We start from the raw sequence: 277,243 nt of genomic DNA on the forward strand, positions 1-277,243 counted from the left end.
TCTACCCAAAGCTGAACACAGAAAAGGAACATAAAACCAAGATATTGAAAAATCCTTCAAGTATACTGTTTAAATCACTGTTTCCATCCCCATTTGCTTTTCCCAGTGGCTGAACTTCAAAAACAAGACAAATGTTACTGCAGAGCCCTGTGTATGTACAAGCAGACGCCTGACACGCCCCAGTGACTTGTTTTTATGGGAGTTGCACAGGAGTCCCTGTGTTGCCTCAGTAACAACTCCTACACTGGGACACTTGAGGAAACCAGGGCACAACTTAATGAGTACCATGGCACGTACTCTGCAGTCCTAAAGCTACTTCAGCAGTGTCTGGGAGGAGCCTGTTTACTCCCTACCTTCCCATTTTCAAAGAGAATATGAAGTAGACTGTGTCACCCATGACACATGTACAAACCCCAGGGCTGTGCAGAGTGATGTGACACAGTTACTGGCACAAATTATTCCAGAGAAATTACCAAAATATTGAGTTTGGAGTCTTTTCTTAAATGTCTTCAACCTTTTTTTTTTTTTTAATCCTGTCTCAATGCAAATTATTAAATCAAATATTCTGTAAGAAGGAAGAGACAAAAAACTAAATGAAAGGGGAAAAAAATAGTGTTAGCCTTGAGATGGAATAGGGAAGATCCCAGATCCTGTGAGGAAAACATTCCAGCTCAGTGCCCACTAGATTAGTGATGTTTTATAGTACCCAAACCCTGTTCTGGATTTCACATGCTGCCTTTACTGTAGCCTACAGTAAAGGAGAACTGATGAGCTGCAAGCACACCATTGGTAGCAGAAACAGCAGTGAAAAAAGCAGGACAGATGCTTTATGAATAGCAGAGCTGGATGTGACAGGATTCTCAAAAGCTGGTAGGGAAAGAGGTGAACAAATAAACAAGCTAATATGTATTTTTCTGGGTTTACCTTTTTACTCTTTGCAATTGTAAACATTCTTATAAAAGCTGTTTACTCCTTCCCTGCTCAAACAGCCTAGAGCTGCCAGACCAGTCTGGACTGAACTCCCCTCTTTTTAATGCCTTTTTTTTTTAATACCTTTTTGCTTTTCTGGTCAGGAAATGGGCAGATAGGAAAGATGGAGGCCAGAGAGCAAATTCAATAAGGATTTTGTGGTTTCTTTTCAAAGATAGCCAGTTCCTAAAAGGATTTGAAGGGTCAATAGGTGTCAAGGAAACAATTTGCTCTGGAACTATAGCATCTCTTCACATTTTTATAGTAATTGTTAGGGACAAGATATTATTCTTCCAATTAGGGGACAAATGCAACAGTCTACAGGATCTGACACAGCTGATGTGCAGAAAACAGCACTGCACTTGGAAATGAGATGGCCACCTCAAATGTACTGTAACCCCATTTTGAGCTGAAGCTTTGCAAATTCCAGCAAGTGATGACTCTTTAGAGTAAGACAGTAAGATCTTTGTGAGCATTACAATAACTTCTCTAGGTTCAGAATTTAATCCAAGGACAATCTAAAGAGAAGAAATAAAGATCTGAGATAGTCACCTGGAAAGTACAAACTCTTCAGATGGCATGTTTGGACTTATTCTTCCTTTAGTAATGGTGAAGCCAGGTCTGGTTTTTGCTTATTTTTATAGTATTTTTCAAAATGCACTCCAATATTAAGCATTCATTACTCCTTGGATATGAACTTGACAGTAAATTTCAGTGCTGATTCAAGTGTGCCTAGGATTTGAAGGAGACAAATTATACAGGCTTTGTCACACTGAAGATTTTGTACCTTACATTTTTTTATTTACAAAATTGGCTGAAGAGAAAGCAAAGGGCTACTACACTTCTCTTACTCTATCCCCCTCAAGCTCTGGGTATCTGTTTTAGCCTATGGCAGGCTTAATTCTTACACATTTTGACTGCATTCTAAATATTGTTTCAAACACAATCATAAAATAGTAATACAAAATTTTCTCTGAATTTTGTCATTTTACAAGTACTTAAGGTATTCACTTACCCTTTTATTCTCAGCTTAAAATGGGAAACTGTACTTATACAAAATCTTTCTAAAATACGAAACAAATTAATTGAATTGAATCTTACATATTCAGATAAACAAAAGGAATAATATTTTTTTGTGAATTCACAAAAATAAAAGATAAAATAGTTTCTCTTAAGACCGTTGCTTGTTTTTCATTCCTCTTTCTTACATTGCTGGAATTTCTTAGTCATTTGTTGTTCTGTGTCATTGGGATGTTTTACTGAAATAGATGGCAATGCTACCAGAAAGTTCTGTCAGATGGCTCTCAGACAACTCACTTTATCACCCTAAATGTAGCTTTTGGTCCACATTTGGTAACAACTCAGTTCATGTTCTAGAACCCTATGTCAAGCACACGAGATATGAGAAAAATGTATAAGCAATGCCCTGAGTATACAGAAGCAAGAGCACTGAAAAAATAGCTCCTTAGCTAAAATGCATTTTAATAATATGAAATATTTTAAATTGATTTCGAAGAAAAAAAAAAACAGAATTTCCAAATGCAGGAGTGAAACTCCTTTTCACCCAGACACCTTATGTCTGGGGTTTATAAATGCCTCTGTCTAGGTTGTGACCATCCTGTGCTGGGTGTCCTCATTTTTAAGAGGAGATAAGGGCAAAACTGAGAACAAATGAAATCCAGCTGGGAAAGAGAAACTGTTTACTCAATTTAATATATGCATGTAGACATAGGAATTTTAAAAAAAACTGTAGAGATACTTCAAATGTATTTAATCTAAGCAGTTAATTCTTTCAGATAGCAGTGGTTCTGTGTGAGTGACAGCTGCTCCTGCTTTTAAGTACAAAAGAGAAATGTAAAGCAATCAATAACAGTTTTTAATCCACAGTATTCTTCTGAAACCTTTGAAAATGTGAGAAGGTATGGGTTTGAAATTTATCATAGTTGTAAGGGTCACTTAGCACTGTATTTAAAACAGTGACATTTTTCTTCATTATTGCTTGGTATTAACATCTCTGACAGTGTTCTCCCTACAGACTTTAATTTGTTCAGAAAATAAATGATTTAGCACATAGTTTAGGCGTGGTTCTTTAACACTGGTAACCAGTACCTTTCTGTTAGAAAAATGAAAAAAAAAATCCTCGTGAATTTATAAACATGAACTCTCAAAGCTAACCTGAAAAGAGCGGCAAAAGGAAGGAGTGGGATTCATGACGAAACCCAGCAGATAATTGTAGCAAACGCGTATTCTAAAGATGAGTCACACAGCAAAGGCTGAAACAAAAGGCAGTGTGAGGACAGAGATAGGGCTGGAGAAAAGCACATCGAGCAGATAACACACACAATGCACTCAGTCCTTCAAGCACTGCACACAACCAGCCAAACCTGCTGTCTCTCAGTCTCTGAACACAATTGCATCCTCTGATGAGCAAACATCTCCCAAGACGCTATCGCAGTGCCACCCTTCAGTCTCACACACGCACAGACATCAGCTCGCTCATCATACCGCCTTAACATTGTCTGCATTATCTGAACCAAGGAGCAAATTGCCACTTGCTTTGCCCCAGCACTCGGACATCCCTCGGTAATACCTCAGCATTTATGCTGGTTTCCACGCTGCTGCCAAGACCCCGATCTCACCAGCACATCCAGGAAAGCAGCCCGGCTCTGTATTCCAAAAATTCCTACTCACACACGGTTATTTCTTGACTGCACACTCAAGAAATTAAGGAATCACTTCTTTATTCATCTCGGGGATCGCGAAATAAAGGAGGCTCCTGAAAAGAATTTAATAGTAGCAAAGTTATCACGTAGAAACTGATAGTGTTCTCCCTGATTGATTAGGGACCTGTTGCAGCATTTCTGCGGGGAGACATCAACGGGAGGTTCAGAAGCTGCACAAAAGCACCGGCAGCAACTTTGTCAGGCTGGCCTGACACAGCCCACGGACCGCGCTGGTTCTGACCTGTCACAGCAGCGATTTTCCCCCGGGCTCGCTCTCGCCCAGGAATGGGAGCGCACTCTGCAGAAAGCACATTTGGGAGCTGGAGCCACGGCGGGTCCAGAGCTTTCCATACTGCTTTGTGGGAAAGTGCCCTGGTCCTTTCAGCATCCCAACTACAGCCCAGAGGCTTGTTTCTCCCATTCTGCGAGAACAATTACTGCTTAATTGTTCCAAATCTCCTGGCAGTATGTTTGTCACTGGGAAAGCTGCAGTTCTTGCAATGGGCGCCTGGATTTACAAGGTAATTAGTGCTGACAATGTTCCCAAACCTACTGTCATGTCTGAGCGGATGGCACTTCCAAACTGAGCTGGGACATACACATCCTTCTGTGCTCATGATTTCTAACGAATTCTGGGGGAAAAAAGAGGGGGAAATTGTGAGATTCATTCATTTTCGACGAAATTTGCATTGAAAATCTGTTTTTCATATAATGGATGCACACTTCTGATACACAGCAGCTCCAGTTCTTTGCTCCAAGGAACAAAACCAAGACAAATGACTGCCATGAGAGTGACAACAGAAAGCCTGAATGATGAGAAATAAAGACACATCATTTCTGGTCAAAGAGCAAACAAATATAATAAAAATCCAAGGCATCTCATTTTTTTGTGTTAAATCACTGCAGGATCATTACATTTTGAGTAATTTCCCCAGGAACTGTCCCCAGTCTTTGGAAAGATGCTACTTGGAACAAGTACTAATATATAAGCATGACATTTCCTTTTCTGCCTCATTGCCTTCTGTATGCTAATAAAATGAAATGGCCGTTCCACAGTAAACACTCACCCATGTATTATTATTTAAAAACTGTCAAAACAACACAAGGGAAGAAATAACAAAGGAATGAATGTAACATGAAATGAACTGTAATGCAAGATTTAAGTACAATCAATACATAATTAGAGTTGCCTGGAAGAGGCAATACTTCTCGAACTGTTGACCTGAAGGGTGCTTTTTCTTATATTTAGGCTGAGACATTTCTCTTAAATGAGATTTCAAAGTGCAGTGTTATACTATTTCAGAAATACAACAACAAAGCAAATTCTACTGTAGCATGAGGTGACTGGGCTGAGGAATCATTCCAGGTTCAAATGCAGTATAAGTTTAGCTAACAGAGAACATAAAAGCACCTCCTTAGCTTTGTGTCCTTATTAATTTACTAAAAAAAAGCACACAAGACAACTTGGAATCATTGGTTTAACTACAGAAGACAGCTCTGTTAACATGAATCCCAGCCTCTTACAGAAAAGGACCCCAGCACTGCAGTTACCATTAAGCATAAGTGTATCTGTCTGCTTGTCTGGTATGATCACCATGGCACCCAGATGCTTTAGAGATAAATATGAAAACACAGTCCTTAATTCAAAGCACATGCAATCTGTCAAGGTAAATTTACACAGGGGCAAACTCGTAGGGGGCTGGGATTTCATGTGCAGGTCTGGAGGAGGTGACATCAGCAGTACAGGAGATTCACACACAGGTCAGGAACATCACTCAATTCTTCAAAATTAGCTTTGATAACAATAATGGCCTCATTAGAGACAGAGATGTAGCTTGAGGTGGGACACACAGCACAGTCACTGTGGGTTTTGAAGGTGAACTGAAGCAAGGGGTGTTTTGTGGATCAAGCTGTACACTGTGAGTACAGGAGGAGGGGGTGGCTACTATTCCATTATACTGGCATTTCCAGGATTTGTAAATCAAATTTACCTAAAATAAGGAGATCGAAACAATCCCAAACTTTGGTTTCTTTCACATTGCTCTTAGGTTTCTGGGAATCTTGCAATGTACTTGCATCACACAAACAAGCTTTGTTTCATAACAGAAGGAAACAAACTTAGAAGAAAGAAAGATTGATTGATTCTTACGTAAACCCTTGTTTCCTGGAGCTGAGCTTTCAAGCAAAACATCAAATACTAAAGTTGCATAGCAACCTCCCCACCCCCAGTACAGGTGGACCGGGTGGCCAGTCCCACCTTTCCTGTTTCTCCAGGCTGCACAAACACAGAGCTTGCACAGGTAGGATTTGTGTCGGCAGGGTGAGCTTCCTAGCTTGTGTTTAAGAAAACAAGAGTTCTGCCCAAAACACCCTGAGGTGGAAACCTGTGGTGTTCTGTGTTCACATTCTCCAGTATATTATGAAAATGAACAGCATGTAATGTCTTATAAACCTACTCTTACATGTCATCTTATGATAATTGGATTATTCAGCTATTGAGTGCAAGCAACATTATGCTTAGATAGTCAATTATTTATTGTTAATCACCAGCAATTTTTGGAAGCACTACAGTATTATATCCACTAATCACAATGAACACTAAATTTTGTATCACTGGTTTTAAATGAGAAATATCTGCAATTACCACTGTGTTTTTCACACAGCTTTGTCTGTGTATTTGCAACCAGAGTAAGCAAGCATACACTAGAAAACACCTGAGGCTAAATACTGGTATGCAAAAGCATAAAACCAATTACAAGTAAGTATGTTCTGCCCCACCTCATTTTGTTCTCCCTTTTATTTGTTGGATGATCTCTATGCTGCCTACTGGCAAGTTCCCTCTTTGGTTTCCAATCATCCTTTGATGACTCTATTTTCCTTCCATATGCTCCTACTTTCTAATTAACTGTTAAAACCCCTATGACCAAAATGTGCGTGACTTTTTCCTAAAATAAAGTTAAAATACTTTAAAAATGATTCATATTTCGAAGTGTGACTCGACAGCAGGATTCACAGAAAGACGTTTGTGATGTCCCAGAGCACTGTGGCAGGAAGAAGTCCTGTAGTGCAGGATAAAACCCCCGAGCTGGTGCCGTGCTTGTTTCCCCGCTGGAAGGCTGCCAGGTACGTGCAGCTCGTCCCCTCGCTCCCTCCCAGCCGAGCCGCAGCGGTGTTTGCCTGCCACCTCCCGGGGGAGTCACAGCGCCGGGGACACAGCCAGGACAAGCCACACAAACACGTGCGGACACGCTGGTGGTCACTAGGCGCGTTTTAACCACTTCAAAAATACTTGGGTTACAAACACTCAAAAAGTGGAGAACATTGCAACCAGTGAACTGTGCTGCTATTTGTGTGCATTACCTCATCTTCCTCCCTCCAGCTGCAAGGCTTCATTTGGACTCTACTTTAATCCAGAATAGCATTTTTTCAGTTGGTTTTCTCTTGTTGTTGTTGTTATTGGTTTGGTGTTTTTTTTTTGTTTTGGTTCTGGGGTTTTTTGTGTGTTGATTTTTTAAACTTCGTTGTGTATTTTGAGGTTTTCTGGATTTCTACTCTTTTTCTGCCAAGAAATTTTGCCCAGGCAGAGCTGGTGGGTATCAGCCTCTGTGATTTTCAGAGCTTTGGACATTGTTGCAGCCTGGCAGTGGACAGGGGGGAATGCCAGAGGAATGGCAGCTGGACATGGGGGCTGACTGTGCCCATGCTGGGGGACTGATCTGCACACAGACTGTGCACCCAAAGCATTCAGGGCTTGGACCCACTGCATGCACACCAGAAATGGCACATCCATAAATATCTGACCACAAATCTCAAGGGGAAAAACCAATGTAACCCTGCCTCTGAGGATATCAAGTTGTTGGCTTAAACAATTTGCTGCACTATGCTCACTGTTTAGTGTTTCATCCTTAAAACACAGCTTTGGCCAAAGAGAGAGAGATCTAGCTTCAGATTTCCTTTCATTATGGTAAATTTTCCAAAGAATCCACAAGGCAATATAAATAAACATTGATGAATACCAATAATGATCCACAACAGCAAGAAGTGTTATAGAAAGGCACCAACTACTTGCAGTGGGAAAAAATTCTGCATTGAAAACAGAACAAGATTTAGAATAAGCTTGTTTAGTCAACATGAGGATTATTTATACTTTTCTTAGAAAATTGAAGAGCTGCTTACAAAAAATAAATTATGCAATAGTGTAATAAATAGCTCTAAATGATAGGCAATTCAAGCCTGAGGAGGCTAGAATTCAATACTGATTTTTAACATCTAATTACACTATTAAAATACATTACTGCAACTATGTAGACTGCAGTAATTATTTTTTGCTCATCACCTGGTCCATTCACCTTTGTTTTCTGCTTGTACACTGAATTTCTAAACTTGTTTCAATCCCATTGCTGCCTTCTCCCCCTCACCACCCAACTTCCCTCTTGACTACAAACCCCAGCAGCACCAGTGCAGAGCCCAAGAAAACAAACTCAGCAAAGCTTGTTTGGGTTTTGCTTCCTCATGTTTCACATTGCTGCACTCAATTAGTGAGACACAGCTCACTGGATGCCAAATGGGGAGCAATACCAGTTTGGCAGAGTTTCATTCTTAATGATGACCTATGGGAATATAAATTTAGACTGCCTTCTCCTTTTTAGTTCACAGAACCCCCACGGAGTTGTCAATTTAGAAACACAAAAGGAGTGATTATGGATTCTCTAGGGGACCCAGGCACTGCAGAAGTCTCAGCTGAGGAAACACCAGGGCCCACCATGCCCCTGGCCAAGAGAAAGATGGGGTCTCTCAGTTTTCAGGTCCTTACCTTCACTCTGTGTTTGAAATCCATCTCAGAGGAGGGGTGACAGCCCACAGCCTCCAGCAGTGTGGTGACACCAGTGGCACAGTGGGGAGGACAATCTTCAGCATCCTCTGCACTCTGGCAGCTTGAGATTCAGCACTGACACATAGAAATCAACAGAGCAGTTCAAATCTAGGGGCCTTAAACTTTCTCTCTAGCACTGAACAGACATTGTAATATGTGTGATTGAATCCCTTTATAAAAATAAAGTTGCAAACAATGTTTTTAGTGATTATAGTTGCACAAAACCTGTGATTTCATAACTAGCATCAAAAATAAGCTGCTAAAATGCCTTGGGAGACAGGTATGTCAGGTCTGTTTGACAATCACTGCCCCAACTCTGTGAAAGCAGCTTCCTTCCAAATTTGCTTTGCTTAGTTTGCCAAGATCTTGGCCTGGCAGCCTTTAAGGTTCAACACCTCTTTAGGTTCTCATTTTCTTCCAGTTACTAGTACCACTGACCAGTCTTCAATTCCTGGGCAGCTTCAGATTTTGGATTTCTACCACATTCCCTCCCAGAGCAGGATAATCCACACAGTTTCCTTGTTAATTCATGGCTTGCCATAACGATCCAAGCATGAATCACCACAGCACAGCAGGTATTAGCCATGTCCTCTTGCTTTGATATCACAAACCATCCCAAAATTGAAGTGCAGTCCTTCCAAGCAGGTCTGTAATCACATCCTTGCTGCCCCAGTTACCTCAGGCTGGGAGCCCTGACATTCACAACAAAATGTAAACCTGAAGAACTAGAAAAAAAAATAAATTAGCCAGGCCAGGGAGGCAGCTGACATTCTGCAGCCCTGAAATAACACAAGTATTCTCTAATTAGAGGTTTCACCAGCATGGCTTCAAGCAATTACTTTGAAGGAATTAGTTCCTGTATAGAAAATGGAAAAGTATTCCAGGAATGAATTGGAAAATTGCACAGCTTTTGAAACGAAATAGCATTTATTTCTTAAATATTTTCAGACAAATTAGGCTCATATCACAAAGTCTCTGTTCTCCAGCTTACCTGCTGTAAGGCTTACCTTGCCTTACAAGACATGTTTGTATTTCACTTTTGAAGAACCAAAATTCTGAGTAATGTTACTTCACTCTCTGCTCCCTTTATTTTTCCCAGGTGAAGCTTCAGAAGGTCACATATTATGTTTTCCACACATTTCTGTGGTTTAAGAGAGTGACGTCTGGAAGATCAGGCAGAGGGAAACCCCAGTACTAACACCGAGTTACTTCACGCATTTCTATATTACACAAATTTAAGAACACTTCACTGTTGTGAAGGCAGCTAAATCACCTTGCTATCTGCCAAGCCTTCTAAATTTTTTTTTATTTTTTTTTTCATATAGCACAGTTTCCCTGCGGTGGCTGACACAAGGCGCTTTTCTCACGAACAGGCTGGTGGATATTTTATAAAGAAAACTAAGCAGCTTTAGGGGGAGCCGCCTCCTGCGCCCTTCAGGTCGTTTGTGACCGCGACCTGCGTTTTGAACTCGCCTCCATTAGCAAATCTTGTGAGGCGGAATGCGGCTGGCGCTGCCTCGGCGAAGGCAAAGCGCCGGAGGAGCCGAAATAATGCGGAAAGGGAAGGAAAGGACAGAGAAAAAGGATGAAAAAGGAGATGAAAAAGGAGAGGAAAAGGAGAAGAGGAGCGGGAAGAGGAAGCCCCCTCAGCGCCACCTCCCGGCCCCGCCCCTTCCGGCCGCCCCCGCGCGCCGCGATGACGCACTTCCGCCCGCCAGCCCCGCTCCCCCGCCCCCGGGCCGGAGCTGCCGCCGCCATTTTTGCGCTCGCTCGCTGCCGCTCTCCGGGCGAGGCGGCTGCGGCCGGAGCAGCGTAAAGTAAGGGGCTTTAACCCGCTCGGGGCTCCCCCGCCCCAGCCCGGCCTGAACGCGCCATGTCCGGAGAGGGAACCGCCGGCGACCAGGTGAGCGGGGGCCGGGTGAGCGCAGGCCGCGCCCTGAGGCGGCGGTGCGGTGTGGGCTCGGTGAGGGCGGGCGTGCGGCCGGGCTGAGGGGAGAGCCGGGGCTCCCTGCCCTCACGGCCGTCGGGAGGAGCTCCCTGTGCCCCGGTGGGGAGCGGAGCCGGCCCGGCTCGGGGCGAGGTGGACAGTGGATCCCCGGTGAGATCCGCCACCATCGCTCGGCCGTGGTCGGTGAAGAAAATTGCAGCCCGGACAAGCTGTTTACAGCGGCAGTTTGCCGTGTTATGTAAAGCGAGCGTTGGCTGAGCTCGGGCGTTCTTTAACGACGCCATCTCCCTCCAGAATAAAGCATTAAAATACACTTGATCCTTTAACTAGGAACAATAAACACGCGTTTATTTGATAAAGGGTCCTCTTTGTGCTACAGCGTTTAGTAGGGAGCTAAACTAAAACCCAGGAAGTGCCACCTCAGCAGGAGGAAGAACTTCTTTAGGTTTAGGGCGGCCGAAGGGCGTGGAGTCTTCCTCTGAACGCATTCAAAACCCGCCTGGATTCTGTGAAATAACTGCACTTTCAGCGGAGTTTGGCTTGGTTTTGTTTTGTTTTGTTTGTTTGCTTGTTTGTTTTGTTTTAATAGACTAAAGTATGTATTTACCCTAACCTCGTAATTTATAGGGAGATACTACCAGAGTGTTGTATATCCCTTTTAAAACCTGATATTACTCTCAACGATTTCTAAATTACTGGCAGGGTTTCTCCCAAATGGCTTTTTTTTAGTAGTCGGGATTATATTTAAAATCGGTATTAATTGGAGGGATGGGAATGAAAGCTCCTGGTTGAGGGAAGGGTTCTTGATAAATCACGTGTCCTAGTGGCCAGTGTAGCTGTTAGAAATATTTATAACCAAGCTGATGCCTTTTTGTTGGTAGAATGTTAGTTTCTTACAAAACAGGTGAATTTCTGTGTGTCTGGGCCTGTACCCCGAAATTGTGGTGTGTAAATTTTATAAGATGACTGTTTTGGTGGATGGGGTGGGTATAGGAAGTGTAATGCTCGGAGTGTAAAATACTCAGTTTCTGCCTCGTTAGGATAATTTCCCCAAATTCCCCGTGTGCTCAGGCTGGTGATTTTACTTGGAGTGTGTTTGAGCTGTTCAGAATGGTTCCCTTCATCATGAGATAGATGGCTGCAGAGAAGTAAGAATATGCCACAACAAATTTGTTTAAGCTGGTGTGTAGCATGTTCCAGATTTAATCTCCCCACTCCAAAACGTTTTCAAGGGTACATGGATGTTTCATAGCTTAATTAAACTGTTTGTTAAAGTAGCATGTGTGTTTCTGTAGCTTGTAAAGTGTTCCTGTTTAACTTCAGCCATGCTGAAGTTTAGACCTTTTCATTTGCATTTTAGAGTTTTTCTATTTGCAAGGGAGAATTTGATAAGCAGAAGGTTGAGTTACTGTCTGTATACAGCATAAAAGTGGCAGTATTATACTGTTATGCCATATCTCAGAGGGGTGTAGTGTTCCCAAACCTGTAAATTGTGATTTGCAGCCTCTGTAAAACACATAGTCTAACCTGTGACTTGGCCTTTGGGCCATACTAAGACCCATTTTTTTGCCCTTTATTTTTACTGTTCATGTGTTCATGTTGGATGTGCTTCAGATTAAAAAAATCAGCTCTTATAGATTCTTATAGATTGGGTAAATTTTTAAATTTTATTTATACTGCTCCATCTTCTTGATGAAGGCCTCTGGATTCTGATTTCTTACAAGTCTGTAACTTTGTTATGGTCAATTGCTCCCTTCCATTACTTTTCTTCACTTTCAATAACAGCTTTTTTCGTGCCTGGCAGACTTTTGTTTCTGACTGTGACTGTTGCCATAGGCCATATCCGGATCTCAGGGTTTTCAGCAACACTGCCATGGTGTTTTCAGCACAGAGGCTCCCACTCACTCCCCTCAGTGAGCCTGGCTGTGGTCTGGCATGGCTTGGGGGATCTAAATCCAGTGTCCCTGGAGGGAGGAGCCTGGTGACTGGGACACCCACACTGCAGCTGCTCTGGACCAGCCTGGTGCTGGCTGAAAGGCCTTGAGCTGAGCATGCACAGTGTTCTGAGGGCTCTAAACGTGCCTTGCTGCAGGAAACTGAAGCTGGGCAGAGGTGGGATTGCAGCTGCCTTTCCTGTTTCAGGTTTCATCTGCTGCTGCCAGCTCTGAGGTTTTGGGTTGGTGGTCACAGGGATCAGTATGAAATGGGGAGTGCAGAGTTGATTTGCATCTGTGCTGTGCACATGTGAGAGTGTGATGTAGCTGAGAAATCTTTGATAAGGCAGAGCTTCTAGCTTTGACTCACTCTCAGGCTCTGCATCTTGCTTCCCAGATCCCAGCTCACTGCCAAAAAGCAGCCAGGTGAGTAATAAATTGCCATGTCTGCAGCAAGCAGAGAGAGCTGTGGCAGTGTAGAAAGGAGGAGCAGAGTGGAATGCTGATTGTAGGAAGAGAGGGAGGGTAAAGGGAATGTAAGGTTTAAGATGGTAAGCTGGGCTTTAGGAGGCTTTATTGTACCAGGTGCAGTGCAGCTGAAATGTGGCTTTGCTGCCTTTAGGCCAAGCTTTGCTCCAGGAATTTTTGGGCTGCTTTACTGTGTGGATCAGGAGCCTAATCTGTGTTATGTAGATTCTCTCCTCATTATGTTACTGTGGAATAGACTGGAGCAGGAGGACAAAGAAATCCAGTGCAGCTACAACACTTGGAGTGTTATTTCAAATTCTTGCTCCGTGTTTGCTGTGCTGGGCCCAGATTAGTCCTGAAGAACCAGTTCAATCATGTGAGGAATTAAAATCTGTCAGGCCTCTGTTTAACAAACCAGAATTTCCGGGGTCAGTTTCTGGAATACCAAGCACTCAGCCCTGTCTGTAGTATAGAAATGCACTTTTGTAGACTGAAAGGCTGCATCTGCCACTGATTGCCAGAAAATTCCCTGCCAGGCTCTTCCCAGTTTAATGTGCCAGGGTTACAAAGAGCCCATGCTTGCACCTATGCATGCCTTGACATTTTTGTGGTCCTTAATGTACACATTTAATTTCATTTCAGTTGTGGTGGTTGTTTCATCTGCTTGCCAACAAAAACTAAATTCCCCACTTTATAAATACTTGCCAGCCATCAGATTAATCTGAAGGTCACATAACATTTGCCTTGCCCCTGCATTAGTTGTTTTCTAACGTTTTAAGGTTAGAACATGCATTTCACACTTCCAGTTAGTGTTTCTAAGATATATACCCCAGTCTGTGATGAGTTTTTTTATGTTACATGAATATGGATCTGGTCTAAGACTTAAACTGTGGGAAAAATGATGTCTGTATTGTCTCTATGACTATAGAAAATAACTCAAAAACAGTTTGTTCTGGTTTCTTGATGGCACTTTTGATCCCTTTTGATTCCTTCCTCTCTTTGTCTTGTGTCTGTTTGATGTGGTACATCATGAAAGTTTTTGCATGCTAAAGACAATAGTAAATGTTGTAGTTAACTTTAGTATTGTAAAAATAGATGTCACTGAATGCAGTGCTGAAAGAAGATTTTTCTTGCAGGATTGTGTGGGTTTAACATCACAGAAGGAGCCATTTCAGAGAAACTACTTTAAGAGCAGACAAAATGAGTACAAGTGTTGGTGAGGGAAAGCTTCTGAGTTTGTGATGCAGTGGTTTAATGACAATTTCTACACAGCTGTAAATAAATTATAATTTAGGTGTATTCCAGAGTCAGTAAGTTCCAGGTATACCAGTAAGAAATTCCAGGCAAAAATGCATCAGTTCAACATTTGGGAAATAGTCCTGTGAGGAGAGAATGGTAATCATTACTGATCTGAAACTTCTAGTTTATCTGGCGTTTTGAGCCCAGATTGTGTTGGGATGGGGCAGTACTGACAAAAGGACCCTTTTTGGGTCAAGATGAATATGCTGAGTTGTGTCTGCTCATAGTGATCCAGACTTAAAGGACACGATTTTTTCAAGGCTGTTCACAGCTGAACTGGTTTAGTGTAGAGTAGTAGTCAAGGCATTAAAACCATTTTAAAAAGTGCAAGGATTGATAAGCTGAAACTACAGTTCCCCCAGTGAAGGGATGTGTTACTGAGGAAAGGATTTTAAAACTTTTCTGCACATGCAGCTATAAATAAACTTTAAAGGAAAAAAGCCTTAGACTAAACCAACCTGTAAATTTAGCAAACTGGACAACTAAGAATGCTTGTTAACTTACATGTTAGTATATTAGAAATTTTATTCACTGGATCTGTTGCAGGCCAGGCTGTGCTAAAGAGTGCAACACTCAGCCAAAACCACCAAACAGTGGCTTCTGTCTTAATGGCCAGAAACCTCCTTTTGGATATTGAAGCAACTTGACTAAACTAGCCATTAAAATTTCTGCCTTTTTGTATACAACAGCCTATGTGTATGGTTTGTAGAAGTTATTTCATAATTAGTTGTAGCTTTTAAAACATCTTGAGCTGGCCACTTCATGGATATAAAAACTTCTAAACACATTTCCTTTTCACTGCAGAGGATCCTGTAGTGGAAACAGGGGGATGCCTTAAAAAATTGGATGTATTTAGTCTTGCAAATAATTTAAATGTGTTTAGGTATTTTCTTAGACACTTTAGTCTTGAAAGATTCATTCAAGAGGCTTGAGGAAACTGTTAATTTTAGGAATATGGTGTAAAGCAAGAGTATTCCCTTGGTGGTGATTGAGAAATAAGCAGATACTAAAAGTGAACTTTTTTCCCTCTGCTTTTGTTCTCTCAGACATTCTTTATGAATTCAGAATTGGTTTTGTGCAGTTGATACATTTTGCAGGAAGGAGCTTCTAGATTTCTTCCTAGAAGATTTGAGTTTAGGTCTCTTCAGCTTTTGGGAAGATCTTTTTATACTTCTAATATCTGTGAAATGTCAAATCTATTGCTATTTGTCAGTGTATAATAAAAGGGTAGTTGTGAACTGGACTAGGTGGTAATAATTTGGAGAAACCCTAAGTGCTAAAATAATTCCATGACCTTGAAAGAGTTGTTTATGGGATGGGATCCTGGTGATGTAGAGATCTACTGAACATAGTTAACAAAAGCAAAGGAAAAAAAGTTTTTACAGTCTGTGTGCGCTGTTTTTCAGGTAGTGAAGAAAAGTTAAAAGCCAGTATCTGATTATGTTCAGTTTGATGCTATTTGAGCTGGTCTGAGTTGAGGCTGCTAGAGTCCTGAATGGTTTTGCAACCTTTTTTCTGCATCTGATCCTGAAACCAGGGGGCTGAACCATTAGAAAGTTAATCACTTTTCTAACAGGATTATTTTTCTGCTGATTTACTCCCTGAGCTGGCTTGTTACAGGATGAGCTGTTCTGGAAATGCTTGTCTAGGGGCAGGATAATGGCAGTGAACACCCAAGAATTATATGTTCACTGTTTTGGATATTGGCTGTTGTGCAAGCAGTACAGTGAGAAATCCATAATCAAAAGCAAGATGTCCTTGAACTGTGATAACAGGCACCAAGTGCAGGTAACATGAAGTTCTCAAAACTAGGATCACATGTCTTCCTGCCTGTAGTTGGGCTAGGTTAACAGTCAAGCTCTTGGTTCCATTTTGCTGTGTGCTTGCAGTAGATGTTAGTCAAACCAGTCCTCACAGGGGGTGTTTGCTCACATACCCAGTGCTGGCAGAATGCTCCAGAAAATCCTGAGTGTTGATTCCCCCAGGATATCAGGAGTGGTTATTTGTGAAGGTGCAGTGAGGCCTCATTTTTGCTGAGGTAGAACCAGGACACTGATTTGCCTGCAGTGCAGTGTGTCCCTGGAGTCTGCATGGCTTTTCTCTGTGCTGGAGCTGGAGAGGGATAGGAGAGGGACTTGAGTGTTTTCTTCTATGAGACCTAAGGCACAAGCAAGTCCAGGCAGTCCAGTTTAAAACTGTGATCATCATATTTTCAGTTCTGTAGGGTGCCTATAATTTGTCTTGTATAACTGCTGTATATCTGCTGCTGCTAAGCAATTATTTGCCAACTTTAAGAATCAGTCCTTTTTATTTTCCACTAAAATAATTGTGCTTCTTGCACAGATTGATTCATGTGTCAAACATACAGAATTAATTTAGGATTGCAGGGGTTGTGCATTTTATCCCCATTTGTTTTTTCGTGAATTGTTTCTTCCTTTCTGGGTTTATGACCCTGTATCTGCAGAGGTGAAATCAAATTCCTGGAAGTCTTAACTCAGCTGCCACTGCAGTGAAATGCTTTTATTTATCACGTGGAAAGATTTGAGGAAATTCAACTAAACTGCTATAATTGTTGAAAGGTTCTTCAGTGGCTCAGTCTACTTTATCTTGTTTAAAAGTGAGCACTTAGACTGCAGGACTGTGTGTTTTTGTAGAGTGAGGTCCTTTTTATTGTAGCAGACATTAATGGTACATCTTAGAAATGCCAGGCATTTCTTTCTAAATGTATCCAGAATAATTTATTTGAGACAAGTAGATGTCACTTGGGGTGGTTATGTGAGAAGCAGTGCATCCCACTGATGTTGATGTATTTGAGGTAGTGCCTTATTGAATAAGCAACATTTCAGCTTTGAGTTACCTGCAGAGGTAGCTTACAGAAATAATTTTAAACTTCTGAAATTTCAGCTTCAGTGCTGTTTCTAGAATTATATTTATGCATGTTATTTTTTTAAGAAATAAAACCACTAGTTCATTTTATACTATTTTACATCTTAAGCCTGTATCACTTGAACTACAGCCTAATACTACAGAATCAAAATTTTGATGGACCTTAGGGAAGTAAAACTATTCCTGTGGCAGTTTATAAATTTACTACTTTAGAGCTGACAGCTTTGAGCTACTTTGACTTTTTAATAAAACTAATTTTATAGTAGTTTACTGTGGGACTTGATACTTGCCTTCCGAGCTACAGTACTTTGCATTAATTAGTGTTAAGAATTACTTGAAAAGTGAATCAAAAGGAATAATGGTCTTTAAACTCCTATAAAGCCCAACCTGCTGTTTTTTTTTCTTCTCCAGTTGTTGCATATCTGCTACTACATGCCTGTTTAACAGTTCTGCAACATTTTTTTTTATTTTTTTCCATTTTATAACATTATAATTTTTGTTTAAAAATATCTTTATAGGGATATATTTTGAATTCTGTCTTGCTAATAGGACTGACACAAAAACTGGTCATGCTGAAAATTATCTAGAAGTAGTGTGGTTACCTTCTGCTTCTCATTCTAAAGAGTGATGGCACTTTTGAGAGAGAGGAGTGTTGGTTTTGTCTGTGCTGTTTTGTCTTTTTCAGCTTTAGAAGGATGTGTTGACCTGTGCTGTTGCTCTGGGATGGCCCTGCTGGGGTAGGGAGGTTGGACCAGGTGACCCACTGTGATCCCTTCCTGCCTGCCCCATCCTGGGATTCTGGGGTGCAGACCCAATATTCAGAATTAAAAACAATTCCTTGAAATAATCTTTTAGCAAATGACAGGGTTTGGGTTTTTTGGGGTTTTTTTAGGATTTTATGCACAGTAAATGAGTCACACTGCACTATACATTGGAGGTTCTAACAGTAATTATGTAGTGAAATTGTAAAATTTCACCAGCAAGGTCTTATAGTAACAATTTAAGGGTTACTATTGCTACATCTCACTAAGACAAGAATTAGTTGATGTATTTTTTACATTAGTCAATTAGTTGATGATATTACTGTTTTCTAAATTCATTTCTAAAAATGAGTTTTCAAAGTTAGTGAATAAGAGGTTTGGAGTACAGGTCAGAATAATAAACAGGCTTAATAATAAACTTCGGTTCATTTAGGGTTGTAACAAGCATGTATTTTAAGGGTGTCTGTATATGACCTTCACAATGTAATTTTTTTATTCTCACTTTGTGTTAACAGTGTTAGATCTAGAAAAAAAAAAAAAAACCCTGAAAATCATAAAGCAAGTTATTTCCAAAAATGTTTGAAAGAGCACTTAAACCTATCCTATACTAGTAACTATATTAACGAGTTTGCATTGAATTTGGTAAAGCCTTTAGCCTCAAAAAAAAAATCTTTAAAATAAACTTCAGTAGGAATGTCTGAGTGTTAAGGAAAAAAAAAAAGGTGATTTCAGTGCCAAAACTACAGAAAGGTATCTATAGGATTGAGAGATCAGAAAGTGAACAAAGAAATTGTGCTTGGATGGTGTGTATCTGTTTCTGCTAAACCATCACCTCCTGGTTTTCTTGTTAAACATGTGATACCAAATACTTGCTGTTCTCCATGTGCAGAATGACTCCTGCAGTAACCTGGATTTTTTTGCCTGAGCTCTGTAATAGAAATACTGGGCTGAATTTACTTTTTACATCTTAAAGTTCCAGGTTGGTAAAAATGTTAAAAATTGTAATGTAAATACTTTGGCAAATTCAAATTTTGGTTTAGTCTAACATCTTGGTTGGTGTCCATAACATGTAGAACTAAGTGTGCTTTATCTTCCTGGGACAATTTGTTTTCCTGCTGAATTCCAGTTTAGAAACTCCATCTGAAAAGCTGAGCTGTGGAATGTTACATTGTCAGAATGTTGTCTTTAGCTTGACTGTGTAGGTGGGACAGAACTTTTCAAACACTGCTTGTGATCTCTTATGTCTTCTTTTTAATTTTTCTAGACTGCTGAATATGTCCCAGAAAAAGTGAAGAAAGCTGAAAAGAAACTAGAAGAAAATCCATATGACCTTGACGCTTGGAGCATTCTCATTCGAGAGGCACAGGTTTAGTGATATAGGATTACATTTCCTTATCTATGGTCCACTCACACTATTTGGTTCTGGAGTAAAATCAGCATATTCATTTACAGAAATCATAATATTGTAAATGCTGTTTTGATTTTCAATTTTTAGAATCAGCCTATAGACAAAGCACGGAAGACCTATGAACGCCTTGTTGCCCAGTTCCCCAGTTCTGGCAGATTCTGGAAACTGTACATTGAAGCAGAGGTTAATATTTTTACATTTTTTCTTATATAACATTTCATAGGATTTTAAGTTTATATTTTTATAAGCATGAATAAGATAGGCACATAATATCTAGGGGAAAGGGGATTTTAAATATGCCTTGCCTTTATTTTGTAAAATAGGTACAAAGGAATGATTAAAATGAATTCTAAAGTATTGGGTTTTTTATGAGTTGATGATTGTTGCATTATGGAATTGCAACAACATTAAAACTGTTTCAATGGTATTGGAGTGCTTTAGCCTTTTATTTGCTTGTCGTGTCAATTTATTGCCTCCCGTGTCATTTACTTAGAAGATTTTTTTTTATTTACACATACAAACTTATTTGAGTGACTTTTCTCTGAATATTTGGTTCTTTTATTTTTTTTTTGCTTTCTTAAGAAATTGAATGTTTCTGTGAACAGTGTTTGCAGGGAGGGTGTGGGGGTGGAAGCTAATTTCTGCAATGAAAATGCATTAGCCCAACTCATTAGCTTTTAAAAATCCCAACAAATTGTGATTGTTTCCATAACTGGGTTAGACTTACCACTAAGTGCATTGGTCAGTAGAACTGTCTCTAATGACATGCCATGAAATTCCCTGTATAATCATGGGGGGAGGTGGTTGTGGTGTTCATTTTGGTTTGATTCCTTTCTGTAGCTGTTATTTAATACTAATACACATGGTTTCTGTGGGCATTTTCCAGCTGCACATTTCCTTGAGACAGATTTTTGATATGCTAAACTTCAGGGGTGGGGACCTGTATTCTGTAGATGAGAAATGAGCTCTCTTTTTCTTCCATTTGATGTGAAATTTCATTGCTTAGTTATCATATCTTATTTTACATTAAATTACGTATCCAGAAATATCTGGCAGTAGATTTTGAAGATAAGAAAAATTTGGATCATGGGAATTTGTGAAATTTTTATATTGCAGTTTATTATACGATGCTACAGTGCAAAATAGTGCCATCTAAATTGAATGCTTCCAAATTAAGTATACAGAGTTTTCACTCTCTTGTTTCCAGCAGTTTGTAGCAGTAGGTGGAATGTTGGTGGTTATTCCTGTTTGGGAGATTGCAAATGGACTAACATACAAATACATATTTTTCCTTTTTGGACCCTGCAGCCAAATCCATTAGCCTCTTGTACCCTGAAATGCTTGCTACAGGTTCTAGTTTTCACAGTCTAATCTTATTTCATAATTGCAATAAATTACCTGATTTCTGTAGTTTTTAAAAGTCTTTATCTTTCCCATAGCTCAAATTTAAGGGTTGAGTGAGGCCATCTTAGAAAGCCAGTGCTATACTGTATATCCTTCAGCAGAAGGTCCTGTTATCAGTGTAAAGCTTCCTGTCTTAAACCACATTCAGAGACGAACTGACAGACATCACCTCCCCTAATTTATAATCTAAGAATATTTTGAAACCTTAACAGTGGCAAAACTTGTAACAGCCTAGAGTAGGATTTTTTTACCTGTTCCTTCAAGGAGGGCAGATCAGCACCTCAGCAGTTAATGGTTAGCAGGGGACACGAGGTAAATCTGAGGGGGAAAGAGCTGTCATAACCATCACTAGTTATTGTGTGTCTGCTTATTAATACATGTCAAATATTAGAGAAATGGAACACATAGTTGTGTTATTCAGAACAATGGAAAAGTAGGAACTGTAGATTTCTGGTAGAGGTTACACCTAAAGAGGGTTATATTTGAAAGAAATGTAAGAGGGCAATTTTCAGAAATTTAACTTCTATCTTAACAGCCAAATTTTTGAAATCCCAGTTATGACTTAATTTTCAGCTTTCCTGGTTACAGTAACATTATAGGGGGATATAGTGGGCAATTTTTAAATGAAACTATATCCTTTTCTCTGTTTTTTTAAGCATATGTGAGCATATATAAGTTGAAATAACTTATATCCAAATTCCTCTCTAAAAAACTCACAGAATTTGGCACCGTTTTCAGTGTTGTTTGCAGTTGCATATCATTTGTACAGTCCATCTAGGTGAATTCAAATGAAAATGCTTTATCAAATGTTCTTATAACACTGTGGTTAAATTAAGACTTCAGTTAATTTTTAAAGGCTGAGTAGAGGAACTGTGTTCAGGCTTCTTTTATTGGAGCCTTAAGATGTACAAGGAAAGTATTTTCCAAAAGCTTTTTTCCTTGGCAATTTTAGTAGTCTCCTCCTGCTAGAAAGCTTTTCTTGGGTTGTTCAGAAGTATAGAACTTTCTAGCCATGACTTAGTAAAATAAACCTGTGGTAGATCTCCAGCACTGCTTTCAATTTACTTTTGATGCCTCATTATTGAAATCTGAAAATTGCAAAATCTTCAGTCATCTGTAACCTTCATTTCCTCTGATGTCAAAACAAGCATTTTACTCTTTAACATGGAAACACTTCCTCTTTGCATCCCAGAAAGACAGGCAGGGGGAGGGAAGGGGGAGTTCTTTTCTGGTAGGTTGTCTTTCCCTAGAGAATTTTGCCCTCTGAAAGACATAAATCAGAGCTGAATAACATGACCTAGTTGTGATGTCTTAGAAGATGAGCCAGGGTGAGGGTTATGAAAATGGCCTTATGAAAAAGAAATTAGCCCTTCAACATCTGTACTCTCCAAGTTGTTAAAAGTCTCTGAATTCCCCTATGTCTGACTTAACAAATGTGTTCTCTTGAGTCACTTCCATTCTTCAGTAGGACTTGTTGATAAACTATCTGAACAAAAACTGCATGTGCCAGTTCCTTTTGTAATGTGTAACTTCTAAGTGCAGGCCTTACTGCTGTGATTGCCTCTGACTGTGTTTGTTCAGCTCACTGACTGTTCTGCTTTTTGTGTATGACTGTGTTCCCTAGTGGAATACAGTGGAGAGCAGTGCTCAGCACTTGGTGTATCATCCAGCTCACCACAACTGATACACAGAGCCTGCTGAAGTAACCAAATACTTCACAATTAGCATTTTGTGTGGCAAGCACTGATTTACATGCTCTGCTCTCTGCATTGTGACTGGTTAGGTAGTCAGTGGAACATGGAGATTAATTTGGAAGAGCATGCTTTGACAGTTTGTTAATGGGAATTACACTATTAAAGTTGAAATTGATGAAAAAGTTTGGATTCTTGCACTGGTTCTTATTTCTTCTGACCTTCAAAGAATTGCAGGACTTAGAAATAAGTGGATGAAACAACTCCCAGTTCACAGCTGGTTTGGGGTCATACTATTTGAACATCTAAGTAGAGTTTTGGATTTGATAAGTATGTAAGCAAGTAAAATAGTTAACCTGCTATTCTGCATCTCTTAAAATTTTAGGAAATGAAACAGTAGTGCTACTCTTCCCAGAGTCTTGTTTTCTCTAGTTACTTAAAGTACCTTTTTCTCTTGATACCTTTCTCATAAAAACCTCCTCTCAGAAAACTTGACTTGATTCTCATGGCAGTGCCTCTTTCACAATTGTGTAAAGGAGTGTCTAAATCTCAGCCCCACATGTGCAATAACGTTAAATTCATAGATCACACGATCTGGACTCTAGCCTGCTCTGCTGATGTGCTGTGCCTCCTTGGGTAAGTTATTTAACCTGTTTGCCATTCTGAAACAGATACCTACCTACCTCACAGGGTTGTTGTGAGGCTGCTTTAGTGATTAAAGTGCTCTTGGCACCTGGCTAAAAGGTGCTGCAGAAATGTGAAAATAAATCCAGTTTAATACCCTATGATCCTATAGGCTCAGCTGTCTGTTACTATTTTGTCGTATTGACTGTTTGAACCATCTTTTAGATGCAGAAAGACCTGATAATCTTTCCATGCTCATGAAAGAACTTTTACTTTACCAATGTCAAAATACTTCAGTAGCTCTGAAGCAAGCATTTGAAGTTGATTTTTTTTCTCTGCTAGTTTCGTTTATGAAGTCACCAGGTTGAAAATCCTCTTAGGCACATTTATTAAACTGTATTCACATATTTGCAACTTTTTTTTTTTAATGAGCTAAGGAATTTTTAGTTCCAGTTGCTCTGCATGGAAATTTTCCTCTGTAATTGTCCTGAATGCTTCAGGCCGGTTCACACCACACCTTTTATTTATTTTTTTTATTGAGAGTACTGCACTATATCCTAGTCACTTTGAACCGTTGTTAGTAGGGGTTGAAAGGTTGCCATAATTAAAAACATAAAAATCATATCCAAAAGACAGTTGTGACAAGTAGCCCAAGTCTAGAAACAATAAATTCAAAGCTGGTAACATGCATGTAAAAGGTTTGGCTGTTAATATGTATTTTTTTGTCTTGCGAATTTTGCAAGTAAGACTCCTGTGTTATTGCTTGTCCTAAAGAAATGCAACCAGATACATTTGTTTAGATAACTTCTATTACATACAGACACTTTGAATTTTAAATGTCTTGGTAACAAACCAGATGCTGTATGAGGATTCAGAGGTGGGACCACAGCTTAGGGTTGATTGTTTTGCATTTCATCATATGCAATACATCAGTATCTTTAATCCATGTAATTCACACTGGTGTGGATACTAGTCAGAATGTATCATTTAACATACTTGTATATGAAAATGTAAATAAAACCATTTAGAAAAATGATTGTTTTTGTTTAAGATGTCTGTGTTTCTTCAAAGCATTTTCTTCCCCTGTTTTACTTTAGTCTGGTTATGAATTCAGAATTGTACATACCACCAAAATTGTTCTGCTTGGGGAAACATGGGAACTGACTTCTGTCAGAAGGAAGTTGGAGTGATCAGAAGTCAAAGTAGAATAGACTTGGCTGAGATTCTGTTTAGTGATACTTTCAACTGAAAATACTGTGGGTATCACCTGCTGATCTTAGTGAGTTTCTTAATGGAAGGCATCCCCATGATAATCCATGCCCACCCCACTAGCCAGCCACATTTCTCATGGTAAGCTTCTGCTTTGAGGAACTGCTGTACAGGTTCTCTGTACAAATACCCATATTGCACAGCCTTGACTACCTCAGTCTGAGATTTTCAATCTTTTTTACAACTGTATTATTTATGATCTTTTCTTACTCATGTGTGGACTTGTTCCATTCCTGTTAATAAATGTTGTTCTGTCTGTGTGATTATTGTAGACTTGCACTAGAAAGTGAATGCACCTTCTTTCCTGTCTCTTCTGCTCAAAATGTCACTACAGGTGTGTACATCTTGCACAGTTCCCCTGGTCCTACAAGCTGTGTAATATCAGAAAGTTGCCCACATACTGACATCTGTAGTTGGAGGAGATGTGTGCAGTACAATGCTAGTGGGTTTCCTCATAATTCTGTTTTCTGTATTTGGGGAAGTTTTAGGAAATTTTTGCAGTGGCAGTGATGCCTAATGAAGAGATTACTCTGAACCCTCTTCTGTAGTGTGTTGTTATTTACACATGAATAAACACAAACTACTTCCTGTTCTGTTGTATTCTTTCCATGTGGGGTGACAGAAATATATCCCAATTAGACATGTTAGCTACAAACTCTTGTTCACAACACTTCTGCAGTCTGACTTTTAAATGTAACAAGGACAGTGAAAACTTATTGTGTGCTTTCTTTTGTTGAAGTCATTTGTTGATTCTTTGTTGATATTTTGAGGGGGAAATCTGTGTGTCAGGTCAGGTACAAACTTGGGCTTTGTATGTCTGAACCTGAAAGTACAGCAAAAGTAAGAAGATTAGAAGTAAAAACAGGTTTCTTGTGTGCCCTGTAATCAGTGTGAATTGGTTCTCCATCTGCTTGGGAGAGGGAAACTCCAATTTTCTGGTTCTTTTCTACATCTCTTCCAGCTGCCAGCTGGTAGAGTTTCCTGATGTTCTTTATTCCAATTTTGAGGAGCATGATGGTTGAGAGAACACTTTCCATTAAACCTTCTCTGCTAGTGCTACTACATAAATTAATATGTGACTGTTTGCTGCAGAATGCCTTTGCAGACTATGGGAAGACTTTGAGTCGTGGCTGGGATAAAATCCAGTAGCTTTTCTTAGCTGGAAGGTCTGTGGAAACAAGCCCTTCCCCATGGCATTCTTGTGTTCTCTTAGTACCAGTGGTCTTTATTTACAAGTGTGTGTTGGGTTGCCCCCTTGTTTTTCTCTTGATTTTTCTCACCAGTGGGTGCTCCATATCCAGTGACAGTCCAGATTCTTCTGCAATGACATGTTGTGTACCTAATATCCTAGGACATTTTTTTGTTTCTTACATAAAACAGTTCAAAAGTGAGAAGGAGGAGTATGGAGGGGTCCACAACTGTGTAGCATTGCACAGGTTTTGCTTTGTGCACATTACATACATGTAGTTAACTACACGAGGGACTCTTACAGTAATTTGAATCTGATCTGATCAAAAGGAGGAGAGTTACTATGCTGAGGATTTGTGGTCATTTTACTCATGCTTTCACCCTGGCTCTGAGTTTCAGCTAAGCAGTCTGTACCTATGTTTAAATTACATAGTTCTAATCTTTAATTCAAGCTCTTCCTCTAAATCAGCTAATTTGGAAAGTTTCATATTGTGATAGAGGATCAAGTGTCTTGCCTCCTTTGATTCCTGTAATATATCAGGATGAAACTTAAGGGATTGTAATGAGGACAAGACACTGTCCAGTTCTTCAAGGTTTGCATTAGTGCTTGACATAGAGAGTCAGAAATAACTGGTGTGTGAAACTAGAACAAGAAATGACTATACATTCTTGCTATAAACAATCTAATACTTGCTGGTTTTTGTGAGAATGAGTACATTGCTTAAAATACATTTCAGGTCTTGCATTTGGACTAAAATAATGCCTAGATGTTCAGTTTATAATATTTTATACATCCAGACTGGGGCAAAGTCAACTTCCTTCAGCTGTTATTTATCTTCAAAGTATAGGTTTTCAAACACAGTTTTTGCTATTTAAACAAAATAAAAATGAACTCTGTTTGAAATTTAGATTTGCAAAAATGGTGTGTAGTTATATATATGCTGTCCTGCAGAATAACACAGATAGGAAGTTAGTGTGTGAGCTAACTTCATTCTGTTCAGTGGAACTGCATTTAAACATCAAACTATGTTTAAAACATTCTTTTAATTTAGGATTTTGATTATTTTAATTTTTATGGTTAAATAAAGACTTACTATAGGTTCTATGCCTGTGGATTCCTCAGGAATCTCTCAGACTATGTATGTGCATCTGTGTTCATTTCTATATATATATATTTAGATAGTAAGGTCACACAGCATAAATAATGTTCTTTTTAAATCATAGAGTAGAAATAGGGGTGGGTGAGCTTAACAGTGCAAATTGTCTACAGGTAGTTTACTCAGGCTACCTAAAAGTTTATAGGTACTTAGAAAAATAATATATGTAGAATATATTTAGAATTTCAGTGAAAATTATTTTATGATCTGCAGCTTCAGTCTGAGTGCAAAAGCATGACTTGGTGCTGCATGTAAAGGAGTGGGAAGGTAGGGCTGGATTTCCTCTTTATTTCTGTTGTCTTGAACCCAGCATTGGCCTGCCTTTTCTTCATTCCTACCTACCCATCCCAGTGCTGATTTTGTGTGTTTTTATGGGCAGATGCAGGAGTATATTCAGTGTAAGAATTGGGAACTCTCAGATGTTGCTGGGGCAAGAAGCTGTCACTGCACAGCTCAGATGTATTCTCTCAGTGCCATAGTTGCACTGACCATTTTAGATGGGGCACCCAGGGGACTGGGGGGCAGATTCCCTAGGAATGAAATGTAACTTCTGATTTGATCTAAAAATAAATCTCAAATTAGCCTACAAACTTTTTGACATTGTAATTACTGCAGAAGAAGTCTGGTACTCTTGCTCTCTAAATTATGCTTATGCAGTTGAATAGCTGCTGGTTAGTAAAGGTGTTGCATTTGTAAAGTGTGCAGGCACATTTAACAGCCTGTGATGGGCTCTATATTGTAGAAACAGTTTTGAATTAATTTCTTTTGAACTTTCACTGTTAGTTAGTCTCTGTAGGTTACTTTTCACATGGTATCACAGATATTTAACATGCAGGAGCTTGAGATACAAGCAGCCTTACCATCAATGTTAGTGCAGCAGGGGCTGGAATGAAGGTATTTTAATACTTGTAGGCTTGCAGCTACTTAAAGTTGTTAAGCATTTCTGATATACAACTAATACAAGCTGAAGATGACAGTGAATAAGTTTACAAAAAATTGCTTTTGTAACACATTTGCTTTTGGAAGCTTAGCTTGCAGTTTTCTTTCCACCAGCTATGTCAGTTGACCCCTTCCCAAGATTTTCCATGGTGTTGCAGTAATTAATAGTTTTAGTTACAAACAGTGTGCTTTCAAGACTGCACAACCTGACAGTGCTGCCAGGTTCATACATGAAGAAACATTTCCTTCATGCTGGATAAAAACAGCAGGCCCTACACTGAGAGCCTTAGTCTAGCAGGTTTCATTTCACTGGGGGAATTTTGTCATTCTGGTCCTGACTGACTGTGGCTTTGGGAATTTTATATTCTGCATAATTGCAGGATTGTGCTAGATATTCTTATTCCCTGTGATGAAGGCCAACAGTTGGCCTGACTAGGAGAAAAAGTACAGTTCATTTATAATATAGAATGTAAAGTTCAAATGGACTGGTTGTAAATAGGGATAAATGTTTAAAAGCACACATAGGTGCCCTGGAAAACCCTACTAGCTATTTAAGGTTTTCTTTGCAAAAATGCACTCCCAAATGCATGACTTGCTGGTCCAAGTCCCCAAAGAAGCACAGTGGGTGCAAGTTAAATACAGAGCAGGGTCCCCATCCCTATTCCACCCCCAAAGAAAGAAATTGCTGCCCTGGTACCTTGCCCATGATTGTTGTCCACCAGTTACCATTCCCCAGGGAAATGTTATCAATAAATGTAGCTCAACTGAAATTCTGCACAGAAGTACTTAAGCAGGATGGACAAGCACCTCAGAATATTACACAGTATTTGCTCGTGATAAAATATCAGTGCTTGTTAGCCTGAGCAGGAAACAGACTGTATGATTTACTGTTAAAGGATAAAACTTTTAAATTCTCCTGTATAAGATGTGACTAAACTTAATTCAGGCCTCACTCTTTTTAGGGGGGAATTCAATCTCAGATTGATACACAAAAGCACATGCTTTTTTGTATGGGTACAGGATGGGTATTAAAAGGGAAGTACTGTGGAACTTTAAAATTAGCTGACAGACTTGAATTCAGGAATATTTTCTGTCACTATGCAAATGGAGGTAAGTTCTGTGCTAGTAGTCTTAGCTATTAAAAAAATTACTGATGTATTATCAGCTATATACAAAAGAAAAAAGGCATGAAGTTAGATATAACATATTTATTTGTCATTTTACTGATGTTCCCAAAATTTGGGTTTACCCCTAGAAAAGTTGTGAATAAGGTCAGCTGTGAGTTTTTTAATTTGCCAGAGAAAAGTACTGGTGTTTGTAAATAATTAAGTTTGATAATTCTGATTGATCTTTTGTCTGAGATGAAGACCCTGCACTGAGGAGGTGTCATTAGACTTCTTGCAGTCTGTCATTTCTGCACAAACTTCACAGTCAAACATTTTTCACTGCTCTTGGAGTGTACCTTTGTGCCTCTAATGCATAGAAATGTTGAGCAACTGCTGAGTTGCTGCAGCTGCTTGAACCTTGTGGTAGTACCTGTGTTTGCCTCCTAGGCTGGCCTAGAAAATGCTGGTTTTCACTTGTGAGCAGAGATTTCTGCTGCAGTCAATACTGGAAGCCAGTTCTCAAGTTCTGGCTGACTTAGTCACAGAGGTTCTGAAGTGATGTTGAGCCTTCAGAGTGGATTTTTTAAGCCTGCTGTGTCACCCTGACGACGTGTGACCAAACCAAACCAAGCACATTGCCAAGCACCATTCTCTTCCAAAGCTGGGCTAAAGTTTGGACATCTTGTCTTGGGAACCTTGGCCTGCCTTGCTGGGAGCTGCACCTTCTCAATTTAGAGGGCTTACATTATGTTTTGGTAGCAGATCTATGTTTTGTACTTTGCAAAATGTTGCAGTGTTAGTTACGTGTCACTTTTACAGAGTGCTTTGGTATTGTCATGTGCTTGGTGTTTTTGTATCAAACCTGCACTTGGCATCCTAGCTTAAAGCAGCAAAATAGAAGAAAAAAGAGCTATCTTAGATTTCTGAGGTCCCTCATGTGCTTCTATGCAAATTGAATTAGCTGAGAGCAAACATACCACTTTTAACACTATGCTTTAATTTTCTTTTAGGCATTTGCAGCATTCTGTAATGTGCTGTCTGAATGTACTCTGCAGAAAAATGCATCTAGCCTAGCAGTCATAGTCAAGTCCTGACAGTCTGGATCAAATAATTGCCTGCTGTTCATCTACTGAAGAGACTCTATGCTGCAGAAAGGTTTAGAACACTTTATCATGGGCTTCTGAATGATCAATTATAGCAGAAGGGCCCCAAAATGCTTGGTTAGAGGGGTAGGGGAGGGAAGTATCAAACTGAACAAATGTCTGCTGTCTGAAAACATAGTTCCCTACAATGTGTCTCATTTTGCATGGTGGTGGTGGGGTGCAGAAGAAAACACACTTTTCCCTGTGAAAAGCAACAGAGAAATGAGATTATTAGTACCAAACAGGGCTTTGCTGCAGAGAAGCTGTAGTTGTTCAGACTGTTCTCTAGCAAAGGGGGCAGAACTGCCAGCAGTATTTATTTGTTGTTTACAGGTGTCTGTAAAAGCACATTTCTGGTCATTTCTGGCATATGGCTCAAGGCTGACCTTTCTTTGGCAAAGCTAGGGGTCTAGCTGTGCCAGTTTCTTTTCACTGCTCTAAAATCAGAGTCTTCATCCTAAATATGTTATTTCTTAAATATGGTATTTCTTCTCAATATACTGAGAGGGGGATAGGTGGGAGGAAACTGGGAGGTCAGTTGAGTTGCATGTCTCTCTTGTTTAGGCTACAAGGGCTGTGAGTTTCTGTACTGCTTTTATGATGGGCTTCTGCATTTCATCTTCCTCCTGAGAGCTGAAAATATACCTGCCTAGGCTGCATGGGAAATGAACATTAGCACGTGACTGTTAGATTGAAATCTGACATCAGAGCAGCTCTTCTCTGTGCTAGCCCAACACCCGTGAATTTCAAATAGGAACAATGTAATGAATTCAATGAAGTCTTTACAAGTCTTTTATCTTAGAAGTGTGGCTGACTTCAAGGGGTTTTAATCCTATAATTCTGATAGCACAGTGTGTTTAGAAAAAAGGAACCAACCTCACATACAGTGTCAGTCATTTTCAATTGATCTGTAAAATTTAAATACTTCATGTAGAGCTGACCCCTCTCACCTTTCAGTGGCAGTGTCCCCTACATTTAATTTCTAAAGCATGGGAATGTGATCTGTGGTTTCATTTTCCAACTTCAGTGCATCTCTGCATAGCCAATTACTCAAGTGTGAAGTCACTTATTAAGTTATCTAAGCACTAACAGCAACTCATAGATTTAAAAGTTGCTATACAAATATTTTTGTCTTGATCCTGTTCTTTGAATAAAGGGACTATTCCTGTGGGTGGAAGTTGAGCAGGCTTAGTTTTAACCTTTGAGGGCATGAAGCTGAAATTTTGGGAAGGAGAAGAGGAACCACTTAAAAAACCCTGCTTAACATTTGTACAGTGTTTAAAAGGAAAAACAGTGTAGCATTTAAATATTCTAGAAACTTGAGGGCTGTGTAATACAAGCAGTCTCATTAGCTAGGACAGTAATTACACTCAATTTCAACTATTCTGGAAAAAGGATCCAGAGCAGTTATGCAGAACCTATCCATGAAAAGTTTTTGGATCAAGTTTTTACCAGGAAGATTTGCATTGTTCACATCATTTTGTATTAAGTTTTTGATGATCAGTCCAGATGTGTTAACTAGACATTGAGGAGGTCCTGCAGTAAAACTGCTATCTTGAAGGAAACTATTTTACCACTGAATGCTATTTTTATAGTGAGTTCTGTTTTCTCTTCATGGCCAAAAGACAGAAATCTGGGTGTTTAATTCTGTGATTCACTCTTCAGATACAGTATTTCTTTTTCTAATATTAAGTTAATATTATAGATGAGATTTCTCGGTAACTGTGATTAAGAATATCCATTCTCAAAAAAGATGGGGGAATTCCCTTGATTTCTGACAGATGTGAAAGATTTTTCAGGAGGGCAGCTGCCTATATTAGAAAAATAACTTCCCTGAACTTCAGTAGGAATACTTCATTAATTAATTAATTCAGGAATACTTGATTAATGTAAACCAAAAGCAGCTCAGTCAACATCTGAGGCAGATTATTATCCTAGTTCAGTAAATGATTGACATAATCATGTTTCTTAATGGTTTCATAGGAAATCCACTTCTGAAAGGAACCACATCCCTTCCTTTAAACATTATTTTTGTAGCACTGCAGTTGAAGTGTGCTTGGTTTGGGTTTAGAGGGTTACCTTGAGCAGGGTTTATTTTGTAATGCAGTGTACAATATACAACATCTTGTCAGCTGCAAATGGATGCTGGGATGCAGTAGCAGAGAATTACTTGTGCCTGAGCATTATTCTGCACTATTAACTTCCAGATTTCTGATTTATGGTTTCCTGGGATGAGACAGCTGGCTTGTGTGGTCAGACATGAGAGCCCCTAGGCCCTTTTGGAGGCTGAGGATCAGTCTAATGGTTTGGAGACCATTCTCTATGCTACAAATTATTGGAAAATTGTTCTTTATGTTCTAACAACAGAGGCAAAATACTAAGAACAATTTATTCTCTGCTAACAGGCCAAGCTGGTCTGGTCCTAATATTACAACAGTAAGAACATTATGCTGTATGATATTGCATGTTCTAGTACCATTTTTTACTCTTTGAATAACCTGCAGTCCTTTTCCTTAGGAGAATTGTTTAGCTGGCCTTACTGGGGAGATCCTTTATCCTTTCCATTCTGGAAAATGTGAGCCATTAATGCATGGCCATTGAATGAATTTAACCACTCAAAAGGGCAGCAGTTCTTTCTGGTCTTAAGATATCCTCATTTGGGGTACCAGCCCCTTTTGCAGTCACTGTGGAGGCTGCTTACAAATGTGTAGCTTTTTAAAAATTTGATTTTCACAGATCTCTTTAAGAAGTAAGAGCTCTTTGAAATTTCTCAGGTGTATTAACATATGCTTGGTGAATTAATAGAGATTTTTCCATAAAAATTATTTGGTAGCTGTATTTTACTGAAACAGATTCTCTAAAATACTATAATTGACAGTTTGGAAAAAGATATGCTTATCAAACTTACTCTTTAATGCCCTTTTATGCAAATCCTTTTCTTCTGAAAAGAATGTGTCTAAACTGTAGGCATGTGATGAGTATAGTGAGAAACTAATGGGGAACCCAGTTCCCCCTAAAACACCCCATTTTCTCCAGCTATAACTTCAAATGACATAGTAAATTGCCACTTCCATAAAGAATTTGAGGATAGCAAAATGAAAGCAGGAATGATTTTTTTAAAACACCTGTACATTACTGTAATGGGCACTAATTTCTGATAGACATGAAAAAAAACATGATTTCAAATTAAGAGTCTTAATAAATGAAATCTTAGGTCAGACCTTGTAAGGTGTGAGATCTGTTTAGTGGAACAATTGGGTTTTTTTCCCCTATGCCTCACATACCCTTTATTCCATGTCATCTGTTTCAGTGATCTGATTCCTGCCTTGTTTTTTTAGGTCCAAGTGTTGCAAGGAATTTCCAGCTTGGATTGTGGGGTGGAGCCTGTCTGGTGGCACTGGCAGACTGCAGTGGATCTGTGCTCCTCAGATAATGGGCTCTGGTGCCTATTATCTTATTAAATCAGCTGAAAAAAACATTAGGGGAGTGCTTGTGTCCAGTTCCATTGGCCCTGCTGAGGGACTGTTCACTTTTGAAAAGTAGTTGAGGTAGACAAATGGTGTAATTTGATTTTACAAATGAAGGGTCTCTAGCCCAATGATTTGGCTTTAGGCTTCCCTCTTAATGTAACTCTTTAACTTCAATGATCTGACCAACAGATAAGACATGCAATGTTTAATTTATCTCATTGCATTTTGTCATGTTAGAGACAACTTGCAATCCATGGGTACTATATGTGCTTTTGAATCCTATAATTTGAGAGTTAAATGATAACAAATTAATTCGAGGAGGAAAATCGCTGCTTTGCATACTTCCTAAGAACTGCAAAGGATCCCAGTAGATCTGTGAATGTTAGCTATCCAAAACACATCCTAGAACATCCCACTACTTCTGTAAATTAAAAAGGACATTGAGAAAGGAATGAGAAGCAGAAGTGAACTAAAGCACATAGGAAAAACCAAAATGCCTAATTTGGGAAGGGAGCAAGTTTTCAGGGGTGTGAATGTGGGATGGTGTTTCCTGCTGTAGCTTAAAGGGAGTGTGAAATTGAAGAGGAAATTACAAGCCACAGGGCATGTTGAAAATTGACTCTTCATTAAAATGAGATTGAGAATCTGGTTATGAAATAGAACCTGGCTAGAATGTAGTGGGTGCTTAGCATTTGTAAATTACTTCATACAGCTAATATTACATTCCATTTCATAATGGGCAAATTGCCTAAATAAAAAAGGTAATGGTTTTCCTGCTTTTGAGAACATAGTAAAGAATTGGTAGAAAAAACAGAGCAAGGAAAAAAAAGCTGGCAGTGCTTATGTGAGCTGTGTTATCTGGGAGCTTCATCAAAGAACAGCCACTTCAGTAGACTCACAGGAAGAGAAAACTTAGACATGGAGAGTTCTCTTCTTCACCCCCAGTTTCTGGGCAATTTTTTACATGTCAGAGCTGTAGGGTGGTAAAGTAACAGAGAAGTGAGGCTGTCTTTTTGTTTTGAAGAGCACAGAGTGTGCTTTTCATCATGACTTAAAGGGGCTGTTTGTGCAGCTTCACTACTAATATGTGAGATGTTTGCAGTAAAGGGGCTCCTTTAGTCAGGAAGAAGAGCAGTGCAAGAGCTAACAGGTGGGTTTGGTGTTTGAACTTAACTGCAGATTGGGGTGAGGGGTGTGTTTGGGGTTTTTTTAATGAAAGTGTGTTCTTGAAAGAAAGCAAAACTCCAAAGCAAAATGGGAAGAGATAACAGTAGGATGCTCTAGATAGGAAGAAAGAGAAAATACACATGGGAAATTGCTTCTTTTTTATAATCAGATTAAAAACAAAAGAGATGTATTTGATGTCTGAAATAAATGAAGTAGGGAGTGAATCAGTGATTGCAGTTCAGAATCATTCTTCAATCAGAAAAATCACTGAAGAGTTTTGTCACCGTAGGGTTTTTTTTAAGGCTGCCTATAAATAAGTATTTCTCTGTACACCTTCTATCTAGTCTCTTGAGAATGGTGCCAGAAAATTACGCATTCATTTCAAAATATGAACATGAAGGAAGGCCCTCCCTGCAGGACCAGGATGTCAGAATTTTTTTGTAAAGTGGTGGGGGCAGATGCTAATCCTGCAGATTTGTCTATTTGTGAAAATTCATCAAGTTGTACTAAGGTGTAAACCAAAGCACAACTGCTGGTTTTAGTAGCTCTGTCTCTGAGCTCTTATTTGTTAGTGAAGTGTTTGTTCTTTACACTAGAGTAGATATTTAGGAATTAGATAATTAGATGGGGTAGGTAGTTCTTTTGTATTCCAAACTGTATTATTAGTAGCAAAATTTATTTACTGCAATGCATTAATCTTTCATCACTTCTGGATCAAGGTTTACTGTGAGTAACAGAGAGGTTGTCCATATTCTCAGGCCTTGTGTTACTGCACTTCTGGAATGCAGTTTGCTCATACCTAAGCATTTTCTATTCATGTATTTGTATGGATTGATTCCTTTCCTGATGCATCTGAAAATTAAAGGTACCATGTCTTTCAATCTGATAGATTAAACAGAAATACATCTTCCACTTGCAGAGTTTTGTAATTGGTAATTACTTGTTTACATAGTTTTTCTAATTAAGAATGACTCTTAAGAGTGTTTAACTGGGGAATGTTACTCTGTCTGCAGAGGGGATTTCACAAGTTTTCCTTCTGCACCCTTTTCCAAAGCTGCCTGCTCTGAGCTGCTCCCTCACCACCCTCAGGCTGGTGCAGCTGGGTTCCTTTCTTTCCCAGACCTCCAGATAAATCTAGTCTTATGTTTGCAGTTTCAGAAATAGCCTTTTCAAGACTTCAGTCTAATTTTTGCAGTTAGTGCAGGGATTCTCCAGGCTGCTACCTCTGAGAGATGTTGGTAGAGTGTGTTAACTTAATATGTTTTGGTTAATTATTTCTGAAGGCTGTTGCAGGTTTTATTAAAGGCTTTGGGCAATGAGGCTGTAATGAGAATTTTCAAAAAGTTAAGAGAGTGGTGAGCAATCTTGCATATTACTGCCCATTCATGCAGTGGCTCTCTGCCACTGCCCTGTCCCCAGTTCCTGCTGCCACTTAGCTCCTTATGAAAATTGCTGCCCTTCATTTCCTAATTATCATTTTTCCTGTAGACATGACCACCCTTTTCTGTTGAAAATGGTAATGTGGCTCAGAATGTTGCTATTAAAAGTCAGCTTTCTCACTATCTGTTCAGTAAGTGCCTGTTCAGCTATTTTTGTTGCAGGATATTAACTGGTAATTGGATTTACAGAACTGCTGCTTTGCTTTATTAGCAGAGCCAATATTCTCAGTTACTGTGAAGTTTTTTTATTCTTAAATACTGTGAGCAAATTGAAAGTGTATCTAACTTTAAATATAGTGGCACCTCAAAGATGATGGGGATCAGGCAGCTGGTGGAATGTTGGGACAGAGAGGTAGTCAATGCCCAGAGCCTGGGGTTTAAGTGCCCTTAAGAGCATCCTTGAGCCTTTTGTCAGCCCTGAAGTGGGACTGGGTGATTCAGGGTGGGTTCCTTCCAACTAAAATACTCTATTCTTAGGTTTCCTCAGAAGCAGTCTGCAAAATAGTGGGGTTTTTTTGCTATTTTTTTTTGGCAGCTGTGAGTAAATCCTGTTTTTCACATGATCTATCTAGTGGAAACAACATGACTTTTGATGCCATAGTTCTGAAAGCTCTGTAAATAGTCCTTGTAAATAGGAGTTGGAGGCATTTAGTTTAGAATAATTTTAAGGAACTTTTCAAATCCCAATTTATGGCAGACTTTGAAATTGAAACATATAACCAGGTGAATGTGAAAAATTACAGTTCTGAATGAAAATATGTAGAATCTCATCTTGCTGCCTTTTGAGAAAATTAGTTTTCCCATGGCCAGTGTACTCTATCTCTTCCTTGCAAGCTTTACTAATAGCAAGATAAAAGCTGTATTTTCACAGGGAATATTAAAACTCTGAATGAAGAGAGCAGAAATAGCTAATATATCAAGCTTTATCCTGTACAAATTGTACCAAAACAATATATTACAGAAATTGCATCTGAAATCACATGCTAATGTTTTTAAGGAAAGGATTTGGAATATCTGGCACAAGTAAATATATGCAGCAGAGAAATGTGAACATATTTTGTTACACCCACTGTTCTTGACAATTGAGGAGTTGATTATTTCACTCTGACAATCAAGATGATAAAAAAAAAAAGAAAATGGTCAGCACAAATTCATTCAGTGATGATAAATTTTGTGTAGTCTGATTTTATTTTTTAAATGTTTATTTTCTTTATCTAATACCCAGTCATGTAACTGTCAATGAATATAAGTCTTTTACAATGAGTTCCCTTCAGTTAACAAACAAAAGCAATATTTCCAAATACATATATATTTACACTCTAGTTGTAGTTTTGTACTGTGAAATAGATGCTGTGTATCCTTTTTTTTTAAAAAAAACCCCAAACATTAAGGATGGTACATTCCTTTTAGTGTTTGTAACAACACCAGATTTTAGGAAAATCCTCAAAAAGGTAACACCTGTGTAGCTTTGGTGTTTCCTTCTCTCCCAGTTTGTCCCTCACCAGTTTCTGCAGTCTCAAGGGTGCAGAGTGTTTCTCCTCAGCTCCAAAAGAACTCTAAAAAACCTTGGAGAGTAGTGCAGGGGCAGTGCAGGCAGTAAAGAGAGCAAGAGGATCTATCTCACCAAGGGGAGAGCTGGAGGCACTGAATAAAGAAACAACAGATTTTCTGCTGTAGAAAGTATTTTTTCCCCTGGAAAATAACAATTGATAGAAGAAAAAAAATGGAGTTGGGATCTAGAAATAAATCAAACCATGCTAATCCTGCTTCCTTAGCTAGGAGCTTGATGGAAAGCTGAAAAGGTTAAAATAAAACAGGGATGCTCTTTAGGCTTGTGTTGCGTGTTGCCAGACAACTAGAACTAGTATTAAGTCTCTAGATTAGTAAAATCACTTGCCTTGCATAATCATGAATGATTCATGTATCTTGTAAAAGTCTGTTTAAATGGGTGAAGTGCTGTGTAATTTATGGATTAAGTTTTGCCCTTCAGTGTTTGTTATAGGGAATTTTGGGGAGAAATTTGACTCATACTACAAATCAAAGATAATACAGTAGTGACTTAAATTTCTGATTAGAGCATCAAATCTAAAGTTACTCTTTTAGCAGAACAGGTGGAATTTCTCCTTGTCAAGGTTACAAGGTGTGCTTTGCTGCAGGAATGTCCAAGCACAGCTGGTCAGACTGGGTGGTCTTTGTATAGTCTTTAATGATGGAGGGAGACACTCATCATATTTTACCTTGAGTAGGAGGTGGATTTGTGGTGGAGCCACTCCAGTGTGTCAGCCTGTGGGGGTTAGACCTGCCCCTTGAACTAAAGCAGTCAGAATAGGAATCCTGGCTGCCTTAGAAACTGGAGGATAAGCTGCTGTAAATATCTTTATAGTTGACTTTATGTTTGTCTTTTAAGGACAAAATTACAGTATTAATGTCAGTTCTTTAATGCTTTCCCACATCTCATCCCTGCCTGTGGCAGTGTGTGTCATAGGAAAACCAAGAAATGTGTGGTGGTAGGTCCTGGAGGCAGCACCTGCCCTCGCTGGGGGTGGATTTGGTGTTTGCTTGGGAGTGGTGAGCCAAGAAATGCAAACAGATTCCTGCAGGAGAGATGCTTTTCCATTGAGAGACCCACTAAGCATTGGCCAGTATTGCTTTGCTTTCCTCTTTAGACAAATCCTTCTGCTTGCCAACCTCCTAACTTCACTGGTGCCAAGACTTGTGAATTTTCAGATACCAAACCACCTGTGTGGATTTAACAAATACAGAAGGCTGACTCGAAGTCCAGATGTGGTCAGCAGCTTTTCATATATATGATAATCACAGAGAAAATATTTTGCTTTGAGTCACAGCACATGCAAATAAAGAATATACCTTCTTTTCTTAGCAAAGGAGTTTTCTTTTCAAGGTGTTTGGTTCTGGGAAGTGCATGCAGTCTAATTGATACATATTCCTTGTGCTCCATCCTTTGATGTTGCCTGGTGACAGTGCTGCCAGGAGCTACTAAACTTGCTGACACTGTTTACCTGGCTGCACCTGGGAGGCAAACTCATTTTTTGCCCTGTCTGCTTACAGCTTTTCATTCTGAGCTCTTAAAAATCATTTTTCATCTTGTTACTGAATAACTAGAGGGTGATGCCTTTTGTCAGTGGCAAAGCCATGAATTAATTATTTAATTCTCACAAAAAGAGTTCTTACTGTCTCCTATCTCACTCTGTTTAAAAAAGAAAATTAATCCTGCATATCTTGTTGAGGGTTTTACTTAGGTACAAGAGAAAGAAGGTGCAGGCAGCTGTCCTGTGTGCCAAGACATAGAAACCAAGATTCATTTGTTCTTTTTCACTCAGCCAAGGATAGCAGGAGATTTCAGGGAGTGGGAGGCATAGACTGAGAGCTCTGTCTCTAGTGAATCCTTTTCATATTATAAGAGGTGCTGAGAGACATGAAAACTTGCTGTCAAAAAATGATGAAGTAAAAATGTCTTTTTTTGTTTTTTGGACTCTTTACAAGACACAATTAGGCTTACCTTCCTGCCATCCTGGATTGTGGGGAATTCTTTCAACCTGGGTGGGATAGTGCTCCAGCTCAAGTATGGTACAGACACAAGGGTTCAGTCTGCCTTGTGTGCCAATAAAGTTTTTTTTTTCAGTATTATTTCAATTCTCTTATTTTTAACTTATCTTTTCTGGGAGTGAGAGAAATGGGGATGGCTCTTCTAAGCCTCTCAGACCCCGGATGTTGCAGAAGTAGAGGCTCAGGAAACAGGAGGTGTACTTATTTTAGATCTCCTGCACTCTCTCCTGATGCATCCATTCAAAATTCTGCTGTGCTTTAGAGTGGGAATGATCTAAAATGAAATGATGAATCCCTGGTGCAGAAGTGGTTTGCTGCATACCCTGTTCTCCTTGGGGAAATGGAGAGGTGCTTGTGTTTCACACCACAGTAAAGGCTGGGAATCCTCTAAGTAAACAAAGAGATTTCAAAGGGGAGTTTGATGTTTTACAGAAATAACAAATCCTTATTTCATTAAAGGTGCTTTATTTCAAGGCATCTTTTAGGGGTATTGCTGATTTTCCTTGTGTCATCAGGGTGTGTCTAGAGATTTCCTGGCATGCTGCCATAGCTGGGCTAACAAATCCATGCAGGATGCCACTCTGCCCTCCTCATCAGCTTTCCTTTGTCCTGAGTGAAAGGCAGCCTGTTAGCTGGGGTCTGAATTTCACCCCCTGGCCCTGTGTGTGTGTCTGAGTGAAACTGCTGAGTGTGTGTTTGCTTTGGTCCCTCCTCCAGGGGAGCTCCAGGGCTGGGGCAGCTGGGGAGAAACAGGTTCTCCATGGTTGTTATTCCCTTACTCAGCAGATTGCAGCAAAGTGCACTTGGAGAAATGAATATTCACTTATTAGCCTAGTAGTTTTGTAAATACAGTATTTTACCCTTAATTCACTAAATCTTGGTCTGGAAGCTCTGGTACCTAAATCTATATCTGCAATGAAGGCAATAGGTTTCTTGAAAGAAAAGGCTAAGTCTGGATGTTCAAACCAGAAAGTAAATTTTCCTACTGGTACCTACATTTTGAAATTGAAGAAATAAAAATAAAATAAAAAAACTGCTAATTTTGCAGCAAAGTACATTGCTTTTGTATGTTAATTAATTTTTTGCAATGTGGTGTTTTGGTGTAATTAGTTTAGGCAGACAAAGTACAAACTAGAATGCTATAGTACTGTATGAAGAATATATTCCTACAATTCTAAAATAGTTTCTTAAGTGATTTGTTGTTTTTTTTTTTCTGCTTCCCTGTAGATTAAAGCAAAAAATTATGACAAAGTGGAAAAGGTGAGTCATATTAATATATGTAATATATCTCTATAGCAAGAACAAATACCTTGTGATTGGGCTAAATCAGATTGAAAAAATGCTGTAGGTGTCATTGAATGTGAAACAGATTTAAAAAAATCACTAAAGTTGACTTCTTGTTGCTACCAAGCTCTAATCAGTGAAGTGTGCAGGGGGATTTCTCTGCTTAAATCTCTCCAGTTCCCTTGCATAGCATGGAGATGCTTTAAGCAAAAGAATGAGGAGTTTAACTTATTCTTTCTTATAAATCTCAATCATAATTACAAGGATTATTTAAAATCATTTTGTATAGCTTTAAAAGTAGAAAGCTGATTTCTGTGTCTGGAATCCTGATCACATCTTCTTGATGTATTAAACAGTTATTTCAGCGCTGCCTTATGAAGGTTTTACACATTGATTTATGGAAATGTTACCTTTCCTATGTACGAGAAACCAAGGGGAAGCTACCTAGTTACAAGTAAGTTCCCAGAGTTGCTCTGAATTGTTTCAGTTTTATGGTGAATTTCTTCTTGGTTTTTGACCAGGGGATGGGGAGGAACCTGGGTGAGAAATCTGTCTGGGGATTTTCTGTCAGAGTGCTGGGGGGTTCATATATAATCTGCATTTAGAACACATTAAAGAGCTTGCTGGGTAAAATTGGTTCCTGATAAGAGCAGTGGAGGGGCTCCCTGCAGATGGGATTGGTGCTTCAGCCAGCCTGAAACACATTTTTCCTTTTGGTCCTTGCCCTCACTGTCCTGATTAGAGTCTCCACAAAATTTAGCACTGGTTCCAGCTGACACCAGCAGCAGCAAAAAGTTCAGGAATTGGGGAAAGTTTTAGAATGCATAAAAAAAGTCATAAAATACAGGGTGTCAGAATTTTGGGATATGTTAATCTTCATCCCTTTTCAGTTATTGCATTTTGCTTATTTGTATTCCTGTGGGTTGAGTTTCAAAAAATACCAGTGACTTCCAGCATCTATAAACTATTTCTTCCCCAGCCCACCATAATTTCTTTGCACTATAACTGGCAAAATAAGTGATGAATTAACAGAGAAAATAAGCAAGGGGTTTTAATTTATTTTTACAAGACTGCTTTGAAACAATTTTAGAAGTGTCAGTTTATTCAATTTGCCTTTCCTCTGTTTCTCCTGTTGATGTGGTCAAGGAGGTAATAAAGTACTGAAGTGTGTTTGAGTAAAGGAAACTAGGAGAATAGTTGGGGAGAGAAAAAATAGTTTTCACTGAAACTCAACCAAGGAAATTCTGTGAACATTTTAAATTTGAGGAGCAATACTTTGAATCTGAGGGAAATAAGAAATCATGTGAAGTATTCTGGGCAGTTTTCACACACTCCTAATTGTCCCAGTCTTTTGGGGTTCCTGGAGAATTAAAGAAAGGTTTGGGGAACTCTGAGGGGAAAAAATAAGAAACTGTGGGTGCATTTGTCAGCTCAGAAGATGTGGAGAGCAGTTGGTTTCTTCTCAACTTCATGTAGTATTTATGATTTCCACTGACTTAGGGTGGGCAAGGAACTGTTAAAATACTGGATTGCCACCAACAACTTTAAATAATTCTTGAATAAAACAAACAGCTAAAACAGAATATAAATACAGAATTTAAAGCTATCTGAATACAAATTTTTGCTCTCAGCTATTGAATGATATTTCTCATTCCTTGGTGTTTGGTTAGAATTTGCTGCACAAAAGAAGACTCTTAAATAAAGAATTTTGAAAATACTAAACACTTGTTTTATGGTCTTTGTGGTTCTTTTCCTCAGAGAAAAAATGGCTCAGGCATATGATTTTGCTCTGGATAAGATTGGCATGGAAATCATGTCATACCAGGTATGTTTCCTTACTCAAAACACATTTTATTTCTACCTTTATGACAAGTACAGCTAACCATTGGTTTCACTATATGTAATATTTTTTCTCACCTAGATCTGGGTGGATTACATCAATTTTTTGAAAGGCGTGTAAGTACCTCCAAATTCCCTTTTTGAAGCTGAGTTAATGCCATGCTGATGTTGCTGCCAGCTGTGAGCTGCCCTGGCTGACATTGCTCTCTCTCCCACTGTTTAGAGAAGCAGTAGGATCCTATGCAGAGAACCAGAGGATCACAGCTGTCCGTAGGGTTTACCAGCGTGGCTGTGTCAACCCCATGATAAACATAGAGCAGCTCTGGAGAGATTATAACAAATATGAAGAGGTAACCAACAATGTGATTCTTTGTGGCATTCAGAATTATCTTGTGATCAAATATGGTGCCCCAGGTGTATCCACTAAACAAGTGTGTATAAACACATTTTTATGTGTAGTGTGTGTCAGCTCCTGTGGCAAAACTCTACAGGTATCCAAGTGATTTTTAAATTTCTTTCAAAGACTCTCCATGAGAAACATTTGACTGTCCCATTTCCCAGCTGGCCCAGGGGAATTGCTGGTGGGTGAGTGAGCATCACTGTCCTCAGTGATGGAGCAGGATCAGCCCAGTGGCAGTGAGGGCTTGTGTCCCCTCCTTTCACTTGGAGTCAAATGGGGTCAGATGGCATTAGCTGGGATGGTTTGGATGCTGGGATGGTTCCTGCACAGCATTAAGTTTCATGGTGTCAGTGCTTAAAAATGCTCCTCACCATCCTTCACCTGAAGCCTCTCCAGCACCCCTTCAGCTGATTCTGCTCCCACACTGTCTTCAGCTCAGCTCACTGCCCTTTAGGCCAGTTTGTAGCTGCACCTTTAGAGTGTATTGTTAAACACACCTGTGACAGCTGGTGACCAGCCAGCCCTGGTGTGAGTGCAGGGCTGGTGCAGATTCCTCGTGCTCAGCACTGCCAGGCAGGGATGCTCATACACCCTGGTCCTGCTGGCTGTGCACAGGCATGGGCACTGTGGGTCACAGCCCTGAGCAGGAAGGAAGGGCCAGGTTCTCTTTCCTTGTTAGTTATGCAAGTTGTGAGCTTGGTGCCCTCATTAACAAGGCTATGGTGCTTAGCTGGTGGGGAACTCTTGGTGGGAAAAGCTCTGGGTGGGAGAACTCCAGGCATCCCCAGTGTGCACCGTGACAGCTCATTGCCCACAGGTATTTGGGGACACCACAGGTTGCCTGCTCTCACCAGGGAGGATACCCAGCACACACCTTCCCCAGTGCAGGAAATCCCCAACTTCCCCATAAACCACCCCTTCCCTCCCACACAGCAAGCCAAGGCTTTCACTGCTGGTTCCTCCTGCTTTCATTATAAGTATATATTTGGAGAGGCCAGACCTGCCCAGTTTGCAGCTGAGGCAGCTCTGGCTGATACCTGGATGCCCAGGCAGTCCCTTGGGCTGTTCCCACTGCTGGAAGCTGAGGGCCAGCTCAACACAGGGATCTGCCTGTGCTGTTCTCTACTCTGACCTCAAGGGGAAGAGCTGCTGCTCAGGGTGTCCTGGCACAGGGAAATGCTCCTCCCCAGAAGAGCTCTATGGGGGGAGGTGGTTCCCCATGTCAGCTCCCAACAGCACAGACCTCGTGCAGCTCTCAGTGTGGAAAGTTAATGGCCATTTGCTGTAATTCGAGCTCAGCTGTAGCCCCCAGGCAGCAATACCAGCCTGTCAGTCACCAGCCTGTAATTAACTAAATGATCAAAAGTGGGAGAGCTCTTAGGGAGACGTGTCTCAGGGACAAAGTGGCAATCCAGCTCCCAAAGCTGTGTGGCTGCTGAGCTGGGAGTGCATCCCAGGAGAGTCCTGCTGCATCCTCAGGCTGGTCCTGGGTGAGCTGGGCAGTGCTGGGTTGGTGTGCCACATGGCCCAGTCTGCTCTCCCAGACAGTGCCTTTGCTCTTTCCTGTACTGAAGGACAGAAGGCAAAGCTTCCTTTGCTTCCCAGCTCAGGTGCCTCTTTGGACTGGGACTGAAAGCTGTGCACATCTTCTGCAGAGTCTTGGCAGCCACAGCAGCAAAATCCACCCAGGCCCAGGCATCAGCCCAAGGGTGGCTGCTTTTCCTGCCCAAGAGCAGTTCCTTGAGGCTTTGTTCTTCCCAGGACCCTGTGCCAGGCCTGGCTGCCCCCACAGCACACGTGTGCAGTCCTGGAGGGATCACACAGAGCTCACACATCCCAGGTCCCAGCTGACAAAGGCACACCTGTGGCAGAGTGTGTTGCATAGAGCCTCTGCTAAGAGCTGTCAGTAACTTCAGGAACAGAGGAGAGGGCAGAGCTTTGAGCCTGGAGATCAATCTCTGGTACTCCTTGTACAAAAAAATCAAATTGCTCATGTGCTCTCAGTCAGGGAGCTGTCACTGGCCATCATTTAAGGGCAAAATTGTAAATCACAAATACATTCTTCCCACTTTCACCCACAGTAGTTCATGTATTTTTGAAAGTGATTAAAAATAAGCTTAGGTCACTTGAATTTAGTAGTGAATTTATCTTCTGATATAAGTTTTTGCCCATATATTTATTAGGTGAAATATTTTTGGATTGGTATTTTAAAATAACTTTGTCCTTGCTCACTTTTACATCCCCTTTCAAGCTCTTTCCTGTATAAAATAAGATTCAGTATGGCCAAAGTGAAATTGCACATTCCCAATTCCTTTTTTCACCCTTCTCCAGGGCATCAATATTCACTTAGCCAAGAAGATGATCGAGGACAGGAGTAGAGATTATATGAATGCACGACGTGTGGCAAAGGTACAACCTTCTGTTGACTTTTCTTTGTTCTGTTTAATTCTACAAACCACCATTAAACTTGGTTCTTACTTCAAATCAAAGCCAGGTTTGTTTCAGCAAGCATAATCCAAAGTAAGCATGGGATGTGTTGGAATGGTTTGTGTTTCAGGAGTATGAGACGGTGATGAAGGGGCTGGACCGCAACGCTCCCTCCGTGCCCCCCCAGAACACCCCCCAGGAGGCTCAGCAGGTGGACATGTGGAAGAAGTACATCCAGTGGGAAAAGAGCAACCCTCTACGAACAGAGGATCAAACTCTCATAACAAAAAGAGGTAGTTACATCAGATGCCATGCCAAGGCACAAAGAGTTGTGTTTCTCAGCTCCAGCTTAAGTCGTGGTTTGATGTTCGGGGCTTGTGCTGGAGTAGAAGTTGATTGAGTTTCTTGAATTCTGTGGGTGTTGTTTAATAAAAAAAGAATCTAGATTTTGGTAAAGCCAAGCTGAAAGGAACTGCCACTGAACCTGCAGTGCAGGTTAGGAAACAATAGATTGCAGCCTGATTTTGTGGCTGACTTTGAGTGAGCTGTGCTTGTTCCTCTGTGGACAAGGCAAGTTTAAGTGCTGGTTATGGTTCATAAAGTTCCTGGCAATATAAAAAAACTGCAGTAGTGACCATTGTATTCAAAGCCAGTTAGTGTTAGTGTTGTCTGATTTATTTGATGAATTTTGCATTCATCAAATTAGGGTTGTTGCAATGGTGGTGCCATTTCCAAGGAGTGATTCCCACCTGTTTTGCCCACAGTGATGTTTGCCTATGAGCAGTGTCTCCTGGTGCTGGGCCATCACCCAGACATCTGGTATGAAGCAGCTCAGTACCTGGAGCAGTCCAGCAAGCTGCTGGCTGAGAAAGGGGTAAGCAGCTTGCCACTGGCTTTCTCTTATTTCCAGGAGGGGGATGTGAAAAATAGTTGTGACATGTTCAGAATTTTCAAGAGGGGGGAATTCAAAATTTTAAGAAATAAAAATGTCTGCATTTTAGATAAGAATTGTGAAAAATTGTTTCAATCTCGGCCAGTTTTAGGCTTGGGGGATTTTTTTGGGTCTGGTTTTGTGGTTCCTTAAGTACTGGGGAGATAATTTTCTCTTTATTGGAACACTGAATGGAAATTCACTGGGGCTTGTACACACAGAAGATATTCCATAAATTGGCCTTCATTGTCACAGATGCTGAACAATTGTATTATTATACTTATTTTAAACAGGACATGAACAATGCTAAGCTTTTCAGTGATGAGGCTGCTAATATTTATGAAAGAGCGATCAGCACTTTATTAAAGAAGAATATGCTTCTTTATTTTGCATATGCAGATTATGAAGAGGTGAGCAAAAACAGTGGTGTACTGACATTAAAATCCAAATACATCTCCTGTTCATAATGTCATTTATTAGAAACATACTGAGTACACAAAATTCTATAGAATTAATTTAGGGATTCTTCTAGCCTTATTCTCCTTCAGTGTTTCTGAGACAGAGCTGACAAAATGGAGAGGAAAAGCCCATAGTATGAGCTACAAAAATCTTGAAAATCAACTATCTTTCCATTTCAATATTGGCTATATTTCTGAAATTATCAGATTGCAGATTTCCAATTCCCAGAGCATCAGCCCTTTTAAAATGGGCATAAAGGGCACCTTTCCTGTCTGATTCTTGGGGAGTTGATGTTTGTATTGGCACAGCTGTGACAGAAGATGGGAGCCACCTTTGCTGCAGCTCTCTGGAGCTCTTTCCCCAGGCCACCACCTCCCTGTGCAGTGCCCCAGTGGTGTTTATTCCACCAGGAATAAAGGCTGTTTCCCACTGGTCACATGAGGGCTGTTCAGTCCTCTGTGGAGTGTATTTTGCCCACTTATTTTATCATGAGAGAATCTTTGCAGGAAAAACTTCAGGATAACAGGGGAGGAAAAAAGCCTTTGCCTTTAAAAGAAAAATCCTTCCTTGGTTTCAGTGCAGCCTCCTGTATGCTGTCCTGGTTTTTCAAGGCTGCACAATACAGCTGGCAGGGAACAGAAGGGACTATTGGAAATGTGTAGGTTGGAGGGTTAAGAAGGAGGTTTTCCTACCTATCTGCACATTACTTTAGAGGTAAATACAATAGCACAGGTAGATACAGTCTTTTTATACCAACCACGTCCAATGGCAGTTCTGCTGCAGTATTACTACATTAGAAAAAGACTTCAGAGACTCCTGAAAAATGTGTAGGTAACCATTAGTGGGAAATTAATGTGGGAAGTAAAAAATGTCTGCACAAGAGAGAATATGTATCTGAGCAAAGGGACTGACATACACAGGGTTCAGCCAGGGAAAAACAGAAACAGGAGAATGTCTTCAGCTTGAGTTTTGCCCTGTGGGAGGGTCTGGCAGGAGCTGGTGAGCAGTGTGTGTGTGTTTGCCTTTGCTCAGAGCCGCATGAAGTATGAGAAGGTGCACAGCATCTACAACCGGCTCCTGGCCATCGAGGACATCGACCCCACCCTGGTAAGGCCATCTCAGAGCCTCCCATCCCTGTCACCCACAGCATGCACAGGCTGGGCAGCTACTCACAGCACTGCCTTGGGCCACAGGGCTCATGGAGCAGGTGGAGAGGCACAAGTGCAGCCTTTAATCCATTGAAATGCACTGAGTCGTGTGCACTTTCCTCCTCTGTCTCTTTCACAGCAAGGAGTGAAGATAAAAGATATAAAACATTTCATAACCATCCTGTGGCCATGTAGTTTGCAGATGAGTCTGTAATGCACCAGTGCTGCTGTTCCTCTGCTGAAGTGACACACTAAACACTGTCCATGTGCCACCTGTGGCAGTGCTGAACAAGTGGTGTCAGAAGTCACCTGCCCTCAAAAAGTTGTCTAGTTTATTTAAACAGACACAACAAAGCATGGGCAGGCAAAAGAGGGTGTGAAGTCTAACACTAAACAACAGGTCAGTGTCAGAGGAGAGGTAACCATTTACTGACACTTGCCAGTCTTCAGAGACACATCCTAATGCTTCCCAAAGGCACATTTTGTGGGAAACCATGGACCAGTTCCTCTTGCTTGAGGAATGCTGCTATTTGTGATCTAATTCAGAATGAAGGAAAGTTGAATCCCAAAGAAATGCTAATCACAAATTGGCTGCTAAATTAAGTAGTGCATTCATTATTTCCTTGATCAGGTATAAATACTTGCAGGCAGGATGATTTGTATCTTGGATTGTGCAATGTACAGTAAAATGCTTCATCAGGCCTTTTGGCTGTTCCTTGGCTTTATGGGCACCTTAACTTTATTGGAAAGTTACCATTTTCACAGCAAGCCTTGAGTTCTCTGAAGGCACCAGCTTAGGTGAAGTGTTAACTACTGTCTTTTCATGGGATCAGCCTTAGGTGTATTCCATTTTTTAATTAAAAAAAAAATATCTACAAAAAGGTTTGCCTGGGTATTTAAAGCAGAACAACAGGGAGGCACAGAACAGCCTTGTGGCTATCACAATTCATTTGCTGTATTTTGTGAGTCAAGATGATTTCAGATAATGACATCCTGGTATTCTCGGTTAGCTCTGATGCTCTTTAAACCTTGATGTGCCCCTCAGGTTTATATCCAGTACATGAAATTTGCCAGGAGAGCAGAAGGCATAAAATCCGGCAGGACGATATTTAAGAAAGCCAGAGAGGATGCCCGGACCCGCCACCATGTCTATGTCACTGCAGCTTTAATGGAGTATTACTGTAGTAAGGTAATCCCAGCTGCTCACCCTCATCCCAAACAAGTGGCAGGAGGCTGCACAGCTCACTGAAGCTAATAACTTTTTTTTTTTTTTTTTTTTCCCCTCAATGTTTGCAGGATAAGTCTGTGGCCTTTAAGATTTTTGAGCTAGGGCTGAAAAAATATGGGGACATTCCAGAATATGTACTGGCATATATCGACTACCTTTCCCACCTTAATGGTAAGCTTTAAGCTTTGAGAGGTCTAATGAAGCATTACTCTGTGAGTTTAGGTCCAGGCCAAGTCCTTGGTGTTTAAATTCTTCTTGGAGCTCAGCAGTTAATCTGAACACAAAACCTGCTGGTTTGTCCAGAAGTACAGTGACACTAAATCTGGTTTCTGCTGGAGGGTGGAGAGGGAACTTTCCAAATTGGAACTCCCTGGCAGTGCAGGAGTCTTACAGCATCTGCTGTGAACAGAAGGACACTGAGGAACCTGAATCCTGAGGAAAAAGATCTAAAGGAGTTCACAGTCAGCATGAGAGGAGTGAGGGATTAGCTGGTCCTGATGGAATGAATTTAAACTCACTCTCCCCAAGTAGATGAGATGGGCAAGACAGAAAATCAGCACTGGGCATATCAGTCATGCTTGGAGGGTGCTGGGGAGCTGCAGTGGAAGGAGCAGGGCCCAGGGGCTGGGGAGACCTGGGCAGCAGCTGGAGGGGTTGTGGAAGGGCTCTGGGTGGCATTCCCTGAATGGCCTTCTTCCAAAGGAAACTCAGGCTGCTTGTGGATTCTGCAGCACCAGGCACCATTCATCTCCTGTCAGACTGCAGTACTGGGTGTTTCAGGCACTGGGAGTTGAAAGATTTTGAGGGTTTTTTCTCCTGTGACCTGAGAGGTTTTATCCAAGTTAAAGTAGATTTAATTTTGCACTAAGTTCTTGTGGGTCTATGTGAATATTAACAGTACCTTTCTCTAGGTTGCCATGAGAAAATATTATCTTAAATCTCACTAGTTTATTGCTCTATTTTAATAACCCAGCAGAACTCCTGAAGCCCAGGAGAACTAATTTCTGAACTGTGAGTGTAAGAGGTGGTGCAATGCACAGGGCAGGAGTTGGCAGTTTTAGGAACAAGCCCACCAACCTCTCCATCCCCCAGCTGCCAGTGTGCAAAGACTGACTGCTGCTGGGAGCAGGTATAATAATTTTGGGAGGACTTCTGAGAAAGCATATTAATATTGCCCTGATTTAAAAGGGAAATAATGAATCAAAAGACCAAATTTAAATTTACCAACATATGCTATTGAGATAATTAAAGAAAATGGATAAAACCCCCAGAAATCCTGAAGAGATGCCAAGCATCAGCTGTGCTGTTATAAAAGAACCTGTATTAGGATCAGTTTGTTGCTATCAATAAAAACAGACTCCCAAAGAACAAATTCACATTGGAATTGAACATCAGTGAAGTTTTATGTGGGCACTCAGATCTCTTTTTATACTTACTGAAATTCAAATCCATCAAAGTCAGCCTTATACTTAATTCAATGTAACATCTCTTTGAATGGATGTTTTTTAACTTGTCTTTAATATATTTTACTCAGTGTGATTTTTTTCTTTGTGTTTTTAAAGAGGACAACAATACAAGAGTTTTGTTTGAGCGTGTTTTAACTTCAGGGAGCCTTCCACCTGAGAAATCTGGGTATGTCTGCAAAAGCAGTTTCACTGCACTGGAAAAGATACATAACCACTTTCAACCATAAATATCCCAAAGAAATTAGAAACATGAAGAGCAGGACAAAAATTAGGTACAGGTGTTCCTTCCCCTCTTCATGCTGTCCAAAATAGCAACAACTGTGACAGATTTGGGAAAGTCCCTATCCCACTTCTAGTGAAATTCATTTATTTATTAACTTTAAAACCTCACTGATGCAGGATTGTTGGGAATAGAATGCAAAATCCTCTTGTACAGTAAGGATTCAGAGGTCTGAGTTGAGAAGGTGAGTCAGGAATTTGTTGAGGAGGGTGCTGAGCATCTCCCAGCCACGAAAATAAAATAGGGAAAGAACCAGAGAGGACTTGGATTGCCATATTTTCATTGCTACTTTTAAAGTTTCTTTCTCAAAAAAAAAAAAAAAAAAAAAAAAAGCTCACCAAAGCCTTGCAGTCTGAGGATTCACTTCACCCTTATTATTCTGGTAGACAAAAGCATCAAAACTGAGGGATCAAATATGGCACTGCTGTGCACATCCATTCTGCACTTCAGTTCTGATCTTTTGTGAGAAATACTTTCATGCCCAATTTGAAAGTGAGAAAACACAAGAACTTAAAGCTTAGGTTCTTGAAAGGTGAACTCCAAAGCTAAAATGAAAGTTGAATCAAGCCCAGAAATATGGTCAGAAATTGCTGAAGTTATAGATGAGATTTTCCATGGAGAAATCAGCAGTAACTATTTATATGTTTTGGGCTGTAGAAAATTCTGCAGCACTGCTGTGTTCTTGCCAGCTAGAATATCTAGTATGATCTAGAGGAACTAGTTCATAATGCATGGTAAAAAGTCCCTCCCAGATCAGCATCAGAGTGAAGCTCTGTGTGCTGGATGAGCAGAGTGTTTGACAAAAGCTCACCTCAAATGCTGAAGTCCTTGACAGCAGAAATCCTTTCCTTTCTGTAAGAAATTCCTTTGCAGTCCACCAGGCTGAAAGCTCTTACAGAAATGCAGAAGGCACTGGGAGGGCAATGCCTATTTTGGGTAAATAACAGAAATGGCCATGCACTCCCAGGTGGCCTCCTTTGGGTCTGACCTCCTGGGTGTTTTTAATTGGGTTGTGCTCAGCAATCCTTCCTCCTTCAGTAACTCTCAGTGTCCCTGCTCTGTTCCAGGGAAATCTGGGCTCGCTTTTTAGCCTTTGAAAGTAACATTGGGGATCTGGCCAGCATCCTGAAAGTGGAAAAAAGGAGGTTTACAGCATTCAAGGAAGAATATGAGGGCAAAGAAACAGCTCTGCTGGTGGACAGGTACAAGTTCATGGATCTGTACCCTTGCTCTGCCAGTGAGCTGAAGGCCCTTGGTTATAAGGTGAGTAAGAACAGTTCACTGTTGTTCCTTTCAGTCCTAGGAATCTTGAGCAATTCCTTGTTTAGGGCTTGCCTTACAGTCCTTCCCCTTGCTAGAAAAGCAGGTAAAACAGAACCATCAGTAACAGCTGCAGCTTTGGGTATTCCTGGTGACCTCTCATCTTCCCATGGAGAGGTTAATGCCATCACCATGCAGCTGCAGGCCTCCACTTCACACCTGAGCTCCTTCAAAAACCAAAATTCTTTGGGAAATGTGTAGGATCAGGTGGGATATGTATCTGTGTGGGATATGGCTGGCTGTCCTTCTGCTCTGAGGTGGCAGAGCTCCCCTGACTTCACTGGGAAACACATCAGACCCCACGTGCTGCATTCCCAATGTTTGCTGTGAATGGCTGAGGAAAGCTCTTGACAGGGATCAGTGGCTGCCTTTTTTTCCAGTTGTTTCTTAGGGCTCAAGTGCTTTGGTGCTGCCATGTGGAGTTCAAAGTCTGGGCCAGACCCCTGTATCTGGTGGTCTCCTGTTTTGTTTCTAACCACTTGCATTTTCACTGTTTATGTCATTTAACACTTTGGGGAATCATTAGAACAGAACAGGATGTTGGTTTACATTTTTCTAAGGCTGCCAGAGAAGCAGAAACAGCTGATTGCCATTTGCATGGACAGGAAGAAAGCCTTCAATCCATGCCTCTAAAACAGTGCCTCAGCTTCTGCTTACTTCCTACACAGAAAAATAATTCATGAAAAATACAGATGCCAAAGTTAACAAAGCAGCTGAATTGCTGGCCATCACAGAGCTGAAAAATAATCTGATAGGTGGCAATTAGATTCACATTGAGCCACTGTATACTTGTCTTTGAATGCAGTGGGGGCAAAGTTATTTTGAAGTTAGATGAAGCTTCCAAGCAAGTACATTTTGCTAAGTGCTTGCAGAGCAGTGTGTACCTAGGGTGGTGCAGCCCTGGGCTGATTCCTGCTGCTTGGAACATGCCAAAACATAATCCTGTTTGAACTGATGCTTTGCATGCCTGCTGACTGCCTTATGCTTTACTTCTTTTCCAGATAAAGCAATCTGGGGAATGAAATGAGGGAGAAATGATAGTTGTGAAGGCCTAGTGGTCTGCACCTGTTCACCTAAATCCTCTTAACCTAAAAAAAGGAGCTGGGTGAAAATGACAAACACAGTCCCATTCAGTAACAGAAACAAGAGTTTCCATTCCCAGCTGGGACACTGCAGGATTAAAATGTGCAAGTTTTGCCCAGATGGTCTTGTAAGAGGAGGTCTGAAATGATAATGAAGACAAAGTGAGAATAAGTGGCTGGTGCAGAGTGAGTTTTGTTCTGTAACTGAGGTGATCCTGCCAAGTTCAGTGCTCTCTAATTGGCTTTCACAGGATGTCTCCCGTGCCAAGCTAGCAGCAATAATTCCAGACCCTGTGGTTGCACCTTCCATCGTGCCTGTCCTCAAGGATGAAGTGGACAGGAAACCTGAATATCCCAAACCAGACACTCAGCAGATGATTCCATTTCAGCCAAGGCACTTAGCACGTAAGTCAGGCTTGGGGAAGTGCTTGTGTTCCACCTGTGGCCAGTTAGGAGCCTGGCTGCTCAGCCAGCCTAATCAGAGGCTTTCCTGCTCCTCAGTCATCCAAACCTGTACTTAACTCCCAGGCTGTCATTTCACTGGGTTGCTAAAGGCATGTGTGTTTTAATTAATGCCAAGATCACATGGAAATAAGTACAAGGAGTTTGGGGTCTGGTCAGTGGTAATAAGCTGTTACACACACTGCTCACAGAGCAGATGGCTGAGGGAACAATATGGAATTAGCAGAGGAAAAGGGGACAGGGCACTAATTACTTGTATCAAATAACAATGCAGTGAAAAGCAGCTCTGGTCCAGCTGCCTTGCACTGGCTTCACCCAGCTTTTCTCCCCACAGCTCCAGGTTTACATCCTGTCCCAGGTGGGGTATTTCCTGTTCCACCAGCAGCTGTAGTTCTCATGAAGCTCCTACCACCTCCTATTTGTTTTCAGGTTTGTTTTAAAGAACTCTGAACATTTCAGAAAACTGTGGAAGGCATTCTGTCATGACAGAACCACAGTGTAGATCACTCTATTGAATATAACCTTCTAAACTTTGGTTTTTTCTTTGGTGACAACTCAGGGTCCCTTTGTTCAAGTGGATGAGCTCATGGAGATATTCAGAAGATGCAAACTGCCAGACAGTAAGTCACTTGTCCTCTCTGGAGGCTGTGCTAGTGCTGCATAAGGCTTGGGTTTACATATGGATATTGCTGCCTAAAACCCAGACCTCATTTACAGATTGTAATTAGTGTTTAAGAGCAGAGCTTGGGCTGGAATCTGCATAGAGATGTTTGCACATTTACCTGGAGGGAGGTAACAAAAAGTCCAAAAACTGCAAATCATCAGCTGCTTTTTAATATGTTGGTGGTATCAACTGAAATAAAGAAATTAAGATTTTGGGAATACCCTTTAAAGGCAACATTGCCAGCAGCATTGCAGCTGTGATGTGAAATTACAAATTTGCAGCAGGGTGGGGTCATTGGTGGGGATAACTCTGAGTGCACATTGTTGCAGTTCCTGGGCAGGCAGTGCTTTCTGAGCTCCTGCAAAGAAGGAGAGTTCTGGAACAGAGAAACAGCACAGATCCTACAGCAGATGAGAATATAGTACTCTTCACCTCCCCTTGTTTAAGGAGAAAAAAATGATCACAGAGGAGAAATGTAGGATTTAATTTCTTTGAGTGAAACTAAAATACCTATTTAAATTATACAGGGTATTTTTGAGGCTTCCTCTGTTGAGAAGCAGAAACTGACTTGCTCTGCAGCCTTTCTGGTGAATCATGAACTAGTTACCCTGATTCCCAAAAGGCCTTCCTGTTTTATTGAAGCTCTCAAATGACCTCAATTGCTGCATAAAGGGAGGGCTGGAGCTGGAGCAGCAGCATTTCCTTTATAACTGGTGTTCACCACAGCTGAGGGTTTCAGACAGCCAGACCCTAATACTTGTAGAACAGGGCAGAAGTGTCTCTGGGGTGTGGCTGCTGTCAGGGCTGAGTGTCACACACTGAGTTCTGTGTCTCTCTCTGAAGCTGTTGATGAAGCTGTAAGGATAATCACTGGTGGCCTGCCTGAAATAGCAGTGGAAGGCAATGGACCTGTGGAAAACAACACCATTCTCAACAAGGCTGTGAAGAGATCACATGAGGATTCTGATGACGACGAGGAGAAAGGATCTGTAGTTCCCCCTGTACATGACATTTACAGAGCACGACAGCAAAAGAGAATCCGGTGAAACAAGCTGGGAGTTCTGCTGTGACAGACAAAGACTTGCATTGAATCAGTCTCTTAAAAGTCAAGCATTTAAAAGGGACAGCTGCAAACAAAAAAATCCTTGAAAATGGTTTTGTTACTGTGGTGCCTCTTCTCCCATATGGTTCTTGATCTGAAAACAGCCCGAACAACCTTAGAATGTGCTCTGAACAAAACTCGGTTTTCAAAACCAAAAGTGCAAAATGTCAAAACTGTATTTTGTTCTCCGAGGGTGTACACATCTACCACTTGAACTCTTGTGGGTTTTCAACAGTTTTATTTTAAAAACTGGATGGCTTATACTTGTGAAGCATTTTTAATTCACATTTTCTGGAAAACAGTTGTTCTCAGTTTGTTCATGTAGTGTCCTGCCTTATTGTTCGTTTTTATTTATGGCAGAATGTAAGGAATCTGTTTTGTAGTTGAAAATTAAAAAAAGAAACAACAACAAAAAAACATTCCTTTAAAATAAAAGGATATCCATAACATCATGCCTCATTCTAGTTTTATTCAAACACAACAAGGTACTTCTTAAATATTACTCAGCCACTTCAAAAGCAATGCTGATTATACCATCACAGGAAATTGATCAGAGCATACATATTAGAATGAGCTTGGCTTCCATTTTCTAGAGGATACAGCACACTTTGGCTTGTAATTCCAGGACTGTTTGAAGAAGACAGCATCCTGAGGCTAACTCAGTTCCATGTGGGTAGCCCAGCAGCACTGGCTCACACAGCCTGGTCCTGGATACCTGCACTGCTCTTCCATGTAATGCACAAAGCTAAATGTTAATTATCAGCTACATCGTTGCACTTGTTATCTTCAAACAAGCTAAAAAAACACTATGTGAGCTTTCCAAGCAGTTTCTATGTGTACTTCAGCTTTTCCCTTGGAATTGGCTGTTTGGAATTGCACTCTGATAGGATCCTAAGAACCCCTTGGCCTTCAGGACAGAGCCTGGGGCAAATGAGACATTCCCACTGAGCCAGGGCTCCTCTCTGCCAGGGGTGAAGCAGCACCTGCACAGGGAGATGGGGCTGGCCCCAGCCAGCCTGGAATGTCCTCCTTGCTCTGCCACTCAGTTGCATCTCCCTGTTTCTTTTAGAGAGGATGTAGAGAAACTGTTTTGCCAAACACTCTCCTTAAGAAGAACAACCTGGGAGAATCATTACCTTGCTTTGTGGGCATTTACTGCAGCTCCCTTGGATCTTTCCTGCTGAAAGGCCCCAGCTCCTGTGCCAGGAGCATTTGTTCCTTTCTGTGTGGGCCCTGGAGGTGAGAGTGGAGCCACAGGTGAGTACTGCCCTCTGTTCCCTCATCCCAGGGTTTTTCTGCTACATGAAGGCTCAGGATGAAACCCCTCCTGAGAGGAGATGGGATCCCTGTGTGCACCCTGCAAGTAAAGCAGTGGTGGCAGCACAGTCCCTGCCATGCAGGAGCCCTCATGGCCCTCAATCCTGAATCCCAGCCCTGGGAGCAGCCACCTCCTCAATTAGGATTTTGTCCCCTGTAAAGCAGTGCCCTTCACTCTGCCATCAGCCACACACCTTTCAAGGGCTTTTCTAGGCACCTGTCTCACCATGATCCAAACAATGAAACAGACCCTTTTTTTCTGGCTAACCAACTCAATTTTGAGTTCTCGTAGAAGGATTCAAAGACAGACATTCATTTTGCTGGCTGAGTACATTTGGCCAAGAGAAGAATCACTTGTCTGAGCTGATGAACTCTCCCAGGGCTTTGCTGGGTTTTTCCCTTGGGGAAGGGGGTTTGCAATGAATGAGAAAAGATTTGGTTTAGAGTTGCATAGGCTAATATTAAAAAAAAGGTCTTATTTCTTCCATCCCTCTCCAAACACAAAGTTGGTGCAGCTTTACCCACACTGATACTCAAAGGAAACTGGAAAGGGAGGCATCAACAGTGGATCATAATCAAGTGCTTCTACAAGTTCTGTTACTTTGGCTGATTCTTAAATTAACCTGCCTGTTGGCAATACAAAGACCCTTTTATTTATTTATTTCACATACCTTGTTGGCTGTTTTTTTAAAGATAGCACATTCTGGTTTGGACAACTGCATACTTGGGCCACTTACTGTGTTTAACTACAAACTTTGCTTTCATAAAACCATCAAATATTGATTACTGTAATACACTGTTGTGCTCAACCAGAGGAAAATTCCACTTACCTCCCAGCTGAGCCTGAGATTGCAATGTAAGATCAGTGGGCTCTTCTCCTCTATACAACACATAGATCATTAAATTCAAGACCTACAAATATTCTAAGTTTCAAAAACACCTCTACAAAGTGAAAAAAATCTACTAAAATATTCCCTGTATATTCAAACTAACATCAAACCATTCACATCTCACAGTACATTGAAATCACTTATACTGCCCACAGTGCTCTACACTTCCTGGATATTTTTGAAGACATGATTGAATATGCAACCATCTCCTGCTGTAGTTTTTAAAAAAACCCAAAAGTTTCAGCCAAAAGTTTCACACTGTAAATCCACCTTCTGCAAATGACAATTTACTTTAAAATTTTAGTATTTCACCTAAAAAGGAGTAAATTACTAGGAAAAAAAGGTAAGAAATGCCACTTTTATCAAAACATTTTAGCTCTGCCCTTTCTGAAATCTTTACAAGATATAAATACAGCTGCAATCTATAAGATTGCCACCTCTGGGAGTACTGTACATAGCAGAGGACAGTTACCCAATAACCAGAAAATTTGCTACAAAAATATATTATGTTTTGTAACATCTGCAGGTAAACAGCAAAAAAATGCTATTAAAATGCAGTAAAATACAGAAAAAACTAGTAAGCCTACCATACTCACCATAATGTTACAGTAAAGTGCTGCTTGGCTTGGTGTTTTGTCTGATAAAGTTCTTTATAATTTTAGCTTTTTTAATTCTTTAAAGTTAGATTGATTAAAAAACCTAATCACCCCCTCTGGGAAGAACCATTACTAATCAGCTGTGGATAAATTAAACTAAGTTCACTGTAAATTAAGAGTTAAATGCCCTAAAATGAGCCACTTAAATACAAAGTTTTGTTCTTAAACTTGCCCTACCTATCATCAGCTCAAAAATCTAAAAATTGCAGCCAGAAAACTCCTGTGATATCCCCCCAGGTTGCATAATTATATTAGAAATGCACCTCTCACTTTTTTACCTCAGAAACCTTTTTGCATCTCCTGTATTTCCCTTCATCAATCACCACTCATGGGTTAAAAGGAACTAGTATTTACATGGAAAGCTGCTCTCCTAGACAAATATTGGTACAAGTTTTATTTAATAGCTGACAATACTGTATTGGTAGCACACAGACTGGTTTTATGATTCTTCTGACTTCCCTACAATTTGGGATTCTTCCTTAGTCAGTATTTTGCCAAGGACTGCATCATAGTAAGGGCTGAAGACCATTCTGTTGTAGTTGACAAGTCGAATGTACTTGGCAGCAATCTCCTCCAGCTCCCTCTGAATAGGGCCTAATCCTCCAGGAATGGCAGGCAATGATTTCTGGTGACTGGATGCAAGATAATTCTCCAGAAACTTTTGAATTCGAGAATCTGGGGGGAAAAAATGGGTTTGGTTTGTTTTCAAAAGAAACTATGAATTAGAAACAGCATAACCTCATGAAAAATGCAACAAGCCTGAAAATGGTCAGCAGGTTGGAAAGACAACATGGAAACAACCCAGAAAGAGGAGGCCTGCACATCCCCCAGCCCAGCTGCACAGGCAGGGAGAGCAGAGCACCCTGCAGACCTACCTATGAGCTTGCAGATGGAGTTATCTGGGCTGGCCACTGCCTGGATCTGTCCCTTCAGCACAGCCTCTCTCTCAGCTGAGAATGGGGTGAAGCCATGCTGGGAGAGGCAGCTGTTCACTTCAGCACACACCTTCTCACCCACACTGGCCAGGGATTCCTTCAGGTTAAAGGAGCTAGAGACATGAGGTACACCATGACTGCATTAGCTACTCACTGTTTTCCCACTTGAAAATAAACCATTCCACTAGAGTTGCCTTATTTATCAAATGTAGTGGAAAGGTGTAATGCCAATTACAAAGATTAATACAATTATATATATGAAATATACATGGAAAATGAAGCTGAGATCTAAAGCAAGGAAGTAGGAGAGCATTCAAGACTTCAAGCCTGAACAACCCATACACATAAGAGCTGACTTTCAGCCTGAGGACAGCTCTGACTAAAGCAAAACCTGTAGGTGTAGAGTAACCACTAAATCTGCAGACAGCTCACTGTGCCACACTCAGGTTTTTGGGGAGTCTGGCCCAAACTCTGAGCAGGGGCAGCTGCTGGCACTCTCCTGTGAAAAACAGTCTGAAAAAAGCAGCTTGTACAAATCATGGAAGAGCAGAGCAAGACAAGACAGCTCTGTGTGAGTAAGCTGAACAAAAACTGTCAGCCTGGGATCCCAGAAAGCCCTCACCACCTCCTCTGCACTTCCTGCAGTCCCAGGCCAGAAAGATGCTCATCCCCCAGGGTGACAGAGCAGGACTGTGCCATACTCACGGGAGGTGCATTCCTGTCAGCAGCACCTTGACGATGGTTTTGATTTTCTCAGCGAACCCAGGCACATCGATGAGGGCTGGCCCTGCTGCACTGAAGGTGACCAGCAGCACTGTCCCCACCACCAGCAGCTGCTCCAGCTCCAGCTGGATCTCCAGGAAACGTGTCTGGTCCATGAGCACCGTCTGCAAGGAGGGAGGGAGCCAGCACAGCATGGAGTCAGACTGCAGGGCTGGGAAGGGACACTGGGATACAGCACAAAGGCACAGGAACAGCAGGCCAGCACCAGGAGCACAGTGAAAAGCATTGACTCCCCTTTTCCAGCTAAGCAGGTTTCAGCACTCAAAGACAAGCACCTGTTAGAGCTGCCAGATCTCCCAATCAGAGATCTATGGTTCAGCACTGTACGTGTTGTAAGGCTACAAATCCAAACAACTTCTGCTGTGTCCTGGGAAAAGAGGAGTGGAACAAGCACAGAACCAATTTTTCTGTTAGATACCTACTTCTGGAAAAGGCCTGTTCATGTGATCCCACTTCAGCAGCTTCAGATAGGCCTGATTTTGTACAGCAGTGAAGGACAAGGCAGAAGCTCCACCAGTGGCACCATCACCACAGTGGGGAGACAACATTTCGTGTCCCAGCTTTGCAAGATCATCTGCTGCTTCTTGCAACCACTTTGTGACAAGGTCTAAAGAATCTGGAAGAGCAGGGGAAAAAGTCTTGTTAAGAAAATTCCTTTTCAAAGTCAGTTTTTCCACCAATAATTTCCAAACAATCCCATTAGTTACTGTGACTAATGCCCATGATATCAGGTATGACATGCATTTCATTTATTGCATCAAGCAAAACATCTAAAACAAAACCACACAGCTACAGGAAATCAGAGTGAGATGATGCTGGGTAATCATGCCCTACACTGTATTGAAATTAAACTGAATGTACCAAGGGCAGAACTATTGCTCTGGCAGATTTTTTCTAACCATAGTGTTGGGGCACAAGCTGTCATTTACCATATGAGTTCTAGAACTTATAAAAATATTTGAGTTCTTTTCATGATCTACAAGCAAAGACACGCAGTTTACTGGGAGGTCAGAGGGGAAGAAAGAAAGAAAGGAACAAAGTCATACTTGGCTGTTTCTCAAGAAACTCCTGAAACTTCTTTCTTTCATATTCAGCAGACTGCTGCATTAATTTTGGCCTAATACTACTGACAGCGAAGTTTGCCATATCCATTTTCATTAGGTCTAATACAGAGAAAATTGCTCTAAACAAACAAACAGAAAAAGTTATTCAAGGCTGCAGATCTTTCAGAGGTGCTGTTTACAAGATTTATTACAGATTGTCTAAGGAAAGAGCAAAAACATGCATGGGAAACAGTAACAGCTTAACAACTTCAGAGCATGAGACAGAGAAAGCTGGAGCAAGCATGTACATGCATGCATGTGCCTCTTCCAAGTGGGAAACAAATCTTGCCCTCCTGTAAAAAAGCCTCCATGGAATTAACTTCTCTAGCTCCATAGATTTTATCTCCCAGGATGTGCAATATTGTATATGGAAAGACATCTGGGTTTCCAAGCTTGTTGACTGTTGGCAGCCTGGAAAGCCAGCCTCAGTGGGAAGTGAATAATCAGACCCAAGGGGCAAAAAAGAAAAACCAAACAAACACCAAAGAAAAACACCTTAATTTCAAAGCAACCTAATTCCTGCTGGCAATATTTCTGCCAAGTCTGTCCTGAACTCCTGGAAGCTTTTCAAATTAGAAAACAGCATGGTTAATGAAGCTTCTCCCAATTATTGAGACCTTGAGCTGCTCCACTGAGAATGTGGTGGCAAAGCAGAAGCCTGGATGCTCCCAGATGTGGAACACACACATTCCCTTTAGAACTGACAGGGAATTGCACAGGGAGTGGGGTGAAGAGAGCTCAAACTGGAAGGAAAGAACAAACTGGCTGGAAACCAGTAATGTTTTCCCCCTAAGCTCCTGTGTGCTTTTTTCACCTTCTGCTGTTGACATTCAATTCTGATACAAACTGACTGCTCATCTGCCACCTTAAAGCTTATTTGCATTTGACATTTAAGCAAAGTCCTTCAGTGACATGCAGGAGCCAGACAAACACTCCAACTCACCAGATCAGAGATGGTCCTTGTTAATGACTCTTGGAGCATCTCTCCCCTTCACACCCACAGCTATATTCTTTTCCCTTTTCCCTAGGAGTTGCAAGCTGCCCCCCACCAACCTCTAAAATTATTTAAGGGACTCTGAATGTGACTAATAAACACATTCCAGTACCTGAAAAGAGGAACTATTTCATTAATATCTTTCAGTTTCTTAATGTCTTCATCTCGAGCTGGAGCACAGAGAGTCCCCATCATCCCAATAACAAATTTGACCAACTTAGAAATGTCAAGGGCCCCATTCTCTGCCTCCTGTTTTATCAAATCCAGGTCAAGAACTTCTGTAATCTGGCTTCTCAGTCTAGTATGACCAGGCAACAAGAAAGACAGAAGACTCTGAAATGGAAAGTTTTTAACAGTGCATTAGTTCTACATATCAAAGACTACAAGGATCAAAACAGTTACTGAACCACCTCTTACAGAATTAGAGAATCCTGGAATGGTTTGGGTCAGGAGAGACCTTAAAGATCACCTAGACCTCTGCCAACTAAACCAGTTTGCTTAATGCCCCATCCAACCTGGCCTTGAACACTACCAAGGATTCTTATCTAAAGAACTAAATCACTGAATTTATCTTTTTTTTTATTTTTAATTTCTTTAACTACCACTCACCAACTCCCAATGTTTCACCTCACACTGTGTGATACTGAAGTTACTAAGAAGTAAATCCTCTGTGGCACAGATCTGTTGTGTAAAAGCTGGTTTTACCAGCCCAGTGTTGGAGCATCTCACAGATTTCATAACTAATACCAGTGCCATAACATAAAGGAAGCTTGGAATTATGGAACTGGTATTGCTTACCTGTTAACCACCTTACATGGTTTTGTGCATTTGGTTTTATATTCACATTTCTCCTCTAGGATTATACAACTTGTGTATGTTCACAGTAATGAAAAAGAACATGAGGACTTTTTATGAAAAGCCAAACTCCAACCACTTTTGCTCATTTGTATCAGTGCAGCTACTCAAATTTAATCACTTCCCTTCATATCACATCATCTTACCTCTTTAATTTCTCCCAACAGCTTAATTGCATGATCATATGTCGGGGGGTCATCCTTTAGCTGAGCTTCCAGACAATCCCAGAAAGCTTTATGCACAATATCTCTGACTTTCTTCTCTAAGCTGTGAATAAACATGTTAAAAAGAATGATACTGGTCTCTGATATGATACCTTACAAAGATAACCTGCAGCTCCTGAAGCACAGCATGAAATAATATGAATATAATGCAATAATAACTATATGATGATTAACAGAGATCTGCTATTTAAAGTTACTCAGAAAAGCAAGAAAAACTGGACACAGAGTTTGGAATGGCTTATGTCCTGATACAAGGTAACACACATAAGCAAAGGGGGCTGCAAATTAAAATCCTTCAAGTATTTATCACATCCTACATCTAGATAACTGGAAGAAAACAAAAATGGCAAAAATTATATTTTATCTTCGAAAGACCAGTGTTCATGCTCCTTTTAAAGGCCCCACTAAGTAAAATAAACTCCACTACATAAAATTCATTAGTAAACCTAGCAGAAATTAAGTAACTCCCTGACACAAAATCTTCTGTTTCACTACATTAAATATTTCACCTACTCTGAGATAAGGGCCCAGACCAGCTTGTATAAAAAACAAATGAATTCCACTGCTTCAGTACCAATTCCTAATTCAAAATACAGACAGTTCCTGTTCACACCAGGTGTAACTTCAACACTGGCCACAATGGGGACCAAGTTCCTTCCATGGAATATGCATCCCTTTTCCCAAACCAAGCCAGGAGGCTGTCAGCCACACCTGGCTGTGTGTGTGGGACAAGGAACAGAAGATGAAGCTTCCTCTGCTCTCCCTCTCCCCTCTCAGCAGGGCACACAATTACTGTAGACTCATACAAAGGAAAGGCTTCAAATCTGAAAGGAGCAAGGACTAACCTAATAAAACACAGGGATCTCTTCCCAAAATACCCCTAAAGAAACAGACAGGAAAAGCTAAAATAATCAGTTTTATCTCATTCCCACAGGCAGTGAAAGCTTAAAAATTGCTAAAAGCACTCCCTACATCTGCAGCCAGACTGGGGCACTGGGAAGGCTCAGAGTCCTGGAGCAAGGGGACACAGCAGAAACCACAGCAGTCTGGGATTTGCAGCACACATGTCCAGTTAATCCAAGAGGTTCACCTTTCACACACACACACACACCTGGGGAAGCAGAACTGCACAGGTACCACCTTCTTATACTCTTTCCCACCTCCTCCCAGGCACTGCCAGACCAGACACCAGCCAGAGCCTTTACCTGATCCCCAAGAGCTGCTCTGCAGTTCTACAAACACAACTTTATTTAGGTACCTATCTGGTACCAGCCTCACCTGTGTTCTGGCAGTTCAGCTGGTTTTATCTGGAAGTCCCCATTCACCACAATTTCATGTGCCAGTGCCATGTTGGTGACTCCCTTTGCTGTCTCCATGAGCTCTTCTATGGACACAGGCCGGGAGGGACTGGCTGCAACATCAATTACACTGTCAGACAGCTCCCAACAGAAGCCTGCAGAAAGAGTCTTTTGGACCCTTTCCACCTTATTGACAGAACACAGGGTCAAATCACAGCATCCGCTGAAGATTTTTCTCCTTTCCTTCCCCTCCTTTCCCATCTGGGGGATGACACAGGTTTGGATATTTCAAAAAACAAGGAGTGGATCCCAGTTGATATTCTGGGCTCAGTATCACACTCTTTTAAAAACCATCTCCAAACAAAACCCCCCACACAAACCAATACTTCTTTAAGATGGCTTAATAGCATCTTGGCATCTTTCTCTATGCTGTAGGAAGAAATAATTACAAATAGCAGTATTTTCACCATACTACTTCCACAAGTATTGTGCAGATATTGCCATTTCAGTTTTATAAGGAAGTGATTTCATCATTAAAGCAGTCAACAAACAATCCCCATCACTGTTAAGCAGCAGCAAACCACTACTTCCAATGCAAATGGCACTCCTCCAAACTCTTTTTTTTTCCCCCCCCAGAGGCAATCACCCAAACAACAGAGAACAGCAGCAGCAGCAGCAGTGGCAGCAGCAATGCTTAAGAGCTCATCCCCTGGCAGGTATTTGGGACTGACCAGGATGGGCTAGCAGCCTCAAACTGGGCCCTGGGTTAGTGAAAGAGTTGGTGCCCTGATGGATCCATTCCATTTGTCCACTTCAGCTACAGTCCAGGCATAGGAGCAACATACTAATCCCAAAGTGAAAGAAACCAAGCAGGGATCTTCACAGGCTGGGCTCCCAGAGAAATGTTTCAGTCAAACAATTATGACCACCTCATCTGATAATGTTGATTTGACTTAAGTAATTACATAGGTCTTTCAAAAGTAAGTGTCCATCACTTGTCTGCCATGGAGAGCTGAGCTCATACAGCTGGGTTTCAGTGTGCTCATTTTTCATTAATAACTTGCTCTTTTCATGCAACCCTCCTAAATCTTTATTTCCTTCTGCTTGGAGCTTCCCACACTTAACCTTGCATAGTGACTCTGGGAACACAGCAAGGATTGATATTCTGAGAACCAGCAGACAGCAAAGCTCACAGTGCTCTTGTCTGAGTGCCAAATGACTTCACTCCAGCAGTGGAGAGAGCTAAGACTCTTTCATTGGCCAGAGCTTGCTCCTAAATCACATCCCTTCATTCCCATACCTGCTCCCTTACACGAGGGAAGGGCTTGAGACCAAACCACTTCTTGTGCTAGACTGTGCCATGATTTTTACTTCCATTGTGTTCAGAGTCCCTCTCCATACAAACATCCCATTTCCTACCAGGCACCCAGCAAGGCACAGGAACAGAAACTCCCCCAGAACATCTCCTCTGAGTAACACCACCCTAAACCTCAAGTCATAACAAACACAATTAAAAAATAAAAAGAATGCAACAAACACCTTACTGCTGAGCCACTCCCTACAGAAATTTAAAACCCTGAGCACTTCTGCTTCTTTGAATTGAATCCCTGGAGCCAGAAAACTTCCCCTTGGTTTTATCTACAGATTTGCCAGAAATATTGACTCCCATATTTGAATTTGCACCTTCATGTTAAAAGCAGAATGGCAAAGAAAAAATATGCCTTAGGAAAAATATGCAGTCCTGCTCACATGGAAGTAATCTTAAGATTAAATACACAACTTTCCATCTATTTTGTGAGGGGGCTGCCAGGACATCCCTTTGTTGATAACAGCTCTTTCTGCCCTGCAGTAGGAACAGGGGCTGCAGCAACACAGAAGGTTCAGCTGATAAGGCAAACAGCAGAGTCAGTTCAGCTGGAACACACTGGGCTGGTGTTAATTCACTCCAAGAGCACAAACACACCAGGATATTTAGGATATATGTGGCTCAGAGCAACATGGTCATTGTGCACAATTAAGAAAATGTACAAGCTGTGTGTACAATTAGGAAAACAAAAAGAAAACGGGGAGAGAAGTGTTACAGTTTCAAGGCATATCATCAAGAGTCACTCTGTATTCAATTGCAAGACCAAATTGCACAGAATGCTTTAAAACACTAGGATTGCCTCCAACAACAATTACAGAATTGACCATTTTTTGCTTATTTTATTTCACTTACACTTTGGTGTCTCATCTCTGTGTGACCCTGGAGCACTCTGTCGTATTCTTTTTCGGACAGACCGATCCGAGTTGTCCAAGTTCTCCTCCTGATCATCCTCCAAACCACTCAACTTTTCTTCACTTGAATTTAGCTTGTCAGGATTCTGAGACATTTTCAGATGGTTCTTTACAAAGAGAAAAAATATGGAAAAGGGAATGAATAAATGTTTTCTGACATGGCTGAGTGGGTAAACATCACCAGGAGCCCTCTTGATTAAGAAAAAAAATTAAGAATGAAAGAATTCTTATGAAGAGATATATGATGTCATCCCCATAATGGCAGGGGACCTGGACTCAGTGACTCACTTCCCATCTTCCACAAAATGGGATGCTTTCAACACAGCTACCATTTATTTAATCTGCAATCCTAGTCAGTTCTCAAAAATCTCAAACTCTTCCCTTGCTATAATGATACAGATGAGAGAAAAAGACATTGTTTTCTTTCCTAGCACTGCTTTCTTGCTTTTAAGAGAACCATGAAAAACACCTTCAGAACAATATTACAAACATGTTTTACAAAAGATTATGAGGCAACATTTCCTTACTACACAGCAATAAATCTTCCTGAACTATGGTCTGCCCCAAATGCTCACAACTCAAAAACTTCCCTCTGAGCCATCCAAAAGCATTAATAAGCAGCAAAAGAGCTACAGAGAAATTAATATAAAATTCTATTCCCATATTTTCATTACATTCAAGAGTCCTGATTTGTGCATAAAACATCACAGTTGTTCAGGTTTTTCAACTGAGACAGTAAAGAACAGTTACAGCAATTAAAATCCTTGTTTATTAGACATTACATATTAAAGGATATTTATATCACATTGCAGATACCTGCAGTGTACCCAAAGTTACACTGAAAAAATGACCAGTAGAAAACCAAGTCTCACTGTTCCTTATCTTTACTTTTCATTCTCAGATTTCCTTATAAAGAATCTAATTTCTACATCCACCACTGAAAACTGTCATGCAGGAAGCTGCTGCTCAGGCTTTAATTTTACAGAGATCTCTTTGAGAGCATATGATGTCTCTAAATTAAATAACTTAGATGTTCTGTGAAGTGGGAATCAGGAAGAGTCTGCTTTCAAAATAAAAGAAAGCTCCTGGAAAAACAACAACTTCCTCTTTCCCCTAGTATCCCACCATCCCCACTTTCACATTTTAAAATAAACCAAGTTCTCAGCAAGAGAGACTTTTCAGAGGCACCCCACAGCTACTGAGAGAAAATACAGCATCAGAAACTGCACTGAAGAGGATGCAGCAGAAGCAAGCAACAGTGAAGAAATACAAAATGCAGCACTGAGATTTATTTCCATACAACAGCTGTAATAACTAAGCCTGCTCCACCAGTGCTTAAATTGATTGCACAATGTGATTCCTCAGGACAGATGGAAAGCTCAGGGCATGTAAGGAACAGTTTTGCTCCACAGCAATGACTCAGGATCATCATCTTGCTTGATGCATGAGAGACAACAGCATGCAACACTTGCCCACAGCACTGTGTCATTTCTATTTTAGAAGAGAAAACAGCATGAAAAGCTCGGGATGAATGGCACAGGAGAACACCCAGGCATCAGTACAGGTACTGTTAGACTCACTGCACCTCTAGATGGAGGATGAGGAGCTCTGTTAATAAAGGTTCACAGAGAAGAACATAGCAACCATTGCAATATAAAATACAAAATATAAAATAAGACAGGTTAAAGAGAGAAACCTGTTGTTGATTTTGGCTAGGATAAAAGCATTATCACAAAGACTTCCACATTCATTCCAGACTAGATGGTCGTTCTTCCCATCCATTCTCTTCTACAAAGCATCCTCTGAAGTCAAATCTGAGCCACAAAGATGACTCAACCAAGCCCCACTTAAGTCTTTGATGCACACAACACTTCCTGGAGCCTTGCAATCTCCCACTGCACTTTATCCTCACTGCCCTGAGAAAAGCAGAGAAATATAACAAAGCTCACTTACAGAGGGGAAACTGAGCTTTCAGTTCAGCTGCCTGAGGACTCACAGAAGATAAATGACAGGGACAAGACCATCAGTCTGGTGATTCCTACCCCAGCTTTGCCATCATTCCTACCACAAAACGGCAGCTCAAGAGCTACAGTCTCAAACCCAGCCCAAGTTTCATTTAATTACCATTTGCTTTAGAAAAATCCTATTTCAGCTATGCTAGGCAGGTATTATAGAACTCCTGGGCCATTCTACCAAATGCTGTTCAGCAGATGAGGTAAACAGGCACACTTGTTGGTTTAGTTGTTTAGCTTGCAATAGTCTACTCTTTTCTGATGGATTACTGCTATTATTGCCAGAACACATCTAGAACATATCCTCTTTCCACTGGGTAAACAAGCTTGACAATACCTCTTCCAGAAGCATCATCATCATCACCCTTCCTTTCACAGAAACAATTCTGACTCTTAATAGAGCAAAGTCTACATCTTGGCACTTTCCTTGCATTTATTTTTAATGAAAACAGAAGCGCAAGAGAAAAACGAATTAAAATTGAAACAAAACGTTTTCCACAGCTTTACAGGTCCTCAAAGCACGTGAAGCACTAAATAAACTTCATGGTGCTTCCCTGGAGCACACACACACACAATTTGGAGCTCCCGCTGGAAGAGGCAGCTCCCCTAACCTCCGGCCCCAACAAACAGCAGCTGCTTCTCTGAGCTCTGTCCACCGCTGCATCACAGCCTACTTCCCTTGTAACCCACCAGCAGCCCGTCCCTCTCACAAATCAGAAGGGATGCTGTGAAATCCCGCTGTTTCCCCGCTGTGAGGCCCTCCCGGTCCCTCACTGCCGGGAGCACACAGGGCACCGTCCCCATCCCCAGGGCCCGCAGCAGCGCGGCCGCTCCGGCCACGCTTCCCCTCCGCAAGGCCCGGGGCTCAGCAATGGCCTACGGGGGGCTGGGCCGAACGGGGGGAACCGGAGCCGAGCCCGCCCGGCCCTGCCCTGCCCTGCCCTGCCCGCCACCTCCGCCCTCCGCCGCGGGCCGTGCCCGGCCGGGCCGCCCCGCCTTACCGCCCTCGCAGCAGCCGCCGCGGCCGCCGGCTCGCACGGGCCCGGCCCCTCGTGCGGCGCGGAGCGAGCGGGGCTGGGCCGGCGCCGCAGCCCCAGCGCAGGGCGGGCCCGGGGCGGGGCGAGGGCCGGCCAGCCCGCCGGAGCGGCTCGGCCCGGGCGGGGCGGCTGAGGGAGCGCTGTCCCCGGGAACCCGAGCGAGGAGCGGGGCTCGGCCCGGGCTGAGGGGCCGCTGTCCCCGGGAACCCGAGCGAGGAGCGGGGCTCGGCCCGGGCTGAGGGGCCGCTGTCCCCGGGAACCCGAGCGAGGAGCGGGGCTTGGCCCGGGCTGAGGGAGCGCTGTCCCCGGGAACCCGAGCGAGGAGCGGGGCTCGGCCTGGGATGAGGGGCCGCTGTCCCCGGGAACCCGAGCGAGGAGCGGGGCTCGGTCCGGGCTGAGGGGCGGCCGAGTGAGGAGCAGGGCTCGGCCCAGGCTGAGGGGCAGCCGAGTGAGGAGCAGGGCTCGGCCCAGGCTGAGGGGCAGCCGAGTGAGGAGCAGGGCTCGGCCCAGGCTGAGGGGCAGCCGAGTGAGGAGCAGGGCACGGCCCGGGCTGAGGGGCAGCCGAGTGAGGAGCAGGGCTCGGCCCAGGCTGAGGGGCGGTCGAGTGAGGAGCAGGGCACGGCCCGGGCTGAGGGGCAGCCGAGCGAGGAGTGGGGCTCGGCCCGGGCTGAGGGGCCGCTGTCCCGGGGAACCCGAGCGAGGAGCGGGACTAGGCCCAGGCTGAGGGGCCGCTGTCCCGGGACAACCGAGGGAGGAGCAGGGCCCGACCCCAACCAGAGTCCCCCGCAGCCCGGACAGCGATGGGTAGATCGGGGTCTGCCCCATTGCACAGCGCTGAGCCAGATTAACCCCGTGAACCAGGGAGCGCGGTGCTGGGTTGGCCTTAGGCACCTTAGACAGGTCACCGTGCGAGCCCAGCTCAACCCCCGTTAACCAGGGAGCGCGGTGCTGGGTTGGCCTTGCTGTCCTTATACAGGTCACCGTGAGAGCCAGCTCCTCCGAAGGGCAATGTGAGCGACTCTGAGGAGCTGCATCACCCTAAGAAGAAGAAGACCCTGCCAGAGCTTTGGCGCACAGAGGTGGCCGCAGAGGCAGCGCAGTGACTCAAAGGGCACGGAGTTGTCACTCTCACTGCAGCAGCCCTGCTCCCAGACTGGAATCTCATCCTCCTAACCGAGATCCTGCAGCAGGCAGGAGGCAGAAAGGGAAAACGCTGCTGCTGAAGAGCAAACCAATCCGACGCCACCACGAGGATTGCCACCCCCACATTTTAAAGTATGAGCTAAGCCAATTTTTCCTGAGGAAGTGCATTTATAATAAAACCCTTCCAGTTAAAACTAAGAGCTATATAACTACTATTAAGGCTTATACTTCCCTGCTAGTTTTCAGGAACTGGTTATTTTTAGAAGTCCTTTCTAATTAACTAGAAGAAGCTTTTTACATTTTTGTCTTCCATCCCCCACCAGGACACAGTAAAACATTGTCCTGCTGCACACCAGCCTTCAGCTCCATTTCAGAGACACACTCTGGCCCCTGGCAGCAGACAGCAGTAATCACTGAAGCATTAGTTAGTGAGACATATGAGTCTGACACAGGACTGTGTTTTTTAAGAACAGCTCACCACGTGACTGTAACAGTTATTACTACTTTGTTGTCATAATTAAATTAGCTTCTGTTCCTAAATAAAAGCACACAGCTCAACACTTTAAATGGAACAAAATTTGTTTTTTTTTCAAACAGCAGCTGTAACGAAGTTTTGGTGATATCAGTCCAAAGATAACTCCACAAGAGTCAAAATTAAATGTCTAATCATATTATATGTACATATCTATATATATGATTGCAGTCTTGGTATTTCCACTGTAGACCAGACATGGATAAGAAATGCCACAAGACAAGCCAAAGGCCCTTCACTTGCTCCAGCACTTTTCTAATTACAGCTGGTGCCACCAGTAAGAGTTACAGACAGAGCAGAACACTGCAGGGATGAAGATAACCAGCCACAGACAACATCCTGTGGCAACCAAAACCAGACTTGATTTAAAAATCCAGACTGACTTCACCACCCCAGGAGAGCCAATTCCTCAATATGGTGCCATTTGAGCTTTAAAACAGGACAGCAGTTTGTCACACACATAGGTTAGGTAGCTGGCAAGCCTGAAGAAAAGCTGTGCAAAATCAAGCAGAACATGTTTTTCAGCTCTCTCCAGCACACAGCAAGTCAAAGAGCAATATTATGTGATAGTCACATAACCCAAGGCAAATTAGAGGAGAAAGTGTTCAGAATAAAACTCAGTGCTGGGGCAAAAGGTGGCAGAGAGATTTCATTCATGGTGTCTTCCATCTCAGTGATTTTGATACTTGAACAGATGGAGTCAACAGACTTGGATTTTGGGGAGGAAAAGGAAATATTATTTTGGTCCTATAGCAATAAAGAATGACAAAAGCTAACCTATAAATACAGGTTAAACTCAGGTACTGTTGGCTTTGGTAATAATTGCATAAATTCCATCCATTTCCACAAAATAATTTTATTAGGCAGATACATGAATATAAAAGATTTACAAATATATTAGTGTTTTCACGGCTGGGGTATACAAAGTAATCAATATTTGTAATCACACACACATATTAGTAACTCTGTCTCCAAAATACTGCATAAAAATACTTGGATTACTACTATGAAACTGACCTAGCAGCCTCTTTCTCTCTTTGTCAGAGAGCTTTGAATCTTCATCAATAGCTTTCAATAGAGATAATAGCTCATCTTTTGTGGTCTTCTCTGTGTTGGAACGATACTCTCTCTCATCAAGTTTTTGGCAGAAGGTATAACCTGAAAGGAAAAGTGAGACATTGAGAGGATTATCACCACACTCCACCCACCTCGAGATTCTACAGACCCACCCTCCTTTAGATCAAATCAGTCTTTGCTACAGCAAGGCTTTTTGCACCACCCATTTCTCATTTTGGGGCATGACAAGATTACAAGTGTGAAGTGTCACCTGTTATCTTGCTGGGATCCTGGCCTTTCTGCAGAGCCAGCAGTTTATTGCTGACCATCTTGTGCAGTGCCCCTGGGATCTGGAACAGAAAAAGAGGACAATGCAAGAGCAGCTCTCCATGAGCACACCAGATAAACAAAACCTGGCCATTTTCTAGCTCTTACCTTTAACACATCTCTCTGGTTGTCAACAAGGAACAAGATCAGGAGGTCAGTTTTCCCTCTGGATAAGTTTTTATTGTTGATAATGGCTTTAGAGAATGTCCTTTTCACAACCATCCTGTTGTCACTCTAAAGAACAAAGTGAAATAATGACCAGAAGAGGAGAGTTAGTCTCCCCCATTAAGAAGAGCATCACTTTTGCTCTTCTGAGACACTGCTTTTCCTATAGTCACAAATTTAAACTACAAAGGTGTTTTCTGACCTCTGAATTTCAGAAAGAGTAAAACAACTGTTAAGAATGCAGATTTACCTCCTTCTGTAGCTTGAGCTCAGAATGATGTGCTGCAACAGCCATGAAGTACAGCAGTCTCCTGAACTCCTCCCTGACCTGGCTGTCCAGGAGCTTCAAATAGAGCTGGACAGCTTCTAAAGATTGCTCCATCTTCCCATTCACTGGGGAGAGAGGAAAGTATATTCATTTAAATCAATGTTACCATAAAACACCTAAATTAGCCACTGAAAAAATGACCATTTCACTAAACAGAACTGGCCAAACACAGCAATTCATTCTCACAAAAACCTCTCCAGGCTAAGGAGAGCTGCTTGCAGACTCTCTGACAACATCCCACATGCAGGCATTCAGCCTGGCATTAAAGCTGCCTTGTAATTAAATTCAATTACAGCTCAGACATCTTAAAGGGGTGTGAAACACCAAAAAAAATGAAAATGGTTCTATTAAAAAAAACCTAATCACCTCTGCTTGTGGTAGTGAAGATCTCAAAAAAACTGAGGAGTAAGTCCTAGATACATGGGCTACTTTGATGAATTAATTGCAAATTTATTTGTAGAACTTTGCTACATTTTAATTTGCCTTACTATGCAGAATAGCCATCTTAGACTTGAGCATTGTTTAAATGAAGTAGGTTGTACTAATACTCTTTATCATGTAGAGAGGAAGAATGGGATATAAATGCAAAGTATCCCAGTCAACATGGAAAAAGAAGAATAATCAAGGCAGAGAACTTATGAAAAATAAGGAGATCTGGGATAAAATGTTGAGAACTAAAACATCAAAACCTTTCCAATATGCTGTCCAAACAAAATTTAAGAAATATTTTTGTACAAAAAAAGTAAAATATGTCAATGGGGTACCAAAAATCCACACAGCTTTCAGCTTTCTTATAGCCTAAATATTTACTACTAGGCTATATTTATATTGAATTTCCCATGGACATCTGACTTCCATGGATACTTCCATAGTACCAAATTATAGCACCCTGGTTTCACAGTCAGTCTACATAGACTTGAACAACAATTGCAGAACTGCATACAGTAGGAACCAAAATGTCTAAGAACAGTCTTTATGACTAGAAATTTAAAAAGACCCCAACCAAACCAAACAAAAAACAAAAAAAAAACCAGCAAAAGAACACGTGTAGAAGTGAGCTTTTAATCCTGGCTCCTGAGGTAAATACTCAGTTTCTTAGTACATATCTCACATAAGCATTGGAACACAGCTCTGTTTTACTTACCTAACAGTTCTGCAATTCCTAAATGAATTTCAGATGCATGGCTTAAGAGTGGCTCCTTTTTTTGGCTGTAGTATCTACCGATGTTCTCAAAGAGCAGCAGCTTCCAGGTATCTGCTTTGTCTGGCTGATCAGGCAGGTTCCTGCTAATATCCACCACCATATGATCAGGAAGATATTCCAAGCAATCAATTGCTGCTGAGAGCCACTCATCTGTCCTGGAACACAGGGGAGTTTGGGTTTGTAGCTTTAATTACAGATGCCCTTCAGAGCTGGCTGCATTGCTTTCCACAGAGAGCAGGTAGACTGGTTCCTTCAGTGAAAACTCTGTGTGTAGGCACTTTAAGCCATTAGAAATTCACACACGAGACACCTCACCTGATACACTCGGGTAGATCATAGTCATAAGTCTCTTTGTTATGTATTTTATCAAGATGAAAAATTAGTAACCCACAAGTAAACAGTCACAAGCAGTAAAAGCCCAAGTCAATCATGTCCTCTACTGTTAGATAAGGACACAATTATCGCTAGATAAACAGAAACATGAACCTTGATCTAATTCAGACTGGTACAAGTTTTTCAGAGAATGTTTTTAACTCTGTGCTCAGTTTCAAGCTCAGCATTCTTAGCTCTTTTAATACAGTAGGAGGAGCTAAGCTAGTTCCTCACAAGTGATGTCTCAAGGAAAAACTTACATGATGATTATAAAATCTCTATTCTTCCCTCAATGCAGAAAAGAATTTCCCCTCTGAATACCATCAACTGCTGCCATTGCCTTCAAAAACTATCCCAGTGTTCAGCAGACTCTCACTAAGCAATTGTTATTTACCTGTTATTCCAACAGGGAAAAAAGTGCCTGCTCACATCCTTTCTGCTACATTTCTACCCAAAGACCCAGTGTGCTTTACATTCCCCTGAAAGCAGGAAGTTTCTCAGAGCTGCAGAGGACAGCAGTGATTACTCACTGCGAGTCACTGAAAGCCTTGAGGATCTCTCGGTCCAGGTAGTTACTTGTGATGACATATCCAGCTGCCTTCCTGGGCTGTGGGAGCTGAGGTCTGATCTCCTGGTGCTCAAGCAGAGACTCCAGGAGAGGGAGGTCCACCAGCTGCAGCAGGCGAGCAATTGTTTGTTCTTGCCACACTTCATTAATAACTGGGAAGGGTGGATACACAAAGCACACAGAGACTCAGCATGGGCAAAAACTGATCACAAAAAAGATAACTCTCCTTCCTCCCATCAGGCCTAACCTAACAGATTGATTTTACCAAAGTAGAGACTTGCAGTAGCAAAGCATGTGGCTCTTATCAGCTTCAAGTGCCTTTTATCACCACAAAAGGCAAGAACTACCCATTTGTTTAGTTAACTACAAGTGTGGGAGAACTGCTTTTCGGATAAGTCTGAAGTGCCTGACACTCTTTGTGCTCTAATTCACAAACAATCTTTGTTCTAGATAAGGGGCGAAAAAAAAAGTGCAACAGTGACATTCTCCTTATCACAGCTTCCTTGAATATTTCCGTATGATGAAACCACAGTTTCTAGGATGCATTATCACTTTTAACCAAAGGAAAAAACACAGATCACAGTTTGGTCTGAAAGACAAGCCACGAATTGTCAAGAATAGTTTCACACAATAGTGAAGGAGTGCTGGATGTGCAGTTCACTTCTAGCTGACAGCACACTACTTGCCCAGACTAAAACAAGCACACAAGTACTGCAGGTAACTGAATATTATGAATATTTCTAACTCAAATCAACCTCTATGCATTGGGTATTCTTCTCCACAAAAGTTAACACTGATTTATTTCAGTCAAGAGATAAAGCCTCTTGTCTGATTAAATAAAAATTTGCCTTTTCATGACCTGCTGTTCAAACCAAAAGACTGTGAGTGTCAGTTTGCCTCCCTCTCCAACCTGAGGAGCACAAGTCTTCCCAGTCCTGACGTACCTTCCTTCTCCCACAAATGGCTGTGGCATTATTTGGCTTACCTCGACGGGACAAGCTATCAGAGATGTTCATTTGAGGGCTGCTTGCAGGCTTTAGACTTAGGTTTTCCCAAAGATCCTCCAAGCTTTCTGGTTTGAATGGGGTAGAGTGGAAAAAGGTGCTCTTCTCACATCTGAGATTAAAAACAGTTTTTATATATATCTATAACCATATATATGGATAATCAAATATATCATGCAACATACAGATATGGGAAATCATCCCAAGACCAAAAATTTTCTCCTGTATAGATATTTACATCATCTTCCCCCTCAGCTCCCCTGCCTGACACTTCCCCTGTCCAAGTCACCCAGGAGCATGTATGATACCTTCCAAAATTATTTGCATGTAACAGAACCACTCCAGCCACAAAATTACTGTTCTTCCAAGCACAGCTGTATGATTTCAATTCTCACAGCTTCTTTGTTTTAGGACACTGAAAAATCTTTTTGATGTCCACTATCTTTGACATGGATGTGACAACCTGCACGTATCAACAGATCTGTTCCTTTCACTAAATGAAGAAATGCAACCCAATGGATCTGCACCCTGCCCAGAAGAAAAACACCTTCATTCCACACTAATAAAACAGGAATAATCCTGTTTAATGACTGTTTGTTCAATATATTCTAAGTCTTACTTTAACAGCTCTTGTGATGAAAATATTTTTAACTAGCACATATAATTAAAGTGGTTTTAATTTCTCATGAATTCTCTTTTTAAATAAAGGCTTGAGACAGTTTGCTTCAGGACAGAACAAGAGCAAGTGGGAGAGAGGGGAGAAAGAGGACAAAGGAAATATTTTAAATCTGTTTCACTACTTTTTTCATCAGGGTTGATGCACCCCAGTTCACATTTGCTACTCACATGAACGTGTCAATTGAATAAGGCTTTTCCATTTTGGGTCAATACTATTTACAATTATCAAAAGTGCACATTGCTAAAACTACTGCATTAAATACACTAGGTAGTTTCTTGTAAGAATATGTCAGTAGTTTAATAGATGAACACTTAACAAAAACTTTTTAAGGGAAGTGGCAAAGTGGCATCTACACGTTCTGCTTTGTGCAGGTTTAGTTAGTACCAGGACTTTCTTTACCCACTCCTAAAGGAACAGGGAAACAAAACCTCACCACTGCACTTCCCTCTGGTTCTAGGATGGAGTGCAATAGCATAACAGCAGAACAGCCTGCTACCCTGCCTGGGAACAAGTCATACATGCATAAAGAAACAGCTAAAAAAAGAGCTCAATTGGAAGTGTACTGAAGCAAAGATGATGAAAGAAGAAAACAACTTTTCCTTAGAAGTTGCGTGGATTACTGGTTTATGCCAGAGCTAGGTGTGCAGTGGCTAAAGATTGCCCTGTTTGATGCACCTGAATTCCAGTTGGTTGTATTGATTTAGATCAGTATGTAAATGTGCTTAATTTCTACCCTCTCACCTCCCTCCCCCAAGGCAAGGTGATAACAGACAGAGAAAACAAGTAGCCATGTAGGTTGGGTGATTTACTCTCTTCAAATTGCTCTTCCTACCTGTCTTCCACCCACAAACATCTAGGCATTGTCTATTTTTACCCTGTAAATGTACAGTTTTCTTTTCTCTCCCCCAAAACACATAACATTTTCCTCTTGTAAAAAATCTCTCTTCACCTCCACGTACTAACCTCTGCGGGGTGCACTGCTGGTAATCCTTCTCAAGCTCTGGCTGGCTTGAGGCATTTGTGAATCTGTAGAGGCTGCTGCTGCTGTCCTCAAACACGGAGCGTTTGTCTTTCCCAAAGACCCTGGTTGAGACAGCCTCGAACACTTTGCAGTCCATCAGCGCTTGGCACACGCGAACCACCTTAGCCCGGGAAATATCCACGTCCCCGAAATACTTGTTCTGCAGGAGGTGAGCAAAGACAACATCCACTGCATCCGAGCCAATGAAGCAGTCATGGTAACACTTCAGGTTCTGGCGGCGCTTCTTCACTTCCACTTGAGTTTGGAGAGCGCTGATAATGCTGCTCCAGACGAACGTCGCTCCGAAGGGTTTCTGAGCCAAGCTAAAGCCTGGGAGCACACACAAAGACTGGATTCATGCTGCAGCCACAGAGAATAGCCCCCTTCTGGCTCCTAGCTTTCATGAACCTCGTCAGGATTTAACAATCTTTCAGACTTCCACTTTGGCATTAACGCTTTGTGACTTCCTCAGCAAGTCTGTCTGCTCTGCCCCGTCTCCCTCTCTCTTTTTGGTGGTTCCTCTCACTACACCAGCCTAAAGCTTTGCAACCAGGAGTTCCTGTTTTTTCACTTTGTGTCACTTTGACACTGTCTTTTTGTCTGTCCCTCGGTCACCTAATGGTTACCCTTGCAGAACCACTGCTGAGCACACAGGTCCCACAACCAGAAACTAGCTGTATGCACTCCTAACACCGGGTTCCTCCACAGAGCTGGGCAGGGAAGAGGGAAGCAGGGATGTCAGAAAACCCTGTTTGCTACAGGACTGTGCATACACACAAGCCACCTAACATCAGTGCTTAGCACACCACTAACGAGTCCATGGGTTCTCTTGAGATGCCACTTTATCCCAGCAGACAGCCCTTTGCCACCTCGGCTCCGGCAGAAACCTCAGCTCTGTGCACCCAGCGCCACTTCCGTGAGCCGATCCGTCCTGCCTCCCCCAGTGAAACCATTACTCATTTACCAGTCTGATTAGAATAAAATGCTAGCAGCCAACAGTTTGACCTGAGGCTACACTCGGCCTCCACAAGGACTTAAAAACACACGAAGTTTGCAGGTGGCACCAAACTGGGGAGAGCTGCAGCCAGCAGAGAGGCTAGAATTAGAATATGTTTTCCAGTAAGTCAGATGAATAATTTACTAAGAGTGAAAGCAGAGGAAGAAGAGAGAAATCAAAAGCTGAAGGACAAAATATGGAAGGAGGAGTTGGCAGCAATCCTACAGAAAGCCAGCTGGGATTGTGACAGAGCTCAAACCAAATGAATTAACAGTGCGATGCAGTGTTTGAAAAAAACAACAACATGCAACTCCTTCTGGAACATATTACCGTGAGCATTTTCCACAGAGATAAAGGAGGTATTTTTTTTCTGCTCTGTTTAGTCTGAAGTGGCTTTAGTTAGAGAGTTGTATTCCAATTTGGGACACCAGTTTTCAGCTGATCCCCAGCTACAAGAAAGCCCAGAAATTGGAAAATAAGCAAGGGGAAAGGAAAGGTTGAGGGGCAGTAAAGACTGGGAAGAGGAAGAGAAAGCAAGGGAGAGAAAACAATACCGTTTGAACACACCAACACTCCAGAAAGACAGCAAGTTATCTTACTGAAAAGATACATGTAGGTGGGGAAAAAAAAATAAACAAAACAAGAAAAACAAAGCAGCTTTTCAATACACAGCACTGAACCAGTCAAGGTAGAAAACTCCCAGAATGTCCAGTTTCCAAAGCTTTAAAAGTACAAGACAGACAAGATACACAATTGCTGACACTTTAACCTGATGACACCGTCAGGAAGGCAGAACAAACACTACGAGCACAGAATTCGCTTCCAGCCCTACATTCCAATAGCCAGCCGTGCTCTTTGGGAGGAGAGAACCCCAAACCCGACACCACCAAACATACAACAACGCTAGAATAAACACCAACACGAACCACCTGCAATGCTTCACTACTCACGGCTTTATCACCGCTTCTTTACACACACAGAGCCTTCCTATCTTTTCTCAGGGAACCGCAATTAAGTGTGGCATTGAGACAAAAAGTTTCCACAAAGTTAAGATGCTCAAGGTCGAGAAAGAAGAAGCGCAAAACAAGTTTCCTTTCGCTGCGCTAGAGAGGCACCTGCTCTCAACCCGCGCTGGGGACACGGAGCTGCAAAAACCTCCCTGGCACCCACCTGCAGCTCCGCGAGCAAGGCAGGGCACGGGCAGGGATCCCGCGGATCAGGGCAGGACACGGGCAGGGATCCCGCGGATCAGGACAGGACACGGGCAGGGATCCCGATGATCAGGGCAGGACACGGGCAGGGATCCCGATGATCAGGGCAGGACACGGGCAGGGATCCCGCGGATCAGGACACGGGCAGGGGTCCCGATGATCAGGACACGGGCAGGGATCCCGCGGATCAGGGCAGGACACGGGCAGGGGTCCCGATGATCAGGACAGGGCAGGGGCAGGGATCCCGCGGATCAGGACACGGGCAGGGATCCCGCGGATCAGGGCAGGACACGGGCAGGGATCCCGCGGATCCCCCGCCCGAAGCTGCCGCTGCCCCCGGCGGAAGCGGCTCCCGGAGCGCGGCCAATTTTTGAATCTCCCGGAGCCGGGAAAGGCGCCGAGCGGAGCTGCTGCCGCCGGCGGGGACCCGCATCCCGCAGCGGGCAGAGCCGCCCCTCGGTGCATCCCGCCGCTCCTCCCGCTCCCATTCCCGTCCCCATCCCGGCTGCCCCGGTGCCCGGCCGTACCCGGCGGCCTGGCGGCGGGGCTGCAGACCGTGCTGAGGCTCAGAGCCGCCGCCTTCTCCCGCACCGTGGCCATGGCGAGCGCCGGCTCCGCGCGAATGCCGCGCCGGGCGCGCCCGCGGCTCTCGGATCCCGCGGGGGCGGAGCGGCCGCTCCCCGCCCCTGGGCAGGGCTGGCAGGGCAGAGACCGCCCGGGCACCGCCGCGGGATGATCGCCAGGGATACAGGGAGCTCTGGAGAGCGTCCGGGCTAAGCGCCCTGCCGGGGCCACCCGCAGCACGGGATACGGGAACGCGCTCGGTGGGTTTGCAATGTCCGTGCCAGTGCGCTGCCACCGCCAATGGAAATAACTTCCTCATATCGAGGTGGAACTCCTGGTGCTTTAGTTTATGGCTAGTGCTCCTCGTCCTGCCGCTGGGCACCATCCTCTTGGCACCCGTCTTTAAGATGCATTGATGACATCCCCTCTCAGTCTTCTCTTCTCCCCACTAAACAAGCCCAGCTCCTGCAGTCTGTCCCCATAAGAGAGATGCTCCAGACCCCTCATCATCTTTGTGACCTTCCATTGGACCCTCGCTGGTAGTTCCATGTCTTTTTTGTACTGAGGAACCCAGAACTGGACACAGTATTCCAGATGAACTGGCAATATCCATAGGGAAGTGGTTGCTGGGAAGGGTGGAAATGCTGCACAGAGCTGCTGCTATTCAAGATCATGGTCCTGGTGTGACAGCACCACTGGTCCTGGATGGGGAGCTGTGCTCTGACACTTCCTGCAGCACTGGGAGCACCACCTGCACTCCTGGCAGCAGGACACGTGTCCCTGGGTTGCACAGAATCCCAGGTGGGTCAGGCTGGAAGGGCCCACAGTGGACACCAGGTCCAGCCTCTCTCGGGCCATCCCAGAGCACCCAGCACAGGATTGTGTCCAGAGGGTCTGGGATATCTCAGTGAGGGAGCCACACTCCTCTCTGGGCAATCTGTTCCTGTGATCACTGCACAGGGAAGAAGTTCTTCCTCATGTTCAGGTGGAACTTCTGTGCATCAGTTTCTGCCCATTCTTGTCCCATTGCTTGGCACCACTGAGAAGTGTCTGGTCCATCCTCCTGGCTTTAGATATTTGTGACATGGATGAGATCCCCTCTCTGTTCTCTTCTCCAGGCTGAACAAGCCCAGCTCCCTCTGCCTTTCCTTGTAACAGAGATTCTCCAGTCCCCCAACATCCTCACTGCCTTCAGCTGGACCCACTCCAGGAGCTTCATGGTTCTCTTAATTCTCTTTATTTCCTCCTTATTTACTGTGTCATTGAAAACCCCACACTGGTCAGATCTATTTCTGTGGGTTAACCTGAGCACTGTCCTTGGCTGTTCCTTTGGGACACACAGCTGGAACACCACATGTGGTTGGAGTTTTCTTCTGATGTCTTCTATGAGCTGTTCATTATAGCAGCTGGCATTTCTCATTGCAATGAAAAGAAATAATAAATTCATCTTCAGAGTAATAAGTGTTTTTTCTACTCCCTGCAGCAAACTGCTGAGAGATCCAACATAATTTTCTACTGTGTATAATTTTCTACTAAGAATCAAGTATTTTGACATTCTTACTCAATGGAAGGGCATTAGAGCAACATAAAATAATTCATGTTTTTTGGATTGATTTCCACAGACAAAGCCAATAGTACACAGAATCAGAAGTATGTAATGCACATTAAAGACCAAATAATATGTTACAAGTGGTTCAAAAATTCACCTTGAGTCATCACATTATTGAACTTTAGCCTGTTCTACATCAAATTCTGTGCTAGCAGGTATAAATGCAGGATATTTGCTGTCCACTGAAGCTCAGGGCAGCTCTTTTTATTCTCATTTGTCACACTTACAGGTAGGGCACTACAAGTTTGTTCATTGCATGCAAAAAAAATAGATAATGCACTTCATTTGAAGCTGTGAAAAATTACTACAGGCAACTAGGTACCAGAGACTTGTGGCAGACAACATTTCTTCATGTTTCATTGCCTGAGCAGTACAGTATTTGATAAAGGGAGTTCTAAAAGTGGAAATTTTTGTGAAGTTTTTTAGGTTAAGGAAGTCTTATCTGGGCACAGAGAAAAGAAACTAGTCAAGCTGCAGCAAAATGCCAGCCTGCAAAAATGAAAGTTCCTCTTGTACCCTGAACAATAGGAAGTGACTAACAGAGATTTATTTATTCCTTCTTTTGGGGAAAGAAGGGAAGATGTTTTAAAAAAGTAGTCCTGATTCACAGGTGCCAATAAGGTGCCTATATAATGTATAGGTCAGTCAGTGAGGTTTTCCATGATGGACAGTTTTATTTGTAGCAGCTTGATGCTAGAACTTTTGATGCATTGCCAAAACATAACTGCAAACCAGAATATACTGGAATTAATTTTAATTTAAAAAAAATAATTTATTTTTGCACAGTTGTTGAAATAAAGTGATGTAGTCAATCATCCTGCAGTGGTTCACCTAATCATAAACATTTCCAAGTAGGAGGTGTTCAGCTGAGAACATTGCACCTTACAGTGGAGAATGGTTTGTCAGACACTGCTTGCAGGGAACAGATCAAGCCACAGCCAATGCACTAAGGGCTGCTCATGGAGAAGTTTGTAAGGTTTCTATTCTTGTATTTTATTACCAGGGGATCAGCAGCCTATCCTGGATTTCTGCCTTTGTGTTTTCTGCCACTGCCCACAGCCCTGACACTTCAGTTTTGACAGGGGCAGATGGCAGCTACTGGCTATGGTTAAACAGATGTGGTCAAACAGTATCTGAGAAATGCTATCTTTTGGTATTTCTTAAAATAACATAATTATAACATGCTTTCCTAAAGCACAGTTAAACTTTTAAGTGATTATTAATATATAAATAATTACTGACAGTATAATAATTTGTTTATAGCTATATTTAGTCACTTTAAATAGTGCAACCTTGTGCAGCCAGGATAAGTCTTGGCTGGGGGAATTCCTCAGACCAGGGTGGAAAGATCTTGGATAAAAATCTGTTATTATTATCTGAAAGATCAGGATAACAGTACAACTCACTGTATCTGGTTTCCCCTTCCACAGCATATTTCCCTAATTAACCTCCATAAAGCTGAACACAGGATGCACAAGAGAATGCCAACTACAAAAATACAATTAACATAATTAATTCATAAAATCATTTGAGACCAATGTATTTTTAACAAAAGTCCTAGTTTGTACAGCTGTGTCAGATTCTTTGCAACTGTTATAAAGAATTTTATAGCAAATTAAAATAGCAAATTTATAGCAAATTAAAAATCTATTTTCATTTATTTCCAGGTCATCTAGAAATACTCCTACCAGCTACAAAAGGATCAAGAGAATGGTTATGTTTTGAAGAACTTAACTTCATTTTTCAAGAATTTCTGAGTCTCATGTAAGACCTTTAAGGTTTAATTAGAAGCATAAAGCAGAAACAGAGTATTTAAATTCAACAGCCACAATTTCAGGCACATCTGCTGATTAACTTCCTTATGTCAATTAAGTGTTTGCTCAAGGATAAAGAAGATGATAAAGACCCACATTCAGGTCTTGTCTGATCATGGAGGGAGAAGGCAAAATGGAAACCTGCAGCTCACAAGAGGACAGAGGAATGATGCACACCTGCATGCAAAATGCTGTTTAGCTTTTCCCATAAAAAACCTGGAATCTGGGCAGCCAACCAGGATGGGGAAGTAGGGCTGTAATTTCTAGACACCCTGGGCACAAATGAAGGAGATATAAGTCCTTAGAAAGTAAAAACATGAGTGTGGGATTAAGTATTTCAAGATCACTCTCAAAAAGACAAAAGTTGGAGGCTGTGTTGTCAGAAAGAGATGGAGGCATATTAATAGAAAATAGGGGGTGCTGCTGTTTTATCTGCAACAGATCAATGCTTGGTTAAGTGACTGGGAAATTTTATGTGTTCTTGAAAAAAACACAGGAAAAAGTTTAATAAATTAATTTTTAAAAATCTGGAAGGACACCAAAGCTGGAATATAAGCTGTTCTAAAACCCAGAATTGTTCAATGTTCCCATTATTATTCAGATTTTTAATGCCAAAATTGATATTGAATTCTCACTGAAAATTGACTAGGAAATAAAGAGGGATTTTTGCAGAACAATATAATCCAATTTCTTATTTTCAGAAGAGTTTAGATCCCACTTTTTCAAATGGTTAACACAGAACTCTGCATTTCAAATCTCTCTCTTACATCTCAAACACGTCAGAAGGCTCACTCTTCTATACCAAACTTTATTCTTTAGATTTCAAATGTCTTCCCATAACAATAAAGCTTTAAAGACTAAGTGTATATCAACACAGCTTGAATGTATATGTACATAAAATGTATTGCCATTGTCATCAGGATCTGTTGAAGCCAATCTTTATGTCAGCTTCTAAAGAAGCAGAGCAATTAATAATTACCATAAAAATTCAGAAAAATATTCCAGTTATTTAGAACAGTTACATTTCTGTTTTTTCCCCACTTAAATATCAACAATGCCTGTATTCATTACAGTGGTGAAGCTGATGAAAGGAGAACATTATAAAGAGTTACCCTTAAAATGTTGCTCCATTCCATTCACAAAGGTCGAGACAAATTAAAGTTCAGCATATGGTTCACTGTCACACAGAGATCCTCATGGAAGGGAAAATCAACAGCTTCTGTTACAAAATTGCTACAATTATCATGGCATTAACAAATCTTCTCTGCTTCAATGCCTGAATATACAAAGGCCAGTGCAAAAGCTTTTCAGTAATGAAATGGACCTATAAAAATTGGAAAACTGTCTTCTCTGATAATCTCAAATTTAAGAACATGAGCTATTCACACAATATCAGATTGCAAAGGGCTGTTTGACAAGCTGGAGAGATCTGAAGGCAGATTACAGAACCTCCCTCAGTACTGACTAGCAGGTTCTGCCTTTTGTAGCTCAGAGCAGAGGATTGCTTGGGGCTGAGCTCCATGGGCTGGACAGGACAGACACTCTCCCTTAGGATGCAGAGCAGGCTATTCACAGATTCACTCTGCCTAGTCCCATTTGCCACCTACATTTGAATTCAAAAGGAGGATGGTGCAGATTCTGGCAACACTGAAGCCACAGCAATCCCAGCACCTGCCCCACCAGGGAGAGGCTGCTCCAGAGGCACCTGGCTTGGGAGAAAGCACAATGGGCAGCTCTGGAATTTGATGGTGAAGTGAGATCTGTAAGGATTGCACCCTGGCATTTCTGAAGAGCCTGGAACAATAAACAAGCTCCCAGGACAGAAGGTTCTGGGTGCCAGGCTGTCGGAGGCAACAATGGGCACATTGTCTGGGAGCACCACTGGCTGGAATACCAATGTCTGTGGGACCATGGCAGGGGCAGGAGAGAGGCTGAGCCATGCTGGTGCACACTGACCCAGCTGGAATGTGCTCCAGGAGCAGCCACAGCAGCTGCCAGGCACCAGTCCTGCAGGTGGCTCATGGCAAGCAAGTGGGAATGGAGCAACCTCACCACAAACACAACTTGTCATGGCACGAGCCCCCATTTCTCAGCCTTAATAAAGATAAAAGGGTTTTGTCTTTAGTGGGTTTTTCAGCTTTTCCTTCTAGTGGAGGTTTCCTGGGACATCAAGCACCACTACAAGCTGTAACCAGAGCCTGGCTCCACCATCTCTAAATGTGTCCTGGCACTGCTGTCTGGATTACAACTCCTCTGACAACAGTGGAGGCTCAGTCTCCTCTGCACGCCAGAAACCTGCTCAGCCAGAATGAGCAAGTGCAACCAGACACTTTGAATAATTCAGGCAGCAGAAGTCACTCTGTGCCCAGCTGGGAGGTGCCATTTCTCCACAAAGCTGCAGTTACTGACCCAATGTTAACTCTGCTCCTGCAACACAAAACCAAACACTAAACCATGTTACTACTGAAAGGGGCTTTAGGTGAGGTCAGAAAGGATTGGGGGTGCAGCTCTCACCAGTTCATAGCTGAGGAGAGCCTGAAAGGGCAGTGATGTCCACCTGAAGTGGGAAAACTTCAGTGTGGGACAAGTTCCATGCTCCTCCCACAGTGACACTCACTAGTGGCACCAACTTAATGGGACAGGAGGAGCTGATGGGTGAGGGGGGAGAAAAGTGAGAACTCTAAATGGATTTGCTGAGCAAAACTGAATTCCTGATTTTGACCATTTGCTTTGATTTTCTGAGAAAACAGCTGCATACCATTTATGCTCCAGGGAAGGGAATCAGGCTTATTGTTTATGTCTGCTAGAAGCAGGAATCTATAATTTACCTTTTATATTACTGTACAATGTGCTGGAGCCAGCTAACTCAATTATGCCATATTTTGCCAGGCCCATGGTGTAGGATAGGAAAATGTCCCCAGTAGCATCCTGCAGAATTTTATTACCCCACTAAACTCAAAGGGAACTTGTACAGTTCATGTCAAAAAGAAAGTGGCAGTCCCTGGCCAAGCATTTCTTGTTACCTGGTTTCTGGGGTTTATTTAAGGCAGCTGGTACAGAATTGCAACACTCAGATTCTCACAGAACACGTGAGCACTCTCTTCAACTCCAGTGCAAAGTCCATTGACTGTGGTCAAACTACCTCTCTGGCTGGCCCCAAATACCTCTAAACAAAGCTGTTGGATGCAGCACTGAAACAAACTCCTGTTCCCTTATTGTTGTTTGTTAGGAAAGCTGTAGGGACAGGAATTTCTGCATTCTGACCACCAACAAAACTCTGGGAGGGCTCAGAAGCCACAAAAACTGCTTTACTTAGGGAAGAGCTCTAAATCCTTATTCTCCCAGAGCTTTGAGCAAGTTGCCCATATGACCTAACTACATAATAAAACATTGATGCTCCAGCTTTTATTCAATTATCATATCACTTACCTTCTGTTGCCACAGCAAAAATATCTGATACATAAATAATGCACAGACAAATCACACTAGCAGCCACCACGGCTAGAAAGGAAAGGATGATGTAAACCAACACAATTTTACTTAAAAGGTCACATGTTCTGGAAGTCTGAGAAGGCTACAGCATGTTTTCCCAATTATACAGTTTATGATTTCAAATAACACATGTAGAATAAAGAAGGACTTTTTTAATTAAAATGAAGTACCTTAGCTGCTCCTTCAGTCCTGCTGATGGGCTCTGTTGTTACTGCTGATTCCCTCTACCCTTTGGGCATCAGGTAGCTAAAAAAAAACACCCAACAAAACCAACCAAAAATAAGCACACACAAAGAAAAGAAAATGCCCAGTGGAACTTCTAAAAGCAAAAACCCAAGACATACTCAGGACAAATGAGGGAGTACAGCCCTGAAATTTTGTTTGCTGTTTTCTCTGACTCACCATTTATTTTTCTCCTTCATAAATAGTTTGTTCTCTGTATTTAGTGCTGTATTCTTGTAAGAGATCAAATGAAAGGAATTTTAAGATAGTTTTCTCTACTTCAGTTTCTGGAAATGAAACAAAGATTTGTTAGCTTATCTGTGGAAAAGGCAAATAGCTAATGCAGAGCGGGTAATTTTCATTGCCTAAGATACTTACCCACAAACTGCTGACAGTAGGAGCTGCTTTCTTTTTTAAAAAAAAAAAAAAAAAAAAAAAGCTGTGTGCATTCAGCTTCTTGCCTTTCTTTTTTTTTTTTTTTTTTTTTTTAATAAAACCTTCAGAAATTAAAGGTTGTATCTGAAACACAGCATTGGAATCTTCAGGACTTTCTCTGCCTACCTGCTTCCCAAAGTGTTTTTTGGAGAAAACAACAATCAGTTTCATGGGAAAATGACTCATTTTATATTCCCCTTGGTTTGGGAAGAAGCTTATACAGAGGACCATAAAAAGATATATTCCAGCCTCCAGAATCCCCCTTTTCTGCAAACAAGTTATTCAGAGAAGGCCTGGATCTTATGGACAATATCCACAGCATGGGGGTTCAGCCAAAAAAAAACCCCAAAAACCAAAAAATAATAACAACAACAAAAAAACAACAACAACAACAACAACAACAACAACAAAAAACAAAAAAAACAAAACAAAAAAAAAACCAAAAAACAAAACAAAACAAAAAAACAGTGGTAAGAATATCCAGGGTAATTCACTGTAGCTGGTGGGCAAAAATACCAAAACTCTGTGAAACACCATTTCTAAGGTACCCAGAGGTGACATTCTAGTTGAGCAAGAAAGAAAACAAATGAAAATACTAAAATTCAGGTAAACTCCACCTGAATCACAGCAGCAGACTCTTTCTTACCCCAACACAGCAGCAGTTCAAGATCTGGCAGCTGGATTGCACAAATTAATTCAGAACATGTAAACCCAGAAGTAAAAAATCCAGATCAACCAGACATGCTCAATTCAGGCAAAATAGTGGAAAAAAAAAACCCCAAACCTTAGAACTGTATTCCTTCTTGTTGCAAGCAGAAAATATAGTCCAAATTATCAATTTGTTTCCAACAATCTTAACTTTTCAAGACTTAATATTTTAATAACAAATGACTAAGCATTATAAGGTTTTTGTTTAAAAAGTGTTTTCACTTTAATGGGTTTAGTTAATAACATCATGAATGGTACAAAACTGTCCTTTTTTCACATTTCCATACATTGTATTATGGACCACCTGAAAATCTGGACTAAGAATGCATAGTGTCTCTTAATTAGCCCTAGCTTCTTTTTTTGCCATATGTAGAACAGATATGCAGAAAAACATGCATTTATTACCAATGACATGTTAATATTAGCTTAAATAATAAAATATGGCAGAATGTGCCCTGTGAAATGCACAGGTTGGTAATAGGGTAAGAGAGACCAAATGTCAAGTGCTGGCAATGAAATAAGAAATGGTTGATGACACACTGACGTTTTGTGACCATAGTATTAGCTTTTCTGCTTTAAAATTGTTTTAAATAGTAGTAAATATTTAAATAATATTTAAAATATATTTCCTATGGAAATCATTTACTTGGAAGACAGCCTGTAAGATCTGACTTTTTAAAAAGTAGTATTTCATTTTGACAATATATGAATACAATACATGCCACAGAACCTCAAAGACCCTAAAGTCCTTAGCTGTTTTCAGAAACAATTTCTCAATCCAATTTTGTCTCTGATTTTTTTTGCTAGCAAAACTTTGGGAGTAGCATCTCAAAGCAAAACCTGCCTTTAAGAGAAATGTTGTATTTGAATAAAACCAAATCCCAGTGTAAATTGGGATGCCACACTAAAGGAGAGAATAGTGGAATTAAAAGCCAAATAAGTGATTATGCAATTTGTTTCATTCCTGTTTTGCTAATTCATAGTCTAAGGAGGGCTTTGATCCTTCCTAGTGCATCTTCTCTTGCAGTCAAATCAGTGCTCAATTTCCACTGTCATAGTAAGGGATGAAGACCTCACTGTTACTCCAAAGGTGAAAAAATTTGAGGTGTGGGTGCAGACTTCATTACCAAAAATGCAAGAAAACAAAGTATTTGTGCAAAAAAAAAGTAATCTGTACATTGACTTTTTCATTTAAGTTTGCTTCAGTATAAAAAACCTCTTCAATCCTACTAACAAAGCTTTGCTTTGATTTATGACCCTTCAACACACTCGAGAGTTCCATGTTTTTACTTATTCTAGTTTGGTAAATTAACAATCCAGCCACCATTTTTGCACCTCAAGACAAAGATGGAAGCTCCATTATATTAATCTTTAATAGTCTGGGGCAGTTACTTTTATTCAAGGTAAGTTTTTCCTGTCTTCTACAGGCACAGTGCTTGTTTAACTGGCCTTGGGAAACAAAAATAAGCCAAGTATAAGCCCAAAATAAGCCAGGTCACTTTCTATGGCAGTGCAGAGCATCATGGCCCCTCTGCCCCCTCCTTTTTTTTTTTTTTTTTTTTTTTTATGGTTGTTGCTAAAATTATTTCCTTTTTAAATAGGGACAAGCTATTCCAAAAGCCTCTCATTTATTTATTTATTTTTTTTTTTCAGCTTCTAAGGACTGAAAGCAGCTTTCTAAAGCAACTTCTAGATTTGAAAATCCAGTAAGTAGACAGTAGTGGTAATCTAGAAAGTACAGAGAACTCTCTCAATGCTTCATTAGGATGGGGTGTGAGAGAGGCAAAGTCTGACCTGCTCTGCACCATCAAGGAGCTGATTCCATTGTTCCCTCTGTCTGTATCCTAATGATTTTTATAACCACAGACTAGGAATTTCCAAACTGTTTTGGGACTACAGAGCTCTGCCTGGGCAAGTGACTCCCTCTCCTACACCCTCATGCCAGGAAGGGAATGCACTGAGTAAACTTGGGAATGCCCACCAGTGACTGAAGAGTGTGCCAGGTACCTTCCTACTGTTCCAGTGTGCACATTGACATTAAAATCATTTTATCTGATTGCTGCCAAGGCTGCTAACTCTGCTGGTTGGTTTCACCCTAAAAACTTGAGCTCCTACCAGGCCCAGCAGGACTGAAACTATAGAAATTCCTTATCCCCACAGCTACTACCCTTCTTTTCACCGTGGGAATTAATTAGCTCCATGATTGCTCTAACAATCTGCATATTCTGCCTAACCCCAAACCCACCTCTCTCTCCTAGATAATTGCAGACACAGCAGTAGCACAATGTGTCATTAACACGACAGTGACCTCCCTTTTTAATCCAAAACCACGAGGAAGAGGCTTTAAAAAAGGCAAGGGCACACACCCATTTCTGTTCATCTAGTCTGCACACAAATTGTAAAGGAGAATTATTGCTTTTTAAGGATGAAAAGCTTTGGAAATATGGTAAACATCCTACAAGGTTCTAAATCTAATCAGCTAAAATTCTGTACATACTTTAATAATATTCAAGCCTCTATTTGCTTACTCAAGATCAAATAATTCATTTTCACATCTATTCATTAAACTCTTTATAGTTCTACGGTCTAATGAATATTTAACAACTAAATAGGATCCAAACATGGGGGAAAGGTCACATGGCAATGAACATTATTTCATTTGGCCAATGAATAGTGAACCCTGCTCTCTTGGCTGAAATTAAGGCACTAAGTGGCAGTAAAAGGATAAAGGAATGAAGTTTTTTTCGACATTATCTGAAAAAAGACATGACTTTTTTTTTAGGACGCCAGTAGAGTACATCTCCACTCTGAAGGACTCAGTAAGGCATTCTATTGGCAAATTCAAAGAAAATGTTCTCCTGATTAGAGCCCATTACATTCATTGTCTGAGTGTGACTAGTGGCACTAGTAAGTGTTAGCAACCTGGAGGGGGAGAAAAGCTACAAAGATGTCTGAAGACTTGAAAGGCACCAAAAAGAGAACAGCTCTGCAACTGCCAGTTCTACAAACAATTATGTAAGCTGTGTTTAACACTGCATATAGTCTACTTTCAATCAACAATCTTTGTTGACCAAGATAAAGTATAGTAGCTCTTCATTTAAACTCTCAGTTAATCAAGTGCTAGTTTAGTAAGAAATTTATTTTCACATACCAGAAAATAATTGCAGTGTCTAACACAACTACACTTAAAGCAAAACTAGTCTAGTATGCATTATGCATTATTCTGGTTAACACTGAAGCAAACCTGTATAAACAAAAGGGTTACCTCGAGATACATAGTTTACAATATAAAATCAACATATAAATGAATAGGATTTACTGAAAACAATGGAAAGTGTATTACAAAGATACATGTAACAATTTTAACCACAATATTTCCTCTGTGAAAAATACAACTATTAGTGAGATAAAATGTACAATTGAATTTTTTTTTCCAAAAGAAAAAAAAAACACAGTATAAAGGAAAATATTTTTTTCTTCAAAACAGGGAAAATAGTTAAGTTCATTGTCTTTCATTACAATATAATTTGACACAAAAGCAGTCATAGGATTGCACCAACTCCATGTTCAGTCTCCTGAACATGACAATAGTAAAAGGAGTCCATAAAGCATAATGAAATTTCTGGATTTTATGATGGCAATATATGTATGCAGAAACTGATGTCACTCCAGCTCTGTTCACAAAATGTACAAAACTCTAAATTTGGTGGCCAGACATGTAAAAATTAGTTCGCCCCAACGCTGACTTTTCTCTCACTTAGTCAGGGATGGAAAAATCTGTAGTATTTTAAGTGTTGTTATCTGTTGAGCAATAAAAAAGAAAAAAAGTATATGTAGTGCATGCTTCATCACTTGTCAAAGACATTTCTGAAAATAAAACTAAGTTATCCAATAGTTTACAAAATCGAAAATAACTCTTCAGGTTAAAAATGTGATTAGGTTTATGTTTAGTTCCATCTCCAAAGGACTGATTTCCTTGGCAGCATCACTTTTCCTTAGCAAGAGCCAAGGCACAGAGTTCCATAAAGAGAAATAAAAATGGCTATGAACAAGAATGCAGTCTGGCATTGTACAAGAAATCAGAGCCTCTCTCGGAGCTTTCTGTTCCATCAGGTTAGTGCCGTAGAAAAATGGGAGATTTGGGATACATGTTTGTTATGAGCATTTCTGCTGGACACGATTCAAAAGTTCACCAAACTTTTCAAAAAGATCCTCCACCCATTTTATGTTTTTCATGCACAGCTGCACAATCTCTTCCTGGCCTAGATCTGCACTCGTCTTCTGAACAGAAGAAATCTATTTAAAAAAAGAGAAGGAGGGGGAGAGAGAGATGCACACACACACAGGTTAGGCTGCCAGAACTGGAGAATTTTCATTTTTATAAAACTCTGCAGTTAAGCATGAACTTTCTCTGCCAGAAAACCTTCAAGTTTTAAGAACAAGGGTAATGCCCCCCAACTTAACAACTGAGCCAGAGCTCAACTCTTGTATTCCTGCTACCTGAAATATTTCCACCAAGGATTTGCAGAAGAAATAAAGGACGGCGTTCTAAAACAAAAAACAATCTTTTAGATCCAAGGAGTTTAATACACTGATAACATTGGTTTATTTTGGATAACAGTGAAGAACACTTCAGGGAATCCCACAAACCTTGCAAGCCTCACATCTGAATGTTCTGAGCAGCAGTTCCCATTAGGGGCAACCAAATGTGTAGCCTTTATTTGCCATAAAAAATTAATTAAAATAGGAGGCCTCAATCCATACTCATGTACCAAGAATGAGAGAACAATCTCTTGAGTTGAACTCAATTCCCTCAATAAATTCCCTCAATGAATGCAAAAAATGAGAACAATACTTACCTCTTCTTTACATGTTAGATATATGTGATATTTGTAATGATGGAGTGAGTGATACAAAGAGTACAACTGTATTTTTTCTGGATCTACTGTAAACTCCTGCAAAAAGAACAATTATTTTAGGAAAATCCATGTTGTTTACCAAGAGACATGACAGACGTTCTCTTCTGTAAACAATTTTTTTTTCAACAATTCAGAAATTGAATGCTTAATTCAAATCATTGTGACATATCTGGCAAACTGTGATTCCCATTATTTCATAATTATCTCCTATCTTCCCTTCCCATGCTGTTTTATCAAAACCAGTGTGAGAAAGCTTTCACTCATCCTGAAGGCACTGCAAGCCCAAAATGGGTAAGACACCCCCTACTCAAGAAGTACTCCAAGAACTACCAAAATTTAACCATTATTGCAAAAGATACAATAGACTTTATGTTTGAGAAGGCTATTTTGTACTTACCTAAAAATTAGTTAATTTGGCAAGAAATATGAGTGTGAGCTCCATGTACAGGTCATTTGTAAAGCAACTATTTACTGCAGGGAGATGAAGCTAAGCAAGCCAAATCTAGTTAGTGTTCCCCAGGAATTATATGAAAATGGACAACATGTGCTTCTCAATTTTTTTCTGTGTTTCCTTTATTTGTTTTGTTTTTTTTTTTTTTTTTTTTAAATTTAAGATACACAGCTTCATTCTGGCATTGAAAATGAGGAACAGAACAAGATAGAATTCAATTTTTAAGAAGTGCTGTCTGGTCTCAGATTTTACAGTATTAACATTATTTTTATTAAATTTCTGATCTAGAAGCCATTGTATTATTTACTTTGCAGCAAGTGTAAGAAACTGTTATTATGATTATTATATATATATATTATTATAGGATTTATTATGATGATCTGCAGCAGCAATGATGAAGGCAAACTGTTGCTGCTCCAGCAACAGCCCAAGAAGCTGACAAACTATGTTTCACATATGAGTTATAATAATGATTTCATGTATTCCTTTAAATGTTGGTTTTTAACATTCCCTTGTTAAAGAAAAAGCACCTCTCTCAGAGATTTTATATTTTGATAAACCAACCAATACATGAAGCTGTGTTTTATATAAACATAGTTATCACAGCACAAGTCAGATGGTGGCAGCAACAAACCCAGTGAACACTCACCTGTGCTGATTTAGTGGTTGATTTAGAAGTCCTCAGTGTTTTCTTGTTGTAAGCTTTACCATTCATTTTGATCTTAGACACAGATGTCCCTCCACACTTTGTCTTGGAATCCCGAGTGACCACTGTCAGTTCAGGAAAGTTTTCCAAAGCATTCTTTAACAGAGCACATAAAGACAAAAGGTCATGGAAAAAATCAAGAATGGCCACATTGATGATAAATTGGCCATTTTTCTTTGAAAATATTAGAGTGCAGCCTATTAGGAGAAAACTTATTCTTCCACAAAGAGCTGATAAAGTATTTTTATCAGATCATACAACAAAATCTGGAAAGCATGATCACCTGTTCCTGACCACTGTAATTTTTCAAGACCAGCAGATCCTTTTACTGTACATCAGGTTAACATTTGTGATTTTATCACTAAAAAGAGAGGGGAAAAAATGCTCCACAGGGCAGGTTTGAAGTTCTAAATTGCTTTCCATTCCATTTCTACCCAAAAAATCTCTAAGGCTAAGATATTTCAAGATCTCTAAGTATTTCATGCATAATCAGGCACACAGGGATTGGATGCCTAAATATCTTCATAGGTTTTGTCCCAGATTTTGCAAACTACAAATTAATTGCATCTCATCAGATCTGTAAGTAGAAAAGGTTATGCACAGTGAAGTAGAAGGCTGGTTACAAAAAGTACAAGTTTAAGACATTTTAACTCATGAGGGTGAACTGCATTTCTGCCAGCTTCAATTCTACATTACTTGCATGAGTAAACTTGAATACAATTTAGTTGAACAAATACAACATTATGTTAGCAGCTGCTTTGGAATAGTCCTGCTATGCTACATAATCTGAAAAATATGTTTCACATTAAATAAACATGCATCTTTGTATTACACTCCAGTATGAGGCCGAAAAATGCACATATGGAAAAACAAATCAATGCTGCAGCTTAAGGACCTTATTGGGACTACTGGGTTAAAATATGAAGTTGACTCTATTCTTGTATTTTCTTTTAACAAACAGTACCTGACTACAACTACCTCCCCTGCCTATAATTTATTAGCTCTTTATGTATATCAGCCATTTTTTTACTTTATTAAACAAACCTCTCAGTAAACAGCTATTAAATCTGCTGCACAGTGGTAGCAGTAACCTTGACCAGCCAGTTTGTCCATATCCAGTCTTCCTTGCAATGCTTTCAAGGGGGAAAAACTTAAACAGGTTTGAATTATTTAGTTTTGCTATCCACTAGAATATCTTTCCTCAAGGCTGTTTGGAGTATCAAGGAGCTCTGGTCACTTCTCTGGAGAATTCCTAAGAACCAGAACGGTTCTCTGGCCACACCACTGACCTACATCAGACAGATGTGAACAGGAATGAAGAAGTAGATACCAGTGATTTCTGCATCTTTGGGAGCATGAGACACAGAATTATTTTCAAATGAAGTTTACACAATTCAGCTGAGTTGCTTCCCTTAATGAGCTTCAACTAAAGCAACAATAATATTTTATAATTTTTGTTTATAACAACTGTTACCCAAAGGATGCAATAACCTGTAAGAACTATAAAAAATGCTACAGGAAAAGCTACCAAACACTGACTGCTAACTTCAGTGTCTGCTTTGCTTTGTAATACAGTGCTAACATATTCCATATTAACTGTATCCAGTGGAAAAAGAGTTTTAAATTCATCCATGCCTGTCAATGCAGACCAGTAAAAACATTCAAACTGAATGATATCAGTGAATAACAAATGATACTTTTAACTTACTGCTTTCTTCAATGCCTAATTCAGCTATAATAGTTATTTCATTACAGGTGGAACAAAAACCTCCTGTATCTTAAAGAGCATCAAACACATTTTCCTACCCAACACAAGCACTTACAAAGACAAGTAGGCATTTCATTTTTATCCAAGACATTGACCCAAGGATGGCACAAGTTGGCACTGTCACATCAGAAGAAAAATATAAAAGGTTTTTTATTCTGCAGATGACATCACAAGAAGATCCTTTCCTTACATCCATTAACTCCATTAACATCTTGCAGATGATATTATGGAGTACAGTCTTAACTTTAGAAATATATATAATACATCATCTGCTTCTATATGAACACACAGCAAAGTTATTGTATTCACTATGAACTCCAACTTAATCAGCAGCTGGAATTACATGTTGGTGTTACAGAGAATTATAGGAGCTTTTTCCCTTTAAAATGGGAAAAAAATCAAGCATGACTACCTCTCATTTTTTGTGTACTTTAACTGAAATTCTACAAATTTGTAATTTCCCTTAACTGGTCTATCTTCTCTGCAAAGACAGGTCAAAAAGAGGTATCTATATTAATAACTATTAACACAAAATTCTTACCCCAACAGAAAAACAGAAATGGAGGGCTAACACATGTTACCTCTCTGAGGCTCTGTGCATTTGAAATTACACAGCCCTCCCTGGGACTTTTTACTCTAAGGAGGAAGCCACAAGAAATTGTGTTCAAGGAGGTACAAATTATTCAGCTGTTGGGAAAACAGCATAACTAACATTAAGAAAGTTCAAGAATAGTGTGAATTACAGCTGTTTCACTGGTTAATGGTGGTCTCCTCACAAAATTTACCAGAAATGGAATGGGGAAAAAGGTTTCATGATGGAAAAGAGCAGAACTTTCAAGCCTGTTACTATGTCCCTCCTCACCTAGTTCTCAAAACTAAGCTGACAGCAGTACAAAGAACAGAACTAGTTCTCCAAGTGTCTCTGTACTGTGGGCATAAGGGGACAGGAAAAGAGAGGCAAAGACCAAGTTTGGTGATGGTGTTTATAGTCAAGCCAGCTTTACTGTTGGCCTCAAGACTTTCCAAGAACAAATAATCATTCTGGTTATAGACACTGGCAAAAGGGTGTCTTATTGCCAAGCAGCAGGACAAAAGGAAATGGCCCCATGGTGTGCTAGGGGAGATTTGGAGTGGATATTATGAAAGATTTCCTCACCAGAAGGGTTAAGAAGCCCAGGGAAGTGGTGAAGTCACCACCCCTGGAGGTCTCTGAGTCACGTGCAGCAGATGTGGCACTTTGGGACAGAGCTTAGAGCTGGCCTTGGCAGTGCTGGGTTAACAGCTGGAATTGATCTCTTCTAACCTACACAACTCCATGAGTGAAAACAACCTTCCTGCACTTGCAAGCTCTGCATGGCTGCTTGGAGGGTGGGTGGGAACAGTGGGAAGCACAGTGATTATCCTCCTGTTTACCTTCTCTCTACTGAGATGGTACGGCTTCTCTCTTCCCTGTCCACATCCAGACCTGTTTTTTTATTACCACGTCAAAGCTGCTGTAATATGGCCTTGTTATCCACACTTTTCTCAACCTTCCATGCTGAAGATACATGAAAGAGCACACAAATGAGTTGTTCTTGCATCCCTCTGTCATGGTTTTAAACTCCTCTGATCATGTTCTATTACTTCAAAGAGGTTCAGACATCTGCTCCACAGCATAGCTATTTCATGTAAAAGTTTATTTTTGGGCAACATAATCACTTAACCAAAAGGTCAACCTAGGTTAACCTAGAAGGACAGGAAGCAGATTTTCTTAAACTTGAAATCTTAAATGAAAAAATGCTTGAGAATGAACCAGAAAACATGGGAGTAAAACTAGAACGTTACCTTTGCAGTAAAAACTCCATCCCAAAATGTTCTCCAAATGCCACATACAAGCACTAAATTTACAGCATCTCTTTCAAATCCATATTAATTTCTGCTACAAATGGGTTTGAAGCTGTGCCTACATGGTACAAATTCAATGATTTACTTAAAACACCACTTTTGAAAGCCCAGAATTTGAAGGAGGATACCTTGAAAGCATGATCCAAGTGCAATTTGGAAAGCAGCCTTTTCCTATTGTCATTCAGCATACCATCAATTTTTCTCATGTGAGGCAAGAGTAGCTCATCTAGAAGACACATAATAAACCCACAGCAGTTGATTATTAAGAGATGCACAGTAATGAGATTCATCTTCATTCTATGCTTTAACCCATATACAATGTGGAAAGTAAAAAATAAAGCAACTGGCACATAATCTAATTTCAAATTTGAGAGAAAAATCCTTTTTTTTTTTTTTTTTGATCAGCCCACTAAGCTGGTGTAGATAGTATGAAGTTAAATTGCTGAATGCAATCCTGCTCCTTCTCTGAGTTTCCTTTGCTGCAAGGAAAAATATTAGAGATAATTTTACACCAATTCCTAGATAATCCTCTTCTTTGCAATACAGCTGGCAGTTTTATGAAGACAAGCATGTGGTTTTGACATTTGTTATTCCATTTTACAAGAAATGGTCCTGCTGGCATTTATAAAAACAAAAAATTAGGAAAGTGTTTACTGATAAAAGTTATCTGATAAACCACTGTGAATTGCACAATATATAGTTGAACATGGGCATGTGGCCAGGAATGAAAATTTACAGCTCAGCATGGAGCATTTTATTTATAAAGTCAATTACTTTGATTTTAGTGGGACTACTGACATAATGCATGGGTCTGAAATCTTGAGGTAAGTTTGCACTGATGTATACTCAAAACAAATCAAGAGGCAGGAGAGGAGAGGAGAGGAGAGGAGAGGATAGAAATTTTTTTTTTAAGCACAGGCAAACAGAAGTACAAAACAACAGCTTGCAACTAAATAATACATGAAATGATTTCTCTTTTGAAATCTTTATCTTTGAACGTGAGTCTTTTACTAAATTTTGAGAAATAGGAGTTTTGACTTGTACCCTGGAGTCTACTAGGATAAACAAATGCAAATATTTTATCTTCAAAGAAAAAGTGTCCATTAATATAATTTTATTTGATAAAGATTTCAAGATTTCAGAGCTTAAAAAGCAGAATTTTTAATAGCAGAAGGAATAATATCTACTTATAGTTATATGCCTATTTCTTCATAAGAAAGCAAACACACTTGAAACTGTAATTTTAAATAAATGTTTGCTAAGGTTTGAAGTACAGTAACTGTAGGAACCAATAGCTCAATTCAGACACTCACAGCAAAATTCTAATGCAGCAAAGAAGATAAAACACTTCCAAGTTACTTTGTTTATTCAAAGAGAATGCAAAAAAAATATATATACACACATAGTATGTGTAGATCCTTCAGATGAATTTTGTTAGGTTTGTGGGTTTTTTTAAAAGAACACTTGCTTTACTGCTTAATAACCTTAAAATCTAGTAAGAACACACAAATGTTAAACATACTGTACCATTGCTCTTTTCCAAGGCTTGCATTGTGTCTGGATCCAAGGCAATGCTAACAAGCAACTCCATGTAGCTCTTGAAAGTCTCTTTCATTGCTCTTGTATTCAAAAAACGAGTAACAAGTGGAGCTGGAGGTACAACCTCTGGAAAGTAAACAGCATAGAATGTTCTTTTCCTTCCATATCCTAAAAATACTTGTGCTTTTAAAAACTCAAGGTTTCTTTTTTAAAACACAAGTGACCCCTACTGGTACCATGAGAGATTAAAATTCAGTGCAGTCAATTGCAATAAACTACTTATACATCAAAAACAGGGGGAGACACCAAATATGGTACAAATGGTTAATTTTTTTAACTATCAGCATTTTAATTATATTTTAAGGAATGAATGTTCAGAGAAACAGGATAATTAATAACTTCAGGCAAATGAAGTGCCCCAAGTGCCCTTATTTTCACGTCAAGGCAAGTATCTCCCATAATTGCAAAATCTGAATTCATCCAACAGGAAAAATAACTTCTGAGTACTAATGTCACTTAGGAGCCTGCATACCATTGAAGTCAACCACACCTAATTTTTAAACTCACAAAAAAAAAAAAAAAAACACCCAAAAAAACCAAACAAAAGGTTTAAAAAGTTTTATCAGTGAAGCAATGCACAGCTTTGCTTCAAACATGCAGGAAATAAACAAAAAGAACCCTGCAAAATGCACTGTAAATCAGCTACAACAGGAAACCCCTATAAACACTAAATTTCAGAAATTCCTTTATCTTCTGGAGAATTCCTGCAAATACTGTATGTCAATGATCTATGAGTGTCTTAAGAGCAAATCTGCTCATCATTTGAACATTTGAACAGCTGGCATTCAGATAAGCAATGAAGCAACCAAAAGTCAACTGGTTTTTCTCCTTGGGTTCTGAAAAAAAACCCATCAGCATCTGCATTCTGCCCACATCTGCATGCAGGCAAACATTACAGGAATGTTATTTTAGACATGACATTCAGTTGCAATGGAAAACTAATGAAGAATCTCATTCTTAAGATGTATTCAAAAATCAAACTGGCTTCTCCTCCTACAATTGTACCCATCACAGACAGCAAGTGGTAAAATATGTATTTATGTAGATGAACTACATTTGAAATAACTTCAATTGTACACATTTGCTTACACACCAACAACAAGTGAAAAGTTTTTAAAAACCCATTTTGCATGGCACTGTCAGATTTTGTATTTTTTTTCTGAGGCTTGTACAGAAAAATGTGCAAGATCAAACAAAGTAATTTTATAAAACTCTTCTCAGTTAAGTTCAAATGGGCCTGGAGGCCAGCAATGGTATCTCACTCACCATCTTCTTCACTCTGGCCTTCAGGTGAAGAATCAGACTGGGAAGATGAAAATTCTTCTTTCCACTTTTTCCTTTTCTTTGGTGGTGGTTCAGCCTTTACCTTTGGCTGTTTAGCTTTGGGTTTCACAGAAGAGACTTTTGTTGCTGTTGGTTTTGGTGTTGGTGGATCAGGGGGTTTGATGTTGCTATTACTAGGTTTGCAGTGAATAGTCCTACAATATTATGAAGAGAATGTTTATGAATATAATTACCACAGAAGTTTTGGCAGTAATAAAATAGCTATAATCTTATTTAATCAGAATATACTCCCCACTGATTATATACACTTATTTTACTGTAACTGGGTATTTGGCTAGTTGGTCATACACACTTTATATACTACTATATTTTTGAAATAATGCCTTTCTCTTCCCATCTCTCAAAACAGGAAAACAAACAGGAATGTTAATAACAGAAATCCAAAGTTCTGTACTTTAGGACTAATAATGCAATGCAATTTTGAGAGCATGGCAGAAAATACAATCCTGGGAAATGCTAGAGAAGAGTTTTGTCAAGATGGGAAAGCAGTGATATGTGCAGCAGAAACATTATCAGTATCTTCTGGAGCACTGAGAATATTTCTGGACATCTGTCAGAAATGGAGATTTCAAACCAAAGTGGATGGAGACAATAGACAGTAGAAGGATGAGAGGAACAGAAAGTTTGTCCCAAGCTAGGAAGCTGAAAGACCTTGCTCAGTGACAGAGGTGGGATCTGACTGATCTCTGCAGAAATACAACATGCAGTACAAACAGAAAGAAAAGCCAAAAGCAGTGTTGAGAGAACAGTGTAATCACAATCATGTTTTGTTAAAAGAGGAGGTTGCTTTAGAACAGTCTTCCTTAGCCCAAGAAAAAAAGGAGCACCAAAATCCAAGCCACTTTTAGTAGAATAGGATTATTTCATAAAATTTAATATCTGATGGCACTGCTTCAATACAGAGAAAATTAAAATCATTACACTAGCAGGATTTTATGGCAAAGGATGACATAGAAAGAGCATGTAGGACCCTAACACCTCCAAAATAACTGATTATGGAACAGAATAGAGTAGAGAAGACAAGGCAGTAATTTATATTTAATTTCTTAAAACAAACCACACAGTTCTCAGTTTCCATTTTAAAGCACAATTAATATACTTCAAAGTTATACCTCCTGTTTATTTAAATAGGTATGTTCTTAATATGAAAACAATATGGCAAAATGAAAAACAAATTGAAATAAAATACCTTGCTGACTGGACAGGCTTGATTCGTGGTTTTTTTGAGCATACTCTGACATACTCCTTTTTGTTTGCATTTTCAACAAACTTCACATACACTCGTTTGTATTTTGTCTTTGCATCCCCAAAGTACCCAAGATACTAAAAGGAAAAAAAAAACAAAACCACAAGTGTTCCTGTTAAGTAAAATTTGTCTGTTTTAACAAGTAAAAATTTCACTACTAAAGAAAAAAGTCAGTTTAAACCCCCCCATGCATACATACAGTAATAAGCCACTCTACAGTATCTATAATTTAAGAAAAATTCTCCCTCAGATTTCCAGATAATAATTAAAACTGAAGTCAATAAGGTAAGGGGAGGTACCCTGGGCTTGTTTTTCTCCCTTTATTTTATTCTCCACATGTATTATTCCAAAAGCATTATCTGCCTGGCAAAAGGCTGCCTGTTAAAATTGTATCATTGCAGAAATTGCAGTCAATTCTCAATTCTCTTTTTCCACTGACTTTATTCTGGTCAGGAATACTTGCTACTTTACCCAGCCAAAGTGATACCAAAGACCCCGTGCTGGAAAGCAAAAATTCAGTCATGGATGTACTTAGGGAGAGCTGGAGGTGTTGTTTCCCCCTCTAGGATGATTGCTAAGAATCACATTCCATTCAGTTTCCTAGATTGGCATTAAGGAAAGCAGCTCCCATGAGGCTTCCCCAGAATTTGGAAGACTCACACTGTTAGTAGCAGCAAACTCTCTGTGTCCATCACGCACTTCAGGAACAAACTTTTGCAATAAAGCTTTCTGTACTTTCCAGATAGCTGGAGGCTCTTTTCCTGTCTGCAAAGCAACCTGGAAGAACATAAAATTGTTTGCTAAAAACAGTGCTTCTTTTGCTTCCAGAAATGTGATTGGGCATCAAGTTTTTTGAGGAAGTTAACCCAAGGATAAAATGTAAATAAGTCATGTAAAATGCCAGCACCATAGTTATTAAGTCCTGTTTGCATCAAGGCAAGTTTGTAATTATCAGCTTTAATGAGAATTCTCTAGAGATTGTGCAAACAAACTACTAACTCAAATAAACCCTTTTTAGAAAATGCAGTCAAACATTGATTACTTTTTCATTACTCTTCAACTAACAAACTTAAAATTCAAAATATCTCCTAACATACCTTAATCCATTTTCTAAGTGACAAGGGAATATTTCAAAATGATAACGCTTGTCTTATGTGGTAAAGCTGCAGTAATTAATTTTAAACTGCAGCTTGAGAGGATGAGCACAGAGACAAAAATCAAAAATATCAGAAATTTTCAAACAGTAAGAATATTGCTGTCTCTGATAGGATAGGTTAATATACGGAAGAATTAAAATGGTGAAGCAACAAAACCAAACCAAAATTAAAAATCAAAGGCAACAAGGAAATTCATATAAACTCATGTGAAGAGTTGTACTGGTTGCTTATGGAAAAAATTTCTTGTTGAAATAGAAAGCAGAACTTCTTACAAAAAAACCAGAAACCAACTCCATTCAAGTTCTTTTGCAAAGTTACCTTTGAAAGTCTACTCTTATCTTAAAAAAAAAAAAAAAATGTAGTCAACTGCCTTTGAAAAATTTATGCTTTTTAATATTAAAATAGGTAATTCCAAGTTCTAACAGAGGTTACCAGCACACAGATTTACTTTATTATGTATGTAGCATAAAATGGGTCATGTACATTCAAAACATGTTTGTAATCTGCACTAGAAAGACACCTTTAAGGCATTTTGGCAGCCATCAGGGAATATTAGAATAGAAAGAGAAAAGTAATCTGCAGCCTTTCCTCTTCTGGTAGTTTCTTGAGGCTAAATTCATATGTAGGGGTTTTGTGCTGTGTTTTTCCCCCAGCAAATATTCAGATTACCTTTAGTGTCTCTATATCTTCAATCTTCACTACAAATTCATCACGTTCTCTGTACATCCCCTCTCCTTCACTGTCCATATTCTCCTCATCAGTACATCCTTCTATTGCAACAGTCTCCTGTGTTTTTGCCAATTGTTCTGAAGTCACAGCATCCTGTTGAGCTACTTTCAAGGGGTCAGCTGGATTCACTTTTTCCTGCACATTCCCTACAGGAGCAGTTGTCTGTGGAGATTCCTGCTTTATTACAGCACTGGTGGTGGTGGCAGCAGCAGTAACAACTGTCACTTTTTCAGCTTCTGAAGAAAAAAATCCAAATTTTAGATTTTTTAATTATTGAGGATTAGAAATGTAATATGGAACTAGGTTTTTTTCTTCTTTTTTGTAACATTTTATATTAAAAGCAACTATTCTAGGAAAAACACCTGTTCTAGGAGTTAAAATAGAAGCAATATTTGACCACAACTAAATCTCAAACAAAACCAAAATACTGTAGCTAATATACCTCTGTTTGTATTAAACTGCTGCATCTGTTAGCATCTGGAATTAACAAAACTGATTGCCTTAGAAAACAATTTGATAGTTACAGACATGATCACCAGGTAATACTGTTGTGCTTTGTGACAAGAAGCAAATACAACAGTAAAGGTTACAACACTGAATCTTGTTATCTGCTGATAGGTCAAGTCTTTTGAAATTGGATTGCAGAAAGAGAAATACACATGAAATACAAAAACAGTTTCTGGTAACTTTTGGACATTTATCATTTATATCTTGTGATAATGTAACTGGAAGTTCCAGATTAAAACTTTAGCAATAGCCTAATGATTTTTAATATTAACAGAGGTGAGCAATAAGAACTGATGATACAAAACAAAAAAGGGAAAAGAGCATTCCTTTCCTCCTTTATTCCAAAGAGCCAAAGAGAAGTCCCACCTTTCAAAATTATTCTTTCCCACCTGAAAAAAATTAGAATCCTTTTTAGATATTACTTTACAGTCTTTTATGTGTATTAATTTTAACACTGACTTGCTGATCTAAAAGAAATCAAGTTATATGAACTATAACACAATTACTAATATCGCTCAGGAAACTTTCCAGTTTTGTTACAATCATTGCTAATTGTTGATTTTCACTTGAAAAATTATAAAAAAGAGAATGTAACATATTTTAACAAAAGCAACTCCAAACAAATGAGTTAAATGGCAAATTAATGTGTCAATACAAAAGCTATATACCAAGTAAGTGAAAATTCATAAAATCCATTCAGTAAAACTGTTAATTTGAAATGTGAAATGTGTTCTTCCAGACACATCACCTCACATCATTGCAAATAAGTCCTATTTCTTCAGTGAGAGAGCTCTGACAGCTTTAAATAGACACACCATTATTAGTTGCCCAGATATATTTACATATTTCTCAGAACAGCAGATAAAAGTACATGTACTACTTAATACTATAAACAAAAGACTATGTTTCAATATTTGCCTGTCTATACTTATTTGCAAAAACAGACAGAAGAGGGAATGACTAGAAAACCTGCAAAACACCAGCAAGAAAGAAAGACAGATGTCAATATTAAGCAACTTGTACAAACATTCTTGTGTGGCACAAAACAGGAAAGTGAATTCAAGAAATTGGTGACATAAATATTACATCCTTATGGATAACAAAGAAGATACAATAATACTGTAAAAGAAATCATTGCAAATAAAGCACTAATGGAAATTCTCACCCAACCAAAAAAAAAAAAAAAAAGTTTGAAATATTTCTTTGAGCATTGTACACAGAAATGGTTTATTAAATTAACAAACTTCAGCAAGAGGCTCATGCCATGGCACTGTCCAGATTTCAGCTTTCTGGGAAGAAAAACAACCACTGCTTTCTTGCTTGAAATATATATTCAACCAAAGACACAGAAGGAACTTCATCCTCTGAAACAGCCCTTTTGAAATGCATGCAGTTAACATAATAACATAGAAATAACCACAGAAAAAAACAGAATAGCAATTAAGATGAAGTATTGTTCAGCACCTCACGTATTCTGCAATATTTTTCCAGTATCTTAGGTGTGATTATTACAATTCAAGTTTAATTTTGCTATGTATTTTTCAGTAAATCATGTCACACCTGGAGGAAAAAAAAAAATCTCCCTCTCTCCTTTAATCTAAAAAGGGAAATCATAACTTCATTCTCTCTTGTTAAGAATCAGCTTACAGGTCATGAGTTCTGAACCCTGAGAAGAGTTAAAGAAATGTTTCATTTTCTCCCTGTGATTATTTTGGAAGACAATGATATTTCTCTGGCATTAGTACAATTATGTTATTGGCTGGATAGTTTCTAATTGCTTACCAGAGGGGGGGAAAAAAAATCCTTACTGAAGAGACCTGTCTAGGCAAAAATATTCTGTATGCTGAAAATACTTCAGAACAAACCAGCATCAGTTAAGAGCTCTGGACATGGACATACAGCATGGATGTAACACAACTGAAACTGAAAAGTGTGTGAAAAACCAATCAGTACTGTGATCAGTGGTTGCTGCCTGGCCCTCCCTGCCCAAACCAATCCTTCCCAGATTTTGTTCTTTTGTTAGCAACCTGTCAACACACAGGGAGCAACAACACTACTGATCAATATGGCTCAAATGACTCTTACCTTGGACCAGTCCAGCCAAATGAGTGCAGTTTAAAGTGCAAAATTTGTTTTACACATGTATCCAGTGCAACTTCATCATCACAGAAAATGCATGTTTACCTAGCAAGAACTTAGCACCTGCTGGTGGCAATTACTAACATATTCTCTTGCTAGAATTTTTTAAAAATAGGTTTAGAACCTCTGACATTTTTTGTGTTGATGTTCCCAGATGAAAATAATATTTAATAATTTAAGCCAGAATCGAAGAGAACACACATATTATTCCAGCTCCAGGCTAAAATAACTTTTTGGCATTAGTCCTACTTAAGTAGCATGAAAAAGTTTATTTTCTAATTGTGGAAAACACTATTTTAGTACATAGTCAATATACCTTTTGAAGAAAACTTAATTGTGGCCAAAACCAAAGCAAATATAAACCTTTACCTGAAGAGAGATAAAATTACTTTTTTTTTTGCCTTATCAGCTACAAAAATCTCCTTCAACATATGCACTTGTAGTAACCATTTTACCTGATTTGATCTTTTTGTCAGATGTTTCATCCAGGGCTGACAATGCAGTAGAGATGCTCTTTTGAAGATCATGGTTACCACCCACAGAATCATCTTCATCAGAAGAAAACGACGGCAACGCTTCTAAATTTTTCTTGAGATCCTCATCAGCTTTTTTGGTTGGACTTTCTCCACTGACCTCAGCAGCTACAGGTGGTGCTGCTGCTGGCTGGGGCTTTGCAGAGGGCTGCAGGCAAGGGGCACGAACTATTTGTGTGACTGGTCTCCTAGTCCTGTTTGGCATTCGTACAGCTGGAGTGGAAAACTGTTGCCTGGGCCCAGACTTTAGAAAGTCTAAAAAAGATGCAATAAATCCTGTTCTGACTTCAGGCTGTTTTTCTTCAACTTCTTTAATTTTTTGCCTCATTCTTTCCTGGTGTTGGTAAGTATCATAACAACCTTCAGAAACAGGAGAAGAGTATGTGAAACATGAATCATTTCCTCTTGAATTTTGACGTTTACACTGTCCACTCCTTTTTACCTGTTTCTGAGTTGCACTGTCATCTTCTGCAGCATTTTTGTTTTGGCTTTTTCCTTTGCTTTTTTTCTTCTGGAGGTTCCCTTGAGCTAAATCTTGGCATTCTTCCTCAGCTCTATTAATGGCTCCATCTGCACTTTGGGGCACAGACAGCGGCTGCAATGGAACCTTTGACTGGTTACCTGCTACTGTACCATCATCACTACCCACATTAAAATCATTCTCTGAAGCAGCACTTTCCTCACTCAGGCTCCTAGCACTTGAAACAAACTCTGTGTCCCTTGCAGTCAGTGTACCATCAACAGAAGCATCATTATCTTCCTCAGATTCATGACTGATGCTAGATTGTTTTTTCACTCGAACAGCCTCCTGCTCCTCCTGACCAGCACCAAGGGTGGGAGAGGTCATTCTTATTGGTACACTCTGATCAGAAGTCTCAAGGTGCTGCTGATCCAGGTTCACAGTTTTTGTCTGTATTGTTGACACTGGGGTAAGGTTTAGAGTAATTTGGCCTCCATTCAGAGAAATATTATTTCTGCTTGCTGGCTTTCCAACTACAGTAGGTGAGGCACTGAAAACAGCAGACACATGTCTGGAATCCAACGCTCGGAACTGCGTTTTAGACTCCTCGCTATTTTCAACAGCTTGGATTTCCTCTTCATTAGAAGCTGATTTGGCAAAGTCAGATGGTGTCACTCCACAAGCTGCTGCTGTTGCTGCTAAGATGTCATCCACATTGGATAATATATTCCTCTCATCACTGAGAAGTATAGATTCTGGGAAGCATATTGAACTAAGAGAAACAAACTGATTCTTTGCATCGTGCTGATTTGTCTGAGTGAAGTGATCTTTTGCTGTCAAATGCTGCTGTAGTGGTTTTGAAGACTCAGAAATGTCCATCTTCATTACTTCTGAATTCTGACTATGAAGCTGTTGCTGAGAATGAGCCCCATTGCTCTGAACAATGTGACCATCCATCTGAAGGAATGGGTGTGTCACTTGCTGAGGACTCTGTATTCTTTGCACTTGGGGTGATGCCTTTGCTTGCCCTAAACCCGACTGCAGGATTGACTGGTGAAGAATCTGCAAGTCACAGGTTGACTCCAGCAGTACCTGTGCACTGGGCAAACACAGCTGATGACCATGTCTCAAAGCATGAGGCTGAACCTGTGGTGGTGTGCTGATGACTTGGCCCTGCTGCTCTTGAGCTTTACTTTCATGTACCTTATGCATAAGAGAATGCTGTTGGTTTAACTCCTTAGCACTCACAGTTCCCTGTGCTGTTCTCATTAAATTTGCTGTCTTTTTGATATCATGGCTTAGGCTGCTGATATGGCCAATGTGTTGGGAAAGCTGCTCCACAGAACTGACCATTCTTTCATCTTTTTTTGTTCCTTGAAGAGTAAGTCCAACAACTTGATCTTCAAGACGAGAGTTGCTTCTGATGACGCTTTGAGAGTATCTGTCATTTGCTTTTGAGACCCTGTAGGATGCATCCTGAGCACTGATCTCCTCCTCTGTTAGGCTTTGAGTGGAAGATTCAAGTGTAGCTTGCTGTTGCAATGCCTGCATGTCCTGCATTGATAATTCCTCCTCCTGTTTGGATGAGGCATACAAATTGGAGTCAGACTTCCTTTTAACATAGGACTTTGTTTCTGAGGAAGGTCTGTTGTTCTGCAGCGCTTGGGAGTGAGCTGGGGATGCAAAAGGAGACTGGACAGATGGCAAAAACTTTTGAGACTGTGGGGAGGAGGATTCTTGTGACTGTGAGTTCTGAGAAGAATGTAAAGTAATATAGCTTTGATTAGGACTCGAGGCTGGAAGAGTTTGTACCCGAGGAGATGCATTAAAGGAAAGAGAAGGTGATGTTAGTGTTAAAGACTGCCCTGAAGAATAGCTTTCTGAAGGACTAACAGCTGCTAAAACTTGTGATTGAGATGAAAAATTAACCTGGGACTGGGTAACTGGAGATAAACCCTGAGAGTGACTAGAAGAGTAGCTCTGAGCCTGGCTGACTGAAGAAAGTTCCCTCATTTGCCCAGAGTAGTTCTCATTTGGAACCGAGGTCAAGACCTGTTCCTCTGAGGAGTAATTTAGAGTCTGACTGTCAGAAGTAATAGCTTGTGATTGCCCAGAAAAAGTCAATGTTTTATACAGTGAGGGCAGCTTCTCAACCTTGCTGGATGAGAAATCCTGTGAGTGGCTGACAGGTGGCACATTCTGAGCCTGGCATGAAACATAATTTTGGGACTGACTGACCGACAAGAGGCTGGGGAGCTGTGCTGTAGAATAGATCTGTGCTTGGCCTGTAATGACAGAACTCTGGTTCTGTGCAGTTTTGGCATAGCTTTGTGTCTGCACAGTGGGAGCTACACTCTGAGGTTTGGGGGTCTTTGTGGACCTCGGAGGCTGCTTCATGGAACAGTTTTTCACTTTTGCTGTGGAAGCAGATGGAAAACCAGGTGATGGAATTGCAGATGTGTACGACTGAGCAAGTTCCACCGTGACTTGAGAAGTCTTCTGCTGTGGTCCTCCATTGCTCACCTGAGTAACATCTCCAACTGGACTGCAGGGTAACGCTGAGTGCCTAGATGTATCCTGAAAGTTAACTCCACTTGTACTTGTTAAATAGCTGTGTAAGGAATGCTGTGACACAGCCAGCTGAGGCTGCACAGACTGAGTACTTGAAGGCCGCTGGTGGTGTTTAATAACACTACATTCTCTCTGAAGTGCTCTGTCCATGGAAGCAGTGGAACCAGTGAAGACTGATGTGCTGTAGGCCTGAGACACCTGCTGAGCTCCTCCAAGGGTGGAAGGCAACAAACTGAACTGAGGCTGCAGGAGATGGGGTGCAGACTCTTGAGCAGAACGGTATGTGGATGACTGGGGGGGCACACTGGTACTCAGAACAGAGCTGCCCAGGCGCTCGAATGTCAGCGCAGCTGGAACAGTGCCCTGCGATGTTTTAATCTGCAATAAAGGGTCGTGGGGAGTCAAGAGACCATTTGATGTAGCACTGAAAGTAGCATCTTGGAGAGTAAGAGAAGGGGTAGTGGCAAAGTTTCTGCTGCTGAAGGTGTTGGGATGCTGATAGGCTGATAAAGCAGAGGTTGGTGGAAATGTTCCAGAGGTTGGCAGAGCTCCAGTGACAAATAGCTCTGTGGCTGTCGAGGAATGCATACCTGGAAAAAACAAAAACAAAACAAGAAGGGAAAAGGAGCATAAGGGAGCTTTACAAGTTACAACACTGCATTTCTACAAGTCATTTAACTGCAAGCTCTTACAGCATTTACAAATAGAATGTTCTTTAGAATTATCACCCTTAAAAAAAAACCCAAACATACATAGGGAGGCACTTATCATGGCTAATTTTCAACATGGAAGTGCAGGGTTTTTTTAGAATGCCAAACTCTATACCTGCAGTGAATTGCCAAGGGAAAACCTCATATCCTTAAGATGCAAATGATTAATAAAAAAATTGTACAAGATAATTCTGCTTTGAAATTGAAGGCTCTTTATTAGTTTTTATTTCAGTTTAAAAAGAACATCATAATAAACTGACCAAAAGCCCTGGCCACCTTTAATAAACAGTAAAAAGCAGAATTACACCTTAGCAGTTGGAATACATACACAGTTTAAGAAGCAATCCCATCTCCTAGATTTACCCTCACCAATAATTTTATAACTCACTTTATGGGAAACATTTCAGAGCATACAGTGAAATAGCTAATGGTCTATACACTCTGCAATTCATCTTATTAAAGGAGGGGTTTGACTTTCAGTACAAGCAATAAATATGATTTGTATGCTTTTTGAAGTGAGAGTACCAAATATCCACAGACAGCAATTATCAGCACAGTGCAATAGCAACTATCTAACTGAAAAGAATATTACTTATTTGCATCCAGCCATTGGTATCTTAAACAAAATTTTTCAACAGAATACACTACTCCAGCTGAAATAGGGGTATGAAATTCTCTTGCAAGCTTTAAGGCTTAGAGTAGTGATTCATATAATTCAGTGGTTTTCACCCTGTAACTTGCAGACACTGGTGAAGTTTGTGTACTGTTTTCAAAGTCTCCCAAGAAAAGCAAAGAAGGCAAGTTTATTCCCAGAGAAGCTTAACATTCTTGTAAAGGAATCAGTTTCCACTGGGAAATTTACCAGGGTATGCAAATCAGAAAAAATTAAAATCAGTGGAATGATTTGACCTTTTTCAGTTCTTGCATACTTAAAAACCCTTTTCAGCTTGGCATCATTTAAGAATAAATAAAAATTCTCAGTAAATAAAGCTTGTTTTGAAACAAATACTCCAGTTAAAAAAATACTTAATTCTACAATACAGTAAAGTCTTCTTAAGCTGATTGCAACCTAATCATACAATTGCTTTTGAAGTTTCAGGTGAAGCTGAGAAATAAATTCTTTGTATCTCCCTTTCAGTCCAAGACAAATTGATATGAAGAGATGTGATAGTGAAGGAATGCAAAGGTGTTTTTCCTTAGTCAACAATAAGGTCTTTCTGAGTGAGAAAACACAACCTGTGTTTTAATGCACTTTTTCCCCCCTGTTCTAAAAAACTGCAATATCATGTACAACTGGGTTCTCTTTTACTGAACCCTACTGCTAACATGAAGAAAGGACCATCCAGAAGCATCAAAGAAAGGGAAGAATTTAAACCTGTTTCAACTGCAGATGTTAATTTCTCATCTAACCTGCGTTTTACATTTCTCTTCTATAAATCAAAACCCTTCCAAATACACCCATAACTTCTTAAACCAGACCAGAGTCAGTCACATGAGCAGAACTGCTGGGCTTTGTATTCTAATATTTGTTCAGGAGCAGACAAAAGGTATAACAAAGGTAATAAAGTTACATGCACAGATAGACTCTCAGCACCCTAAGAAATCAGAACAATGACAACAGAACCCACAGACTAAAGGAACTTGGAAGGACAAATATAAAAAATATAATGCTCTTCTTTTTTCTCCCAAAATCAGCAGTTACAGGGTTTGGAGAAAACCCTGAAGTAAGTAAGAAAAAAAGGTCACCTTGCAGAGTGATGAGCTCTTGCTTTTCCCCCAGCAAAAAAGTTTGCAGAAGTCAAAGCTCTCAAAAGACATGTGGGAAGATTGAGGGTTACAGAAAAGCAGCAGAAGTATTAAAGGACATCAGAAAGCTCAGAGAACTGATAATATTGAAAAAAGGGCTTACTGATGAGTTCTTAGTAATGAGTATTGAGAAATCACTCAAGCCCTGGTACCAACACCAAACCCAATCCACAGCATGTCTCCCATTCTTTACAATTCACTGTAAGGCAGGCTGCAATGGAGAAAATGCTAGGACAAAGAGCAAAAAGATTTCCTCCCAGCTGGCATTCTGATGTGAGGATGTGATCATAACTCTAAACTCACAACTGATTTATATTAAGACTGTTTGTCAGATTACCAGTGTGCATCTTCATCTGTGCTTTTGTCAATGGTGAGTTAAAAGCCACAGCCTCTATTCTCTTGACAGAATGCAGCTGCACATTACCCTTAACAGAATGAGTGCAAACTGTCAACAAAAGGATTGTTCCACTCTTGCTACCTTGTGCTTCCTCCCCAAATCAGAACAGCAATCATAGAGCTGCACTGAGACACAGATCAGCCTGTTGATAGAGAGGAAAAGCATCCCACCAGAGGAAAAAAAGCTACTCAAACATTTTTCTGCCAGACCAGTGAATAGATCCAATTCACTGCACAGCTGCACAATCACTCCATAAGATTAAGCAGAACTTGAAGCTACCCACAGATGCAGCAGCAACACTTATCTTGGTGTGACTGTCTACAGCAAGCTCAGAATCTGCAGTTTCCTGCTCTGCACAGAAGGCTTGACAGATGGGGGAGTTTGTGGAAGGCAGTCAGTCTGCCAAAAGAGATGGCACATTTGTTTAGATGTAAATTCAATCCCTTATTTCTATGTCACATGCACCTCAGACCTTCTTTTTGAGATGTACAAAGGGGACAAAGCTACCCATAGACTTTTAGTACTAACATCACAGAAGAACTATAGAGAACAGAGTTTGAGAGTGAAAGATTTGCTGGGAGGTACAGGTAGTGTGCCTGAAAATGCTTATAGTGATAATGAGACTAATTCCAAACAAAGCTGGGAAAATGAATTTGACTCATCAGATAAAATAATACCCTATGCATCTAAATTCCTTCTGAACAACCAGAACTTCTGGTCACATAAATCTTATGCTAACTTAATTTCATTATTTTGATATTTTTTAAATACTGAGATGTAAAAGAGGTAGAAAATATGGAGCCTTTTCAGTTAGTCAGAACATTTTTGTTTCAAATCCTCCCAAACATCCAATATAAAAATGACAAAAGTTTATTTCAAGAGAAAGTTTTCACCTGTCTGCCAGGAAGGAGCCCTGAATTGTGGTAAAAGGGTAGATCCTGAAGAGACTGCCTGAGCAGTACGAGACTCAATAGCAGAGAGAAAATTCATAACTGAAGAAGTTTCCTTAGTGTTACCTCCAGCACTGTGCATACTGGTATCAAATATTCCTGAAAGACCTAGATGATGGTGGAGGGAAATGAAACAAAACAGATCATTCAGATGAACTTCAACGAAGCAAAATCAAATAACAAAGATATATGTTCATAATTCACTACAAAAATCCCACCCTATTAAACATTAGCAACATAAATTATTAATTGATTTTTCTGTGTTTAACTGTTATGCAGTGTTACAACTATAAGCTGGAACTTCAGTATACATTTTTAAACCTATTATTAAATGTATGTCAGTATTTAGGTACACCAGTAAAATGCTTCCCATAACTGAAGATTCACTGCTCTATTTTCATCTGCTTAAATATTCAGATTTCCTCCTGATACATGTTTAACTTTTTATGCAGCTTCTCCCTTTTAGGCAGCTTATGGAAGTTTGGACACATCTATAGGACTGGCACATGAAGATGAGTTTTGGTTGTTTCATGTTTCAACATGTTTCAACAAACACCTTCATGTGTTTCCCGTTGCTCAGACCTTTCAATAGCAGGGGGCTCAATGGGAACCTGAAATCCAGAGTTGTGCATAAAGAAATTATGTCAATAATTAACTGCAATAATTCCAACCCCCCATCATCCTGATCAAGCAGCTGGCCAGGACTGACTCCAGTCAGTACATGAGTTCCAGCATCTTTTTTTGGAAACTGAGCAGCAAAGTGAGCATGAAGAGGCCAAGCCCCCTCCTCTGACACAGAGTCCAGTAACACAGCCTAAGCCACTGCTACATTTGAAATAACTTTTAACTTTTCCCCAGCACCCTCTCAGCATGCAAATAGAAGCAACAGCAGCAGCTTGCTGCAGCACACATCAGCTTTGCTTTAGTCTGGAGGAGCTGGCAGCATTTCTGCTGCTGGCTTGGAGGCACACAACGTTTGGCCCTTGTGCATAGGCCAAATCCTGAAAAGCTGGATTTTAAAGAATAAGTGCAGCTTTTTCAAAAAACAAGATACCAAGCATAGCCTCTCTTTATATTTTCCTTTCTACTTAAGACATTTCGATAAAAGCTAACAACTTTCTCAGTTGTTTCTCAGCTTTTCTCAGCTTCTCTAATACCAGTTGCCAGCATTTCTATGACAAACTCCTTTTGATCAAAAAATTGATTAACTTTAATGTGAATTACATAAGAGTTGGTTTGTTTTCCTTTTTCCTCTGTAGCTATTTAAGCAGTATTCTCATATATGGACAGTTACCAGCAGGATGTTGAGTAGTTGAGTATCCAGGAAGCTGATGAGGAGTTGTATATGTCTGTCTGTGAAGGTCTGTTTCTGAATGTGATGAATGTCCTCCTCCATAGCTTAAGCTAAGGAAGAAATTAAACATTATTAACAAAATGTACAACCATAGAAACAAAGAACAATTATGAAATATCAATCACAAACCAAAAAGTTACAGAAATACAGGAAAACAAAAGCCCAAGATCAGACAGATCTAGTTCTGCTAGGGTAGCACAAAAAATGTTAAGCAGATAAAAAAAGTACTATTGAAACCTAAAAAGCTGAAGGGTGCAGGTGAGGGAAAAAAATCAGAGCTGATCACAGAAAAGTTGACAAAGGACTAGGTCACAGAGTTCAACTGTAAGAAAAACTCACTGGACACTTTTTGTAATGATTTACTGATATCAAGTCTGCAAAGCAGATAACTGTGAATACATACCCACTTTAACATTTATATTTTTAATTCCATTAAAGCTTACAGGACCTTGTTTAATTCAAAGGCTGAAATGACTAGGAAGCTGTGGGAGCAATAGTTTTCAAAAAGATGTTGGTACTTTTGGTACAATTTAATAAAATTGACAGTGAAAGCACTACCAAGTGACAAATCCATCTTCAGACCTCCTAGCATTAAGTGCAAGTTAATGATTCACAGCTTTTATTTAACATTTTTAAGTGAGTCACCTAAATTAACATGATGTTTCAATTAGGCTTAATGGAAGCAAGCTGAAATATACATTGTCTGGGTCTGTGTAAAACCAATATTGCAGAAAAGAAATGAATGCAATCTAAACATAAAGCAACCTTAGGAACTTGCCAAAAGCCCTAATGATTTCCAGTTTAAAAAGCAGAAAACAGAGGGGAAGCAAAACAAAATCCCCAAACTTTCAAGCTTCCCCAGACCCAGCACAGCATAGCACCTGTCAAACGGAAAAAAAATGAAGGCCAGTGTGACCAAGTAACCATTTACCTTCTTTTCTTGCCTTTTGGACACTATGTTTATAGGTAGCTGCTACTTTACTCCAGTGCACATGTGAGACTGCTTTAATTTCAAAATTCAAGTGTAAACAAATGCCAAACCAACCCAAACAACAAAACCCACAGCCCTCCCTGCTGCCTGCTCTAAGGGAGACTTCCCTTATCTTTCATCCCTGGGGATGAGGGGCAGTCATTCTGCATAAAGAAAAATTGAACTCTCAGTGCCAGGAATCATGACATCATGGGAAACTTTTACAGAAGGCACCAAATAATAAAAAAACTGGCAACCTCGCTGGGTTTGCTTCATTTCCATGAAGATGATGAGAGGAGCCAGAGGAGCCTCTCAGAGCACTGTGACCTGCACACATCATGAACCAGCAAGAGCCTGTCTGTGCAGGACTTTCCTGCCTGAGATGCACCATCAGGGGATGTGTTTTCCACTTCAGCAATGCTCTGTAGTCAGCATGCCAGCCTACAGCACAAGCCTAAAGAATGCACTGAAATCCTTTGAAAAAACAAAGAACCTCAGCTACTGCTTTTCTCAGTTGTGCTCATTGTCCAGCACTTTAACACCTTTCACAGCAATAACTGCAATTTAGAGAATTGCCAAACCCAAATTCAGAGTCAGCAGATCCCTGTGCTTATGCTGTAGAGGACAGATCTTTGTGCAGTTCAACACTGTGCATCAGCAACTGATTTCTATTATATGCTGACTGAAATCTTAACTATTTGCACCACTGCTATGGACAACTGGCAGACATGATTGTATGACACTAGCTTATTTTTTTATTTACAGCATTAAATATTTTCTATTATTTCCAGATCATTAAAAAAAAAAAAAAATTGCAGCAGTGTTCTGCACATAAAACATTGTGCAAGTAATAAAGCCAATTGAAATATAAGTATTTTCACAATAAAAATTTTAAAGTTAAGGTGGTTTGGGGTTTTTGAACAAATGTGCATAGCTGTAAAAAAAAAAAATTCCCAAACATATAACTTCAGAGACATGAAGCTTTCCTCAAGTCTTTCTAATAAATAAAAAAACACAACATGAGAAAATAACTTTCTAGACTGAAGCATGGCAGCACGTGCACTCTTGGCAAGAATTATCTCCACTCACCAAAATACTAAGCTTGTGAAAACTTCCCTGCAACAGGTTGTACTTAGGTTTTCTTGCACATTTACTTAAAGCTTTTACCTATGTAAAAGTATTTGGTGCTGACTTCTCTTTCTTACACATTTTAAAGGTGAACTCTGAAGTTCTACAGCAGCACAACTTCCTTTTCCCATTCTGTATTTTCAGGCTGAGAGGCACTCTGCTGGTGTTCCAGGCAACTGGGGCTACACTTGGCAGCAAAAACACTTCTGGATGAGGCAAGATCCCCAAACCCAGTACAGTATATCAAGCAATATCACCCCATTCCTCCTCTTTAATTGTAAAAGCAAAAGGTCATCAGCAAAAAGTGGATGAACTTTAATTAACCACGTGAAAATTTTGGAAATTAAAATATTTGTTGTGTGGGGTTTTTAATTATTTGTTTATTTTAAATTTCTATTTATTCTGGTTGTTCAGTGAAGATTGTCATAAATTTCCTCTTCACTCCTCTAAAATAAACACATTTTTCTGTAAAGGGCAGGTACAGTACACAGAATACATGCCCACAAATTACAAAACACAAAACAAATATACAAGATTCATAAAATACACAAATACACAGACCAGAGGCAGAACGCTCAGGAAGATAAAAGTAACTTGTAAAACAAAATTAGACAAAGACTTTGTAACAAGGAGGGAGATAGAATTAGACTTGGGATACAAAATAACCTCTAGACTTCAGCACTCAGAAACATTGTTCATTACTAGAACCTCAAAATTCTAGTAATGATGGGTATCTTAGAACACCCAAAAAAAAAAAAAAAAAAAAAAAAGCACTATAATATATTTAAATACAAACTCCCAGCTCACAGTCAATGCAACCGCAACCTCAAAATTGAATCTGTCTTTCAATAAAAAACATTGCACTTATTTGAACAGTTAATTGTTTATTATATAATTACTGCTTGCTGGAATGTAGATTCTTATCTCAAAAAGCCTTGCATATATGCCTTCAGTTTACATAAGCTTATCCTAAACAAGCAGGGCATTCTGAGAGATTACTGCCTTAAGGTTTCTTTTATAAAATTTAACTTTTAAACAGATGACTTTACACAGCATGTAATTTGCATATCAAAAATACACCCAGCATGGCAAATACCCTTATGGCTACCGAGCTCTGAGTGCTCTTGTTTGGAAGTTTGTTACACTTGTGCAAGTAAGAACTTGCAGTGAAATGTCAGATAAGTTACTGAAGAAACATTCACATTACTTGGTACTTTGTTATTCCAAAAGCACTTGGCCCTTATCACTGATTATCACAGTGATTTCCCACTTCCACTCTCATAGTGAACTGCACAATAGAGTGATTATTGCTAGGAAATAATATTAATTTGACACACAAATTTGGAAAATAGTTCCCCCTGAATTTTTTTTCATTGAAAAGATAAATATTACTCTAAAATTAAATGTAAGAGATATTCTGAAAAGGATTATCATTATTTGTCATTGCTGTAATAATAAAAAAAATATAAAAATGCATATGACAATGGAAGTGAAATGACTCAAGTATTAATCTGATCTTTTTCAGCTACATCAGCTAGGCTAATAGAAGATTTTTACTTCTCCAGTGAAATTTCTGGAAGAAAACTGTACAGTCATTGCACTCCTTACTAAAATACCTCAACCTTGATTTACAACTCCTTTTTGTTAGCCCAGATTAAGTCTGTCAGGAATCGACCCTTCACACATCTGTTTGCATTGCTTTTCTCACAATCATTTATTTTCAAAGCATTCTTCAATCCAGTAGTTTCATACAAATTCAGGTCCCCATCTGCAAAAGGTTATCGAGTCCCATTGCACTCACCACCCCCTCACTTGCCAAGACAATTATCAGGTTTATGTTTCACACAAGTGAGGGATGCATTTTGCAGCTTCAAACTCAGATGGAAGTCTCATTTTTACACGGAAATAACATTTAGATGCAATAAACACTGGATATACAAGTAAGTATTTTTATTTCTTTTATTTTCTTCAAAGAACCTTGCTCTTCAAGGCATCCATACAGAACAAAACACAGAAATAGAAAACAAACTTTACAGAAGCATCTTTGTCCCCTATCCATGTAATGACATTCCTTTTAGTAAGTATAAAGTAAATTTTTTCACCTTTCTACTTTATTTTCTAGTTAAATCTTCATTACAGCTTAGCAGTTTTCAAGGTTTTTGATTGATTGATTATTTTGCATTTGTTGTTTTCTGGATGGGAGGGTTGTTTGGGTTATGTTTTGTTTAGTTTAGTACAGCAATCATTCAAGTACTAGGGAAGCTCACAATGTTTTCATGGAAAGCAGACCAGAACTCTCCAGTAGCAAAGGATATTTCTGGGTGCAACCCCCTGCAACTCCTGCCTCTCACACAAAGGAAAATTGCTACAGAAACATGAAATTGAATCATTAAATCACAGAGCACTTTCAAAGCATTCAGATGGTGTGGGCTGTGCTCCAAGTGAAACTGGACACCCCCAAGACAAGCGGGTGCACAGGAAAATCCCAGCTCCAGGAGATGCCAGGGGTGCTCCCTCCACCCTGAGAAGGGAACTCAGCACCCCAGCTCTGGGGTCCTGCACAGGCTGACAAGTCTGACACCAAAACAACCAAGCCCAAACAACAAAAGCCAACAACCCAGCACGCACACAAGGCATCAGATCTGAGACCAGGAAACCTGATCTCATTTTTGTCTGCATGTTCTGCCTTACTGAAAACAAAAGCTCCTGTGAGAAGATGACTGGGCACAGCCCCTTTCTGATTAAATCACCATAGAGGAGATTAAAAAGAACAGTGATAGCCTCATACTGGCAAGAAAATACCTTTAAACTCACACTTTGCATTTATCTTACCTGAGATATATGAGAAATAGGGGAAATATCATTCAAGTTTCCCTGTATCCCAAAGCTCAGATACTTGGCAAAGGAGTCTCTCTCCAACCAGCTACTAGGCAGTGCTACAGCAAATTCCACTTGGAGACAGAAAGCTAAGTCATAAAACTGACAAAAGCACTTCTAAATATTAAAAATGTCATCCTAAATATAAGACATAGAAACTGACACACAGCTTACATCTCTTTTTGTCCACTGTATTTGATTTTAGATGTGTAAAATGCAGTTCCAGATTGTATTATCTGCTGGCAAGTACAAAGTTAGGATTGCTTTAATATTAAACACAACATTTATTATTTTCATTAAATACTTATCTTTGTTATTTTGCCTTTACTCAAACATCTCGTGGAGAAAGAATGGAAGAGTATTACCTGAAAACATTACTTGAATTTAATACAGATGAAATGGAGGGTAAATGGCTCCATTGTAACAGCAAGAGCTCCCTGTATGCTATAGTCAAACTAGAATGTAATTCAGCATCTAGGTGTTATCTGCACCTCAGAATAAAATTAAAATTTAAAAAGCAACGTTACAGGTAGATTACTTCAATCCAGAAATGGGTTTAATCTTGTATTTTATAAAAGCTGTGACCCTAAGAAGCAGAGGAGGGAGTTGCCCAGGAAGAATGTTGCTACTTAAATGAGCTGAATACCATTAGTAACACCAAGTCACTCCTGTCCAACACACTTTTGGAAGTTTAAAAGCACAAAAAGTCCTTAAAGATGACAGAAAACAGAAACAGATAATATTTCAGAAATTAATTCCAATGGAAAACAAACGCTTTCTCAGCCCAGAAACTCATTTCAGTGCAAAATATTTTTAAAATGTATACAATATGTGATTTTTTCACTTCTGTTCCCCAGCCACAGACATACTGAAGGGAAGGGGAAAACAGTGCAAGCACAAATTTGGGTTGAAGCCTGAAAATGTTGGCAGGTTCAAGAAAAATAGGAAACCAGCCTACTCCCTGCATCTAATTCCCTTGATCCTCTCATTAGATTACACAAGACAGGACAAACCTAAATATCTGCACAAAGAGAAAGAATGTTTAACAATCCAGAATGGTTGCAGTGTCCACGTGTCCTGGGGTGACTTTATGATGCTGAATTGTATCCCCATTTATCTGTTTAGCCCAGAAAAAAAGTTTTGTGGCCAGAAATAAGTTTAGTGCCTTTAAACCTAGATCTGAGAGAGAAGGGGGGGAAGGAAAAGGGGTGGAATTTTTTTTCAGCTGTATTTAAAAACATAGATATCCACCACACACAGAGATGTTTGCCCCACACCACAATAAGCAAAAGAAAAAAAACCTGCTACTTGAAAAATAAAGTCCACCACCAAAAAATCAAAAGAAAATCATCTTACAACTAATACCTCAAGGTACCTAATGCATTCTTTTAAGAATAGCACACATCTTTAGCATTTGCCTAGCCAGTTCTTCCATTCTAGCAAGAAAAAAATAGATGTCAATATTTTTAAGTATTATTAACATTATTCCTCAAGACAGACAACTTTTGGAAAGATAGAAAATACAGAATCAGACTCCAGTAGTGAGATAAGTCAGTAAACCACAGAGGAGCAGCATTTTAGTGACAAGCTCCACTGTTTGCTGGTAATGGCACATTCTCCCTTTAAATGCAATTACTAACACACCAAAGGCAATCTCCCTCCACTCTTTCATTAAAAATGAAGCTATAATGTTAATTTCCCCCTTCAATTCAAAGGCAGAGCCACCAAGAGCATGGCTGAGACTGCCACAATGTGGGCCAATGATTGCCTGGAGGTACTTGCAAAAGGAAACACTCATTACTTCCTCACTTTCTAGGAGCACAGATAAGGAGCTTCTAAGAAATAGATTTTGAGGTAGAAAATTACATGCAGGGTGCTGCCTCAATAAGTAAAAGTTCATGCTGTTCCTATGATTCTTCCCCTGAATATATATCACATCTGAAGGGAGAAAAAGAGATTGTATGACACAAAAGGTCCATCTCCTTTTTATTCCCATGTTAATGTGTCTGAACCCCTTATGCTTGATCCTTTTAAAAATGAAAAACAGGAAAGCCAAAATAGTCTTACTGGGACTTTAATACCTGAGCACAAGTGCTGGCTTGTCTGATTAAGTAACCTGTGGAGTTCTTAACAACAAAGACAATATAATTCTGTTTTCAAAAAATCAGTCAAACTCTGTCTTGAAAATATGTATGTGAAAACTAATTTTCAGATAAAAAATAGCTATTTATAAACTTCAACTTCAGTTACTACTAAGGGACTGGACAAACTACTTGATGTCATTTTTCAATGCATGCAACCTAAATCAGATTTCTTTATGAGGTTATTTACAGTCAAAATGCAGTATATTGAACAAAATAATTTTTTAAAATCAGAACTGTAAATTTGGAACCGCTTCTCTTGGCTTTGACAAAAAAACACAAAACTTTGTCACTTAGCCAAAACAACTTTGTAACAGAAATTCTGCAGCTTACAAAAAAGAAAGTAAAACTAAATTACTCTACTATGTCAGTCTAGAGTTCCTGATGCATGTTGTAAAATTTCAAGGTCTGGAATTAAGCTTTCAGTGCTTTCCTGCTTTGAATATTCAAGACTAACTTTGATGTCCTTATTAACACAGTATCATTTAAACAGACACTCTAACACATTCCTCCCAATTTGCATCATAATGCAGTGTCAGAAATAATTTTAAGACATTTGTTTGCCAAGCAGTTTTGGGGATTAATACATCTGCCCTGACAGCTTCTACTCTCAGTGCCTGCAGAAACAGGAGCACCATTATGGTCTGTGCAGCTTCCACCACTGTAAGATCTGCAATCTCATTTTCTTGCCTTTTGAGACGCTGGATTGTTTTGTCACTACGTTTATTTATCCTCTTCTCTTATCTTCCCTCGATGAAAGAGCTTTTGCTTTAACCAGCATAAAGAGAATAGCTGTGATTTTTTAAATTATAAATGCTTCTCTCCTAGAGCTTTACTCACAATTTCAGAAGATTTTTGTAACAGACAGTAATGGAAGCCCAACACTTCTTCTCTGATATGTGATACTATTCTGTTGTCAAAAGTGCACTTGGGACATATTCAAAAGTCTTTTCAAGATCATTCCAGTATTAATGGCTGAACACACAGCATAATCCTCTATTACAGCTGAGATACACACAAAAAAATTCCATTACTTTTAATAACAAAATTTTATTTCAAAATATAAAAATCAGCAGAGCATTATCTCAAGATGTGGGTTAGCCACATCAGAGCCTTAATAAAATTACAATTCATCTTACCCATTGAAATGCTTTTCATCTCTTATCCTCCCACAGTTATTACAGCATCATATTTTGTGGCAAGTCTTACCTTTAGGGTACTACAGGAATACTTGATATCCCATTTCTTAGCAAGCCCTTTATTTTCCATTTATATGGAAAGTATGATGCTGAAGTTGAGATTTTCAGCACAGAACTCTAAGAGTAAGAAGTGCAAATATATATGTACTGAACACCAACAGAGCCATCTTATGCTGTCAGTGGGCTCCTTTCACTACCAAACCTTGAAGCCCTTTCCAGTTCCACAACCCATGAAATACCTTGTGCTTCAGTCTAGGGAAACCCAGGCACAAATAATAACCCACTCTGATTTACAGCCCTCACCACTGAGTCTCCAGTGCCCAGGACTGAATTTCTCCAGGTTTTGTGACGTTAAAATGCACTCCTGTGAAGAGTGGCCCACAGCCATTGGCATAGAATAGGGGCATCTACTCAGTGACCATATCTGAGATCACACATCCTGCCACCCTAAAGCCAAAAATTCAGGGCCATTGAATGGGGTCTAAGCTCCCAGCATGTCCACATGTCCAGCACAGTGTTTTCCACATCCCACAACACACTACAAGGGCTAAGCAGCCTGGATGAGCTCCTTCAGATTCAAAACAAGAGGTATCCCTATGACTAACACCATTTCCATCCCAATTTATGAGGTGTGTCCAGGAAAGATCTAACATATTAACAACACAGTTCATCATAAAATACAGTAGCAAAGAGTCCTTTACATTAAAGAAAGCACCACAGGGTGTTATTAACCAAGTTTATAAGGAAAATCCGCATAGCTCTTGAATTTAGCTCTTATACCTCTTCACAAGTACTCTCCTGATCCTAAAACAGGTTTAAATTTACATTTTTAATCTTGCAAAGGGAACCCTGGCTATCATTTCATTTGGCACAAGTCACTATTTAGCTGAAAATACTAGATGAACCCAATTGCATGTGAATGCTTCAACCAGAAAATCTGCATTGTTCAAAACTGTAGAAATACAGCTGCATGGCATTTACTTTGGAAAAACTACAGTATATGAAACAAATCCCTTAAATTTGCACCAAATATTGATTTGAGCTCTCATGATGATCATGCAAATGTCTAAACAATACCAAGTATTAATCAAGATCAAAACAGCATACACGCAGGAACTAAAAAGACATCTTTTAATTGGTGAAAAAACATTCTTTTAAAAATAATAGCAAAAGGGAGTTTTTGAAGGGGAAAAGATGAAAATGCATCACTCTCCAGTGGTGCTGACTATCAGCAAACTCCAGCTCACCAGTGCCAGCAGCTGAAGGTAGTTAACACATGGTTGTGTTCAGAGGACAGAGAACTTGGCTTTATACAACCACTCTCTGTACAGCAAATGAAGAAATGTTCAGATTCAAGAAAAACTTATTAGAAATCCTGTTCTTGGCAGGCTCAGCAGAACATAATGAAATGGGAGCAACACTGGGATTGAAGGATTATTCACTGTCTAGCACTGGAATTTTTGACACGAAGACGAGAGAAAGTAAACAGGATGTGGTGTGAAACACCAAGCTGCCATATTTCTGAGAGGGATTTCCTGGTCAGGAAAAAGGGCAGCATGAAGGTGCAGCACAGGCTGGTACACTCAGCCTTTGTCTGGCACCTTCTGGATGACCAGAAGCTCTCAGAGACATCTGGAATGCCAGACAAAGGGCTGGAGCCCTGCAACTCTCCTCACACAGCACTGCCAGCTAAAAAAGGAGGGATATCTCCAATGAAATCTAGGTGTATGACTGCCCCAAGTATAACTCCTGCAGGATTATTAAGGAATAAATGCTCCTTACTATCCTGCTGTGTAAACACTATTCCTCTAAGATAAGGATGCCTAAGGGTGCCTTCTTCCTGCTGAGCATAATTGGTTGCACTTTTCCAAGTCCTAAGCAAGCAACTCAGGTAGGCATGTAAAAGGAAGATGAAAAACAAGAAAAGCAATATGGGAAAGTAAAAGCTTGTCTAAACATATGTAGGTTCTTGCTGAATTGTTTTGGAATAAGAAACTTTCAAGTAAGCAGCCATCCAGGAATAAGAGTTCCTTGCCCCTTTTTGTAGCCCATCATCAGAGAAGTTCTGAGGAGGCTCCAAAAAAATAAAAGTGTCCACTTAGCCCCAGGTGTGACCAGGGCAATGAAAGGAAAGAAGCCATGTAACAATGACAGAATAGCATGCAGAAGTAAACCCAAAAACTATGAAATCTGCCCAGTGAGACAAGCAAATCTAGTACTTAATAACCATGCACTCTATCCTCTCTGAAAGCATTTCTCTTTGCTTAAAAATTCAAAGAATTTTCTTTTCTCTGCCACTTGCATGGTACAGCAAGAAATGCTGTGCTGGAAAGGCTGAACTGTGCATGCTGCTCAAAGTTATTTTTGTCACAGTTAAGGCTGCTAAGGAAATTCTGAAGTGAGACTATTAATGTACTGACTTCTAACTGTTTTTTGTTTTGATTTGTCTTTCCTTTGTTTGTTTAATGTATGGAATAAGCACTCACCATGCAAAGTAACTTCTTGACATGCAAATTTGTGAAAGCTTTGACAAAATACAACAAAGATATCCTTGCAAAATACACCCACTTCATAAGAGCCTTAGTATTGTTTAGAATGAATATAGTTCAGGCATAGATGGTTTTTTCCTGACAGAAAAAAAAAAATTTCTAAAAACAGCCTCCTTCCTATGACAGCATTATGCCAAAATCAGCAGCAACACCAAGAAAAAAATAAAAGGTGGGCAAAAGTACAGAAGAAACAAGGTGAAAAGGTTACTCTGTTGGTATAAAGTAAACATACCTATGATTAAAGTTAACAGGATGAAAGGCAAAAAACACACATGGGACTGAAACACTTTTTGCATAGGTGGTGGAATACAACCCCTTTCTTGCAGAACAATGCATTCTGTAACCTGTGCTGAAGATGTTTGCTCCATGAGAAAGGGCTCAGATCTGAAATACCACTGTAGGTGATCTCAAGAGAGATCTGGCACCCAGCTAACACAGACACCAAGTGCTCCTGGCAGGGAAGCAGGCACCACAATCTGTGTGGGATGTTCATTGACAGTGACAGGGCAAGACTGAGCCCATCTAAAACCTAAACCCTGTCCAGAACCACTGGGGAGAATCCCTGCCAAGGCCACACAGCTCACTGCTCACAGCTCTGCTCCCTGCTTGTCCCCAGGTGCCACCTCTGGGTCCCAGGCTGACAGCACAGGTACAGCAAAATCCATTCAGGTTTCAGCCAGGAGAGTTTTCTCAGGCATTAACAAACAAGACCAGCTCCCAGTGCAGTTGCACAAACACCAGAGCCAGGACTAGGGAAGAAGAAGGGAGCCCCTTTCAGCAGCAGTGAGCCTGAGCAGCCAGCTCAGCCTTCTCAGGTAACTGCACCCTCAGACTGAGTTTCAGCTCATTCCTTCTGCACATAGCTCTTTATCACCATTTCTCACAGCAGCAGAATGACACACACTGCTTGAAACCTTTCATGTAAAGCTGGCATTAAATCTGACACAGGTAAGCAGTGTATAAATCCAACCAAGCCTGGCTGGCTCATTTTGAAACTTTAGCAAAGATTTTGCAACATGACCACACATCTGCACCAGGGAAAAGCTAAGGGACACAGAGCAAGAATGCATTCAGCCTCTGTTCAGTCAATCTTTGACCTTCCCACAGCTGTGATTTCAATGCAGGTGAAAAAAAAAAAAAAAAAGAAAGGAAGGCCAACAAAAGCCAGCAAGTCCCTGTAAAGTATTTGTGCTACACCATGGACTACCTGTGTTTATTTTGCATGTATAAATGTTTCAAATATAAACCATGGCAAAAAATTTGGTAAGATTTTAAAAGTGACCTATCTTTCTATATGTTTGTAAGGTTTATTTAATCTTTCTGTGCCTTTTAATACAAAAATTTTAAGTATATTCCCAGATTATGAGCTTTTCTTTCAACACTTGAAATACTATGCCATAGGGAACTTTTGTAGGATGTGTCTAACAACAAACATTGGTTTCACCTCTCAGAACAATTTCATTTGATGAAAGAAAATGTTCTCTGCTTTTCTAAAACACTCTGCACTTACAGAGTTCCTATAGCTATGCAAAAATCCATTAGAATTTAAAATTGAGCTTTAACTAAAACACAATTATCATACAGCTGTTACAACAAGCATTAGTTTGACAGCTATGCAAAAACGAGTTTAAAAGCCCATCATAACCATTTATCATAAAAGTATAAGTCTCTCATTTATGTAACTTTGCAAATGAACTATCACAGTAACTCTTTCTCTTAGATTAGCTGTTATAGGCCATACTAACATAATTTCAGTGCTACCTGTTGAAAAGAACCATATTGAACTAAATTATATAAAACCCCATATAGTTGGGTAGGGCAGAGATGGATACAGATGGACTATTAGGCATAAAGGAACATCAGAGACTATAAAATTTAAATCAACAACAACATAATTGCAACTGACTTTTAATCACATATAGATTTGACTCTTAGAGCTGTGGCAAAAACAGAACAACAACAGTGAGTTCTGTCCACTAGTAAAAATCCTTCTCTAAATGAAACCCTGTGAGCACCCACAAGTCAGAGAAACCTCACCCATTATCACCTGCCTCCATGTTCTCCTTCCAAGCAATTACAACAGTCTCTCACACTATTACACATCACCTGTTTTCTGAATACTCAGTAATTCCTGAGCAAGTAGCAAGGAAGTATGACATACCTTATCTGCTATCCAACAGCTTTTGACAAAAAGAGGGTTTAAGCACAGAGGTAGGGTTTTCTGACAGCTACAGTAAAAGGCCAAAAGTGGCAGTGCACTCCCAGAAGCACCAGAAATTCCTTCAAGGTGCTGACAGGCTGTGTAAAGGGTCTGGGGTCAGGGATGTGGAGGACAGGAGCACACCTCAGTCCCTGCTACACTGTCCCAATGTGCTCCTCAGCAGGAGTGGTCCCTGCTCAGTTAACACGGGGATCCCAGTGATTTCCACCAGCTTCCATCCCCAGTTCACCACCTCCTCCTATTCCATGGGAACAGTTATGTCACAGCAGGCCTGGTAGCAATGTCCCTGTAACACTTCACCACACATTTCCTTTCAGTTGATAAGAATAGTGCCATTGCACAGACAAAACAGTGCCTGCAAGAAATAAGGAGCAGGATAAAAACCAGATGGCCGAAGTGAAGCACAGGAAGACAGGAGCAATGCTTGTAGGGAGGAGAAATCATTTTGATGAGCTGAGACTGTGAACATGGCTCTCCACACAAAGGGAACATAGCCTGCCACAGCATAACTAGGAAATTTGAATGAAATATTGTTATCTATATCACCTAAAGGCTGAACTCTTTTCAAGCAAGTACCAGATGAACATGACACACATTTTTTAATTTAACATCAGGCTAATGCAGCTTCAGCTGTTAAGATGACTACCTGTCAACCACAATCAAAAACACTCTTCTGAAAAATGTGATGTGATCTGTAACACAAGCCAAGGGCATGGACAGCATATTCCTTTACAGAACATCTATACCTTCACCATTTCCTTCCAGGCTGGTGCAAGCCTTGGCAGTGACAGGAATGACTCTTCCATCCCAATTGCTCAGCAACTCCATCCTTACAAAGACAAAAGCTATCAGCAACAGAGGAAACCACAAGTACCTAAAGCCCAGACTCTACTTATCACTGTGTCCAGTGTGGTACAAATCTCTAAATCTGGCCAAAGACAGAGTATATTAATTCTTATTAAAATGATATGAACCCGAAGAAGCCAGTTCAGAAGAATTTCAAGCACAAAATATGATTCATAGTATTTCCCCTGTTCTTGGTACAGTTAAAAAAAAAAAAGTTTAAATGTTTCAGCCAACACATTTTAAATGCATCATTTGACACAATGTATAGAACCTGGAGATGAAACTTCCAGGAACTAAAACAAGGTCTTTTGCACATTGTTTCCTGAAGCATACCATAAATATTGCCATATCATACAGGGATGCAGTAATACTAATTTACTGGTATAGGCAGCAGGCATTGATCTAATGAGCTTCTGCATGGTACTTGTCTTGGGCCTTTTCTCCATGCCATTTCTTCTAAAGAATTCCAAAAATGTACATTTAAAACTGCAGTAATGTAGCAGCTATTAAAGAAATGAAAGATGTGTTGCAAAACCAGGGGATTCTTTTAATTAAAAAAAAAAAAAAAAAAAAAAAAAAAAAGTCATCAAGAATTTGTGTTTCTTGTAAAATCCAAGAGAGGTACATTCCTGCTTCTGCACTACCTATTCTTAAACGACCTGGGAAATCCAAAATTCCCTCAAGGAATAGCTGGCATGGCCCTCAAGAGAGGATGAGAATTGGCAAAAGCAATATAGAAAGGACAGATCACTGACTTCCACTGAAATCAACATAGCAACATGACCAAAAGCAGTTCAATGATTAGGCAGAAAAATTGGGAAGAATGATATGGAGACCTTATTTTGCCATGCAGACAGCTCCTCAGAGAAACTGGCTAAAGAGTTTCATGGGGCAAGGGTTTGGCTAAAAAGCTACCTGTCCTTGCAATTTTCTGAGAGACAGGGAATGTACAGTCTCACATCCCAGGGATCTGTGATCTTCTCACTTAACATTGGCTTATTTGTATCTCAAGTACACCGTGCACAGTTCTGGAAGGGTGACAATAACCTGGAGGAAATCAGAAAGAAATCTGGGAGAATAGCTAAAGTAGAAAAAAAAAAAATCTCTGGTAATAAAATTCCAAAGATTAGCTTCTTTTTATTAAAAAAAATAAGTAAGGGAAAAAATTAATTAAATTCCTAACAATTTATACTCAAAACATAATAGGATTTTGAGTGTTGATGAGACTCAGTGGTCAGAAGCTAAAGGTAACCCTCTTCACATCAGAAATAAAATATAAATCAGTCACTCGTATACCTGACTAAGAATTGTGCTGAATTTGCCTCATTGGAAATTTTTAACTACACCTCCTAAAACGTAAACTCTACTTTCAAACACACACACACAAAAAAAAAGTTCTACGGCCTGCATTATGAAGAGGTCAGACCAGATGATTGCAACAGTCCTTCTGACTTGATAATCTATTAATCTTATCAGACATGTCTGACCACTTTCAGAACCAAGTGCAAAGTCATCTATTAGCGCACCTATTTTGACGGGATATTTTTAGCCCGAGACTCTCTTTTACCTTTAAACCTCGTCGAGATGGGAACCGCAGATAAATCAAGCTAGAGACATAAAAGGCAGGCGATAACGAAAATCTCATCGCCTAGAGAATACTCGTTTCAGTTGGCAGAGTTACACAACCCAAAAACAACCCGAAGCCAATAAGATATCCTGTATTTTCCCCGCACTTCCCGGAACTTTGCAGAACTCTCCGCGGGACAGAATCGCTGCAGACAAGTTTTGGCTGCGAGGAGGCTCCGCACGCCCCGGAGCAGCGCTTTAGAGGGAAGAGGTTCGGCAGGCTGAGCGGAGCAATGGAAGGGCGCGGGGGATGCTGGTGCCCCGGCGGGCAGCATTGTTCGGGCGGGCAGCGCTGCCGGTGCCCGCGGCCCCGCTTCCCTCCGGGAGCCGGCCAGGGACGCGTGAACTCTTGAACCCGCGCTTAGCCCGACGCGAGCCTCCGGGGCGGGGAGAGCGCCCGCCCCGCCGCCGCCGGGGACAGCGGGGAGCCCGCGCCGCCGCCGCCGCCCCCCGCCCGCCGGGACGCGGCCTCACCGCCCCTCCCGGCCCGGCCCGGCCCGGCCTGCCCGCGGCCGCCGCGCCGCGCTCGCCCCCCGCCCTGCCCTGCCCTGCCCTCCGCCGCGGCCCCCGGGCCAGGCCCCGGCCTTTCGTGCCGCAGCCCCCGCGGCGGACCCTCCTCACCTGGGCTTGAGGCTGCCGGCGCCGCGCTCGTAGGCCCAGGAGGCGGCGGGCGGCGCGGTGCCCGGGGCCAGGGGCTCGGCGAAGCCGGGGGTCGTGGGGTAGTTCCTGTCCATCATCGGGGCCGCGGCCGCGGGGGCTCCGCGGGCGCCCTGCGCGCAAGAGGGCGGCGGGGACCGAGCGGGGCGGGGGGGGAGCGGCGCCTCATCCGGGGCGGGCAGCGGCGCGGCCCCGTGCGGCCCCCGGCGCTCCGCTCCCGCTCAGCGGCGGGCGGCGGGCGGAGCTGCGGGCGGCGGCGGGGGCTGCGCGGCCGCCGGACCCATGTCGGGCTGCGCGATCCCGGGACGCTCCTCCCCCGCCAGCGCGTTGCGGCTCACGGGCTCCGCGGCCGGGGGCAGGGAGGCCGCGGCGGAGGGGCTGCCGGGGCCGCCGCCAGCAGCAGAGCCGGCGGGGGGAGCGGGAGCAGGAGGAGGAGGAAGAGGAGGTCTGTGAGTCGCGGACGGGCGGCCGCGGCCTGAGGGGGAAGCGCGGCGGCGGCGGGAGCGGAGCGTGGCGGGGGGCGGTAGCCGCCACCGGGGCGGGGTGGGGGGGCTGAAGGCGGGGACGGGCGGGGTGGCGGTGTCGGGTATGGGGGAGGCCGGTTCCTCGGTGAAGTGAAGCGCTGGCGCTTTGTTGGAGGAACCGGGGCGGGGCCATGTTGTTCCCGCGGAGGGGAAGCGCCGCCAGCCGCGGGCTCCGGGGCGGCCGCCGCCGCCAAGATGGAGCCCGCCGGCCGCCTCATTGTACCGCGCTCTGTGGGGCGGCCCTACACCGGCACCGGGCTCTGAGGCCGCCCCATTGTACCGCGCTCTGTGGGGCGGCACCGGGCACCGAGCGGTGAGGCCGCCCCATTGTACCGCGCTCTGTGGGGCGGCCCGGCACCGAGCGCTGAGGGCGCCCCATTGTACCGCGCTCTGTGGGTCGGCACCAGCACCGGGCACCGAGGCCGCCCCATTGTACCGCGCTCTGTGGGGCGGCACCGAGGCCGCCCCATTGTACCGCGCTCTGTGGGGCTGCACCGGCACCGAGCGGTGAGGCCGCCCCATTGTACCGCGCTCTGTGGGCCGGCATCGAGACCGCTCCCCGGCCCGGCCGCTGCCCCCGCGGCGGGGTTTGCCCCGCCACCTCTTTATGTGCTTGTGTCACAGCTTTCCTAAAGACTCGGGCATTCCCCATAAGTCTGGGCAGGCCTGGGGCCCGAATGGAATCGTGTGTGGCATCACAGAGTGCTTCGGATTGGAATCATGCAGCTCGATCCCCTCTGCCATGGGCACCTTCCACCAAATCAGGTTGCTCAAGGCTCCATCCAACCTGGCCTTGAACACTTCCAGGCATGGAGCAGCCACAATTTCTCTGAGTGGTGTGTTTCAGTGCCTCACCCTCCTCACACTAAATAATCTCATCTTAATATCTAATCTAAACCTACTTCCAGTTTAAAGCCATTAGCCCTTGTCTTATCACATGCCCTTGTAAAAATCTCTTTCCAGCTTTCTTGTATGTGCCAAAAGTCAGCTAGCAAGAGAGCAGAGGGTATATCTATTTATAATTTTTTTATTTTAACTTAGTCTAACTGGTGAAACTTCAGAGAGGCCTTCTTTAGCGAGGACTGGCTAAAGCTATTTTATTTAGAGCACTCTAAGCCACCTGGTTTGTAGACAGTAAATTCCTATGTCTTCTGCTGATTGCTTGTTAAAACAAAGAATAAGGGAAACGGGCACCATCTGCACAGAGCAGGGTAGGAGCAAAGGAGACATCAGCGTGGTGCAGGGGGGTGATGGCTGAACTGTGGTGTCTTGCTTTCCCTGCAGATTGAAGATAGGCAGGCCGAGATGAGCAGGAGGAATGTGCCTCAGAGGTAAAGATGAGGAATACTCTCTTGAAAAGAGGGTGACTGCACCTGAAGGCATTGCTCAGAAGAGGAAGGTGTATGCTAATGAGCAAGTAAGTCTTTTGAAGGTTCAGTTTGTAGCACTCCAGGCAATACTGAACCACAGAGTGAAATGAATTCTGTAGTGAAATGCATTTAGAAACTTGGCCACGGCCAATCAGATTAGATGTTAAAAAAAAAAAGTTACAAAAAACCTCAACAGTGGAATGAAAAAATGGAGTGATCAGTTTTAAATGAGAAAGCAGAAAGATATGAGACTTCAGGAGGAAAAGCTGAGGTTCTGCTTTTCTCATGGCTTATTTCAAGATGCAGCAGGAAGAAATGCAGCCGTGGATGGGGAGGGAAAGAAAGGTAAGTGTGAGAGCCATCAGCACTGAGGAGAGGAGCAAAATAACCCAGAGGCCAGGGCAGAGGGAGAAGCAGCAGCTCAGCAAAGCCAGAAACCAGCAGAGTGAGTTTTCCTTGTGTTTGCATAAGTTAGCACCTGTATTGCTTGCAGCTGGAGGAGGCATGTGGGGGGTGGGAGACCTTCTTTCCCTGGGAAACAGGAGGGTTGCTGTTTTACATATGAACGAGGCCTGATGACAGAAAATGACTCCAGTTGTATGCTGATAGTGCAGCGTTTGGGCTGCTGATACTATTGAAAGTGCCATTTCCAGTAGGGAAGGACCCACAGCTTTTTATTTTCCTGCAGGATCTCCAGTAATCTCCATTATATCATTACACTTAGAGCACATTGTTTCCCTCAAGTGGGCCTGAGAGGAGGATGATACATAGTACTGATATAAAATACCTTTTCCATCTAGTTGCAGTGTTTGGTTTTCTCGAGTGAATATGTTGCTGTGGAGCTTCTTGTCCCAAGTTTGGAACAATGTATTAATAAATTGTAAAACTGCTAGTGTCTTGTTTGTTGTTGTTGTTTTTTTCCTCAAGTAATAGCAACATGACTGTAAAGAGTACCATTATGTTGTTTGTTTCCATTACAGAACTGCTCTGAAGAGAATGTGGGGGTGGTTACATGGCTGTAAAATCATGTTACACCAGAAATTGCAAACAACGAGCACCTGTCCAGATTTACAGGCAGAGAAACATAGACAATACATTTCTACCACTAAATGAACCACAGACAATGTTTCCTGAACATTGCTGGAGTAGATCCTCTTTTCTGGCAATCAGATGGTGAAGTTGAGTGAAACAGAAATTGTGACAGCTGTTGTTAAGTTTAATTTCTTCTTCATGGTTTTAATAGAGGTGGAGTAGACTGAAAGCTTAATCACTAACATCCATAACCATCAGATAAAGTCAGTTTATCCAGTGATTTGCTTTTCCTGTGTATGAGAGAAATCTTGTCCTGAGATCAGCCAGCACGACTTCCTTAGTTTTCTCATTAAACTGACCCCTGCTGCTCATTCTGTCCTCCTCCTAGGAAATCTTTCTTGAAGTTGGTGCACTTTATCTTTTTGTAACCAAATGATATTTTGTAACACTTTTCTCTAAGATAACAAAAGAGTATGTTGAAATTGCTTTTGCAGTATCCTGGTATCCAGGATACTTATAAGCAGCTTTTCTGAAGGATCTGTTCAGGTATAGAAAAATTCCTTTGATAGATCATGTTAATTATATATATTTTTTAATGTTTAGATTAAAGTGTACATATTAAAATGTATATTTAGAAGTCATGTTAGGTGTGTTAATGATTCTGAAACTTGGATTCTTGTCTTAGTAAGGAATGGCTTTGTTTCAAATGCAGCTGTTGCTTGCTGTATAGGAGCTGAGCTTTGGTGGGCTAAAATGCCTTCTAATCTGTAGTTCATAACTTAGTGCCTGTAGCCAGTAGTGATATTGTATGTGCTTCTCTCTGAAGTCAAGGATTTAATATAATAAAAATATCTTGCTGAAACATAAGCTAATACAATTTTTCTCTCTATTTAAGACCAAAATCTTAAACTGTAGCACTGTAACACTATCTGTGCAGCATACCAGCCTGGAGCAGTACTGATTTTTTTGTTTCTCATTTCTTTCCCTAAACAAAGAGTCTCCACTTTGAAAAAAGAAATCTTTTATAGAGTCAAAAATGACATTTGATAGCTAGGAGACAGATATAAGTCCTTAAGGTAACACTTTAATGGGAATCATCTGAATAGCAGTATTGCTTTTTGAGGTCTAGTTACATGTTTAGAGTGAACATAAACCAAATGAAATGCAGGATCAAGCTAATAGGTAGTTGGCAGTTTTCTGTGATTTTATCATAATTAAAGCAGTATATCAATCACAGATCCAGGGCCAAAATCATGCTCCAGTTTGTGATTGGCATCAATGTATTTATTTGTAATTGATTTATTTATTTATTAACATCTTTGTTGCACCATGTGCTAGAATTATTACATATGTTACCAGGAAAATGTCAGCAAGTGTTTGAGTTGAGTGTAATTGTTTTTTTATATTGTATATCATAGAATCATAAAATAGACTGGGTTGGAAGGGACCTTGAAGATCATCCAGTCCCAGCTCCCTTGCCATGGGCAGGAACTCCTTCCACTATCCCAGGTTGCTCAGAGCCCCATTCAACCTGGCTTTAAACACTCCTAGGGATGGGGCAGCCACAGCTTCTCTGGGCAACCTGTGGCAGGGCATCACCACTCACACAGCAGAGAATTTCCCCCTAAATCTGATATAAAGCTACTCTTTTTCATTGTAAAGCTTTTCCCCTTGCTCTGTCACTACGTGCCCCTGTAAAAGTCTCTCTCCACCCTCTTGCAGCCTCCCTTCAGATGCTGAAGGCCACAGTTAGGTGACCCCAAAGCCTTCTGCTTTCCAGACTGAACAATCCCAGTTCTTTCAGCCTTGTACAAAAAGTGTTTCATCCCTCTAATCTTGGTGTTCTCCTCTGGATCACTCCAGCAGGTCCCTGTCCTTCCTGAGCTGGGAGCCCAGAGCTGGTGCAGGGCTCCAGGTGGGATCTCACCAGGGCAGAGCAGAGGGGCAGAGTCCCCTCTCCAGCTGCTCTCACTCTGCTTTGGGTGCAGCCCAGGGTGGGATTGGCTTTCTGGGCATGCAGGGCTCCAGGTGGGATCTCACCAGAGCAGAGCAGAGGGGCAGAGTCCCCTCCCCAGCTGCTCTCACTCTGCTTTGGGTGCAGCCCAGGGTGGGATTGGCTTTCTGGGCTCCAGGTGCACATTGCTGGCTCATGTCCAGCCTCTCCTCCCCCAGCACCCCAAGTCCTCCTCCCCAGGGTGCTCTGGATCTGCTCATCCCCTGGATGAGCCTGGATTGATACCAGGGGCTGCCCTGACCCAGGTGCAGCACTAGCACTTGGTCTTGTTAAACTACAGATTTCCATGGGCCACTTCTTGGGCTTGTCCAGGTCCCTCTGGATATCATCTCATCCTTCAGGAGTGTCAGCTGCATCACAGGAGGATGGGATGCACAAGACTGGCCATGCAGAAGGCTTTGTGGCGTGTTACAGGTTTAGTGGTGTCATGGATGTCAAAATAGCAGGACAGCACCACTGTGCATGGGGCAGCATGTGGTGGTTGTTCACAGGGCCAGCAGCTGCTGCCTGTGCTTTTGGCATCCTATTTATTGCAGGTACAACAAACCTGGCTCTGCACTGATGTTTCTCTATCCCCAATGTCCTCTTCTTTCACAGAAAGCATTGCTCCTGTACTTTGCTTTTCCATAACAGATGATGTCTGGTTTTGGTCTTGTTCTGGCTCTTCCTCTGCATTTAAGTGCCAAAATATTTTTCTTCCTTTAAGTGGCTTTCAGCTAAACCTGTAAACTGGCTTTGCAGCAAAATTCCTAGTATGCTTTAGGGCAATTTTTGGTGGACTGAAAAGAGTAATGGAAGAATACTCAGATGCACATGCTGGATCAGCAGCTTCACCTGTTGATGGAAGAAACTAGTTAAAGGCAGAACATGCAGTTAATGGTGCAAGTCTGAGATCACAGCTTGGTTTCTGCAAGTGGACAAAAAAGATTGTATTTCAGCACATAACAGTACTTTATTTTAGAGCTATGAATCTTCATAATTGTTTGGAAACTGTTTTGGAGACTTGAGGATATTTTTCAAAAACTAATGTTTCAAAGATAAAACAATCAAATAACTTGAATGTGTCTAATCAGCTGAAGTTTGAAGTTCAGGCCAAAGCTGAATTGGGTCTGATGTGTCAACACGTTGTGAAAAGTGCACAAAATAAGATTTCTGCAGCACATGTTTCTGTTGAGCACTGCTGGACAGCTGCAGATCCTGGATGCAGCACCTTTGTGCAGGCTGTGGCTGCTGCCAGCCTGTGGTATCCTGCATGAGCAGGAGTGAGTGAGTAGATCAGATAGGCAGTAATAACATGAATCTTGGTTAGGCTTGTTATTAATCACTGGCTGTGTTGTTTGTTGTTGTAATTGTGTTTCTGACCAAAGCAGAAAATTGCAGTTGCTTTAACAGATTAGATTTTGCACTTAATTTGGCATGTTGCCTCTTTAAACATAAAGCTAGCTTTGAGATAGGTGTGAACAGGGAAGAGAAGGTTTCTCTATCTTGGAACCTCACAGCAAATACTTTCCTCATTTGAATTTTTTCACTTACATTGCTCTGTGCATTTATTTGAAAACTTGAGTGTATGTAGAATTAAATGAAGCTAAATCTTCAGAATTCATTTTAATGAGCTGATCTATGAAAGCTTGACTTCTGACACAACAAAAGATGATCTAGCTGGTAGAAAGCTCACTGAAGCCATGAGGTGAAAGGTCTTGTTTCCTTCATGTTCCCAATCCTTCTCCTGGTCATATGCTTCCACTCCTTCAAGGTGCCACCACTGCCACTTGTGGTGTCTCAACTCACCCACTCTTGAGAAAGCTGTCTATGTTTTCACTGGATGATTTATGAAGGGATCTAGTGAAGACAAGAACTGGTACAAGGTAAGTGGGAGAAATGTGCAATGACATGTAGGAAAATAAACACTTAAATAAAACCTTTGATCTTGAACAAATATATTTTTAATAGGGAGTATTTGATTCTAAATCCTACTAGAAGATATTTTCCTTTGTATGATATCAATGCTGGGTGTTTAATGTGATATATTGGATGTTGATGTATTTAGTACTTGCTGATCTTTTGAGAAATTAAACTGAAGCTTGAGCTACTGAGCAATCAGAGGTGTTTCTTGTTTCTTAAATGAAGTGGGCACTGCTTCAGAAATTGAAACAAGGCCATTTCAAAACTTACGTTTAACTGCACCAGTTTCTAGACTGCAGTATTTTTTCCAGATGCTTTGAAGTCTGTCTGCTTCCTTTAAAGTGTGAAGTCCTGGAGGCTCCCAAAATATAGGCAGCAAGATGCCTGCATCTGATGGCCCTGCTAGTTCAGTGTTTCAGTAGTCTAGGTGCTATGGAAAATAGCAGGAGTGAAAGAAGGAATTGGTATCCCAAGACACTTAATGAGAATGAAGCATCAGCTGTATTTCAAATATCAGTTCAGCTGACTGGTTAAAGAGATTCATTGAATGTTCAAATATAGGAGAAGGTTTGGGTAGTCTGTGGGGAGCTCAGCTCCGCTTGTATGGTTGGAAGAAAAAGCACAGTTCTGACTATTTTTTCCCATAGGGTAAATCAAGAGTGCCTTAATTTAGTGAAATTCACTGTGCTGCATATTTGTTCTGTCTAGCTGCCCTCCTTCCTTGTGAAAGTTCATTCACACTGTATCATGAGTGCCTCCAGATTGAAATCACCATTACCAAATGAGGAACTCCTGCTTCCTGCTTTGTTTTTGCATGTCTGTTCTGCTCCTCACTGGAGTGATCTTATTTCACTAGGAAAAGTGGTATTTTTTGGCCATACCATTGTGTTAAATCTTCTCACTAAAGGCCTGACAAAAGTCAAGGAAGATGGAAGGGTTGACACCTGGTTAAGCTGGCTTTTGTCTTGAAGAGTTCATCTTCAGTGACTGCAGTTCATGGTTCAGAGCCTCAGATGCTCAGGTAAACTGGAGCAGTGGAGCAGGAAGATTTGTCCAGAGTAGAAATTTAAAGATGTTAAAGAAAACAAACCATGGCCCTTTTTCTCTACCAATAAGTGCTATATGGCATGAGGAAACATACAATAATAGAATAATTTTGGTTGGAAGGGAACTTCAAAGGTCATCTAATTCCAATTCCCTGCCATGGACAGGAACACCTTAATGGATGGAGCCTCATCCAGCATGGCCTTGAATGTTTCCAGGGACAGATCCTAAACTCCTCTGGGCAACCTGTGCCAGTGTTTCACCCCCCCAACCTCTTATGGTAAAAGAAAAAAAAATCTTCCTTATGTCTAGTCTAAATCTGCCCACTTTTAGTTTAAAACCATTAAACCACTTGTCCTGTCACAACAGGCCCTGCTAATAATTTTGTCTCAGTTTTTCTTGTGAGGCCCCTTTAAGTGCTTTCAGAAGAGGGCATGTTGTTACCAAAAAAGAAATCAAAAGAATTGTCAGAGGTTTTTTTCATTTTTTAATCATTGGCTAAATTAGCATTTTCTCTTTTGCGGTGATTAATTTATATAAATGTTTATTTGGAAATTGTTTTACAAAATTATATAGAGACTAGCAGAGCTTAAAATATTGCTACCCATCACCCAAAAGATGACAGCACTTGAAATCAGAGTTAGAATTAAATACAGCCAGAGACAAGTGCATTCAAAATGTTCTGACAGGTGAGTAGAAGGAAATATGTTCATAAGATTAAGTAACTGTTTATACAGTTCAGAAATGACTGGAAATAGGAAAAAAAAATAGCTAAACAAAGAGCTGGTTATTTGAGAAGATCTGCTTGAGATTTTTGAGAGGAAAGCATTTGCAAGTTCTTTAGTGTGGAAATGATAGTGATAAATTTGTAGTGACAGGAATTAATTGAAAGATGTTTACAGTATTGAAAGACCATGCTTGAAGTATTTGAAAATGTCTTTTGAAGCTGGAATTTCCTTCCTGTTCTCTATACCACATTGAACAAGGAGGGACAGCAACAGTAAAACTGATGTTGGCAGGAGAGACTGTGGATAGATTGGTTTGTTGCTGGTTTTTGGCATTCTTCATTACTTTGATGGTTTATTTAAAGCTATAAACAGTGTTGCTAATAAGATGCAGGTAATAAATTAATCTTATTCACAGCTGGTAATCTCAGGAATGATAAGGAATTTTGCTAATTTTAAATTTCAAATATAACTTTCAAGGGCAGATCAGACTGAAACATTCTAGTTAATAGATATAACAATTATAACAATAGAATATTTTAAACTGGGTTTGGCAACAGCATTGTGGCAAATAATTTGGCAGAGCATTATACTTTTTATTACCTGAAGTGAACAGTTATCTCATTTTTTGCTCCAGTCCCAGGTCAGCTGAAGCAAATAAAAACCTTGCCATAGACTTTGACAGGACCAGAATCAAATGCTTCACAACTCACATTTTCATGAGCTGTGGTGAGGAAGTGCACTTCCATGTGGTACTTTGGTTTTGTTGTTCTAATTAATTCACAAAAACCCCAGCAGCCCCCAACCTGTAAATGCATAACAGATCACATAGCAGGCTTTCTTATTGCAGCACTAAGCAGGTTCAGTGATTTATTTTTCAACTGACACAGCCAGAGATCACTTTCCTAACCCTTATTATTTGCCCTAATTAATAAACTCTTGTTTTATCCAAGGTTGCATGCTGTAATCTTCTGTGATGCTGAAAAGGCTGTTTTGGAAAATTGTTCAAGGCAATGGCTAACAGCACTCATAGTGACACATTTAAAACAGAATATGCCTGTTTACCAGTGGCTTTTTTTAGGCATTTCTGTTTTCAACTGTCACAGTAGATCTCTGTTAAATCACTTAAAATCCACCGTCCTTCCTAAAGGTCCTGGAAAGAAATGCCAAAATGAAAACACTGATAATTTACATCTCTATACAAGTTAACTTGCTGCTGCTTTGCTCTTCAAAAATCTTCCTCCTCTTCTTCCTACTTAATCACAAAATGCTTTGGGTTGAAAGAGACCTTCAAGATTATCCAGTTCCAAACCCCCTGCCATGGGCAGGGACACCTTCCACTGGACCAGGTTGCTCAGAGCCCCATCCAGCCTGGCCTGGAACATTTCCAGGGATGGGGCAGCCACAGCTTCTCTGTGCAGCTTGTGCCAGGGCCTCACCACCCCACAGTGAAGAATTTCTTCCCAATATCCAATCTAAAGATACAAAGTGAGAGTGGGCCAGTGTATGAAAGGAGGAAAACAAACTCAACCCAAACAACTGCCATTCAAAAGGATTTTTCCTCTACAAGGAGAGGTAAGTTTATCCTGTATTCAATGGAATTTGAAACTTTGCTCCTTCTTTCTAGAAGGCAGGATTTGTCTTCCAAATTATCATGCTATGTGCAACCAGTGTTTGAATGTCAGTCCCTGCACATTTTCAGGTCTAAGGTGCAGACTCATTACTTGAGTAAATTTGTGTGTTACTCTACTGAAAGGGCACTTTACTCTGCCCAAAGCACTGCACCATTGATATTTAACAGTTACACCCTCAAGTGTTTTGATTGATCATGAAGGGCAAGATTTTTGTTTGTATTGCATGGAATCAGTTGCAAATAATTTGTAGGAATAGTAGAAAAATCAAATTTCCACTGATTGAATGGGATTCTGTACAATTTCTGTAGTGTATTTAAAATGTGCCTTTGCCAGATGTCTGTAGTAACACTAAAGAATCTATGAATGCTCACAAGCCCTGTGAAATTCCTTTTCTTGGAAGTGTTCCTGTCAGTTCCATTAGTTAATAATTTTTGAGTCCTAGGAAAAATCTAGGTAAAAGTGTGATCTAGAGCTCAAAATGCACATTAAAAAAAATTTAAAACTGTTAGCTAAATGAAAGGGAAATATGGGAGAATGTTTTTGCAAGCTTATGATTGCACAGCTTCTCATAACCTTGTATTTTGATTGTCAACAGTGACCTTACACAATTAATTTATTTCAGTCTTACAGGATTTCAAGAACTTCAAAATGCTTTTACAAGGAGGGCAAAAGTGAATTGAAACATCCTAGCATGGGGATTCTCCCATCTCTCAACAAAAAAAGGAAGCTGGAGAAAGATTTGTGACTCACCAAAAGTCAAATTTGCTGGTAAAATTTTGTGGGCAGGAACACCAATGACACTCCCATCAACTGCATTGCATGTGTTTTCCCAAGGGCAAGATTTCATTGTGTAGCACTGTCAGTGTATCCTCTTTATATTCTAAGATTGGAAGTGTTTTCATTATTTCAAAGACATTTACAGATTGAAAATCTCAGACCAATTTTCTGCATCTCACTCAACAACACTGTAGTTTCTAGTATGTTAAAAACAATAAGATTCAGTGAAATATTTAATATTCATTTCAACCCTTAATCCTTTAACTTATAAAGTGGATTGTAGGCACCAAACTGAAATATTTGCTGTTGTCAGCATTGACTCAATAAGGGGAGGAAAGGGGTGGGGGGTGTTTCTTAAAAAACTTAATTGTGTGTGCCCTAACTGCACAGCCACTGTCAAAAAGAAAAGAGCCTGACATGTTTCCTGTGACACCCTCTGCTATGGCTTCCTGTCATAGCAGGAGGAAGGCAAGGGACACAAGGGGTGGGCAGCAATTTGCTCAGCAAGATCTATAGGCTGCATAATGCTGGGGGTTGATATTTCAATAAGATGTAAAATTAATGGTGGTTACAGCTGTAGATACAGAAACTGTCTTGACACAGTGAACAAATAACTCCCAGAAGTTCTTGACTCTTGATTTTTGGTCCAATATGATGTATCATTCTAATTAAAGGTAACATTTTGTAGTTCCTGTAGTGCAAGACACACTTATTAAAGTGCTTCTCAGGGGTAGTTTGGGCTTTGGTTTGAAAGTTAAATGTCTCTCTCTGCTTTTCAGCTTTTAAACTATGAAAGAAACATTAGCTGTGAAACCTGGGTAGCTTTTTTAAAAGCGATAAATCTCTAGCTCTTTGCTCAACATCCACTGGCCCACAGTATTTTATTTACTCTCTTTGACTGGTATTTACTATTGAACATCAAAACAATTTGATGCAAGTGTACTTTGTCTGAATTGGTAGTGTGCCATGTAAAGAATATTTCCTTTTGATGTAAAATTATGATAACAAAAATATAACAAATTAAGTCATGTGACCAGCAATGTCTAAAACAAACCAGTGTAATCCAGTAGCAGTACTATATATATTTGTATATTTGAAAGATCAAGTCATGAAATAATTTTTGCACTCAAATCTATTACAAGAATGAATAGAAAATTCACCCAGCAAAGAGGGGAATGTGTCAAGCAACAAAGTAGACTTCTTATGATGGCTTAAAGTATGAAGTCACAAAAATTGGTTAGTGCCAATATGAGCAATTAAAATACTGTTCTTTCTGGAGAAAAAGAAAATGAAACTATTGATGGAACATCAATAGTTTGATGGGATGGCTCATATGGAAGAGGGCAGCAGTACAAGGCTTGCTGTTTATTCATTCTCTCCCCTTGGCACAGTGACTTTGTGCAAAGAACAGTCCTGCAGCCTTTGCAGCAGGTGAACTCTTTTCCCAAACGGGAACTCCACTCCTTCCTATTATCCCAAAGATCTTTCACATTTCTGTAAATCATCTTGCAATATGCAAGGTAGCCCACACTTTTCCAAAAGTATGTTATGTTCCAGTAATCCCCCCTCAGGCCAGCAGGAGGTTTGTGCCTAGGGGCCAGGAAGAGACATGGACTTTGTGAAGAGCCGTGCATCCCTGGGGGGCCCTGGGTAAGGGGGTGGGGGCATGCTGTGCTGTCCATCTGCAGTGACTGCTTGCTCATAACTGGGCAGGCCTGAATCATCAGCTCTGACAGGAAGGGGGTTCAGAGAAAACTCCTCATGCCTCCTGAAGATGTTGGCTGAATTACGTCTTCTGCTTCTCACATAATCCAAGTACCTAAACAAATGTAACAGCAGGTGAGTGGGAGCTTCTGCTTTAATAAACAAACCCCCAAACAACCCAAAAACCCCCCACAAGAGAAAAAAGCATGCCTGCAGTGATCACAAAGACCAGAAGCCAAATACTCTCTCCAAACCACAGGGTAAGAATAGCTCAGTGATGTGAAATTTATAGGGAAAACACAGAATCCTCTTATGTTCCTTTCAGGTTTAGGACAAAGGAGCAGTCATGAGTAGAGACTTGGTAAAAAAGCATTTCCTCCAAACTGCTTCATCATCTACTACTACAACTGGTTCACATCTGAGATGCAGCACATGCCATGAAGAGCATACAGCTTATTTGAAAGCACCAACAGAATACATTAGACTTCCTTTTGCAGGCTCCCTACTAAAATTATTCTTCATCTTAGTAAGAATATTTTGAATCCAAGACACACACACAATAAAAAAATAAGCAAACCCCAAGGTTTGGGTGTGCAATATTGTTTTATGTTTTTGTGTTATTAACTGCAGCCTAACTACTGCTGGTGCACTTAACTTTGCTTCTAGGCAAGTAAAAACTAGAACTTCTTAGAAATTCTAGTTTTTCTGGGAATGCAGTTAGACCAACCTATGGTGATTTTAAAATGTCCCTTGTAAGCAAGAGTTTGTTTCTGTGTGTGTTTGGGTTTTTTAAGCAGTGAAGTTCCTCACCCTGGTGGTTGCCTTGATTTGCATCTGCTCTTGCAGCAGTAGAAGATGATCAGTGCAATTATAACCAACAGAACTCCAGCAGCAACCAGGCTGATGAGCAGCCCTGTGACATTAATCTTTTGTAGTGCCTCATCACCTGGAGAGAAAACATTGGTGATTTTCATTATGGACTTTCCTCAAGTCCAACTGACCATTTTTTATTAAACATATGGCATCAGACTTCTCTGAGCCTAAATCAGGCTGTTATATATTACTATTAAAGAAATCGGGGGGGAGAAAAACAAAACCAACCACAGAGAGCAGCCACAGAATTATTGCAAAGTTTACCAATTGTGAAAGAAAGAAATGGTCCAGGAAATCACAGTTTTTACCTACAGACCTATGATGGTTCCCACTTTAAGACTCTTCAGTTTTATTATATCAGATAATTAAATATATTTGTACAGTTCACAGTGATCCTCAGTAAAAAGATAATTTCTGATTTCTTTAACTGAGTGCATGATCTATTAAGAATGTACTATTGTAGAAACCAGAAAATATTGCAATATAATAAAAAAGTAAAATGATGACTTACCTATTTTTATTTTAGGGCCTTTAGTTGAATAGTCTTTCCAAAAATCCATCTATAAAACGAAAAAAAAACCAAACAGATTTATATGAGATACATAAATGACAGGCAATTGACTTATATTTAATGTGGTACCTTGGGCAGAATTTAACAATGGCATAAACAGAAATAACTCCTGGTGAGAGATTTGTATTTACTCATCCCATTATATTTTTCTTCTACAACTTTGCATTAAAATTTCTCAGACCCCAGCTGGTGAAAAAAAAGTGTATTTAACTATCCAGTGTTACCTCATATTTCTGCCTGATTACAATAGAAGGTGGGGTATATTTTGACACCAAAAAAATGCTTACAATTATTATTTTGCAAATGCTTACAAAACAGTATACGAGGGAAAGTTAAGTTCTTAAGATTCCAACATTTGCATGAACAGCATTTGAATTCATATCAGCTAGGAAAAATAGTGGGATTCACTTAAGAGAAAAAGTTTGATGCTGTATGACCATCAGGCATTAAAGTTGTTGATTTATAATTTTCACTTTTGCTATGTAGCAAAAGACTCCAGCAAGATTTCAATTTAGCAATTTGACCTTTCTCTTAGAACAGGGGTGTGTATTCCTTGCTCTTTCTGCACATCACAAAGAGATTCTTGCTGCATGTGCAACAACCAGGCTTCAGACAATACTCACATTCCTTTATTGAGCTGAAAGGTTTCTTATTGTTTATTTATATCTATATATATCTATGATGTTTCTTCTCAGCCAGGTCTAGGTAGGGGGTTAGAATATGGTGCTATAGGAATACTCAGCAGTAACTGAACTGCAGATTTGCTCCATACTGGCCTTTTAGAAAACACTTCTTTGGCATGACACCAGAATTAAATCAACCAATACAGAGAGCACGTGAAACATTTAAATTGGATGCTGAGAAGTTACAGAAAAATCCAGAATAAAGTGGGACTTCTGAAGCTTCTATTTGTTTGCAGAATTGAAGTCCACATGTAAAGTCTTTAAGACAGTAATATATTTGCAAGTGCATTCACTGTGTATCTAAAGCAAGAACCCCATGTAATGAGATATCTACTTTTAGAATAAAATAAGTAGTAATCTCCCAGTGCTGTGTTAGAGGATTTACAGTATTTGTGCACAATCATTTATGTGGCAATAATTTCTGTACAAAAGTAAGGTTATTTAGCCAACAACCTCCCTCACTAAATTAAATTCAATTTGAACTGCTACCGTTTTATTAGGGTCTTCAAAAATTTCTCTTGCTTCTTCATAATTGCACAGCTCTTCATAGCATTCCCTTTCCAGGTTATCATCTGTGAATGCTTCAAAATCAAATCTGTTGTTCAGAAGATGTCGTCCAATAAATAAATTTGCTTCCCTTGCAGATGTGAACACTAATGAAAAAAAAAAAATCAGGTTGTTTTAAAACAAGTTAGGAAAGCTAAATTTGGTGTTTTTAAAGAATGGTAAAGATCTTAAAGGAGCACATTGGGATAATTTCTTTCCCTAGCATCTCTCAGCTACATACAAGGGAAAGAAATATCAGTCTCCTCCTAAAATGTCTTCTTCATTGCTATGTAACATAAAATAAATGTATTTGCCTTGCTCCTAAGCCATCTCAGCTATTCCTTATCCTGGTCAAGAGAATCTGATTGTCATCAAACTGTTGGTCAAGTTTTGGTGTGACCCCTTCTGGGATGTGAGCATCAGTTTTTACTGGAGCTCTTAAGAACAAATTAATTGTCACATAAAGCAGAATTCAGTCAGATCCAAAGTAAACAACACCCTGACCCAGTGGGGGAAGGAGCTGAGGAAGGAAAAAAAAAAATCATTTATCAATATTCTGGTATCTGTGAGTGCCAAATTTCATTTACAGAATTTAGTTTTTAAATCACATCAGCAGATTCCTATTCATTCTACAATTGTTCTCTTCTCACAATCATGGCACCAAGCTTTCTGTAAAGGTGCTGTATGCCAAGTTTATTTGTTTTAAATTTGTCCATGATATGAATTTTGTTGACAATTTGTGAAGACATTTATTTATTCTCTCTTGTGTTCCATGAGGCCTCATGGAGTAAGTTGTGAGGTGAGATTCCAGAACAGTGAGTGAAATTATAGAAGGCTTTGGAATATAGGAATGTATTTCCTCACTAGGCACTTTCCATAGTCAAGTTTTAGCCTGCTCTTGCTACAGTTTCTTATTAAAAAAAAAAAAAAAAAAAAAGTTCTAGGACAAAACTAGGTTTCCAGTGAAAGCCTACTTATGTCCATGAAACTCAGGCTATTTGATTGAGCAAAATGACTAGAGGATTATTTTTGCAAGTGCAATGCAGAAACAGCATTGTTATATACCAAGCCAGATGGCTAAAAAAGGAGATGAGATTCAGGATAAAGTTATTCATCTACAAATTAGCTTTGTGTTCTTGTTAGCCTGTTTGGCAGGATTATCACATTGCTCTGGAATTTTCACCCTAATAGTTACTGTTAGATCTTGCAGTGGTATTTCATAACACTTTGCTCTCTGAAAACTGAGAAAACTGCAGCATAACTTTTATTACGGTTGTTTATTTTTTTAATATTATAGTATATTTAAGGAATATGACAGCATATATTTATATAATTTGCATACTGTTACACTGTGTACTGAACTAGCTACACATGTGCACATGTATTTGTTTTTGTTATTCTAAAGCAATTCTAAGAAAATCTAAGCTTAAAATATTTGTACTATACCTAAAGAGTAACCAGAGAAAAGGACTTAACAACAAAAAAGCCAAAAGCCAAAACCAAAATCAAAACTCCCTCAAACCCACAAGTGGAAAGGGAAAAGAATTACATGGAAAAAAAAAAAATTATCAATATGCTTGGTTCATTGCAAATTACAAAACAGCTTCAGTCTTCTGAAGCAGAGATCTTCAGTTTTGCTCAGAAGTGTTTCACTTCTTATCATGCAAGTAGTATTAGCTGTCCTTTGAATTAACTTGAGAGAACTTTTGCATTTTGTTCAAAATGGAATGCATAAGCAAGCTGCTGCAGCCTAGAACCCTCATTTCCCAGGGATACATGGACCATTTTTTCTTTTCAAGAATTTTTATCCATTTATCTGCACTTTTTTCACTTTATCACGTATTTCCATATCTCCATCTCCAACTTACTTGCTACCTGGTGATTAAAACAGTATTTGAAGAATGAAACAGATGGATTTGAATTGTGTTCTAAAGGCGAGGGATCTGAATGCAGTTTTGCACTTTGGTTTGATAAAATAATCTATGTAGTTTTAGGGTGCTGAGCATTTAATTAAAAATGCAACCACACAAATGCTCATTAAAATTATTTGTTTTTCTATGAGTTCCTCTCCACTTCTCTTCCTCCACAGGGAAGAACTGCAAAAGCTGCACTATGCTTATTTTTCCAGGTGTGGTAAGGGGGTCTGGTATTGAGTAAAAACATTAATTTCAAAAAACAAGCAAATAAACCCTTTCAAATACAAAGCAATTTCAGATATCCAAATACAACTATGGTGTGCTCAAATAGTACCAAAAGAATACTGTCTTAACACAGGTTTCAAACTTTTTGAATTTTGATGTTACTTAAAGGATTCTGGTTGTATCAACCACAACAAACCCAGAGGCCTGGAAAAAGTTCAGCTGTCCCAATCTGCAATTAATACTAGATCTGATAAATACTTGATATTAACACCAAAGTCAATTATCAATCATTTCAGCTAAACATGTTAAAATAAGTGAAATTAAGCATAAAACGGCTTATTTTTTTTTTCATAAAGTAAAAACAAAAACTGCCAAACAAGAAAGTCACAACCAAACAACAATTAAAGAAGCCAACAAATCAAAGTTAGAAACAATGTCGGGAAGCACCAAGTCACGTTAAAAGGAAGTTACCATGTCTCCTTTCAGGTTTCAAGTTACTTAATCTCCCAGGGCAGTGAGGAAAGGCGAACACCGTCCCGTGCAGTTGACACAGCACCACCAAAACCGCGAGCATGGCCGGGATCTGTCAGACAGAAACTAATGCGAGTTAACCAAGAGCGACAGCGCAACCCTCGGAGGTGTCAGCGATGAACCCTGAGTGAATCCGGCAGTGAAGTCACCCGGCGCAAGCACCTACACGCACTCAGCTAATGGGTCCCTTGGAAAGACACCGACCCGAACTGGTCCTGCCTGTCTGCGGAGCTCTCGTTGTGTAACACCCGCACATGTCACCGGGGCCGCTCTCACCGCCTCCTGCGCGAACACAGCCCCGTTCGCCGGCCCATTGTCGGGGAAAGAGCCCCCGCAGGGTGCCCCAGGTAGGCTCTGAAACGGCACAGCTACGCCTTCGCTGCCGGAGGAGGTAATAAAATATCCCCGAGGGGAGCAGGTACAAAGCTCGCTTTGTCAGAGGCATGAAATGAACCCGTAACTCTGCACGGAGTCACCCGACGCAGGTGAAAACACCATCCCCGCCCGAGGCGGGGACGTGCGACAGCCACCCGGGGACATCGCGGGGCTGCCCCGCCGCTGCCCGGGGCTCTGCCCCCCGGCCCGGCAGCTCCGGGGAGCAGCACCGGCTCCCGGGGAGCGCCCGCGGAAGGAGCAGCATCGCATCCCGCTTCCCAGCGCCGCCCTACCTGTCCCGGCGGGAGCCGGGCGGAGCGGCTCGCGGGGCCCGGGGGAACCTCTCCGGGGCTGTGCCGCGGGATCCGAGTGGATCGGGAGCTCGACAGCCTCTCCGGAGCTGTGCGGTGGGATCAAGAGCTGGGACAGCCTCTCCCGGGCTGTGCGATGGGATCCGAGCAGATGAGGAGCTGGGACAGCCTCTCCTGGGCTGTGCGGTGGGATCCGGGGGAGCTGTGCTATGGGATCCGGACGGATCAGGTGCTGGGACAGCCTCTCCTGGGCTGTGCGGTGGGATCCGGGCTGTGACAGTCCCTTCGGAGCTGTGCTATGGGATCCGGGCGGATCAGGTGCTGGGACAGCCTCTCCCGGGCTGTGCGATGGGATCCGGGCTGGGACAGTCCCTCCGGAGCTGTGCTATGGGATCCGGCGGATAACAAACTGGAGAAGTTCCCCCAGAGCTGTGCTACGGGATCAGCGCAGATCACAAACTGCAGCAGTTCCCCCGGAGCTGTGCTGTGGGATCCGGGCGCATCACAAACTGGAGCAGCTCCCCGGAGCTGTGCTATGGGATCCGGCGGATCACAAACTGGAGCAGCTCCCCCGGAGCCGTGCGACAGCGGCGGCTCTTCCTGGAAGGGCGCGGCGCAGTCACGGGGCCGCTCCCCGGCTCCCCCGCCCCGGCTGGGGCCACCCCGGGGCGGGCGCAGAAGCGCCCCCGGAGCCTGGGCAAGGAGCGGTCATGGGGCAGCAGTGCTCGGGCTCTACCTGGGCTTTGTTTCCAGACACCTGCCTGACCTCTCAGCCCCGCCCGGGCCCCGCTGCGGCGTAGGCAGCAGGTCGTTCGTGCTCCTGCAAACCCCTTCCTCTGTTAAGCCTGGTTAATTTTGTGCCCTGGGTTAATCGCGGTGCTGAGGAGCTGGTTGGGGTTTTGCTCCAAGAAGCAATGAAGCACTTCACATCTGCTGTAAGGGTTTGTTTAATACCGCGTGTTGGGAGCATTAACTATGTGAAAAATGTTGGGATAGGCTGGGTTGGGTTAAAAGCTGCACACCAAGAAACTCTCGGGATACATGAGTGGAATGATTTTGCTACTAGGAAATCCAGGGAGTGACAGTGATTTGTATTCTTTATTTTCTTTATTCGTTTTGGATATGGATTTGTATTCTTTATTTAAGTGCTGGAGTGACTTGTATATACAGAAGTAGGAAAGAGTAGATTGAGGGGGTATTGGATAACACCAGTAGAAGTGATCAGAAATTCCCTGGAGAAAACCAGAAACTTCTGATGTGTGAAATAAGGAGAACTGTTCCGCGGAATGATGACTGTAGTTAAATATTTACTTTATGACATCAACACGCTGCCATTTAGAGGTACTTGATGAATATATAACTTACAAGCTGGGATAACTCTAATGCGTTTTAGCCGGTAGAGATCTCAACAGAAAATGCTGTATTCTGAATTGTACATGTGCTTATAACACCGTGGAGAACTAAGATAAGAATATTTTAGAAGAAAACAGTACAGATTGTTTATTACCTAGATAATGCTAAGGAGACAAGAACACTTAGCTGCTGCTTGTTGTAAGGCAGGAGAAATTACCATTAATTTGTAAAAGGGCCTTACAGCTTAGTCCCGTGCCCCTCTACTCAACCCTTGCCCTGAGTCCTACCTGAGTGTCTCAGAGAGGGTGGTGCCAGCTGTGAAATAGCTGCTGACAGCTGCAGTGCAAGGGCATGAATGTACAAGGACTCTGTGGTGCATTTAGGTGTAAGTAAAATACCTGCATGCCAATGTGGGAACATCTTTTGTGTCGTAACAACATCTTTGTGTGAGGAAACTCGGCTGTACGAGTAGCAGGTAATCTCCATTGTCTTAAACCAGTATTGTATATCACTGTTAATAGAGGGGAAAAAAGATTTTTGGAGTTGCTCAAGTATTACTTCTGGGGAGTGGATGTGAATTCACCCCCTGGCCATGCCTGTATCCGAGGAGAAGACTCCAGGTGTGGACTGAGTGATGGATCAGCCCCAAAGTCTCTGCTTGAACTCACCCCTGCTCTGAAGATGGAGGAGCAATGCAGGGAGAGGCCCTCAGCCTCACCAGTGCTTACCCAAATGTTTCTGACTGTTTGTTTTCAGCAAAAGACTTTTAAGTGTCTTTTGTGTGTGTGTGCATGGGTGCTTATGCAGGTGTGGTGGAGGTTTTTCAAAACCATGTGACACAAAAACAGTATAGCTCATTTATTCTTGGGATGTAGAAAATATTAAGTTGTTATACATTGGGCAAACAGGACAGCAAAGTCTTTTGCTTTGGAGAAGACTGTGACTTTCTCCTGTGTGTCCCTCTGAGCTCAGCCTGGTTCCCAACTCCTATTTGAGGAGTGGCAGTGAAACCCCACCCAGAGTAGCTACAAAGATAAACGGATGTGTGAAAACTTATGTTGTAGGTAATGAGTAGAAGTGTGCCTGACTTCTGATTTATTATGCAGACAAAGATAAGTGAAAAAGGGTACAGCAAGTGCTTGGGATAAATCGAATATTTCCCATGTATATGCAGTTTTTAGCCTGGCATAGCGGTAAGTAGCTTTTGCATGTAACTTTCCTACTTGTGTAATATTTTTTTCAGGTGAAATAGCAAGCTGAGTGATGAAGATGCTCAGAAGGATGGAACCATCAATTAAGACACTACTTTCATCAATCTTTTCAGATAAATACCAGTATACAGTACAGTATATATAAAATTAAAATATTCTGAGAGATGAAAAATAGGAAATTAATTTATGTCACTTGTTTTTAACATTGGGTTAACATATAATTCATGTTTCTGAAAATATCTCTAAATTATTGACCATACTAGCTAGTACACTTATTTACTTGTATTCACTTGTGGCTGTGATGTTTGGTAAAACACTGTTGGAGAAATTAAATATGGTGCTGCTGAGTTGAAGCAGGACTGTGTATCTCTCACAAAAGGAAGATGGTACAAATCTAAGATGTTTATGCACTGATCATTTGGTTTTGAATATATTGATTATTTTGCTGCAAATAAATACTGGTGTATTCACTTTTACTATTCAAGTATTCATTTCAGTATAGTAAAGAATAATATGCTTTTCTGATTTTTGATTAGGAGGACTTTGGATGTAAATATATCCTACCATAATTCAAGTAATAAATTTCTTCCTGTTCAGTTTCTCATGCAGTGTTTATCAGTTGATCTGATAAGGAAATGACATAAATGTGTAATTGAGAATTACAAATCCTCTCAGGATATGTGGAGGTGTGTGTATCTGATCTGTTCTTTGCAATGGTTCATTTGATATCCTGAATCATATGGTATGGATTTGTCCTTTATACAAAACTATTTGAAGTTCTTCTGTTTCTTAACCTAATTTCTGTCCAGGTAGCTTGATTTAGGAGTAATGGTCTTTTGCTAGAAGTAATTGAATGTAACAGATTTTAACTATTGTTTTTCTACAGTTAACATCAAAGGGTTTTGACTATCATATTCACCAATAAATATGTCAACATTCAAGTGAACCATATCAGTACCCTGGAGAAATCTGGTATCCCATTCAACACAGTACATGCAGGAGGGAAGGATTTTTCTAGACCAAACCATATTTGAAAAAGACAGCTTCTTTTTTGGGTACTCCCTGGTGTCCTTTACAACTTCCTGTAGAAATGCCTGTTTTCTCAGTTAAATTGATTGGTCTATTAAATTCCATAATAAATTATATTCTGTTGTTTGATGTCACAGTAGATATGGACAAGACACGTGTTTCTTCATGCAGAATAGCTGAATATTTATCCACATACCTCATATTTCTGTGATTCTCAGAAAGCACCATGTTGAGCTGGCCAGCAATTCATTGAAACTCAGTTCATTGGTTGGTAATGGCTGGGGTACACCTCCATCAAACTTTTCTCCTTCTAGATATGTTTACATTCTCAATCTCCTGAGAAGTGGATGTTTCACATGGGTAGAATCTCTCTTTTTGCAGGTGCAAACTGTCTTCTTACAAGAATAGATTGTTATCTGATTCTCACTGGTACAATTCTTTCCTCACAGGAACTTATCAGGGCAGCTTAGCCAAAGGAACAAGGACTGAACCATGTTTTACAAAGCCTTTCTTTTCTAAATTTTTATCTATATGTAAGAATTTGACAAGATCTATCATCAAGTAAATCTTTACTTGGAATCAACATTACTATTTAGGTAATTTCTAGCTAAGGTGATTGCTTCATCCCCACAAGGCATGATGGAGTCTTTTAAGTGTTCATAGTGAGATTCTTTACAATTAAAAATTGAATTTAGCTGATTAGCTTCTGTGGAAGTTGTTGCTTTTCTCCTTCAGAAGACAGCTAGTGATTTTTCCAATTGAAAAAATAAAACTCTGGCACAAATATCCTATGGCAGTGTAGGTGGGAAAGCAAGAAACATTAAAAAAATAGGGGTTCAGTAGCAAAATAACTAGAATTTTAGGGATAGGTTGATAGATCAATGTCAGTTGTTAAGTTTGATGATTTTTCACAAATATTTTAAGAAAGCAATTATTACTCCACTACTTAAATATTTGGTTTTTAACCACTAGACTGTGAGATAATTTGTATTGGTCAGAAATAATCATAGACACTTGTAATAACACATAAATAACAAAAATCCTTATACATGCAATTAATAAAGTTGGCTACTGTCATAATATTCTAACTTTTATGGGAAAGTTAATCAAATAAAAATGCTTACAGAGGGGCAGTAAAAACATTTCAGGGCTTAGCTTTTGTATTTATTTGTATTTATTTTAATTGTTTTTATTTGATTTATTATTATTATTTATTTATATATATTTATTTTCCTTTCCTAGTTCCTTTGTATTTATTTGGAAGGGAATAGAAATGTCACCAGTGCTGAAGGGGACACAAACACCCAGTCTGATTTCCGTAATGGGACCACAGCTCTGAGAATGCTGCTCATCTAACAGGATTAAAATTCTGCATTGTCAGTTGCTCAAAATTTTTTCAGATGCAGAAAGTTTAATAAGACAAATTTTTTTTTTTTTTTTGGCATATCTTGGAAAGGTTTAATTCTCTAACAAAATCGAGCTTGTGAGTTGTTTGTAGGTGAAGTGATGTAGACTGGCAGCTTTGGTTGTGTTTTAATCCTGCTTAGATGCAGCTTCTAATATAAAAGATATTGGTTTTTCTATTATGTTTGGCATTTATTGTGGTAGCTCTGGAGATATATTTGTCAACTTTGTGTTTTGTTGCTGTGATACAGGCAGTTTCTATTTGCTAGGATTTGGTTGATCCCCAACAACTTGTTTGGGATTGTGGGAGAGTTGCTTGAAGACTTAGGGTGAAAAAAGGATTTTTAAGTTTTTGTTAGACATGTACTCTTAAAAATTCCACTTATTTGCAGTGGTGAGTGGAAGACAACCATAGCTGAGAGGAGTGCTTTTATTTAAGGAGATGGAATGATTTATTAGGGTTGATAATAGATCACATTTTTACTGTTTTTCATGCATTTTTCCTGCATGTTGTGCTATTCTTTTTATATTGATTTCTATGGATTAGCATTTCTGGAAAATGACATAGGACATTGGTCATAAGAGTAAAGTGAGTATTACTGATTTTGAAGAAGTAATCAAATGAAAGTTCTTGGGGTTTTAGTCCAAATGAGAGAATTCCACATGTGTGAGGTTCTGTTGAGGATGCAGTCATTCTTTGCTGTGTTGTAAAAGCTGGTTCTAAAAACACTTGTGGACTAGACAGAAGTTTTTCTTAAAAATGTTATTAAGATCAGTGATGACAAGCTGCCTAAATAGTCTCTCTGCCTAAGAAAATATGCAGAAAATTTTGTTCAGCAGTCTCTCTATGAAGAGTGTTCCAGCAGAGTAGTGGTGCAAATTCTGTCTCTTTTTGCTTTATGGATCTGTTGGAGAAGGTTTAAGATTGTATGAGGATGCTTCCTATAAAATTCTTTATTTCCTTTTTTTCTTTTTTTTTATTTTATCTGCAGATTGCAGAGTTGAATATGAAAAGTCTTCTGGAGTTTCCTTGCTTCTGAATCTCGGGGAGCAATTTTTTTATTATTATTATTTAAAAAGATGTCTTGGGAGCAAGAGACTTAACGTGGTGGGTTTTGCTGTGCCTGTGACAGAAGGAATTTGTGTGACATGGAGGATGGCAGGGCCATAAATGCATGAGGCAATTAAAACAGCAATAAACAACTGGGAGAGGCTCCAATCTTTCACATTGCAAGGGGCTTCCACAACAGAAGGGGCTATTTTAGTTGTGGTGTGGAACACACATTTTCTTCTCTAATGAACAGGGGTTTTGGTGATGCTTTCTTTGATTATTTCACCATTGACTCATTTCCTCAGGTAGCTGTGATCTTGTCTGCTACTTAATTTTTATCCAGACTTCCTTTTGTTCTGCTTCATCATGCTCCCCTAAAGAGGAGCTAGAGTTGAAACACTTTTTGTCTCTACACATTAATATTAAACTGTTTCTCTGGACAAAATGAATTTTATTTTATCTTTGTAAATTATGATTAAAGGATTAATGAAGATGCTCTGTGGACTCACTCAAATTCTTTTCTTAAAAAGCTAGTGATCAAGCAGTAAATTACATAAACGCATTAATAACTTGTTCTGCCTCTTTTTCCCAGGTGCATTTTGCAAGTTTATGATTGGCAGTTGTGAAAGAGAAGAGCTATTCCAGTGGAATGGATTAAACAGGAGGGTTGAATCATGGTGTGTGAATGTTTTTGAGACAGTCTTGCTTTTGTTCAACATAAGTCTTGCATATTTAATCCCTTTACTCTTTGTGTCCATAATTAAAAAGTTTGTTTTGCTAAACAAACAAGAGCTTCCTATTAACTTCTAGTTAAGGACATCAGCTGAATTTCCCCCCTATTGTTTAATTATTTACGGTATCCTACTTTTTCTTTTCATAGCACAAGTTTGAGTTTATAGCAACTGCAGTTCAATTTCAGAAATGAAGGTCTTCTGATTTATTTCTTAGGTTTTTCCTCTAAGAAAAGAATAATACAGTAAATGTGAAAGATGGTAGGAGTTGGAAAGCTGACCATTTGAGTTTAAAAACAAAAAAATGAAATTTAAATAACCTGTGTGTTGATAGAGTTTTGGGCATGTTTACTAATTTGTGTAGGGAGACAGAGGCCCCATGGAGTAGGACAGACTTTTAGTTGTCATTGAACAAGGGATGAGAAGTTCTGTCCTCTGTTAAATGTATTTAAGGCACACAAGGAAAGTTAAGTTTTAGGATTCTGTTATTAATCTGTCAGGAATTTTCTTACTCTTTTAAGTACATAAAGGATGTGATGGTTTAAATTGGCAAATTTGTTTTCCTTAATAAGCTCTTAGATTCTGCTGTGGTGGAATCACCACTGCCATCAACAGTTTGGTTTTTTTCCTCAGTGCTGAACTGTCCATGTTCTCTAGAAAAATGCATGTGATTTACTTTTTTGTGTAAGAAAGATATTACAAAAATGATGATACCAGGTATGCACAACAAAATCTACAAGAACATAGGAACAAAAATATTACAGAGTAGGAAGCAAGGAAGATTAAACAATATGCTATTTAATGCTACTAAAATTACTCTTTATAACAAAGACTCTTTTCAGATGATATTTTTCTATAAACATCTTTCTTACATTGGGTGATCTGTTTTTTCAGGGTTTTTTATAACATCACAAAGTGAACCAAAAAAAAAAAAAAAAAGACCACGTGCTACCAAACTGCTACAAAAACATCTGTTTAGGATTAATTTAGAGAATTCTTTCAACCAAAAAGTATGTGTATATATTTATCACTTTAATAAAGATATATTCAATTAATTGTGAAAACCAGAGTAGAAAATTAATTCCCCTCCCACAGTCTTAATGAAGAAATAAAGAAACTAATTTCCTATTGCTGTTAGAGGGGTAATCCACTCCTTCACATATTAAGAAATTAATGTAATGCATCCAGGCAGCCAAAGAGTCTCTGATTCTTCCCCTCCCCCTAATCTCTTACACCAGCTTATTTTGTGCAACACAATTATGAAAAACAAAATTGGAAGAGACTTAAGTACTTTTAAGTCTTTCAGAGTTCATTACGTTCTAATTTTAGATCTGTTGCTCTTTCCAGAAATACCATCCATTTATTTTTGCTAGTTTTGGTGTTGTTTTAAGAGAAAAAGAAGAAATTTTATGTTTATAATAAAATAAAAATATGTATTTTCTTAATCCCACACCCATTTTTAAGAAATGTTAGAAAAATATTAAGGAAGTATTGTGACAGGCTTTATATGCCTTTGTAGAATTTGTGGGGTTTTATGTAATCAAAAAGTTATCCTTTTTATTTGAAATGTATTTTCTTATGTTTATTTAATTTTTTAAAAATCTGATACCATTTTGTAATTCTAGGAATATGTGTGAGCAGAGTTTTATAATTGAAAAACAAGTCAAGATGTTATTTTAAGGTATTGGACATGGGTAGTTGAGAGATAGATGCTTGTAATCATGTTCTTAAAACAGACTTTTTGACCCACATAAGCAACTTTATTTCTTATTTATTAAATGACACTTCCTGCACAAGTGAGTGCAGTTTATGCTCTAAATGTAAGAAAACCATGATGTGATGTAAATGTTCCTTTAAGGAGGGAGTTCTCATGAAAAAAAAAAAAAAGTTTTGAAACTTGTCACTTGTAGCAGACATTTTGGGGGGGTTAATCTTTTTTTGATGCTGAGTAGTGTTCAGTGAAGCAGCTCATTGTGTACACAGCTTGTGAATAGCTTCATTGATAGCAAAAAGCTACAGGGTAAGTATACATTTAATTGATTTCTTGATCAGGAATGCTTCTTCAACAGGCAGAACAATGGAGCTTTATTACCCATCGCTGCTTGGTTCGTTGATATGAATGTGGAATAATTCAGAAAATGGGGAGATGTCCAGAGCAAGAAGCATTGAAAATACAGCTGGCCTAAGGAAGTCTGACACATGAAGGTTTTTGGGAAAAACTGAGACCACAGAAACTGAAATTTGATTGGTAAATCACGGATAACAGTCCATAAATATGTTTTTGGTGTGTGGGGATGATGGAAAGAAATAAAATTCCCTCTTCTGCATTCCTTTCCCCACCCTTGGTTTGAGCAAAAGTAACAAAAACAGTGTAGGAATACCTACAGACCCATTTAATGTGGGAGGAAGAGGTAAGTATTTATTCTCTTCATGAAGGGAATATTTTAGTTCTCTTCCATATTGTGCAACACAATGTCTCAGTAGTTATCTTGTATTACCTATAAGAGCCATTGATTTCAAGAGGAGAGGAGCAGTGTGTCTTTCAGGGCTGTATTCCTGGTTTTCCTCTGTTATTTTGTTATTTGTTATTTGATATTTATTGTTTGAGATGCAGCTGTATTAATTATTTTCAAAAATGGATCCCAGTGATTAGCTCTTTTAATATTTGTGGTAAATCTCATTCACAGTATTTCAGTTTGAAAGTGTAAACTCATTTTACTTAGTCAAAAACCATGGCAAAAAGATTGATGCTGAATTAAGAAGCAACAATCTAAATGCAGTAGTTAATAATTTGGAAGAGCATAGCAAAAATTTTTGGGGACAAATGTTCTGTTGTGGTTTTGAAACTTGACACTAAAAAGTTGAAAGGCTGAAGAACAGTTCACTTCCTGTAGTCCATATGTAATGGAATTTTCCTTCCAGATACCTGGTCTGATCATATTAAAGAGATACAGAAAAATGATTATGAATGGAACAATTAAATGGAGTTTTGTGAATGCAAGCCAAATAGGAGGACTGTTTCCATTTTCTCACTTGGACATTTTCAAAATCTCTAAATTGCTTGTATAACACATTAAGGCAAGCTCAGCATTAAATACCCTCTCAGTATGTTTTTTTCCAGTTATTTAGAAAATTCCTATCAGAGCATAACTTCAAGAATGTGGAAATATTAATTGGAAGTGTATCTGGTTGTTACTAAACTAAAAAATACCAGTTGTATTATCTGTAAGAATTTGTGCTTCCATTCTCTCATTTTAAAATAACATAAAGTGAAAATACAAAATTAATCTTTCCTTTGGTGGACTATGTTCAAATTACCCCTTTAAAACAAACAAGCAAACTCAACCAATCCAATATAAACTGATATACCTGCAAATATTATTTCCTAAAAATAGGATTTGATGGACTCCAAAATTGTTAAATAAATGTCATATTACTGTTGGTGAAATATCTCAACAATGACACTGTTGGCTTCAAGTATAAATTAATTGAATTTGGGTTAAATTTTGCAATAATATTTTGCTGAGAAAGAAATTTATTGAAATATAATGTTTGGTTGGCATGTTTCACTATCAAATATTCATCATGGATAAAAAATGGGCACATGATCTAAAGCAAGTATTTACAATAAAGATTTGAGATGACATCTGAAGATCTTAAAGTTGTTTTTTCCTCAAAAAATTGATATTTTTTTTTTCCTTTTGAATTATACACTTGCATGATTAACATTTGGTGAAAACCATTAGAGGGATGATGAAGGTTTTCTGTGTTAACCTACTTAGATTGCCAAGTGTATTTTGAAGATTGGAGTGCTGTGCTGAGTCACAAACATCAGGATTTCCAGCAGCTGCTGCAGGTATTTTGTTCTTTCAAATTAATAATTCAGGTTTTGCCTGAAGTAAATCACAGGATTTCAGGGGGGAAAATGAAAACTCATTCCATAGTGATTGATTTATGTGTAACATGAAATATGCATAATTACTTGCTGTGGATTTTATTGAAAGACACTGACAACATAAAACTTAAGAAAATGATGCTTTCATCCTGGTGTTGATCACAATAATCCAGTGAAATACAAACCATTCACACCTTGACACCATCTTAAATAAAAACTAACTTTTTCTGTATATTTTATATTTTAATTTCAGCATAGAGAGGAAAAAAATTTAAAAGGTTTCCTATATTGCCTTCAAATCCGTGTTTTGTTTTCTTTAAAATAGCATATGTATTTCTGCAAGTCAGCTCTATTCCCTGTTGTCTAGGAAATTAATTAATTGCTGAAAACTTGTTTATTTGTCATATTCTTTATCCTATTTATTTTTGCCTCTTTCAAGTTTGATCAAGCAAAATTAATGGATCCTAACAAGCAGTTATTAGATAACTTCAGCTCACATTCCATGCACAATATAAATCCTTGATAAATAAGTTCATGCATAACTTTTGATTATAGCACTCATTTTCACATTCTACTTCTTCTCTGTATGCCTTTATATCCCCTTTCTTCCTCCTATGTTTAGGCCTTCTCCCATGCAGCTGCTTAGTGATTTGTTAATTTACGATGATTTATTTAATTTATTAATGATATTTTTATAATTATAGTAATGAATGTTAGGTTTGGCAGAGAACTATTCAGTTGGTAAAGTCATAAGCTGATCCTATGGTAACAACTAACAGCATACAATTTTGAAATTTTTCTGAATGAAACTTTATTATCATGTATTATCACATATTATCATAGTGCTGTTGTAAAAAAATTGCTGGATATAATGCTTCCAGTTTTAATTCTCTTGGCATTTGCTGTGAATGTTGCAAAGCAGAATTCAACAAACCATTCTGAGAATATTCTTTTGGTATTCTCTGTTGGTGCTGCCCAGCCAAGAAAACAAAGTTTTGATGACAAATTATTTGGACTGAGCATCATCATCATCATCATTCTGCTTATCATTTTAATAATGCTCTTTAAGGTAACCCATTAAAATATGTCTTTTACAACTTGAGGGTTTTGAAAATGTTGATTTTATGAAGCATTTTCTTTACCACGTGTGTTGCAGCAAAGCTGGGCTATGTACAGCCCAAAACTCAAATTACTTTCTACTTAACGTTGTGTGCACTTTAACCAGCCATACAATTGAACAATATTGTCACTGCTTAAAAAACTCAAATAGACAAAACAAACCCAAACAACAAACCAACAAATGTCTGGGAAAAAGTAATACAAATTTTGGGCAAAGTACTCATCCGCTCGTGGCTATGTGGTGGGACCTGTGAGATGAGTAAAAAGTGATTTTTTTACTCACAGTATGTCTGGAAAAGCTTGAAAGTGGCCTTCAGTAGACTTTAAAAGGAATTTCCACGGTGTCAGCAGAGGGCAGAGTGAAGGATTTGGGGTGTGTTGATGGTGTTTTTGTACTTTGTGAGCACGGAGCCCTCACGGGGCCGCTGCGCTTCCTGAGGGCACCAAACCTGAGGGCGGCCCGGGCAAGGCTCAGGGCTTGGAAATTCGGCTTTTTCCAGGGATTTGTGCCTTGTCAGGGCAGGGTGAGGCGTGACTGGCCTGGAACAAGGGGAATTGGTGTTCCACAGACCTGGAGCTGCCTCTGCCTCTGCCCGGGCTCTGAGGGGAGCGGGGCCTCTGCACCCAGCGCGGGGCAAGGGCTCGGTGCTGGTCCTGCTGGAGAACAACCTCCTGGAACTGCAGAAAACAAGGTGTGTGTGGTTTATATGTGGGGAAAACAAGCTCTGTGTGGAGTTTTATATGTGGGGAAAACAAGGTGTGTGCGTGGTTTTTGAACAATGCACTTTTCCAGCTGGGCCTGGGCGGCAGCAGCGCTCTTGATATGTTGGGCCTGCCCCTCAGTGTTCTTATATTTTGGGTCTGCCCCAAAGGGAGCAGCTTCTTTCCTTTTTTTTTTTTTGTTTTTAATATGTAGGGTTTAGTGTCTTGCTTTTCACATGGGTTATTTATGCAGTGTCCCATTCAGAATGTGGAGATGCTAATTGAATTTAGCCAGGCTGCTTGCCTCTGGGCAAACCAGCAATTTCATCCTGCTCAGTGAGGAAAATACATTGACATGAGGGACATGTCTGTCAGTGCTGTGGCAATATGTGTTTTATCTAAAAAAAACCCCAAACTAAATGTGTGGAGTGCTTTGAGCTGCAAAATTGGGAAGTTCTAACTTGTCATTCACTTAAGAAACAGGACAAATATGTAAGGCACCCACATTTACTGAGAATTTCTAGTAAGCTCTCATTCATATATTCCATGTTCATGGTGAAGGTTAACAGGAAAAAGAGCTCCAAAAGCACCGTGTTCAGGATATTTTTGTCATCTTAAAAGTGTTGCTGTTTTTCTTCTTTCTCCTGCCTTTTGCATTCAAGTTTTTATCACGATGTAATGTAATTATGGTCTTCTAATGCATTTTTACAGAAAGTACATGCATCCTGCAAAAATCCTGTACCTGTTGATTGTGTATCAGGCTGGGTACCCAAAGAAGGAGAACTCCTGTCTCTGCTTTTCTGGGATTTTGGGGATTCTGTGGCATGGAGACAAGACATAAAACATTGTTCTGGTGCAAGGCTGCTCCTTGGCTTCTCCTGTGGGAGCTGTTCCAAACCTGGTGCTGCAGAGACATCCTTACTCTAACTTACACTGAGATGCAGACATCAAAAATTAGGACATTTTTTCCTGTGATGAGAGTCGAATTTTTGTCACTGATATTGACATTTACGATGCTCAGGGAGCAAATAAATAATTTCCATACATTATGCCCCACTGAGATAATAATATCATTCTTTTTGAAGCTTTGGATACCAAAACATTTAACAGCAATGTTAGTATAATGTGTGTTGAGGAATGGTTTGTGGAGGAAAAAGTAATACTTGTCAGACACATTTAAAGGAAGAGAGGATAAAAAAAAGGGAATCAGCCTCCAGGGAAATCAATTCTTTCTGGATATAAAGTGGATATTCCCAAAGTCAAGTAGTGCCTGAACTTGCTAACACAGCATAAACCAGTTAATTGCTCATATGATGTTATTGTGGCCTGATCCCCTACTTGGTGATGCTAATTATTTCCTTGTTTACACTTGGTAGAGGTATTTCCCAACTATAACAACAAACAAGCAGCAGCTTGGAGTGCTCCCTGAGCACTTCCACTCTTTTTGCAGTGAGGTAAATGAGCTCTGAGAGCTGCAGTCGTGCCTGCTTTGTGCTGGCAGAGCACTGCTGCTCGACACGGAATTTAGGTGGAGCTCTCAGTGCTCCTCTTAGTCTTGCACTGATCATTTTTTGGGAAACAGTTGGAGTTTTATTCCGTGTACCTGCAGTGCCTCCGGGACAGCACAGTTCATCTGGATGTCGACTAGGTGGCAGCATGGTGTTTGGAACGGACACAAACTGCTTTTCTGCTCCCTAAAACACCTCTGCTTTCATTCCGTGCCTGTGAAATCGGGGTAAACTTGGCTTCTGCTAATCCCTTCAACACTTCATGTCTCTCTGCTAATAGCTAAGAGGATGCTGACTCAATACTTAAAAGTATTAGGGTGGAAAGGCTAGGGAGGGGAATTCAGTCCCACATACAAACGTGCTGTAAGCAGACAACAGCTTTACAGTCTTAATCAGAGTGCTGCTGTTCATGGTTTCCTCTTTTAATTTGAGCTGAAACGAGTTAAGATACCTTTTGCTGATTTATTAGTAAGATTTTACTTGTGGTTGAAAAAAAATCTTATTATTTACAGTCTTACTATAGTGATGTCCTATAAAAGACAAATACAGTGTAATATGTAATTATTTTTGATTACAGAAAGTAAGGATCCTGATAATATGTATCTGTGTTAGCCCTACTAATCAAGTTATGTGATATTGAAAGCTTAATCACCCATTTTTGGAACATGCTGGCTAGCTTGTGACATCAAAAGAATTCAGATTACTGAAGGCAACCTATTGTAGTGGGGGTAAAATTGCAGATCCCAAGCAATGCAGTACTTGGGCAAGAAGCTTCTGTGTTTTAAATTTAATCCAGAATTCAACAGGCAGCTAACACAGACTTTAGAGCAACTAACAAAATTCTTTAAAACTTCACCCTTCAATTACATTTGCTGTATTTCTGTATGTGATGGGAGTAATCCTTACTGCATTATGATCTCAGGAGCTGATTTGGAGCAGTGCAATAATTGCTTGGAACCCCTGTTATCACATCAACATGAAGTATTGCAGGTTGAATAAAAAAAGCCTCTCAGAGGGACTTTCCCATAAGCTTTCAGGGTCATCAGTTTGCTCTTCTCAGGAATGTGTTGTTCAGTGTTCAGCTTTCCTTTTTTTTTTTTTTTTTTTAAATTCACATGTTGAAAACAGAGCTGGAAATGTGGAGGAAAAAACAGGTAAAAAAATCCACTTAAAACTTTCTAGGAAATTGGGAAAGGCAAAGCAGCTAACCAAGATCCATTGCTTCTTGAAAAAGAAAATCAGAGGGTTCTGGCAGCTGAGAGTTCTTTGTTTAATGCTTTTCCCACAACTCAATTAAAATCTGAAACCTTGAAAAGCACGATGTCATCCAGCAGGTTGTTTTTGATTACTGCTGTTGATGGATTTTTCAGCAAAGACTCCAAAGCAGGTTTTTAAGGGCAATTGAAAGGTAACTTTGAACAAGTGTACAGCTTCCACACTTAAAATCTTTACACTTACAGTTAAACAAATGCCATTGATTTTAGGCCAGAAACTGCTAGTACCAGAGATAAGAACATTTGGTGTGACTAGAGCTGCTTTATTTTGGAAAACAAGAAACACAAGCATGTTCACACTTTTTTTCCTTGGATAAGCTGTGCTGAATTGTAGGATATCTCTTATGTGGAATACATCTGTTATTTTAAGTCTTCAGCTGCCAGAGAGGCAAAGAACATCATCTTTGCTTTCTTTACTAAAAAACTTTGTGTTTTATACCCTGCCTGTTTCAGAATTTCTGTCATGAGCCCTGGATGATGAATCTGGATGATTCTGTGCTCTGTTGTTAAGGTAAGCTAATAAAAATATAAACTCAAAATATAGGGAAGAACATGGGAAAGGTAGATAGACATACTTAATGAGAGTAGGGGCAAGTAGTATAATGCACTAGTAAAAGGTTGGAGAATGTTCTCCAGAAAAACCTGAAGAAATAGTCTGCTTCCAGCAGATTTCCAAAGGTGTATTGTCCCAGCATAAATTGCACACTGGTGGTCATGTGGTACTTGACTCTTACAGGACAAAAAGCAACATATGATCTAAATGTGTCCTCAGGATAGATTTTAAAATCCTGTAGTTGCAAGGTCAAGGAGGAGAATTATTCACTTTAGTTCAGTAGAAGAGAATTTTAAATGGATTTTTTTTCTGTTATTGATGAGACCATGAGGTAGAAAGACCTTTTACATGACCTGGGACAGGTGTTCTTACATTGTGTGTGCCTGTACAATGTATGAATAAAAGAAGATTCTATAGAACTTTAGTATAAAACAATATTTATAATAAAATCAGTATAAAGCAGTCCTTTAAAACAAGGATTTTGCATTGGCCTTTGCATTGACAGTGCTACCTGATTTACTGTAAAATTTTAAAAAATTGTGTAATCTTCTGCATTCAAAAGCCACAAGTCTGCCTTGTCCCTCCTTCTAATGATTTTTGATCTATCTACAAAAATACAAATATTAGATTTTTATTGTCTTCTGTTTTTGAGTTTTTTAGAGTCCACATCTTGATGTTCTATTTTTAGGAAGAACATAATTGTTTGTAAATGAGCACCACAACACTGGTGTATTGATCTTAACTTTTAGAACAAATTGTCTTACAAGATTGGCAATATATTTTTGAAAACTGAAAAGTTTGGGGATATTTTGAAAAGTGATTAACTTCTGAAGTCTTTGAGGACTGTGAAGGAAATACTTTTTTTTTGACTTGTATGATTCTGTAATGATTTGTAGATCATCATAATTGAAGATGATAATGGGTAAATACAGTGACATTTTTTAATAAAACTGTGGAAGGGCATCTTTAAAATAAAAGTTGCATGGCTTCCCTTTTAGGAAGGAAGAATTTTTGTTAAATAGCCTCGTGTTCTACACAGAGATGTAATTTCTGGAATTGTAGAGGTACCACTGCCTGTCTGAGAACCTGCATTCTTGTGGAAGGTTTAGCTTGTTTGCTTTCATTTGTATGTGTGAATGGAGCCACTCTCAACTAAAACCTTGAACTGCCAAAAGACACCTCAAATGAAACAAAGCAGAGAATGAACCCAGCACAGCTCACTGGGGAGGGTATGTACACCCCTCATGACACCACTTTAAATTCTCTGCATCCCGAAATCAGCTCCTGGCATGGTGGCTCTTCCACAGCTCAAAAGAGTTGCACTTCTGGGGCTGTGCAGATGGGCTCTGGGTGGGCAAATCCACTGAGCTGGTTGGGTTTGGGTGATGTCTGGTGCACACAAGATGCTGCTTTTTCTGAGAAAGGTGTAGGATTTCTTAACAAAGGTGTAGGGAAAAAAATTCCTAACAAATTCTTGTAGGAAGATGTGGGATGAAGGAGAAAAAGAAAAATAACATTTGTCTATCAATCCCTAATCTGAAGGTTCAAATTTCAGGCAAGTTCAAGCAGAACTGCATTAAATATTTTTCAGGCTGTAGAAGTTTAAAAATAAATAACCCTACTTACAGAAAATCTCTGGATTTAAAGTAGGAAAAAAAAAAAAAAAGCACCAATAGGGATAGGGAGAAAGCTGCCTTCAAAAATTATTATTTTTTTTAAATAAAAATTGAGCCCAAGAAATGGAAGACCTAATATATGTTAGGTTACCTAAACTTTTTGATACAGGTTCTTAGCAATGGTTCTTAAAACATGTAGCTCACTCTAGACGTCTTTTCTGTGGTTGTCTTTACAGAGGCCATGCACCCAGTTGTTTCATAGTCCACATTTTATTGCACTTGCTTCCAGTAGGTTTTCTGATCATTCTGGAATCCTACCTGGCTGATGTGAGACAGACTTGTGTGGGATCTGGAAAATGATGAACATCTGATTTGTTTTCCTAGCTCTTTCTGGTGAGCTCTTCCTAGCAGAATCATAGAGTCTGGGCTTTTGTGATCCTTTGGTACAGCTGGCTGCTTGTTTTCTAATTCCTAAACTTACATCTCATCCATAACTTCAGAAAATTATAACAGAACTTCAGAATTTATCTAGTTTTTTGTTTTTGATATAACAATAGATTCTAGATAAATCTGCTTTTAATTGTGTCCAATACAAGAAGATGTTTGAACAGTATCATAAAGACATTTCCTTGAAAAGTGAAAATGTATGTAAGACTTGTTGTCTTGTTTTTTATCAAACAGGCAGAGACACTAAATGTATTTCAGTCTTTAACGATCCTAATGGGAACCTTATCTTATGTAGGAAGACTTTTTTATTTATTTTTAATACTTAGGTCTTGTATAAAATTCAATCATACTGTGCCATTTTTGTGTATAAGTATTTTTAAAAATAATTTTATTTAAAAGCAGGCAGTGTTTTCTACTCTTCAGTTTAACATGACGGATTATATTTATTACCCAGTAATCTGACTTGATAGTTCCACAGCAGCACTAGCATCTTGACCATAGAGTAACTCAGCATATTTAGATTTAAATCCTAGCTCTTGACTGGACACAACTGTACATGTGGGTGCATTAGGCACGCTCTGTGCCTGAATAAATTCATTTCAGTTGCATAAACTCTTGTACTGTTTTTCACAAACAGTCATAGAAATGTTTCTTACAGCTAAAATGTCCATTTTAGTGAGCTGCATCTGAACCACAGAGTGGTTGATTCTTGTAACTTGTGTATCTGCATCTGCTGGGAATAGATATATTTTTATGGCCATCTTATTAATAAGAAGTTATTAGACTTAAGCAGGTAAACTTTATCCATTAATATTTTCATTCCTGAGTTTCACCAGGCACAGAGTTTAATTCTTATGCTTCAGTGTAATTTTTCTGGAGGCAGCATTTGCAAACACCTTAGGTTATGTTGGAGCAGATGTTTTGTCTCCTTGGGTATAGGTAAGAACTGATAAACAAACAAATAAAATCCATTATTATTTATTAAGGTAGAAACAATTTTAAAAACTGATCCAGCCTATCCTGACATGCCATAAATCACCCTGTTTCTAAAAAGAAACTCAGAGTGCTGCAAAAATGTACCTGAAGGGGTTTTTGTAGAGAAATACTATCAAATTCTGCACTCATGCACTATTGGAATGTGTTCAGTTAAATAGCAGGGGAGATATTTCAAGCAGTTTTTGTAAGATATTGCTCTCTGGCACTTCTGGTGTTTGAATGTTTTAGTTAATATCAAAGCCTGCAGTTGTTATTGTGGTAAAGTGATAGTGTGAAATTGATGCTGTTATACTATAACAATAAGGACGTGACTCATGTATTTTATGTACACATGCATTCAACTGTAGTGACAAATGGCTTCATGCTGTGTGATTAAATGCATATTAGCATTTGCCCTAGGCATTTGATTATTACCATCTTTACTTCATTACATTACCACACTGTATGGCCATATAATTTATAAGATAATACAGACATCACTTTGTTGCTGATAGGAATTATTCTGTTTTATGGATGGTGTCCTTTAATTTTGCCTTTCATGGATTATAAAATTGGTTAATATCTGCTGAAGTGAATCACTGGAGAAGCAAATAAAGATGTTGGCCTCAGGTCACAGTGTCATTTGTGATACTGGCAAAATCTTACAGCCTCATTTATCCCTGTACATGATTGATAACACCATGGGTTAAATGGAGAAAGCTTTGCTTCCATTAAAGGATCATCATGAATGAAGACCTCCCACTTAAAAGTCAGGCATGATGAGAAGACAAGAGACTATCTACAGGTCAAATTAAATAACTTAAATAATTTAAGTGGAATGACAGTGTAATTTGTTCATTCTGTGTTATTACCCTGACCCCTATCAGGCTTGTAGGCTAACTTACTTTCTAGTGTAGGGTATTTAAGATGTAATTTTTAATAAGTGCTTTTCAAAGATATAAAACCCTTTATGGCACTTAAAATTGTGTTAAAATGGATTTTTTAAATGAAAGTAATTTTTGTCCTTATTTTGCTAAGTGTAAAGCAAATAATAGGAAAGCAAATGTAATAAATGCTTCAAAAAGGGAAATTTAGTCTTTCACTCTTAGAATGTTATCACATGTATGCTTTAGTTTTTTTAAAAATTATTTTATAGGTATTCTGACTAATACCAATCGCTAAAGTAAAAATGCATTATTTGGAAGTACCTTTGATTACACAAGATTATTATTTTTTTATTTTATGTGGTGAAGGGCATTTAGTATTTATCCTGTATCTTCACAGTAGCCCTGGATTGTTGTATTAGTGTGTGATATCAAAAGTAGGTATTTTATTAATATGAAGGATAATTTAAATTATTTTTAAACTTTATTACTATATTTTGTATATTTTTTTTTCCTAGTCAGGCAGAGTGTAAACTGTCTGGCAGCTCCTGAGTTTTTGATGAGACCGCAGAGGTGTGTGGTTCTGCACTCCGAGGAGGGCAGGAGGTGAGTGTGAAGCCCCCTGTACCTGGCAGGTTTCAGCAGCAGGCTGTGAAGCGTTTTGTGGCAATCCTGCCAAAGCAGCCTGGGTGCAAATTGCCCGTGAGAAAACAGCGCTGTCACCACCAAGGGCTGGGTGAAAACTCAGTGAGCTTCACTCACAAAGCGTTTACCCGCACTCACCGCTGGGGAGGTGATTGTCAAGTGCTCCTGCTGAGAGAAAGCCCTGCATGTCTGAGGCCCCTCTGCTTCTGCTCCTTGGAGTATTGGTTTGAAAATATCCCCTTTGGAAAATCATTCTCAGATTTCTTCTGTGAAAATCACAAGCCCCAGTGTGTATTGGTTAATGTACACTCTTCTACTGGTTGGCCTGAGTAGGAATCATTTTACAGGTGAAGTGCACTCCTTCAAGTGCTCCTGTCCTTGTGGGATGAATCCTTTTTCTGAATCAACTTTATCCTTTATTTTTTCCCTTAACACAGGCTGCCAGCTTCTACATTTGATAATGTCACAGAATTTGTAGAAATTCATCACTGTAGGATTCCACCAACTCCAAGCCTGAAACAATAGCAATAGACTTAGACCATGTGTCATGCTTTAACGTTATGTTTGTAAAAATTTTACTCATGAACAGTGAAATCAAATGACTCTGTGCCTAGTTTATTGTGCATAATATTGGCATTTTTATTAGATTTGTACTTATCCATCTCCCAGTACTTGATACCAAATGTTTGTGATCGTTCTTCATGTAGTGGTACAACATGTATCAATAAGGAAACAATTTTGAAAACGTAAGTGAAAGAAACCAAATTTTTTAGTGTGCTTTTGGGAGAAACAATTTTGAAAACTTGAGTGAAAGAAACCAAATTTTTTAATGTGCCTTTGGGAGAATCAGCCTTCATTTATTCTGAGTTCTTTGGCTAAATGCAAATAGTGTTTTGTTTTTTTTTTTTTTTTTTTTTTTTTTTTTTTATCCTAATCTATTACTTTAAAAAAAATCCAAACAGCTTCAGTCTACAATGTCTGTAGATTGCCTGCACAATGCTTGATTCATGTTGGCACATTGACACAACAGATTTGTTGCCTGAAGTGCTCCATGTTTGTACATGGTTCTTATTCAGGCTTTATTTGCTGCCTCTTCAGAAGTCCTTCAAACATACACATTTTGACACTGACAAAAGAATTTATATACTTCATATTGAATAGCTCAGTATTAGTAATACATTTTAAAATGAAAGACAAAAATGAGCCTGGTTTATTTGGTTTTAGCAAAACTGTTATTTTACTAACAGAATAACTTTTGTGGTGGGGCAGCTAAGCAAGGAGTCAATCTATTATCCATGGCCAAGCAGCTTAAATGTGATCTATGTTAGGGTTTTATTTAGACAACAGAAGAAAAAGTGGTGGGACCTGATTTGTAGTTGTTATGGCCCCATGATACAGACCAGGTCTCTGCTCTTCCTGCAGGAATTCCTTCCTAAGGGTTCTGTGGCAACAGCCAGGTCAGTCATAACTCCTGCGCTCCACCCCTGCCTCTGTAATTCTTAGTGCAGAAACACACACAGGGTGTGTCTGGCAGGGACAGCATGGTGTGTTCTAGTGCACTGCTGAAAGTTCAGTCTCAAGAATTCAAAAGTATAATCTGGGAAAAACGGGTGAAATATGTACAGTTGTTACATTTTTGTGAATAAAATGCTGTGTTGTAGTCAACTCTGGTGTTTGTAACAAACCTGCTTTGTCCTTACAGAGACACCTGGGGCTCCTGTTTGTGTAACTCCTTGCTTGACAACAGTTGATGCAGCTGGCTCAAAGTACAACATTTTGTACAGGATCTTATAGGAAGAGACTCAGAAAGACTTCTTGTTAAAATTCAGATGCAGAGACTGCAAGCATTACCTTAAGTCCCTGTTTTCAGACCAAAGATCTCTTTTAAAATTGAGCCTGTCTTGTGATCTTTGACATCTTAAAGGTAGGCAGCAACTTTTTCATGGCATGATGTGTTCATTGCAGGGCAGTAACTCTGGGAAAAACCTCTACTACTTCTGTCTGCTCATCAAAGCTTTTGCTTAAAACTAAAACCAAGCCTAGAAATACACAGGAGAAGCAAAGGAATATTGTGAATTACTGATAAATCTGTTTGTTTTTTTCCTGCAGTATTGCACATTAGTATAAAATGAAAATACTGGTAATTACATAATGTCTATAAGAAGTAATTTTACTCTTTGCAAAAAGAATCTGCCTTCATATTTACAGGTTTTTCAGTTTGAGTATTCTCTTACATATAAACTGGAGAGGAGATGCCTGTCTTTATTTTGCAGAAAGAAGCTCAAAGAATGGATGAAGACTTTAAAGCACAGGCATTTGACTCTACCCTTCCAAGTCCATCAGAGACTTTAATTTCCATTCGACTGTTAGATTTTAAAACAAATTTATTGGAGGCCATAGAAGAGCTGCGGATAAGAAGGGTAAATTTGTTTATCTTGAATTTGTCTTATTTCTGTCTCTCTGTAGATAATCATAGAAAATGCTGCATAAGTGTGGCCAGAGCTCATGTTGTATTTTAAGTGATTCACCAACCAGGGTTTTGTTTAAAAATAGAATGGGTTTAGGTGTTGGCTGTATTGCAGATTTCCCTGTAGACAGCACAAAGGCAACAAGGTTGTATGGGAATGAATTTGGTTTTTTGTAATAACATAGGAGCTTGCTAGATGTGATAATTGGGCTATTGAGAAAATAAACTACATTAAATTATTGTCTTTCACTGTAGTTCCTCTCTTTAAGAGCAGCCTTTGATACAAAATGGAAAGAATCCAAGTATTTGTCTAGTCCCTAAGTCTTTCTCATTTCAGAACTGATTTGCTGTTTGCCAGAAAAGTGATGGTTTTGGCTGTTTGCTTGTGCTTCTCAGAATTACCTATGAGGGCAAAGAGCTACATTAAAAACACTTTATTTCACCATTTTTACATTGCTAAACTATGAAACTAGACCCCTACAATAACAGTGTATTGGGGATGGGGGTGTTTTATTTTTGAGATGAGCTGAATCCTTTTGTGGTAGCAGCAAGGTAAAATTGCTTCTGTGCTGGTAAAGGCAGCTGTTCTTTCTTGTAGTTAATTTTTCACTTGTATTCTTCTGTGGTGACTTTTCAGTTGTGTGTATGTAAACATTTTTGTCTACTTCTCCCATTAGTGTTTCTGAACTGTTGTGTGTATTGAAGGACCTAAAGTGTATTTTTCTTCATTTGATGAATTTGACCTGTTCAAAAGATTTGTTTTATTACTTTTAAAATATGAGTATTGATGACATGCTTGATTTATGCTTATTTTGATCTAAGTGAAATGCTATAATCCTCTCTTTAAAAGCCATAAACAAAGGAATGACTGCCATTAAAAAGAAAAAAAAAAAAAGGCTGCATGATGGTTCTTTCTTGGTTGCAGTACTGTTAAAGCCCTCATGATGTGATCCCCAACTTGTGTTATAGCTGGTAGTGTTTAGTCTAGTCAAACTACTTTAGTATTCAAAGTAAAGACTGAATAATTTAAATTTTATTATAATAATCAGAGTATACTTTTCTTTATAAGATCTCTTAGCTGGTTTACATGGTTAACCTAATGTTGCACTTCTAATGCACTTGGTCAGAGCCTGAAGTGTTCATGGAGTGCCATGGAATTTCATCTTTTGGCATTTTTCTTTGGGGTTTTATGTCTGTTTTGTGTCTCCTATGCTACAAGATTGACTGTGATTTTGTAAAAGTTGTCTCAGAAGGATGAGTAAATTTTTGCCTTAAACTTGTTTTTGATTTCAAAATTGATGCAAATGCTAAGAGCCAATTTCACAGTTAAGACATGGTCCTAAGTTTCTAAAACAGCTGTGCTTTCTTTTACTCTAATATATATATACATATGTATATATTTACCTGTTTAGTTAGAAATTTAGGTTAAAAGCATGTCTGTAAAAGCATTTTACAGACAGCCAATTTGAAATCTTAGAGTGTCCTTGAATGCATTTTTGATTGGTTTTGATTTACCAATCAGTTCAGGGCTGCTTGCTTAGTATGTTTATAGTTTGGAATATGAAACATTAGTATTTTGAAGAAGCAAGAGTTATTGAATAATGTGGCTTATGCCTAGTGGCATTAATTTTTATCTTTTTAACTAGAATTCTGTATGGATGTTTTTGCTTCAAAATACCCCTAAAAAAGCCCTCTCCTGATTTTGACTGTGAATTTCTTACAAATTCAGTCAGTGTGAGGTTATTCTGTCAATTTTTAATCAGCCCTGAGAGAAAGGTAGTGCATGGACCAAAATACAGAGAATTGCAGTGCTTGTCTTGCACCAAGCCAGTTTTTCCCTGGCCAAGAATGAAACACACAAACTTAAACTGTGTCATCTGCTCCATCAGAAAGTGGAGTAAAAGTGAAAATTCTGCAGGTCTCTTGCTAGTTTTCCCATTTCCTTTCCAGATTGCTTGTGAGGTTCTGTAGACTGATAACCTGAGGGAGGCACTAGAACCAGTACCACGGATTTTACTCTCAGTTTTGTCTTTGACCTCTGGTTTGGCCTCAGATGAGACTATTTTACTTCTATTTGCATCTGTTTTCTTTCCCATTCTTTGTCTTGCTTGTCACTTCAACAGGAGACTCTGGGCAGGACCTACTGTGTATTTTGAGTTTAATAAACTGCCTGGAATGGTTGGTTAAGCTGCAGTATAAATTCAGATTAATAAAAATAAATTTGTGGATGAAATTATCTGTATGAAGCCAATAAAAAGCAAAGTCTTAAATTACAAAATATTTTGAGAGACTTGATGCAATCCTTGTTCAATGTCATCATACTGTAGTTAAACTCTCAAAAACAGTTTAGAAGAGTTGCTCAGAGTAAGGGACTGTTTGTTTCGTCTTCCAGAAGAAAGTCCAATCCTTGACAGCTGTGCAAGTTTGTTCTAAGGAATACATTTCTTAAGTGATTATATTTGACAAAGCTTCACTTTATTCCTTTGGCTGTTCACAGAGCCTTTGTTCTCCACAGGTATTGACATAATATGAATATGTAAGTAATTAAAATCCACCAAAAAAATCACATTCTCTTTCCCCTGCCCCACAGGGATTTCTTCACACTCCAATAGTTAGAGTGCCTTCTGTTTTTTCCACTTCAACTTTCCCACTCATCAAGCACTGACCAAGCCAGTGATTATTTTGTGTATGATATCCCCTTCCATGTCTGTCAGTCTTGTTCTGCAGTCAACTGACTGTGTTTTCTTCCTGACAGTTTTTTAACTGGGTTTTATACCTAAGAGTTTTTTTTTTTTTAGTAAAATGATAGAAACAAGGACAGCTAAGTATTGGGGGAAAAATAAGTATGTGGATTTAAGAGAATAAACAGCACTGAAGTTTCAGATCTCATGACTCTGTCATCCTGTGATATTGTTGCTCAAGTCAACAAGCAGTGTGTTAGATGATAATTTCTATGTTAGTTTAATGTGGCTTTTGATTAGGAGCTGATTGCTTGAATTTAGAGAGGAGAGTGTTGTAAATATCAATGTAGGCCTTTCTAGGAATGTATTTTGATAGATTTATTTAAATATAGAGTAATTGTAATCTACGCAATGACAGACCAATGAAAAATTTCCAAAGGAAAAATAGTTGTTGGTACAAATTTCTGTGTCTCTGCATGTGAAAAAGGAAAGTTTTTGAAAATAGATTCCAAATACAGGTTGCTATTATTTTATTTAACTGTCATAACTATGAAAATCCAACAATGTGTTACCAGGAACTGAAGTTAGAATAATACTACTATAAATATCTTCTCTTCCTTTAACATTTGTCCTGGAAACAAAGCTTAAGAACAATATCCATGAAGTCTACTAAAAATTGTGCTGGTCTGCTTCATTCCTGAAGGAATTTCTAATTATAGTATGAAATAATCAGAAATTGTAGTTTCTGTGAGTACTGTTTGACCTGCATGAAAATTGGATGTGCAATTTTGTAGGAGGGAGGCTGTAAGTTCAAAAAAAGATAATAAAAGTACCTAGCAGCAGTTTTGGCTGCTTGGACATGAGCCAGCTGTACTCTGTTCCTAAATCTGTTCAGGGTCAGGAATTGAGGGGGCTTGACCAATCCACAGCCCATCTTGTAAAACTACAGCCTGAAGCAAACACTTTAAAGAAAGCTTGACACTTTCTAAAGGTTATAACGAGTAAGAAAACCATCAAATTACTCCTCTTTTATTGTTATGGTTGTCTTTTTTTATAAAAACACTTAAATCCATGTAGTCCTAAGGCATCTAATAAAAATGAACACTTGTAAGGTTTTGTGGGTTTTTGATCCTTCATCAGAGTTATATACAATATTCTCCCAAGTACAACAAAAAATGTTTTTGTCTTATTAAACAGCTGATAGAACTTTTAAAAAAAGAAAGTGCTTCACACAAGTTTTGAAAGCTTTCAATTCAAAATGGGTGAACTATAAATGTCCCTTGGAAGATGTAAAAATGATGGATAAGGTTTAACTGTTAGTGATATCATTTGAGAACATTTTTATCATGTAATTGTCATTCTCAGTGTAAGTATTTATGATGTTTATTTTTTCAACAGTAGTTACATGCATGCACGTTTTTGATAGCTTCCAGATACACTCTTATAATTTGGGAATAAATTGGAGGAGTGTTGTTCACTTAGAACTTTGGTTTTATCCTCTGAATTATTCACAGCAAAGGGTTTGCTTAAAATGGAATTTAATGCCATTTTCTTACAATTTTGAGCAAGATTTTTGCTAATAATACATAATTTTCATAGCATTTGTTGCTTAATGGCATAGATGGTTGAAGTTTATACCTTTTTAAAAGCTCCAAGTCAATCTCATTTGGTTTTATCACTGAAGGGGAATTTGGAGGATTTATTTTCCTTCAGTACTTATAAATGGTACCAGAAAAAAAACCCCAACATTGTAACTGTGCAGAACTATTTGTTAAAGCAGAACTGGGCTGGGAATTATTAAAAATATTTTAATAATCTTTAAAGTTATCTCTTTTTTTATTTTTACCAAAAGTCATGTGAAATCTTTAGGTTTCTCCATCTGTATTCTACCAGTATATACCAGAGGAGCAAAAGCTACAGACCTTTTCTTTAGTTCCCTGTGAGCTAAATTTTAATTTTAAATGTTTATTCAGTATTTTATATGTGAAATTCATATGAGTGCTGAGGCACATATTTAGAACCTGCAAGAATCTCTTGAAATGCTTGGGAGTAGCCTCCTGTGGAAAGAAGTGTGCTTCACTCCACACATATGCCTGTAAACTATCTGCTAATCAAGGAAGTCAGTTTTGACCCTAAAACCCTATAAAAGATGTCAATGTCAAAAAACCTATTTTGAATCTCTTGGGACATATTTTGCTCTTTTCTTTCTTTTGATAAATACTGGGACTGTGAATCAAATATTGTACTAAATGATGCAGTATCTTCAAAACTGTTTTGCATCAATTGTTGAAGTGTTGTAAATATCCTTGAATCAGAAACTTGGAACCCTTATTCATATGGGGCTTCAGAAAGAATTGCATTTTTAAAGATGCAGTATATTTTACAGCCAAAAAAATTGTGTTATCTTCTTCACTTGGGAAAGAGAAAGAGCCTCCATTTGTTCTTTCAGTGTGTCAGGAAAGGTATTGCTTCATCCAGAGGTGGCATCTTTTTAGTTTCATGGCAAATAATAGTTGTTCATGGGATTGCAATTCAGTAGAATTTTACTTAAACCCCAGTATTAAGAGAATGATCCTTTTGAGGCCTTCTTTTATTTTTTATTAGAGAGATCCATGGCCTTTTTTTCCCCAAGCTGTGACTGTTTCCTAAGGTTCTAACCAATTTTTGAGGTGTGAGTCACTTCAAGAGTACTTGAACTTTTCCAACAATTAAGATTGCAAGATTTAAACTGTAGTGAGGTTGAACTTAAAAACAGCATAAATTTGCACATAATATATCAATGCACAGTTTTGGGAGTATTTTGGGCATTGGGAGTATTCTTGCTTATGACATGCATCAAAAAGCTGAGTATTTTTCTTGCAGGAAGTTGTGACTCTTCATAGGGGAAATTTTTGTTCTTCCTTTTTTTGAGTAATGGATTTGTGAAGGACAAATTAAGGCCAGTGCTCATAAAAATTGGACTCCAAAGGGAAGCTGATTCCTGTTGGTAAAATCTAACTTTAATACCAGAATGTTTCAGGAAAATTCTCATCAATATTTAGCAACTGCAAATATGAGAAGGTAACTCTCATTTATTATCAAAAGTAATAGTTTGATTCTTGACTAAGTGCTTCTGCAAGAACAGGATCTGTAACACACCTTCCTGCTATTGTACATTTTTTGGAACATAGATGAAACATTGGACTTCAGAAATGGTCTTAAATTTTCTGGTATCTCATCAGAAATATATGTTGATTACCCATGATTCTGTTTCAATTTCTCTTATTTGGTAGGTCAGGAGGCTTCTTGGCACAGAAAATAATGATAAATGTTTCACTTTTTCCATAATAACAAAAATAATTGCTGACACAAACTTTTCAGTTGTCCTGGGAGATGTCACAAAGATTAAAGATTCAGATGTTTTGAGCTGAATATTTAAGATGTCCCAAAGATTCTGAGTCATTAACTATGATTATCTCTATCATTGACTACAATGGATTCTTGAAACACTTTTGCATCTCAATGAATTTCTCTTCATCTCAGTATTTTGACTTTTTTCTGTTTGTTTTTAACTAGGAAACAGAAACTAATTATGAAGACCAAATAAATAAAATTGTTATAGAGAAACAGGAACTTGAATGGCAGAAGGTAATTTTCCTGCATGCTTTTAGTGTTTTATCAGCTGAAATGCAATTTTAATATATTAATATAAATTGTGATTTGTTACAATTCCTCTTTCTAGAGCTATTTTTATTTCAGTGGTAGGATGTGCTAGCCAGTAGCTTATTATTTAGTCATTAACATCAATACATCAGCTACAACAGTAGCTTGTATTTTGATTTGGATTGTGTCCAGCTTAGAAATGTTTTTACCAAGAGATTATAATAATATTTGGCATGGCTTGGCAATCTTCAGTCAAAAGAGATGGAAATACTGAAATAAGACATTTAGCTGAATATGAGGCATGATGACACATCAGTGTAGGGGAAATTGTGCAGCAGCTTCTCTGTATTATGCTTGGCTTTGGCAAGTGCAAATGTCAGTGCAGCAAGCAGCTTCACTTGCAATCTTTTGGAGATGGTAATTTTCCCAAAAAGTTATTTTGAACACTGACTTGTATGTTATCCATACTCAGAAGTACTTTGTCAGCTTTTAAATGTTGAGAATGAAGTATTCAGTGACATAAGTCCAACATTCTTCTCAGAGTTAGGGCTGCTGAGGTTATGCTTTGCTAGGAAATGCATTCCCTTCTTTAATACAATCAAACCTATGACCCCTGTCACTAGGGCACAAGATAAAAGGCTTCACTCCTTATATTTTACGACCCCAGAAAAAACAATAATTTCAGCTCTATCCTTGATCTTGGAATATTTAACATCTTAGTTGTAAAGGAAGGCTATTTCATCTTGGAGTTCATCCTAACCATCTTAAATTAATAATCCTAACTCTGTGCTTTTCTTTCTTGAAAGATATATATGTACACACAGAAACAGGAAACATTTTATATTTGTAAAAGCAAGAGTGCTTTCAATTTGTAACCCTTCTTTGCTTTTCTTAACCTAGCATTGCAGTGCTTAATATTCTGGGTTCAAAAGGGAGGTTTTTCACTCATTCTAAGACCTTAACAGCAATTTAATTTACCACTCATAAAAAGATGGGACTTACAGGTAGTGAGGTGAACTCTGTTCCTGTACTTTGCACTTAGCATTGGCACATGGCAAAGCTGATGTAAACAGTGAGTGGTAGATTTTGGGAACTTCATGTGAGCAAATATTCTGGAACTTCAAAGGAACAAACTAATAGGAATTTCCAGTCCTGGAGACTCCAGTAAGATGAAAATTCTAAGTATGACATTTAAATTGAGTTTGTGACCTGATTGTTTCTGAATGCAGAATCATATTGACTACAGCAGTAGTTCAATAAGTAGACATCTTCCTCTGGTTTGTCAAAGGATCTGTTTTACCATTTCCTTAATAGATTTCCCTTTCAGTCAACATTTCTGTCATTCATTTTATTTTAACTTAAATTTTACAAACTAGTTTGAAATAAAGACATTATTTCAGCTAAGTCATATTAGAATATTGCAGTTTGTCTACATTTTATAAATATATTGCTGCAGCTCCTGAAAAAAATACATTCAAGCAGGGAAACCAGAATAAGTAGAGAATACATTCCTTTAAATCTAGTGAGTATACTCATACTTGTATAACATCACAATATCAAAGCTGATTTTGTTCATATTTAAAAAAAAAAAAAACCTGCTTTTTTCTTCAGTCTCCCTGCACTACACATTCATGACATATGCGGAAAATTTCTTCCAAGCCTGAATTTCTGACAGAGACAATATAATGATTTTATCTGATAATCTTGTGTGTGAGGCTTGTTAGAGAATGAATATTTGTAGACACTCCCCTGTGTTTTTGAAAGTAAAATACCTCACTTGAATATACAGTACAAGAAAGCAGTATGTTATAAAGAGTTCAGCATATGGGTTTCTTTTTCATTACATCTATGATAAAGTTGTATAAAGGATGATTGTTTAATGAAACCAGACTGATAATCTTCATAATTTATTCCATGGTATTGGCTTGAATTCCTGTATTTTATAGTGCCATCTTAATCTGGCAGTGCTGTGGGTATAAAATTTTATTCCTGTGGTGAGTAGGAATACTGCAGTGGGAACAGTTGATTTGCTGTCCCTGCACTACTGCACTTCACATGCTTGTCACCTCCTGAAGAACCTGTCCTTGGTCACAGGGCTAAGGGACAACCTGAGGAAAACCTTTCTCCAGACTTTTATGTGGTTCTGAATATTCATTTTTGTGCATTGTTTGTTACACACAAATCAAAACTTTCTCTACTCATCTTATGGTGAGTTAATAATTAAATGGATGTGGAACACCTTATGTCCATGGATTCTGGTCTCCTATCTAAAGGCAACAGCTCTCACTTGTACAATGTGAAAGCAACACCATCTTGCTGGAGAAAACAGCAATTTTGGAAAGGAAATAATGTTTAAAAAGTCTCAATTTCTATTAAGGCAGAAGAAGAAATTTGACTCCTTGTGTGTGAAACAGATTTTCAACTTATTTTCTCCCATTCATTCTTTTGAAGAGTCTCAATTTCTATTTATTTTTGTGTAGTCATTACTGGATTGTTTCCTGCTTCACACTAATATTTTTTAGCTAAACACCCGTCTATATTTTGAGATAGCTGTTCAAGGACAGAGCCTCTTAATTACCTTTACCTAATATATTTCAGTGTTTGGAGCTGAAAAAACCTGGTCTTCCATACATGCCTTCCATGGTAAAGGTGAAGTATCTTATAGAGAAGCAGATGCTTAAAGATGTTGGAGATTTCCAACTTGTAGAGTGTAGTATTAGCCTATGAGATTATGAGATGAAATAATAGCACAGAAAAAGTTCATCTTCACTCATTTTTTTGTTTTTATGGGTGAGAATAAAGCCAGGCAGGAAGGTGATAGAAATCTCATACTATTGCATTACACTTTTCTGCCCTCCTTCAGCTCTTTCAGGTAGCTTGATAAATTAATAAAATTTAACTGTAAACAGAATAACAGATAGTTATTTTCCAGTGGGATTCTATTTTTAATGGGTAATAAAATTCTATTGTAACTACCTGGGCCAGTGTAATTGTGCTGTCTGAAGATGGCAGTGGATGTGGATTGTGTCTGCAGGCTGATGGGATGGAGCTGCTTACAGAAGGTCTGTATTCCAGAGGGGAGAATTGTTACCTGTTGAGAATTAAAGAGAAGCTGCTACCAAAAAGACAATTACCAGTTAAAATTGTGTCTTTTTAGTCTTCTGGGTTTTTTAGTCAGTTGTGCCTTTCTAAAAATATTTAACAATAGGTCAGCCTTTTCTTGAAATACTTTATATATGATTTGCTCTAAGATAGTACTTAACTCACACTGTTGTTATTTCACACGAGCAGGAAACTCTGCAGCATCAGACTGACACACTGCAACAACAAAACAAAGAAGCTATGGCAGCTTTTAAAAAACAGGTAACAAAATAAAGCCTTTGGCTTTGACTGGGGATTTTAAAACATGATGGCATCATAGCAAGTTATCAGTTGGCATGAAAATATGTTTCTATTGCATATAAATTGTTAGAATATACAAAAAAAAAAAAAAAAAAATCATGTCCTTTCTTCAGGCCATAGCATTATGTATATTGTATTTTGGCAGTTCTTTCCAGATGCTGTTCCTCCTGGAACTTTTAATTTTAATATTTCAAAATCTCCTAGAGAAGATAATGCTTCTTCTAACACTTCTCTTATTGTTTTGCTTTGTTTGGTTTTCAACCCCTAATTTAGCATGAACTCTGCAAGGGTGGATTCATTAACCATGGTGAAAGAACTGCCACACAAATTACCCTGCCCAACATTTGAAAGTGTTTCACTCTTGCATTTTATTCTCCATATTGCAGTGAGCAGACACAAGTGCTGAGAGGCCTTGCAGAGAGTGTTCATAGGAATTGAAACTGTTGCCCTTGGTGATGAAGAATTTATCATTAATGCTGCATCACCATCATGTCACACAAAAAAGGAACTGGCAAGAAATTAGGTTTCTTCCTCGAAAAAATAATTTGAGATTCACAAACTTCTCCTTGTAACTTTATAGTTCCTATAGTTAAAAAAAGCAGGAATTATACTATGCAGGTTAATATAACTATATTGTCTCGTTAAATTGCATGAATAAAATTATTGCCATGTGCTGTTCTGAGCTTGTTGTTTATTTTGGTTTTTGTTTTTTTTTATGTGACTGACAACCAAGTTACAGGCAAGGATGTTTGCCATGGAAGAAGAAAAGGTACCCTACAATTACTTGTTGTTTGTCATCCAAAGAAGAGCATAAGCAAATGATAATGATATAAAGCTTACCAAACATGTCCTAAGTATAAATTAAGTATATTCCAATTACATTGTGTTTCTTGCTATGGCCTTTCCAAAAGAAATGTCTTTGTAACTTTGTTATTTCTGTTTTTTTGTTCATAGACTGTAGAACTTGTGAAGTGTCACTGCTTACACTAAAAATCAGTTGAGGAAAGAGTGCTCCTTGACAGTTCCATATTGCAGCTATACAAAATATACTTTATTCTAGAGGGTTAGGATAAATTGGGATAATTTGCCTTTACAAGTAGTACTGAAAAATAACATTTCTAACATTTCTGCCTTAGAGAAATCCCCTAATAGGGATTTTACTGATTTAGCTGAGCTGGTTTCCTAAGGTACTTAACCAAAATTGAAATAAGAAATTTATGTGGATTTTGTTACCTACATAAGTTTTTATGCCAGGCTGAATGCCCAGTTCCTCCTCTGAATAAAGGATTTACCTTTGGTGTACAATGAACCTGTTTCAAACAGTGAAGTCAGTGAATGTCTGTGTGTAGCCTCTGTTATTTCATTTAAATTTCCCAGTGGTTTAGAGCAGATGAATATGCTGGATGTGGCATAAGAACTGGCAAACTGGTTAAATGGCTTGAAAGTACATCAAAAGAAAGTTTATTGTTTGCTGCATTGATACTTACTGCTATTTATTTTATATTGTCTGATTGAGTAATTTTTTTCAATTAGGAGTTTGGAATTTTTTCTTGTTAAGACAATTCATTTGTCCACACATACCCACTTACTAGTCTCTGATTTGTCATTGATTTTCAATGACAGATTCAGAATTAAATTGTATTCTAATTAATTTTTCCTTCTAACTATTTCCATTGAATTGAATAGTACTTTCAGTACTTTGTACCCAAGTAACTGTGAGAATAAATTAAGCTTAAGACAGAGTTGAAAGACCAATTTTTGCACCAGTTTAGATTATGTGTACTGTGAGTGATCAGGGTGGTTTTGGAAGATTGCACAGCCAGCACTATGCTGGAAATGACTGGAATGTGCAGGGGTGGTTGAACAGATGTATTTGTGTTTTCTGGAATATTCTCTGGTAGTGGATTCTGGTCTGCATTGGATTGACTGCAGCCAGTGAATCTTACCATGTTTAGTTCTACTGAAGTCTTTTGACTTTCTCATGTGCAAATCCTATATGTTTGTCTATACATGCATTCACATACACATTTATATATATATATATATATATGTATAAATGTGCCTGCATGTATTTAGTGATTCTAGCAAGAGCAGATTACAGTTCACTCTTTGTGGACTGGGAAAACTGAGCAGGTTGTTTCTATGAAAATCCTGCTACTACAGATAAGAAACTGGATTTACCTGACACCTTTTGTTTTAAAATTTAGTATCTTTGTCCTAAATAATGTATTAGCTCTGCCTTTGTCAGGCTCGTCTCTCTGAGAACAGACAATTTTAAGACTAGATGAATACAGTCATAAGTGGTGAAAATACACTATTGTGTTTTCACTTTTCTTTTTATAGCAGTGTATATCTACATTTTAAAATTATTTAGCTGAATTATTCACTAGTGAATTGTGAATAGCAGAGTAACACTTGATTTTTGTAACATTCTTTTTGGTAAATTCTTATTGTAAATGCATTTATTCTGCCCAAAATCTGAAGTACAGCTTTTGTTGAAAGGGAAAATACCAACTTGCTGTAGAAACAAAGGAAAAAGAAATTGATGGACTGAAAGAAACATTAAAAGCATTACAGGTAACTGTTGCTTTTTTAAAATAACATTTCTTGGAATGCAAGAATTTTGGGTTTAGGATTTTTACTAGCAAGAAATGTTCTGGTTTTAAGAGGGCCTTTAAGCCTTATTGTTTAGTATTTCTAGTACAGCTCACTTTGTAACACTGAGTTTCTGTTCCAGTCTTCAAGACTATAAGTTAACCTTCCAGCTAATGTTCTTTTCCTCCAGCAGAAGAAGGGAAAGTCCAAACAGGGTGTGAAATGTGCTTTCTTTTCATTTCCACAGCCTTCCTCTTTCTTCACATTCTTGTTTTCTTACCTGAGATCCCTGGTTTTGGGCTTCTAAACAGAACTAAATATTCCCCTGGGCCTCCAATTTGCAGGGCTCCCTGTGTTTTTTGGTGTTTTCCTCTGTTCCACTGAGAAGTTTCTGCATTTACACATTTGCATTGTAATGCATTACCAGGAACTAATTATTTTTCAACCCAAAACTGAGTGGAATAATAATTCTATTGAAAACAAAATGGATTATTACTATGATTTTGAAACTTTGTTGGTTCTTACTAACATTCTCTTATAATGGAAGGCATTTACTTGGTAGCAGACTGCTTAATCACTTAGTTAACATGGAATATCTTTAAGGAGCAAAAGAAATTGATTCTCATGGCTGACCTCAGAAACAGCTGTAAGGAGTTTGTTGCCTTGCTCAGACCTTGGCAGAGCACAGATGATGTAGAAAATCCATCCCTCCATGGTTGGCTGAGCATAATATGTGGATAACAAGAGTAATGAAAGATCCCACTGGCATTTCTTTTGTAAGATAACCCCCAAATTTAAAAGAAAATTATCTTAAATGTTGAATGTTCAAAGACCAAGCATTTGTGTCAAGTACAGTTCAGATCTAGAAAATTCTGCTGTGGCTTGAGGAAGCAGGAGGTGACAATGGACATGTAGTCCCAGGAAAATTGTTTGGAAATGATCCTAATGCAAGAATGAAGAATTTTCAATTAAATTCTGTATTCTTCTCTGTACAGTCAGAACCCTACCTTAAAATGGTTGTTCTCTAGGCTTTTTCCTAGAAATAATATTTTCCTTATAATATTTGTACATTCTTGGTTCTTTAACATTGCTCTGTTTTTCCCTCTTAATTATTATGCAAATCAAAATACTCTGTCAGTGGGGTATTAAATAGTGTTAATATCTTCTAATGTCAGCCTTATATTATTAAAGCATGTGAGATTGGTACCTTATATCTTTATATGCTACCATTTAGAATATCTAATAAGATGGTTTTGGTTTTTTTCCCAACAGGGGACACACTTCTATTCCTGTAGTTGAGGGAATACTTTCATTTCTACCTCTGTCTTCTTCTCTGTTTATTTCTAAGGATCTACAGACTGTGGTCCATTTGCATGTTATTTTTATGATGCCTGTCAGAAAACACAAGGATTTATGCACTTTTTCAAAACTTCTCTAGTAATAAATCAGTGTAAAGTGGTTTTTACATAACTTAAGTATTGAAGTAACATTATGAAGTAAAGTGAATCTAATAATAAATGAAATTGTGCCATCATTAATTCAAAATATTAATTTACTGTATTGGATGGGTTAATAACAAATGCAATTAAATCCTAGGTATAACAAGACTCAATTATGCAGGTTGTTGTCAGAAAAAATGTAAATACCATTTAATGAATAACTCTCTGTTGTTTTACAGATTTCAAAATACACTTTACAAAAGAAACTGAATGAAATGGTAAGAAAATAATAAAAGTAAAAAAAAGTAAAAAATGAAGGAAGTGCTTTAATGAAAAGAGTATGCTTAGGGTATAATCCACTGTTAGCTGACTTTAATTCTTAAATCATATATGATAATTATTAGAAATAACACAAAGAGGTATCAGCTTCATATCTGACAATCTTACAAATGCAATGTTTTTAGACTTTTAGTGTAGTAACTACTGTTCATCATGTGGTATTTTTTCCTCACTGAATTAAAGTAGAATTGGTACATATGTTCTTTTTATAGATTAGATTAAAGATTTTTTAATAGAATGTCATTTAAACAATTTTATTACTCTGATAGGATCTAGCATAATAATCTCAAAAAGTAATAGAGAATTCCTAGCAGTTCTTGGTTTTAAGAAAAACTGGTGGTTTTCCTCTCACTCTTTTTTACTCCTCAGAATTAGTTCTTAACATCAGTTTCCCTGCACAGTTTAGATTTCATCCAGTACAGCTTTACTCCCTTTGACACAGGGAATAAATTTACCCAGAGTGACAGCATGGTGGCTCTGAACCCTGTTGTCTGTTTTAGGAAGTGAAAGAGTGAGCTACAGAAACATTGCTAGGCTTGATTGAATAAATGCTGTGAAAATTCTGCTGCTGCTCAACTGGAAAGAATAAAGATAATATTGTCAGACCATTACAAACTGTGATTTTAATTAAGAAGCTCAAAAAACTAGAGTCCAGTTTAGCTTTAAGTACCATGACATTTGTACTGAAAGTCATCTTCAACGCTACAGTGGTTTTACACAAAATATGGTGAAATTGAATAATGTGCCCTCTGACCCGGGAGATAAGGCTACAAGTTAAAGATCAAAGGCAACATAAAATGTGTTTTGTCTTAACTTCACTTTTAACTTGTATTTATTCCTAAAATGCAGCTGATTTAAAAATGTGTTGAAAATATACAGAATAATTGGACTTACATTTAGGTCATTTCACATATTATCTTTCTTTCATAACATACAAGCTCAGTCTTCCACATGAATGAGAATATTCAAAGGACAACACCTTTTCTGTAGGATGGAAATGCATCTATGCTGCTTAAACAAATGTATTTGTTATGTTTATAAACTTTTCATTATTTGATCATTTGAATATTTTGAAAGCATTTGCTTTGATACAGAGTATGGTAATCTAAAATGCTATTGAGTGAGGGCAAGATGCTAGAAATCCTCTTTTGCATGGAGCACTAAACAGAACATGTACAGTTGGGACTTATTTAGGGAAAATGCTCTGAGATATGACATGATGAAAACAAAATACCCCACAAGGTAAATAAAGTGAATTCTTTCCTATAACCTTTTGCAGTAGTGGGCTAATGCAGTTTTAGACCAGGTCAGATTCTACCAGCTTTACTCCCTGAGTGGTTGCACTGAAATAAGTGGTATGTTCAAGGGATCAGGGTAGTAGCCACCCATGTAAATGTAGGTCATTACCAATGGCAGTGTTTTAAAATAAAATTGATGAAATTCTGAACCAATCATTTATCTGAGACCCATTTCTATTTCAGTTTAGTTAAAGGCAGATTAGATTATTCTCTGGTGTGTGTTTTGAGGGTAAGCAGATGTGCTGTTCAGTTTATATCTGGCACCTTAGAAACCCTGCCAGTCAGTGAAGGAGCTTCTGTGTGTACTGGGGACTGGGTGTGCCTTACTGATGTAGCTTTTTATTCTGTTTTTGTTCCTTTAAATCCGTTCCTTTAGAATAGTATATGCAATGTTAATACTTCACATAAACACCACGCTGTCCAGTTAAATTTATGCAAGTAGTGCTGACATAATTCTTACCACATATGCTATAATTTTGAAATAGTGGATGGTTTTGCTTCTTATTGGAAGAGAGACAAACAAATAAAGGCTTTATTTTTGGTCTTTTATGATTTATTTGTCTTTATTGGATGATTATTGGATGCAGTGTGCAGTTGTTGTGCACCTCACTGCATATGGGCAGTAGATCTCATGCAGTCAGGAGGCTGCAGGGGATGGCTACAAAGCCAGTTCACTTGATAGAATACACTTGAGTGTGGGCTCTGTATTGTATTTGTTTTCCTGCTGCTGAAATTAGGAAGTAACTGGAGGAAAATGGTCAGGTGTTGGTTTCCTGAGGGATGATAGACTAGAGAATGCCAAAACTCTCCGCATGTGGCATCTGTTCTTGTTTTTCCTTACTGTTTTTTATTGGAAACTAGATGTATGTGAAACCATTTAGTGAAGCTGCAGTGAAGTGGTCTAAGTTGATTAAACCCTACCACTCTTCAGAAAAGGGAATTTGGATCCAAATATCCCACATCATTCCCAGCAGACAGTCACCTGAACTGTGCCCAGGATCAAGTCCTACTGGGCACAGAGCAAAATGTCTCAGGGATGTTTTAACAACAGTACAGGCATTTCCTGAGAACTTCCCTGCCACCATTTAGTTTTCTAATACAGATGTCGTCATCAAATTAATGAAAAAGTAATTACTGCAAAATGTTAAATAAATTTGAGAAGTTGGTTTGTTGTTAATAATCTAAGGTAAGAATGTTGTTTTTGTTTCCTTTCTGCGTCTTTTAGGAGTTTGCCTGTAATGATCCTATGTTGTTTAAAAGCACAGTGAGGAGGCAGTGATACAATATAAATTAAACCAAATTATTATTAAGTAAAAAAACAGTGAGAGCTGGAGGAACTGTTGTGAAAAAAATTCCTATTTCGAAAACCTGCAGTTGGTAGCCCTTTGCATAATTTTCATGTGATCCTGCCTTAGGTCTCCATGCCATTGCATCTCCTTTGTTTCTCTGACACTTTCACCTCCCAATTACCACCTTCTGCTTCACTGAGTACCTCTGACTAGTGACTCCATTTCCAGAATATCTCTGAGATATGAGCAATTCCCTTTGTGTTTCTCCAGTCACCCACTTGACCCTGAGCTATTTCTCGGGTCTAGTTCCACCAAGAAATCATTGTGCCTCAACAAGCCATATGGCCACAATCAATTCCACTCCCCATCCCAGCTTATCTTTATTACTGGTGGAGGGCAGGGCAATAATTCCTGTTCTTGCACTATCAGACTTAAGGAAGAAGAACCAAGATTCTCTGGGTCTCACTCCAACTCCAGGGTCATCCACTCCCTATCCTGCAGTGTCTCCTGGTGTTTCTTGATTGTCTTCTGTGGAAGAATGGTTTACAACATTTTCTCTGTGAGGAGACGAATCACATACTCGGGCTTTTATTTCTCTGCCCATTAAGCCTGGAGGGCAGCCTGCCATCAAAAATCATATTTAGGCAAGTGTTAAGCTCTTAATAAAACTCTTGCAGATAGAGCAGGCCAGCTCCTTTTTTCCCTGGAAAGAGCCCTGTGAAGTAGCAAAGCATATTTCAACTTTTTGACAGAGGAGAAGGGACTAACACTATCTTGCTGACTAAAGAAAGGAATTGGGATGACACTAAGAAAAAATACATATTAAAAACTGCAAAACCCCTCAGATCTTGCCACAAATTAGGGCTGTCTCCCTGTTCATTGATTTCTTAGAATAAATATACCTGAGGGAACTACCAGGAAAAACAAAGAAAATCTTTCCTTTTAATTATTTTTTGTTTTAAAATTCCCCTCCTATCATTAGTTAAGCACAGATCTTCAACAGTTAATTTATGAATAGGAAAAAGAGAAAGTATAAGAACATTCCTTGCAGTGATTTCTGTAAGTGGTGGTGTTTCTTTACCAGTGCTTCCATTATGACTTTCCATTTGCCCATAGTGTGTTTAATTTCATACCTTATAAAACATGAGAAATTTGTATTGTATATCCTGTTTTGCTAGTCTTATGGTGGTCATTTCTTTTGATTACTATCAGCTTTTATTATCCTCTGATGCCTGGACATGTATTGCATTTGTTACTGTGTGGAAATGGAGCCTTGCCAAAGCCAAACAGACTGGGCCAGATGCATCCTGGTGTAACTTGAATTTACACACAGGAATGAATTTGGCTCAGTTCCTTTTAATTGCTGTGTTGCTCTACTGTAGATTGGAAATAGATTAGATACCAAAACAAATGGTTATCCTTTCTGAGGAATTAATTTAACCCATTTTCTTCAGAGAAAATTAGTTTTAAAATTCACCAAATAGTACCTACAAAACAGTCAACAAAAATACAGTATAAAGAGCACAAAAATCTTAGTGTTACAAGGGTAACAAGTAGCTTTAAAAAAATGTGTCACTGAACAGTTTCTACAAAATGAGAGAAATTGGTAAAATTTATTAAATATATTGTACTTAATTACCATGTGAGTTTTCTTTGTGCTATTACTTAGGCCAACATGTGAATGGAAGTAAAATGAAGTGTTAGATGCTTATAAAAGTAGTTAGATACTTCCCCTACAGATACACAAAGTGATTCCATCATATTTCATGATACTAGAACTGCTAATTGATACTGCAGAGTTAAGAATTACTTATTGAAAGGTTATTTATATTTGTCTGGGAAGCATGGGGTATTAATTTGCATTAGTCTCACTAATCTGAATCAAAGTCACCACTTTGAAGTAGTTGATGCACTTCTGATTTTTAGCAGGTGTGTTGAAATTCCCTTATTTAGGTGTGTCAAATACCCAAAGTCCCTCCTAATTGCCCTTGGCTGTGTCATTTTTTACAAGCCCAGAACTGGAGTGGATGAAGCTGTCAGGAGTCTCTTGAGATGGCTCAGAGCAGGGTCAGTGGAGCCAGTGTCACAGAGCCATGTCTTGGTTTTAAGTGTCTCCATGGATAGATTCTGTAGCCTGCCTGTGCAACCTATTCCAGTCTTTGCCCACCCTTACAACAAATTTCTTTCCCCTCAAGTTTAAGTTAAATTTCCTGTCTTTCACTTTGTGTCTGTGAGCACCACTAAAAAGAGTCTGACTGATTTCTTAATTCCTTTTACACACACACCTCCCCTGGTATATAGACATTTATCAGCTCCTCTCCAGGCTGAACTGTCACAGGTCCCTCAGCCTCTCCTCAAATGTCAGGTGCTCAAATCCTTTGAGTATCATGATGACTCTGTCTCTCTTCCTGCTATTTGGAAATGGGAAAGATCATTAGATAAGAAATAGACAACTGAAACATTCTGGGAATGATTTTGGATTTATGCTATTATACTAAAAGCACTTGCAGAGCTACTTACTGTCATTAAATGGGTGCTTCATTTTTGTTCCTAACAGGATCAAAAGTTGCAGATGCACTTAACAGCAAAAGAGGAGCATCATAAGAAGCTGAATGAAGTTGAGAGGTGCTATGCTACTATTGCATCTCGGTTTGGAGTTGTAAAATGTGTTCATGGCAAACTAGAGCACAGTGGTATGTATGCCTTAAATGTCCTCCAGCACTTGGGTTTGCAGGGCTCTCACAGCACTGAGTTGGAGACACTTGAAAACTCAGAAAAATAGCAGCTCCCCTATGGCAAGCATCAGATATCTTGGTAGGTTCCTCAGTGCTCTTTGCTGATCCACTGCTACTGTCATGTGTGTGACCACACAGGAAAGTATACTGAAGAACTATCAATAACAAAAAACCAACCCTAAAACACAAAAAAACCCTCTTCATTTACTGAATCTTACCAAAATTTTAGTTTCTTCCTGAAACTAATTTTTTTTTTCAAATCTAATTTGAATAAACTGGTAACATATTCTATGTATGTTTGTGGTATTTCAATACCTCAATTTACTTGTTGTATACTATTTTAAAAATTTTAACTGCAGCACATTACTGGCTAAGCAATGTCTGCTGATTGTACTTCAAAGCTGGAGAATGAGCACATGACTTTTGTTGAAAAATAGGAGAAAGTTTTACCAGTTTTGGCTTGCATGTTTTTCTGGGGAATTTTCCTATGTTGTATCAGAAGATAGCAGTTACATTCATCAGTATTTTAATTTTTTAAGCACATATTCAAAACTTCAAAACTGCTTATTGTGCAGTGAGGCTGTTGTCTATCATTCCCCATGGTGGACCATCTCTAGCAGAAAAGGAGAGGACATTCTGGGAGTCTACAGTTTTTGTATTCAAGTGGTTCCAGAAAACCATTGGGGAAAATAAAGAAAAAGGATTGGGGGTGAACAAAGATGAATCAGAAAATAGAAAAGGTTGAAGGGGAACCTCAGAGGATCAAAACACAAAGATTGAATAGAGCTGTCTGAAAGTACAGGAACCAGTAAATATCTTAAGCTCTTTATTGTGGAATTTCAAGCAATTTCCCAGTGCCATCTTCATCTGTATAAAGTTTAAAAAAGTTCCCTTCCCTTTCAGCAGGAGTAAAAGTTACTCCTAGAGTTTTCTGCTGTGCTATCCTCTGATGTTTTTCTGTCTTCCATGGCCTATGTGCATATAACTCTGCATCTGTTATTATTTTGTTCTGTGACCCATTGTGTTCTGTGTTTGTCTGAAAATAATTAAACTCATCAGAAAATTACAAGCAAAGCTTTAAAAAATAAAATGAAGATTAAAAGTCCTACTAAAATGACATATATTTCAGTTATAAATCAAATATTCGTTCAAATGTGAAATTATTTGTTAACATACTTTAACTTTTATTTAAAGTGCAGGAAGCCATACAGCACAATAAGAAACTAGCATCAGTGAATAAAAGACAAGAGACTGAAATAAATAATCTGAAGGAAGTAAGTACAGTGCACATTTCTGAATGGAAAATGATCCTTGTGGGTCCCTTCCAACTCAGAATATTCTGTGATTCTGTCATTCTTTGGGTCTTCAAAAGCTGCTGAGGCATTAATAGAAGTAGTGGACAAGCAGCAGAACTGTTTTTCATTCCATGACTAATGGCTAAATTACCTTCCACAGACACTTCAGTTAGAACTGGAGCAGCTCTGAGAATTTTCTGTATCCTGTGAATTTTTATTTACCTCTACAGGGTCCTCCTTGTTTCTTGCTAGTAATTAGTAACCTCTCTGCTTCCTGTGCTGTGCTGCCATCTCTTCTCCATCTGATGAGGAAGATTTTCAGTTTAGTCAGAGGTGCAGCATGAGGAGCAGATGCCATGGAAGTGAGCTGGTAGTTTTGTGACAAGGCAGCTGAGACATCAGATTATGGTGATTCTATTTACAAAGGAGTTGTCACTAAGCTCTTTTCTATTCAGAAACTCCTCTTTGCCAAGTACATGTTTGAGCTGCACTCTGGAACATAGGTAACAGTGGGAAGAATAACATTCTTTTCCCTTTGAGCTGTTTCTTAAGAGCTGACAAGAGAAAAACAAAAGGATGCTCATAAGTCAGAATTGTTCTGTAAACTCAGTATCTTTCCACACCACATCTCCTTATCTTTTTATTTCCTTCCTTTTAATTTTTTTTTCTCCTTTAGATTCTGTAAAGATTTTATGTAGGGATCAAATGCATGATTATCTCAATTTCTTGGCCTCATGTTAATCCCCAGTTTCCAGATGATTACTTTGAATTGCCATGGAATCTTTGCCAAGTTTGTGAATGTTTTTGAAAACAAAAAAGGGCAGGGGGAGAAGATAGTTTGTACATGCAGAAAAGGGACTATGACCATTTTATATTTTGGGTAATATTAATAAAAAAATTGATGTTTACCTGTTTACCTTTCTTTGCCTGAGTTACAACAGAACTTGAAAATCCTCCCTGAATCTATTGTTGTTTCTTTTCTTCTTAAGAGCATGTAACATTTATTGTTAAAGTTCTTTGGAGTATTATTGCACTAAAAGTCAGACTTAAAATTTAATTTTATCTTGAAATATAGATGTTTTGAGAATTTTTTTTATTTGTTTCTTCAGCGCTTTACTTATTTTTTGTATTTATTATATGGAGATATTCTAGCCACAGTAAAAACTAATCAGGAATTCAATTTGGATTTTTTTAGTTATATACTATAATATAAAATTCCAAATCTCAGTGTCAAAAAGTTCAGGTTTTGAGGTGATCAAAAATTTCAGAACACTTACCATCATAAAAGTAGACTGAAATCTGTAGTAACAGTAAAGCAGAACACTGGAAAAACTAATTTCTATATCACAATTAGGTCTTACAGTATTTAAAAATGCTATTTAGCTACATAATTGAAATTCAAATGTATGAAAACTATATATATTTATCAGAAATATTTGATGGATGGAAGAAAAACAAAAATATTGGAAGGTGTCAGTGGTGGTAACTTTCCTCTGTAGGAAAGCCATGTTTGTTAGGATGCTGGTAACATCATAATTCTGAAGGTCTGAGAGCAACTTTTCCTGTATATTGTGTACACTCCAACTGTGCAATTCCTTTAAAAAATGGGAAATAATTTCCTTGTGACAGAAACAGGAGTGTTCTTATAAATGCAGCATATCTTTATTGTAGTATATTGCAAATAAAAAAGTGAGATTTAGAAATATTTCAGCATCAGTAAATTGGATTTGTTGCTTTTGGTGAGAAACAGAGAAAAATTAATTACTTAATGTTCTCTGAGGGAAGTAATTTGAAAGGTAAGAAAACAAATGTTTAAGAAAAATTTACATAGTGATATTTGTGAGTAACATAAGTGTGAGAGAGAAATTGAGATTTATGTACTCCAGCAATCAAACATATTTGGTTCACTCTTTTTTTTAGCTGTACTCTTGATTCTTAAGGTCATGAAGGGTTATGAATTTTCAATAAAATACTGTTAGATAAGCAGAAAGAGGGGGCCAACTGAAACTTAATCCAGCTTCCTCAGTTCAGCAGGAAATGCCTTTATTGTAGTTATTTCTGAATTTCTTACTGATTTTTAGTATTTGGCCATCCTATTCTGAACAATCTGAACTGGGATATTTAGAAGAGTTTTGAAAAGAGATTACCAGGCTGTTTTCACTTGCTTCATGGCTGAAAGAAGTCATGATATCAACAACATAATTTGGGGCAACTTCTGAAGCTGGTTTTATCTGGCTTGGAGACTTGACTGACCTCTAACAGTTCTGACAACTTCTGGGTTTAAACTTCTTTCCTCTGTAGCCTCAGTGCTGGAATGGGAATGACTATCCATGGTACTAAAATCTTAATTTGGTTGTCAGCTCTTATCACAGCCATTACTTTCACTCAGACCTGGATGATCTCACACATTTGTTCTTAATGGGAATGTGAAGTTGGTGAATACTATTGAACATTTTCGGGTAAAAAAGAAACCAATCTCCAATTTTAATGAAATTACAAGTGTGTTATGAGGATGTTAAATATGTGCAACAGTAAACTTGAGTGAAATTGAGGTCTATTCTGCACAGCTTTTTGTCTTCTGGGGTTTCAGGAAAGAAATATTATTTAACAAGGTTGTAATTTTCTCTGGACATTGCCTGCTTCAAGTCCTAAATTGTAATGTAATGGATTGTGGCAAAATTTCCTTTCAGTAACATTTGTTTTAGGCCTTGAACATTTTGATACTCAGTGTGGTAGGATTCTTTTCAATCACTGTGAAAATGCTTGCATTGATATGTGCTCAAGAAAAAGGTTTCTGATGTGTTCTGTTTCATTCTTTTGCTTAAAAAAAACCTCTGCTGTTCAAGACCCAAAAGATTACAAGAGGGTTGCAGCAATCTAGGAAGAGAGCAAGCAGATATAGGTTTAATTTTTAATATAGGTAAAGTTTTCATAGAGTATCAGTCTTGGGAAGTGGTTACATCTGCCTGTGCTGGCTGCTTTTCCACTGCTTCTTTATGCTGGGACATGTATTTCTGTGGCCTCAAGGGAGAGTGGAATTATACTTTGTATTGAACAAAACTAGATTTGATGAAAGAAACCCAAAAACCATAAAAATACCTCAAAACCCCCCAAAAAACCTAGCCAAAAAAGCTTACACCAACTGGGAGAAGGAAAACAGGTTTAGGGACCAAGACTGGGATTTTGGGACACTCTTGACTTACACTGGCATAAAGTGTTTTTGAAGCCATGTCCCTGGGCATTGGCTGCTAGCAACAGATCAAGGGAATAGGTTTAAAGCCTTATCATTCTCTCTCAGCACATACCAGAATTGATAAAATTATTTTCCACATTCAACATATTTTATAGATTTTTGGATACTGTTTGTAATTTTACCAATGAAAGAAAGCTACATGAAAAAAAAAAGCACAAACTCTGGGGTGACATTTTATTTAATTTCAGAGTACAAGAAAATACATGTATGTATGTAGAAAATTATTTTTAAAATATTTTTTGCAGCTACAAGCCTTTTGAGTTCACTCAGCATGAAAAACTTTGCCATTATTTTTGGTTTCGTGGTTTTTTTTTTCTTTTGGGAGTTTGTGTTGGGTTCTGATTGGGTTTTTTCTTTTGTTTTTCCTGCCTATAGCATTGCATTAGCAGGTTTGAGTTATTAGCACTCACCTGCCATTACAAAGAAGAAAGTACAGTCATCTTTTCTACTTCAAGGGCTTGATTTATTTATGTGACTTGTGCTTTCCCCATGACAAAATGAGTTTTTTCTGCACACTACAAACCCGAGTTTTGGAAAACACCTGGCATCAGATCCATGGCAGGATTTGCACCTGCCTGTGTGGCACCAGCCTGTGAGCTGTGCTCTCTGTGCCATTCATCTGCTTCTGTGTGCACCTTTGCACTTGCACAGAGTTAGAGCTGCTTGCACCTTCTGCCACTTGACAGCAGGAGCTCTCCTTGCATGGTTCATTACAGAGCCTTCCAGTAAAAGCTGTACAACTGAGATACATCTTTATGGCAAAAGATGGGGGAAACCCAGCTAGCTTACAGAATAGAATAATTGTAAAGAATGCTGGCTTTCAGTTCTGTAACTAATTCTGCAAGTACACTTAGGACTTACTAGATCATTTTAGATTTATTTATGGCTAAAACACGTGAGAAATAAAGCCTCTAGCAAAAAATGATTTATTTAAAAGTACTACCTATAGTTGTATTTTCCATAAAACTTTGTGAATTTCAGCTACAACATAATCTTTCTTTCTCCTTTTGTACTGTTCTATGATTTTGTCCAGAACAGTTAAACCACTGACCTGTGATAATTCTGTCTGTGATAACCGAAATTCCAGTTTTGTGAAGAAAAGTTAAACAGACCAAACTTAGTTGTTAGATAAAACTATGAGCATTCTGAATGCTTGGTTCACCACTATGGCATCGTGGAGAATTCCTGATGCTATCTGTGAGCAGCATTCATAACCTCTGCTATTTGTCTGAGTAAACGTCAGAGCGCTCAAGGAGAGAGAGAAATTAAACAGACTACCTTGCACCAGGATGGGAGGGGAGGGGGAGAGCAGGGCACAATATTTATGGCTCCAGGAACTAGAAGTTGTAATTTAATGAGATCAAAGAGTTTGCTGTTTATTTGCTGCACTAGGAGCTCTGCATAAACTGGTTACAAAACAGATACCAAAAAAAAAAAAAAAAAAGCTGCAGGATATTTAAAAGAGGATAAAGGCTATAAAATCAAAGGCATCATGTTGTAGAACCTTCTAATATAAATTAATTTAGCATTCTCTTGAGATTAAGTAATTAATGTTTCAGGAAAAGCAAAGATCCTCCAAATTTATAGCCAGTTCCTGTTTTTACCAGATAATCATTGTTCTCCCTTTTTTCCTTCTTGTTCCCAAGAAAGTACACAGTAGTTACAATAGTAATTCCTATTGTATATATAGGTAAAGAATATTTTACCAATACCAACTCAATGTCCACTTCTGATATACCTGTTGGAAGAGAAAATAACAAAATGATTAAGTAAATACTTCAAACAGAGTAAAATTGCCATAATAACATTTTACCTGTGAAAATGAACTTTTAGTCACATGTGACAAGTTTGAAGTTTACTAAGTCAGTCTTACATTTCAGTACCTCTAATTTATTCTGTTATTTCCATACATTATTTCAAAGTTAGGGCATGACCAGAATAGTTTAAAAGATTTGTCTCTGTTTTGAATTGCAATGCCTATACTGGATGAACTATTTATACACGTTTCCTGTGTTAAGGAGCTGAAGAAAGTAACTACAGACTTGATAAGGTCCAAGGTCAACTCTCAGTACAGGGTGGGAGAAGAAAACATCAATCTTGCAGTGAAGGAAAAACAGTTTCAAGAACTGCAGCAGAAAATCAGAATGGTATTTTGGATTTTACACAAATAAAAGTTTTGGTGAATATTTTCTGTTTTTTGTTCAGCAAACATGCTGGCAGTGATCTCTGATGGATACAGATTAGGGATTCTTTTCTACTATATTGCATGTACAATATAATTAAACTATTTCCACTCTAACCTTTTTGAGAGAAATAAATGTGCTATGAATATCAGTATAATTTCATAGTAAAAAAATTAGGTAAGAAAACATTAAAAATAATGTATTATTTCTTTAAATAGCCTCACGGTTATTCACTATATCACAGTAATACAATATTGTTAAAATAGTAATTTTAAATGCCTTTTATTATTCTTCATGCTCTTTCCTTTTTTTAAGGAAACAGCAGTCAGTAAAAAAGTTCAAGAAGAAAACACTCACATTAAAGAAGAAAAGCTGGTGAGTTGTTAATGCAGCTTTGCTATTTAAAAATCACTTAAGAATATAGGTGCTGTACTTCATACTTAGGTTTCTTATTATACTAAGCTACAAAAACTAGTTAATTTCACTTGTTTACACTTCAGAGATATTTTAATACTGGCATAAGTGGTATCTTACTGCTCAGGATTTAGAAAAAGTATTACCAGAACAAAGTGCATTGTTTGACACTTTATTCCAAGTCTTACATTTTGTCTTTGAATTCAGGTGGGAGAAATTTGGCATTCCTATGAACCACTTTCCTGTATGGGGGTTCAGTATAAACAAGCAGTAAGGCTGGCATAACATGCTGGCTGTGCTGCTTTCTGGTTGCCAACAATTTATTCTAACATTACTGGTATTGCAACCAGGTAAAATGGGAAAAATGTGTCAGAAGAAATGATGTTCCATTCACACAGAACATAAACATTTAGACTATTAAGCAACACCTTTAGATTCCTGAGCGGAGTTATGACTGTCTTCTTGCTAATTCAGGTATGTTCCAGAAAAAAATTCTTTTTAAAAAAAGGCTAAGGAGTCAAGTATCAAATGTAGAAAAAAAAAAAAAAAAAAAAAAAAAAAAAATTCACTGTAATAATAACATAATGCACTGCTGTGCAGAGCAGTAAGCCTGAAAAGGGTGGTTGGGTTTTTTTACCTTTTCTTGAACAGTTGGAGGATTTTCCCTCTGCAGTTCACAGAAGGGAACAGGTCAGAGAAGTGTATCATTCTTGGTGCCAGGGAGGGACAAAGCAGTATCTTGCTGGCATGCCCACAGAGCACTCACCCAGCAGCACTCTTCCAATTTATAAAATTCTGTTTGCATTTTGAGCTTGCTTCTAAAAATAAACACACAGAAAAAAATGAGAGATGCTCAGGCCTCATTACTCTCCCAGCCCTGAAAGCACTAAAAGCATGTCTATGGAGATACATGGAGCATAATTTGTTTGCTTATTTGCTATGTGTTATCTAAGAGAAGGATTCTGGTTTGTGTCTCTCTCTTGTTCTGTGTGAATTGCTAGGGTTTGTTTGGTAGGTTAGTTTGAACTTATGGAGGGGTTTGGTAGAGTCTGGGGAGAGCTCTAATGTAGAAATGAGCTTTATTTTCCTCTGAGTGCTTGGGTTAGAAGGCAGGGATTTCTGGGTTGTGGAGCACTAACAATTCACCTCAATTAACTGAAATGTTGGTTTCAGTGGTTCTTGGACTTAGGCTAGAATACCATCTAAATTGCAACTGATTTGTACTAACCTGTATCAGAGAAGCAGTCTGGTGTATTTGAGAGAAAACTGTTCTAGATTTAAAAGATATGGCACTGCTACTGGCCTGTGGGATGGTACTGGCCAAGCCATTCCACAGCTCTGCAGTTCAGTCTTCTGGATGTAAACTTGAAGTAAAAATAAATTAGCTTCAGTGAAAAAATATTATTTATACAGCATGAAAAGGAATGAGAGTACACAAAAATATTGATTTTATTTTTATTAGCTGTATCTGTGTATCCAGTATAATCAAAACTAGAATAATTTGAAAATAGTTTGCAAGTACGTCAAAGTACTTTGTTTTAATAATATGTTCCTTTCTCAATGAGCACATTTAAGATTCCTTCCTGCCTGAAATTCTTGGTTTTTTTCTGGGCAGGTCTTCTTTAGTTACTGTTGTAAGTGATCTTAAGAGGGTGTTGATTGGCTTGTCGGGGTCATTCACTCCGGCTTTGAAACTTTGGCATTGTGTTTTGTAGTGTTCAATAGAAAATGGCTCAGTTTCCTCCAGACTGCAGCACGCTTCATGGCAGCACTCATGGCACCTTCATCAGCTCAAATCAGCTCATTTTGGGTGGCTTTTTTTTTACAACTTCCCCTTCTTGAAGTAATAATACAATCTTGAGGAAAGTACCACAAAAGTTCAGACCCTGACAGTAAAATATGATACAGCTGCACTGTATGATGCAAAGCTAATGGGTGGTAGTTCACATCTATTAGGATTTAATTCAGGACATACAGAATAATTTCATGTTAGGGTGATCCATTAATGGAATAATTTGTTTTGAATTATGATAAGATTAAATTATTCTGATTGTCCTGAACTGAAATCACAGCAGGGTTGGATTTGATGTATTTTATCCAGATTCGCACCAAAGAATGTGTAAAGATTGTGTGGATTTCCTTTTAGTTATAGGAAAATTCTCTGAAAAAGAATGTTACAGTAATTTAAAATTCTGTTAACTTCTCCAAGGTAAAAGGTTAGAAAAAATGGGTGTTGTTCTGATTTCTCCCTACAGGATTTCCCTAGTGTTGAGGCTGGAGTACCTTTTTTACAGACATGATTTTGTAAACACTGACAGAATAAAAATAAATTCATATAAAAGACATAAATTATCTAATGTTTAAACTCCAGAAACAAAATCTTACTCAATATATTCTATTCTGTTTGTATTAATAAGGAAATTCTCAGCTCTCTACAGTGTGTGCAGGAGCTGCTTCAGAGAATAACCCAAGCAAATGTTAGAATGGAAAGTGAATTAAATGCACTGAAAGAAGACTATCAGGTCAGATTTTTCGTGATTAGACAAGCTGTTACTATCTGTTATGTATTTTTAAAGTCCAGGGCTGTTAAAGACATCTGTGTGCCTTTCAGAACTTTTGACCTCACTTCCATTGCTCCCTCAGCTCCTTAACTGTCAGCACGAGCCTTGAAGCACAGGCTGTGCTTTCCCTCTTCTCTCCCTAAAGTAAATCATGATTGCCATCCTTAGCAGCCATTTCTAGAGGGCAAAACCAACAAGAACAGGGTTGCTTTCAACTACTGAAATCAAATTATCTTATGACTTGTTTCTTGTAATTTTCAAATAGGTACACATTTCTGGGCAACATTTCAAATTTGAGATCTTCATTCCTAGCTGGAGCTTGTCCTCAGTTTTATTAAAGCAGAGTCTCTAAGAAGGAGCATCTTTAGCCCTTTCTTGTTGTGTTTTCTGGTGTCATGTTTATGCTAGAGGTGGGAAGTAGTCATGCTGGAGGGTGTGGAGTCGCAGCACTCCTCAGTTCCTCTTTGTCTTGGGTTAGGGCACATTTAGGGAGGAAACTTTTGAAGTGGTCCCTTTAGAAGCAAATTTAAGCAGCCTCTCCTCCCACTAGTTCAGGAGACATAAATTTCCTTTGAGAAAAGTGGAAAAAATGGCTTATTTATCAAGCAAAGTACTCACAAACATGAAAAAAAAAATTAAACAATTAAACTTCTGAAGACATGGCAAATTCAGAAAGTCTTTCTGTAGTTCAGTCCTTTTTGTGGGTGTGTCTTGGGTTTTTTCTGTCTCTCTAATTCAAATTGAACTTCCAGTGTGGATGAATACTTTTGTTTCTAAATAAATCTTTCTATGCTAATTTGAAATTATTCACTTCCCCTAAGATTTTGCTCTTAACAGGTGTAAGTTTGCCTTCTTCACAATATAAACATAGGACTTCTGTTTTTTTTGAAACAAGTAAGGTTGAAGGTGAGCTATATTCTCCATCAGAAAGTGGCTAAAATCTCCCTAGGACTTAAAGCATCTTCAACATTTTTACAAAGGTTAACTGAACAGCCCTTTGGCTGTAGAATTGCCTAAAGTACCATGATTTTCTGTAGCTTCTGTTATTTGTATATTGGGTCCAGTGAAACAGCTGGGTTATTTGCTATTCCTACCATCCTGCTTTTTGTTAAAGTAAGAAGGTAATGTGCTTTTTATTTTTATTTCTTAAGATAATTAGAATTGCTTTGTAGATTAAAACAGAGGCTGAAGATAATTCATATATTACCTTACTGATGACTTTCATAATACAGGAACTCTTTAGTCCTGTGTGTCAGGACTATTGAACAGCAAATGTATTTTAAAGTGCTTTTTTCTGATAGCATTTCTGAGCTTTGTTTCCCCTCTCAGATAAAGTTTATTGTATGCCTTAAAACTCCAGCTAAAACAGTAAATGGTATCTGTGAATCTTCTCTTTGAAGACTGCACATAAATGTCTACAAGTATGGCTTGTTTTCTTCTTGTTAAGGTATGAATGGAGGACAAGTCTGTGTTTTGCAGGCCAAAAATTGATTTCTGGTTGCAATTATGCTAATTCTGATTTGGATCTCTTTATATTAGACATTGGGAAGGTATTACTGTTTTCTGTTTTTCTGACTACAGTAAAAAACACTGCTGGTCATCAAAGCTTCAGTGCAGTTCTCAAAGGTAACTTCAGGCATAAATACAAGGCATGGATAACCAATAAGAGGCTCTTGGTTCAATCTTCACTACTTAATACTGATGTAAAACACCTTGTTTTCCAGTTTGATGCAATTACCATAATATTCCAAGGAATGAGACAATATTAACTGCTTATTTTGCATTTTTGCATTTTTTAAAAACATGAAATGGGATTTATAAAATAGGGAGCTGAATATGTAACTTTAGAAAAAAAAAAATTCTTGAACAGATGACAGAATACTTGAGAATGCAAGGAATTCAGGTATTCCCTGTCTGTACAACTGGCTTTAACATGTGATCAGTTCCATACATCTGCTACTTCTGATGTTTTGCCCTAAGAGTTGTGCTGTGAATAATTATAATAATCCATCACCAAAGAGGTTGCATTTCAGGTGCAAGTAAAAGCATCCTTGGAGTTAAGCACAGGTTCATCAAAGAGAGGATGTCTTGCTCTCCTGGTTTATACAACTGGATGAAAGATGCTACATCAGAGTGGGATTATTCAGACAATGTATTGCTGAACTGTCCCATTTTTTTGAAATACATAATCTGTCAAAGAAGATCCACTGTATTCCTATGCATAACTTTTCCCATGTGTACAAAAGTGCAAAGTGTTAAAAATTTCCTAGTGTTAGTACCTGTAAAATATAATTTTATTAACACTGTAGCTAAATTAACATAGGCATTTTAAAATTGGTGCTAGGTGTATCAAAAAGTGGAGTCATTTTTGGTTAAAAGATTTAGTAAAAAGGAATTGGTTTGAAGTATTGCCTCCATAACATTTTTCACATGGACTTTCAAAGAAGCTCAGTGAAATAATAAATATATATTTGGTCATACAGCTTCATGCTTAAAGTTATGCTTACATATTCAAATATATTTGTGTCATCTATATGGCAGGTAGTGGAACGCAGTGAGTCTTACCTTCCATATTGTTTGCTATAAAAATATGACAGGATAAAAATTACAAGAGTACCTGACACTAGTGTGAAGTCGCAGTTGATTTACACAAGACACTTTTAATTTAGCACAAGAAAGCTGAAAGAGTTAACCAAAAACGTTGCAAGTACAGTTATGGTAGTATAAAACTTAATATTACTGTTATTTCAATGCAGTCCTATTTCAGTGACCTAATAAAAATAAATTAAAGCATAATCAGATATATACTTCATGTTGCAATAGACACATTTTAGAATATAAAGATTGTATATTTTATAAGAGAGGTTAATAAAGAAATTAGGACAGAAAAAACTGATTATAATTTTTTTTTTTCCTGTCAGTATACAGTAGTTTTTTCTTTAAGTACAGTGGCTCTGGATTATGCTACATTTCATATCTCTCATCTCTGGACTTTATATTACTTTTTCAGCACATTAAAACTTATGCAGTGAAACTGAATAATGGCAAGTGTTTTTATACCCTTTTATAGCCATTTCTTTTTTCATAACCTCCCCCTGTTTCCTGTTAGCTAAACTATAAGCACCTTTCTGTTAATTTATGAAAATTATTGTTGAGATAGCACATTATCACTGATCTGTATGGCACTTGCAGCATGTTAGAAGCAAAGGTCCAAGCAACATAAAACACATCAAAATTCATTAATGTGGTATTGATTATTTTTTGGATAATTAATTTTATTGCAGGCCCTTGAAAGAGATAATGAGCTGCAAAGGGAGAAGGCAAAGGAAAATGAAGAAAAGTTCCTTAATCTTCAGAATGAGCACGAGAAGGCACTGAAAACTTGGAAAAATGATGTAGGTTTATTAAATTAAATGCTATAGCATTGAAAGTTTTTTGGAATAGTTGTCAAGCATTTCAGGTAATTCCTAAAAGCCAAGAAAATATTGCAGAAATAATGAAATAAAAGCAACTCATTTCTTCTCCAGTAATACAGACACTTTTAGAAGTGAATATTTTTTAAAGGTAGATTTAGGTTGACTTCTGTGCTCTCAAAGGTCAGTGCTCTTCCTGCAGTTCTGATTTGAAAGGAATTCTTCAGTGTGGACTGAGCATGCAAGGGGATAAGAAAAGGTGTGTCTGGTATGTCCCCCTAGTGAATTTTCACCTTTGTGGACACCTAAACAATAGTTTGTCTTCTATATTTGACATTCTTTCTATTATCTCATTATTTAAAAAAAATACTGAAATAATTATTTAATCTAAAACAATTAGCAAAACACTGTAGCTGTAAAAATTGTCTGCAATAATAAATGCATGTTTAGATGTAGGAAGATTAATATCACTTCAATAAGACAAGATCTGCTTAATGTGTGGAAACCAGACTCTAAGCAGCATTTGTTTAATAGTCTGTCTTTTTTATTTCTGTGTGCTTGGCACCTACTGCCAGAAAGGTTTTGGTTTTGGTAGACAGATTTCCAGGGAAGCTGTGGGGGAATAATGTGGAGTTGTCCTTGTAATCCTGTTGTCTGAGTTTCACTCCTTGGAGTGCAGCCACTGTGGGGATGACTGCAACCATGAGACCACAAAACAGCTGAACTGTTCTGAGGCTCAGTTCCCTGGGAAGATTTGATCTCCTTGATTCCTTGGATAATTTGATACCATCATTTCCTCCACTGACACGGGAATTTGCCCTGCTTATTTCTCAGGAACGTTTGCATCTATCCTTCAGAAGATAATTGTTACTCCTTTTCACATTTCTGTAATGGCTAACTAGAAATGTTGTCTCCTAAAGTAAATCATCTGACACTGGTCTGGAAATCTTTGTAAATTAAGTGAAGGTGTTTCTGTAAAATTGCCCTTCAGTTCTTTTTAAAAGTTGTAGTTAAGATCATTCAGTAAGTTCTAAATACAAAAATTTAATTGTTACATCTTTACTGAGGGAGCATTGGATACTTGAGGCTATTTACAGAAGTACAGTGCTAAGCAAATTATTTATTATTGTGGTTTCTTTACAATGTAAGTAGAGAATGTGTGTTGACTATTACATTTATCTTTGAGCCAATAAAGAAGAAAGCTACAAATACAAATCTCACTTTTTTGGAATGTTGCTAGTAGCAGTAAATGGTGAAAAAAAATCCCAAGCCAGTTAATAAAAGTTATAATCTATAATGGAAATGTGGTTAAAATTTTGGTTTGAATGAAAGAGCTCAATGACTTTGTACAAAGAAATTCCTTAGCATACTTTCTTTTAAGGATGAAGTTTCATTTGCTGAGCTGTTGATACCTTTGAAAAATGCTGGTTTACCTGTTTGAACATGCAGCAAAGTGTTTGTGTGCTCTGTGTATTTGCAATTATTACAGGAGGAAAACATGAGAAGAGAAATACAGACTATTAAAAATGAGCTGAATTCCCTTAAAGGACTTCACAGACATCTTGAAGATTATCATCCTCCCCAGGGAAATCAGCATTCTGAGCAAGTGGAAAATCTGCAGGTAAATGTTTTTTCTAGCTGCAGTGTGTCTTGTAAAAATGTCAGAGAACTACAAATATGACAGTTTTTCTAATGTTGTCTGTCATGTCCACTGATCCTCCTTTGACATGGCTCAACCTAAAAATTTATGTGACAATGACCCTAAATATCATTGAAACTTACTGTACCTATAGAATATTCTCCTTTCATCAAGAGGGGTGCTTATGTCACAGAAACTTGAGGTAATACTTCATTAATTAATTTTTACCTGACAGACAGCAGTTATCTTAACCTATCTTTACTAAATCCTATTTCACAGACATATTTTCCAACAAGTAATGATCTGTCCTTCAAAGAAGAGAAAACTCATTTTTCATGTATACAGACTTATTTTTAGTGTTAAGAAAATAGGAAGACTAGGACTGTAAAGAAAGGTAACTATTTTAGGACTAGTCCATGAATTGTCAGTAAAATGACAAACGGTAAAAATATTTTAGGATTTGTAAGAACTTAAAATCAATTTCTTCACAATGCTCATATATATGTATGTTTGTAGCTCACACACAAATATACACAAATACATGGCTGTGGTATGGGCTTAATAATGCAAACAAAATTAGACTTGAAATGATTATTCATTGTGCCAAAGCTGAACCCTACAAGGAATAATGCAAATTGTGTATCTTTTAAAAGTCACTGTTTCCTTGAATGGAAATGGAATATTGATTTTGTTTAGGATGCAGAATCAAAGTGATGAGAAATTCATGATAAACACTACAGGTGCTTACTAAGATTATCCCATGGATTTGAAAGCAGGAAAGCTTAAAGCATAGGCTCATAAATGCAAAAGAAGTCAGTTGTCTTCCAAATATACATCTTACAATCTCTTATGGCAAATTGCCACACCACTTTGTGTTGTACAATCATTAGATTTCCAAAGCTAGGCAGGCTGGACTGAGTGGAACAGTGCCAAGAAATTGAAGCTGCAGCAGATCATATTGGTTATTCTGATTTGTGGAATTTCACCTTGTATCACTGATGAGTCTAGTGACACATAAAAGGGAAAGGTGTTTGCTTGGATTTAGATCTTGCCTGTGGTTCCAGGTGTTTTAAGGAAATATGCTTATACTTATTTTTACACCTAGTGCAGTCTGAAATCCCTGTAGTTATTTGTGGGGCATGAAATTCAGAATGTACTTAAACTTCTTCACACTGATCACCTCTGGAATAGTAATTAAACAAAAGACATTTTTAAAAGAAGGGTGCAATGTCAGACCTCATTACAGACTTGGATTGCAATTTAGTTTAACCTTACCATGCTTCACATTTAGTTGGATATAATTTGTAATTCAGCTGGGTACCACTAGAGAATAGGGTTACACCAAGCAATGGCTTGCTGTCATTCTTTTGTGGGTGTCTGTACAGGGAGATCTGGTTTTCAGAAAGGTTTGAATTTCATACTGTGGAATAGTCTGTTGGGGGGAAGGATATTTAGGGATATATATGTTTCTTAGTTAGGTTTTACTAAATCACAGGCAAAAAATTAAAATCCAAGTTTGAAAGTTTTGTTATTTAGGTATTTTAGTTTATCTTGGCCCTATTTTTTAAGAGCTGAGCAGCCATTTGAATTTATTGAAAGGTAGGTTTCTTCAACCCATCTGAAAACTTGAAAAGGAATCATGAAACCTTTCTGCCCTTCTGTGAACACTTTGCCCTGTTTGTTTCAGATGCAGTCACTAGCTCAGCCCATACCAACAAATGTGGTAAGTTCCACTGCAGTGACTGTCTTATTACTGTACACAAGAGTAATGTACAGAGTTACAGAGTGTGCTTGGTGTTTCTGTCTGAAGAAAGAGCTCCTAGAAACAAAAGATTATAAGACAATTACAGCTTTCATGAAAGAAAAAGGAAATTTCTACTATTTGTATTCAAAAAGCTTGAAAATGTAGTGCCAGGGCAATGTAGAGCAAAGAATCAAAATAATTAAAAACCTAGAAAAGAAAAATATATACAATTTCTGAATCAGAGTGACAGGGAAAATAATGATAAAACATGAGGAAAAGAGAAAGAAATTCCCACTGAAATTTCAAATTGAGGGTGGAATATTTGGCAGAGGAAAATGACTTTAGGACCCTCCTCTATTTACCATGACTCCTCCCTTCCCCAAATCAGCAAAGCTGGGAGCACCAGGATGTTGCTGTGACCTGCAGGAAAGGGTTTCTGGCAGATTTGTGTTCTACATCCCCTACTCTGCCAGCACTGCAGCAGCCCCATTTTTTAGCAGTGCTGTCTCTGTGCCTCCCTCCACTCTGCAATATTCTCTGTCCTCCCCACACACCCAATGCCCAACACAGCTCTTGTAACTCCCTCCCACATCCCAGCCTTCCTCCAGTCACCCAGGTATCTCCAGCTTTTTCCCACATCTTTTATGGACTCAGCTCCCTCCCACAGCTGCCCACTTTTATATCCTATCTTTAGAGCAAGAGCCAGCACGTGCTTCTGTCTTCAGCTGCCAAACAGCTGCTGATGATAAAGGATGCATCTCCTTTTCCTTTTATTTTGGAGGGATTTTATTTTCTTCACTATTCAGGCCCTAGTTTCCACAGAACTTCATTGACTGCAGCTTTCAAAACTGAACACAAAGACAGATGCAGTGATTTAGACTTTAGACAAATCTTTCAGGCTTCTATTCTTGTTGAATTTGACTCAGATTCATGTTAAAAAGCTGTTTGGGAGGGAATGAGGAATGCATGTCAGGGATTGCAAATTCAGAAGCCTTATTTTTCTGTGAAACTAAGTTTAAAGGTCTGGCCAGTTTGCTAGAAAAAAATGTTTATATGTGCATGTGTTGTTTATGTGTGTATGTGTTTGGGTGTAAACAGCAATCATGCAGGATTTTTCCACGTGGAATTACTGAGCAGTTCACTGAGTGGGCCAGCAGAGAGAGGGAGGGATCCAGTCACCACATGTACAACACAAATTCCTTACATTGAGGAACTCTGTCAAATGTATAACTTTGGGGGCTGTAAATTTATGTAAATTTATAGCAGGACCTGATTTCTTTCCTACTTTTCTAGGGTATTATTCTGCTTTTTTCTTTTCTTCTTTTTATTTACTTTTTATACTTCAGATCTTTGTTTGCCATCAGAATTGTAGAATTAATTTTAAATTTCAGTCCTGAACTTTTTACCTAATCAGTGACTATAGTAAATTACTAAAATACTTATAATCTTTTGTTCCTTCTTATACTAGGGTGGTCAAGAACACTCAAAAGACAGTGAAATACAGGCTATTCAGAAAGAAAATGAGTTTTTGCAGTCTGGAATAAGTAAATATGGTAATTGTGGAAATGAAGAAGAAACTGAAGTAGAAACCACAAGGGACAAGTCTTCAAGCACTGAGGAATTAAAGACAGAACAAAGTAATAACCTTCCATGGATAATAGAGATAAGTAGTACTGTTAAGAAAGGATAAATGTTTTCAGATATAGTATATGGCAAGAGAGGGCTTAAATCCTGAATTAAATGGTCATATCTAAAATCTACAAATGTTAATATATTCTCTGCTCTCTCAGTTTATAAAGATTTTACAAGTTTCAGTAACTTTTTGACAGGCTTGTGTCTGTAATATACCAGTATTGATACCTATCCTGAGTGCAGCATTAAATTCTAAAGTGTAAAAACAAAGCATTACATAATCTCTGAGTTATCAGTCACTAACTAGAGAATACTCACTCTACAGATCCACAAGTTCTTGAGAACAGTTCTAAGGATGAAATTAATGTTGCTAGCCCTCGTGAATTAAAGCCAAGGGAGGCTTCTCCCAGGAACACCCTCTGCACAGATACCGATTTAATTACCCAAGGACACAGCTCAGAAATGCACGTCACTGGAGGCAGAGAGGCAGAAGATGCAGGAACAGCACACAGAACGTTACCAGATGACAACAATGCAAATTTAGATCAAAAGCCACGGGACAGCACTGAGCCTTTGGCAGCACAGCACACACAAACAAGGAAGAACTTTTTAGGCAGTGCTGAGAGGAAAAGTGTAGGTGCTGATAGGAAAAATGGGAGTCAGGAGACCAACACTAGCAAGGAACTGTGTGATACTGCAGATGAATCAGCTTGTGCCAAGGCAGATGCAAACTCAGACAGCAGACAGCACAACAGAAGTGTCCTCACACCTGAAGCTGTTCCTTCCACTGAGAAGAGTGCTCTGCATGGGAGAAGTACAGACAGCCACCAAGCTAAGCAGTTAAGTTTTGGCATCCTACATTACACTAAGGAGAATTCTCAAGGAGAATACCAAAAATGTAGCTTGCTGAATAGTGACAATTCTGTAGGCAGTGAATTACATAAAGCAGAAAAAACCTTAAATCTGAGTGGTTTACATAGAGATAAACTTCCTCTGGAACAGACCCAAGTGGATGCTGAAGGCAGAAATGATGGCAATGCCAGAAATATGAACAACACTGGTGTTCTGGCAATTGATGCTCAACATCCACCAACTGTTTGTTGTGATAATGCAAGTGGTGATGCTGCTGCTGCAAAGGAATGCAGAGAAAATAAATCTCTCTTAGGTACTTTTAATTTATGCTCCCTAAAAACTGAGAGAGGAATAAATGCAGACATGCACAGCAAGCAACCTGAACAAGGCAGTGCTAAACAGACAGGGAATGCTGCAAATACATGGACTTCAAATGCTGAAGCCAAATCTCCAGTAAAGGCTGATGGTCTCAAAATTGCTCACAAAAACCCCCCAACAGATAGGGCATGTACAGATAAACTAATTCTATGTACAAATGTAAACAATGGTACTCAGATACACTCCATCAAAACTGGACATTCCTTGGAGATTGACACATCAACAAATAACACACTGTTAAAAGAGAAAGACTCTCAGAGTAGTACAGTTCCAGGAATGAAGCTTGCTGAGGGTCACTTGAAAGAATCCTCCTCTTTACCCATGAGAACATCTGGAAATTTAGTAAACATTAGTTTAAGGTCATCCTTTGATCTTTCAGCTTCAGATAAAAAAGCTGAGAAATCTCCACTATACTTGAATTTTTTAGCTCTCAGTTCTTGTTCAAGAGTAAATCAAGTGAGAGGTCAAGCTGCATGGACTTCAGCTTCCAAGGAGCCTTCCCTTTTGAAAGACAAACCAGCACTGGAAAACACAAACATTATTTCAAAGACACAGAGTCAAAATCTCAGTGAAAATGTGGACAGTGGAGAATCAGGAAAAGGTAAGAAAATATAAGCATAAATGTTCTGAGCTGTGTAGTGCTTAGAAAAATTATCAGAATGTGAAATTTCTATTTATAATAATTTCTGTAGTGTAGAAAAACATAAACCTGACATTTTAGTTATGTTGCACAAAGGTGAGATTGCTCTGTTTGTATCATAAATGCAACTAAACAGCTTTTGTCAGCTTATCAATCAAATAGTTGATTAATTTTTTTCCCTTTGTGAAATAACAGCAGTGCAATGACAAACTGAATTTTGACAGGGATTTCTAACCCTAATGTAGAGCATAGTCTGTCAGGTCTCTGCATGGATTCAAAAGGACTGTTCAGTGTTTTTACTTTGCATCAGAATTAGGGTAGATTTTGAACCAGTAGATGCTTCTTTGAATAGGTCTTACAGAAATTTACTTTTTATTTTATTGTACATCTCTAATTTAGAAGGACCATTAAAACCATCTGAATGTGTTGTATGTCATGTGAGGACTTCATATTCTGTCAGGCTCTGGAAAAAATTGAGCTTTATATGCTCAAGGAGCTTTTTAGACTCCTGCTGTTGACACTTGGTTATTATTTGTTCAGCAATATTTTGAACATAGTAAATATGAACTTTATTCCATGGGTTTCTAAATCATTACTGAAATGTGAAAAATTTTCATTTTGTATTTGTTTTGCAATAAAATGAGCAGGTAGATTATCCCAAAACTGCAGCCCTGGGTGCTCAGGTGTTTTCCAAAGAGCAGGATCCACAGGACAGGGTGTCTGTATCTATAGAGCTTTTGTTGGTGCTGTATTTTCACCTTTGGCCCTTGAACATCCTGAGAGCAGAGTGGGGTCCCATCCTTAGTTTTGCAGCCAGTGGCAGACAGAAACCCAGCAGTCTGGTTTCTTTACATTGTTCTGTTGTTAGCATTTAGTTCTCTAGGTAATACTGTTTCTGTCCTTGGTCTCCTGCCCATGGCTATTTGTGTTCAGATGCACTTTTTTTTTTTTTGAAGTTCAGTTTCAGACATGTCTTTGTCCCTAAAACAGTAGTAGTGGTAGCAAGGTAGCAGAACCCTGATCTCAGGATTATTTAATAATATGAATTTTTGTCTCTGTTTCAATAAAATGAATGCCTAGTTACATCATGTTCGGCATGTATCTTTTCTGTAAGACCAGACAGTGCTATCTGAATTTCTTCCCAGTGAGTTTCTCCCCCTCTTCTTGTCATAAACATTTCTGCATGCAAAGTACTGGAACTCCAAGTGACTCTGAGGGACTCAGCCAAAGGAACTTGTAGGGAACTAACTCCAGTCCCTCAGCTGAGTTGCCTAGTGACCAGACCTCTTGAATTCCAGCAAACCTGCATGGTGAGGGTCTTGGTCTGTGTCTCAGATGTGCCTCATGCTGCCAGATTGAGATAAGTCCCTCCTTGAGCCTGCTGCTCTCTTGGAAAGCTCACCTCCCTGGGAGGCTCCTACAATCACTGTGGTGCAGCACTGCAGCTCCCAGTGCTTGTTGTGCTTGGGGTTTGCGTTGCTTTGTTTGCAGATCTTTTCCCAATCAGCAAACCTGCAGTGGAATCCATGTGGACACTGGACCTACATTTTAAGTTTTTTTTTTTTTTTTTTTACTGACTGAAGCACAAACCATTTAGCCCTATGGGAGATCTAGAAGTGAAGAGAACTGGTGAAAGAGTTTAGTAAAGCTATCTGAGGGAATTCGTTCTAGTGCCTCACCACAATTTACTGTTTGTACCCTGGTTCCCAGAGAGCAGACACTCCACATCAGTAAATGAAGGAATGAAGTGGGAATGTGAAAGATCTTCCTGGCAGCTGCTTAAAAAAGAAAACAAACACATAACCAACCATTTTCCCCTTCCCCCCAAGAGCAAATGTCAGTATTCTGAAATAACTGTTACATAACCAAGAGTAACATGTATTTTGATAGGAAAACAAGATTTTACAGTCATTGCAGTGATCCACAGGCATCTGTGTAGTGACAAAACAGCTCCTGTTTGCATTGGGAGGAATTGTGAAAGCATCCTTGTATTTTCACCTTGCAAGAATTTGATACTGGTTTCAACAGAATCTCTGGTGCTGCATGAAGCCTCTGAAGGACTGGAGGATTATACTCGGCTGTGATTTATCTACTCACCTGCCTTTCCTTCCTTTGGATCCATCCTTTTGGTGGATGGCTATTGCCTGACCACCTGAAACATGAGATACAGCCATTAACAGAAAGACTCCTTATTTAAAATGATTTTTGATTGTCTGGAAAGCTTTGTGTCCATGTCTTCTTTTATTACAAGTCAGCCTGGAATATCATGTTAAATGGCATTAATTATGCATTTTATTATTGTTTTCAGACAGTGAGTTTAAAGTAATAGTGTTTGAAAAAATATATTCAGTTAGAATATTTAGAATACTTTCTATAAATCACTTTTCTGTCATTAACTTAATATATGAAAATGAGAGAAAACAGTTTTAATCAAAGTAGAAACATACCTCATCTTTAGAGAAAAAACAGATGAAGCACGTGAAAGAAAACAATGAAGGGCAAAAGCCTACAACAAAGATCTAGAGGCTTAAAACAAAAATCTTTGATTTTTTAAGATCAGAGGTAAACCAGGTTAGTTATTCACAATTAGTGCCTGGAGACTAAATTGCAGTTGATACCATTTCCTTTTTGTCAATCAGGTTCTAGCAGTCTGAGCAGAGCTGCCAACACTTTGAATACCTCTAGTATCCACCAAAAGCCCCAGGGAGAGCCTAGTGAAGAATGGAATGCTACAGCAAAGGCTTTTTATGATTCTTCTTTTCCCACAGAACATGTAAGTCAATTAAAAATATTGCAAACCAGACCTCAGTGAGCTAATTCCACAGATATTTGTACAACTGTACCCATCTGGATACTTTAAGGCTGAGTCAATCTCCAAAATAATATCAAAAGGGCAACAAGACACCATTTTTCACAATTAAGGTTGATAGGAAGCAGCAGGAAAAAGTCACAGCATATGAATCAAACAGATGCTAAGCAGTCTGTTTGGGAGGGGAGGAAGAGGCTAGTCCATTGTGTACCCTAATAAAAATCATCACCTACAGTAAAGGTAGTAGAGAAAAAAAGAAAATAGGAGTGTGTAAAAGTGTATAAACATTGTTTCCTCTATTACTTGATAGGATCATGTCACTTAAAAGAATCCATGAAAGAATAAAAATTCAGCTCATTTATGAATTAGAGCCTATCAGTTTATCAGACACTGTGTGATGACCTATTTAGAGTAACCATTATTTTGTAGGCCAACATTACACAGACATGTAAAAACCTGTTGTTGCTCAATGACTCATCACTGCATTTTCAGATCTGTGTTAGACTCTGGAGCTCGAACAGCTCTAACTGCTCTATTAGAATGTGACCCAGTGCTGAATGTCATTCAAAAGTGATACAGTAATTTACAGCTGCACTTGCCTTTCCTTTTCAGAAGAGGTTCTAGAGGCACTTCCCAGGTAGTTAGGGCTGTCTCTGGATGAGGAGTACAGTGGTTTCAAGTGACAGAGCTGGCTGATTTCAGAGATAATCAGGTCTTGATGCCATCAGCATCCACATTCCCTGAAATCCTCAAAACTGATGTTTTAAATTGCTCGACTGTCCTAGCCTGACTCTCCTTGTGAATGACACTGAGGTGGGTTTTTCACCAAACACAGTGGTGGTCTTTTCTGTGTGTGTCTTGCTTTTTCTCAGAGGTGGAGCCAGGAGCTGAGTGAACTCCACTATGCAAATGTAACCACAGCTGAAGTAAAGCTGTATTTCACTATCTGGTTGTGGTTATGTCTGTTTGTCACCTCCAAACTAAAGCTCCTGCTGTGCTAACTAAATAAAAGCAAAGATGGACAAGAACAAGGCCTTGCTAGTTTCACCTTAGATTTTCCAAATCCTTAATCTATGAAATCTCACCTGCAATAAAGCAGAGCACTCCCTCTTTTCTTTTCCCTCCTTTGTTGGTGTCATTCTAATACCTTCTGCTCCAACTTTATCATTTTAACAACCAATACAAACAAGCTGTTGGGAGATTAAAAATGGGCTCAGTCTTTTTTGCTGCTTCATTTGCTTTGACTAACATACATGACTGCAACTAGAGCAGATTTAAGCTTTCTACAGTTTGGGTCATCTCATTCAACCACAGTACAGTACTCTAAAAAGGGATAAAAATTATAAACAAATGCTACAGGTGCACTTATAATTTTAGTAAAATTTAAGGACTGTTTTAAACATTAGTCTGTCCATGCTTAAGTACCACAGTAAGGATGTATAAGCACTCCTAGCTCAGTCTAGACATGCAGTTTTCAGTAGAGGACAGCTTCAGCCCCACATCCTATTCCATAGATCCTGACTAGTGGCTTGCAGTGAAGTATGATCTGTTTGTTGCTGAGGCCTTGGGGAAAAGCAGGAGAGAATTAACAGGCTGGAACTGCTCAAAAGGAGAAGTTACTTCCTCACTGATGCCATTCATTACTGACCTGAAGTACCAGGACCTTCAGCTGCATGGCAGCAACACTGTTACAAACACAACAATGAACAATTTGCATTAATTTTATTGTTCATATTTCAACCTTTAAGAAATGCTTGTACACTAGGGAAAGTAAGCTTTAGCACAAAATTAATGTGCTAAAATAAAGGTAGGCCTGATAAAGACATAGTGCCTTAGAGCTGGCTGGGGCATAGTTGCTCATTATTAAAATATTAATAAATATTAAAATGACTGAGCAGAGGGGGAGGGTGTCACCTTGTGACCCTTGCAAGAACAGTCTCCTAGCACAGGAGCAGCCTGAGGTCACCTTGCAGATCCCCTGTGCTGCACCTTGCTCAGGCAGGTGGCTGGTGCTGCCTGCTGCTCCCCCAGAGCCACACAGGGACAACTCATCATTCACATGCAAGGGTTCTGCTCATCAGGCCACAAACCTGTTTCCCTGCTGTGTTGCCATCTGTCTTTGATTTGGATAGATATAAAGTATTACCTAACAGTAATACATCAAAGAGTAATTAAAACTATTAAAAGAGCAAAAAGATCTTTAACATAAAAAAGCCAACCTATTACAACCTTGCATTACTGATGTTTGCTTTCTAATCTATACACTATAAACCTCATGATTTTGGGTTTTATTAATCAAATGCTTGCATAGCAACAGAAATGTTAATTGCAACATTAAATCCTTTAATTAAGCTATTTATTTTACTAATCTGTATTCTAATACAAGCTTGTATTTTTAAAATCATACTCTTGTATCAAGTCTTATGTAAAGGTTTGGTTTATAAAAGCATAATTGTCATTATCAAGTTTTCTAAATTAAATACAATGCAAACACTTCAAATTAAACATGTTTTATCCAACTGATTTATTTTCCTGTTTAACATTTCCTTGCTTGCTTAAAGTTCAGCAAAATCCAACAATCTGAACCTTTATATGTGAGTTTCACTGGGCTGTCAACTGCTAACATTTGTATTGTCAGGTTAAAGAAGGACTTGCTGCTTTCCAGAACAAACAGAAGTCTCCTCACATGACTGTCACTCCAGCAAGAAGTGAAAAAGCACTCAAAGATGAGGACAGCTGCTCTCTTCAGGACTCCATTATACAAAACCAAACAGGAGGAATTGAGAAATTGCTGAATTTTGAGAGACTTCATCCAGCAAGGAAGAGAAAATATGAAGGGCAGTGAAGATGAGTGCCAGGAGAAAAGGATTCTTTTACAAAATAGATAGATCACACTTCCCTAACCCAGAGCTGTAGAGGTATTCCTACAGAACATGGTATATATGTGTAGTTTCATGTTTAAAATAGCATGTTAATGGTTCTTATGTTCAAAAATTTATACAGTTCCTACTCCTAATGTCAGTTCTGGTTCTGTAATCAAATTCAAGTTATTACTGGCTTTGCCCAAAGTTAAAAATTCGTAAGTTAATGTTTTTATATATGTTTAATAAAATTAAATAATTACTTAACTATACCCTTGTCCTGTTCCTCAGAAGTTTTGGCTGAAACAGTTAATTTTCTCTGACAGACTGCTCACTCAGTTTTCAGGCAAAATCACCTCCAGCTGTTTCAGAATACAATGAGTTCTGCAAACATTTACTACTACTTCCAGCAGTTCTAAGTGGCAGAAGAACAGAAAAATCTTCTGCTTACCTTTACTGCCAAATTATTTAAATATATCTGTTGTAGTTTCTGTATCAGTGAGGTCTCTTTCAATACTGAAGGATCAGGTATGATAACAGAGATAAGGCAGCAGATTTGGCTTCATCAAGCTTCACTTCTATTGGGTCACATTTCTCCTCCCTTGGGTCTGAGGGAAGTTTTCTCTTACTTTAATAAACACGTGCACTATCAATCATCTTTCTGACCTCCCTTCCTCCCCACACCTCTTGCAGAGAAAGGTCCCCATACTGTAAAATGAACAGAAGAAGCACAACCAATATTGCCAGTTTCTTGTTGCTGATTATGTAAGAAAATCAACAGAAGACATTTTCCCATGTTAGTTTTATTGCTTTTTTTTTTTTTTTTTTTTTTTTTGGTGTGTGGCAATTTAGAATATTTAGCTTCTTTAAACCAATTGCATACATTTTTTGGGAAACATTCACAAATTGTCAAAGTTTTGAATAAAATTCATATATAGCAATATTACTAGGTCAAAAAAAAATTCTTAAGTGTCTGAGAGACTGAGGAGACTGTTTTTCACTTGATTCAAATTTTGTTTCCAGGTGTTTAGAGTGTCATACAATTGCTGCCACTGCTGCTTTCCAAAAGTCCGATGTGTGCTGTGACTGGAGAAATAAAATAAAATTGAGAGAAGGTTACTAGAGATGTCACACTCACCTAATCATTCTTCTACAGCATTACTTCACTCTCATGAGCATTTTCTCTCTAGAAAGGGCTGCACTTCACCAGTTAAGACAATTCTGTAGCCTTCCCAAATATTTAAAGCAACAACAGTCATTAGTATTCTTGTCACTAGTAGGTCATTAAATGAAATGTCCTGGAAAGTAGGACTCTTTCATTAAATAAGCTAATCACATTCAGTGTGAGCTTTAATAAAATTATGATAAATAGCAACTATTTAACTACCAGCACCTGATAGGAACAATACCTTGCTTCCAGTTGGAATATTCCACAAATGTAAGTGAAATAATTAGAACACATGAAGTTCTGCAAAATGCCATGAAGAATTGTCTTACCTGACAACGACTTTCCTCTGTGTCTGATCTATTTTACAGTACACCATCTTTGTCTTTACAGCTGCAAAAAACAATGCTGTTTTGAGCAAGGTTTTCATCATTCTGCAAAGGTATTAAACTGCACAAAAATGGTTCAAAGTGAGATCAATACACACATAAGAACACAGCAGTTCACTTAATCTGTTTTGCTGTTGGTTTTAATGGCCTAGTAGGCAGAAAAACAAAATGATGTAACAAGATGAAGGTCATGCATGAATCCTATTGTTTGGTGCCAATCTATTAAAGCAATATCCTGCACAGATTTTATGAACTTCTCTCCCCTACAAACACATCCTGTTTTAATGACAGCAAACAAAACCAGATGACAAATTAAACCTACACACAATTTATTAGTTCTGTAAAGAATTACATGAGATACAGTTCCTGTCACTGGGAATAAAAACACTGGTTAAAACACAACAGTTGGGCCTGTCTTTAAACATGAAGTTGTGCAGCTTTACCTAGTAAAAAGCACAGGAATTAAAATTAATATTGTTCTTATTATTCAACATTAGCTTAGAAGTCTTTTCATGAGCACTGTGTGCAGAACCACAGTCCTTACCATCAATGACAAATGCCTCTACATCATCAGCCCCAATCTGGAGTTCCTGCTGCATTGTGTCAAATGAGATTTCTTTATTCTCTACAGCCATTCCCATGAAGGTAAGGAGCCTCATCTTGGCCATATTGTGTTCGTGCAACAAGCCTGAGGAAAAGTGGTGATAGTTTGGAATTAATGGTTTCATTATAATTCATACAAATAATTTGCTTTTCGTGTTATTTTTGCTATATATGCTTCCATTCATTTAAAATTTGTGTCACATTGAAATACATTCTACTTTTCCTTATCAACAGTTCTTTTGAGGTAAAATATCAAATCCTGCACTGCCTTGTCTTTTGCTAAAATAGGAAGTTTCATTGTGAATTCATCAAGACTCATTTGTTTTTTAGCAAAAACATATTACCTACAAAAGTTTTGCTTTTTGAGCAGTAAAAACCTAACCAGAATTTGAGGTGGTGAGAGTGCAAGTGAATCTTTCAGATGCACTGAAGAACAGCAATGCAACAAAATGGAAAATCCATGGCTGGTTATGCCAAAAACCTTCTTACAGCCTCACCACCCATTCTCCTGTAGTTTCTGGAAAATAAACCTCTCACACTGACGGTGTTGTGGTGCCAGAAGAAAGCATTTTGCTGAATTTTTTCACAGCAAAAAAGGCATCATGAGGCCCATGTAAGCATCCAGTGTGGCTCAGAAAAGTGCTGCTCAAAACCAGTGGAATGGATACTGAGGTCAGGTTACATCTTTCACAGGATTGCAAGGAACTGAGCCAAGGCCTTGCATGTCTAAATCAGAGACCATTTTCCTGGAAAAACATCTAGGTCAACCAAGTTAAGTCACTGAGATGAAACAAGGCATTTCTTAATCCCAAGGTCCTTGAGGTACCAACTAAGATCCAGTGCAAGTTTCCTAAAAATGAGTGTGAATCTTTTTGTTCTAGAATGACATTCTAAACATTCCCATGGCTTCAGTAAATATGTAAGTTTGGAATTTATAACAGCCATACCCCAGCAGGGAAGCACATTAGTGCAGGACATCATGCTGTGTTAATTAGCTGTAATTATGATGCAGGTTCCCTATTTGGCACCCATTCAACAAAAACACGATCGCCATAATTCACAGGAACGAGGAGCACCAGCAACTATACCTAACTGGGTTTAATGGAACTCTACAAGCATCAAAAAATCAATTAGCACACATTAACCCTAATTAACAAATGCAAATGAGATGCTGATTAACTTTGTGAAGACGACTGCAGATAATACCAGATTAACTGTGGCCATGTTAGGGCGATGCAGTTGACACACACAATGCTACTGCTGGCCTAAGTTGTCAGCATTAATAAAAAACAAATTGTAACAAACTGATGCTGCCTGCAGGATGCTGCACAGCCTTCCTGGGCCACTTCTAACTGGTCCTGGTCCAGCAAAGGTTACAACTACAGCCCATGCTCTACTGCCACTGTACTCCTATCTAAGCACCCTTTAAAACAAAGGTATTTGGGCAAGTTATTTTAAAAAAATCTCTAAAGCATGGCTAAACATCTCACTGCTTTTGGGAACAGATCATTTTTGAATGCCTCATCTAATAACTGCACTGTTGTCTAGACCAAACTGCCCTTGTTTTTCAAAGCCATAGCTCAGCCATTCAGTTCCCAGCATTTCCATCTGTGCTGTCTGCAAATCTCTGCTTGCCCATTGCTCAAGGAGAGAGAGAGATTCTGAGCATACCATAGAGAAAGCAGCTTAAGTGGAAGTTAAGACTGTTTTTGCAAACTGTTACACAGGTATCTAAGGGTTTTACTAAGATGATATGAATCTTAGATATATTGAAAGTTCACACACTGTATTAATTCATGGAAGGAAGCACAGGCACTGGGAGGCAAGGCAAAAGAAACCACAACAACTGACTATATAATACAATTAATGCTATATAGATGTGTAATTGATCTTCCATAAATTTATTCCAATGTTGGTGCAATAGCAATTTCAGCAAATACTTCTGTGGACAAGTACCTAAAAGATAAGCCCCAAACCCACTTTCCCCTGAGAAAGAAAAGCATAAGATGTCTGCATAATTAATGTTCAGATACACATGACTAAAGATACACTTATCCTATACACACATTTACAAGCTACCAAAAACTTGCTGCTAATTTTATCCACCAAAAAATCCCATTGGTATTTCCATCATTTTAATATCCAAAGTACCACCACTTTAAAGCTCTGAGGGCAATTATTCTGAGAATTGTATCACACTCCATTAAACAAAATAATGCATGTGTTAAAAAGCTGCACTAAACTCTGTTTTAGCAGAACTATGGCTTTCCTCAAATGCATCCAAGGCAGTATTTAAGTGTCATTTGAAAATCAAAGTTATAAAAAAAAAATATTGTATTTTTATGGAAACATTTATTCATTACCAATATGTCAAAACCTTAATGCAGTAATAAAAAAATCTGCATCATTGAACAATTTCTGCATTGTCACTGACCCCTGTCCTAAAAAGCTGGAATATAAAAACTGTAATTTTAATGCATGCAATAGCTTATGAACCAGTGCTCCTTTGAAACAGTCAATTACACATCAACGGGGGAGTGTCAAAGTGTTAATTACTACTCCTTTTTTCCACAGTGTGTAAATAAAGAGGGTGCTGACATTAACATTCCATCACATTGCTTCATGTGATGAAACAAATTAACTGGGACAGACTGTGGCTTGCTGGGTCTAATGCATCAGCACACACACACACACAATATGCATGCTCTATCTTACTGTGCAGAAGTATTTGCTGTTACAAAGTTATTCATAATTAAAAACAAAAACAGATTTATACTGGTGGTTTCCTCAATGCAGTTGTGATCACTGGCCTAGCCTAGAGTATGAATGTGTTAAACCTTTCAGGAGGGGAGCTCTAAGAGAAGAAAACAAAGTGGGTGAAACCACAGTTTTCAAAAAACAAACCATAGTTGGATGGCAAACTCACAAGCTGCAAGAGGTTATCATCTACAAACCCTAAACTGTTAAAGAAATTCCTTTGCTTCAGTACATGGATCCAAACTGAATTACTGTGTGGCTTCCACACCCTAAACCATGTAAAGAAAGTCAGAAATGTAATATCTGAAAACTTACCCAGAGAGTCAATGAAGTCTTTGTTGTTCTGATAAAATTTGACATAGGATGCTAGTTTAGCACTTACAAAAATTGTCAAAAGCTAGAAGATGGAAAACAAACATGAGAACAGTTTAAATATCATCTTGGTTTCCCTCTTTGCAGGCTGGACAGATACAGATAGAAATTATGAGTACTGAACAAAACCATAAGCTGTTAAGAGCTGAAATTCTGTCTTCTGTCAATAGATGTGGCCAGTCTGTGCTGAGCTTACTTCCTTCCCCCAGATTTAAGAGGGAAGAGCATGTAACTGAGTTTCTGAAACTCTGAAGGGGAAATGTTTCAAGTGCAATTTTAACTTTAAAGACTGTAACAGAAATACCACGTTGCAGCTCAGGATTACTGACACAGACAACTATTCTAGTGGATTTCAAAAGACAAATTAGAACAAAGCAGTCTACTGCTATCCAATCATCTCACTAAAAACAAAGTTACTTACATCATGAATAAGTTCTCCTTCCAAAAACTTGACTGGTTTTAAGGCAAGAAGATGATCAAAGAGAAAGGTATTTGGATCCTTCAATGCTCGTACAATACATCTGATGAGAAAAGGAAAATGCTTACTTCCAAAGCAATACACATCTTTGTGACTAAGAGCAACTCAATTTGCTGTTTCTTGCTTTCTAGGAAACACATAAGGGTTTTTAATTACTATTAGAAGTAACATATGTCACATTCCAATTTTAAACTTCATTGTACAGATGGAAAAACCAAGGAACAGGAAGCATTAAGTGATTTGTCCAGTATCCCAAATGAAATGTGCAGGTGGTCAAACCACAGATCACTCTACAGTTCCATCTGTGCATTTATTTCCAGCACAGCCTCTGCTCCTAGAGGTATTTTTACTGTGCTCCTAAAATTCCATTTAATTAAGCTGTTTTGGAAGATTTAATTACACTTGAATATGTGACACAAAACAGTTAGGCACAGACACAGCCCTGGATTCAGAACACATGCAGGTTGCTGTAGGGTAGCCAGTGAAGTTCCCACTTATGCACAGACATTAATTTTCCAAAGGAGTCACCCTGATTTTCCTCCATGGTTAAATATAAACAACTCCCCTGAGAACTACTGGTAGTGCACAACTGGGCAAAACTTAACTAATTCCTAGGAAATATCATAATAGTTGGAACATCAGAACACAGGCATTTACTCAGCTTGGCTAGTGGGGAAAATGCACTGTTATGAATTAATTTAGACCCAGCTTGTTCAACAGGTAAGTTTATTTCTGTACTTGCTCATAGAGAAAGCAGCAACAATGTTTTGTCAAGAGAAAGTGCTATTTGAAAAGAGTGCTTACAGTTAGATAATAAAACCAGCAAAAAGTAAAACACTCTGAAATAAAGGATTCCAGTAGATTCTGAGTGTACAGCTGATGTAAAGAAGTCTTTACCCAAGCCTGATCTCTCTCAGCAGTTACCAGGAACACTCCTGTGCACTTGCACAATGAAATAAATCTGGCTGATTATTACCAGACCTACTGCAGACACAAACTCTTGACTGAGGCAGCAATGCTACATTCAATACTCTTAATAGTAAGGGGATTAAAATAATTTGACAACTGAGGAAAAGTTGGGAAGTCAATATTACCTGTGAGCATCAACTCTAGCCTGGGAAGCATTGTCCTCTGTGTAACTTCCCAACAGCTCCACCATTACTTTTGCTGCAGTGTCACTATAGGAAAAAAATAAAAAGTTACCTCAGGATTGCTGAAAAAATAGTTCAAACAAGACACTCAAATATTTAAATAATTCCATTATGGTATTAAAAGGTCAAATTAAATTACACTTGAAAAAGATGTAGATGATCCATTTTAATTCTAGTGGAGAGAACAAATGACCTGGATGTATTCTTTCAATTCTTGTTCTACAAAATGTTTATCTTCACCCTTCATTTCATTCTCTTAAACTGATAAATTACCTGCTGGTTATGGAAAAAGCTTTCTGAGCTAGGAACAGCTTTATATGGTTCACTAGAATGCTCCTCTTAGGCACATCTGGATTTAATCATTGCACAATAAGTAGTGCTGCAAAGTTTATTTCAAATGTAAAATGGCATCTCTTAAAGAATATTTATGGTCAGGAAAATGACTGCATAAAAGCTGCTCTCCTCTCTCACAGATTCTCTCTTCAAGTATTCCAAGTGAGAGCTGCTGATTTTACTGATGAAATGATGCTGCCAGCAATGAGACTGGCTGAGGCTGCTGGAAGCAAACAGCTCCCAGCACTGCTCTGACAGACAGCTTTTGGACAAACTACTCCTCAGAAAGCTGAGCAAACCTACAGCCCCATCTACCCAGATTATCTTGTGAACAACATCAACACTACTGCAAACCAGCTCTGAGAGTCATTTTAACAGATTCTGATTTATTTTCACTCTAGTCTTACCACCACCAAGGTCAGCAACTGCTGATTCCTGTTGCAAAATTTACAGCAAATTATCCCACATGGTCTAAAAGTACACACAACTTTCCTTAAAACAAAACACTGAGAATGAAGTTTCAATTTGCATTAATGACTTAGGCCAATGGCATAAACTGTACAGGGAAGAACAAACCAGCACAACATGTCCAGTGTGTTCTGTGCTGGGACAGAGGTTTAACTCACACAGCAGCACAGGTTCAGTGGTTTTTGTAGTACAGTAACACTGTCTTTATACAGATATTTATTTGAAATCTCACCATACCACTGTTTGACAGCCACGCTGAGAGGGAAGTCTGTTCTCAGAGAATTTACCAGATCTGAGAGATGTGCAGCACAAATATTAAGACATCATGGGCAATACCCAGTATCATATATAATCTGGATGTACATTTGTCCCCAGGCAGGGGCATTTTCTATAGATCCCAGCATTCCAAACCATGTTTAGGGATATAAGCTTTAATGAAACATATGTTTTAAAACTCCAGCATTAAAGAGGTCAGCTTATGTTTTGCCCTGGTAACTAATATTGACATAGATGCAGTGACAATTCTGCATCAGTGAAAAAAAAAAATAAAATTCAGGCAGCTTTACATATGAGAGAAGCATTTGCACATAAATCAGTCTGTGACTGACTAGGATTTTAGCACTGGTGAGATCTTACCAAAACTAAATGTTCTAGGAGACAAAGGACCAGTTTAATAGAGGAATGGCAATATACACATGCTAATCAAAGAGGCTCAGCTCATGTCCTATGCAACCTAAGAAAACACAACTCCTTATTTAATAAAAGCTTTTCAGCAGTTGTTACTGTGCACAGTTTTCTGGCACTCCTAATCTTTCCCTTAGCAGCAAAAATTGAACTTAACTAATTTCAAACAGTATTTTCAATTCCCTGCTTTTTTTTTTTTTATTATTATTTTTAAGTGGGGAAGAAGTGGAATTTTTCACTTGTATTTCCAGGAAACAACAAAATGCTACAAGACAATTACTCCCAAACATCATGTGCTAAATTCTTGTGAACCTCAGCAAATATGGCAGGTCTTTAGTCTTACATTCTATTCAGTGTCACATTACTACTGTAAATTATGCTGTTTCAAGCACTAATACAGATCATTATTTAACCACAGCTTGCTGTTAAATGTGTCTCACCTAAGGTGCAAATGTGAACATTTTTTTGAGCAAAACAGCCAGAAGGAGTGCTCTTGGCTCCACCTGCCAGTCTAGATGCATAACTTGACAAAAAGCCAGTGTGAGCTTAAGAGTGATGGTAGATGAAAGGAACGAAAAAAACACAGTAGAGCTTTCATAGACCTAGTGAGATGTTGGAACTGAGTCCCTCTACATTACATGATATAAACTGAACTAAAATTAAATGAAACAATTACTCTGCAGGTGCTTGACATGCTGAGCTTTTTCCTACAAGTATTAACAGCCAGACTTGCCAGACCTGTTTGAATTTAACTTGGGCAGGGCCAAAGCTGCTGAATCCTGCCAGCAGAGACCAGCTTTAAACTGCATCAATGTGGCTGGAGAAGGTTTGATAAAACAAACATTCACTCGTCACTGCAGGAAAAGGGACACCACACAACCTCTACACATCTACTTTTTAGGAGCTACCAATCTGTTACTACCAACTGATCCACTGGGAGAAAGACTTTGAGCTACAGAAAACCATCTCTCCTGCCACACTGAGCAAAGCTAAAACATAAATCAAGCAAACAAAAGAATTCATTGTCTTTAACAATCTATTCTTTGCCCTTGATTATAAACCAACAATGGTAAGTGAGGTATGATTTTTATCATGTATTTTTCAGTTCCCACTTATCTTCCCATACTGCTAGATAGAGCAACATTCCTGAGTGCTGCAGCTGGAATGCTGTTGTGAGTTTCCCATACTATTGCAAACACTGCCCACTGATCCAGGAGAATGAACCAGGTCAAAGGTGCCAGGGTCACTTCTTGTTTTCTTTTCTGGAGAGAAGTGCAAGTGCTCTGTAACACTGCTCAGTGCACAGCTTGCTGCAACCCATGGTCAGGACACCGAGTGCAGGAGTCATCTCTTACAGGGTTTGTGGAAGATTTTATTGGCTATCTTAAAATCACCTATGGTTAGCAGGCAAAAACCATTTGGTAGCAAGGTTACAGTAGCAGTGGAAACAAAAACTAAAAGTTTAATCCATTGATTTGATAGCAAGACTAGCTAAAAATAACTGGCTATTAAGTTTGGGAATGAAACTAGTTAAAATTTCACAATAAATCAACAGGATGGGAAGTGGCAGGAGAGGAATGTTATCAGTGTAATATTTCTGTAACAAGGTAAGCACTAAGCCATGGAAAGATCTGTGACTAACATTTCTGAGATTATTTTGACAATGTGAAATCTGCCATACAGAGCTATCAATCCAAAAGCATTTGAGTGTTACAAACAGGAATTCCCAGTAAAGTAGCTCACAGAGTAACTACTCCATGAGGATTAATCATCCCTAAATTGAGGTTAGTTAGAAATGATCCTGCTATGCTGATGCAGCATTTCCAGCAGGGGAGAATAAGCCAACTGTCCTGACAGGAGGAACTCTTCTCCACCTGTGACAGCTTCACACTTGCCATTTTAAACCCCTAGCTAGGTCATGTCCCCAGTTCCAGCCTGCTGTGCAGTCACACAACTGCCCACACCAGCACAAACACACACAGGTACTGGCAGCTGGAGGAGACAGGAACAGAGGGTACAGGACAGAACTGCCTTTTGCAGCAGTGCAAGGTTATGCAAATGCTGAAAATGCAAGTGCAGCTCTGGTACCACTGTGAGTCAGGAGTGGAGGGGGCTGATGCTGCCTCACTATGAAAAAAAAACAAAAACCCTTGAAAAAGCAATTAAAAAAACAGAGTGGATAGGCAGGGGGAAGCAGCACACACCCCCTACACCCCCATCCCAAACTGGGGACAGGTTAAATAGGTTTGGGCTGTTGTGGAACTACACCCTGAACCACTGCACAGCAGCTCAACTCTGCAGCCCTGCCAGGGCAGTCAATCCACTGCATCATTCTGTAAGATAAACTGATGACAGCTCTCAGTTCAGACCTGCATTCATTTACAGGCACCATACACACTGGATTACTCTACATGCCAGAACACAGTGGTCTGCCAAGTTTGTTAGATCAAAGATGCTTCTTATGATCCATGATAATAATTCAAAATGGCCAAGCAGGTATTCTGTGGGCATTAATTTCAGTGACTAGTGGAAAGCTCTGTCCTGAAGGTAATGTTTACACAAAGACTGATTCTGTTAACCATGACTGATAAGCCTTCCCACATCATTAAGTAAAAGATAGCACTACCATGCAATAAAATGTCAAAAATGCAATTAAATAATAAACTTGGCATAATGCTGCATTGCACTAAGATGATTATTTATAGAAAGGAATAGTGTTATTTTGGGAGCCTGTGGTTTGCAGCTAATTCACTACTAACTTTAACATTTTTGGGAACATTGGTTTAATACAAGAGTGCTTAAAAAGTATTTAAAAAAAACCCAGAAGTGTATTTGGATTGAATTATTGGTACAGATTAATTTTACAAGTCCTGTGAGAAACACTTTCCCTACAGATCAGCTACAGTACATTAAAATATAGAATTATCTAGTACATATGCTTTTATACCTTTTCTTGCAGTCTACTAGGACATCATAGAGCAGTCTCAGGAGAGTGTGCTTTTTCTCTGTGGCCAGATTCCAGTCAGAAATCCATTTTCGGACCTAGGTAGAATACAAGTGAAAAAGAAGCATTCAGGAAAAGATTAGAATAGCACAACAAATACTTCTCATTTTCTCCCAAGCAGAAAAGGATTAAAAATATCTTGCACAGAGATTTCTCTTTTAGGGCTTCTGATTCTCCCATCTCTTCATGCTCCCACTGTCCCTTGTCCTATCACTATTTGCCCATGTCAAAAGTTGCTCTCCCTCTTTAGTAAGCCCCCTTTAAAGTTCTGCAATAAGGGCATCCTGGAGCCTTCTCTCTCCAGGCTGAACAATCCCAAAGCCCTCAGCCTTCCCTCACAGGAGAAGTGTAGCATCTCTCTGATCATCCTCATGGCAATTTCTCTAGGCTCTGGCAAGTTTTAAGAGAGTCTGTGTCAGCTCTGAGTAATATTTAGGTGCAACACAGTTCATACCAAGGCCTCAACTTGAAGAGTCACTTAATTACCTGATCTAGTTCAGTTGGAATGTACTGGATGGCACCACAGGACGAGGCCACTTTCAGAAGGCTGCAGTACACTGTGTACCTCACAGGAGTGTTCTTGTCCATGCCATGGAAGAGATTGCTCAGGCTAAAGCACAAACAACCAATAATGGAATTACAGAGGTTTCAAAAAACATTACTGGAGTGCATGCAAATGCTCTTTAAGATACAAGCTTGTCCAAAGCATCTGTTAGTGCCTTACATCCATGAATTGTAACAGCTTCCAGTTTGGTAATCATTTTCAGCAAAGCTGCAAATTATGCATACTGATTTTATTGTAATACCAAAGGAAAAAAAACACATTGGTACTTTTATTTTATGACAGTGAAAAGAAGGTAAAGAAGAGTGCATGCTGCAGCACCCCACACTTGATTTAAAGAGATACATAGAAGATAATCCTTCCTCTTCAGAATTACTTTGCCCTGAACAATACTTACAGCTGCAGTCTGAGAGATGGGCGCTCTCCTTCCCGAAATTTTACCAGCTTCTCACACAGGTTTTCAATCAGTGCTTCTTGCTTGTCAGGTTCCAGGATAAGAAGCAGAGAGACAACACTGTTCATCACACTCTCCACATCTGCATAAACCACAACATACAGCTGTTTGAAAGTGCAAGCAGCAATCAGTCACTACTTTGTGCTGGATATAGTTTTGATAATAATAATACTTTTGATATGAATTATTACTTTGCATAAACAGGAATTGTAAAAGAAGGAAAATGCCAAGATACCAATGTGGATATTGATCAGAATGTACAGAGACTTGGCTCAGGTGGGTTTACACCAACACACCTCCATGTAAGACAAGAATTACCACTCTAAGGTCAACACAGGACGTGGTATTTGATATCACACTTGCTCTGAATTCTCTGTTTACACACAGGAGGAATCAGAGGAACTCCAGGTTCCTCACAGTGGCCTCCTCCTGCACATCCAGGAAACTGCCCACGATTCTACAATGAGAACAGTAACACCTAGTGCTCAAGCACAGTAAAACATTTCACCAGGAGCACAGGGGACACCCAGACCTCAGGGAAAATGCCCTCAAGAACAGTGAAGCATATTACAAACCCTCCCCAGCTCCTGTTTTAAGAGTGGTGTTTGATCCTTTCCAAACAGAACCAGCTTTGTGTTTTCTTTTCAGTCTACCCAATTGCCAAGCAAAGGCAAAGAACAGAATTCATTACATATGGAAAATATTATCTATTGCCCAAAATTACACCTGAGCATCAAAAACTCTATTTTACATACACGTCTCTACACCCTCATTACAAGCAAAGTCTAGCTCAGCTTCTGACTTCTTCAAAGAGTGCTGGATGTTTGGAGGAAGGAGGGGCATGCAAATACTCCATGGCAATGATGGAAAGATGCACTTCCAGTTTTATGAAGATGCACAGCTTGTGTTTTAGTATCTCTAAATTCTGCCAACTGCTACTGTTTGAAAGCACCAGTGGTGATAAATTTAGCAAAACCAACAAGACTTAAAGATGCAAACCTTTGTCATCCTCTTTCAGGCACACATCACACACTTCAATAATCTGTGCCAGGTCCACATGAAGTCCACCTTCAGAGTTTTCTTCAGAGATTTCTGCTCCTTTGGATTTCAGGTATGCTCGCAGTTCTGCAGCCTTAAGAAAGAGACAGACAACACATATAAAACAAAATAGTTGTTTTGTGAACAACAAAGTCCAAGCAATTACATTTCTCACAGATTTTTGTTCAGCCAGATGCTGCATCTGTTGTTTTGCCAGTCACAACAGGTCACAGAGCTGCTGGACTTTCAGTATCAATATGTCACTTACAACTGGGTACTGCACTGCACACTTTCTTAGAAATTTTTACTTTTACTGCCTCTGCAAACTTCAGACAAACATTAAAACCATTTAGCTGCTTCTTCACCAGAAAAGAAGAAAGGTATAAACAAAGCCACTGTGGAGAGGGCAGAACTTTGTCTTCACAACAGTTTCTAATCTAATTATAGAATGGCTTGGGTTGGAAGGAACCTTAAATATCATCTCATTCCACACCTCTGCCACGGGCAGGGAATGCTCCACTAAGCCAGGCTACCATTCAACTTATAATGTCATGAGCTGCCTTACACTGTTGGGAATTAAACCTACACCAAGAAAATACCTTTCCCTCAGCAACAGGCCTATCCATTATAATTCAGGGCTTCACCAGCAGAACCATAACCCTTCAGAAAAAATCTCAGGGCACACAGCTTTTGGCACAGAGCACTTCTGACCAGCAGGCTGCTGTGACATTTACACCTTGTTTAGTGTCAAATCGTTTTGGAACCAGACGAAAAAGCTAAATTCCCTGGGACAAACTGCTGTACTGAGGATGTTTCATATTGATGCGGCTGTATTAGGAACTATGGCAAGTAAAAACTGGGCTGAGGGCTGGTAACCATGTGTGCATTTCCTTCAGATTCCAATATGTGTACACACACTGTATACACATACACACGTATGTGCACATACATACTCCAACGACACCGGGAAACAAGCAGCCCCCACATCCAAAGGCACAGCAAAGCAGCAGCTCATAGACAGAATTCCCATTCCCGTGCCTGCAGCACCGAGAATTCCACAAAACCCAAGTAATGCCCATATGTGAACCAGTTTTCTTCTCCTAAATAAAAAGCAGGGCTGGCGAGCGCTGAAAACGAAGTGCCGGACAGGCGGAATGCTGAAGAGCGAACTGCAAACACAGGGTTATCTTTCAGCCATTATGTTCAAGTTTCTCTAATGGTCTGCTCTGTAGGAAGAGCCCAGACGAGCTGGCGGCGCGCACGGCGGGGCAGGCCCGGCCCGGCTGCGGCCCCCGACACGGCCCGGCCCAGCTGCCCCCGCCCGGGGCCGATGGCAGCCGGGGCGCTGACCTGATCCTCCTCGGTGATGTCGATGAAGGCCGGGACGCTCATGGCTCCGAGCACGCCGCGCTCCGGAAAGGCGGAGCGGCTTCCGCCACCGCGCCAGGCCGCGCCGCTTCCGCTTCCCGCCGGCGGGCGGGCGGGACCCGCGCTGCCACCGCCCTGCGGGACCGCCCTGCACGGACGGGCCTGCACGGGACCGCCCTGCACGGGACGGGCCTGTACGGGACCGCCTTGTACGGGACGGCCCCGCTTGTCTCGGCCCTGCCCGGCTCGGCCCTCTCGGACTCAGTCCTGCCGCTCCGCCGGCCCTTCCCAGCGCCGGGCGGGAACCTGGGACTGAGGGCGCGGCCGCGGCACCTACAGCAGCCATCCCATTCCTCTCAGAGACAGACACACAGACAGACACACCCGCCGTCCCTCCCCTCAGAGAGACACGCAGACAGACATACAGACGGACACACAGACGAACACACAGATACACAGACAGACACACAGATACACACCCTGCATCCTTCCCCTCAGAGAGAGACACAGACACACACCTGCCCCCGTTCCCCTCAGGCTCACACACCCCCACACCCGCCATCCCTCCCCTCAGAGAGAGACACACAGACGGACAGACACACACACAGATACACAGACGGACACACAGACACACAGACGGACACACAGGCAGACACACAGACGGACACACAGACACACAGGCAGACACACAGACACCCGCCCCGTTCCCCTCAGGCTCGCACACCCCCACACCCGCCATCCCCCCTCACGCCATCCTCCTCCCCGCTCACAGGCCGCGCTCGCCCTTTCCCGGAGCAGCGTAGCGAGCAGTGCCTCGGCTGTGCCGGAGGAGGGCCCGCCGCTCCCTAGAGGAGCCTTGGCCGTCTTCCCTTCAGTTGGAGCACCTGCTCTGGCTGGGCTGAGCAGTGAGGAGCCCTCACTCGGTGCCAACGGGGTGCTGTGCGTGTTTTCTGCTCAAGAACTTTCCTGGCAGACCACAAGGTGACTTTCCCCGTGCTCAAAACCTGAAATGAAAGCCAAGAAAATCATAGAGTAGCTGAAGTTGAAAAGACCTCTAAAATCACCAAGTCCAAGCACTAATCCAGTTAGTAAAGACTCTGTACACATACTTCCTTATTTTATAAACCTGACCAAACCATGGCTAAACTCATTTATTGAGTCTAATAACTAGAGCAGGGTTTTTGACACCAGGATCTGAGTCTGCACAGAACTGAGCACAATGAAACTGAGAAAGGCCCACACTGCCTTTATTAAATGTCATGACTCAGCTTAGTTTTAATATCTACATGCTTGTATGACTTTTAAATAATGCTTCAACTTTTAATTTTTCCATCATACAAATCCTGCCTAATTAGTTTATTCTACTTAAGGCATTATTTTTAAAATATTACCCCTACTGTGGCTGATTAATTATCTGGGTAAAAAAGCAGAATATTCTAATACTGTCTGATTGACAGTCTTACCAGTATTCTGCACACAGGAAACCCCCAGCCCCAATGTCTATTTTTATTTAGGCAGTGCCCCCAGATGGAGGTTTGTCATGTATTTTTCTGAATATATGAAAATAAAATAACCATGGAAACGAGTCTGTGTATGTCTCTATAACATGGGGAAGATCTTACCACCCGAGTCAGACTTAACTGCTGAAGGAAAAAGGGGAATTTTGGCCAGTACTCACTGTAAATAGTTTTGTTTCTGTAGGCAAACCAGAGAGAGAGGTGGAGTCTAAAGAAGTGACATGCTTTTCTGTGTGCTCTGAGTGTGGTGACTGAAGAAAACAAGGTCCTTTAGGTGATGCATCTTAAAAAAGCTTTTTTTTTTTTTTTAACTTTATGGAGTCTCTTTGAAACCAGCAGCCAGCTTTTGAAAATAAAGTGTTTAGCATTAGGCTCTAGAAGCTGATCCTCTTTTGTTAAAGGCATTGAAAAAGATCTTCTCCAATATAGAAAGACCCTATGATGGCATCATTATTCCTCTTCAGAATCCCTCTTAATTATTTATTTATTTATTCATTTATTTGGTTGGTTGATTGGTTGTTTATTTGTTTAATTGCTTAGATAGTTAGTTAGTTAGTTATAATTATTCCTCTTCAGAATCCCTCTTATTTATTCATTCATTCATTCATTTATTTGGTTGATTGGTTATTTGTTTAATTGCTTATTTATTTAGTTAGTTATAGTTACTCAGCTTCAAAATCCCTCTCATTTAAATATTTATATATTATTTATATATCTATATATTTATATATTTATATATTTATATATTTATATATTTATATATTTATATATTTATATATTTATATATTTATATATAAATATATTTATTTATTTATTTATTTAGCAAGTTAGTGAATTAGTTATTTATTTGTTAATTTGTTTTTACAGTTCTCTCTGTAGGAGAGGTGGGAGTTGAGCTGTGCCTCTGGAAAGCCGGGTAAGGATGGGTGGCTGCTGGGACCTGCAGCCCCCTTTCTCTTTTCCCTTTTCCTTCTCTTTTTTCTTTTTCCCTTTTCCCTTTCCCTTTTCCCTGCCGGCGCGGTCCCTTTTGTGCTGAGTGCCCTCTGGAGGTCTTGGACACGCAGTGACCCGGGCGAGCCTGAGCTCTCCACGACTCCTTGCTTCAAAGGTTCTCCCTCTTTTTTTTTTCTCCTTTGGGTGAGATATTCCAGCCCACCTAAACGAGCAGAACGCCGTTAAATCAGTTTTTCCTTTAAGTCAGAATTACGGCATATGAGTTACTCAGAAAAGGTAAAAAATAATTTAAAACTTCATCCAAATCGCCAGACAGCCAAACTAAATCTGTTTCATATTGAGGAGCTTGGATTAGCTTTATCAATGTATCGAAGTGTGCTTCCTATTTATGTTTCTATTTTCTCCCTGGTTCTCACTGGGGCTAAAGGGAAACTGCTAAAATACCCTTTGAGCCCCTTCTTGCAAGATATATCAGAGATCTCAGGGGAAGCCTGTTATCCTTATTCTTCCAGCCAAGTTCTGTAGCCAGAGGAACTCTGCATAACTTCAGTAAGTATAGTAACTTTTGTGTGCTCATCTGGTTTTCTTGTAGTCTGTAAATTCTCCACTTTTGTTCTTTTATTCTCCTAAGTGTATCAGTTAAAATAAATACCTGCAGTTGCCCTGACCAGTGTGCTGTCTTAATTCAAGATATGTATTAAAAATTCTGACTTGAAGAAGCAAAATTCAATATTGCATTATTATTATTAATAATACTGGGTTCTGACATGGAGTTTTGCCTCTGAAAAGCATTTAGAAATTTTTTTTTTTTTTTTTTAATTTTTGGTACTCTTATTTTGCTGCTAGTGTAGCAGGTGTTTTTCTTAACCATTTTTAAGGAGAAATCCTAAGTTTAGAGGAAATGAGCACTCAATTATTTAAATTTCCTGAGATTAGAGGAAGAACACTTTGCCAAACAATGCCTCTTCACTTCAAAACCTCTCCCCATAAATTATGTTAGGGGATCTTATTAAAAGTCTTTAAAAATTTCCTATTAAAAATGGTTGATTGCAGTCCAGACCATCACAGCTTTTGTGCTTTCAGTGAAATACCACAGCTGTCCAAAGAAATATATTGTGAGACAAAAGGTTTTGTTTCCTTAGTCATAAATTATTTTTGTGATATCTGAAGTAAGATAAAACTTTCACTTATGTTTGAGTGAAGGAAGATTCCAGTGATAACTTGTTCAAAAATCTATAAAAAGAATATAAGAATGTAGATCTAGATAGCAAATTAGAATCAGACTTCCTTTTTGTTTAAGGAAAGCAATTATTTCTGAAGTCAGTGAAGATTATAAACAGGGATAATAGCATAACTCTGCAAAGCACTGTGCCTTTATCTCAGTAGAACCTGAAGTTTAAGCTTTCAAGTCTGACCTTTGAGAACTCTGCAACAGAAACCTTCAGTGTTGGGCAGTTTTTAAACCAAAGTTAAACAATAGCAAGTAGTCTGTTCACTAATTCTACTACATTATATTATTCTATAACTATAATACATTACATTAGATTACAATAAAACAAATATATATATATATATTATACTGAAAGAAGCATCAAACAAATTGGTTTTGACCATATTTGTTTTTCTATTAGCAAATGAGTTTTTTGCTGTGGGATTCTGCAGCTCTTTAGAGGAGGGAGGCTGTACATGCACTGAACAGGCTGTGAAGAATTTGCTGTCAGGACTGTGTTCACCCAGTCAAGGAGTAGAAGCATATTCCAGGTATGACCTGTGAAAGTAATGAAAATATGAAATTACAGCATAAATGCTAAAAATTATTTGTCAAAATCTTTTGCCAAGTAATTTTGAACAAAAGATGTATTAGGACATTCACAATTTGCTCATGCATCATTGTTTTATGGATAAAGGTCAAATTTCTCAGCCTCCTCCCCTGCTCGTTATGGAGATTAGTGAATAAAGAAATACAGTACAGGTGCTAGAACTCAGAATTTGAGACATTTTAGGTTACATAAGGGAAAAATCAATGTGCTTTTTCTAATTAGCAATAACATCAATAACTAAGCCAGTTCTCTTCACCCAGTGCCATCTCAAGAGTTTACTGAAATTTGTTTATTTGTATATTTAAATCAGGAGTGTACAACACAAAAATGCAAGACAAGTGGAGTATGCAGCCTTGATCCTTTAGTAAGATTCATTACTGTAGCCCCCTACTTTTTTTTCCTTCTGAATGGCTTTTCTTATAAATCAAAATTCATCTGCATAGTGCTTTTTTCCATGGCAACATGTGCTATGCATTCTTTGGGTCCAACTTAGACTGAAAGAACTATGAAGATAAATATTGACCAAAATAATCATCACTTGGGAATGATTTCCTTTGTGAGGATGAAGATATATATTCCCATATCCCATATACCTGGGGCAGGTATTTGTGGAATCAGGAGCTGATGCACACCAGTGAGGATGAGATGCCTGGAGCACACAATTCCATACTGCTCCAGCCACTGCCAAAGGATGTGTGGGGCACCTGGGGGTCAGGAGGGAGCACCTAAAACCCCCTGTAAGGTCTAGCTCTGTGTTCTCACTCATGCTGAATGGCCTTTTACAAGTAATCCCACTGATGTCAGTGAGACTTTTCTGTAATAAAATGCTGTCTGACAAGAATATGGGTATCAGAATCTGGCCCTGCTTGTACTAATTCCATTTTAATGAATACTTAAATGGAATTGTTATTAAAAAAGTCTATATCCTAATATACAATAAATCAAAACTATAAAATCAGCATGCCAGTTGTTGCCGCTCTAGTCAAAGCCATTTTCTCTTGTACTGAAAATAATAGTGCATACTGTCTCCATTCAGGAGAGATTAATTGTAATATTTTTATCTGCTTCATAAGATTTATTTCTGGTAATGAAGAGCAGAGAAAAGTAGGGGAGCTTTAAACTTTTATTGTTTTTATTAAAGCACCATATATTCATGAGATGTTCCACAAACACAGAATTCACTTAACAGAAGCGTGTTTCACGAATGAGCAATTTCAAACCAGAGTTTTAAAAAAGCATTGTTCATTTCTCTGGTCATACCCATTTAATTCTATAAGTAGGAGCACTGGGCAATTTGTGATGATGCAGATATACACATTAAAACCTGCTAAGAGTTTGTAGGCTTGTCATCAGATGAGGATTATTGGAGCAGTGCTGTGGTGTGCTGCTGGGGAAGTTACCTGAGATCAGTCCCCACTGCAGCCAGACAAAGCTGGGACTCCACAGGGTAAATGTTTTGGGTTTGAGGTGCTTTCTCCCTACACATGGAAGAGGGCTGATCTGCTGAACTTCCATGGTGACATCCACACCAAGGAACAGGCAGTGTCCTTATGATGCTGTTTGACTTCAGTGCACATTAACCAAGTAAAAACAGAAAGCAACTGGAAAAAGAAACTGAATTCACTTAAGTCAGTGATAAATCCACTGTTGTATTGAAAGCCTGGCAGAAAAATTCTAGCAGAGTATTATGTCCTTGGAATTTGCTAAATCTTTGATATCCAAATGTTTCACAAGGGTGGGGAGTATTCAGTTTCCTCAAGATGTTCTTCTAGACAACAGGCCAGTTTTCTGATTTTATCCTTTTCCACATGCCAGGTTTCCATAGTCTCTAGCTTTGATGCAGTCCTGTAGACACCCTGATGTGGGACTAAGGATGCCAACTCCTCTATTGCTCTGCAGCAGCCTACCAAGTTGTTTTTATAAATTACACATTTTCTCCAACCATAAATATTGTTCCTAAAAGGGATACTGAAATGAAGATAATATGACTTTTCAGTAATAGGTCTTCTAATGTCAGCCATTCTGTTTAAACTCTTCAATTTTCAACAGAATTAAAGATCTATGCAGTATATTCTACCTCCTGCAGACTGCAGTTGTTAAAAGAAAATAAATCACTTAAACAGGGTCATGAGCAACAAAGGCCAATGTGGGTTCAAAGTTTACAGGTCTCTGCATTTATCAGGTAGAAATATGCTACATTTCACTATTTCATAAAATATCCTTTTATGAAAAAGCCATCAATCTTTGCTTGGCCTACTAAAACTGATTTCTCAAATGAAAGAAATGAATGATGACACCAAATCAAAAAATCGTTTATGAGTTTATATTTTTGCAAGACCACCATGACTTCCACATACGTTTTCAATTTTGGTAAGGATGTGATTATCATGTGGATATGTTTTACTCCCACCATTTGTACTAAGGGATCTGTCAGAACTGTGTACCCTTCCTGGGGCAGTTCAGGATTTGTTCAGGTTTTTTCATTAATCTATAGTGGTTTTCATCCAGTGATCGTTATCATTTCTGTACATGAGCTACAGGTTTTATGGGTTATATATAGATATGTATAAAATCACATCTATCATGTGCAAGTTCACATTTAAGACTGCATTTAAATGACTTTGTTATTTCTAAAAGGTTTTTAACATTTCTGTGGAATGATTTTTGCATGATTCCTGTCGCTCACTCTACAAAACATCATCTTAATTACAGATTTTAATTATCTTTCTGATCTTTCCTAATCTTTGCCATGCTTCCTCCAGGAATCTCCAAGCTCTTTAACCAAAAGGACAATCTAGATACTTGAAAACACTATTGTACATTTGTATTTCAGATAATGTAGTGGCAGGAACAATATAAAAAATTATTTCTCATCTGATAATGACAATACAACAACCAACACGTTGTGCTGGAATAAGGAGAAGTGAATTCTGTTCTGGATAAATGCTGTGGTCTCCCTTTGGGTCTGCACAGAGCAAATGAGCTTTGGCCCTTCCAGGTCTCCAGTGAAAACAGGCACAAGCAAATGAATACGATTTATTAAGTATCAGTCTCATAAGAAGAAGAATGCATGGAGAAATTAGTCCAAACTTTGGAGAAAGAACTTGGTGCTTGGGTTTTTAAGAGGAAAATTTTGCTCCTCTTGCTATGGAGTTCATTTTGGAAAAAATTGTCATCCTTGCACTGTTTTAAAAGCATTTTACTTTCCCCAGTTTATTTAGGAATTATCTTTTTTAATCTATCTCTGATTCAGTGATGAAAATGCAGAGTTAAAGAATGTTCTGTGCATAGTTTGTAACTGAGAAATTAGACTTTTGGTCAAATAAGGCATCCTATCTAAACATTTATTTATTCCTGTCAACTTTCTCTAGTCCCTCCTAGGAAAAATAATAATAATAGTAATAAAACCCACTAAAAGAATGGAGTTTAGTTGTTCCTGGGCCAGCAGGCTTTGAAACACAGCTGATGCCACCACCAAAGATTCTGGAAAACCTCACATACAGAGAAAACAGAAACATCTTTCAATGAGCACTTTGCATTACAAACCAAACATCTTCCCAAAACAAAATATATCTTGTCTGATTAGACCAAAAGGTAAACAAAACATTCTATTATTCTGGTGGTGACCTTAGAGAAAATGTTGCTGTTAGAGCAGGCAAGATAGGAAGTTCTGGACTTTTTTTTTCTTTAAATTTAAATGAATTTCAGAAGAATGGTACTTACAATAAATTTGAGGAGTTCTGTCAATGTGCTCTTCAAAGTATACTGAAAAAAAATCACAAGATTCTGTAACAGCTCACTCAGATGCCAGAATAATGTCCCCAAATCCACAAACTGGCTCAGGAGATCTCAGTGTGCTTTGCCTTCACATCTCAGTACAGAACTCTGTGGTTCTTGCAGTCAAGGGCCTGTGGCTGATTCATTATTAAAAATGCTCAAAGAAGCTGGAGGAATCTGAGGCTGTGTGCATAAAATGTAAAGAGCTCATAACCCTCCTTGAGAAGTTGTTCATCACTTAATGGATTCTCTACCTGAGAAAAAGCAGATCAAGAACTCAGCAGCTTTAGGTGTCAAAAAGGCAGTTTCCACTCTAAGTGGAATGGAAGTGTTATCTTAAAAGTATCTTAGAAGCACTTTCCCTCCCTTTGACCCATATAAAATCTGTGGAAACCTTATTAAAAGTCCAAGATATAGCAATATTTTTTCAAATGGCTAAGATAGTCGAATTCCATTCTGGTGACCGCCTGCACTGTAAACACTGTGTGTAATCTTAAATTTGAAGAGAAAGTCTCCAAAGAAAACTTTATTAATGTGTTCTGTAAGTGCCTGCAGTTTTGCAAGTGAGTTAGGATGGTCACACAGGAGTGTGTCATGATGTGTCATGTAGTTTGGTATGCTGCATCTGATCCTGCCTGTTGGGGGATCACTTGGAGGGTGATGGATGGAGCTCCAAAACAGCCTGTCAGAAGAACAACTTGTCCAGGGAAGGCAGGGGAAGAGGAGTGGAAAGGTTCTTCATTGTTTCTTCTCAGCCACTGTTTGACATGCCATGAGATGTAAGCATAATTTCCTTCCCTAATAGAACATTGAATGTTTTTGTAATCTGTCATTGATTACAATCATAAGAGGTCTGTAGCTGACCCGTTGAATCACACCGTTTTTACAGTGTTTTCAATTACAATTTTATTAAAGAGTGAAAGATGTTCTGTGAGGAGTATTGAGAGACATCCATTCCAAAATGAGTGGGAAGCTTGTCCTTGCAACGTTTTAAATTCCACTTCCTACTAAAGCCAGGGATTCCACCCATTGCACTTTAGTTTCATTGGAGGTCAGGTGTAATACAGACTAAATACTGAGTGCCTGTTTTCTCTGTATTTTTCATTGTTGGATATGCCTCTGCTGAATAACCCCTTGATCAACAATGGTCCTCTTCATGACTGTCTCTGCTCATGGAGAGATCTTCTCAGACTTCCAGTCATTTCTCTGTGGCTCTGCCCCTCTTTGTGCTAAAGGCCCCATAGGTTGTCTCAAAGCAAAGGTTTTGAAGGATATATCCCCTCTAAGGTACAAGTACAGCATTCTGCTACAGTGTGAAATTCTCACAAGAGAGCAGAGGGGTCTCTCAACCTAAATCTGCCCTAAACCAGGCAGCTTTCTGCTGCTGAAGAATCCACCTCTCTCTAGGAGCTACTCTACCATTGTTATTCTCCCTTGCTCTTTAATTCTAAAAGCACAGTGATACTTGATATGCATTTCTGCTTCTCTGTCCTCAAGGACGTACTAATGTGCTGCTGGGTTGGAAATACTTTCTTTAAAAGTACTCAAATGCTGGAAAGCTATTTTTTCAGGATAGCTGCAACCTGAGAACATCTTTTCTTAGGGAAAAGAACAGTTCTTAACCATTTAAATGCACTGCGAGGTTTGTAATTAAACCTTTTAAAAAGTTACAATAAATATAATTGTATGAGCCTTGTATTTCAAATAAATAATGTATAATTACATTTTTTATTTATTTTCTAAAGAGTCAATTTTTGTGATAAATCTCATTTTTTTAAAGAGCTGTGTCTTGCTTCCATGACTTGGACATAGGCACTAATCTTCATATTATTCTTCTTTTCTTTTAAGTTTATTATATCCTGTTGACCTTGCCTGAGAAATATCTTCATGAGGGTCATGGAATCAGACAATCACAAAATCATCTTCAAGGAAGCTTTGCTTACTTGCTGCTGCTGAACTGGATATTGTTCCTAGCAAGGTTAGATGTTGAGGAGTGCTACGGACAGTTTCGGTTTAGTTCCAATTGACATTTTCATTTCAAATCTCATATTCCTGATATTAACTTGGCATCCTGGAAAATGTGCATTTTTCACTGACTAGCCATGGTCAGGGGTGAGTAACTTTGAATTTAAATCATTTAGAGAGGGATGTTCTTACAAACTCAGAACTCTGCACTCAAAGAGAGCCTTAATAGAAACAGCTTTTTAAAAAAATATTTTTCCTCCTGTTAGCATTTGGCTGGATTTTCTGTCAGTTGCCTGGTGTATTGGTGGAGTTCTACATTTGGGCTCCCACTTTCCAAATCATCAAGAAAACTCTCTGCTTAAAGAGCAATTATGGGGCTGTGCATGTTCAGTCACCCGGTGGGTTTGAGCAGAAGTCATCAGTTATGTCGCAGCGTGTGTTAGTTTTGTAAGTGTCGTGTGAAGGCTGACAGAGATCACATTTCTGTGCTTTGCTGCTTGGTCCAGCCCCTAACCTCCAGAGGTAATGGATCTCTGCAGAACCTCTCTGGAGCAGGTCACCAAACAGTGCAGGATTTCAAGAGCTGATGCACTTTTATTGCCACAATATCCTTGTCATGGAGGTGATGGGTTTTGGGCTGTGGTTTCAGGTATCACTGTGGTTTTACATCTAAGGCTGAGCCCTTTTGGTAAGCTGGATACATTTTTTTTTTTTTAAGAGAAGTTTCTTTTGTTCTTTTATTCTTAGAGATTAAGTGCTTCTGAGTGTACAGATTCATAAATGCTGTAGTGAAAAGACCAAATGCCTGTACATGCAGAACAGCTGGATTGCAGCACTGGCAGTGCTGTTATGAAGGACTCCAGGTCTGAGAAACTCCTGTGAGAAGCATGAGGAATTTATCAGAGCATGGCTCAATCACAAATTACATGGGTTTGTTGAAGAGAGTGACACCTACAACCAGCCACAACCATGGGCCAGCCACAGATTGATCATGCTGTTGGCAAAGTTACATTTTCTCTGAAGGTATGTTGTGAGAACTGTGCTTGCTGTGTTTTACTCTTGGAACTTACAAGTGCTTGCTAAATGGATTGGGTCTCTGACCATTGAAACCCCAATATGCCATTATAAAAAACAGAATAATCCAGCCAGCTGGATGAAGTCCCCTAAAGAAACTGATTATTACTAGAAAAAAATAATGTAGTTATTTTTTCCCCTTTTTAAAAAGGGAACATGATAGAAACCTGGGATTTGCAGGAAAGTTTTGAAGTCCTGGAGTGTTTTATTACATGTGTGTTTATGCATGCATTTCTCTATTAATTTCCAGTGCAGCAGAAGGCAAGTCTAATTCAATTCTTATCTCACCAGTGATATTCAGTGATATTCAGAGCTGCCCTCTGCCAGCTGTGGGATTTACATTTGCATGGATATTCTGGCATGATTTGGGAGTAATACCAGGGCTCACAGCAAGAGTAATGCCAAGTATTCACAGTCTTCCATGGTTCCTTGGGCACACTGAGGTCCAAACTGCACTAAATCCAACATTTCACCAACGACTTCTGATTTCAAAGACTTCCTCTTTGCTGTTTTTTTGCAGGGATTTCCAGATGCAGTGGTCCCATTATTCTGACAGATTTTTATTGTCATACCTGTGTTTTGTTTGTTGCAAAGTAAAAGACTGAGCCCTCAGGAGCTGTGTGCTGTGTGTACAAGTCTCCAGTAGAAGAAAATTAGGAAACATGAATAGTTCTATCACTGAGAATAAACATTAACAGCAGCACTGAAACACCTATGATAACAGTTTTAACTGAAATATGACAAAATCTGGAGAGATCTGGACCCAAATACCTGGAAATACTTGAAGGTTATTTTCTTTTGAATTGTTTCAAAATAATTTTTGTTCAAAAGAATTTTTTTCTCTTTGCAGTTTAGTGAGGTGAGGCCTATAAAAACTTGCTTCCCTATTTTCATGTTAAATGTGCATGGTAAGGGTTTTTAGTGGCACTGAGTCTATTTTATGTGTTCTTTAGAAAATGAGACATGAGGACTTTTAAAAGCTGTTGTTTTTCTTGACTTCACCTTCATTAATCTTATTTAGTTTCTGTAAGAGGCTATTTTGTGAGCTCCACCGATGGATAATGTTTTCTTTTCCAAAGTTCATGATTCTTCTATTCAAATCACTAATTTTCACTGTTACACTCCAGTGGTTTAGTGCTTCCCAGGCCTCCAGGAATGAGTTTAATTAGCAATGCTGAATAAATTCTGAGACATGATTCATCTTTCTTGTCACTCAGATCTAAGTAACAAAACTGCAGTTTAAAGATGTACTTAAAAGCCCTTCTGTACAACTGGGAAAAGATTCAGATGTAAATTTGGAAATGAGGATTTTACCTGGCTGCCTGTTTTCAATTTAGCTAAAAGATACAGGATTCAGTCATATGTCCTTGAATATATATGAATATATGAATATATATGAATATATATGTCCCTGGTATATTGTTTTAAAAATACTGAGCTATGAGCTGTACTTGGCACATCCATTCCAAATTAAAGCTCTGCATCTGGGCTTTCTTAGATGAAGTAAGTGATTTGACAAATTTCAAAACTCTCCTAGAATTAATGTGATTTAATTTTACACCATCAATGGATGATAACTCTTCCTCAAAACACCTGTGGGAAGATTTAAATGGAGTCTTCCAGAATTTAGAAAAATGGGTCAAAAGAGTAACCTGCCCTAGGAGAGCTGGAAGCCAAATGAAGCTGAAGTGCCTAAATCCCAGGTTTAATTCTGAGACTGCTTGCTCTACCCCAGCACATGGAGCATTGGATTGTTTAGCACCTTTCCTATGTAGGAAAAAGAATTTATGGACAAATTGTGGCTGTAGCCAGTTCCCTGGATTTTGTCAGATTCAAACAGATCCCGAATGTTATTTTAATGTAACCTCAAAAGAACCCCCATGCTATTAATTTTGTATTTATTGCAGTTACACTGACCCTAATGAATTTTTTAAAATTAATTTGACAGATGTCACAAATATTTTCAATGCAGTTTAGCATCATTAAATATAACCTTTCCTAGAAAAAGAGTTCTATGAAGTGAATGTACAGTGAGTGTCAGTGCTGGGTTCTGGAAAGTCATGGTTGTCACACAGGACTTAGAACACAAAATGTTAGGGAGGAATGTTTATGGGGCAACTTTACAAGGTTCTCCCTCTCATGTCTCATCAGTACATCTCACCTAGAAATACAATCTCCTCTAAAAGGGAATCTGTATATGGGTTTAGCATTTAGGTGTTGTGTATAGCTGATTAGGAAGTTTTTTTCAGATTTTAATTCTTTTTAATTTCTCTTACTTTGCTCACACATGAAAGCTAGGAGGGCTAAACAGAGCCTCTGAAAAGGAAGGGTTATTCCACTTCCTTGGAGACATGAATGATCTTATTTTATGTGAAGCCTGCACTGTTTTTTTGTACCTGGTGGACCCAGTCCTGGTTGGAAGAATGACAAAGAATAAATCATAGTTCCTTAAGTTGTGTGTGAACTTGTGGAGCAGTGCTGATACATAGTTCTAGTCCAGGCCATCAGAAATATAAAATGCATGATTTGAGGACTGGATTCTACTGGATTCCAATACTTTATAAACTTTAGAGTATTGGTAGTGTCCCCAGCTGGAATATAAATAAAGCAAACCCTTCCAAGGGTTTATAGGACTGTATTTGGTGCTCTCTTACTGCCCTAATTTATGATTGTTGGAAATTCACAAGCTGTGAAATGTGTTGGTCACAGATCTGATGGCAATAACTTCAGAATATGAATGAGGGCATCTGGGTTGCTATTTACCTTTGTTTCACAAAGTCAGCTTTTTATCTTTGCATCATTTAACCCCAGAAATATGGCTGGGTTAGACAGGCATGTGGAGCCTTCTTCTGTGGAACAGATTTGCTTTCTCTGTCTTCAGTAGTTTCTTCTGTGAAAAAAAAATATCTTTTCCTTTACCACTTTTGGCTGTTCCTCTACAGGAATACCAAGCAAATAAAGGTAAATGAAAATAAGCAGTAGCTTTCCTCTGTGAAAGCAAAAAGGTGATAAGACTCAGAAATTCTTTATTTTATGTTCACTTTATAGTGCCTGCATGGCACTCAAATCTCATTTAAAACCCACTTTGCAGATTTTCATTAGTGCATATAAATTTTGCTTGGCTTTAGTTACAGATTAATTTTCCTCTGCCTAACTTTCATGCATTGGAGTTTCAGTTTCCATATTTCTCAAATAGTGGAGAAATGGTAAAGCTTTCTCAAACATTTGCCAATTGCCATGAGGTTTTCTTGGGCAGAAAATTATAATACTGAGTCTTGCTGTTGTTCACCAAAAATGGGAATCTACTGGAGATGGTTACTGTGTGCTAAAACTTCTTTTGTGTTTGATGTCCAGAATTTTGAGACTAAATCAGGGATACCTGGGTGTAATTTAATGGTCTGTGCAATGTGGGAGTTCAAACCAGGCTGCTTCAAATCTATTCCCCACTAAGTGTTTCTTTAACCAGAAAAAGAGGAAACTTTAACTTCTATGGCAATTGGTGAATCTGAATCAAGGCACTGATACTTTGTGATATCCCTTCTTTTATTGTGTTGTGACTGGATAGAACATCCCAACCTGCATTTGTTTGCAAAGCTTTTTGACACTTTTCTGAATTGATGGGTTGGTATAAACAAAACTTAGAGGCTGTCACCCATAGCTTATTTTCTGGCCTTACCTGACTTGTGTCAGCTCTGCTGATATAATAGTAGATGTTATTTGTGGTGGATCCCCTTGCTTGACTTCACATGTATTTATGGATACAATTTGGACTGCTTGAGTACTACTTTTACTGCCTCTTGGTACAACACAGACATATAAAGCATCATGTTAAGGACTGGCCAGCTCTACAGAAACAGACTGGGGACAGAAAAGATAGAAATAAGATTTTCTTGAAAGAGTGAAGGAGAGTGAGACATAAAACTCTTTCCTTTCACTTCCAGATGGGTCCTGTCTCACCACCAGCACAGAAAACCTCTTCCTCCTTCCTTCTGAGCAGCAGGAGTTTTACAGCCAGGAAACAATGGTGAGCCAGGGTCTGAAGGAGACCAAAGGAGTTATGTTCACCTCTGGTGCCTAAACCTAGGTTTGGGTTCAGGCTGTTGGTCAAGCTCAAGACAGGTCTTGGATGAGATCATACCAAAGGGCTTGGTGAGTGCAAATGGGGGATCCAGGTGGGGTAACCAAGAGAGAGGACAACACAATTTGTGCTTTACTGTTTGAGAGGTTAAAGGTAAGGCTAAGCTTTGTCTAGTGCCCTGAAGAGCTGCCTCTGAGCATGAATGCAGCCCATCAACTGGGCTGTGCTGCAAGCTGCCCTTCTGCTGGGGCTGTCCAGCACTGGCCATGGGGCTGGCTTTTCACAGGTGACCACTACACATCTCTGCTGTGTGGCCAAAATTTTGAAATTAAGAGGAAGGAGGGAGCTGGTGCAGCCTGGAACTCCCCATTCTTTCACTTCAAACAAGTAAGTTGTTCTGTGTTGACTTCAGACCAAACAAAACAGGTTTCCAAAGAGAGCTCATTACTTGTTTATGTGTCTGTAATGCATTTTGAAGAGCTTTTTTACAGAGGTGTCAGTTTGACATTGATAAGTTATTGTACTAAAATGGCAATGAGTTCCCTTGGAAAACTAGTCTTCCTCTCATGCATCCCTTCTCTCTCTCTCACTGAGGTTTGTTTGTTTTACACTCTTCTTTTGAGGTTTTGGGTCAAGCCACATGCTGGAGCTACCTTTCTGCAGTTTAGATATGAAAAGCTCTTAGATAAACCATGTGAAAAGAACTATACACATCTTTTCAAGTGTCCTGAATGGCAGATGGTTTAGAAGAAGGTACAACATTAAAGATCATAAGTAGTACTGAGTTCAGCATTTGTTCTCTCCAAGGAGAATGCAGATATCACATGATGTGTCATTGTTTTATCAAGCTTGATGTGATGTGGGGACAGCTGAAATACCTCTGCAATGTGCTGCTGGTAAGGATGGGTGTAGTGTATATATGTGTATATATATATATATATATATATTTAAGTCTTAACCTTTTTGAAAATATCAATTGACAGTGTTCTGTAGCTTTTCCCCCAGCCTGTAAACAATTATAGTTCTACCTCCTTTTCTTGGCTGAAAATTTTTTTGTCTGTCACAGGACATCATGCTTCAGTGCTCTATAATAAAATACCTTATTATTTACATATTTCATTATAATTGCTGAGTTCCTCTTCTTTTACCTGTTGAGACTTTAGATAGACTTCACACCTTATGTTCATGATCAGAGCATACATCTTCAAACCAGGGTACACTTCTTTCTTAGGATTTTTGTTTTCAAGAACTTTAAAAATGAGTGTTTTACTCAGCTGCTGGTTGAGTGATTCTAACTTAGTGTTTCATTACTGCATTATGTTTTTATTTCCTCTGCTGAATGCTAGAACTGGAGTTACAGAGAAATTCATCCAAGATTCTCTGTCATTTACTGTACGATTAATTTTCTAATAAACTTAGGTAATGTATTTCTAATTTAGATCCCTGTTCATTTGTTTTATCACTGAAAGGAAGAATCCACAAGAGAGGCTCGGGTTCATGTCAGTGTTTTCTTCTTCTAAGGTTTCCACAGCCCACTTGGTGGTCCCTAACCATCACTTATGGTTCAAGAGTCTTTCCAAACCCAGTGACCTTAGGTAGTTCCAAAAAAAATCTGTTCTAGAGCCTGGAGTCCCATTGGGCCTCCGCTGGTGGAGGAGTGGAGGATACCACACTGAGCCCCAGCCCTTTCCCTTAGTGCAATATCTGTAAAAACAAATGCAATCTAAGCAAAGATTAGATTAATTTTGATCCCATTGTCAACTTAATTTTGCCTGATTTGGCTGTGTGTGCTTGCAACAGTGGAGCAGCTTGGCTAACAGTCTTGCAAATGCTGTATTCTGGAAACTTTCTCTTTCTCTTTCTCTCTGGAAACTTTTTCTGGTTATATGATACCAAATGGGCAAGCAAAAGTGATTAATTGTACACAACCACAATGCCAGCTTTTCCCTCAAGCCTATTAAAACAATCCTGATGTTGCCAGTCATGAAGTCAGTTTCAACTCTAAGAAGACACAATTTTTATTCATTAAATTCATGATGGCATTTACTTGGCAAGAAATTTGTGATCAGAATGTTCGAGTTTTAAATTCTTTCCCAGTCAGATGCAAAATGCAGCTGTGGGTTTCTCACAGTGAGGACTGAGAAAACAGCAAGGTCCCAGTGAAAACAATAACCACAATGTCATGCAGTATATCTTGATATTTTGCATAGTAGCTTTTGTAAATATGGAAGGATTTTGTCTGCAGTTCATAGATAACTTTTGTTCAACAACAGCTGCAGCAGAGCAGCTCAGATTATGCAACTGCCTTAGAAGAGCCTGGGCTAAACTCACCCAGTTGTAATCAGGTTGGAAATTTGTTACCTGGGAGTTGAGAAATGAGCCTGAAAGAGGCAGGAAATTGCTTCAGAGGGGTAGCTGAGATCCAAATATTCAGGCAGGAGTTGCAGTGGGTGGGAGCTGAGCCTGGGAGAGGACAGGGGGTTGGATTTGCATGGGCAGGGATGGGAGCCCAGAGCCCAGAGCCTGCAGCCAGCCAGGTTATCAGGGTGCAGGGTGGGAAACCCAACTGCACCATTTCAAAGCTGGAAATCTGCAAGCACTTCTGGAAAAGCATGTCTCTACTCACTCAATTTCTCCACATAAGAAAATTGTGACGTCTCATCACCAGCCTCGTGCTTTTGGAGACATGTGTGTTTAGTTTACTGCAGATTAAAAAAGGGGAAAAAAAGGCAACAAAGAAGTAAAATTTTCAATTCCAGTGAATCTGTTTGGATTAAAAATGAACAGGCTTTGTATGTAAAAGAAAGGTACAGTCTACCTAGCTTAGAACTGTGATGAATTATTATCAGAAAGGTTATTTTTATCTCTAGTGGTTGATCTGCAAATGGCAAATCCAGTCTTGGAAAAGGTAGTTTATCATGGGCCATAAAGCTGGAATAGCAGTCGTGGTTTTATCTTAAAGGGACTTCTTTTGATTTGGCTTTATACAGAAGCCAATAGGAACACTCATAGGTGTAGGAATAGTTCACAGAAATTAGAACACCAAGTGTAAGCCATATTTTCATATGTGCTGGTGCCATTGACATAAAACAACATTTAAAGGTAAGTATTTCACTTCAGGTTGCAGAGATGTACATTATATAAACTTTTTTTTTTGGATGCTATGTTTTTTCCTCTTGTCACAGCTCCCGAGTTCACACTGTGGTGAACTGAATGTGTTTCTGAATTAGCCACAGTAGCATTTAATAAATTATGTATAAGGATTTGACCCATTCTTTTGGAAGGTTCCTCAAATACCTTAAGAAGTTGTGTTTTACTTAAATACCAAGAAGGGACTCATACATTTGACTTCAGCATCTTTTAAAATCCAAACTGTTCATAGATAGTTGATCATTATCCATTCAGGACTTACCTGGGTTAGTTCCAAAGGATCAGCTTGTGTCTGTGTTATTCAAAGGACTGCATGACCGAGGTTTAAATTAAATATTTGGGAATGCAGTGTGTTGTGCACATCCCCAACCCACTCCCAGTGTATTTGGGCTAAGAATACAGAGCACAGATTCTCTTAAAACACATTTTGGAGTGTTTTCCTCAGCACTTCACAGCTCCAGACTGTAAACTGTTTAGACGGCCTTTCAGAGTTTATTTGCAAACCATAAAGAGTTAGAGAGTGCAGCAGGAGCATCCATCCATGATCCCTGAGTTCTCCATGCTCATATTTACTAAACAATAGCACCTAAAGCAGAGAGATTAGGAGCTTAATTTGGAAATGTGTTTGTCCTGTAGCACACTATGTCCAGTGCCCCCAGCAGAGGCACAGAAACAGGGCATGGCAGATAACAGCAGCCTTTGGTGTCCCCAGAAAACACAGGCACTACAAAAGGACTTGGTGCTATTTCTGTGGAAACAAAAGATGTACCCTGGAAGAAAATGCCTGTGAAATAACAATAACAAAAATAGCTTAAAATATACTTTGGAAATGTTGGGCCAGTTCCACAAAGACAGAAGTAAACAGAGCTTTAAAAACAAGCAGAGCTGTTTATCAGTGGAGAATTCTCAAAATGGCAAAACTGCAGTCAGCCCTTGCTGTGATGATACAAAATCCTTTCTCTTGCAGCACCATCCTCCTCAAGTGAGCTTGGAACATGCTCAGACTGATTTGAAAATACATTTAAATACCTGCTACAATATGTTATAAGGGGCATGCTTTCAGTCTATTAATTGCAAACTTGCCATTAAAACAACTTTTATTTTAGAAGAAACCAACAGAAGCAAGAACCTATAATTTTCCACAGGTGTAGCTATGATTCTCTCTGAGTCCTAGGAGACCAGAGTATTCCTCCTACCAAAGTGAAAATTCTGTACACAGCCTGAAAAGCAAAGCAGCCACCCAGGTCACTGATACCTATTAACCACCGAGGGAATTTTCTGAGCTGCTCCATTTTCTTCAGAGCAGGAGGCACTAAAGCAATTTTTCTAAAATGTTGCATATGGACAGTTATGCTAAGCTTGAAGGGTGAAACCATTTAACAAGCCAAGTTAACTTGTAAGTACAGAACAAGTAGAACAGTAAACAATTGTAATACCAGAAGAGCATCCATATAAACATATAGAAAGGATTTACCACTTACAGCTTACTGTGACTTGGATCCAAATTCCCATCTGAATTTCTCTTTGGTTTTGATTCAAATTCCCTTTTCTAAGCCCTGAATAGTGTATTTGAGATTGCTAGTTTGCTAATATTTTATCATGGCAGCTAAAATAAATTCTGACCCCTTCCTGTCATGAGAAGATAGTACAAGTTTTTTAAAAATCAACTTTTTGCATATAGCTTTTATATTTTTTTCAATTCAATAGATAGTGTGATTAAATGTTCAAGTAAATGCTTTCTCAGAATTAACACTTTGGTTTCTTACTGATTGGACTGGAAATCTTTCATGTGGTGCTAACTCAGATCAGCTTTATCTCTGTTGATCAATAGTCCATCTCTTAAAAGTGAAATATTGGACTGATAGCTGTAATCCTGCTTTTTAGCTTTGGTAACTCTTTTATACTCCAGAGCTGAGGATGCTGGAGAATTTCTTGCACACTGCAAAGATTAAGTTGACTTAGAAAGTTTTATGTTCCTCTTGTAGAAATACTGAGGAGGTAGTAAAGGAGTTGTTCTATCATATGTTTGTTGAATAATTGTTGTTAGGAGGCAAAATCAGTCAATGAGGAACAGGCTGCTTTAAAAATATTTTTTTAAATGTAAGCCTTTAACCAATGAGAATGTGTGCTCTGAATTTCAAAGGTTTTTAAAGTAACATTAAGTATTTTTTAAATATACAACTTTGGAAACATAATCAAGTTCAAAATCTCTTCAGCTCCATCTACATCAATTTTTTTCACTTCTCTTTCTGTGCTATCAGTATGAAATAGTACTTGGTGGCAAACAGGGAATCCAAATTCTGAAATAATTCTAAAGGGAATTCTGGCAGAGATCACTGATAGAAATTACAGCTCTGATTATATGGCTGGCTGCCCAGTACTTCCAAAGAGCTCTACAAACCTGATACAAAGAAATCAGCATAAAGAGCATCTTTCTACAATTCCCACATTTCTAAGAGCAGTGAGATTAATAATTAAAAAAAACAAAAAAACAAAAAAAACAAAAAAAAAAAGCAAAAAAACCCCAAACCCAGAAAAAACCCAACAGTAAAAAATCTCACAAATAATTTTTGTTGTTTGCTCCTGAATTTGGGAAAATGGTCAGCCCCAGGTAACCAGTTCTAGATGAACCTCCAGATGTCCCTTCCAACCTCAACCATCCTGTGATCCTGTGAAAACCAGAATATTACTGGGATGTGAGTTGAAATGTTCTGTATATAAAAACAATCACTCAGTAAAATTTATTCATTTTTTACAATTCATTTTCCCAATAAACCTGTACTATCATTTTATATTTGAACATGTAATGGAAACTGACCCAAAACAAAGCTGTTAGTTCAGCCTTCCAAAATACAGAGGTGGGTTTGTTTGTATTTAAAAATCCATTTAAGAAATGGCTGTAAAGCATAAAAAAGTCATTGGCCCAGGGTGTTCTGATGCTGTGTCTGTGCCTCTCCAGTGCTGAGCTGTAGACCAAACACTTGAGTCCTGAGCACTTGGAGTTTTTAATAAATACTGATCAAAAAACAAATGAAAACAGCAGAAAAAGACTAATACATTTATTTTCAGGAAATTGTCTGACCTTGGTGTAGCTAATTGCTAGTTCCAGACAAAAAACATTTTATTCTTTGATTCTAGTCCTTCACTTTGAAGATTATTGTTATTTGTACATATCAGTCTTTGCTCACTTGTTGATACACACACAAGGTAAAGTTCTTGTTCCTTTAGTATTTCTAAATCCAAATTGCCTAACCCTTCACATTCTCATGAAGAGGCTTTGCATGATTTTTTTTTTTCCATGGAAATTCTAACTTAGGCTGGATGACTCTTCTAAGGCAGGGGTATATTTTGAATTTTGGCATGCAAGATTTAACAAACACATCATAATTTAGTTAAGCGTTTTTAAAGAGGTTCAAGATTTTGAAAGGATGAGCTTAAATTCCTGAGCTGCTGCTATCACTGCTGTTACCAGGTGAAATTACTTGAGCTCTGGGAAAGACCTTTGAATTCAGAGACTGAGAGACCAGAATTTTAGATTTTCAGGGGAAAGGAGCCTTTGAAACACACAAGCAATATAACAAGCACAGCTTCTCACAGCAGCATGTGCAGAATCTGTAAATCTGCTGGTGGAGGGCTCAGCAAGGGCTGTGAATTACCTGGAGCAGGGGAGGGATGCAGATGGTCATGAACCTCTGTCTGCTTCTCCTTGCTGCCTTCCAGAGTACTCTGGGACAAACTCTCCCTTTGTCTCAGTTTTCATTTGTTGGGGGAATAAAGGTAAAATGCTATTTAACTCTCAGGTGGGTAATATGTTCCTTTCCTTTTCCTTGTTTGAGAGGGATTTTATTTATTTATTTATTTATTTATTTATTTATTTATTTATTTATTTAATTTAAGGAAGGTATTTGTTCCTCTCCTAAAATTCCAAATGGTTTTCAGGGATGAAGGTGGGAGAAAAAAAAAAAAAAATTGTCCTTATTGCACTGAAGGGTTTTCTCCCTTGAGCATCCCAAAGGCAGGAGACAAAATACAGCAATTTTTTTCTGCTAAAAACAAATGCTGACTCTCAGCAGAGCACAATCTTGGCTTTATCAATCAGGAGACTACAAGGAACAGCATGAGGCTTACCAAACAATCACACACTTCCACACATGCTCTGTGCTTGGCTCCTCACACCTAAAATTTGCTGCAGAATTTTCTCTTCAGTTCCCTGCTTGTTTTTTTAACATTTCTGCGAATGTATGTGTTCAGCTTGTAGGATTTCTGTAAAGGTATTTCAATTCTGTGAACAGAAAGTGCTTAAATTAATGTGGAATTAAATGGAAAAGGGCTTTTTACAGTGAGGTATTCTCACTCTGCTATTGCTCAACAAAGTGAAATGAGGACTCAGCCTCTATAGTGATATATTGTATTTACTTAGTGTCAGATGTAGGTGTGGCTATCAGGGAAAATTGTTGCAACATATTTTTTTCCTTCACAAAGTGCAATTATGGGTGATATTATTTGTTATTAATTGAAATTTATTCAAAGCTGCTCATCATTAGTTTATATTTTCCATGCAGTGGCTTCTTTTCCCTTGAAAAGTACAGCTGAGAGTCAGTGCATTGTTATGGCAGAATAAAGGGATTGGAAAATCCCTGCAGCTGGTAGAGAGGGAAGCAGACCCTCCCTAAAATCTCCCTTCTGAGGTTTTATTACTGGTCATGCTCAATAAATTATCTCATCACACAGTGTTTGTTATGAGAGGGTTTACTGGGAAGAAGAGGTGCTCTTGGTGGCCTATAGCTGATTTTGGGGGGATAGAAGTGAGCCAAGCCTTTAGGATTCCTAAAATTGTGTCATGCACCAGTCTGTGAGAAAAAAAAAGACCAAAATCTTGGGGTGAGCAAGCAGATTAAATCTGTTACTTGGGAGGGCAAGGCAGTACTGTGTTTCCTACACATACTGCAGTGGCAGAATTGCAGCAGTACTAAATCCTGAGCATTCTTGCCCTGGGATAGGAGTCAGGCCTTTTCCACACCACTGTTGGCTTCTCCCAGATCAGCTTATGAAGTCTGGGATACCTGAGATCCAGTTGTAGATAAAGCAATATTATTATTTGTGTTGTTAATGAGCTGCCTTGTGATATCTCATGGTAAATATGATTAAGAAACCACAACACAGAGTGGCTGTAGCCTGTTCCCTGTTGTTTTGGGTTTCTAAAACAAAAAATGGGCAAAAAATGGGGGAGTGGTAGTGGCACTGAATGAGAGGGTGAACTTAGCCTGAAGTGCAGTTTCCTTTTGCCAAGAGCAAAGAAATTATAAAAACAAATTCTTGGCTGAAAACGTGCAAGGATAGGTTTGGAATGTTATCTTAAAGGACATTACAATCCTGGAGCTTCCAGTCATACCCCAGATAAAGCACTTTGTTTATACATTACCCCACTTCACATACAATGCTTCTATGGGAGATGGGCTGTAAGGATTCATCCTGGGCTTGGAGCACAAAGAATTTAATTAGAGGGTTTTTTCTTTCTGTCATCTGCTGATTTTATACATCACATATATAATAAACATCTTTGCACCCAGTACTGGTTAAACTGTTCAAACAGATTTCACACTGCTGTTCTAGGATTTACTGCCTTCCAGGAAGCTGAGAGAAACTTTAGAAATACAGTATTTACATCAGTGTGACCTGGAAAAGAATCCAGGAGAGAGTTTTTAATAACACCTTTACTATCAGCTTTGGACTTTAATTTGAGCTTGTATCTTTGTGGTTTTGTTTTGAAGAAAATGAGACTTTTGGAGCTGTGAGAATTAAAATTGGTATTGCCATTTCTATACTGATAAATTACCTGAAGTTTCACATTTCCAGCAATATGGATATATTCATGACTGAGAGAGATCACTGTTTGAATAATATTTAGCACAAACATCAGCTACTGAAAAACCTCACTGCCTTACAGCAAGTGTTGACACCTCCCTTTGTTGTTGAAAACAAACCACAAAGGGCTAAATTTTGGGTTTGTGGGCTTTGATAATAAAAGAGAGTATTGGCTTCCACTGAAGTTGACAGCAAAACTCTTGTCTCCACTAGCAGCAGGATTTCTCTGTACAGCAAAGCGTGGGAGAGTTGCAGAAGATCTGTAAATATTTTTGAAAATTCAATTTTTGGTTCTCCTAAGTGCTCAAGAAAAAAATAGCTTTCTCCCTTTATTGCATGGCATTTTCACTTTTTATAATTGTGCTTGGTAATCTGCTCTTACTTGTGCCTAACTTAAGGGCCTACAGAGCAGAAGGTGTGGTCTTCTAAAATAAACTTGTATTGTTTTTGTGGGATCCACTTGATGCTTTGCACTTCTGCTTCAGCAGTAAAAGTGACTTGTGCTGACAGCTGGAGTAATTGCTGTAAAACTGTCTTTGTTTTCTTGCTCCACTTCTAAAATTTAAGTGTATTCTTGCAGATCTGAGCTGAAATACGTAGATAAATTTTTGCTCTATGCCATAAAAATGGTTTATATGTTTTTCTGATGCTTGAATGTGCAGAAGACACATAATCATTATTGAAAGGTAAAAAACAGAATGGGGCAGATTTGGAGGCAATGAATTTTATTTTTATATCCCATTCTTTCTCATTGTTTGTTATTTTTATAAGCTCTACTAGTCCTTTTCCCAGCTCCCCTCAGAATTAGTGAGAGCCAGAACAAGTACAAAGAGACTTTTGTAGATATTTAAAAGATGAAACACTTTTCAGAGGTGACAAAGCTCTAACTTTAAAATGAGTCCTGCCTGGTGCAGCAGGTAGGCACTTGGGAGGGAGGTAGAGCTTTAACAAATATCAGTAGATGATGGTCCTGTCACACTACTCATCACAATTTTTGCCTGATTTCGTATTAGAACATTGTTAGAAATTATGGAGGATTGAATCAAATGCCACTGAAGACTGGGCATTTTCAGTGATGAACTCACTTTTGTATTTGACAAACCACACACTTTGAAGATCACATTGTAATTCTTCTCCCCTCACTGGTCATTTTTGCCAAGCTGGCTACTACAAAAGTTCTTCTTTTGTTTTTTGGCTCCTTTTTCTACAATGCTGTGTCAGAAGGTGAGGGGAGGATGTGTTTTTAATGCAGCACAGTGAGGCAGATAGTGATGCTGTTTAAGCTTTGTGCTGCTTGGATCCTTTGCAGCAGTTCAGTTTTTAGCTATAGGAGCAGTGTTCTCTCCAGCAATCACCACTGGTAGCAGCTCAGGGGAGGCTTCCTCAGAAGTTCCTTTGTTGTTGGCATCCTTCTTTTCATGGCACAGGAAGGTTTCAGCCCAAAGTCGGGGCACAAGAAAAGTCAAGGCTTTGTGACCTTTGGAGAGACAGAAAAATACACAGCAACACAAGGACTTGAGGAGGCTTTTTGGCTGATCATTACTGATCATACTAAATTGGTGTAAAGAGCTACATGTGATAAATCTGGCAAAACTTCTGGATTCTGTTTCACTTGGCTGTGGGAGGGGAAAGCCTGAGACAACATCAAGCTACATGTCAGATATGCCCAGTATATTCAGGCTTGCACAGCCAGAAAAAGAAATGTGTGTTCTTAACAGTGACTTAATTTTCCTGCCCTATGATGCTGGCTGACATTAGAAGCCTTTCAAAGAATCTTTGTTTAATTTCCATTCTTTCATGTAGAGCAGTGTTATTCTGTGAAGCTATCTAGTTGAACCACATACAGGGGGGATGAATGCTTTTGCCTAGAATGTAGCAAAGCTTGTGATCAGCAGAAGTGGAAAAACCCACATTCCTGCTGCCTGCTGGAATGCACAGCTGCATTCCCGGAAGAACCAGCCCGTCCAAAAACCTTCTCCTGTCTTTCCTTCTTTTGCTTGCCCTTGAGTTGGGTGACTGCTTTTTGTCTGTGGATTTCATTTGCAAGGCTACAGCTCTGCTGTCATGCATGTGGGTGCAGGGGTTTGGTCAGAGGAGTGGTTCCTGGCTGGCACTTACTGAGGAAGAAGAAAAGAGCATTTCCTCTGTGTCAGACCCCTGGCAGGAGCAGGTAGCTAACAGCAACACTCCAAGTGTCACTCCCTCTGCACAGGACATGCAAGTTGTATTCTGCAGGCTGAGATAAGCTTTGTTTCCTTGGATGGACCCAACAGCTTTGCTTTGAGATAAAATCCTCAGGCTGTTTGTCAAGTTCACAGCTCCCAGAAGGATGTGGCTCTGGAAGGAGAGAGGAGCTGCCCTGGCAGCTGCTGTTCCCTGATGGATTTTAGTGTGGAGCCTTGTAGCAGGGGCAGGGGGAACAGCAACACAGAAGAGACAAAAAGGACAAAGAAAATATTTGTAAAAGAGCATTTAGAGCAAGACTGAGTGCCACACAGACACTAAAAGCACAGCACAAGGATCTGAAATCCTGGGGAGTTGATGTTTGAACAAGTCAGTGCTATGAGTGGAGCTGTAGAATTTTGCAGCAAAAAGCAAAACACAAATTATTTTAAAGTATCCTAACTGGAGTTAGGGTACGTTAAAAATAATTTATTGTACTGTCATATTTTCCCCTTTAAGCAGATAAAGTTGTCATTCTTTTCAAATTAAAAGAAGAACTGTGAAAAATAAAAAAGGAGTCTCTATTCCAGTGCACTGTGCTGTCACCCACAGAACTGTAGTTTGCAGTTACATTCTTTGATTTGCAGAGAAACACTTATTTTCTAAACTGAAGTAATTTTATAGGTCTCTAAAATCTGCATTTTCTCTCATTTCCCTCTCCCCTCAATTCCAGGCATCCAGAGAAAACCTAAAGCTGTGAAATAAATCTTCCAACGCTGCAGAAGGCTGAGCCTAGTTTTCACTGCATACCTTTGCAATTAGAACTAATTTACTGCCCTGTGAGATGGGGGAAATGTGCAAGGTACAGCACAATAAGAAAAGCAGAGCTGTTCTGTAAAAGTTATCAGCTCGTATTCAACAATTATCAGTGTCATTCTTACAGCTACATACCTCAGAGCATTAATTAATGGGGCTGCAGCTGGTGGTACCACTTTGGCTGCTTCAGCCCAGCCTCTTATTCCATATTTCTCAGGTTCCTATGACCAATCTTGGACCACATCCCATCACCTTTTTTTTTTTCTCCCCCAAAGTACAAAAAGTACTTAAGTCTCTCCTGGAAAACTGCCAGGCTTTCATAAAAAGAACAGAGCTGTCGTTTCTTTGCTATTTTTATCTCCTCTGCCAAAAAAGACACCATGTTGCATTGGCAGTTGTGTATTTTAAATTTCTTTCTCAGTTGAGCTTCTCGGGTCAGACCCCAGGCTTCCTGCAGTCAGTGGAGGTCCAGCATGAGCATCTTGGGGCACTGGATTACTTTAGGCAGTGATTCCCTCACACAGCAGGACTGCACTTCTCAATTTCCTAAGTGTCAGGAGGCACACGAGTTTGAAGAAGAGCTGGTGGGGCAGGTGTGTTGAGAAAAGCTTGTGAGAAAAGCTGTTTCCAGTCACGGTGCCTTTTCCAGCAGGAGGGTGCAGTCATGACTAGGTTGGCACAGGGGCAGGATTCCCCTGGAATTGCCTTTCCTGGAGCCAGGATCTCAAGGTCTGGAGGGCTGGAGTGGGTAGAGTGGTTCTGTCCTCCTGTGGTTTGTGTAATCCTGCTGTGAAAGCCAAGTCACTCCAGCCCCTCCGTGTCAGGTTTTATTCCTCAGGAGTTCTGGAAGCGGAAGCAGAAAGGAGCTAAATCTGTTCTCATTGCTTCACGTCCTTGCAGCAGGGAAGGCAATTCCACACACTTCTAATGGAATTTTAAAGATGGAGTTAGCTGCCAAAAGCATTTAAAAATAAGATTGTGTGAAAGCCCGAAACACTCACTTTGCCAATGCTTTTAATTCTGATGAATTGTCATTTAAGATACTACTTTGGACTGTGAGAGGTGAGATTTCATTGCCAAAATACAATCTGCTCCTGCAAAGACTGATGCTTGCATTTAAATTTGAATGAATAATAGGAGTGGCCTCTGCTGTAATAGCTACAACCTAATTTGGGATGTGCATAAAGCTTGTGAGAACGAAACTTTTTGGAGGATATTATTAATGTGAACACAGTCTTCAGCTCCAAACTGCCTTGGAAATATTTGCATTTAGTGCTACAGCACCTCAATGTGTATTTTTACTGTAACCTATAATGTTACTTATTGTCTCTTAAATATAGATATATGTAATGGATATAGGTGTGGAAACACAAACAGATAAATATTTGGAAAATGACTGGAAATCACTGGAATAGAGAGAGGTGGAAAAAGGCTTCATTTAAGCTGTCCTGCCACAGGAAACACAGTTTGCTGTAAAGTGCTCAGTGGTGAAAAATGTAACCACACTTATTCTCTACTCTTTGAAATATTCCCTTCTCCCTCCTCCCCCTACATTCTCCTGGATCCTCAAAATCCTTGTAACAACAGATTTTTTTAAGGTCACTTTGATCATACAGTTCCTACTGTGGAAAGCTTTGTAGTTGAACACCTGTTTTACATACACAAAGATGAACTAACTTTCATACTTTAAAAAAAGGCTTCATCATCTTTGGTATTGATGCCAAATAGAGATTCCTCTGCTTCAGAATGGAGAGCTTTCTGAGAATTTACAATGCTATTGACAAACAGCACATCTTTGGCACTCTTTGCTAAGTGTAGTAATCCTGAAGAGGATTAGCAATTAGAAAATTAGAGGGATAGTAGATATAAAATCTGATATAACTCCTTACATGCTGCTTCAAGTCTTTCACTGGGACCACACTGTAAGGAAGCAGATCTTTCAGCTCTTAACCCACATGCAAAGCAAACAAAAAGCAAAAAAAAAAGGCTTTTATTGCCTTTTTCTATTCAATCTGCTCTATGCCAGCTTCTGTGAATGCAAAGTTTGGTACTCAGTGTTGAGAGCTCTTTTGCCTTCCTCCACATCAATCAGCTATTCCCAAGCTCAGGGCAGCCTGCCTCCCCCACAAGTGCTGAGAGAAGTGATCCTTTGGGGAGCTTGCAGGTTTGGTTCTTTAACTGAGCACTGATTTATGGCTTTTGACTGAGGTCATTGCTTGGCACATAGTGATGACCAATTTGATGGATTAAGAACTCAAGCAACTCAAGGGCCCTTAACATTTGTAACCAATCATAATCTGGCTGGCAATGACCACAACAAAAAAACCCCACATATTCTTCTTTGGATCTATTTTAAACTAGTTTAGCTTTCTTTTCTTCTTGGAGACCTACTGCTGTCATTAGATACTCTTTGATTTGGTTCCAAGGATGGGTCAGTCACATTTTTCCTTGATAAACCTATTTTGGTCCCCTCATTGATGTACATTGCCAAGAGCTGCACATTTCTTTTTGGTCTGCTATTGCATTACTACATCAAAGAGAGCTGCAGAATGGGCAGGAGAGTTTTACACAGTGTCAGAGGGTGCACATGGGCTACTTTTGTGCCACCTGAAGAAGCAGGTCCTGATTAACAGCACCTCAGGTATCACCAGTTCATCAGCATCTGTGAGGTGTGTGAGGCAAAGTGCTTCAGAAACAGCATTAGAGAGGCTGATACTAATGCCAGTGAAGGTGTAAAACTCTGTGACTTTGGTATTGAACCCCTTGAAAGTTAGGCTTTGAAAGATGTCTTTGCTATGCTAAAAATGTCTTGCTGCACTGCATGGCTGGGAAGGGGATATTTCTACCAAATTTACTGTAGGCAGCTCAAACAACAGCAGTAAGAATCAATACTAATCAATACTTACATAGCATTTTGCTATTCTGGAATAGAATCTCTTGCAGGGGAAAGTATTTATTCAGGTAGTCTTGTTCTGAAGGTGGTGATTTATTTTTCCTCTATGGTATCTCACAATCCCAAGTGTTTATTAGAATATTGGTAAGTCCTTGGGGTTCTGCTCTTCTCTGTTACCTTTTAAATTACTGAAATATAGGTTGAAAATATGCCTTGGAGCCATGCTGCTGGCTCCCTCTCCAGTGATAGGGGTTGTATAAATGTAGGGAAAAAAGAATTTTCACTCAGACAGAAAATATATTTCTGTGGTGTGCAGGGGAAGACAAATCCAAGGAAGGCTGTTCTTTTGCTCAGTGCACCTCTTTCAGAGTGACTTTCATGGATGAACATGTTATTTCCTCTAACTCTAGAATTGTGTGAGCAATGCTCCTGAGCTAAAAATCCATGATGGAAACATCAACATATACGTGCAATGCTCCTGAGCTAAAAATCCATGCTGGAAACATCAACATGTGCATGCAATGCTCCTGAGCTAAAAATCCATGCTGGAAACATCAACATGTGCATGCAATGCTCCTGAGCTGAAAATCCATGCTGGAAACATCAACATGTGCATGCAATGCTCCTGAGCTGAAATTCCATGCTGGAAACATCAACATGTGCATGCAATGCTCCTGAGCTGAAAATCCATGCTGGAAACATCAACATGTGCATGCAATGCTCCTGAGCTAAAAATCCATCCTGGAAACATCAACATGTGTATGCAATGCTCCTGAGCTGAAATTCCATGCTGGGAACATCCACATGTGCATGCAATGCTCCTGAGCTGAAATTCCATGCTGGGAACATCCACATGTGCATGCAATGCTCCTGAACTGAAATTCCATACTGGAAACATCAACATGTGCATGCAATGCTCCTGAGCTGAAATTCCATGCTGGGAACATCCACATGTGCATGCAATGCTCCTGAGCTGAAATTCCATACTGGAAACATCCACGTGTGCATGCAATGCTCCTGAGCTGAAATTCCATCCTGGAAACATCAACATGTGCATGCAATGCTCCTGAGCTGAAATTCCATGCTGGGAACATCAGTGTGTGCATGCAATGCTCCTGAGCTGAAATTCCATCCTGGGAACATCAACATGTACCTTAAGCACTTTTGGGCTCCAATGCATCTGTTTCCTAGAGCTAAGAATGCTCCTCCCAGAATGCCTCAGATCTGGATGTTCATGTTGGAAAATGTACATCCTCCTTGCTGCAGATGAAGGAGGGAACCAAGCAGACTTTGACTGTGGCCATACAATGTGCTGCAGCAAGAGCTGGGACCAAGACCTGCTGCCTGGTAACCTGCTCACCTCTGCTTTATTCACAAAAGGGTGGGGATGAAATGAGTTTTCTTCAGATGGCCAGAAATGTCATCAGACTCCAGAGATCCCCAAGCCTAAACTGTCTCCAACGCCTTCTCATGAGTCCAGGGCCTCACCTCTTCCCCTCTGTGCAGCTGCCAAAATCTCTTGCTTCCTTTCACTGACAGCTTCACCAGTGCAGCTGTGTATTTTCAATGAGTAGCACTAGGAAAATTTGGGGATGGAATATAATTAAATTTTTAAAACCCACAGGAACGTTCCTGGTTTGAACATATTAGTCACTCAAGTTCAATTAAAGCTTTGCTTCTAAGGAAGTTACCTGATGCTAGCACAGAAATACAGAGAGCTGCAGGATGATCTCTGCTTTGCTGAGATCACTGTCACTCACATCCTGATTTGAATCCATAGGAAAACCAAGGTGCTGAAAGCCAGTGACAGATTCATGGAAGGATTTGTGTCAGAACCAATTTGGATCTTGAGAACTTTTGGTTACAGTGCTGTGCAGAGAGCCATGGCAGCATTCCCTTCCTGAAGCACAGCAAAATTCCACCTCTCCTTATCTAATGAAGGGAAGGCAAATATTAAATGCAGTTCTATTGTGAGCTATTCTGAGCTAGGATTCATGCAAGCCTTGTTCAGCAGAAAAAAATGAATGTTTCAAATGGCTTGTAATCCACTTTTTTCTTTCCAGCAGCCCTAGGTGCTGTTACATAGAGGTAGGTCTGCTGCTGAAACACACCCCTATGGAATCCTGCTTGCTTCCTCAATAAGGGATTCTTTAGCTCATATGGGGAATTTTCATAGCTGATGTCTCCTCTCCTCCTGTATCTATTTTGAACACATGGGAAGTCAGTGCTGCATTATATGAGACACTGACATGTGAAACACTGATATACTCTGAATTTATTTTCTGCCTGTGGAGTTGTTTAGTCCTGTCAGAGTCCTTGTCTGGACTAAAGGCAATCTAAGAACACAAGTGCCAGATGAATGGAGACAACAGAAAATGACTGGGGCTACAGCTCTCACATGCTCAGTTGTAGTTCTGTGGATGTGTCAGTTCAGATGGAAAGCCAGCAATGGGAAAGAACTGCACCCAGCTTTGACCACCAACAAAGCATCTCTGGATTCTCTGGTGTGAGAGGTCATTCCTCCCCACCATGACCACTTCATGGTTTTGTCTTTTTTCCCTACACCACCCATTAGGTGGCACCTATGGAACAGAGATATGTCTGGCATACTCTGGCATACAGCCATTTTTAACTTCCCCCCAGACTTCTTTGCACCTCTCCACACTCCTGAAACAACTCTGCTTCTCTTCTCTTTCAGCTTCACTGTTAGAGGTCCAGGTTGGCTCCATCAGAGAGTTTGCATGGTCCTTTCTGGCTCCTGCACCTTAACCTTCCCCTTAGCTCTGCAGAACACAGAAACCCAAGTGATAAAACTGCTCATGGGCAAATTCTGCTGCTTTTCTCTCTAGAAGGTGCTGCAGGTTACATCTGAACCCAATGACCAAGACCCTTTTCTTCTCTGCAGTGCAATGTGCTTTGGCCACTTATTCTGAGAGAGAACTGGGCACCTACCACTATTTTTCATTCTCTTCTATTCCCACATCTCAATTGCAATTAAGGAACCTCCAGAGGTCCTCTGGAAGCCACAGGGTTATTCAGGACCAGGTTTTCAGAACAAGCTGTAGGAGATGGTTTAGGCAGACACAGCACTGGGATGGGAAAATTTATCAGGAAGATTTAGCCCCAGGTGTCTCTAGTCCCACTCTGTAGCTGGCAAGGCATTGAGGAATGGTCCAAATTTCTCCCTCCCATGGGTATTGAACCTGCTTTTTGGGAACCTCAGCCACTACTGGTATTGGGAGCAAACCATAGGGGAGTTAAATTTCTGCACTTAAAAAAAATTGCAAGGAGGCTTTCCAAGAGTTTGTATCACTCCTTCAGGGATTTTTTTTTTTTAACAGATAACAGTTGGAGTTTCAAGTGACAGCTACTGATCTGATAGACACTAGAACTCATAATTTTGATAATTCTGTTTCTGTCCTTGTCAAGCAACCTGGTAATGGCTGGGTCTCTTCCCTACCTGGAGCAAAACTGAAGCTGATTTTAGATATCACTCATGCTTAATGACATTCAGAAATGAAGGATACCATAATAATGGAGCTGATGTCACAGGTCTTGTCACATGGGAAAAACTGGGAAATTGTCCTTGTAAGACTTTGTATTCTAGAGTGACCTGGGTACTTTCATATTACCTAGTCAGTTTTTGACAGAGCAAGGAATTGATAGGGTGGTTTCTGTCAACTGGGCTATTTCTTTTGTGGTATCCTTTTGTGTAAGTCACAGGACAACTTTTTATGGGGTCCTTTATAGGAAAAGGAGAAGAATCAGTTTACATCCCACTTAGAAAAAATGCCATCAAACAACTTCTTCAAAGTCCAGCACATTCCCCTAAGCACAAGTAAAAGCCTAAATTGTTAAATCAATCCCAGCTAATTCAGCATTTAGTAAACCCTGTCCTTACTCACACATTCTACAATTCCCAAGCAGAGTAAAATGCAGGAGACAATGGTGCAGATGAAAAGAACCAGAAAATATCCCCCTTTGGAAGGAGACAAGTTCTCCACCAGCATATTCAAAGCAACCTGATGTTTGCACCTCTAGATTGGTGTTATTATGCATATTTTCCTTCCTCCATCCATGTACATGTTTGGTTCAGCATGCTGAGGATTGATCAAATCTTCTCCTTGCACAAGCCCCCGTGGGAGGAGACAGGATCCAAAATGCCAGCAAGTAAAGGTTTAGAAAATGCAGGATCAACAGAGCTGTGCAAATAACTTCTTTTAGTGGTTTCTTGGCTGAACTGTACTACTGAGAAACAAGTTGTTCTGTCACAGGGGAACTTATGAATCCTGGCTGCCTGGAATTGAATCCTTGCCTCCCAGCTCTTTGCCCACCCCTCAACCCCTGCTCCCTCCACGTCCCCTGTGATTCCCTCCCCTCCAGCTACCTTTGCTTCCCTTCCTTCTCCCCTCCCCAGATAACAGCTGGGCAATGGTAGCTTGCTCTGAGGAGTAACTCAGCAAAGAACTGCTGAGCTCACTCAGCAGAGCCTCTGGAGTGGGGGCACTGGTGTAGGTCCCTCTTTTTCTATTGAGCTGCCAGCTCCTTGAACTTTGTGCTCACTCAGCTTTGCTGGGAATGTCATGTCTGCACAGAATTTGGCTGAAACAGGTCTGAGGTTGAGAAGTTATTTGAGAGACAGATGGACTGGCAGTGCAATCACACAAGCCTCATTTCCTAGGGGAACCTGCCTTCAAATGCTTTGCTTGAACCAAGATAAAGTGGTTTTGCTTTGTTTTCCAAGACTTGTTAACTGCTTGGATTAAACTAAATGTGTGTATTAAATGATACTGTAAGCATGTGAGTACTCTTCTGCTAGTTTATGCTTTTTTTTTTTTTTTTAATGGCAGTGGATTTATTTCTTTACATATTTTACAAGCAAAGCATGGCACAGCTAGCCCTGCCTAGTTTATGTGTTTATGTTGGCTTCACATAACTTTTGATGTCATGATGCTATTTATTTTATATCCCCCTTCTCTTCCTCTGCATTTGATGGATCACCCAAAAGTTGCTGTCTTTACAGGAGAAATACACCATGTCTTTGAGCACTTGCTGTTTTCTTAAAAGATTATGTTCTAGTCCAATCTCCTTGGTTTCAAGTGTTTCAGCTTTACCTAATACAGAAGATCAAAAACTATGAGGAAATGGCTAAGTACACTAAGTATTAATAAAATTTAGAAATAACAAGCCCTAGTTTGCCATTTCCTTGAATAGGCATCATGTCCAGTCACTCTGTTTGGACAGACACAAATGAATACTGGGATAAGTCTTTTTGCACATATTCCCATATCATATTTAATGATAAAGGTGTTTGGCTTTCCTCCTTATGAGTATAGCAGCCACCAATATTAATAAATAGCTCCTCCTCATTAAAAAAAAGACTCTTAAATTCATATCTCATTCAGAAGACCCATTTTGTATCAAATGTTTACCTTCTTTTTCTTGACTCATTCTACAGTTATGACCAGCACTCTGTACTGCAGGGCATTAAGTACAGAAACACAACATGATCAGGGTTTTTTTCTGACCAAGGATCTCTGTACTGTAATATAGAAAGAAAAATAATACAAATATAACTTCAGAGGGCCATCAATGCTATCATATTCTACCTAACTTTAGAGTAAAAAGTGCAAACTATAAAAAGGATACAACTGGCAAAATTATCAGTAACTCAGAAGTGTGTTGAAATCCAGGTCCTAATTTCATAGTAGAAGTCAAGCTAAGCTGTTAATATTTTCTAATAATCACTTTTCATCTGCTGCTGTTTTTTGTTTGTACCACTGAAGTACCTCAGAGCCCTGGTGGCAGACCAGTGCCATACTGTTCCAAACACTGTATAAACAGAACAAAATGAAGATTCTTGCATTTAAGGATTGGGAATTCTCAAAAATAAGTCACTGCTTTTAAAACCATCAGTCATGACACTATCAACTGTTAATCTATTCAGTAAACTGTATTTTGTCTTTTCATCTGTATTCATTTCCAGATCTCATTCAGAAACATTTTTCTCCTGCATATATATTTAATTTTTATCCTGTATTTAATTTAATGCATTGTGTAAATGCACTAAAAGAAGTTTTACTTTGAGAGAATGATGTTCCATTCTGAGTTTTAGTGCATTAGCTTTGCCTTGCAAGAGCAAAGAGATGATTATTGAGGCAGCTAAAAAGGAAATACAAATGTAGATTAGTAGGTTATATTGTCTTTTATTATTACTATATTCAAATCCAGCCTTGACTGTATTAAATGCTTCATTGTGACACTGCTGGCTGCTTGGAGCCTGGTAAATGAAGTTCACGGGGTAAATCCTGCTCAGGGGAATAGCCAAACTTGATGCTAATTGCCAACTTTGTTGCCATGGTTATGCAGAACAAACATCTCCCTAACCCCCTGGGCAGGAATCAGGCATAGCACAAAGGTAGCTAATTTACTGCTCTGAATAGAAATAGGCTGAACAGAAAGCCAGGGTTTCTAATCCAGTTCCAGTCATTGAGCATCCCTGTGTAGAGAAGTGATCTTACAGCTTACAAGTTGTTAAAGCAGGCACACAGTTGTGTTTGTATTTTCTCTATTACAAATATCAAGCCCATTTGCATTTTCTGTTCCAAAATTTGACAATAAGAGACAAAGTTTGGCCATGGAATAATTTCTACACGTCCTTTAGGTGCTCCTGTCAGCGCATAGAGGGTTGGTTCAGGGAAAATGTGTTTGTTACCCACCTGATCAGCTCCACAGTTTCTCCCAGTGGGGCTGAACTTGTACAATGAAAACATCAGAGAGTTTTGCTATGTCCTGGTGTCCCCAGCTAAGTCATGGCTAAACACTCGTGTCTGCTGGATTCACTGTGTTGATAACAGCAAATGGAGCTCCCAATAAAAGTGGGTGAGCCACAGGGATAGGAGAGAGCCTGGCTGCTGCTCCTGAAGGCAAGAGTGAGAGCAGAATGAGGATCTATATTGAGACAATAAAGAGCAGGAAGGCCAGAGCAGCTGGAGAGGGGCTGGGAAGATCCTGGTGGTGGACAGGGACCACTGTCCTTTAGGGAGATTGTCCTCTTCTCCCAGCTGTAGCTACAGTCCTGACTTCTCCAGTTCTGCTGGCTGGAACAAGTTTGGTGGATGCAAATGAGATGAAACAGATGATTTTGACATTTTGCCCCACTTGCTTTGACAAGATGCTTTTTGGCCTGTGCTTGGAGGGAGTGCTGTGCACAGCAAGGTGCTGGTGCTCACAGCAGTGAAGGGGATATATAAACCTTGTGCCTCCAGCTGATGAGGGCAAAACTGACTCTGTCAACTGGCAGCCATGCATGTTCTGCCAGCAAACTACACAAAAATGTATTTTTAATTAACTTCTTCAGTTATAAAGGCCATTTAAATGACATATGACTTTCAAAACAAGATATTCTGTGGGGTCCATACATCTCTCCCCACTCCTATGTTTGCTTTTCCTGCTTTAGCATTTGACTTTAATGTCTGTCATTGAACATCTCAACCTTTGAATCTTTCTCATGGGAGACACAGATCAGGGTGTTCAGGCTTTGCAATTTGGTGTTGCTGGCAGGTTTTTTTCCACCACAAATGTTTCTGATGGTCATAATGACATTTCAGCAAGTTTTGGAGGAAAAAATCATTAGGAATAGAATATAAAGAAAAAAATCCCTTGTTGATCTGAAGTGCTCTCTGAACGAGTTCTGGGAAGTTTAAATTCAGATATGGAATCCAACCTTTCCATTTGCATTAGAAATGAGACTATTTGCAGTTACTGTTTAAGAGAAACCCAGTGTTGAAATCTTTAGACAAAAGGTTTCGAGTTTGTTCCATGGAGGGATGACTATTGATCAAAGATACATTCTATGTGTTTCCAGTTTAGTGAGGCACACTCATTTCCAAGACCAAAACTGCTGTCTTTTTATTTTTACAGTCTTTGTTTGAACTGAGATCCACATTCATTGTTACTGAGCTTTAATAATCTAAGGGTCACTTGAAGGGCTTTTGTTTGAGAGACCTTTCAAGCCAAGCCAAGGCAGCAGTTTAGAGAACGTTTCTTGTTTGTAGACAAAAATATATTAAAACAACCAAGGGAGCTATTACTCTTCCACATAATTATTTTTAATGTCTCATTGGACATGTATGAAATGCCTTTCAGTTCCTGTGGGAGAATTACTTTTTTGCCTTTTGCAGCACAGCTTTTGTTAAATTTCTGTGCTGCTTTTCCATTGAGCAATGCTCACCCCAGAAGACTTTATAAACACGAACAGTATCTCCAGGAATATGCTTCCAACATAATCCACAGAAGTACTTAGAGATTTGTCAGCAGTCATGGGCCTGACACCTTGCATACCTTGTGCCATCTATGTTTTTTTCTGGCCACAGTCAGGAGAGAACGTGACCCCAGCTCACAGTGGGAGAAGTCAGAGAACAGCCAAGAGTCCTGCAGGAGGTGAGGCAGAGCCATGTGCTGCAGCAGCCCATGGTGGGGGCAGGAGGGCTAAGGCTCCCTTCACCCCTTTTTTCCTGGGAAATACATGCCAGGGAATCAGAGCACCTGGTGTCTTTGGAATAAAAATGATCAGCACAAGTTCTGTGCTGTGTAGCTCCTTTTAGTTACCTGGGGAGGATTGCAGTGGTGTGCATCCTTCTTTCTTATGGCTGGAATGCATTTGTGGGGAGGAGAACAAGCACAGAAGCTGAGGAAAGAGGGAAAGAGGGAAAGAATGGCTTTATGGAAAGACAGAAACCATCCTGCAAAGATGTAATTCCAGTAAAAATATTTTAGCTTGGCTTGGGAAGTGCAGTTTGGTGACATTTGTGCTCCACAGAGGTTCAGGCTTGGCAGTAGATGCAGGTGCTTGGCTGGGATGTCTTCTGTTGAGTATTCATGATCCTTTAAATCTGCCAGTTGCCCTTTTCATTGTGAAGGATGCCCAGATGTTTCTTGCTCAGATGTTGGGAGCTCCCACAGATTCTTATTTCTGCAGCCATCGCCCTTCTCCTGAGCGTGGTGAAACTTTCAGTAATCCCAAATGGACCTTACACAAACACACCCCATCATCCATGTCTCATAATAAAGCTCATAAAAGGGTGTATAGACAACTGGACTTGCTAACTGGGTGTAAACCAAATTTGAAATATATAGTGCTCCCAGGTTTCAAAGAGATAAATTAATATATTCATCATCTTCAGATGACTGAACTTGAAGTCTTTCAAACTAAGCTTATAAAATTTTAAGTTATGTAGATGAGGTATGATTTGCAAAATGCTGTGGTTTGTGGAATGGTCCTGCCTTGTTTAGGGATGAAACCCACATTCTAGCAGTTTCTAGCAGGGAAAGGCTGTGGCAGCTGCATCTTTGAGCAGGATATGATGATAGGAGCAAATTATTGTAACTCTGTAACACAGAGATGTTCTAAGGTCTGAAGCACAAATTGCTCAACAGTAAGTGATCTAATTGAGCAAAACGTTGCCTTTACATGAACTGCAGTATACATCTTGGAACAATAATTATGTTGTAGCTCAATAATATATTGTGAGCTTGTAAGGGTAGTATGCACTTACCAGTATCTGACTGATGTCACAGGGGCAGAACACTTCTAAAATATTTTCTACATAAAAATCACTGCAGATCTCAACCTCACAAAATATTCCAGACAAGGACTGTAAAGCAAACTTGGGCTTATTTTTTAATATATCTTTACTTGAGGGCTTCCTGTGAAGTTGATCTTTCAGTGTCATCCAAAGTTCCCTGTCCCAATTTGACAATTTTATGGCTTTGAACTCTCACTCAGTTGTTCAAGGTGATTTAATCATTGGTTTGCTTGTCTCTACGTTTAGAGAGTGCCAAATATAATTGTTTGTAGAATATCTGTTCAATTTGGAGTGCTCTATTCAGCAGAGGTGTTGTTAGAAACACAGCAGGAAAAATGGGAAGGACTAAATATGTGCAGCCTGAATAAGGGGTAGGAAAAGCTTGGATGAAGGAATATAGTGGTCTATATGTAGCTGAAACATGGAAGCATGAGAGAGAGACAGAAGAATTATGTGGAGTTTGGCAGGAGGATGTAATGAGTAATAGATGAAATGATGAAGGGGAAACAAAATGAATAAAAGCTTCCTGACCACGAGATCTTGTTTGATTACTGGGGTTTCCCAGGGGACTTCTGTGATTTGGGAAAAGTTGTACGAGACTGTTCAGAGCCTCACAATGCACAGCTCTCAGTCACCTAATAACCTAATATCCAGGAGTGGATAGTGCTTCCCTTTTTTCACTGAGTTTGAGGTTCCTTGGATTCCTTGGATTTGCTGGGCAGCCCAGGGCATCTCTTGAGTGCTGGCTGGCCTCTGGCTTCTCTTTTAGTTGTTATTATCTGAACAATATTACAGATCTTGAAGAAAATCTACCTCCTCTGAGCTTGTGCATGCAAATCTACCTCCTCTGAGGTTGTGGGGCTGATCCTGGTTCTTTGGTGCTAAGGGCAGGAGAGTGCAAGGTTGGATTGAGCTGTCCAAAGGATCTCTGAAGATGCATTAGGTGGCAATTGCAAATGCCTTTGTGCATGTCCTCAGAACTCTGAGCCCAACCCTTTACCATATCTGGATTGATATTACTGATACACAGTGTTGGAGTGAAGCATGCTGCAAGTGTTAAATACTCTGAAATCCATATTTGGCCAGAGAACTTACCCAACTGATTCAAGAACTTTCATTCCATGATAAAGCAGATGTGGCTGTTATGGGGTGTTCATGTTACCCAATCATAGAATTATTTCATTATAGATCTGGTGTCTGGCTAAAGCTGACTCCAGTAGTTCCTCTGAGAGAAGTTTATCAGATGAAAAATTAGGTGTTTTTAGCTGATATCCAACCAATTTGCTGAACTTATTTTGACTTCTGCCCATAGGCTCTGAGAGTATGTTCTATAACTGAGAGTCCATTTGGGTTTGAGCATTCAAAAACCCAGAGGCATTGAAGACCACATGGCTTCTATAAACTGGGGAGCTCAGCTCATGAGGGCAGAAAAACAGGTTGACATGCTGCTTTCCTGGTGGGTCTCTTCTGCTTGGCCTTTAAGTTTTCAGGCAGCTTCTCAGAGCAGTAGGACTCATTTCCTCAAAAGCACATTGAAACTGCAGAGGCTGCTGCTGCTCAGGGTGAAACTGAGCTAAACTGGGATCAGCCCTGTTCAACATGGACGATTTCATGGACTGCAAGGTGTCCCTGCCCATGCCAGGAGGTTTGGAATGAGATGATCTTTGTGGCCATTTCCAACCCAAAGCATTCTGTGATTGTAAGTATTGCTAAGAACTCAATTTTGAAACTGCACACGTTCCAATGTCTACTTTGCTCCCAAGAACTTTCAGAGTTTTGAACTGTGGAAGCCCTGAATTTTGAAACAAATCACACAGAAATCTGAGATCTTTCATGCAAGTTCAGCCACAAATACATTTTTAAAAGTTTTCTTGTGAAGATAGTCCTTCTTTGAAATATCTTCTTATTTGAATTTAATATTTATTATCTAATTGAGTGCATGATTAACTCCATATCAGTAGGTACATAACTTGTACATTCTGAGATCTGTCTAATGTCTACCAAAGGAAAAAAAAAAATAAATCATTTAGATCTGGAACAGTGATCACAATGGAAGTTTCATTTGCAAAGGATTTATGGGGACTTGAAGTGAGCATTATGTTTTGAATAAATGCACCATTGACCAGTATCAGATTTCCGTAGGCTTTATCTTGTTTTTCCTAAGCAACTGCTCATAAACTTTTAAAATATCTTGACTAGCATGATGGTGCTACTTGCAAATCTGTTCATAGAGCTATTAATCTATGATACTGCAATCTAGAGAAAGGAATCACACTTACTTGCTCATTCCTTTCACTATTTCATTTAAAAAACATAAATAACAAGTTGACAAGGTTCCTTTGTGCTTCTTTCTTTCTGACTAATACGTGATAAATATATCAGGAAAGGTTTGTCAAGACATCACAAAGTAGGTCTGAGTTCTGATCTGAACTTTATTGAACTCTGCTTTCATGTAATAGGAAGAAAAACAAGCGGTAGATTTGATCAGTCTGCGCCCATGACTCAACAGCTACAGCAAACCCTCGGTGCTTTTAATTCCTGTGTCATAGCAGCGCTCAGATGAATTTAGTGCAATCAAACAGACATAAAATCTGAAGGGAAAGGAATGTCCTGCATCTCACGAAGAAGAAATTTGACTTCTAAGGCAAGTTCAACACGTGGGTTCCCTCCCTGCTCTCCTTTCTTCCCCCACCTCTCCCCAAGCTTTGTCTCTAGCTGTCTGTTCCTGCTTAGCCCATCTCAGCCTGAGCTTTGTGGGACAGTGGGGGCAGCAGAGGCTGCAGCTGGGCAGTGACAGTCACAAACCTGAAAACACTGACAGCTGCAGCCCATCTGAATTGCATCCCTCCTTGCAGCAGATCTCTCTCGGGTTGATGCCCTGAAACCAGGGGAATTTTCAGATGGTCTCTCACACTTGTGTCAAGACCAGATATCCCACACCCACACAAGGGACAGAAAGAGAGAGAGACTGCCTGTAAACCTTCAGGTTTGACCAAAAGCCACATTGAGTGGGAAGCCTTGGAACTAAGAACTGGGAAAACTCTTGTTTCATTTGGGGGTACATTTTTGCTTCCAGCCATCCAGATGAGTGAAATGAGCTTCTCAACTCGTGTATTGCTGCAATCCACAGGCACCAGTACGTGCAGTCCAGAGAGAGAAGAGGCACACACACACACACACACACACACACCTTCATGTAGCTGTGGTTACAAAGGGCTGGGCTTGCTGAGTTTCTAAGGAAGC

At 39.4% G+C, this 277,243-nt stretch overlaps 8 protein-coding genes and 1 long non-coding RNA gene across 16 annotated transcripts; 3 read left to right on the forward strand and 6 right to left on the reverse strand.

The window, feature by feature from the left end:
* Window positions 1-4,817: 4,817 nt before the first annotated feature.
* LOC130254412 (uncharacterized) lies at window positions 4,818-10,204 on the reverse strand. The gene is made up of 3 exons (XR_008840705.1): window positions 9,811-10,204; window positions 8,506-9,290; window positions 4,818-5,609 (listed from the first exon to the last, which is right to left on the reverse strand). It is a non-coding gene; the product is annotated as an uncharacterized LOC130254412 (long non-coding RNA).
* Window positions 10,205-10,263: 59 nt separating this feature from the next.
* Window positions 10,264-19,696, forward strand: LOC130254416 (cleavage stimulation factor subunit 3-like). Of its 2 annotated transcripts, XM_056493919.1 has the most exons (3): window positions 10,264-10,468; window positions 19,126-19,227; window positions 19,357-19,696. In XM_056493919.1, exons 1-3 carry the CDS (start codon window positions 10,439-10,441, stop codon window positions 19,480-19,482), a joined length of 258 nt encoding a protein of 85 aa, XP_056349894.1. In that variant the 5' UTR covers window positions 10,264-10,438; the 3' UTR covers window positions 19,483-19,696. The 2 variants fall into 2 exon arrangements, with proteins under 2 accessions (XP_056349894.1, XP_056349895.1); XM_056493920.1 differs by having other exon boundaries at window positions 10,276-10,468; window positions 19,126-19,696.
* On the forward strand, window positions 19,402-55,971 carry CSTF3 (cleavage stimulation factor subunit 3). The gene is made up of 19 exons (XM_056493917.1): window positions 19,402-19,452; window positions 40,660-40,692; window positions 41,073-41,170; window positions 42,475-42,541; window positions 42,638-42,672; window positions 42,779-42,905; window positions 45,287-45,364; window positions 45,513-45,675; window positions 46,147-46,256; window positions 46,607-46,723; window positions 47,805-47,879; window positions 48,966-49,109; window positions 49,217-49,319; window positions 50,711-50,780; window positions 51,962-52,157; window positions 53,548-53,701; window positions 54,093-54,187; window positions 54,318-54,378; window positions 55,266-55,971. The coding sequence occupies exons 3-19, from the start codon at window positions 41,091-41,093 to the stop codon at window positions 55,466-55,468; spliced, it is 1,878 nt and encodes a 625-aa protein (XP_056349892.1). The 5' UTR covers window positions 19,402-19,452; window positions 40,660-40,692; window positions 41,073-41,090; the 3' UTR covers window positions 55,469-55,971.
* A 2-nt stretch (window positions 55,972-55,973) lies between these two features.
* TCP11L1 (t-complex 11 like 1) lies at window positions 55,974-69,967 on the reverse strand. The gene is made up of 10 exons (XM_056493918.1): window positions 69,870-69,967; window positions 66,798-66,963; window positions 64,560-64,692; window positions 63,204-63,324; window positions 62,315-62,535; window positions 61,152-61,288; window positions 60,528-60,721; window positions 60,028-60,209; window positions 59,263-59,435; window positions 55,974-59,062 (listed from the first exon to the last, which is right to left on the reverse strand). Exons 2-10 carry the CDS (start codon window positions 66,949-66,951, stop codon window positions 58,827-58,829), a joined length of 1,551 nt encoding a protein of 516 aa, XP_056349893.1. The 5' UTR covers window positions 66,952-66,963; window positions 69,870-69,967; the 3' UTR covers window positions 55,974-58,826.
* A 2,449-nt stretch (window positions 69,968-72,416) lies between these two features.
* On the reverse strand, window positions 72,417-88,628 carry DEPDC7 (DEP domain containing 7). Of its 2 annotated transcripts, XM_056493614.1 has the most exons (10): window positions 88,394-88,628; window positions 88,162-88,237; window positions 78,247-78,634; window positions 76,586-76,716; window positions 75,563-75,752; window positions 74,601-74,815; window positions 73,379-73,521; window positions 73,072-73,197; window positions 72,908-72,986; window positions 72,417-72,738 (listed from the first exon to the last, which is right to left on the reverse strand). In XM_056493614.1, the coding sequence occupies exons 3-10, from the start codon at window positions 78,399-78,401 to the stop codon at window positions 72,524-72,526; spliced, it is 1,254 nt and encodes a 417-aa protein (XP_056349589.1). In that variant the 5' UTR covers window positions 78,402-78,634; window positions 88,162-88,237; window positions 88,394-88,628; the 3' UTR covers window positions 72,417-72,523. The 2 variants fall into 2 exon arrangements, with proteins under 2 accessions (XP_056349589.1, XP_056349587.1); XM_056493612.1 differs by lacking the exons at window positions 88,162-88,237; window positions 88,394-88,628 and adding an exon at window positions 81,040-81,167.
* A 1,080-nt stretch (window positions 88,629-89,708) lies between these two features.
* Window positions 89,709-133,238, reverse strand: QSER1 (glutamine and serine rich 1). Of its 6 annotated transcripts, none has more exons than XM_056491895.1 (13): window positions 132,765-133,237; window positions 116,527-116,636; window positions 115,299-115,340; window positions 108,261-111,959; window positions 105,100-105,395; window positions 103,934-104,050; window positions 103,217-103,350; window positions 101,950-102,161; window positions 100,612-100,749; window positions 99,213-99,310; window positions 95,376-95,528; window positions 94,216-94,311; window positions 89,709-93,652 (listed from the first exon to the last, which is right to left on the reverse strand). In XM_056491895.1, the coding sequence occupies exons 1-13, from the start codon at window positions 132,878-132,880 to the stop codon at window positions 93,512-93,514; spliced, it is 5,352 nt and encodes a 1,783-aa protein (XP_056347870.1). In that variant the 5' UTR covers window positions 132,881-133,237; the 3' UTR covers window positions 89,709-93,511. The 6 variants fall into 6 exon arrangements, with proteins under 6 accessions (XP_056347870.1, XP_056347868.1, XP_056347872.1 ...); XM_056491893.1 differs by having other exon boundaries at window positions 115,176-115,340; XM_056491897.1 differs by lacking the exon at window positions 132,765-133,237 and adding an exon at window positions 132,085-132,508 and having other exon boundaries at window positions 115,176-115,340.
* Window positions 133,239-134,642: 1,404 nt separating this feature from the next.
* On the forward strand, window positions 134,643-219,499 carry CCDC73 (coiled-coil domain containing 73). Its single transcript, XM_056492247.1, has 24 exons — window positions 134,643-134,741; window positions 134,995-135,264; window positions 150,827-150,980; window positions 151,068-151,218; window positions 151,344-151,743; window positions 151,838-152,353; window positions 174,228-174,374; window positions 180,658-180,729; window positions 184,036-184,107; window positions 184,880-184,915; window positions 186,649-186,723; window positions 188,420-188,458; window positions 193,664-193,799; window positions 195,036-195,115; window positions 200,408-200,536; window positions 200,888-200,947; window positions 203,404-203,508; window positions 206,832-206,942; window positions 208,450-208,587; window positions 210,293-210,322; window positions 211,812-211,980; window positions 212,301-213,806; window positions 216,485-216,618; window positions 219,293-219,499. The coding sequence occupies exons 1-24, from the start codon at window positions 134,643-134,645 to the stop codon at window positions 219,497-219,499; spliced, it is 4,836 nt and encodes a 1,611-aa protein (XP_056348222.1).
* PRRG4 (proline rich and Gla domain 4) lies at window positions 144,896-151,749 on the reverse strand. Its single transcript, XM_056491900.1, has 6 exons — window positions 151,540-151,749; window positions 150,812-150,923; window positions 148,143-148,306; window positions 146,911-146,959; window positions 146,337-146,472; window positions 144,896-145,641 (listed from the first exon to the last, which is right to left on the reverse strand). Exons 2-6 carry the CDS (start codon window positions 150,912-150,914, stop codon window positions 145,413-145,415), a joined length of 681 nt encoding a protein of 226 aa, XP_056347875.1. The 5' UTR covers window positions 150,915-150,923; window positions 151,540-151,749; the 3' UTR covers window positions 144,896-145,412.
* On the reverse strand, window positions 218,997-235,178 carry EIF3M (eukaryotic translation initiation factor 3 subunit M). The gene is made up of 12 exons (XM_056491899.1): window positions 235,112-235,178; window positions 234,324-234,674; window positions 232,935-233,067; window positions 231,879-232,017; window positions 231,406-231,529; window positions 230,863-230,957; window positions 226,374-226,457; window positions 225,223-225,322; window positions 224,745-224,826; window positions 221,614-221,757; window positions 221,013-221,073; window positions 218,997-220,601 (listed from the first exon to the last, which is right to left on the reverse strand). The coding sequence occupies exons 2-12, from the start codon at window positions 234,363-234,365 to the stop codon at window positions 220,481-220,483; spliced, it is 1,125 nt and encodes a 374-aa protein (XP_056347874.1). The 5' UTR covers window positions 234,366-234,674; window positions 235,112-235,178; the 3' UTR covers window positions 218,997-220,480.
* Window positions 235,179-277,243: the final 42,065 nt, after the last annotated feature.

The sequence above is a fragment of the Oenanthe melanoleuca genome, chromosome 5, assembly GCF_029582105.1.
Source record: "Oenanthe melanoleuca isolate GR-GAL-2019-014 chromosome 5, OMel1.0, whole genome shotgun sequence".
Lineage (NCBI taxonomy): Eukaryota > Metazoa > Chordata > Aves > Passeriformes > Muscicapidae > Oenanthe > Oenanthe melanoleuca.

What these genes read in the sequence shown, in the direction of transcription:
- LOC130254416 (XM_056493919.1), top strand. Translation starts at nt 10,439, where the DNA reads ATGTCCGGAGAGGGAACCGCCGGCGACCAG. An exon ending in AGGGAACCGCCGGCGACCAG is followed by an intron (nt 10,469 to 19,125) that starts GTGAGCGGGGGC and finishes TAATTTTTCTAG; the next exon opens with ACTGCTGAATATGTCCCAGA. An exon ending in TTCTCATTCGAGAGGCACAG is followed by an intron (nt 19,228 to 19,356) that starts GTTTAGTGATAT and finishes TTCAATTTTTAG; the next exon opens with AATCAGCCTATAGACAAAGC.
- CSTF3 (XM_056493917.1), top strand. Translation starts at nt 41,091, where the DNA reads ATGAAGGTTTTACACATTGATTTATGGAAATGTTACCTTTCCTATGTA. An exon ending in AGCTGCTGGCTGAGAAAGGG is followed by an intron (nt 46,257 to 46,606) that starts GTAAGCAGCTTG and finishes TATTTTAAACAG; the next exon opens with GACATGAACAATGCTAAGCT. An exon ending in AAGATGCAAACTGCCAGACA is followed by an intron (nt 54,379 to 55,265) that starts GTAAGTCACTTG and finishes CTCTCTCTGAAG; the next exon opens with CTGTTGATGAAGCTGTAAGG.
- TCP11L1 (XM_056493918.1), bottom strand. Translation starts at nt 66,951, where the DNA reads ATGTCTCAGAATCCTGACAAGCTAAATTCAAGTGAAGAAAAGTTGAGT. An exon ending in CAGAGATGAGACACCAAAGT is followed by an intron (nt 64,693 to 66,797) that starts GTAAGTGAAATA and finishes TTGATGTTGCAG; the next exon opens with CCAGTCCCTCCCGGCCTGTG. An exon ending in GAAATAGTTCCTCTTTTCAG is followed by an intron (nt 61,289 to 62,314) that starts GTACTGGAATGT and finishes TTGTTTGTTTAG; the next exon opens with AGCAATTTTCTCTGTATTAG.
- DEPDC7 (XM_056493612.1), bottom strand. Translation starts at nt 81,112, where the DNA reads ATGGCCACGGTGCGGGAGAAGGCGGCGGCTCTGAGCCTCAGCACGGTC. An exon ending in CAGCAGTGCACCCCGCAGAG is followed by an intron (nt 76,717 to 78,246) that starts GTTAGTACGTGG and finishes TTTTAATCTCAG; the next exon opens with ATGTGAGAAGAGCACCTTTT. An exon ending in AGCTCAAGCTACAGAAGGAG is followed by an intron (nt 73,198 to 73,378) that starts GTAAATCTGCAT and finishes TTTGTTCTTTAG; the next exon opens with AGTGACAACAGGATGGTTGT.
- QSER1 (XM_056491893.1), bottom strand. Translation starts at nt 132,880, where the DNA reads ATGATGGACAGGAACTACCCCACGACCCCCGGCTTCGCCGAGCCCCTG. An exon ending in GGCTCCTTCCTGGCAGACAG is followed by an intron (nt 111,960 to 115,175) that starts GTGAAAACTTTC and finishes TGTTTTTTCCAG; the next exon opens with GTATGCATTCCTCGACAGCC. An exon ending in AGTTTGCTGCTACTAACAGT is followed by an intron (nt 103,351 to 103,933) that starts GTGAGTCTTCCA and finishes TTTTCCTTTTAG; the next exon opens with TATCTTGGGTACTTTGGGGA.
- CCDC73 (XM_056492247.1), top strand. Translation starts at nt 134,643, where the DNA reads ATGTGCCTCAGAGGTAAAGATGAGGAATACTCTCTTGAAAAGAGGGTG. An exon ending in TGGCAAACTAGAGCACAGTG is followed by an intron (nt 193,800 to 195,035) that starts GTATGTATGCCT and finishes TTTTATTTAAAG; the next exon opens with TGCAGGAAGCCATACAGCAC. An exon ending in TGAAAACTTGGAAAAATGAT is followed by an intron (nt 206,943 to 208,449) that starts GTAGGTTTATTA and finishes CAATTATTACAG; the next exon opens with GAGGAAAACATGAGAAGAGA.
- PRRG4 (XM_056491900.1), bottom strand. Translation starts at nt 150,914, where the DNA reads ATGCTCGCGGTTTTGGTGGTGCTGTGTCAACTGCACGGGACGGTGTTC. An exon ending in GAAACCTGAAAGGAGACATG is followed by an intron (nt 148,307 to 150,811) that starts GTAACTTCCTTT and finishes TTTTTTCATTAG; the next exon opens with TGTTCACATCTGCAAGGGAA. An exon ending in TTGAAGACCCTAATAAAACG is followed by an intron (nt 146,960 to 148,142) that starts GTAGCAGTTCAA and finishes TTCGTTTTATAG; the next exon opens with ATGGATTTTTGGAAAGACTA.
- EIF3M (XM_056491899.1), bottom strand. Translation starts at nt 234,365, where the DNA reads ATGAGCGTCCCGGCCTTCATCGACATCACCGAGGAGGATCAG. An exon ending in AAGGAGAACTTATTCATGAT is followed by an intron (nt 224,827 to 225,222) that starts GTAAGTAACTTT and finishes TCCATCTTCTAG; the next exon opens with CTTTTGACAATTTTTGTAAG. An exon ending in AGAGGCATTTGTCATTGATG is followed by an intron (nt 221,074 to 221,613) that starts GTAAGGACTGTG and finishes TGTTTTTTGCAG; the next exon opens with CTGTAAAGACAAAGATGGTG.